The 225946-nt window shown below is 38.0% G+C and overlaps 8 protein-coding genes across 13 annotated transcripts; 6 read left to right on the top strand and 2 right to left on the bottom strand.

Annotated features, from left to right (window-relative positions):
- Nucleotides 1-6945: 6945 nt before the first annotated feature.
- LOC139949936 (uncharacterized) lies at nt 6946-28697 on the top strand. Of its 2 annotated transcripts, XR_011787597.1 has the most exons (3): nt 6946-7214; nt 22617-26836; nt 27181-28697. XR_011787597.1 is itself a non-coding variant. In XM_071948522.1 (2 exons), exon 2 carries the CDS (start codon nt 24062-24064, stop codon nt 25229-25231), a length of 1170 nt encoding a protein of 389 aa, XP_071804623.1. In that variant the 5' UTR covers nt 6946-7214; nt 22617-24061; the 3' UTR covers nt 25232-28697. The 2 variants fall into 2 exon arrangements, 1 of the variants encoding a protein (XP_071804623.1); XM_071948522.1 differs by having other exon boundaries at nt 22617-28697.
- Nucleotides 28698-32659: 3962 nt separating this feature from the next.
- On the top strand, nt 32660-39045 carry LOC139949729 (uncharacterized). 2 transcript variants are annotated; one of them, XM_071948236.1, is made up of 10 exons: nt 32660-32744; nt 33880-34086; nt 34267-34354; nt 34813-34870; nt 35377-36220; nt 36382-36450; nt 36754-36807; nt 37176-37314; nt 37770-37915; nt 38352-39045. In XM_071948236.1, the coding sequence occupies exons 2-10, from the start codon at nt 33895-33897 to the stop codon at nt 38514-38516; spliced, it is 1755 nt and encodes a 584-aa protein (XP_071804337.1). In that variant the 5' UTR covers nt 32660-32744; nt 33880-33894; the 3' UTR covers nt 38517-39045. The 2 variants fall into 2 exon arrangements, with proteins under 2 accessions (XP_071804337.1, XP_071804336.1); XM_071948235.1 differs by having other exon boundaries at nt 32666-32799.
- A 7077-nt stretch (nt 39046-46122) lies between these two features.
- Nucleotides 46123-100221, bottom strand: LOC139949457 (oxysterol-binding protein-related protein 1-like). Of its 3 annotated transcripts, none has more exons than XM_071947800.1 (23): nt 100104-100221; nt 99133-99362; nt 98323-98483; nt 97343-97454; nt 96387-96472; nt 95123-95335; nt 94548-94580; nt 93756-93832; nt 93147-93210; nt 90965-91063; nt 89415-89546; nt 88444-88561; nt 87143-87249; nt 66755-66931; nt 64589-64815; nt 57189-57399; nt 55540-55637; nt 54584-54760; nt 53733-53930; nt 52914-53055; nt 50817-50912; nt 50016-50139; nt 46123-49402 (listed from the first exon to the last, which is right to left on the bottom strand). In XM_071947800.1, exons 2-23 carry the CDS (start codon nt 99299-99301, stop codon nt 49206-49208), a joined length of 3018 nt encoding a protein of 1005 aa, XP_071803901.1. In that variant the 5' UTR covers nt 99302-99362; nt 100104-100221; the 3' UTR covers nt 46123-49205. The 3 variants fall into 3 exon arrangements, with proteins under 3 accessions (XP_071803901.1, XP_071803903.1, XP_071803904.1); XM_071947802.1 differs by having other exon boundaries at nt 50817-50909; XM_071947803.1 differs by lacking the exons at nt 87143-87249; nt 88444-88561.
- An 8054-nt stretch (nt 100222-108275) lies between these two features.
- Nucleotides 108276-137762, top strand: LOC139949772 (WD repeat-containing protein 48-like). Its single transcript, XM_071948307.1, has 18 exons — nt 108276-108337; nt 109069-109209; nt 110236-110311; nt 110975-111057; nt 112049-112178; nt 113211-113299; nt 114495-114596; nt 114972-115144; nt 115493-115610; nt 116147-116237; nt 117256-117353; nt 118858-118965; nt 128700-128796; nt 129774-129860; nt 131854-132092; nt 132766-132842; nt 133684-133858; nt 134589-137762. Exons 1-18 carry the CDS (start codon nt 108290-108292, stop codon nt 134682-134684), a joined length of 2028 nt encoding a protein of 675 aa, XP_071804408.1. The 5' UTR covers nt 108276-108289; the 3' UTR covers nt 134685-137762.
- A 733-nt stretch (nt 137763-138495) lies between these two features.
- LOC139949987 (protein smoothened-like) lies at nt 138496-149858 on the top strand. The gene is made up of 12 exons (XM_071948600.1): nt 138496-138880; nt 139701-140445; nt 141432-141641; nt 142390-142562; nt 143493-143712; nt 144547-144670; nt 145173-145265; nt 145777-145885; nt 146492-146680; nt 147208-147359; nt 148030-148188; nt 148598-149858. The coding sequence occupies exons 2-12, from the start codon at nt 140002-140004 to the stop codon at nt 149005-149007; spliced, it is 2283 nt and encodes a 760-aa protein (XP_071804701.1). The 5' UTR covers nt 138496-138880; nt 139701-140001; the 3' UTR covers nt 149008-149858.
- Nucleotides 149859-153792: 3934 nt separating this feature from the next.
- LOC139949783 (gamma-aminobutyric acid type B receptor subunit 1-like) lies at nt 153793-200769 on the top strand. 2 transcript variants are annotated; one of them, XM_071948324.1, is made up of 18 exons: nt 153793-153899; nt 181995-182135; nt 183276-183443; nt 187005-187106; nt 189030-189144; nt 190284-190432; nt 191006-191159; nt 191647-191741; nt 192418-192481; nt 193081-193173; nt 193611-193761; nt 194150-194282; nt 195109-195216; nt 195640-195762; nt 196340-196523; nt 196811-196959; nt 197651-197821; nt 199226-200769. In XM_071948324.1, the coding sequence occupies exons 2-18, from the start codon at nt 182022-182024 to the stop codon at nt 199235-199237; spliced, it is 2085 nt and encodes a 694-aa protein (XP_071804425.1). In that variant the 5' UTR covers nt 153793-153899; nt 181995-182021; the 3' UTR covers nt 199238-200769. The 2 variants fall into 2 exon arrangements, with proteins under 2 accessions (XP_071804425.1, XP_071804424.1); XM_071948323.1 differs by lacking the exon at nt 153793-153899 and adding an exon at nt 173463-173681.
- LOC139949947 (uncharacterized) lies at nt 154774-163574 on the top strand. Its single transcript, XM_071948534.1, has 6 exons — nt 154774-154904; nt 155698-155878; nt 156288-156478; nt 157258-157314; nt 158128-158268; nt 158718-163574. Exons 2-6 carry the CDS (start codon nt 155815-155817, stop codon nt 158868-158870), a joined length of 606 nt encoding a protein of 201 aa, XP_071804635.1. The 5' UTR covers nt 154774-154904; nt 155698-155814; the 3' UTR covers nt 158871-163574.
- A 129-nt stretch (nt 200770-200898) lies between the features above and the next one.
- On the bottom strand, nt 200899-219096 carry LOC139950092 (gamma-aminobutyric acid type B receptor subunit 1-like). Its single transcript, XM_071948722.1, has 18 exons — nt 218869-219096; nt 216246-216386; nt 215645-215812; nt 209627-209728; nt 209188-209302; nt 208788-208936; nt 208087-208240; nt 207733-207827; nt 207540-207603; nt 206805-206894; nt 206234-206384; nt 205814-205946; nt 205375-205482; nt 204308-204430; nt 203557-203740; nt 203187-203335; nt 202393-202533; nt 200899-201069 (listed from the first exon to the last, which is right to left on the bottom strand). The coding sequence occupies exons 1-18, from the start codon at nt 219094-219096 to the stop codon at nt 200899-200901; spliced, it is 2466 nt and encodes an 821-aa protein (XP_071804823.1).
- Between the last annotated feature and the right edge of the window lie 6850 nt (nt 219097-225946).

Raw genomic sequence — 225946 nt, 5'->3', positions numbered from 1 at the left:
TGGAAACCCACAGAAGACAGGAAAATTCTTTATTTTTGGTGTTCTCGCTGGTGGACCCCTATTGATTCAGGTATTACTACCACAGCTCACCAAATACCTTCTTTGTGTGAAACCCACATCAAAAAAAGGACAGGTAGAAATCTTTATTTGTGTGTTCTCCCTTGTGAGACCTACAAAACAAAACAACGCCCATCCACGACTGCTCCCGAGGATCAATGATGTTGTGGTGGCAGACTTTTAATCGCCTTGCAACTCTCCAAGGACTTGCCCGTCAAGGCAGTGATTGAAGGTGACTGACAAATATCTGGGATTAATCCTATACTTTTCAGTACGGAACTTACATAACTTCTCTCGTTGAATTTATCTTGTTTATCTTTCGGGCAAAGCAGGGTAGAAAACAAAACTTTGTGTTTTTTGTCCGTGTATTGTAGATTTGACACAACTCTCAATACGTCGTTGAAAAGTTTGTTTCCATCAACTCACAGATAGGCCTATATGTTTGTTTCTATATTAATCAAAGCCCCACCCAAAGTACAAACTGCATTACCAACAAAATTTAACCCCTGATGGTGACAAGGGGAGTTTTAATTCGAACTGATAACTGATAAAAGCAGTCCAAATCCTCAAAAGAACATTTCCATCTGAAAACTCACCACAGTATAAAGTTCATACTAACACCAATCCTCCAAAGAAAAATTACCATTTGAATTTACTGATTTCAAAGTAGGCCCACATCCTCCAAAAAAATACCAGTAGCTTCCATCAGACAAACTGGTAACGTCAGACAAAGGCACTTAACCCGCAAAAACACCGTTTCTTAAATTGATTGCCAAAATCAAAATAAATCACACAAACCGTTTTTTTGTTGGTTTCACTCAGATGTGACTGCTGAATTTGATATCAAACTTTACAGATTGGTTTAGACCTATATGGTGGATTTATTCAAGATGGAAAAAAGCTGGCCTATGGTAACTCTTCACACAAGTTTAATATTTTGTCCATTGAAAGACTTGAAACCGCGACAAATACTATTAATATCGATTATAGATCACCCTGCGAAAATAATTACATAGTGCCGCCGCATCATGTACGCAGTTGATCATTGTCGTGTACTTTTGCACTACGATAACTGCCAGAATACAAACGTGACTCCATTGTTATCGTGTACGTACACGGTAGTTATTATGTACGTACAGATTCGCTTTAGACTTGGCATGTACGTACACAAACTGTACACGATAATTGTGTTATGTATGAACAGCACACAATAACTCCATAATGTTTGTGCACGTACACAAATAACTCCAGACTTTTCGTGTACGTATATGATAGTTATCGTAGACATACATAACAGTATCCTGTACGGACATGCTAGGTATCCTGTACGCACCGATTATTATTGTCCCGAAGGTCTATAGTTACGCAGCGAGACAACTCTAAACCACATGAGTTTTGTGTACAAAAGTAAACTACTTGTTTTCGCTGCAAATAACAAAACAAGTGTTGTAACTTGAAAACTACTTGTTGTAATCCAACTGTTTGATTAGCTTATTGTGAGATTGTTTTGAAATGGCTCCACAATCTTCACAGTCTCTTACATTTGGTCAATTCCGCCCTTTTTGTTTAAAAGTTTACAAATTTACTTTAGAAGCCTCAATAATAGATCATCCAAAGTGAATTCCTCTTGAGCACGGATCTCAATGGATTAATTAAACAAACCGGAGACTGCATGTTGTGGCAGGAAGTATACACAGGTGTTGATACCCTGAAGGGAAAGCCAACACCAGAAATTCCAAAGTTGATCCTAGTTTTATCGATAAGCAAATACTAGACACCGAAACAACTACACAAATATCTGAGTATTTAAGATAAACAAAACCATTGTCGAGTTTCATCAATGAAAAACATGAGTTTGAGCCCAATTTCATAGAGATGTTGCTTACATAATGTTTTAGCTGAGCCCAAACAAATACGAAACCAGTCAGACATGGCTGATATTATCCCTTTAATTAGTGATAAGCACGATCGTTTTGTGCTTATATTAATTTGGACTACCCCCGCACACAGAACCCCAAACCCCGCCCCTTTGCACCCCCTCGATGAGATCGAAACATTTACCCCCATATCAAAATGTCTTGTCAGGCCCAAAGTATTTTGTCCAGGATTGTAGACCTAGAGTGGACAGTGACTTGGTTGTCTGTGGGCCTTGATTGTCAGGATAGACGTATCTGGTTCATACAAATAAGAAGATGTTTGGAAGTTGTATGGGATCTGCTGGGGTAAACAATCATACAGTTCTTCTAAAGAAATGTTGAGTCTAAACTCAACAGGTTTACACGAACTCTTCCTAGAACTTCATTCAAAGCATAGGCTTATCACATTGCTGTCCGACAAAGCTTTACTTCTTCGCTGTTATCTGCAAATTAGTTTCTTGTAACACACCGATATTCACAGGGTGCAAACAAACTTGTCTTGTGTCATTTTCATCACGGGTTTGAGAACTACTGAAACACGTTTTTCATGTTGGCTTATCACGTCACACAAACATCAGTGGAGATGTGTTTTTGTCATGGTGTGTTTGCCATTAGTGTGTCTTTTTGAACCGTTCCCGCCACAATTATCTTCTATCAAGAATAAGTGACAACGCCTTGTGCCTTTCCTTGGAAAAAGCCCCCTTCCAGTCCATTTTATGTTACAATATATGTGTAAAAATAAAAACGGTTTGGTGTTATCCTCGCTTTTACTTATGTAAAGATGTTCTATTTATAGCTCAACAATTTACACAATCGACAAAAATCACTAAAAATAAAGGTTAATCCAAGCAGACGGAAGAGCTTAAACTATTGTACGATTTGTAGTTGTAAAGTTTGTTTTACTCTCGATCAACCTTGTTTCTGGTTCTCCCACTCTCCCTCACAAAAAATGGACATCATCTGCCAAGGAATGTCAGTTTGCATTGTTGTATTTTACCCCGTGAACAAAGGGCAGATTTTCCGGTATTGACTCAATCCACCCCAAAGAGGTGGTGGTGTGTATGGAGTGTTCACCCGGTATAGGCCTCCAGACTCCTCTTACGGTGGCTTCAATTCAACGGGAAGCCCTGCAATAACCAGCGGGAAGGCCATCTGATCATCAGATAGCCACGGTCCGTTAAAACACCAGCATTTCTTGTCTTCTGTATACCCATGGGGATCCAACTTTTAAAACCTATAATTACACATCTAACCTAAGGATACCATTCCCAGTGGATCTTTCCAAGAAACTGGTGTGTAATGTGTATATGGGGAAGTTTCCGGTAACGCTGACGTCATCAACGCAGTGTCTTGCAACAAATATTTTCTTTTGCCCGAGGAATTCCTTCTTTCATATAAGACCTGACAACACATCTTCACTGACCACAAGAACTTCATTTAAAGAGCAAATATTATGTATAAAGCACCTTGCAAAAAACATGACGTAACTTTTAAACGTTTATTCTTTTTCATTAAGTTGTTTCAGCCATCCAACTGCCTGAAGGTGGTGTGAAGACAATGTTCCAATTTCCAGGCAAAATGTTTCCTTTTCAAATACCATTTCTAAAGACTAAAATGTCAATTTCCGAAGTTGTTATCTTTTTCAAAAAAAAAAACAAAAACGTAAAGAAAACAAAATTCCGATTATAACTTAGCAATCAAATGCCCTTCAAAAATGCGACTGGTGCAATTTGGCGCCATGCGTTTTTCTTCAGGGACCTCTTGAATGTACAAGAAACCTCTCACCATTTTGCCTCGATCTATTTACTCCCAACTTGAGTCAATTATGCATATTACGGTGTCCCGCTACCCGAATCTTCAATTGTCACCCTTTGTTTTCCCATCACCATGCGTGAATGTTTGAAGACCCTTATAGCTTATCTAAACAAATGCTTAGCGTAACCCTGAGAACCTGCATAATAGGGCTTCTTGGTAAGTGTGAACTTTTTGGCAGGTTGGAGGAGGCAGTTGCATTTAGGAGTGAGCAAATGAAGTGGATTGAAAAGTGGAGCGCGTAAATTTGACATGCAATTAACAGTGTTGTTTGAACATGGTATTACCGAGACGTTATAACAGTGTTGTTCAAACTGAATGCTTCACGTTCCAAACCGGCCCCTGGCAATAATATGACTTATGCAAACATTTTTGTTAAGTGTTTTTTCTTCTTTCATGATTTAGGTGCGTGATGGCCAGTGCGCGAGACAATACCATGGTAACACATATCAAGCGTGTATGACGTCACTTTGATGACAAAAGTGACCTTGCACTTAGTAACAGGGGCACTGTCTTGCAGGTACAATTATAATGAACTTCTTTTGTCTATTGTTGTTAATATTATTTATTAGTTTTTGCTAAACTTCTGTCGTCAGCCAACTTCACAATAACAGAGATACGGACAACAATATAGGTTTAGCCCTAAACATTTTGAAGAAAATGTAAATTATTGTGGTTTCCTTTCACATTGCATTACTGACAATATTGGTTTTATATGGTGGCTCAAAAGGATTTGCAAAGCATTTTTTCTTTCACGATTTGGACCAAAATTGCAAACACTTGCGGAAATATTTCCTCACTGATAGGGGACAAAACCGTAAATAGTACAGTGTACTATCTAATGGGCGTGGAAACATCACCTCGTCATTAAACTCATCTATAATGTGAAACTCTGATAAAACAAAGTTAATTTAGAGCAGGGCAGACAATCTGTTGTAAAAACAACCCTCACGTTAGCTAATGTTTTAATGTATAAAATATTACCCTTGAAACCTAAAGTAATGGAGATTTCGAAACTTGAGTAATTTTTCTGAACAGTGGACCTCATGCTTCAAGTTATAAAAGTCGAGTTTGAAGGCTTGGTCTTGTTTATCACATCCCCATCTTGTTTATGGAAATTTTAAAGACATTTTAAATGTTTAGTGTATAGGCCAATAAAAAGTAATGTATTAATCCACATTTAAAGTGGTTCTTATTGATCTTTGTTTGTGTTTTTACTGTTGTGTAAATCAGCTTTTGGCTGTGATGAATGACAATAGTCAACCATTACAAATATATGAACGGATGGATGGAATTGTGGATATTTTGCCAGTCATCTCTGTTTGAGTAAGACTTCTTTGGTAAACATGAACTGAAACCATGGCTGTTTGGACCATTATGCGTGAACCTCCATTGTGAGATTTAATTACCTCAGGCTGATGTAAGGCAACCATTTATTATGCACTAAATACAATATTTATTGTTACTGGTTCAAAACGATTCCTTGCTCTATGGTAAACCCAATATTCAATTCCGAAACTAATCTTCTTTTTCCGGTTTTGAGTCGCCTCTAAGTACGGCAGTGTGCCTTACAAATAGTGTTTCAACCCAAGTGTTTGGTTTCCAGAGCTCCATTTCTAAAAAATCTATTTTTGTCATCTGGTAACGAGAGATTGAAAGACAATGTTGACCCGGGCCAGAGTCTTTGTTTGTTGTTTAGACAAAAGAGCCAATGGAAGTAAATTCATTAGGGTTTGTTCGGGTCCAGCGACCACACCATGACCTCAAGTACAACTGGTGATCTCTATGGATGGAGTGGTATCTACCGTAGACGTGCAGTAAATGAACTGTCTGTTTACTATTATTTATTTCAGACCAACACAACAAATTATTAAAACTAATTGAATCTTGGGATATGAAACAGTGGTTATCTGTATTTTATTCGGACCAAGGCGGATCAAGGTTTTTCAAAAACAAACCTCTGGTCTGGGAAATATTATCTAGTTGAAAACTTAAAATGGGAACTTGAGGGAACACGTTGCCTCGGATTGGTCGAGTTGGTCGTTGAAAGCGTTCTGTGTAACCGTTTGTTGTAAAAGCATATTGGTAGAAAGATGTTGTAAAAGTAGAATACAATGATCTACACAAATATGCCTCGAAATTGCGTGGTTTTCTTTTTACCTCGTAAACTTATAACATGGTCGGCCATTTATGGGAGTCAAATTTTTGACTCCCATATGGCCGACCGTGTTAGTTCGCGACGTAAAAGGAAAATCATGCAATTTCGAGTGATACTTGTGTGGATACTTATATTCTACTCTTAAAACATCTTTCTAACCATATGCATTTCATAACAAACGGTTTCACACGCTTTTTATAGACCAACTCGTCCGATCCAAGGCAACGTGTTCCTTTAAGCAAATCCATGCTGTTGTCCTAAAATAAAATAAACAACACATCCTCCTCTTGTGCAATCTAGGACATTTAAAGAAGCGTTTTATTTTGTTATCCATTTTAAAATAAGGAACTGGTTTTCATTGTCGTATGTTCATTATTTTCCCGGTCAGCAGAAATGAGTGGGAGGGCCAGCCACGCCCACCCCATAATCCACCTTTAATTTGTAGATTTGAGAAATGTTAAAGAATATTTTCCTGCCATTTATAGCTCAATGGAACTGGAGCAAAATTATGCAAACATTTCTGCTTTACGGTTTAATAAAACAAAGGCCTAAATACATACGAACCAGGTTTTAATAAATCAACTTAAGTACTGCTCATGAAAAATGAAAACATAATCCTATACTGTCTTTTTTGAAAGTTTTCTTTATATTGCAGGTTCTGTGCACCCCTATTAGGATGGAAATCAATGGTTTACCTGTAAAGACACTAAAGCACGGACATTGATCATCAACAAAATCGTTATGAAAAAAAATGTAAAGGGTACTCCAAACCACACTCCTAATATAACAAGACTTTAGCGACGCCATGGCATCAATGGAACAGTGACACCACTGTTTACAGAACCCCCAAACCTTTGAACATACACACTTTAAATCGCTTGTTATACACAGGGGCATTTTATGTAGAGATTTCAAGTGTTGGAATGCACACTTGTTGGTTATCCCATGGATGGAGGGTTATCCTAGCAGTTCGAAAAGGTGGTTCCTACGACCTGCTAGCTTCCCTGGCAAGATTCAGTTTATATTTGACACCGTGATAGTATTAACTAAAACTTTTCATAAAGTGGAGCCTGGAGTTTCGAGGAACTGAGACGAAAAGCCACTTCATCTTTTAATGGAACCTCAGCCACTTCAAACGCCGCGTAATTGGTTTGATTGAAGATTCCATCACATTAATCAACAAGCTGGTTTTACTACTTGAAGACGTTACCGTACCACTTGAAGACGCAGTCAGGATTGTCGTAACAGATCGGACTCAGCAGGATTACAAAGTAAGTTAGGGTCTTCTGACTGCAGGTGGGTTAATACAAGCAGCAGAGTGATTTTCTAAGAACTCCGTTTTTCTTCAATTGGCTGGATAGCCTGTGGCATTCAGACTTAGCTTGTGTCCGTCTATCTGTGTTCAAATGGTGTCATAATATGCCTTATCCCCTAAGGGCTTTCTCAATACAAAGTGTGAACAAATCAAGACTTGAGACCATCTTCTGAGACAGACTAGCAAAGGTGTGTTTTTGTTTGTTTGGAGGACTGAGTTTTCACAATTCAAGGTTTATCTCAAAATCCTACTCATAAATTTCCGCCCCCATCAAATTTTGAAACCTAAGTTGTAACAAAAACTTTGTGATTTGAACCATGGACTTCCGGCTCCAGAAGCAAACAGTGTACCAAAGGACCAACTCGATCAGTTGAAAAATCCTACTGATAAAATTCCTTCGCCCATCAAATTTGTGTAAATCTTAGTCATAACAAAAGACTTGAAAAAAACCCAAGGGACCTCCGACTCAAATAGTTCTACCACTACACCAACTCGACCAGTTGAAAAACCTTGGGAAAATCCTATCTAATAAATTTCCGTCGCCCATTAGTTTTTCTAAACTTATCTAAGTTGTAACAACAAAAATGTAGACCTCACCTGGGATTTGAACCAGGGACCTGTGGGTCCATATACAAACGGTTTTACCACTAGACCAACTCGATCAGTTAAAATATCCTAAAAAATCCTACTAATGAATTTCCGTCCCCCAACAAATTTTGAAATCTAAGTTGAAACAACAAAATTGTAGACCTCACCTGGGATTTGAACCAAGGACCTACGACTCCGGAGGCAAACAGTTCTTCCACTAGACCAACACGGTCAGTTAAAACATCCTGGAAAAAATCCTACTAATAAATTTCCGTCCCCCAACAAATTTTGATATCTAAGTTGTAACCAAACAATTGTAGACCTCACCTGGGATTTGAACCAGGGACCTCCGACTCCGGAGGCAAACAGTTCTTCCACTAGACCAACTCGGTCAGTTAAAATATCCTGGAAAAATCCTACTAATAAATTTCCGTCCCCCAACAAATTTTGAAATCTAAGTTGTAACAACAAAATTGTAGACCTCACCTGGGATTTGAACCAGGGACCTCGGACTCCGGAGGCAAACAGTTCCACCACTAGACCAACTCGGTCAGTTAAAATATCCCGGAAAAATCCTACTAATAAATTTCCGTCCCCCAACAAATTTTGAAATCTAAGTTGTAACCAAACAATTGTAGACCTCACCTGGGATTTGAACCAGGGACCTCCGACTCCGGAGGCAAACAGTTCTTCCACTAGACCAACTCGGTCAGTTAAAACATCCTGGAAAAATCCTACTAATAAATTTTCGTCCCCCAACAAATTTTGAAATCTAAGTTGTAACAACAAAATTGTAGACCTCACCTGGGATTTGAACCAGGGACCTCCAACCCCGGAGGCAAACAGTTCTACCACTAGACCAACACGATCAGTTGAAATATCCTGGAAAAATCCTACTAATAAATTTCCGTCCCCCAACAAATTTTTAAATCTAAGTTTTGACAACAAAATTGTAGACCTCGCCTGGGATTTGAACCAGGGACCTACGACTCCGGAGGCAAACAGTTCTACCACTAGACCAACTCGGTCAGTTAAAATATCCTGGAAAAATCCTACTAATAAATTTCCGTCCCCCAACAATTTTGAAATCTAAGTTGTAACAACAAAATTGTAGACCTCACCTGGGATTTGAACCAGGGACCTCGGACTCCGGAGGCAAACAGTTCTTCCACTAGACCAACACGGTCAGTTAAAACATCCTGGAAAAATCCTACTAATAAATTTCCGTCCCCCAACAAATTTTGAAATCTAAGTTGTAACAACAAAATTGTAGACCTCACCTGGGATTTGAACCAAGGACCTCTGACTCCGGAGGCAAACAGGTCTACCTCTAGACCAACTCGGTCAGTTAAAATATCCTGGAAAAATAATACTAATAAATTTCCGTCCCCCAACAAATTTTGATATCTAAGTTGTAACAACAAAATTGTAGACTCACCTGGGATTTGAACCAGGGACCTCGGACTTCGGAGGCAAACAGTTCTTCCACTAGACCAACTCGGTCAGTTAAAATATCCTGGAAAAATCCTAATAATAAATTTCCGTCCCCCAACAATTTTGAAATCTAAGTTGTAACAACAAAATTGTAGACCTCACGTTGGATTTGAACCAGGGACCTCGGACTCCGGAGGCAAACAGTTCTTCCACTAGACCAACACGGTCAGTTAAAACATCCTGGAAAAAATCCTACTAATAAATTTCCGTCCCCCAACAAATTTTGATATCTAAGTTGTAACAACAAAATTGTAGACCTCACCTGGGATTTGAACCAGGGACCTCCGACTCCGGAGGCAAACAGTTCTTCCACTAGACCAACACGGTCAGTTAAAACATCCTGGAAAAATCCTACTAATAAATTTCCGTCCCCCAACAAATTTTGAAATCTAAGTTGTAACAACAAAATTGTAGACCTCACCTGGGATTTGAACCAGGGACCTCGGACTTCGGAGGCAAACAGTTCCACCACTAGACCAACTCGGTCAGTTAAAATATCCCGGGAAAAATCCTACTAATAAATTTCCGTCCCCCAGCAAATTTTGAAATCTAAGTTGTAACCAAACAATTGTAGACCTCACCTGGGATTTGAACCAGGGACCTCCGACTCCGGAGGCAAACAGTTCTTCCACTAGACCAACTCGGTCAGTTAAAATATCCTGGAAAAATCCTACTAATAAATTTTCGTCCCCCAACAAATTTTGAAATCTAAGTTGTAACAACAAAATTGTAGACCTCACGTTGGATTTGAACCAGGGACCTCCGACCCCGGAGGCAAACAGTTCTACCACTAGACCAACACGATCAGTTGAAATATCCTGGAAAAATCCTACTAATAAATTTCCGTCCCCCAACAAATTTTTAAATCTAAGTTGTGACAACAAAATTGTAGACCTCGCCTGGGATTTGAACCAGGGACCTACGACTCCGGAGGCAAACAGTTCTACCACTAGACCAACTCGGTCAGTTAAAATATCCTGGAAAAATCCTACTAATAAATTTCCGTCCCCCAACAATTTTGAAATCTAAGTTGTAACAACAAAATTGTAGACCTCACCTGGGATTTGAACCAGGGACCTCGGACTCCGGAGGCAAACAGTTCTTCCACTAGACCAACACGGTCAGTTAAAACATCCTGGAAAAATCCTACTAATAAATTTCCGTCCCCCAACAAATTTTGAAATCTAAGTTGTAACAACAAAATTGTAGACCTCACCTGGGATTTGAACCAGGGACCTCGGACTTCGGAGGCAAACAGTTCCACCACTAGACCAACTCGGTCAGTTAAAATATCCCGGAAAAATCCTACTAATAAATTTCCGTCCCCCAACAAATTTTGAAATCTAAGTTGTAACCAAACAATTGTAGACCTCACCTGGGATTTGTACCAGGGACCTCCGACTCCGGAGGCAAACAGTTCTTCCACTAGACCAACTCGGTCAGTTAAAATATCCTGGAAAAATCCTACTAATAAATTTCCGTCCCCCAACAAATTTTGAAATCTAAGTTGTAACAACAAAATTGTAAACCTCACCTGGGATTTGAACCAGGGACCTCGGACTCCGGAGGCAAACAGTTCCACCACTAGACCAACTCGGTCAGTTAAAATATCCCGGAAAAATCCTACTAATAAATTTCCGTCCCCCAACAAATTTTGAAATCTAAGTTGTAACCAAACAATTGTAGACCTCACCTGGGATTTGAACCAGGGACCTCCGACTCCGGAGGCAAACAGTTCTTCCACTAGACCAACTCGGTCAGTTAAAATATCCTGGAAAAATCCTACTAATAAATTTTCGTCCCCCAACAAATTTTGAAATCTAAGTTGTAACAACAAAATTGTAGACCTCACCTGGGATTTGAACCAGGGACCTCCAACCCCGGAGGCAAACAGTTCTACCACTAGACCAACACGATCAGTTGAAATATCCTGGAAAAATCCTACTAATAAATTTCCGTCCCCCAACAAATTTTTAAATCTAAGTTGTGACAACAAAATTGTAGACCTCGCCTGGGATTTGAACCAGGGACCTACGACTCCGGAGGCAAACAGTTCTACCACTAGACCAAATCGGTCAGTTAAAATATCCTGGAAAAATCCTACTAATAAATTTCCGTCCCCCAACAATTTTGAAATCTAAGTTGTAACAACAAAATTGTAGACCTCACCTGGGATTTGAACCAGGGACCTCGGACTCCGGAGGCAAACAGTTCTTCCACTAGACCAACACGGTCAGTTAAAACATCCTGGAAAAATCCTACTAATAAATTTCCGTCCCCCAACAAATTTTGAAATCTAAGTTGTAACAACAAAATTGTAGACCTCACCTGGGATTTGAACCAGGGACCTCCGACTCCGGAGGCAAACAGGTCTACCTCTAGACCAACTCGGTCAGTTAAAATATCCTGGAAAGATAATACTAATAAATTTCCGTCCCCCAACAAATTTTGATATCTAAGTTGTAACAACAAAATTCTAGACCTCACCTGGGATTTGAACCAGGGACCTCGGACTTCGGAGGCAAACAGTTCTTCCACTAGACCAACTCGGTCAGTTAAAATAACCCGGAAAAATCCTACTAATAAATTTCCGTCCCCCAACAATTTTGAAATCTAAGTTGTAACAACAAAATTGTAGACCTCACGTGGGATTTGAACCAGGGACCTCGGAGTCCGGAGGCAAACAGTTCTTCCACTAGACCAACACGGTCAGTTAAAACATCCTGGAAAAATCCTACTAATAAATTTCCGTCCCCCAACAATTTTGAAATCTAAGTTGTAACAACAAAATTGTAGACCTCACGTGGGATTTGAACCAGGGACCTCGGACTCCGGAGGCAAACAGTTCTTCCACTAGACCAACACGGTCAGTTAAAACATCCTGGAAAAAATCCTACTAATAAATTTCCGTCCCCCAACAAATTTTGATATCTAAGTTGTAACAACAAAATTGTAGACCTCACCTGGGATTTGAACCAGGGACCTCCGACTCCGGAGGCAAACAGTTCTTTCACTAGACCAACACGGTCAGTTAAAACATCCTGGAAAAATCCTACTAATAAATTTCCGTCCCCCAACAATTTTGAAATCTAAGTTGTAACAACAAAATTGTAGACCTCACCTGGGATTTAAACCAGGGACCTCCGACCCCGGAGGCAAACAGTTCCACCACTAGACCAACACGATCTGTTGAGATATCCTGGAAAATCCTCCTAATAAATTTCCGTCCCCCAACAAATTTTGAAATCTAAGTTGTAACAACAAAATTGTAGACCTCACCTGGGATTTGAACCAGGGACCTCGGACTCCGGAGGCAAACAGTTCCACCACTAGACCAACTCGGTCAGTTAAAATATCCCGGAAAAATCCTACTAATAAATTTCCGTCCCCCAACAAATTTTGAAATCTAAGTTGTAACCAAACAATTGTAGACCTCACCTGGGATTTGAACCAGGGACCTCCGACTCCGGAGGCAAACAGTTCTTCCACTAGACCAACTCGGTCAGTTAAAATATCCTGGAAAAATCCTACTAATAAATTTTCGTCCCCCAACAAATTTTGAAATCTAAGTTGTAACAACAAAATTGTAGACCTCACCTGGGATTTGAACCAGGGACCTCCAACCCCGGAGGCAAACAGTTCTACCACTAGACCAACACGATCAGTTGAAATATCCTGGAAAAATCCTACTAATAAATTTCCGTCCCCCAACAAATTTTTAAATCTAAGTTTTGACAACAAAATTGTAGACCTCGCCTGGGATTTGAACCAGGGACCTACGACTCCGGAGGCAAACAGTTCTACCACTAGACCAACTCGGTCAGTTAAAATATCCTGGAAAAATCCTACTAATAAATTTCCGTCCCCCAACAATTTTGAAATCTAAGTTGTAACAACAAAATTGTAGACCTCACCTGGGATTTGAACCAGGGACCTCGGACTCCGGAGGCAAACAGTTCTTCCACTAGACCAACACGGTCAGTTAAAACATCCTGGAAAAATCCTACTAATAAATTTCCTTCCCCCAACAAATTTTGAAATCTAAGTTGTAACAACAAAATTGTAGACCTCACCTGGGATTTGAACCAAGGACCTCCGACTCCGGAGGCAAACAGGTCTACCTCTAGACCAACTCGGTCAGTTAAAATATCCTGGAAAAATAATACTAATAAATTTCCGTCCCCCAACAAATTTTGATATCTAAGTTGTAACAACAAAATTGTAGACCTCACCTGGGATTTGAACCAGGGACCTCGGACTTCGGAGGCAAACAGTTCTTCCACTAGACCAACTCGGTCAGTTAAAATATCCCGGAAAAATCCTACTAATAAATTTCCGTCCCCCAACAATTTTGAAATCTAAGTTGTAACAACAAAATTGTAGACCTAACGTGGGATTTGAACCAGGGACCTCCGACTCCGGAGGCAAACAGTTCTTCCACTAGACCAACACGGTCAGTTAAAACATCCTGGAAAAAATCCTACTAATAAATTTCCGTCCCCCAACAAATTTTGATATCTAAGTTGTAACAACAAAATTGTAGACCTCACCTGGGATTTGAACCAGGGACCTCCGACTCCGGAGGCAAACAGTTCTTCCACTAGACCAACACGGTCAGTTAAAACATCCTGGAAAAATCCTACTAATAAATTTCCGTCCCCCAACAAATTTTAAAATCTAAGTTGTAACAACAAAATTGTAGACCTCACCTGGGATTTGAACCAGGGACCTCGGACTTCGGAGGCAAACAGTTCCACCACTAGACCAACTCGGTCAGTTAAAATATCCCGGGAAAAATCCTACTAATAAATTTCCGTCCCCCAGCAAATTTTGAAATCTAAGTTGTAACCAAACAATTGTAGACCTCACCTGGGATTTGAACCAGGGACCTCCAACTCCGGAGGCAAACAGTTCTTCCACTAGACCAACTCGGTCAGTTAAAATATCCTGGAAAAATCCTACTAATAAATTTTCGTCCCCCAACAAATTTTGAAATCTAAGTTGTAACAACAAAATTGTAGACCTCACCTGGGATTTGAACCAGGGACCTCCGACCCCGGAGGCAAACAGTTCTACCACTAGACCAACACGATCAGTTGAAATATCCTGGAAAAATCCTACTAATAAATTTCCGTCCCCCAACAAATTTTTAAATCTAAGTTGTGACAACAAAATTGTAGACCTCGCGTGGGATTTGAACCAGGGACCTACGACTCCGGAGGCAAACAGTTCTACCACTAGACCAACTCGGTCAGTTAAAATATCCTGGAAAAATCCTACTAATAAATTTCCGTCCCCCAACAATTTTGAAATCTAAGTTGTAACAACAAAATTGTAGACCTCACCTGGGATTTGAACCAGGGACCTCGGACTCCGGAGGCAAACAGTTCTTCCACTAGACCAACACGGTCAGTTAAAACATCCTGGAAAAATCCTACTAATAAATTTCCGTCCCCCAACAAATTTTGAAATCTAAGTTGTAACAACAAAATTGTAGACCTCACCTGGGATTTGAACCAGGGACCTCGGACTTCGGAGGCAAACAGTTCCACCACTAGACCAACTCGGTCAGTTAAAATATCCCGGAAAAATCCTACTAATAAATTTCCGTCCCCCAACAAATTTTGAAATCTAAGTTGTAACCAAACAATTGTAGACCTCACCTGGGATTTGTACCAGGGACCTCCGACTCCGGAGGCAAACAGTTCTTCCACTAGACCAACTCGGTCAGTTAAAATATCCTGGAAAAATCCTACTAATAAATTTCCGTCCCCCAACAAATTTTGAAATCTAAGTTGTAACAACAAAATTGTAGGCCTCACCTGGGATTTGAACCAGGGACCTCGGACTCCGGAGGCAAACAGTTCCACCACTAGACCAACTCGGTCAGTTAAAATATCCCGGAAAAATCCTAATAATAAATTTCCGTCCCCCAACAAATTTTGAAATCTAAGTTGTAACCAAACAATTGTAGACCTCACCTGGGATTTGAACCAGGGACCTCCGACTCCGGAGGCAAACAGTTCTTCCACTAGACCAACTCGGTCAGTTAAAATATCCTGGAAAAATCCTACTAATAAATTTTCGTCCCCCAACAAATTTTGAAATCTAAGTTGTAACAACAAAATTGTAGACCTCACCTGGGATTTGAACCAGGGACCTCCAACCCCGGAGGCAAACAGTTCTACCACTAGACCAACACGATCAGTTGAAATATCCTGGAAAAATCCTACTAATAAATTTCCGTCCCCCAACAAATTTTTAAATCTAAGTTGTGACAACAAAATTGTAGACCTCGCCTGGGATTTGAACCAGGGACCTACGACTCCGGAGGCAAACAGTTCTACCACTAGACCAAATCGGTCAGTTAAAATATCCTGGAAAAATCCTACTAATAAATTTCCGTCCCCCAACAATTTTGAAATCTAAGTTGTAACAACAAAATTGTAGACCTCACCTGGGATTTGAACCAGGGACCTCGGACTCCGGAGGCAAACAGTTCTTCCACTAGACCAACACGGTCAGTTAAAACATCCTGGAAAAATCCTACTAATAAATTTCCGTCCCCCAACAAATTTTGAAATCTAAGTTGTAACAACAAAATTGTAGACCTCACCTGGGATTTGAACCAGGGACCTCCGACTCCGGAGGCAAACAGGTCTACCTCTAGACCAACTCGGTCAGTTAAAATATCCTGGAAAGATAATACTAATAAATTTCCGTCCCCCAACAAATTTTGATATCTAAGTTGTAACAACAAAATTCTAGACCTCACCTGGGATTTGAACCAGGGACCTCGGACTTCGGAGGCAAACAGTTCTTCCACTAGACCAACTCGGTCAGTTAAAATAACCCGGAAAAATCCTACTAATAAATTTCCGTCCCCCAACAATTTTGAAATCTAAGTTGTAACAACAAAATTGTAGACCTCACGTGGGATTTGAACCAGGGACCTCGGAGTCCGGAGGCAAACAGTTCTTCCACTAGACCAACACGGTCAGTTAAAACATCCTGGAAAAATCCTACTAATAAATTTCCGTCCCCCAACAATTTTGAAATCTAAGTTGTAACAACAAAATTGTAGACCTCACCTGGGATTTAAACCAGGGACCTCCGACCCCGGAGGCAAACAGTTCCACCACTAGACCAACACGATCTGTTGAGATATCCTGGAAACTGCTCCTAATAAATTTCCGTCCCCCAACAAATTTTGAAATCTAAGTTGTAACAACAAAATTGTAGACCTCACCTGGGATTTGAACCAGGGACCTCGGACTCCGGAGGCAAACAGTTCTTCCACTAGACCAACTCGGTCAGTTAAAATATCCTGGAAAAATCCTACTAATAAATTTCCGTCCCCCAACAAATTTTGAAATCTAAGTTGTAAAAACAAAATTGTAGACCTCACCTGGGATTTGAACCAGGGACCTCCGACTCCGGAGGCAAACAGTTCTACCACTAGACCAACTCGGTCAGTTAAAATATCCCGGGAAAAATCCTACTAATAAATTTCCGTCCCCCAACAAATTTTGAAATCTAAGTTGTAACAACAAAATTGTAGACCTCACCTGGGATTTAAACCAGGGACCTCCGACCCCGGAGGCAAACAGTTCCACCACTAGACCAACACGATCTGTTGAGATATCCTGGAAAATGCTCCTAATAAATTTCCGTCCCCCAACAAATTTTGAAATCTAAGTTGTAACAACAAAATTGTAGACCTCACCTGGGATTTGAACCAGGGACCTCGGACTCCGGAGGCAAACAGTTCTTCCACTAGACCAACTCGGTCAGTTAAAATATCCTGGAAAAATCCTACTAATAAATTTCCGTCCCCCAACAAATTTTGAAATCTAAGTTGTAACAACAAAATTGTAGACCTCACCTGGGATTTGAACCAGGGACCTCCGACTCCGGAGGCAAACAGTTCTACCACTAGACCAACTCGGTCAGTTAAAATATCCCGGGAAAAATCCTACTAATAAATTTCTGTCCCCCAACAATTTTGAAATCTAAGTTGTAACAACAAAATTGTAGACCTCACCTGGGATTTGAACCAGGGACATCAGACCCCGGAGGCAAACAGTTCCACCACTAGACCAACACGATCAGTTGAGATATCCTGGAAAATCCTCCTAATAAAGTTCCGTCCCCCAACAAATGTTGAAATCTAAGTTGTAACAACAAAATTGTAGACCTCAACTGGGATTTGATCCAGGGACCTCGGACTCCGGAGGCAAACAGTTCCACCACTAGACCAACTCGGTCAGTTAAAACATCCTGGAAAAATCCTACTAATAAATTTCTGTCCCCCAACAAATTTTGAAATCTAAGTTGTAACAACAAAATTGTAAACGTCACCTGGGATTTGAACCAGAGATTTCCGACTCCGGAGGCAAACAGTTCTACCACTAGACCAACTCGGTCAGTTGAAATATCCTGGAAAAATCCAACTAATAAATTTCCGTAATTTTGATATCTAAGTTGTAACAACAAAATTGTAGACCTATCCTGGGGTTTGAACCAGGGACCTCCGACTCCGGAGGCAAACAGTTCTTCCACTAGACCAACTCGATCAGTTGAAATATCCTGGAAAAATCCTACTAATAAATTTCGGCAATTTTGATATCTAATTTGTAACAACAAAATTCTAGACCTAACCTGGGGTTTGAACCAGGGACCTCCGACTCCGGAGGCAAACAGTTCTACCACTAGACCAACTCGATCAGTTGAAATATCCCGGAAAAATCCTCCTAATAAATTTCGGTAATTTTGAAATCTAAGTTGTAACAACAAAATTGTAGACCTAACCTGGGGTTTGAACTAGGGACCTCCGACTCCGGAGGCAAACAGTTCTACCACTTAGACCAACTCGGTCAGTTGAAATATCCTGGAAAAATCCACCTAATAAATTTCGGTAATTTTGAAATCTAAGTTGTAACAACAAAATTGTAGACCTAACCTGGGGTTTGAACCAGGGACCTCCGACTCCGGAGGCAAACAGTTCCACCACTAGACCAACTCGATCAGTTAAAATATCCCGGGAAAAACCAACTAATAGATTTCCGTCCCCCAACAAATTTTTAAATCTAAGTTGTAACAACAAAATTGTAGACCTCACCTGGGATTTGAACCAGAGATTTCCGACTCCGGAGGCAAACAGTTCTACCACTAGACCAAGTCGATCAGTCGAAATATCCCGGAAAAATCCACCTAATAAATTTCGGTAATTTTTAAATCTAAGTTGTAACAACAAAATTGTAGACCTACCCTGGGGTTTGAACCAGGGACCTCCGACTCCGGAGGCAAACAGTTCTACCACTAAACCAACTCGGTCAGTTGAAATATCCTGGAAAAATCCAACTAATAAATTTCCGTAATTTTGATATCTAAGTTGTAACAACAAAATTGTAGACCTAACCTGGGGTTTGAACCAGGGACTTCCGACTCCGGAGGCAAACAGTTCTAACACTAGACCAACTCGATCAGTTAAAATATCCCGGGAAAAACCAACTAATAAATTTCCGTCCCCCAACAAATTTTTAAATCTAAGTTGTAACAACAAAATTGTAGACCTCACCTGGGATTTGAACCAGAGATTTCCGACTCCGGAGGCAAACAGTTCTACCACTAGACCAACTCGATCAGTTGAAATATCCTGGAAAAATCCAACTAATAAATTTCCGTAATTTTGATATCTAAGTTGTAACAACAAAATTGTAGACCTAACCTGGGGTTTGAACCAGGGACTTCCGACTCCGGAGGCAAACAGTTCTACCACTAGACCAACTCGATCAGTTGAAATATCCTGGAAAAATCCAACTAATAAATTTCCGTAATTTTGATATCTAAGTTGTAACAACAAAATTGTAGACCTAACCTGGGGTTTGAACCAGGGACTTCCGACTCCGGAGGCAAACAGTTCTAACACTAGACCAACTCGATCAGTTGAAATATCCCGGAAAAAATCCAACTAATAAATTTCCGTCCCCCAACAAATTTTGAAATATATAGTTGTAACAACAAAATTGTAGATCTCACCTGCGATTTGAACCAGGGACTTCCGACTCCGGAGGCAACAGTTCTACCATTAGACCAACTCGATTAGTTGAAATATCCTGGAAAATCCTACTAATAAATTTCCGTCCCCCAACAAATTTTGAAATCTAAGCTGTAACAACAAAATTGTAGACCTCACCTGGGATTTGAACCAGGGACCTCCGACTCCGGAGGCAAACAGTTCTACCACTTGACCAACTCGATCTGTTACATCCTGGAAAATCCTATTAATAAATTTTCGTCCCCAACAAATTTTGAAATCTTAGTTGTAACAACAAAATTGTAGACGTCACCTGGGATTTGAACCAGGGACCTCCGACTCCCGGAGGCAAACAGTTCTACCACTAGACCAACTAGATCAGTTGAAAATTTTGTTATATTATTAGGTTTCTTTGTCTTTTCTAAGTTCCGTATATTTTGTGAATGAAAGAAGTGTTTGTTTTGAAAAGTAACAAATAATTTAAAACAATCAGTCAATCAATCAGTCAATCAATCGATCAATGTTGTTTTTTTACCAACCAAATGATAATACATTTAATGTATTAACTTTTTCCAAATACAAAAAAACTAGCTTAAGATATCGACATTCCTGAAAGTGTCAGTATTAATCAGGTTGATTGACAACTTATATAATTATTTTAAAAAGTTGACATAGAATAAGTTGTCTATTTGTTTACTGGCTTGGTATCCGTAATGTTACGCCTTAATGCGTCAATAATATCATAAGCAGACTTGCCACTCTATTTATTTTGATATTATTAAACCGTTTAACTCAACTACTGAAATGTCTGTTACAGGTCGGTGGCTAGGATTAAAATTACATCCAAATTAGCACAAAGTCAAACAATAAACCACAAAGGGTTGCATTAGACCCTATTGGTAACATTTTCCAGTGAGTGGATCAACCTCTACCAAACCATTACACAACACGGATTGTGCCGGAACCACAGCACTCTAAAAACTCCCCGGTTACAGTGACCTGGTTCCGGGTCCTGTAGACAGGCCTGACCGTTTCCTGTGCCCAATTTCATAAAGCTGCTAAGCACAAAAGTTTGCTTAGCATGACATTTCTTCCTTGATAAAAACAGGATTACCAATCAAATTTCCATTCATTTCTAATGCTTGTTACTGGTATTTAGCTTTTGTTTGCTTATCCTGAAAATCACGTGTTTTTATCAAGGAAGAAATTTCATGCTAATCAAATTTTTGTGCTCAGCAGCTCTATGAAATTGGGCCCTGGCCAGTTTGACCCGGAGTATGAGTCACCGGGTCAGCATGACCAAGGAATGATTCAGGCTCCCCAACACCCGAAATCTGGTTTACTGACCTGGGAGTTTTTAAGAAGCACAACTACAATGTGCAAACGCAAAAGTTTTGTTTTGATATACCACAGCAATAGGCCCTATCTTAGACTTCAGACAATTTGAACATTCAACAAGTTGTCATGATAACTGAGTGCATTTCTGTACCCATTCGTACACAGCCCTGTGACATCTCTTACGCATCGGTACTATCTTTTGTTCATCAAAAAACGACTATTCATTTTTGGAGTGGTTAAATCTCTGACCTCTGATAAAAATTGTCAGACCAGAATAATACGCCTCACGACACCATGATAACAGCAATAGTGATATTGGTTCAATATTTACTGACATATTATCTGTCCCTAAAGTATTTCAAAACCATTATATAAATGTTTGATAATCTTTGTTCAGACAGACACAAAATTAAGGGATTATAATATAATCTTAAGCTTATTGGTATGAAGATTGTACTGGCGCCAGCAACTTTGCATATTTCCCCCTAAAAAATGATATCAAAACTTCAGCTATCTTTTAATTTGATCGTGTCATTTTCCAATCGGCACATAACACTTTGAAGAAAAATGTCGTCATTTGTTGTTTGTAAGATTCATTCTAACTATCAACTTAAAAATAAAAAATAAAATAAAAAAACGTCCATTCGTCAAACCAACCTGTGAAAAATTCATCAAATTCGGTAATCCAATTTGTGTTGTGTAAGGAATCAGAAAAGTTAATGTTTTGTCAGTGATTGGTTAATCGTTGCTGGATATCGAATGAGACAAAATAAACATCGATGGTGATTTGGCGATCTTCGACTTAGTATTTCAGATTGAAATGTTTCTCTGGAGAAAATTGGGTAAAATTGTCCCAAAACAACCGATAACTGCATGGAATCGGTAGACTTTTTATATTTTGCATTCCTTTAGAAAACACGGCAAATGTTTAGCAACACCCAACAAACAGTGTATGTTTTGATTTGCCAGATTTGTGCTGAGGAATATTTCTTAACATGAGAAATACATTACACGTCTTCCTCAAATTGACAAATTAATAGCTTGCCTTCCATTTTAAAAAGATAATTGCCGTTCTCAACTGAATATCACACACACACACACACACACACGTCCTTCTTATTGATTGGTGGATCACGCGTCATGTATTTGCTGTCTGACGCTGTTATAGTACTGAACAGGCCCAGCCAATATAACTAATTATTGGACGCTACACAGTGTCGTTCCAAAAGTACTCGCTCCCCACCAGTCGTTCACGTTGTTCCAAAATTAAACAATATCGTCGTGTGGGCGGACGATTTTCCATGGCTATTTCTGGTGCATTATGGAAACAATGCGCAATGACATGCGTACAACGCAAAATGCCTATTTCATTCGCATGATTGCTAGGTGATGAAGTATATGTATTGCTTTTCCTGAGTTCACTCGGTTTCACCTCCTAAAATTGACTAGTCCAGACAAACAAACAAACAAACAAACAAACAACAAAACAACAACAAACAACAAACATATTCCTCAACAAATACAAGCACAAACATAGTAATACACAAAAACACTATTTTCTGCAATATCCAATAATCAGTCAAATTATTACAAGTTGACCTGCCATTATCTAAACAATCTGATTTGCCGAGTCATCAATATCATAATTCTAACACTAATTGCGAGCAAGTGAAGTTTGTACCCCATCCATCACCAATGAACAGACATCCAGACGACATTATGGCAATGGATCTCATTCTAACAATCAATGTTATGCCATAACAGCACTAGCCACAGTAATAGCAAAACAACCTTCATTAAATCCAACAATACAACACGTAAACCCACTTCGTTATGTGACACACGTGCTATTAATTTCACAAATAATTTTGCCGATTCATTATACATATCCTTTTACAGATATGATGGAGGTTTGTCAAGCTGGATGCACGCAACATTTCCACTTGATGTAATTCAATATTTCATCAATTGTGCTATTTAAAAATAGCCACCGTCATCGTCGGCAAGCAGTGATGTATGACAAAAGGATATAAAGAGGTGAATAAGAGCGAACCCAATGCCTTGATGATTAGATGGTTTGGGATACCTTACACCGTCTTTAACTCGCTCCATTGATCTATCAAAACTCGAGAGCCGAAAGTGAAACCTTTCACAACAATAGAGCACCTGTGGGCTCTACTGTGGAGGAATCAAAGGAACCTGGAGTAAGATGCCATTAGTGTGTACCACCAGTCCAACCGAATCATGTACACATACAGCACACCTTTATGCAGGATTTAACACTGTATTGGAACTGATCACACTGACTTCTTCCAGATGGATTCAAGTTAAGATTTCTTTAACCTTCAAGATTCGACTTTTGCGAACTAGTGAGGAAGGCAAGGTCACCAGTTGCAGTGAGCAACCGACCAATTGGTCAATATAAGTGTATAAAACAATCGCTTATTACATTGAATTTATGTTCAACTCGTCTAAACTTGTGTAAGCTCTGTACCGGCTCCAACATTACAACTTGTCACTTGGAAGCTGTAAAACGCTTTACATCACAACGGGAGCGTAATGGGTTGTGCATTTTTGTTTTAAAGCATCATTTATTGGTGAAATGTTTGACTTGAAAATTGGATGCTCAGAATAACTGTCATCGCAAGCGCCATCGTGATTTTCATCAAACTTGATTGCATTGATTTGATCATGTCTCAACTTATAATTTTCAACTGGAGAATTGTTTGGAATTTCCACTGCAAATTGGTGTTGTAACGTCACAAAACGGAATAAATTCAACAGCAAGTTGTGTTATGGACATTTCCCACACAGTGAACTGTCGACCTGACATTAATTCGACAATTTACAGTTCCAGTTAACAAAATTTGCTGAACATTACTTTCCGGATGGGTTCGAGTTATCTGAATTTCAGAAAACTGTATCACCCCAAAATCTTATGAATGATGATTTGAATTGTCGTTACAGCTATCATGATGAGACAAAAAAAGACAACCTCAAAATTTCAATAGAATTACCCTTTTGAAATGGATTGTTTAAGTGTATGGAATTACAAATAATCTGGTGATGCCAAGATCAATTCTGTGTCCGGATATGATTACATGACATTAAAGTGAAAGTCAATGCAGTATTCAGTGATCATGTCTCAGTGATGATATGCTGAAGTAAATTGCCAAGGAAACAAAAAGCCTACTCAATAATCCACAGGAATTTAAATGATTTATGTTAACTCTACCAGGAATTACAAACAACTGGTGTGGTCGCTTCACTAAGTGTGCCCAGAGAACAGTAGGTGAACAGTGCAGTGAAACTTAATATTCGGTATTCAGTGATCTGATTCAGTGATGACGTCAGGATTACACAGCCAATTAGATTCGTCGGAATCTCATGGTAATCGTGTCAACAATAACAACATTGTCAACACTTTTATGTGCACAACAAGGACAGGGGTGACCGGTATTGAGTTGATTGTGTCTATAGACGGGGAGCCGGCAGACGAGACGGAGTTATCACCGGTGTCGTCCCGCAGCAGTGACCGTAGCCCTTGCATCGAGCAGACCGACCAGAGGCGCGGAAGCCTACCCGACGGTATGCGGTTGTTGCCGCCGATAAAAGACCACGATTTTGAAACCTCTTACCACCACGGAAAGAAGTCGGCTGGTGGGAGTATAAGTTTACGGTCGAGTCGATCCAACAGCCCGATGCTGCTTGATCGTGGAGAAACTGGATTTCACTTGGAAGCCCCGGAGTCTGAAAAAATGCTACCAGCGCTGTATGACGGTGGGATGGCTACCCAGCGGACTCAGACCTTGCTAAGTCACAGTAGTCACAGTGGATCATCATCATTGATGGGGAGGTCGCTATCACCGCGTCCACCCTCCCCATCCTTCCCGTACCACACTTCAAGAGACCGACACATGAAACCAAGCGACATTCGCATTCTACAAAGGAGGTACAGTGAGGAAAAACAAGCAACTTCATTAGACTCTAAAATCTTAGGGCGGACACTCAAACCGGATAGTCCCTTGAGTGACATTACAGACAGTCATCCTATCTTGCAACGGAGACGTTCTTGCCAGCCAACTAAACGCATCCCACTCCCGAGGAGAGCCAGTGAGGGTGTCCTCCCATTGCCACCATCTCACCTTGGCAATTACCCCTACACGAAGAGCAAACTGGAGCAAATGAGCCAACCTGGTAGGTCATTAAGCAGTGGGAAAGAAGTTGGGGAGTTGATAACTCCAGGGGGAAAGAACTACCATGGAAAGAAACAATCCGGTAGTCTTGGCTTCTCAAGGATGTCAAAGTTGAACAGCGCTTCGTTAGAAGCGATTCACAAACATGAAGATGTGGACAGGGATAGTGAACATGAAAAGCAAAGGATTCTTAATTGGTTGGAAGGAGTAACAAAAGGCTCGCTGGATGACAGAGAAGGGGATTTAAGAAACAGTGAGATAATCCCTCTGAAGGGAGGCGGTTCAGAGACCGCAATCCGGATCATTCATAATGACTAACAACACCTTGTGGATTAGTTACGGATCATGCTGTCTCAGTGATCGACTTATTTGGTACGGATTAACAATGTTATAAGAAAGTCAACAGTCAAACGATATAAATGGATTTGAAGAATCCGATTTGTTATTCACTATGGGCTGTTTGCAAAAACAACTTTACTTTCAAAATGTAAATTTAAAGTTGTTACGCTTGTACTAACTAGTTGTTACTTTCTAAATAACCTGCAACCGATTTCACAAAACGCTAAGATTAATCCTATCTCGAGTTAGGACGAGTAACCCGTCCCAACCTAGGATGGGTTCAATTCGTCCAAACTGAACTCGTCCTAAGTCCTAAGATTAATCCCAAGTTAGGAAGAAAATCGACGGCTGGCTTGATCAGTGTGGTTATTGGTTCAAAGGCCTTGTTTTATGATCTTCCATTCAAGCATCCGTTTGTTCATACTTAGCTGGAATGGAACTTGGAAGGTAAACTTCGTAAAATGAGATTCAAGTTTATCATTTTCAGGGGGTTCTGAATTTAAAATGCATATTCTGATTTATAATTTGTTTTTGCTTTTACATGACTGTGTGTTTTATGCACTGTTCCTTTCCGAGCTGAAGAGCAGGGCCCAATTTCATAGAGCTGCTAAGCACAACAATTTTTCTTAGTATGGAATTTCTTCCCTGAAAAAAAAAAAACCGATTACCAACCAAATTTCCACGTGATTTTCAGGATAAGCAAACAACAGCTGAATATCAGTAACAAGCAAAATGCAACAAATGGAAATTTGGTTGGTAATCGTGTTTTTTATTACGGAAGAAATTTCATGCTTAGCAAATGTGTGTGCTTAGCAGCTCTATGAAATTGAGCCCAGAACAGTTTACTTTCCTGAGTCTTGTGGGGAAAAAATCCACTCGCCCATTGCTCGGGTTGAACCCATGGCATAAGCTTTGCCATTCATAGAGCGGGTGATTTATTTTCACTATAGTAGACTTCTGAGCTTGTCCGAGATAGCTATAGACCTTTATCATGGTGCGGCCATCTTGACTTTCTCCCATTCAAATCAATGTAAACCAAACCGAGGCTCGAAGGAGAAATAGTCTGGTTCCTTTTCTGTATAATGAATGGTAAAGCATTCGTTATTGTTTTGCATACAAGGGCCATTACCAATAGTGGCAGCATGATCAATGTCTATATAGAGGCAGTTATGTAAAATTTAATCTCGTAACATAAAGGGGTATATATCTCCCTTCTTGGCCCAGTTTTTGATATGTATGTAACAGATGGGGTGGGGTTAACTTATCATGAAGACTGTACCAATAACATTTTGAGCTAACGAGTGCAATGAATAATCTTGTTTAAAAAGTAATTCTTTTTTGTTTAGGAAGTATTATTCTTATTTTTAAAACTTTGGGACTGAGGCCCAAAACAATTCCAAACATTTAATGCTTAGTTACCATAAGTGGGGGAAAGTGGATGATTTAGAAGGGTCTAGGATACAAGGGAGAAATTGTACAAGAAACAATCATGTACTCGTGAACCAAAAGTGTCTACAATTTCATGGCGAGATGTCCGTATATTAAATTCATTTTATCACGCAAACAAATCAATGTTTGGTTCAGGTAAACATTATGAACGTGTGTTCTGATCTGACGATCGTATCTCGACTAGCATTATTATCCGCAGATGCAAATTAAAATTCAGTTTTATCATTAAATGTGTTTACATGTGACGGAATCGGATGAACTACCCGATGATAGTGACTTAAACAAACACGAAAGGTTGTTGGTATCAGTATACAAACAGCTAATTTGAAAATAAAAGCTAACGTGTTAAATCTATGCTACCGATGAAACGCCAGAAGCGCGTTGGGTCAATATTAGCTGTCTGGAAAAACCAAGGACAGGGAACCTACGAAATTGGAACTGAAGATTATAGAGCTGTTAACATTGTTAACACCTTCTAGAAATCTTCGTTCTAATAAAAACAAGTTGTTTGTTATTCCACCAGTGATGACCAAGTCGTATGGTGAACGCAGCTTTGCTCACACTGCCTCAACTTTATGGAACAATCTCCCAGAACAACTAAAAAACATTGACTCCATTGTTAAGTTTAAGATTGCTTTAAAGACGCACTTATTTAACATTTAATTCATCCATTTCATTTGTTACCCAGTACATTGTGTTTGTAATTCTGTTGTGTTTTTCTAAAGAGCGCTTAGGGACATGTTTTATTACTTTTATGTTATGCGCAATATAAGAATGGTTAATCATTATTATTATTATTAAAGAGTCATGGATTCCTCCATGAATAAATTTATTCCTCCATGGTAGAGTCTATGGTCAGAAGAAGGAAGATAAGGAGAGACTCTAGGTTGCAACATTACGTAAATCGGATATCTTTACAGGTAAAACACACAGGACTTTTGTGCGTTCACTGCAAAAACTGCGGTGTTTAAATTGGGTGCTTTCACAAAAAGATACCGAACAGAGAATCAAATATTACACAGGATGTTAACATAACACCAATGTCCCTTGTTGCCGAAATTTGTGTTGTTTCAACACCCTAATGATGTTAAAAATGTTGATTTGTTTGAGTATGGTTACTATATCGATGAAACAACATCCATGGTTTCAATTTACCATCCCAGTTTTTTGCAGCTTGGAATGGTGTCATGCACGCGCACATTTCACAACTCAATTTCATGAAGCCTTTAAGCGCACAAATTTGCTTAGCATGAAATTTCTTCCATAGTAAAAAATAGGGTTACCAACCAAATTTCCATGTGATTTTCAGGATAAGCAAACAACGCTGAATGCCAGTAACAAGCAAAAATATGCAACACATTAAAATTTGGTTGGTAATCTTGTTTTTATCAAGGAAGAAATTTTATGCTAAGCAAATGTGTGTGCTTAGGCCTACAGGCTTTATGAAATTGGGTCTTGGTTAGTGACAAGGCGGTTGCTAATAATTTATGCGCTTGATGCGTGACGGGCCTGCAAGCCTATTTGCCAATTAGCTCATAAAGATGGCGTCTATTAGGAACTATCGAATCCTAAGACTCGGGAAAGTACTGAGTATACAGTGCTAACACACATCGGTGTATGGGTTAAAAACCAAAATTTATATTCTTTATCCCGATGCAAATTTAACATCTATTATACATTCATAAGACATTAGTTTGCCTCCGAATCATAAAATTACAAAGGAAAAAAGCTTAAGACTTTTACCCAAAGTGTAGTTGATTCCAGTTTGTTGTTTATCAAGTATAATGTCTAATACACCTTGTTGTAATTTTCACATAACTGTTTGATTTTTAAAGAGAGACAGTCCTTCTTCCTCCATAAAATATTTGCCGTGATGTGTTATACTTTATACTTTTATTAACAATACATTGTTGTTTGAATAATAGTAAGATGGACACAACAATATGGCGATTGTTCTTGTTTGTGTCAATAAATAAAACTACACTTTGTGAAATGATGACTGTTTTCAATGTTGTATTTGTTTGCAAAACTTTCTTTGGAACCCTGTGTGGCCATCTCAATTTTACTCCAATCAAACTCCTTGTAACCAAACTGAGGCTGGACGGATCAATAATCTGGTGCCATGTCTGCACAATAAATGTTGGCATTCATTACTGTTATTGGAAACAGGGAACATGACCAATATGGTGACAGCGTGATAAAGGTCTATACAGTTTAGGCTAGCTAAAAATAGTTTGGAGCGCTGGGGGAGATAGGTCCTATGGTTTTTATTAACAATTCCAACGAAGCGAAATCAAGTTGTTTTTTATCCTGTGCACGATACTATATTGTCCAGTGATGACAATTTCAGTCCCATGTGTTTTTGTATAGCTCGGTCAAGGATAAGAGATTACTTGTAAACAGTAATTGAAAATAAAATATAGGTCAATGAGCTAAGGTCATGAAGCAAAAATCAGACAAAAACCTGAACTTGGTCGTAAGTGTTTTTATTATCGTTTATTATTTCACGTCACGATTGTCACAATCTTGTGTGCGGGGGTGTTGGTGACTATTATGATCGAAAGAATCGAAAGTTTATCAAAAGAATTCAGGTCATAATATCGCTCAGGTGGACCATTGGGTATGGTCAAGGCTAGAACTGCAAACCCATTAGAGCCACTCAATGCTAACATGTTGCAAGCACACAATCTAAAACTATTCCCTGAATTGCAGAGCATCATGCAGAATTACAGAGCAAAAGCCTGACTCATCATCAATCACTTAAAAAAAACATGCACAATTCCATAGGTCATTGCTCAGGGATTGGATCATGGGGGAACAAAAGACTGTATGGTCAAGGCTAGAATCGCAAATTGATTAGAGCCACTCAACGCTAATAGATGCAAGCACACAATCACAAACAATTGAGGAGCATCATGAAGAAAAAAAACAGCAAAACCCTGAATTATCATCAATCATTACAAAAACATGAACACAGTTAAGAACCATGACGTATCTGCGAAATATCTGTCTTTACTGACTCTCTATGTACATTGAACCCGATCCAATTCCAACTGGTCAGGACTATTGGAAATACCGGTCAAAACAAGGTTGATATGTTGGTCAAGTCAAATCTACATCAACATGTATATGATGTGTCCTTAATACAATTAAAACAACAATATTATTGTACATACATCATGGAAGTAAACAAACTTTTTAACGCGACTTCATATTTGAGAGGGAGAACATAAGTGTTTTAAAACAATACGTGCAACTATGTTTAAATCGATCGCAATACAAAAGAAACAGCAGGCGCTATGTGATGAGAAACTTCAACAACTTTTGAATGGGTGTTTGAAATAGAAATTCTGCAAAATTAAAAAACATGTTCTGACCATGTTTTTAAAATTTTTGTTTAGTTGCAGAATTTTTGGTAAAGAAGTGACAAACATTTTCCATGATAATGATTAAATTTCAAATGATTCAACATAACAGGGCTGTATGCTTCGTTTTTGAAAGGGCAAGGGCACCGAGGCATTTTCTCTTTGGCAAAGGGCACCCTATGAGGAAATTGTAAATTTCTACTTTAACATTTCAAGGGCACCAAGGCAATGACAAGGGGCAACGGAGGCAATCGCCTCCGTTGCCTCCGTGAAGTATCAGGCCTGACATAATCCCTCCTGCTCAAACGACTATTTAAACGCATGAATAAAAGAACCCATCCCTCCCCCATTCAATTCACATGTGGAAGTTTCACCAACAGAGGGCGTGTAGTCACACAGACAGTCACCGGTTACTCGATTTGCTTCAATCTTAGCTAAAATCAATGACCAAGTACATGTTACACAGTTTCTTATACCTGCCACTTTCGTTGAGAACTCGACCGAATGCGGTTTGATTAAATCCCATACGAAAAAAATAATTAAAAAAATATATATATCTATATATATTTTTTGGGGGCGGGGTGGGGTCAGGGACCGTTTTCATTAATTTTTTATCATAAACAAGTGGGTATTTTTTTAAGTGCTATAATTTTGTATCCATTTTTTTAAATAATTATAAAGAATAGGCCTACCTACATTAGGCATCAGTAGAATGTAAAAGTTGAAACGATTACTTGTTGCGGATCGGCCGGTGGTTTCGGATGGGGGCTTATGTTTTTTTTAATGAATTATCCACAATCAAAACGATGGCATTTTCTCATATTATTCCAATAAAATTAGAGCTAATTCACGTATCGTTTCACTCATTAGCTTTACGTTAGTTGGCGGATTGACCTGACCCTAAACAAGTTAATTGAAATTCAGGTTTGATATTTTTCTATTTTTTGTAAAGTGTACCAGGAAGCATGACATGAACCATTTTACATTTTAAGAAACACAATTCATCCCAAACACAACTCAAATGTAGAATATTATTTTTGTCATAAATGATTAATTTGGTTATTGCTAACTCTATCTGGTGCACCGCCCATAAAATAACCCCATCGTTCGACCGAACCACTTTGCTGCAGTGACCCTACTCTGTTTTGTATGAGCACTGGCAGCTTCTTGTCTGGTTGTTTAAAATGGAGTTAAAATGCATACAATGTGGGACTCGAGTAAATGCTTACATTTTTTTAATTGACAACCATTCAAAATATTTGCGCCTTTGTCCAGCTTGAGAGCAACAGGTGGGTGCAATTGAATTGTTTCACTTTTTTGTTTAAGCTTATTGTTGAACATGCTGGGTGCATGGAGGTAGCAATGTGAGCCAATTTTAGTGTTACATCATGGAGGTAGCTAGGCCTACTTGTATGGGGAAGAAATGATACAATTATGGACCCATATATTATGTAATGGAACACCATTCACGTAGCTTAATTATTTCACAAGAACACACATTGTGTTGCATAATCGCAACTTAAAGCATGACAGGGGAAACTTGCCCCCTACAACAGATAATTGTTAGACCATGGAGGAAAGGAAGTTCTTCCTCCATGGTTAGACCATTAATAGCTAGCTTGCAGTGGTCATACAAAACGGTCTAGATAATGATCGAGTCGGCCATCACTCACTTTTTGACCCCACAGAAACAAAGAATTGCACTGACCAGCTCGACTCATGAACTCAGTAATAAAACACTCCGAGAATTATAGTATTTCCAAAGCAGAGGACTCACTTTTACAGATGAAAAACCTCTATATTCATGACATTTTTAAAAGGAAACTAATACAATAATCATCAGCAACGAAATACATTCTATTTTACAAAACATGTTTCCATTAATGTTGTATCATAAACTCACCCCGTATGCCTAATGTCAAGGTCTGAACATTGATGATGAACTCCTCCCCGGCCAAGTAAACCATACTAGGCAACAACCAGCACTTGAAGCATCCACTTGACCGGAATTTAAGGCACCAAAGATGTGACTTTCTCCTCAAGAATTTCGAGGGTGTACATAGTCCTCCTCCATCAGCAAACAAGTTCTCCTTGATCTATAGCAGTCATAGTTTCCTTTTGTGTCCATAATTTGTCTGAATTCGGTGAAATGGGCGTAAACAGACGAGATTTCAAAACCCCAAGACAGGTGAAAATGGCCTGTGTTTCGTCAGTCCCGTGTGCAGACTACAACAACGTTATGGTCAATGTTATTCAAAAACCGCACTTTTCGCACTTAGGCCTAATTGCGGCTTTAACTCCTGCTAAAATTCCTCCGCGTAATATTTAAGACCTTAAAAATCTCTTCAAATGTCACATTAAAGAAAATATAAAAAACAAATTCTTCAAAAGAATTACCTAGAGAGATTATTTTGTCACCGATTTTTCCTTTGCTCACACTTTTAATCAGAATGGTGGATTATTTTCCGAAAATGAGCGGAGGGATTTTGCATGTTGTACGGCTTTTGGAATGTTGTCCGTGAAAACTGGGATTTTATGCGGGGGTGGGGGGGGGGGGGGGGGTGTGGCGTGCCGGGGTCGACGTGCACAAAAGTAAAAATGCTGGTGAAGATTGCAGGGCGCCCCCAAGCTCCGACCTGAGCAAAGGCTAGCTACGTGCGGGTCAGAGTTCACGCATGGTAATGTTGTGTTTATCTCGTTTACGATGTCATGTCGCATGTTGTGATAGTGGTGGTAAGTTAAAATTTCCTTTTTTTTGGGGGGGGGGGGGGGGGGGGGGTGGGGGGTGGGGGGAGGGGGTGGGGGGGGGGGTTAGGGTAAGCATTTATGTGTACTGACTGTTGTAAGATATCAGAGAGCATTGACAATCAATAGGCCTTGACAATATGACATCTGACATGGCATTTCCTGATCTTCGCAAAATACGGACTAAAATATAATTTTCTACCAAAATTCATCCACCCATATGATCGGTTTTCAATTTCAGAAATTCAGATCATCTCGTATAAATAAAATAATTCAATTATTAATTGCATTGGTGCTCGATCGATTCTCCTAAAGAAAGCTACTGGTACTGCTTAGATTTGTGCAAGATCTTGATGTCACGATTAAAAATCAAATCGTAAACTAACTATTGTGATAATGTGAGGTATTGTGTTTACTCTACTAGTAGTAGTAGTACTAGTACTACTAGTACTAGTTCAAAGTTGTAGTTTGAAAAGTTTCTGTATCACTCAGGAGGTGTATCACGCAACCACGTTTTCATTCGATATGAAACAAATTTTCATCAACAATGAGATATCTCTTTTTGTGAGTGAAAAAGTGGTGGCGTGATACAGAATGTTATCTGATAGTTTTGTTACCTTCTAGCAGAAGTACGAGGTTCGTTCCGCTATTGTTTCCACAAAATTTGTTCAGGGACGATAGCAGAACAAACCTTAGCCCAGCTAGGGCTAAACGAACCTTGTTTTTAGTTCTAGGAGTTTGTAACATGATGATGTGTACTGCCTGTGCTGTGTTTAGTTTTAGCTAGTTGCGATATTGTAAACCTCCTCCTGACGCTGTCAGGAGGAGGGTTACTAAGTTTAAGCTTTGTTACTAAAATACTAGTACTACTTACTGTCTGAAGTTACTAGGGCAACTAAGTTTAAGCTTTGTTACTAAAATACTAGTACTACTTACTGTCTGGGAAGGGAAATCAACTGTTTGCACACATTGATTTCTTTCCACATAAAAGTTGCTGTTGATGATTGAAAACTTCCCTCAGATGTTAGGTAGCAAACTAACTGTCTTGACTGTCATCTCACTCCATAGATTCCATAAAGCATTATGTCTGGACTGAAATTGCCGAGGCGTAAACGTCGCGTCTACCAAAAGGTTGATTCACCGTTCCCTATTCCCATTGAATCAATCACCAACAAGCCAGCTTCAAATCAACGATGGTTCTATTACACTGGAGTCCTGAAGGAGAACTGTGTTCTTGTACAACAACAAGGAGATGCTATATTCCTGTATAAGATGGTTAGTATGAAAACTGAGTCTTATTTAAATTTAAGTGTTATGTCAAGAACAAGGATTCCTTCATTCCGTATCATACAAGAGAGGATATTTTGCACATCCCACCCTGTACATGTAAAGTTAGAACAAACTGCTTTTTAGACCTGATTTAACCCTCCCAAAATTTGATATTATTTATTGCAGGGATTCTTTGGGAAAGGAATCTTATCGAAGAGTAAACCCGAACATGAAATCTTCCTCAATTCGTACCAAGGACTCAGAAAGAAAAACTGTAAGTCACTCAGACAGTATCCATATTCCATATGCATGAAGGATTTGAAACTATGTGTAATTCTGAGTAGTGTTGGTCTAAGGAGAACAAGTGTTGGACAACTCAACTTTTCGATCAGTATGCTCTGATCGTCATCAGGAGAAAGGACCCAGAACTTGAGATTGATATCTGAAAAGAGCATCTCAATTGACAGCCACTGCCAGAAACACCAGGACAAACCCCCCTCTCTTTAGCGATTTTGTGTGCATTACACAACACACAAGTGTGAAGACTGGAACTCAAACCCAAACTCTGCTGATCATAAACACCAGAGCGTCTTGTCAACTGGCTTTTTTTTTCTTTTTTTCCGCAACACGCTTGGTTGGGGGGAGGGGAGGGGGTTTATTGTCATAATAAGCAGTCCATAAATTGGGTGATCATAAAAGCCTCGTTATGGAAGAACATTTTTTCTTTTTCAGTGCCCCCAAAGGAGCGCAGATTCCAGCAGCAGCGTTTTCAACAAGTTCGGAAACAGAGGTATGTGCTAAGTATAATACAGAGGCAGGTCTCTAAAATTACTCTGCACCACACGTCAATTATTTAAGAGCTGGGCAGTAAACTTATGACCAAACAAGTCCGGTTCTTGTGTGTTTTTCAGTAATAAAAAAATCGCGAAGGGATGTATCTTGCAACTTGTAATTAGTTTAACTTGATGTTAATGCAGTTAAATGCATGTATTATTTACCCATAATTATGACAAGTAAAATAGATCTTCTTTAGTGTTTATTAAAATTCAAACAGTTTTTATGTTAAAATGTGCAACAAGTTTGGATTTTGGTGTCGTAAAAAAAACCTTGTTGTCCAGTGACACATTTCGAGCTACAAGACCCGAGGTCTTATTGCTGTCCCCCCAAAACCAAAGCCCTGAACAGTGTACTTTAATTGTGGACTCCATGCTTGCTTAAAATGTCTTCTTCACAAGTGTTAACTTTTGAATTGTCATATTGTAGAATAACTAATTCCTCATCCTCTTTCCACAAAAGGTATGAACGTCATTTAAGTTGGCAAAAGCAACTTATTCTTCAGGCTCAGGAAAGAGCTCAGATCAACCGTACAGATCCTTTCACCTCTGACAAAGAGGACCTGACACAAAGACAAGAAACTCATCAAGGAATGGAATGTACAGATCGTGTAGGGACGGTCCATAGCGATGAGGAAGTTTGCAAAGTAGATGACACTGAAGGACAGACCATGGCAGCTAATGATGTAGAGATTGACTTCAACCAACAAAATGATGGCCGTACTACTGATGTTGATGATGCTGTAACTATAGCAACTGATGCTAACCAAGTTGTTGGTGTTGATAGAGTACCAATAATGACTGAATTGCTGCCAATGAATCTAGTTGCTTGTAATGATCAAGTTGAAGCTAGTGTAACACCTCAGACTGAAAGAACTGATGATGTCCGTGGAACCTCTGATGATGTCATTGGAATAGCTGATGATGTCATTGGAACCTCTGATGATGTCATTGGAATAGCTGATGATGTCATTGGAATAGCTGATGATTTCATTGGAATAGCTGATGATGTCATTGGAACAGGTGATGTCATTGGAACAGCTGATGATGTCATTGGAACAGGTGATGATGTCATTGGAACAGCTGATGATGCCATAGATCAACAAACAGCAGACACTGTAACACCTCAAAATGCAAATGCCAGAACTGATGTCATTGGAAAATCTGATGATGTCATGGACAAAATGGACTCTGAGAGAAAAGACTGTGCCTTAGTTACCATGAAAACTGTTGAATCTGGTTGGGAAGAAGGTCTGCCTTGTACTTCGGCCGACAACAATGAAACGGGATCAACGATGGATGCTGAAGTAATTATACTAATTTAATACAATAAATTTTAGTTGAATTAATTTTGTTAGAATGCCTGGTTAGTCTACTGCCCCAAGCATCACAAAATATTCTGCTTACTATTGATGTCATGTCACCCGCTACTAATGGTAATAGCTGATTATCCTTGCTTTTTTTTCAGGACCAGGGATTTATCAGAAAGGACGACCCTTACAAGATTCATGAACATTTGCAGCTCAAACTGGAAGAGGTACGTTTATAAGCAGCTGCTGTAATTTTTATATATAACTCTATGCTGTGCGTTATGCAGTGAAGTGCGCATTTTAGGCGACGCAGCATTAATACACTTAAACCTAACTGCCCACCAACATGGTGAACGTGGCATCAGTCGTCGCGTACAAGGGGTCAATAGCGCCAATAATACTTCTTGGTTATTATAAAAGGTACATATGAGTAACTAGATTAAGAAGCTTTGCAACATTCTTATCTTAATAGATTTCGCACTGGTCGATGTGTGTTATTTATTTTAATGCAATATTTTTTTTTTATGCAGGCTTTCTTCTTGTCTTATGGTTTGGGTTGTCTGTCGGTATTGGATGACAACAAGGTAAGCTGTTTCCTTGATGATGATACTGCAGTAATAATACAAGACTTATGTTTCTGTTTAGAATTTATAAGCAAGTGTTACATCTACCATTCAAAACCATTGGTTAGACAATAGAAGGAATGACTGTGCACTGTGTAGTTGCATTCACCACATGATATCATAATTGCAGGCTGGCATAGTCAAAACATTCAAAACCAAAGTATAACCGATACACTGTGTATATACAATCACCCTAGTTTCTCTATCATTCAAAACTGCAGTGGATGATGTGGAATTGACAGGCAGTTGGAGGGTTTTAAAGATAGGTATAATGACCGTCAAAGGGATACCTAATTTGATAGTGTTCTTTTACTCTCTATTTATTACAGAAAGCTCTTGATCTGACTGAGATGTGGCAGGCATTCTGCTCACGGCAGGAGAACTTTGTGGCTAACTACATCGCCTACCATTACTATCGTAGCAAGGGATGGGTCCCTCGTGATGGGGTCAAATATGGGGCTCATTTTGGTGAGTTGGCAAACCCCTTCTCAGTGCACTGGGTTCTTTTATGTGCGTTACACAACATACATTGTATATGACCAATGTCTTTACTTCCCATCTGAAGGACACAGCAATAATGGACAATTGTCTTGCCTAAAGACACAAATGTCATGACCGGGACTCGAACCCACACTCTGCTGATAAGGAACACCAGAGCTCGAGACGGCACTCTTAACTGCTCGGCATAGACACTCCACTGGGAAGGAATTTAGAAATGTGTACACATGAATTCATTGATATGTGAATGTCTGTAGCCACCTGGAGTTTCAAAGTCTGTCATTGCTTTGCATCTTCAAAATAACACTGCTACTCTATCTTTATAATAGCTATTATTAATAATGATACAAAGTTATTGTATTTGCACTCATGGGCATCTCAAAGCGCTGATTACTTTGTCATACTGTACTTTTATTTCCATGCAGTGTTGTACAAGCATGGACCGCCATTCTATCATGGCAGCTATTCTATAATTGTCAAGATGGTGACTGAAGGATCATGGGATACCTCTGACCCTTTGACCTGGCCGGCTCTATCTGGTATGGATAGAATTACCGAGACGGTTGCCAAGGTCAGTATGCATTCTTTATTTTTCTTTTGTTTATCACACACTAACAGTGTTCAGAGTTGACTTGTTGCTTGCTTATCACAAGAAAGCTCCATTGAAGTATTTGTGAATTGAGCCACCAAATACAGTTTTCAGTGAGTGAGTGCGCCTACATTGTAATTACTAGAGTCATTAAACTTAATGGATGAGCAAATCATCAGCCATGGGTAGTCAGCAGTGTATCTGGCTTGTTCATGATTAAATTGAAAAAAAGTCTATTGTTTGGAAACAGAATTGAACTCATCTTAAGTCCTAAGATTAATTCCAAGTAAGAAATCGACAGATGGAATGCATAATGGTACATGTACGCCGCCACTCCCCTCGGCCTCTCCCTTTTCCTGGCAAACAACTCTCTCAATCAACCCCCGACATTGACTTCTTTCATTTTCTGCCACATCAGGAAGTTATGTTCTGCTACGTCTTGAGGCCTGCCAATCTAAGCGACGATGAGATGACATCTCCAAGATGCATCCCACGCTTCAGAGTCCAAGAGATCTTGATGAGACGCTGGGTTTCATCACGAGAAAGAGATCTTAAAGATCAGTTACCACCTCTTATATCATGAAGAGTTGACGTTAAAGCCACCATTCCGGTCATGTTCCCTGTATGGGTGTGTTCAATAGCAGTCATGGATACGCATTATGAAATAGGGGCCAGGCTTTCTTCCTACCAGCCTCAGTGTGGCAGATGTAATAATATGAGGTGCACACAACTCAAGACATGAAGTTCAATCTTATCGCATTGTACCAATTAGGGCTCAATTTCGTAAAGCTATGAGCAGAAACATGTGCTCAGCTAATTTGTCCGTTAAGCAAAAGTTAGCAGAGAACCAATCACAAAAAACGTACAGTGGTATTTTCAATTATCTTATTTTGGTTGGTAGCAAGATTTTTCTTTGCTGAACATATTTTTGTGCTTAACAGCTTTTGTTTCAGTGTGTGAGAATGCGAGATAACAAACTTTCAGACAAGAAATCCGATTTTTATACAATGATGAGAAAAATCTGACCTTCAGAAAACATACCCGTCTGTTATTATGCTGCCCCCATTGTTGTCTTGTGCCCTGTATGTAATAATAAAAAGCCATCAGTGAATCACATCAATCAAAGCGGTGCCTGACTGTTTTTCCTTTGAGTCTCATTGTGATTAAATTAACTTAGGGAGTACGAAGGGCCCAATTTCAAGGTTCTTCTTACCGCCAAGTTCTGCGCTAACGATCACCATTCTCCGCTTGCAGAGCAAGCACTGAATTGCTCTGCTAGCTGTGTAAGCAAAGATTGCCTAGTAACGTAGATTATGCACATGCACAAGCCAAAATTCCCTGTGAAATGCGCTTGACCATAAGCGCAGAATTCCTTCCTGCTTCTGCAAGCGCCAAATCTTTGCTTTCGGTAAGCAGAGCCATGAAATTGTGCCCAGCTATGATTTTTGGCTCTTGGGGAAAAAGCTGGATAATTTGATTCAGTACAAGGGCTGACCTACACATGTACATACATTGTTTATACAAATGGTGCATGGGCTTTAAAGACACTGGACACTATTGGTAATTGTCAAAGACCAGTCTTCTCACTTGGTGTATCTCAACATCATGCATAAAATAAGAAACATGTGAAAATTTGAGCTCAATTGGTCGTCGAAGTTGCGAGATAATGAAAGAAAAATCACCCATGTCACACGAAGTTGTGTGCTTTCAAAAGCTTGATTTCGAGGTCTAATTCAAAATCTAATTCTGAGGTCTCAAAATCAAGTTTGTGTAAAATAACTTTTTTTTCTCGAAAACTACATTACTTTAGAGGGAACCATTTCTCACAATGTTTTATACTATCAACAGCTCCCCATTACTCGCTACCAAGGGTAAGGGTTTATGCTAATAATTATTTTGATTAATCACTAATAGTGTCCACTGCCTTTAATATTTCAGGCTAAATCACAATTATTTTGACAAGGCAAATACAAAATTGAAAATCAGACTCGAGTAGGAAGAATATCATGGTCTAAAGATACCATACCATAAATAAAGAACAACAGAATCTATGTACTGATGTCATGTGTGGCTACTCTGTGTGTGGCTATGTCCATGGTGTGTCAGTTTGGGAGTCAAATTGCAGTGTATTGACATTTAACGAGCAGATGCAATTTTTTACCATCATTGTTTCACCACGTACATGTAAACTATATTAGCATCAAAACAACAAATTCATAAACATACTTTATCATTTATAAACTTGTTTATTCAAGTACTTAAAAATGAACCCATTTCATAATAATTAAATGTCTTAAGTCACAAATCAGGTTCCATGACAAAAAAAATCATGCCAGAATATTTGGTTAAATAATACCCTGCTTTTTATCATTTTTTTTTACATAATGCAGAAATTCAAAACATAATATTTTACTGTTATGCAATTCATTAAACTACACGGGTAAAATAAAATAACTAAATTTGAAAGTTAATGTCTTTCTGCTAAGAAAATATGGAGGGAACTAGTTAGTCAGTAACAGCTGTGCAATGGAAAACTACAAAAAGGTTGATGCATGTCCTAATACACATTACATTGTACAGTACGAGGCAAAGGATGGAGTCAAAGCAACACCATCAACCACCATGATGCTCTGATTTTGAAGCATTGCATTACACAACTATGTGAGTCAAAGAGAAGATGTCAAAGACACTGAGCTAGAGAGTGGCTAGGGAAGGGTGTGGTAGAGTGATATTGGGGAGAGGTTCCTCTCCCTTGAGGGGGAGGCCCACATACCAATCCCATAGAGGGAGGGGCGACTAAGAGTGATTCAAAGAGATGTTCAAGCATTGAGGTAGAGAGAGGATAGGGAAGGGTGTGGTAGAGTGATATTGGGGAGAGGTTCCTCTCCGTTGAGGGGGAGGCCCACAGACCGATCCCATAGAGGGAGGGGGGACTCAAGGCCCGGTCACACAGGCCCCGGTAACGAGAACGAAAACGATAACAATAAAAATGCACGCCCTTGATTGGTTGAATGAGCGTGGGCGTATTCTGCGTGGAGCAATTCAACCAATCGCGAGCGTACATTTTTATCGTTATCGTTTTCATTCTCGTTATCAGGGCCTGTGTGACCGGGCCTTAAGAGTGATTCAAAGAGATGTTCAAGACGCTGAGCTAGAGAGAGGATAGGGAATGGAGTGGTAGAGTGATATTAAAGAGAGGGAGAAGGGATCAACAGCCTGTCAAGAAAATATACAAGTGATAGGTTCATAGTAATCATATTTCAAAATTTCCAATTGGGATGAAAACAGGTTATCATTTTGTCAGACAAAAAACATCTTCAATTTTCTAAATGAGCACAAGCTGCTTGTGTTTTAGGACAGAGAGAGAACTTCCCGCAACATTCATAAAGGAATTGAAGCCCTTGCTTACAAGCAACAGGGCCTAATTTCAAAGCGCTGCTTAACGGTAAGCAAATTTTCACGCTTACTGTAGCAGAAACATTTGTTAAGGTGCAAGCATATTTCACAGGTTATGGGCGTCCATATTGCGCGTTTTCCATGGATTTACATTGTGACGTCATATATTTTTGTGCGGTAAACATGCCTCGCATAGTAAGCACAAAATCACCCGCTAAGCAGCACTATGAAATTGGGCCCAGGTTACCAACAAACCCAAAACTGCCATGCATCATATTATCAATCTGACTGGTTCAATATAAATTTTAGCCTTGTTGATAACACTTTGTGAGATGAAATAAATAAACAAATAAAAGTAAGCGAAGTCCTTAACATATAATATTAACATATAATATAAGCTGAGGCCATGAGCAAAATTTTCAGAAATGGAAATCAAGTTTCAGAAATCTGGATGCAGTTTTTTTAACCCTGTTAATGATGCTATGTCAGATTTTTGGCCGATTTGACCCCAAAATTTGATTTAAAATTCAATAGGTATTTTGATGGGGGTCGAGAAAGTTACAAGCTTTCATTTGAGCCATAGCTTGAAAAAGTCCGCCAATTATTAGTAGCAGTGAAATAAAGCGCCCGACAATATATCACGTGACCAATTCTTATGTGTTTTATAAGAAATGTTTTAAATTTTTGTCATGGTTCTTGACCATTAAAAGTAAAAGTTTTTTTTTTTTTTTTTTTTTAGAGCGGGTGATACTCTTTGAAATACCATTTGCTAAAAATAATCTATTTTTTAATGTTTGGGACCAAAAATCTGACAAAGCAAACTTAAATAAATAATTCTAAATAAAAAAGTGTATCTGATTGACTAAGTGTACATTTGGTTGTTACCATGGCTTTTGTCATCCAATATACATGTAGATCGTAGTGACTGGTACCCTGTACTGGTAGTGGCTAAATATTCATGGAGCTGCTTTAGCACAAAGTGGCTAATCACAACAAAAATATGCTGACCAGAAGGTGGTAACCAGCCAAAATACAATGTCACCATCTGAGACTGGTATACTGCTCATGTTTGCCGAAGAAAAAATTGCTAAGCAAAATTGTCTGCTTATAAAAAACTGCTCCAATGAAATTGGACAGCCCTAAATTAAGATAAGAAAATTGCATATAAAGAATGGAAATACCATTAACATCATAATCAAACTTGCATAAAAAATACCAACACTTTGATGTGTCACACAGAACAAAAAATACCAAATAAGGAACCAAAGATCTGAGAACCATGGCAATGTCTTCAACGACATTTAAAGTCTCAAAACCTCTGATTTCTTAGAGCTTTTACTTAAAGGCATGGACACATTTGGTCATTGTCAAAGACCATTATTCTCACTTGGTGTATCCCAACATATGAATACAATAACAAACCAGAGAAAATTTGGACTTAATTGGTCATTGAAGTTGCAAGAGAATAATGAAAGAAAAACCCTTGTTGCACACATTTGTGTGCTTTTAGATGCCTAAAAAAGCTTCAGGCCTCATGTATTTGAGTGAAAAATTACTTCTTCCTCAAAATCTACGTTACTTCAGAGGGATCTGTAATCACAATGTTTCATACTATCAACAGCTCTACATTGCTTGTAACCAAGTAAAGTTGTTATACTAAAACTATTTTTTAGTCATGACCAATAGTGTCCAGTGCCTTCAAGCAAGTTTTGGTGCTTAAGTTTTTGCGCAGAAATTTACAGATCTGTGCAGCTAATAAAAAAAGGGCCTAATTTTTTTTGGTATCCTTGCTTGACATATACTCACCTCCACCCCTTTTAACATTACACATTTTTTCCACATGATGTCAACGTATTTATATTACATACAAACATTTACTGGCACACTCAGTTTTAAAACATTACCTACGTGTTGTTTTCATTCTCCAAAAATGATCTAAATATATTCGACATATTTACATACTCAAAATTATGTGTTGTCAAATGGAAGCATTGAGCATAAATACTGAAGACAAACATCTTAATTAAATTGGATGTACATTTTGTGAAATAAAAAATCCCACAGGGCAAGACAAAAAGACTTCTCTGATGAAAAACACTTCCATCAAATTAAACAGTTAACTCTATGACTATAAATCCATCATATTTCAACAACCAATTTTGTTGTAATTTTTACATGTTTGTCTGGTATGACGGAGAGGTTGAGAGATTTAACGGTATTCTTGGTTTTATCATCAATGTGTGTGCCCCCCCTCAGTCACACAGAAAAGGGGAAATAATTGAAGGCACACTACTCAGATGGGATTTAAACCAACAACACCAACATTCTAGAGCAGATCTGATACCATAACCACATGCCATGCAAGCCCAGTGGCGAGAGGCAAGTTTGAATCATGAAAATAGTACAAGCTTTGACAGAACCCTTTCTCAGAGGCCTACGAACATTTATTTTTGCTAGCATCCCTTCTCAGTGGGGTTTGAACCCACAACCTCGGTATTCCATAGCAGGTATCTCAACCACAGACCACCGAACATGCCCAGTGGCGAGAGGCCAGTTTGAATCATGAAAATAGTACAAGCTTTGACAGAACCCTTTCTCAGAGGCCTACAAACATTTCTTTTTGCTAGCATCACTACTCAGTAGGGGTTTGAACCCACAACCCCGCATCGCAGATATCTCAACCACACACCACCGAATAAGCCCAGTGGCGAGAGGCCAGTTTCAATCATGAAAATAGTACAAGCTTTACAAAATTCTCAGAGTCTTACAGGTTCTTTTTTGCAAGCATACTACTCAGGTGGGATTCAAACCCACAACCCAAGCATTCCATAGCAGGTATCTCAACCACAGACCACCGAACATGCCCAGTGGCGAGAGGCCAGTTTGAATCCATAGCAGTGATCTAAAAATTAGTCTGTGTACAAGCCACTTAAAGTTGTGTGATTCAAAGTTGCGTGAAGATAATGAATCTCCTGAAAGAGGACAAAACCCTGTGCATTTCATAAAACAATTCATTGACTTTACTTTGTTACACAAGTCATGGTTTCATTGTGACTAAGATAATTTCAAAATCAAATTAATCCAAATGTTAGTTTTGAAGTTAATCTTTCTTTAATACTGACATGAAATGAGTCCTTTGTCTATATCCTTTTTTATTTATCAATTTCATAAAAGGAATCATTAAAATAATTCTTAAAAGTATAATCTCTCTCAATAATAAAATTGTTACGTACAAGTATTTTGAGTGACATATCTTTGGATACAAGTTATCATTTAAAATAAAGTAAATTTAACCCTGTCATAAAATCTTGCCAGATCCAGTGTTAGGCATAGCTTAACTATGCCATAAAATCTTGCCAGATCCAGTGTTAGGCATAGCTTAACTATGCCATAAAATCTTGCCAGATCCAGTGTTAGGCATAGATTAACTATGCCATAAAATCTTGCCAGATCCAGTGTTAGGCATAGCTTAACTATGCCATAAAATCTTGCCAGATCCAGTGTTAGGCATAGCTTAACTATGCCATAAAATGTTGCCAGATCCAGTGTTAGGCATAGCTTAACTATGCCATAAAATCTTGCCAGATCCAATCCAACAAAATGTAAATCTGCCAAATGCAATCAAGTCTTACATGGCAGTCATAATCAATATAAATACCGTTCATGGTAACCCAATATTACATATTATCTCACCAATAGTATTTATATTTGGCAATCATCTTTATTAAAGCCATTACACACTTTCGGTACTGAAAAAAAAGAAAAAAGTTCACAGATTTACAAATAATTTACAGGGTTTACAGAAGGTAACGGTGCAAGACTTCTCTTAAAACATTATTCCATGAAATGCTTTACTTTTTGAGAAAACATTAAAACAACATCAATTCTCAATAGCTAGAATTACAAATTTATTTCAAACACATGTCATGACACGGCGAAATGTGCAGAAACAAGGGTGGGTTTTCCTGTTATTTTCTCCCGACTCCGATGACCAATTGAGCCTAAATTTTCACAGGTTTGTTCTTTTATAAGTTGTGATACACAAAGTGTGGGCCTTGGACAATACTGTTTACCGAAAGTGTCCAATGGATTTAAGGTCCTCCTATACATCTCCCTTTCATTAATGCTGAAGTTCATAAAAAAATTAAAAATTACTTACATGTACACAATTATACACATACTTTTTCACTAAGTACATGTACCTCATTTCTCTCCAGAGTATCGCCTTTTTTCATCTTTTTTTATCGTCTAGAAGATTTCAATAGATAATGAACTCGAGTTAAAATAGAGTTGTTTATTAAAAACTATTCTTACAGATCTACTGGGGGTTGTTTTCCAACTGTTGTTCAGGAACATGGTTTGGATGGCAACTTTTGAGATTAAGACAAACTCAGAGGGTTGAGTGAAAAAGCGTCCACAACTATAGAGCCTTTTCAAACTATCTAGCTCCGATCATTGCCAAAAGGCACCACAAGTCTTAGCCAAGTTTACTTTAAAAAAAACTTGGTTCAAACCCTGCCCTATGTGAAACAAGGTATTTTTGACAGTGTGAAATCAGCATTGTTTTTTTTGACAGCTTTTGACAGGTTTGTTATTTTATGCATATTTTGAGATACACCAAGTGAGAAGACTGGTTTTTGACAATATCAATAGTGCCCAGTGTCTTTAACTGATGACAGATCTCCAAACACGTTTCTGAATCAGGTCTGGAAAAACAAGCCCCAGGTTACCAAGGAGACGACTGTCAACTACATGACACATTTCAAGACCTGGGGTAAAAATGTTATTTTGTAAAAAGGGTTGGTTTAAAAATGAGTACACTTGTTTGCAGCCATCATGTAATACAGTATACAATGAGAATTCAAAAGGTTTGTACATGAGGTCTAAGATGAGTCTTGCTTAAAATTCAGATTATCTATAAATCGTAGAATTTGTTGTTCCACTATTCCTCTAGTAGCTAGAGGCACTCTGCGTATTATAGTCTAGCAGCAGGTACCACAATGATTTTAATAAATGCTGAATTTGGCTGCAATTTCATGTTTGAAGGAAAATAAAAAAAGGCCGTTTAAATTTTTCAATCTGAAAAGTCTATGGGAACACTTTCACAGGGATTAAGGCCAACAGAGGCCATGGCTCCAGCAGCCTACAATAGACCCTTCCCATGAAATATTTGTAAATTGCACGTAGCGCGTGCGCACTAACGTTTTGGTTGGCAAAATGAGGGAACATCGCGCTGTTTTGTACACGGCTAATGGGTGCATGACGCAGACGGGACAGCGCGTCTGCTTAGTGCACAACTCTATGGCGTTTGCCAACCAACAGGGTCCGCACGCATGCGTGAATGTAACTAGCATATTTCATGGGAAGGGTCCATTAACCCAGGTTTTTGGCTACTTCAGCCTACAATTTACTACAGGGCCCAATTTCATAAGGTCTGTAAGCACTAAAACTTGCCAAGTACAGAAAAATTATGCTCAACAGAACCGGGTTACCAGCCAAAATTACATTAGTGTAGGTTCACATTTTTGTAACTTGTGTCCCACTCAAATTATGCTAAGTGAAGAAATAACAGCTTTTTTGAAATTGGGCTATCCCATGAATATTCATATAAAGAGTTTAACATCTACAGTGCTACATTAACAGTCCCATTTATGAGATTCCGTTTGGGCCTTTTCACACGAGGCAACCTTTACAGACAACTTGGAGGCAACCAACTACAGTGCATGCTTAAAAATCATTTACGATCCATAAAAAAAAGTATGTGAACAATCAAATATGAATGCCTTTATTTCATGGAGATTACCTGAAGCTGGTTGCCTGTAAATTGCCTCATGTGACCGGGCCCAAATACTCGTTCATTGAACCAGGGATGAGAGTCATTACTAAAAAAGTCTGAAACTTGGATACAAATTCAAAGGTATGTTTAAATGATGCCATTTCTATTGTTTGGTAACCCCTGGGGTTAATAGATCCCAAGGAGCTTTTGGAAACAGTATTCAAAGCACTAGAGAAGTAGACCAATGAGCAGGATTTCTTTACTTGTGGAAAAAATATTTAGTCTGATTTTCTTCACCAGGCCGGCATAAAAAGTCTGAATTCAGCCAAAAGTCTGAACAATCTCATCCCTGTTGAACACATTGCACTTATCACATAGACATGTATCACAGTACGGCCATCTTGTTTTCTAACCGGTCAAATTAATGTACACAAGCTGAGGCTGTGTTTAAATGACTGGGTTCTGATCAGACCAAAGGCTTTTCTCAAACCTTGGCTTAGAGTCAGGCACCAGGCTCTGTTTAATGGTCGAAAATCGAAACACAATGTATAAATGTACGTGTACATCTACATGTAAATGAATTTTATGACTTCACATGTTAGAATTTGTTCTAATCAATCACAAATTTAAAAACCATCATGCAAGAAATATCAGACCGATTTCTGCAATATATCCAAATAAAATGAGTCACTGTAGCATAAGCCAATTGCAAGTTAGATTTGAATATTGCCTGGTACAATGTTGTGCTTGATCACAAGTTATCACATGAATTTGAATTCTTAAGATTATAGGAAGTAATAATAATTTGGGGGGCTAATCATCCTTACTCGCAGCTAAGAGCTGAATTGCGAAGGACACGGCTACAACGTGTTCGAGAAGCAGGCATGCAAGGGCGCATTCAGCTGCCAGCCACATCAACCCATTATGACCACGGAGCACAGCCAAGATCGAAAGTGTTTGATTTTTTTTCCTGAGGGAGGAAAACCGGATAGTCTGGAAAACCCTCGTGGCACAGCAGAGAACCAACGCACAACTCAACTCACATATGGCCCCGACCGGGAATCGAACCGGGGTCACCTTGGTGAGAGGTGAGCGCTTTACGCACAAGCCAACCGTGCCACCCAAGTAATTGCTATGTCACATGAATCGGGGCAAGTTTTTATATAGTTACGTAAGAGACAATTCTGAATGAATGTGTATGGCAAAATGGCACCAGGGTTTGCTCATCTAGAGGTTGCTACAGTACATATATGTAAAGGCTTGCCTCTAACCAATCAGCAATTGTCTCTATACTCTGAGAAATTTCTATGTAAGCGGTAACTCGTTAGTAAGAAAGTCATTGTACAAGACTTGGTTCCAATCTAACTCGCAAATGGCTTATTACCTAGTATGAATGCGGGACGGGGTTAAATTACACATCGCTAAAGTTAGCTTGGGTAAACTTTTATCATGTACAGGTTAAAATCCCCTTATCCAACTTTAGATCATTACTTTAGCACACTTAAAACTTATGGCTCGGTAGCGGCAGCTAAGACAACTTAAAAATAAACTTTACTACATTCGCTTAACTCACTCAGTCCTGCACGGTAACTCCAGTCACTCAAGTTCCACAGACCTCATTTAAAATGCAACAATCTTTAACCACTGAAGCATTTTATTGTATTTGGCAGGGTTAGTTTTAAACCAACTGCATAAAAGAAGTAGTTTGACTAACAATTTGCACAATAATTAGGCATAATTTTGTGTCACACAGTGATTTAACAGGAGTTTCGCTTTTTACAAACTTTTACTACCTGTATTGTAGACTTGTCATTATCGTCCAAAATTGTAAACCATTCTCAACTATAATTTTCCATGAATTTTTCTTTCCTTCTACAAAATGGAAAATAGGATCAATGTCCCACTGGTTCTTTTTGTACACCCCTGCTATTTACAATGGACTGTCCCTTTCGTTTGTCCACTGCCATTGTCCATGAGAACTCCTCGGCTGGAATTGCCATTCCTAACCCTGACTCTCACTCAGTCCTCACGACATCTTGAAACTGTCCAAGCCGCCTTCCGCAAGACTAAAAATTTAAAAACCCTAATTTCCTGGTGTTGTTAGAAAATATCAGGGCTATTTGAATAGTTGCGATCCCAGTATTTAGAAGTGAAGATCCAGTCTTGTTCACCGGTGTTTGGGTTCACATCCAGTTTGAACCACATCGGATTCCAGGATGATTCCTTTGACTTACCGCGGTGCTTTCTACTCATTCGTTGTTTTTCTTCTAAGCGATGCTTCTCATCCGAAGCGCAATCTGCAATCAATAAAACACCCAATTCTTATTTGTTTTCCTTAAATGTATCAACCTATCCATCAGAATTTAAAGGGAATGTGTACGTTTGGTAATCACTTTCAAAATAAATGCCAATAAAAACCTACTTGGATAAAAATACAGCAGTTTTCAATAGTGAAAAGCATTTTGAGAAACATCTCACTTTGAAGTAATGTGGTTATAAAAACATATCAGGTTTTTATCCCCCCAAAATTGGAATTTGAAAAGTGTTTAACGTCTCCAAGAATGTGTTTTCAAATTATTTTAAATTATTTTAAAACTATTCTTCCTGCATGGACATAATCGCTCCATATTTTCGGCGGTATGTATAATAAAACTTCCTTTTGAATTAAAATTTTCAACGGCGACATGTATAATAAAACATTTCCCTTTCAAACAAATTTTTTGAAGGTTAGTTTTAATGCATTTTTTATCTATATTTATATAAGATTTAAAAAAGGAACAATTCCAAAGAAACAGTTCCGTTAAGGGATCAGTAAAAGCAATTTAGTTTTTTACATTAGCTCTCTGTTGCAGCTTTACTGAGAAACAGAAAAAAATAACGCTTCTGAAACTGAAGCCGTACATGACATACCAATGTCCCCATTCTCCATGCAGCGTATATCAGGTCTGTATCTAGCGTCCGTTGGTGGTAGATACGACTTCATATGCTCTGTCATCTCATTTAATCTTATTGCAAACGATGTGAAGTTATAATACTGCAACAAAATAACAATCAGTGATTACAAATCATAAGCCATACAAATCCAGAAGAGAAAACTCTATAAATAAGTTATAAAACACAATTTGAAGCTTATAAAGCTGGTAAGAATTCAGGCACAGAACCCAATTTCATAGAGCCGCTTCAGCAGAAAATACTGCTTAACAATTTCCTGCCTAGCAGAAATGAGCAGAGAATACTGGTCACAAGTGGTGCATGTCACATGGTGTTTTGGCTGGTATCCCAATTCTGGCCAGGACAATTTTGCTGTGCTTAGCATTTTTTTGTGGTGCTTATAAACAGCTCTGTGAGATTGGGCCCTTGTACTTGGTGCAAAGTTTCAAATCCTACTCATTGAAGATATTTCGATGTTGTTAACCATAAACCCTTTCCGGCATGCACAGTTTTCAACTCCAAACCAAACGGGGCCCAATTTCATGGAGCTGCTAAGCACAAAATTTGCTTAGCATGAAGTTCTTCCTTGATAAAAACAGGATTACCAACCAAATTTCCATTTGTTGCATATTGCTTGTTACTGGTGCTCGGCTGTTGTTTGCTTATCCTGAAAATCACGTGGAAATTTGGTTGGTAATCCTGTTTTTATCAAGGAAGAAATTGAATGCTAAGCAAATTTGTATGCTAAGCAGCTCTATGAAATTGGGCCCTGATAGTTACCTGAGATGAGTTTTCTGGCCTTTTTGTGTTGCGCCAAAGAAGCTGAGCATTGTTGAATTCTTCCCCTTCAGGATTTGTTGACTCTGATGGACTCTGCTGATCAAGTCAAGATTATAAGAAATCATCAGATATGAAATCATTGTTTCTTATAAATGAGTTTGATCAATGAGATAAATTAAATTTGTCTTTAATACAATTATAGAGTACATGTAGGACTGAAATATTACACAATCACTAAAATATGACAAAATAGGTTTAAACAACAACTCCGCCCCTACTAAGACACTTTTGCTTTATTGTGCAAAGAAAATTTAACTGTTTAAAGAGTCAAAATATTTGAACCTGCGCAAGACTTTCACAGCTAAACTCTGAAAAAACAATATTATCATTCTGATTTATTTGACATCATTACAAGTAAATGTTAAAAAATACAAGAGATTCAAAGAACTGTAAAAATGACCCAGAAAGAACGAAACAAAAAACAAAACATGTAGGCCTAGCCCAAGAAACATACAGAATAGCAAAGTACAAATAAGATGACGACAGGAGAGCACCTAGATGAGTGTGGAGAACAATGTAATTATAAAACAATATAACAATATAATCTGTTGGTATGACACTGCTCTAGAATTGCAAAGGTCTTGGGTTCCAATCCAACCAGAGTAACATGCCAGTGAATTTTTTTCACAGGACTAGGGAAAGTACTGGGTATACAGTGCTAACACACATTGATGTAAGGGTAAAAACAAATTAATATAATTATTATCGTAGAGAAAATGAGATACATGTATGAAGAGAGTATGCAAGTACATGTACGGGAAGTCAATCTTGGGAAGGACACAAGAAAAAGGGCCTGACAAAATAAGTAGAATTGGTGGGTGGGTGGAGCGCATAATAATAATAACAACAATGTGATTACAGGATTTGAGGCATTGCATGGTGAGGTATCAATGTATATTTGGTTTGCGGTTGTGTATCTACTTGCCAGGTAGAGTTTGTTCTTAGAGAACTGTCTTGCTTTATTCTACTGCCGCGGAGTAGATAATCGGAGGTTCGGGAAACTTCTCAGTTCTGAAAAGAACTGTCCTGCTTTTTAACTATTACCAGGGCAGATGGTATAGAAAATAGACTCCGACTACTACTTTAGCTTATAGGATCGTAATTAACTGTACTGCCGCGGAGTCAGTTCTGAATTGGTCTCAACGTTTCGACTAGCTTGCTCTAGTCATCGTCAGTCATGTGATTGGAACATTTTACTATAACAAGGTTAAAAAGTACATTGAACACAATCCAAATATACAATCCTAAAAATTAATCTCACAAAAAGTTACATAATAACTTTACAATCAAAGTTGAAACAAACACAACAGGTTAGAACAGTAAACCGCAACCAACATAGAGGGAAGTGAAGATAACAGTTTGGTTGATTGTTGATTTACTCCCTAGGTTTTATGTACCAAGCAGTATGTTAATCAAAATAGGCGGAGCTTAAAATGCCCCTTTATTATTACATTGAAACCGTGCAGTCCTTTAGGGAAGTTGTTTAATTGCAGATAATTGAGGACTGAAGGTCCCCTAAACAATTGCTTATCACTTAGTCCCAACATTTAACTGGATGTGTCTAGCCACTGACACTTATAAGTAATGCTTTTTAGCATTATGGCATCACCTCTAGAATACTCATGAAACTATTCTAAATAACATCTTTAATAATCTGCTTCACTATCGAGAGCAGAGCTCAAATTTGAAAGAAAATCCACAGGGCTTGTAGCTAAAAAAAAATTAATTGAACCAGAAATTTTGTACAAGACAAGAAAAATAAAAAACAAAATTCCCAAGTCCTGGCACAGTCTGAACTCGGATAGAAGTCTGACATTTCCCATCCCTGGCTTGTGGAGGAAAGATTAATCAGGCCTGATACTTCACAGAGGCAGTGGAGGCAATTGCCTCCATGCACCTTGGTCATTGCCTTGGTGCCCTTGAAATGCTGTAGTAGAAATTTACAATTTTCTCATAGGGTGCCCTTTACCAAGGAGAAAATGCCTTGGTGCCCTTGCCCTTTCAAAAACGAAGCATACAGGCCTGGTTAATACGTACATGTTCTGAAGGACTTCCAGGGCTGTGATTGTGAGAATGTCTGTGTTTCTTTTCCTCCTTCTTGGCTCCATCATATCCATCGGGGCTCATGGCGTAGAGGTACTCCGTCCATTTCCCAAATAACATCACAATCTTCTTGTCCCTGTAAGGATTAACCAGTAAAAATAAATCAGACTAATATTGTCTAAGTCTAAATACTTGGTGTAACGAGGAGGAATGGTCTAGTTCAAAGGACCTGAGCTCTGGCGTTGTCAGCAGCAGAGTGTGGGTTCGAATCCTAGTCCTGACACATTACACGTTACCTTAATTTTCTTTTGTCAAAAGTTTGGAAGGTAATGCATTCTGCTCTACCAGCCACGCTCCTAGTGGATTGTATCCATGCCTACATCCTTAGCCAGGGCAGCCAGGGCAGCCAGGGGATCGCTTCAAGGTAATGCAAATTTTTATTTCAGATATAAAATATCAAGTTTCCCTTGTGGTTTATTATTTGATGTTACAATATCAAAACACCACTCAACGCTAACATTTGCACAACAGAGCTTAATCTTAGGGAATCTCAAGTGTTATTTTAATGACAGGTATTTGGAGTTCAGTTTTAACTATGAGACTGTAACAAATGTTAATTTATGGGCGTGACACGCGACCTTTTTACCGGTCATAAACAAAGGTTTAACACACCCATGTGACGCGCTCTCCACCGATAGGAATAGCGAAACTGTCAGAGGTATTTATGAATAATGATTTTGGGTTGAACAAAGTTACTAGAGTGGGATTTGAATCAACAACATCAGTTTATAACCAATCCGTTTATTGACTTACTTTGGGTCAGTGATGTATCCCTCTACCTTGTGTAAATCCCTGCCGAACCAGCCGGCTGGTTTGAACTGTAGGAAGCATTTGTGACCTGTCTTGTGATTGGTTAACTCCAGTAGACCATACATCTCAATCCACAGCTTACCAACGATGAGGTTGTGAAGACAGCTGCTTGGATTGTGCCATGTGTACGTTTCATTGTATCTTGAAATATAGACAAATATGGCAAATTAACAACTTTTAAAGCCTTTGAGAAAAACTCCAAGTGTCAGGCCTTTAACTGTTTAATTTTTGTGAAAATTAAAACTAAAAAGACATTTCATCAACATTAACGGGTAATAAAAAGATATTTTGAGGTGAACAAAACAAATAATTGACTAGGGCGGGATTTGAAAAGGGTTTACAGAGTAGTGCTTTAACAACTAAGATATCTAGCCCTTATCTTGGTGGTCTCCCTATTTTGTCAATATCTTTGTTTCCCATACAGTCTCCGTGTGGTTTTATTTATGGAAATAAAACAGTGGTGGGCATTCCCAACTTTGGGGTAGCTCCTTCAACTAGCCGGTTCTTCAATTATTAAGTACCCTAAGGGCCATGTCACACAAGGCAATGATGTACAGCAACCATTTCTAGTTCTCGAAGAAGGGAATCCATTCACATTAGAATATTTACATACTATTCTTGGGGATCATAGGACATTGTCAGAAATATTACCAATGTGCAGAACAAGTTGTCCTGTAGGATTTACTGCAGTTGGTTATGATTGCCTCTAAGTAGCCTCGTGTAACAAGGCCCTAAGAAATAACCAAACCGATGTTTTAATATTTAAAACCGCTATGCATAAGTTTGAAACTTACTTTGGTATTGAGATTGTAACAACTCCCTTTGGGATCACTTCTAAGCTTTTCCCCCAGAACTTGAGTTTAGGGTAGATAGAGCCATGGAATTCAAAATATGGCGAAGTACAATGGAAGGCGCTGACTGGAGGATGGTGGCTAACTTGCTCCAATACTATCTTAATATCTAAGTCTTCCCTGTAATTGGAAACAAATTAATATCATGTTACTTATATCAGGCATGATATTTGGTCCTTGGAAAAAGGTTGAGACAAATTTATTGAATACAAGGGCTGACCATGTTGCATGGTGTAGGCTCTAATGGACTTTTCAGGCTTTTTAAAAACAATTTGTTCAGATTTTTCAAGGAGAACAACATCGGAAATCATAAATCAAGTAGGACGAGTATCATGACTGTTGCTGGCAGATAAACTCTGGTTACAAATAGTTATTTTGTGGAGTGTCGATGGTAACATCAATGGTGTCTAAAGCTTTACATAGTGTGGAGAATAAGATTAACTATAAACATAATAATGAATAGCAAACTTGCGGGTACAACAATGAGTAACATCTCTCCTGACGATGAGCAGGTTCGAAACGTCGAGACCAAACCGACTCTTTTCTGAGCCACCACTCCTTCAAAAGAGATTTTACTCATGGTTGTACCCGCAAGTTTACTATTCATATTTATATTTATAGTTACTCATACATACATGTACATGCAGGTGTTTCATAGCTGCCAACCTTTGCATCTTGTAACTAGGGAGGTTTTGCCATTAGTAATGTACATGAAATCAACGATGTGTCTCTTTGTGAAACCTAAAGAGTGAAGATGTGTGGCTCATCGTGAACAACAAAACAAGTATCAGACCCATCCAGTATTATTAATAAATGATAATTTGCAATTTAACTAATGGCTCCATGTTAAAGTAATCCGTAAATATAAATAAATGCAAAAGAAGGAAATAAATGAATACCTGATGAGTTCGTAGGTCTCTCCAAGTAACGGATTGAATGGTTTACTAAGCCTGTCTAGATTGGAAGCACCGGCTGCCATTACAAAAGCTGCAACATACTGCAAAGATAAAAACAAACACAAGGTAACAATGTCATACATGTACCTTCTCATTTTTGTATGGGAAATTATAAAAGGCAACAAGGCAATGCCCAGAGGATGTATGGGAGCAATTGGGGACATGGAGGCACTTTCGGGGAGGGGGGGGGGATTGAGGCAAGTGGGGGCAATAAGGAGGCAATTGGGGACATGGAGGCAATTTGGGGGGGGGGGGATTGAGCCAAGTGGGGGCAATAAGGAGGCAATTGGGGACATGGAGGCAATTTTTTGGGGGGGGGATTGAGGCAGTGGGGGCAATAAGGAGGCAATTGGGGACATGGAAGCAATTTCGGGGGGATTGAGGCAAGTGAGGGCAATAAGGAGGCAATTGGGGACATGGAAGCAATTGGGAGGGATTGAGGCAGTTGGGGTATGCTCCATTAAATGTATACGGCCGGTCCATACCCCACGCCATTGCCTTGGTTCCCCCTTGAAATGACTCAGTAGAAATATTGATGTCTCTCATAGGACTGCTCTTTAACAAAGGAAATCTACCTTGCCCTAACAAGTAAAAGTTTTCAACATTGTAGTAGTCAATCAAGTAAACCCTTAACAAACACAAAACCCATTGCCTCCGCTGCCATAGTCTTCACCTTCGTGCCTCATAAACTTTAAGATTTTACAATGTACATCTACCATTGTCTACCTTTAGCGAAAATGAAAATGGTCCTGCTCTACTCGAAAGTAAAATTCCAGGTCTGCTTTTGTAGTTGTTCATAAGCAACTCATCATCCTGTTCAAATGAAAAGTTAGTTCTGACTGAAGGAAATCCTACTGAACTGTTACCTTAGAGCTCAGTTTTCGTACTGCAGCAAAACTGTTGACTTTATATCAAATATATCATCGGGTAAAAACAAAGGAAGACCTTTGTGTTGGCTTTCCGTCTTACCTGTAAATCTAACTGATTGTGGGGCATTGTCAACAGCTGTAGTGCTTCTTACCAAGTGAATTTTTATGGTCAATAATTTTGAGAGTACAGTAATTATAAAAGGTATACCCTCCTCTATAAGTGCAAGATTTGTTGTGTAAGTAGGCAATAAGTGTTGTGCAAGTGGACTTGCGTATTTGCATAAAGTTTTTGATAAAGTTTTGTTAAATCAGTGATCGGGAGTTAGTGACGGCAGAGATTGATACGGTGTGCTGCCAATGATGGTATCGAGGCCGCTGTACTCAAACATGCACGCTTTCAAGAAGGACAAATTTTTTTTGGGATGATCTTCCCATCAAGGTACATTGTAACTCAGCAAACTCTCACAAGGAGATATACACCAAGCTGGCAACAGCCAATCTCTCTCATATCATACAAACATCAGTTAAACGTCTACATGTATGACTATAAGTTGCACAATTCAATAAATTGTGACTCATAAACCAAGACGAAAATACTGATTCTAGTAAATGAGAAATCAGCAGTTAGCTTGGCAGGATTCGAACCCACAACCTTGTGACTGTACGTCCTTCAGTCTAACTGAACCAAGGTGGCCTTTCGGTTGTACTTGTTTATGGTCTCACCTTTATTCTCTCCACTGGGTCTTCATTCATAGCTGCTTTGTATAGTAACTGGCAATGTTCTGTGTATTCACAAAACCTTTGTAAGAAGCTAAGCGGTTCATTGAAGACAACTGGCATAGTGATTTTGGAGAGTTCTTTCCCGATGCACTGTTTGAGGACTGTCCATAGACTAAACTGATCCCTCCGTATCATAACAGCTGGAAGTTGAGTCCTGCAGGAAAAAATATTTAACAACATTGTTAAAGAGGAAGGGAAATGCAAATTTAACATGGACTCATTTTTCAATAGAAACAGGCCTCATGTGAGTGGTGATCAAATGAAAAGTTTCGAACCTCACGTCATGATATAAATTGCCACATCCAGTGCAAAATTTGTCTACATGTACATCCACAACATTTGATCACATCATTTTGAGAAAAATAGGTTTGTACATTCTTGTTCAGGGATGTTTTGGAGTTAAAAACTAATGGGTCTTTACATTCCAAGGAGGAATATTTTGTCAGAGAAAATTTCAAGTTCAAGGCCATTTTGATTGAATATCATTGACATTTAAACAAGCAAGTTGCCCAACCGTTTGAAACCAATCAACTGTAAGGGCTGTGTAGGGTTGCGTGACTATGCACAGAAATAACAGTATGCATCTGTACATGTCCCACATCACAGCAGGCTGGAATAGTTTGTCATGTTATGAAAACCTCAGATGATGTTAAATGGTCAGACAGTAGGAGGGTTGACTGTGTACTTTGTAGTGCATTCACTACTGAGTATCATGTTACAGGCTGTCACAGCACATGCACGGCTACAAAATACCAGCAAAATCATGATACGGATTGACATGTATAATATTGTACTTTACATGTAGGAATGGGCAGGTTTGGCAACTTGAAAGTGGAGCTTGAAAGTAAGCTAACAAATAGTAATATCTTTACATATTTGATATTGTTGAGTAAAAATATGGGGGGGGGGGGTAAATTTTCACTTCCAGATCACGTGATGCACTTAAGGTTAAATCCAAGGCCAAAGAAGGGGGGTCAAAAAGTTATTGAACCTAAACATGTGACTACAAAAAAAGCAGATTTGGAAGGCTTAAATGCAATTTCCTTTCCAAAGACACCAATTTCAACGAAGTTTACCCAATGGTTACCAATATATGGTAGTATAAATATCGATAGTCAGGCACTTTTTGACAAAAATCAACAAGAAAGAGCATGCCGTATTTGAAACGGAATGACCCGAAAGGAACTATGCACCAGGCAAGGAGTTCCACCCTAATAAGAGATGCAGTACATCTTGGCAAAGTAAGGGTGTATGTGTGAGAATAATCAGAAAGCCTGGTTTCATGCTCAAACACCCTCCCCTAATAGAAGGAACAAAGTCTGACAGAGTGATGGAACACTTAATGTGTCATGGAAATATCTGTGGAGGAGACAGAGGCTGGCTTCAGACCTATGGTGAGATATAGAGGCAAGACCATCACCATGACACTTCGGCACTAGATAAAGATAAATGACAGGTAGAAGCTTCGCTCAAAATGAACAACAACACTCCATTAGGGGATACATGTCTTTAAAGCCTTAGGACACTTTCTGTAAACAGTATTGTCCAAAGGCCCACACTTCGTGTATCACAACTTATATATAAAATAACAAACCTGTTAAAATTTAGGCTCAATCGGTCATCGGAGTCGGGAGAAAATAACGGAAAAACCCACCCTTGTTTCCGCACGTATTGCCGTGTCATGACATGTGTTTAAAATTAATCCGTAATTCCCGCTATCGAGAATTTATAATTGTTTTATAACGTTTTCTCAAAAAGTAAAGCATTTCATGGAATAATATTTCAAGAGAAGTCTTTCACCATTACCTTCTGTAAACCCTGTAAATTATTTGTAAATCTGTGAACCTTTATTTTTGTTTCTGTTCCGAAAGTGTCCAACTGCTTTAAAGGGAGGGTACAATGTATAGTACATATACCTTTGGTAATTACTCCAAGAAGTAATGACCATAAAAATTTACTAGAGGTTTATGTAGGTAATATATAAGAAGCATTGCAGCCGTTGACACTGTTTAACATTTTGAGATTTTGTTTAACTCCCTTAAACAGGTTAAAAGGAATGGGATTTTAGAAAGAGGGATTCAAAAACTTCAATCTGAGAACTATTTCAGCATGCAATAATTCATGTAATGCTCGTGTTCAAATTATGCACTCTCTCAAAGCATGTTTTAAAACATACTAAAACAATTATTGTTCACATTTGAAAAAGAAGAATTTATGACCAACACAAAACAAAGTCAGAATTTTGTTTAGCCCTCAGGACAAGTTCAGAAGTATGTTTCTTAGCATAACGCCAATCGCTTTAATTCTAGACAATGTACGCACATCATGCCAGGCTTTATCATGGGCTATAGTAAGATGGAAATGAACTACTAAGTAGAATTGATTAACCGTAGATCCAGTAACATTACAAGTAAACATTTGCTTTTTTATCTTAAGTGCACTATGATTGTTTATCTTGTTCAAACATTGGTGGTTTACCCAAAACAAAATCATGATTTTAAGTACCAAGATTACAACTGGTGGTTTTTTATGGTTACATCAGAGCTGCTAGACGAAATGGTTTAGATAATGGAACGCTACAGATGTACAGTACCTGTTGTTTTAAAAAGGGGTAATTCTCATCAACAAATTTGAATCTGAGACGGGCTTAAAAGGCATTTCTTTGCTGAGCAAAAATTGAGTGGCGGCACCAGTCACGACAATGCTGAAACTTAATGCATTTTTTGGCCGGTAACCCATTTCTATTACACGATGCTTTTCTTAACAAGTTTTTCCGATTACAGGTTTTTTGAAATTGGGCCCAGATGGCGTCACATTTAAAAACTTTGATCTGTGCAATTCCAGGATGTACACTGAAGTAAGCATGACAATGCTCACAACTTCCTTTCAAAGCAATAAAGACCTATTTTCGTTATCAACAAACAACCACTAAGCTTGACCTTTGCCCTTCCTTTCCCTGGATGATTCTATGATCACGCTTCATATGGTCAACAAATTGAAAGTGACAAGACATTATAACATAGAGGAACCTAGGTTAGAAAAATTAAAATTAAAGAGAATTGTATGGGATTGAAACTTTAAGGAAAACAACCCAAAGGAATTATTTTAAAACTCTAGGAAAACAACTTTTCATTCTGAATTACTGACAGGTTTGAGCATTAGCATTTAAAGAACCCCCAAATCACTTTGCTTATTTTTATTGCCACAAGTGAAATACATGTTAGTGTATGTAGTATGAACTGCAAAGGATAATATAGTTGCCAAAAACATGAACCCTTATAATTCATGTAGCACTTTGTGGCATGCTGTCACCAGGCGGTCAAGAGCGTTGCACTCGAGCTCCTGTGACTCTGATCAGTGGGTCTTGGCACGTGTCCTTGTAAGCTGTCATTAAAGCATGACACTTAACAATTATTGATTCGTCCTTCCGAAGAAAGACGTAGGTCCGGTGTTTTTGTTTGTTGTAATGTAAGTAAAATAAACCAATAAATCTCGCTAACATGTACACAATGTATCTTTTAAGAGAAGGGGTTTTATGTCACAGTATTTCTTGCAGATTGCTTTTACACATTCTACATGGTTAAACCTAGTACACTGTATGACTCCTTGTTTTTGCCTTTGAAAAATAGATCACTACAATAGGGTCTACCTCTAGAGTAGTACAGTAGTAAAAGCACTCAAAAACTGTTGTTGTGTTTAATTATTAATTCTTTATAAATTGGTTTTCTTTCATTGTGGAACTTCCTTTGAATTTCAAATGAGTGCATTTTCTTCTGCTTTTGGCTACACTACATTGTAAATTTCTTGGTTCAAAACAAATGCTCACATAAATACAAGCATAAAAAACAATTAGAAGTAGATGGTACCAGCATATTGGGTCCATGACAATGCGTCACTACCACCTGAAATTGTCACGAGTTTGAAGTTTTTTAGGGCCAGGGAATGATGATCAAAAGGATTCTTGTTTTTAATAATAATAATAATATGGATTTATAATGCGCACTTTTCCAGAAAACCAATCAAGGCGCCCACACAAAATGAAAACATTATACGATAGAAAATGAAGAATAAACAAAACATAATGAAACCCAATGACAGTACAGTACATAGTATGTAGATTCTAAAAGACCATGGCCAGAAACGGCTTGTAACTAAAATGCCCATAGCGGCCAATCGGCTGCAAGATATAACCTTCTTTCACTAAAAAAAAGAGATCAGAAAAGTAAAGGTCATGTCCTGAAATGACATATTTCCAATATTTTCCATATTAACATGTCATATTTCGTTCAAAAACACAACTGAATTTTTGTTTCAGATAATTTGTTCAGACAATTTCGCTTGAAAAACAATTGTATGATAAACTCTTTCTAGGGTTAATCATAAACCAGTAAAATAATGATTGACAAGAAAAAGTGCATTGTAAAGGGTACCACTTTTCTGCCGGCATGATATCAGCTTATTGCAATGGTTGCAACTTCTTTTAAAGGCAGTGGACACTATTGGTAATTGTCAAAGACTAGCCTTCACAGTTGGTGTATCTCAACATATGCATAAAATAACAAACCTGTGAAAATTTGAGCTCAATCGGTCATCGAACTTGCGAGATAATAATGAAAGAAAAAAACACCCTTGTCACATGAAGTTGTGTGCATTTAGATGGTTGATTTCGAGACCTCAAGTTCTAAATACGAGGTCTCGAAATCAAATTCGTGGAAAGTTACTTCTTTCTCAAAAACAATGGCACTTCAGAGGGAGCCGTTTCTCACAATGTTTTATATCATCAACCTCTCCCCATTACTCGTCACCAAGAAAGGTTTTATGCCAATATTTATTTTGAGTAATTACCAATAGTGTCCACTGCCTTTAATCATAAACCGGTAAAATAATGATTGACAAGAAAAAAGTGCATTGTGAAGGGTACCACTTTTCTGCCGGCATGATATCAGCTTATTCCAATGGTTGCAACTTCTTTTAAGTATGACCTGGAACCACCCCTATATCAAAGGTCTCTCCAACATTCAGTATTTTGATGGGATTTCCTGGCTTAAAGGATTCAGGTACTTTTTCAAAATGTCTACAGATTTACATTAAACTTACAGGGTTTGAAGATAATGATGATAGAAAGCTTCTCATAAAATATTACTTGCTGAAGTCGTGGTTTTTGGAAATTTAGTAAAACAAGTCACAAAATAATTTTTGTGTCAGTGAGACGAAAATTATTTTAGCATGTAAAAACCCATTAACCAGTTATGATATTATACCATAAACATAGCATAACTGGTTAATAAGATTTTACATAAACTGATATGAAAATTATTTGTTTTTCTCATTTCTCAAAAACTACAGCACCTCAGTAAGTAAAATTTCCAGGGAAGCTTTCTACTATCATTATCTTTAAACTGTGTAAGTTTAGTTTAAATCTGTGGACATTGTGTTTTGTGTTAGGAAAAAGTACATAGACCCCTTAAACAAACAACTTTTACTTTGGATTAACATTGACGATCTTGACCAGCTAGTTTGTCTTCTTCTTTTTCATTTGTAACATGTATAATAAATTGTATTAAATTTCTACTTTATAATGAACAAATATAAATTAATTGAATTTTGACCATCAGTTATTGACCTACGTACATGTAGCACCAACCCACAACTTTGAAAAACATTGAGAATCTGAACGGGCCTCACTGTGGGATTCTCTGCTTTCAACGCGCGCAAAGCACAACACTTTAACACGGGCTGAACATGCAGAATTCTAGCAGTCATGATACTTGACCCAGAACTCTAGTTTCTTTCACCTTTAACATTTTCAGTTACATGTCTGCTGGACTAGTAAGCCTGATGGTGTTTTAGTAACCACAAATAATTTGTCCTGGTGTTCCTGATGGTATAGTAGATAATGACTTCCTGTCTAAACTGAATTTAATGCGATTTTAAAGCACCACTGATGATTTATAGCGCCTGTGATTTACTTGTTATATTTCTGAAACATTAAATTTAATAAGTTAATAAATACACTTGGACCCAATATTTTTTGCTGGTATATATGTATATTTGGCATTTTTAAGGGTATTTTGTTTTTCAAGGCAATGAACACTATTGGTAATTACTCAAATAGTTGTAGCTATTTATGCGCCCTTTGACTGTGCCAGCAATATTTTTTTTCCAGGTTTTTTTTGTTTTCCCACAACTTTCAGAACAATTTATTTTATACATTGTAAATATTTGTCTCTCCTTAATCAATTATTTCTTAAATAATGTAAAATAGTGTAATTTTTTTCTTATTTTTTAATCTCTGTATATTTTCCTGTAATTCGACCTCTGGTCGCCATAGGAATTTGTTTTTAAAATAATGAACCAATTATGAAATGAAATGAAATGAACACGTACTTGGTAAAAAGCAATGGAGAGCCAGTGATATTATAAAACATTGTGAGAAACAGCTCCCTCTTAAGTAGCGCAGAAAGAAGTAATACTTTCCACTGAAATATTTGAATTTGATTTTGAGACATCAGAATTAGATGCTAACTTACAAAATTATAATTTTTGGTACACTTAGTTATACATTTTGTTTAAAATTTTGCTATCATGGGCAGCGCGCCATATCGATGCAGCACGCCATATTGATACAACTCGTCAGTAACCCCTGGTAGGGCTACACTGAAAACAAAAACACAGATTGGCACCCAAGTTTGCGTGCAAGCGTGATTAAAACTTTCAGGACGCGTATGTCAAAACGCAAGTAACTAATGCAATTCTTTACATGGTCATCCTCAACTGCATACAGTTAGATAAAAACAAGATGTAAGAAGAATGAGAGGGGACCAGTTGCTCTATGAGTTAATGCCTCTTTTGCGGGCTATCATACTTGTACATGATCGGCAACAATAGCTCCACAGCACCTTGTAAAATATTACATCTTGCAGGAAATACTGTATGTTACAGCGCCAGGAGCGTCACTGAGTGACTGACATGTGCGCTATATAAGAAGCCACAATTATCATTATTATTACTTGAACGGTGGATCTGCCCAATGTGGTTTACTTGGTGTTGTAACAGCAGTAGTACATAGCTTTTAAATCTGGCGCATTCTAAATGGTTTCTTTATGATTTTTTTGTGAGTTTGAACTGAAGTCCCCCTCCCCTAAACAACCAGGTCAGGAATTTCATCATTCAGAGTGCAAGGCCATTTTCATTTTGCAAAGGGCACTTCCATTGGAAAATCTTGAAGTCTATGGAAACTTTTGAAGGGGCAAACTTATGAAGGGGCACCAAGGCCAAGACGAGGGCATCAGAGGCTATATGACCTCCCTGAAATTCCAGGCCAGAACAATAACCCTGCTTACCTTGCACAGCCTGGTATTACTATATCTGTCTTTCCATTCGCAATCGTCTTGGACTCCTCGGACATCTTTTCTTCTTTACTCTTCTTATCTGACCTTTGACTTTCAGGGGTCGGGTCAGAGACCTGTAACCTCTCTAGGGAACTCTGCATCCCGTCCGTCATACTGTGAAAACTGTCCGTGTCACTCAGGGCGTCGGCAAAATCAAGAGATGCCCTTTCACTCAGATCCTGGGATGGTGAAAAGCACAAAAATAATGATAAAAAACGATATACATTGTAGGGCTTACAAATGTTGCTCCCGTTTCTCGTGTTCAAATGGTCAAGCGCTCTGATGAGCAGAGTGCGAGTTCCAGTCCTGCCGTCGATTTCACCAAACTTTTTCTAACTTAGGATTAATCTTAGGACTAATGGGACGGGTCCCAGCATTGAACTATAACAGCATTGAACTATAACATGAAAGTCTTAAGATTAATCCTAAGTTAGGACTAGTTGCTCGTCCTAACTCAAGATAGGATTAATCCTGGTCTTTCGTGTGAGGCTGCAGGTCTTGATGCTTGTGTAAGACACTTAACCATTATTTGTTTGATTGCACCTCACAATTTATAAGCTCCAACAATAGGATGAGAATAACGGCGATTGAAAGCAAACAGGGCCCAATTTCATAAAGCTGTTTAGCAGAAAATTCTGTTTAAAAAATTTCTTTGTAACGCCAGAAATGACCGGGGAAATGACCAGTCGCATCTGCACAGTATTCTAGCTGGTAACCTATTTTTGTTAAGTAAACTTTTGTTGTGCTAAGCAAATTTACCCCTATTATATTCTGAGGACAAGGCAGCCATGGACTCAAGTATATGCCGAATGATGAGACATAAACAGGCATGAGAATGGGTGATGATAAAAACACAGGAAAAAAATTCAGTTGATTTGAAATGTCAGTATTCCATCACTTTGTGTGCAAAGCACACATCACGAGCGCGCAGCGCGAAGTCCCTTACGCCTGGGGTCCAGGGCCCGGTTAAGGGCCCTGGGAATTTTAGAAGCTCTGTGGTGGTCTCTGATGCATTTCTGACACCTATTTTTCCAGGTAGAAGTGAGCTACTTTTGATGATTTTTCCTTTCTTTTAACAAAAATAATAGGTTTAAGGGAAAATAAGGAATGTAAAGCTCAAACAATTCGAAACAATTTTGGCTTCGCTTGCGATTTTGTTACAATTCCAGAAAAAAATGGAAAACAAAAATAATAATAATATTTTTATTTTTATTTCTGCCCTTGGAAATGCTTTTTTTCTCACCAACAACCATTTTTATAGGTTCTTGATTTGAAATTCGGTTGTGTAAAAGAAATTCTTTTGCAATTAAATGTTTGTGGTTTTATTTACTGATCCGTCGGCGACGCACATTAAAAAATATATATATATTTGGCGAGAGCGATGTGTTTTTGAGAAAGAGGTTGTTTTTCAGCATCTATATATAGGGTATAACTGGAACGAGTGTTCGATGGTTCCCAATATATCTTTCGCTGGTTGTGAGGCAATAACAGGTACCAGTTTTCCATGGCCTGCCGGCGATCTCAGGTTCGTGCAGCGCCGCTCATTGGTTCGTGTACAAACCTGCACGTACACAGTACATATGGTGCAAAACACGTGCATTGTTTTTTCAGTAGACTTGTCTCCACACGTGTTATCTTTGCTGCAGCAGCAAGCGCATTACACGCAAACATTATCGAACCGTACCACTATAAACGAAGCGAGGAATGAGGCAAGTTTATACATCTGTCGCTGCTGCTGCATGCATGCGCGATGCCAGGAAGACCACAAGCCGTAAACTGGGCCAGCTGCTGGACGGCAATTTATTGTTTTAGGTGCCGTTTTTTCATGAACGCCGTGTGGATCCGCGATAATAACAATTACAAAGGTTAACTTACATTTTCTGACTAGAGAAGAGGGATTAGAGAAATCCAAATGTATACCCTCAAAAACCTACCCCCCGAATTTTATAGCAAATTCACATCGAACTCGGAGACCACAATTTGAAAGGAAAAAAAAAACGGAATTCCGGTTTAAACCGGAAGATTCTCGTGAAAAGTGTGAAGACCGTTTCAAGGCAAACATGTACATAAATTTGTATACATCTTGAATTAAATCCTGAACATTCATTTCTAATTTACCTCAGCACAAGGGTTTTCTGCGTTGCTGGCCTCCGTCTTGGCATCATATAAACTCCCACTGTGAGAAGAAAACTTGGACAGTTGCTCCAAGTTGTGATGTTCCTGTGCTAAGGCCTGCAGGCCATCCTGGAGGATACGTGACTTCTCTAAGGCTTGGGAGAGCTCGAGTTTACGCAGCTGGAAAATAAACATCCAAAACAAATGGATTTAGAATCACTATTCAAACATGTAGGGGCCTACATGTTTTTGTACCCATACTATAGATAATGATCAGTGAGGGTATCGGTTTTTTATGTACCAGAGCTGCAAACCTTGCATCTCTCAGCCACAGAGATTTTGTGCAACAATCAGGGCGATATTTCAAATTTACTTTAAAAATACTTTGATTATATATTTGTTATAATACAAAAACATACAATTCTTAAATTACCAGTTACATTTCCTGCTAGGACCATCTCTGGAATTAGGTCTCTCTTTTTATAATTTATGGGAACAATGATGTAAATGATGTAAGGTGACAGTTGGTCAACATGTTCCTGGCATCACATGGAAAGTACAAATCGTCACCTCAGGTCTACATTGTACATGCTCATAATAGTCAAAAGGTCACTAAATGAAAAACTTGTATTAATTTGAAAGATAATCAAAATCAACACATAAATGATTAACTAAGAAAAAGAATCTCTTTTTGCTATAGCAATTACTTGGAAGATCACTCTTGATCAAATTGCACTAAATGACCTTAGCCTCATTTAGGCAATGATGCACCAAATTAACGTCGGCAGTAAATCTCCCTTTCTGGTAGATTGTTCAGGCACCAGTGTTACACCATTTAACATATCACTTAAATGACTTCAATGTTTGTGTAGTCCTACACTCTGAATCAATGGTAAAACTGATGAGTGTGTACAGAGCTACCGGCAAATGTGAGAAATGAATTGTGAATTACAATGTATTAAATGGTCAATCAGAAGAGGGTTTAATAGTCGGCAGATCTTGCCTGACTCAATTTACTGAATGGAGACAGAAAGAGATGTTACTGGTACACATTAATAGTACATAAATCTATTTCAAACCAGTACAAGAGAAATCTGTCATCTAAAGTATAGTCAAAGTCAATAAAATAGCTTTTGAAGCTCCTAAATGTTAAATGGCCAAAAATGGTTAGTTACATTTACAACACCCGAGGACAGGTCACACAGTCATCTCCAAAGACGTTTAACTGGCTTTCTCGGTGTTAATACAAATCAAATGAAATATTTTTTTATGAACTATGGACTAGTGGAATTACTAGTTAACTAAATAACTCCAAATGTTGGCACAGGAAATAACAAAATAATTCATTCTACAAAAGGAGCTCCACAAAAATGAACCATGATTTAAAAACTCTAGGCAACATGCAAAATGAAGTATGACCTTTCCCGAACAATCATCCATACCCAATCAAGACAATGGCTGACCATACCACCATGACCACTTGAAACAAACTCAGGTCTTTCATCCAAAAGATACTCAAACTGGAATAATGGATAATGTGTCCTTGGATAATATCATTAGCACATGTTACACATGATGTCAAAATAATAAATAACATAAATCATTCTTTGCTAGACCAGACTTGGGTAATCACTTTCAATTAAGATACTTATTCATGCAGCAATGGACATTAAAGGCAGTGGACACTATTGGTAATTGTCAAAACAATTATTAGCATAAAACCTTACTTGGTAATGAGTAAAGGAGAGCTGTTGCTAGTATAAAACATTGTGAGAAACGGCTCCCTCTGAAGTAACGTAGTTAACGAGAAAGAAGTAATTATCCACGAATTAGATTTCGAGACTTCAGATTTAGAATTTGAGGTCTCGAAATCAAGCATCTGAACGCACACGACTTTGTGTAACCAGGGTGTTTTTTGATCATTATTATCTTGCAACTTCAACGACCAATTGAGCTCAAATTTTCACAGGTTTGTTGTTTTATGCGTATGATGAGATCCACCAAGTGAGAAGACTGGTCTTTGACAATTACCAATAGTGTCCAGTGTCTTTAAAGGTGACTCTACCCAGAAAGGTTAAAGACTACAGACTGCACTGTTCTACACAGTATGTTCCAATATTTTGTTCTCTGGCAAAAATATGCATTTAATCAGTCAGTCTTCCCCTGACTGACGAACTGAGTGAGGTGGTAAAAATCAGGATTGATGGTTGAAGCCAAATTTATGCAGCACTCAAACGAATGTGCGTTATCACCAAGAGTTATTGAATGTAAAGATCAAGAAAAAGCTAACAAATGATCAACAAATAAAATGTTTAACTAAGAAAAGTTCTCTTTTGGCTATAGCAAATACATAGAAGACCACTCATTGATCAAATTGCACTAAATGACCTTAGTATCATGCAGGCAAATATGCTTCAAATTAACATCAGTGGTAAAAATCTCCCTTTCTGGTAGATTGTTCAGGCACCAGTGTTACACCATTTAACATATCACTTTAAATGACTTCAATGTTTGTGTAGTCCTACACTCTGAATCAATGGTAAAACTGATGAGTGTGTACCGAGCTACCGGCAAATGTGAGAAATGAATTGTGAATTACAATGTATTTAAAAATGGTCAATCAGAAGAGGGTTTAATAGTCGGGAGATCTTGCTGAACTCTATTTACTGAATGGAGATAGAAAGAGATGTTACTGGTACACATTTGTACATCAAACCAGTACAGGAGGAATCTGTCGATCTAATAATTAAAAGCATATTTGGTTTGCGGTAACACCATGTGTGTATCTACTTGCCAGGTAGAGTTGTTCTTAGGGAACTGTCTTGCTTTATTCTACTGCCGTGGAGTAGATAATCGGAGGTTCGGGAGACTTCTCAGTTCTGAAAAGAACTGTCCTGCTTTTTAACTATTACCAGGGCGGATGGTATAGAAATTAGACTGGACTACTACTTTAGCTTATAGGATCGTAATTAACTGTACTGCCGCGGAGTCAGTTCTGAAATTGGTCTCAACGTTTCGACTAGCTTGCTCTAGTCATCGTCAGTCTCCTGACCATTCGCCCTGGTAATAGTTAAAAAGCAGGACAGTTCTTTTCAGAACTGAGAAGTCTCCCGAACCTCCGATTATCTACTCCACGGCAGTAGAATAAAGCAAGACAGTTCCCTAAGAACAACTCTACCTGGCAAGTAGATACACACATGGTGCTACCGCAAACCAAATATACATTGATACCTCACCATGCAACGCCTCAAATCCTATTAATTAAAGTAAATAATTATCATTATTTTAATCAGGATTTCCTTACATAGGCAGTGAGCTAAACTGTATTTAAAGGCACTGGACACTATTGCTAATAATACATGTACTCAAAATAATTATTAGCATAAAACCTTACTTGGTAACGAGCAATGGAGAGCTGTTGATAGTATTTCACTTTGTGAGAAACAGCCCCCTCTGAAGTAAAGTTTAAAAAGGAAGTAGGCCTAATTCTTCACTAGAAGGCAACAGACAGAGCTCTGTAGTATCCAACAGATGTTAAGACTTTTCTTCTTGTAAAGAAGTACCCCTAACTAAGAAGAGAATTCCTGAGTTTCCAAGAACACAACAATGAAGACACAATAGCAGAGGGAGGGGTGCACCATACCATGAGTATCCACCCCCTCCCCAAACACACTAATTTACTCTTAAACCGAATTAAACCCCCACCCCCTATGAAATCTTCTTTAAAAGAACTTCTGACTCGGGAATTCTCTGAGATTCTGAATCCGAGCACACAATGAATACACAATAGGGAAAGGTATTCCATGCCCCTATCCAGCACCAAACACAACTGCCTCCATACTGGGTGGGGCACAAAATCATACTCTAGGTAAGATTTCAAGTTTTAAACAAACATCAATACAGACGAACAAAACCAAAAGGTATCAAGATTAACATAGTAATCAACGGTTGTACTTGAGCCCCTTTCACATGAGCGCTGCAAACGAGGGTCCCTGGTTAAGGGCGCCAGCCGTCTGTCACCTTTACCGCGTGCGATTTTTTAGCGAGCATTCACACGAAACGCACACACACATGTAAACATACGTCCCTCGTTTGGGTAGGCCTACTGCATGGACAAAAGTCTACAAGCAAGAGGTTTGAGTTAAAACAAAAACCTTACAGTTAAAAGGAATAAAATACATCAATTTCATTGAAATCAATTTTATTTTAAATCACATAAAATGTAGAATATTTTAAATACATTTGCGATAACGTAACTCTCATCCCGGCGGCCAGCCGGAAGGGGGTTACGTTTTCAAAGCTAAAAAAAGAAAAACACAAAATTCCACGATTCAAATAGATTTTTGGACATTAAAAGCGCTACATTGTTGAATGAAAATGTTTTTTAGATATGGAATTATTGATGAGACATAACAAATGGTGAATTAAAACATCGAAAAGCTTTGCCAAATGACGTAGCTTCCGATTGAACGATGTTTTTGCTTCAAGGTTTGGGCTGGTTTAGCATCCGGCCACAAAACCCACCAGCCAAATGGATCGTAGTCCAGCGTTGAGCAGATATACATATGTACATGTATGTACATGTACATGTATATGCATGCTATAGTTCGCCCATTTCTTCCTCCATAGTTCTTCACGTGTCAACGCAGCGGTCCCTCGTTACGATCGCAGGCATTCGGTTCAGACGATGGCTCCCCATGATTATAACATCGATGCGATTTTTAAGAGGAGGTCTCGATCTGTGTTATGAACAACACGGGACCCAAGTAATTTCGTAACATACATAGCATTCACACGACGTGGATTTGCGATTTCATAACATCGATGTTATGAAATCGCATGGGACCCTCGTTTGCAGAGCTCGTGTGAATGGGCCTTTTGTCAGGAAGCTGAAGTATTTTAATGATAACACCCGGATTCTTAATCTATTTTAAAGTACTATTTTATCCTTGTTGACTTTTTGTGCAATCACTTGGTTTAATTCACTTTCAGTTTTTAATAGGCAAAAACTAGTTCGCATTACCAAACAAGCCAGTAGGATTATTGGTTCAGATAATGACGGTCTTCAGGAATTAGTTAAGAATAGACTTATGAGTAAGTTCCACTGTGTTTTGTCTGACAACACACATCCCCTTTACCCACTGATTGTTCACAACAAATCTAGTGTAGGATCTGTCAACTAAGCCTTTAAGACTAACAGGTTCAAGAACTCATTTTTACCTATTGCTATCCATAATTTTAACTGTGATTTTATTAGATAACTGTAATGCATCCAGCCCTATGTACTGCCTTAATTGTTTATTATTGTTTTATTTGATTTTCTGGCATCTCCTGTGCAATTTGGCCTCTTTTAATTTGGGGAGGGGGTCCACTACCCAATCATGCTTTAGCGTTTGACTGTTTGTTTGTTTGTTTGTTTGTTTGTTTGTTTGTTTGTTTGTTTGTTTATATAAACTTTAATGATTTTTACTTACATTAAGGTTATTGTTTTATGTTGTATTGTGGTAATTCTTGTGGCAATTTTACATTTTAATATTTTATATGTTGCTGTACAATAGGATTGTAAATTTCATGTATTTTTATATACTTGACGAATAAGCCATTCAATTCAATTCAATTCAATTCAATAGTAAAAACCAAAGTTATGTGCTTAAGTGTACACATTTAACAAATTGGCTTTTCCATTGCTGATATTATTATAACAATAAATAATAATAATAATAATAAAACACATGTGTCAAATCCATTAAGAATGTTCCCAGACGCTTAAAACTATCACTAAACCACAAAATTATGGTAATTATCTTGCAATTTATACAAGAAAATGACATAATGCAGTCAATATAACATAAAACTGTTTATAATAATACACATAAATGCAGAAATGCAATGACATGAGTCGTTGAATGCAGACAGAAATAGGGTCAATTGACAGCTTTAGCAGAGGCTTAACCCAGATTTTTGAAAAGCCGCAGTGTTGTGTCTGCTGTCAACAGAAATGGTAGTAGCTGAAATCACGTGGTGCGGATTCAGTCTACTGTATACATTACTTTCAGTTTTAATCCAATAACATTAAAAATATGTAGGCCTGCATTTTTATTTCTTCAAAAGGATTAATGCCTGCCAACCCAAAGTACATTAAAGGAACACGTTGCCTTGGATCGGTCGAGTTGGTCTTTGAAAATCGTTCTGTAACCGTTTGTTGTAAAATGTATATGGTTAGAAAGATATTGTAAAAGTAGAATACAATGATCTACATAAATATGCCTCGAAACTGCGTGGTTTTCTTTTTACTCTATCGACTAACATGGTCGGCCATTTATGGGAGTCAAAATTTTGACTCCCATAAATGGCCGACCGTGATAGTTCGCGACGTAAAAGGAAAACCGTGCAATTTCGAGTGATACTTGTGTGGATCATTATATTCTACTTTTAAAACATCTTTCTAACCATATGCATTTCATAACAAACGGTTTTAAACGCTTTTAATAGACCAACTCGTCCGATCCAAGGCAACGTGTTCCTTTACTAACAAAATTAAAAATGAGTCCTTTATCACACCCGAAGGGTGTACTGTACCGACTCAATATTTTTTTCTCGCAAGGTACATTGTATGCAGAGCTTTGTTTTTGAAATAAGACCTATATTCCTCATATTTATAAATACATAGTACCCTGAAATGGTTTCCTATCATGCCTATTCTGAAAGTAAAGCATTTTGGCCCCCAAAGTCAAAGTTACTTGTTCTGAAATAGCATTTGAAGGCCCCCAAATCACAGATTCTCAGAAAATAGCACCCCCAAATCACAGTTACACATACATTTGTACTAAAATATGATTACCACAGCAGAAACAAGCCCAAAATAAATTCATTGAGAACAAACTCTGCCAAAATACTGTTACTGCTTTTGATAAAACATGATCCAATGGTGACATTTTTACTAGTTGACTGGAAATAAGCCCATGAGCGTGCACAAAATCACTAACAAAACAGGATCTACCCATTGTTGTTTTATAACTGAACTTAAAACATGACATGGAAATATTTGCTGCAACTTTCAAAGGCTGGTCGCATGGTGTGTTTATTGGATTGGGCGAGAACGAATCTACTCTACCAACAAAAACACAGGGTTTGCCCTACAGTTTAGTAACGGACCAGTAGGACTAGTTACCTTACTAGTAATTTCATTTAGTCTGTCAGCATTTACACTTGGCCTTCAAGAAAGACTCTGCTGGGGTGGAAATGCTTGGCCATCAACGTTTTTAAATTTAAAACCATAGGTCCAGGCGGTTGCAAGTTGGTTGCAACAGCTAATTCTATTTTCAGCTGATTACATGCACTTGTCCAAGTTTCATGCAAATAGGGATTCATGAGTCAATACTAAACTAGCCATACTGGACTACATGAAGTGAACTTTGACTGGTTCTTGTGAGTTTAAACTGGCAATTGACCAGCAAACAACTGCTAATTAAGGGAGATACGCATGTACATGTACCTTTCCTTTTTCAATTTCTTTTCTGGGGTCTTTACCAATGTAAATGCCCCTTCATGTACATTTATAAACTTGGGTTTGATAACACAAATCCCTTCTTACTGTGAATGAATGTGCATGTCATAATAAGTTTCAGCTTCATCAGTCAAGGTTTTGAGAACAAAAGTGAAAATCACAGAGCAATTTTTTCAGAATTGCGTAAATACGATAGTACATGCTGAAATAATTTGTGTCTCCTGAGACAATTTCGTATTCGCGACATTGTTTTACTCATCTCACAAAAACTACATCACCTCAGCAAGTAATATTTTAAGAGAAACTTTCTTCCATTGTTATCTTCAAACCGTGTAAGTTTAATGGTTTAATGTAAATCTGTGTACAATCTGTTATGTGTCCTACATTACATGCATTAAGTACAAAAACCCTACTCACTCAATTATTAACATGGATGATTACAACTACCAGGATGGTCACTGTAAAATGCAAATGCATCCATTGTTTATTCAAAGGGAAACATGTGGGAGTTCAAGTACATGCTACTCTACACCCACTTGTGTATAGTGTAACAGATGTTAGTCAAATAATGCTGTATTTATGAATCCACCAGGTACATGTACAGTCATTTATGCCTTACATAATTAACTCAACTGCAGCATTCTAACCATACAAGTATTTTTTGTCACTAACTTGGGGGGTCAGACAATGAAAGGTCAACAAACTTTCATTGAATACCACACACTGAACTGGGGAAAGTGTGAGTGAACTGTAGTTATTCATGTAGTTTATATTGTAAACAAATTATACAACAGGGGATAATGCGGAACTGCTCTTTGTTATCCTGTGAACAGATTCATCCACTGTGGAAAGGCCATTGACCATGTTGACATTTCAATTGAAAAGAAAACTGTCTACAGCATCAAACAGTACATCAATCATTAATGTCAGATACCAACAGTTATATAGTGCATTGGTATAATTGGTACTGACAGGCAATTAAATGTCAATGCTAAAAGCTGTTCATACAATTGCTACAAATTGTCCCTTGTTTCCTTCTGAATTAAATACTGTTGTCATGTGAAATGAAGTTGTCTCGAAATACTCATGACTCTTGTCTTGTGTTGACTTTCAATTACCAAACTGGCCCCAATCTTGCATTATGACAATAGAAAAGGCTGTAGCTGCAGTACACTGTACACTGGTTGGCACAGAACAGCACTTGGTAATGCCTGACCAGTATGGGAAAAAATGAAAACCCTCCCAGCGCTCAATTTATGAGCACAATCCTGAATACATGATTTACATGTGTTGCAAAACTATTCTTTTTAATTCACTTCTTACTCCAGCTATAACAGTTAAACATGCATCTTACCAGTCTCAACCCAATCATGCAACACATACCATACAAATTCAACTGACTGCATTAAAGGCAGTGGACACTATTGGTAATTACTCAAAATAATTATCATCATAAAACCTTTCTTGATTACGAGTAACGGGAAGAGGTTGATAGTATAAAACATTGTGAGAAACAGCTACCCCCGAAGTGACGTAGTTTTCGAGAAAGAAGTAATTTTCCACAAATTTGATTTCAAGACCTCAAGTTTAGAATTTGAGGTCTCGAAATCAAGCATCAGAAAGCACACAGCTTCTTGTGACAAGGGTGTTTTTTTCTTTCATTAGTATCTCGCAACTTCAACGACCGATTGAGCTCAAATTTTCACAGGTTTGTTATTTTATGCATATGTTGAGATACACCAACTGTGAAGACTAGTCTTTAACAATTACCAATAGTGTCCACTGGCTTTAAGGCCGATTTATAGTCGGTTGCGCGACGGATATCTTGACGCACGATAATAAAAAAGACACAGTTTTTAGTGACTATTAATTATGTCGCACGTAAAAATTTCCATCGAGCGACCGACTATGAACCAGTCTTAACATGTAACCAGTCGATGCAGTGAACATGTACAAATGACTTATAAAACCCAAACACCACAGATCAGAAATCTAAGATTTTTTGTATAAACGCATTTATCATGAATACGACTTCCATATTTTTTTAGCAGACTTTAAATCTTGCCACCATCTTAGAAGTAAACCATGATTAAACAATGGCAATGCAAAGCTTCACCAGACAGACACATTAAGGGACAAAGAGCGACACCCATTTGACCTACAGGAGAGCGCCCTGCATTTGAGTGCCACCAGTTTCATCATATCACACAATGATACTATAGCACAGTTTAAACCCAGACATGACTGCAATTACTGTGTAGCTGTATCGCCCCATCAGAACTCAAGGTCATGGCACAACCTACTTCTACACATGACTGCACAATTTACGGATGTTCCTACACGACTGCAAAATGATTGTCAAAACACACCCTTTGAATACTAGCAGAATTTCTTGGAGATATTGGTGTTTAAAACCATGGCATCAGGACCCATGTACTTTACAACTTAATCAGAAAATGCCCAGCCTGAGGTTTTTCGAAAGTCACCAAACAAAATGTATCTCTTTTGATTTGTGTTGGCTACGGAGACCTTGCCCTTTCACCAATGAAGCAGCAGACCTGCAAAAACATGCAATGGCATCCCTTCAATTCATTATGTATTTTACATGCGTCACATATTTGTACAGATTACTGTTAGTTTCAATACTGAATTTCCATAATATCCAATCAAAAACAGCCTTGAATTTTACCTTTTGACTGATGAAAAAATAATCCTTGGAACGACAGAACAATTTGCTATTGACATTCATTGACGTCATGTTTCAAATTCCGCTCTGAAAATTTGCGTTATAAAAAACACAAAAAGGGCATTTTAAAACATTTTAACGCGAGGCTTTATATACATGTAGCATGGTTAGAGACCTGTAGTCTTCTTTCAACTCTCATAAGGACTGCATCTGTGGAAACGAGTCCTCATAAAATTGAATTTGACCTTGGCGCACCTCTTGACATGTGATCCATCATTTTCAATTTTTCCACCTGCGGGCCTACTGTGAAGCACCGAGCATACAGCTAGTATGCATTTATAAGAACCTACAATATCGAGTTTTGTCAACACCCTTCAGTGTCAAGTATTTGTCTACAATGATTAAGGTGCTACTTGAATGTGATCAATCTTTACTTATTTGCTTTGCTTACCGCAAACCAGGCCTGGAATGGACCCTTCCCATGAAATATGCTAATTACATTCACGCATGCGTACAGACCCTGTTGGTTGGCAAACGCCATAGAGTTGTGCACAAAGCAGACGCGCAATCACGCCTGCATCACGCAGCCATTACCTGTGTACAGAACAGCGCGATGTTCCCTCATTTTGCCAACCAAAACGTTAGAGTGCACGCGCTATGTGCAATTTACATAACTCATGGGAAGGGTCTATTACATGTACATGGGGTCAAAGAGGCCAAGCCCTCTGGTTACTACACCTCTTTCAAAAGTTCTTCATAGACTTTAGTGCAAAATTACTTTGATCACGCTTCAGCCATTCGATTTTTCAGCCATTAAAATGTATACATGTAACCAAACCATGACTGGAAGGGGGAAATATTCTGGTTCCATTTTGTACTACAAAGATTAGCATCTGTCACGGTAGTTGGATACAGGGGACATGACCAAGATGGTGGTAGCATGATACAGGTCAATGACACCCCCAGACAAACTCCTAAGAGTCCAATACAGTTGTTGAAATAAACACTAACCCAAATCAGAAGTTCTGCTTAATTTGTTCAATTCTATTGAGGACAGCACTAGTATGAAATGTCACTTTTTAACTGGAACAAAATCATGTAATTCAAGCACATCTAGTACCTCAGAGGATCCATGAACGTACTGGGTTGCATGTGGATTGTTATTTTTGATACATGATCACAGCAAATAAAACACTGTTATCACTAGCTCATTTTCTGCTATGATTTGTTTCCATGACAGTTTTATAGTTCGCTTTGAAGTTTGATTAATATTGTTATCTCATCATACAAAAAATAATCAGTTTATGGAACAGCTTGATATAATAATAGGGACTCAAGGTTTGAATAAAAGGGAATCGTTGAGAAAACTTGGCCTGATACTTCATTGGTTTGCCTCCATGCTCATTGCCCCCTGGCAATTGACTTGGTGCCCTTGAAATGCTCTAATTAGTAGAAATTCAAATTTCCTTATAGGGTGCCCTTAAAGAAAAAATTCCTTAGTGCCCTTGCCCTTTCAAAAACGAATCATACAGGCCTGGAAAATCTTGTATCTAGATTTGCATTATTTATAATGTTCCAAACAGCAACATTTATTGTGTGCTTTTTGCTTGATTAATTATTGTTTACATTATTATTTTGATTGGTTCGTTGCTTTTCGTTTAACTTTTGCTGTGCTTGTTGATGTACTTGTATTTGTTGAGGTCAAATAAATAATAATAATAATAATAATTTTGAGAGGTGTTGAGGCAATGTGCCCCTTTAAGTTTCCCAATTATAAACCTCTTAAAAACATCAGCAAGATGTGAAAAGGAAATGAGATTATTTCGGTTTTAGACCTCAATCTAGTGCCAGAGATTTTTTTGGAATTCCAATATCGGTATAAAACAAGATAGCAATCTGAATACAAAAAACCTAATTCCTAAAGGCCCATTCACACGAGCGCTGCAAACGAGGGTCCCGTGCGATTTCATAACATCGATGTTATGAAATCGCAAATCCACGTCGTGTGAATGCTATGTATGTTACGAAATTACCTGGGTCCCGTGTTGTTCATAACACAGATCGAGACCTCCTCCAAAAAATCGCATCGATGTTATAATCACGGGGAGCCATCGTCTGAACCGAATGCCTGCGATCGTAACGAGGGACCGCTGCGTTGACACGTGTAGAACTATGGAGGAAGAAATGGGTGAACTATAGCATGCATTTACATGTACATGTACATACACGTGATGTATATCTGCTCAACGCTGGACAACGATCGTTTGGCTGGTAGGTTTTGTGGCCGGATGCTAGACCAGTCCAAACCTTGAAGCAAAAACATCGTTCAATCGGGAGCAGAATACGTCTTTTGGCAAAGCTTTTCGATGTTTTAATGCACCATTTGTTATGTCTCATCAATAATTCCATATTTACAAAACATTTTCATTCAACAATGTAGCGTTTTTAACGTCAAAAACTCTATTTGAATCGTGGAATTTTGTGTTTTTCTTCGACTCGAACATGACTCGACGTCGCTGGATCGCTGCATTTCAAGACAAGCTCAAACCTTGAAGCAAAAACATCATTCATTCGGAAGCAGAATACGTCATTTGGTTAAGCTTTTCGATGTTTTAATTCATTATTTGGTATGTGTTATCAATAACTTCATATCTATAAAGCATTTCCATTCAACAATGTAGCATTTTTAACGTCCCAAAAGCTATTTGAATCGTGTTTTTCCTTTTTTAGCTTCGAAAACGTAACCCCCTTCCCGCCGGCCGCCGGGATGAGAGTTACGTTATCGCAAATGTTTGTAAAATATTCTACATTTAATGTGACTTAAAATGAAATTGATTTCAATGAAATTGATTTATTTTATTCCTTTTAACTGTAAGGTTTTTGTTTTAACTCAAACCTCTTGCTTGTAGACTTTAGTCCATGCAGTCAAGCCTACCCAAACGAGGGACGTATGTTTACATGTGTGTGTGTGTGTGTGTCGTGTGAATGCTCGCTAAAAAATCGCACGCGGTAAAGGTGACAGACGGCTGGCGCCCTTAACCAGGGACCCTCGTTTGCAGCGCTCGTGTGAATGGGCCTTTAATCTCTATCTAACCACTATGTAAGCCCTCCAGTGTACAATCCGGGAGGGAGAATATGGTACAATGTACATTGCACATTGACATAAAGGCTAATAAGAACTGCTAGTCTTAATGCCTATTAATGTAAATCATGGTATGTTATGTAATCAAGCAAACATAGATCTGTGTCATCTGAAAGCGGGTGCACAACATTGGTAAGATTGAATAAAACATATTCACATATTTAACTTATAACACTTTGGGGATTGAATGGTCATAACTGTACACATGTAGCAGGCCTGTTTCTATAAATGAATCTGAACTCTAACCAAGTTACTGAATACGCGCGCTGCGCAGCCACAGGGCTAGAAATTAACACTGGACTGCAGGCCCAAGGCTAGAAATGTTAGTGTCGGGCTGGTAAAATCAAGACCAAACAAGCCTGGCGTTCTTGTGTTTGTTAAAGGAGCACGTTGCCTTGGATCGTACGAGTTGGTCTAGAAAAAGCACTTGAAACCGTTTGTTATGAAATGCTATGGTTAGAAAGATGTTTTAAAAGTAGAATAATAATGATCCACACAAGTATCACTCAAAATTGCACGGTTTTCCTTTAGCGTCGCGAGCTAACACGGTCGGCCATTTATGCGAGCCAAAAATTTGACTGCCATAAATGGCTGACCGTGTTAGTCGACGAGGTAAAAAGAAAACCACACAATTTCGAGGCATTTAAAAACCAGTTTGAGGTGGTTTTTAGGGGGCTTGCAACTTTCTTGAGACTAAAATGACAGATGTGTACATGTACATATACATAGCTTCTATCTAAGACGAGGTAAAAAGTAAACCACACAATTTCGAGGCATTTAAAAACCAGTTTGAGGTGGTTTTTAGGGGGCTTGCAACTTTCTTGAGACTAAAATGACAGATGTGTACATGTACATATACATAGCTTCTATCTAAGACTTTATGGTTTTGTTATTTCATATAATTTGTTGCGTGATACAAACTGTACTGGTGTTTGCCAATTACCAATGTTGAGTGTTATTCATTCACGATTCAAGCTCTAAAACAAGGCTACTATATAAATCTTAAGTCAACACAGAGAAGAGATACTGGACAAATGCCTGTTCAGGGATTATTCAGGGGTTATTCAGAGGGATTAAATTTTATCAATCCAACCACGATGTGATAATGAATCAGTCAGCTATTTCTTAATGCTTAAACTAATTGCATTACATGTACAAATCAAGCTGGGCTTACATCAGCTTGCGAGCTTGAGTGGTTATGCAAGTAATTATTGTGATACAGTCTGCTTGTTTATGTGGCAGGTCGAGGCTGAGCGGTTGAGAACACGGGACTCAAAGCTTTTGTATATTTTTTCTGTCTGATCAGCAGATGGGGGTATGAGTCCCAGTAGGTCAGAGCACTGTATCCTTGAGCAAAATGCTAATAGATACTAAAATAAGTGTTTATTAGTCTTGTGAATTAATGATTGGTAGTACACACACTAGAACCCAGACAGAACTTATCATAGAAGTGCAAGTAGCATGGGTTATCCCTGGTTTTTCTGTTTCAGATACGTGTGTAGCAAGCACTCTTGCTTACAGGTTTCCTCAGGCTTGCAAGCTACATTGATTAAGTTCACTACTAATATGAGGCATCATTGGTTTCATTACCAGAAATATAATTGTAATAATCATTTTAATTTATACAATTTACATTGGGAGGTGAACTTATTGATTTATGGTTTACTGCTAAAGGTCTGAAACTCTTAATTTTACTGAATGCAAAAACGACAACAGAAAAATATTATAGTGTGAAAATTTTCATCGTTTTTGTTTTTTGTAAAAATAAATTGCAAATTCTGAATGCTTTTAAAAAGCAGATACATTTTGGGTCTATGTACACAGTATGTATTCAGTGGAAAAATAATTTTTGGGGGACATTTTATGGCCTTGTTTTCATTTCGTAAAATAAATTATTTTAATGAGAGTTTGAGACGTCACGTTTTTAAAAATTAATTTTTCTGGTGTTTTCCAAAAGGGTCGTAAAATTTAGCGTCAAGGTAATTGAAAATTCCACACTATTTCAGAAAGGAAGGTCGTATGATCATAATTTTTATTTTATTTAAATTGTTAAGATTTGCTTGTTGGGATTATGATGAACTCAAAAATGAAATTTACTTGATATTCCTCATCTTGATAAAGCGGGTCACAAATAAGAAAGCCAAAACCACAATTTTTTTTCTTGAGGTGTACTTTATTAATAATAAAGGTATGTTTTTGTAACCAGAATAGCGTATTTTCCTGGGAGGACACAATTTGAAGCCATCAAATCATGTATTCATTGCAACCTGATTTATTTATTATATAGCAAATACAGAAACTATATTCATCTACATCTATCAAGCCTACATGCTTACCGAGCTACTAAGCCCAGCTTATCAACCTGCTCATGATCCCTCCTTTGGGCACCATTGAGCCAAGCCCAACTACCAATCTCCACAGCAGTACTTACGTACTTGAGCAGCATCCAAAAACAGAGTCAAGAATCCTTCTGAAGACGATCAGAGCAAACTGATCAAAATGTTGAGTTGTCGACCACAACAAAAGAGATTTACACGTAAACATGCATAAAAACCTCACCTGACAGAAAATTTTAGATTTTTTTACTAGACTAGGTACTCAAAGGCAGCTGCCCCACCTGCCCTGGTCATTGCCTTTTTGCCCCTTCAAATGTTCCAGTAGAAATTTCCTCATACATAAAATGCCCTTTTCCAGGTAAAAATAACTTGATGCCCTTGCCCTTCCCAAACTGAAGCATTAAGCAAGAAGTTTACTGATTGGTAAAAACATGAACAAGTTTTTATCTGAGTGAAGGCACAATTATTATCACAATCTTTCTGCTGTTAGTAGAAAAGGTCAAAAAACAGTCAGGACTAGTACAATAGTAGGCCTTACTTAGACGCAGCTAGTATGCATCATATCAGGCTCAGTTCTATCGGGCAATCCAACAGTGGTTGGAGAAAACTGTTTAGCTATGTTAACATTTCGCAAATTTGTTGTACAGTTGTACAGAAAAATGTTAATTTTATTCAAAAGATCATCACTTCCTGATGCGGAGGATAAAAAAGCGGGGGAGTCCAGCATATTGGGACAATTCAGTGGCTATGCTAATAGTACCAAGTGTTACTGAAATCTACGCTGTGTTATGTTTTGTCATCAACCCTTCTTCTGGACAGTAGTAACACTAATGCGAGTTCACGGCACAATAAGTGTCGTGTAATTTCACAAGAACAATTTGACCTACATAAACTAAAAGAAAGATAAAGTGGCAGCTGAATACAAATAACAGCCGTTGTCTCGAATTAATTGCAATAACAGTCCAGCAACTGTAAGGATGTCAATGACAATAGATCAAAGAGGCGAGACCTGACTAGACAGAAAACATATAAGCCCCATCAGGAAGTCGGTCAGGACACCTGACAAACTAGAAGTGAAATAATCAACATCCAACTAACTGAAGAAACAGAGAACTGTCTAGCTTTGAAAACACCGGGACCGGGAAGCTAAAAATTGCCTAGATGTATGTATGACGTACAAAAATACAATGTACATGTACAACTTCAATTGTCGACAACAATGTAGCCCCTATATCTAATGCGATAATGTAACCCTCCATTGCAACTACCCCTATCCCGTCTATATCATGCCTAGGCCTACTTCTAGAAACTATGGCTCACAGGGGAGCCTTTTATAGTTTCTAGAGTAGAAGGAGCACAGGCCTACTCATTGACCTCCGACATAGGCTACCCAAAATATAAAACAGGCAGGAAGAATTCTAATTAGCACTCTCATGCTCAAAAAGAAGTTTTAAAAAGGCATATTCCATGAGTATGTACTTAGTACTAGTAGTGAGTAGTCATGTAGTGTGGTCTACTTCAATTCATGAGACAAAATACAAAACAAAAACTTGACTGGAGACCTGAAAATACTTTTTTTTAAACTCATTATGCCTACTTACAAGTTCTACAGTTTACTAGCAGAGCAATGGTTAGAGATTCAAAGTAGAAAAGCTCATTCCTTTATTTACACCGTCAACCCTGGGCTTTTAGGACAGGAGAATATGATCTGATCTACACACACCTGACTGTACTGACTGTATCATCTGATCTTTTCATGAGTTTGATGAGCTTTGTTGAGAAAAAGAAAGGAAAAGCGAGCTTTTGGTTTGCCATCTAACTCCAATGTCGTTCTGTCAGTTTACATTTTCAAAGTAACAGAAATTAAATCAAGCGCAAACAAAATGTCAAGAAGAAACATGAAGTTCAAGATGAACATTGCATAAGATAAAAACTCAGCCCACAGAATCGTTAGATTATGGTTTGGTTCTGCTGTCGTTCATGGAGCGAGAGCGAAGAGTATGGCCGAAAAACAGCTGACGAATTCGACGTGACATCCCACCGTCCATGTCCCCCACATCCGCCGATCGCCCGGAAAAAAAAGTTATTAAAAAAGGAACACATTCATGACATATAAGTGTTTCCACTCCGTACATACCTCAAGACTTGGTACAATTCCAGCAAGAAAATATTCCCAACACAACAGCAAATAGAAATTTTAGAAAACTATTGAAAAATGTGGCTTATGTGACAAATTATAAAGATAATTCCTCCGTCCAGACTCATCCACGTAAATTGTCATTCATTCATTCACAGCAGGCCGGCTAGGCAGAAGTCATACAATCTTGACACCCTAGCTTACTAAACATTTAGCACTAAGCTATAGAGGGCGCTATTACACTTTAATGGTAAAACAAAAATGAATTATTTAAAATACCGTCAGCAACAATTTGTGGTTCCAACAAATTCTAAATAATTGATTAGATAATTTCCACATCGCACAAAACAAATCAGGAACATTTCAAACGACATCATGACGTTTTTTCTACCTTTTTCATCAATTATTGACGATAATTCAAACTGTAAACCAAGCGATACAAACAGAATTTGTTCTTCTATTGACACAACGTGCTTGATTTTATCACCAAAATAAACTGCGCCAATAAAGTATCTAAACACTTACAAATAGTCAGATTTATCGGAACCTGAATTAGTATGCCAAAGAATAATTATTCATTTCTATTCACCGTTAATTTCTGCACATTTTGACACATCTTGTGTTGCGCTACGATGTTGTTTGGTGGATTTATGGACACTTGAGTGGCTTAAGGTCGAATTTCAAAAGTTGCAAAAGCCCCTATTCACCCCAATTCCAGAAGGGAACTCACACAAGCATCACACACAGACAAAATCAAGACAAAAGACACAAACTCGTTTCGTTTACTTGACCAGGAAGTTTATGGCCGTATCTTTAACTCTAAAACTGCTGATATCCTGTCCTCAATACTTGGTGTGTCCTCCATCACTGTTAACGGCAAGGAGTCGTCTTCTCATACTCCAAACGAGACATCTGATCTGTCCCTGGTCAATCCCCTGCCATTTCCTGATCAGGGTGCGTCGCAATCCCTCGAGAGTGGTGTCAGGCTTGATGGACTTGTTCACTTTCTTCTGCTGCAGAAGTCACACTCGGGCGGCCACTCATTGGCAGGTTGTCCACATTTCCCTGAGCTTGGTAGCCATTCCACCATTTTACTGACCGTCGCTGGTGACGTTCCAACTTGATGAGCTGCAGCTCGAATCGACATACCGGCTTCTATCAAACCAACGATCCGTCCTCTTTCCTGTTTGGTCAGTTGAGCCATCTTTCCTGTTATCTTGAAACACCTTTCCCTGTCTTACCATAATCAGGGATTCTGGCTCTTAACCCATTTTGTTGTATGCCTCCCATCTTTGACCCCTTTGCTTGGTTACTGACAATTATTGCTGATGTTCATTGCAACCGATTTATCCAAAACGCGACAAACAAATCATTTATAAAAGGCGGGCAAAAGAAACGCTGATCTTACTCGTCACAATACAACGATTTAGCTCGAATAGGGGCTTTTGCAACTTTTGAAATTCGACCTTAAGCCACTCAAGTGCCCATAAATCCACCAAACAACATCGTAGCGCAACATAAGATGTGTCAAAATGTGCAGAAATTAACGGTGAATAGAAATGAATAATTATTTTTTGGCATACTATTTCAGGTTCCGATATATCTGACCATTTGTAAGTGTTTAGATACTTTATTGGCGCAGTTTATAAATAACAAATGATAATTGATTTAAGAGAAATGAGGTGCATCGTTAACAATAAATAACGCAATAAAAAACAGGCCTTTCATGGTTGAAAAAATGTTTTTAACAGCTGAAAAAAATAATTAGAATACAGGAAAATGCTGATAGTCATACCTTTTTTAATGGAAAATAAAGCAAAATACAAATCTATTAACCATACCATCAAGTTCAATAAAACTTTCTTATTTTCTATTGCAGTTGTTGCACAAAATTGGCACAAGAGGGTGAAAAAAAGGTATACTTGAGAGTTGATTAAAAGATTTGGTTGAACTTAGACAGGACTTTGAGGAGATCACTAGTGAACAATACATCTTGCTGCAATATGCATAAAGTTGACCTCTAACCTTTCAAATGTAGCAACATAGTTCCTGGGTGCTAGCTGAAAACAGTGACTAACTGTTTCAATACAGCATTTAATTATCCAGAAATGGATGTGGTCTCTGAGCTCATTATGTATTCATAGCAGCGACGGTCATGAATACGTAACAAATGAAAGGAACTGCGCGGACTGGTCTACAATCTTGTGGACGTTGTTCATTATAACCTATGGAAGTACAACCCTTTACATACTCTTATCTCTTTTTTCCCGGTGAATGCAGCCCATGGGGATCGCCCCACGGTTAGCCCATGCATAACAGACTGCCAGCCTAGGTCCCTAGTATTACAGGGTTCTGACACCACCTTTCAAGAATACCCCAAGGGTTTACAGCTCATAACCCCTACTCCACAGCAGGGGTGGCTATTCCCCGAGGATGCCCATTTCCTGCGGGGCAGACTGAGGGAAGACCGGGGGTGAAGCGCTCATAAGGTGAAAAAGCCGGCTATTAATAGAGTATATGGTAAGGGGAATAGAGTAGTGTGAAAAGGGCTTTTAAGACATACTGTATTGAAATACATCCTACCTCATCTTGTTGTTTCATAGCTGCAAGGCACTGTGATAGAGAAACACACACTGTCTTAGACGTGTCTGCTAGTGTAACTAGCTGGGACTTGGCTTCGGACAAACATTCTACACACAGACAAAGACAATAAAACATTACAAACAAACTCTTGGTTTAGAAAACAGAAACACAAGACAAACCTGACAAGTAGACAGTGGCATAACCATGGGATGGGGGTGTTGGGGGGGGGGGGGGGGGGGTAGTTTAGGGGAGCCAGAAACAACAAGGGTTATGCATTATGGCTTCTTTTAAATGCACAGCCAATCTTTGTACACCAATAGCTTATTGTCCCAAACGACATGAAGCAAATTTTATTTATGTAATTTATTTGGATTACACATCCAACAGCCAAACATGGAATGAGAAAAAATCAAATGGTGCTCATTTGGATTTGAACCCAAGACCCCCCCGACACTCCGGGCAAAATGCTCTACCAACTTAGCTATGAGGCACTGCCGTATACACCTTCTAATAGCGCCAATAAAAGGATGAATAGGAAACGAGAAGAAACGTTTAGTTTCAGATCTTGGAGGAAAACCCCAATGGGGGGAACCCATGCAATCAGGTATGGACTGAAAACCCAATCCACATGCAAGGCTCTGGTCTGAGGTGAGATTCCAACTGGGGTCAACAGAGGCGAAAACCAGGGAAAAGAAACCACTGAGGCAACCTGATTCCAACTATATAATAATAATAATTTGGGGGGCTAATCATCCTTACTCGCAGCTAAGAGCTGAATTGCGAAGGACGCGGCTACGTGTTCAAGAAGCAGGCATGCAAGGGCGCCTTTGGCTGCCAGCCACATCAACCCATTATGACAACGAAGCACAGCCAAGATCGAAAGTGTTTGATTTTCTCCGAGGGAGGAAAACCGGATGTTCTGGAAAACCCTCGTGGCACAGCAGAGAACTATGGTACTGTATCATGCCAAGGACCGTCAACCGTGTCAAGACCAGGCGTCAAACCTACACTATGTTACTCAACCACCAGAACCTCAGTTTTAATACACTAGACAGTTCTCAGCCATGACACCCCCACAAAAATCCAGCTGTTTTCCTGCAGCCGATTTCACGAAATGCTAGGATTAATCCTAACCCGAGTTAGGACAAGTAACTTGTCCAAACTTAGGATGGGTTCAATGCGTCCTACATTTGATACGGAACTGAACCCGTCCCAAGTCCTATAAAGTTAGGAAGAGTTAGCTGAAATAGACAGCTGGACTTTGGTAAATTTGGTTCTTGGGCCGAAAAGTTCAAACTCACCAATATAAGTAACGAGTGATGCAACATCTTTGGTAGCTCCTTTCTTCAGACACATCTCAACAAACGTCACAAAACCCTCAACAGTTTGCTCCAATACGCGCTGTTTGGTCTGAGCTTTCTGTTTGGTTTAAAATATTCACAAGTTCAAATAATATTTCTATAGTATGGAAGATTTAACACACTGATTAAAGGTACAAGTTAAAAGTATAAGTGATTATGTTCATAGGTGCAGCTAGGCGCATCCAGACCATTCAACAACATAGTCTGAACATCCAAGAAGGAAATAGCTAAAAACTTGTTGTGTCTGTGCTTTTTTCACAAAAATCCTTCTTTTATTCTCTCTTACAAATTTTTGCATTTTCTCTCTTTTGATTTTGTTTCGTGTGTTCCAACATATTGTGGTTAAACCAGCCCCTTCCCCCTACCTCCTCCCCCCCACCCCCCACTATTCTCCTTCTTCAATATTCATCCCAGGTTGCTCCTTCCACTGCTCTCTGCCTCTCTCTCTCTTTTCATTTCTTTCCACTTAACTTGTTACACCAGTATTATTCATCATGTACATTGTCTTAACACTAATAAAATAACCCAGTGCACTTATCGAAAAGAGAAGGGGTTCGCCCTGGTGTTCCTGGCTGTGGCTGCTGTATGCGACGTTACACCTTGTAAACCTATATAAGGTGTTACATAATTGGGTCTCAGAATTCATCTTGGCAATTACCTGTCTTTCTGAAAGTTTGTATTTGCTCAGCGCCTTGAGTACCTTGTTTGGTAGATACGTGCCCTATATAAGACTCCGATATTATTGATATTATTATAATTAGTCTTTGAGAAAAAATTTATAGGGTCGAAACATCAACCATTAACTATGTTTTGCATTACCATAGGACCTTTTGGTTGGTAGCAGTTTGCAGCTAAATCTATTTTCTCAGATTAGTACCTCTATTACAGGTTTTTATGATTATGATTTTTACCTTTAGTGAATCTGCAAGCGTGCCTAGAGACATGAAGTCATCAGAGACATCATCGTATTCATCATCGACGTATGTAGTTGTTGTGTAGTATTCACTGTAGGCTCTGTGACCTTGTAGCGCAGTTATCCACCCCTGAGGATTGTACATTATCAAAATGGCTTTCAGGTAACATTGATTTAAAACAAAATGATTGTTTTTGGATAAGTATTGTTTGAAGCTTTGCATGGTGTGGAGAAATAAGAAGAAACTATAAATAATTATGAACACACCTCTTGCTTTTTCTGTATTCGGGTTGGCTGAAACACGGTCACATGGGATGAACTAATATAGGCTAGTGCTCGCGCGGCGTGTTTTGCAGGAATAGTACCAGAGCGGGCACTAGTCTTTGCAAATAGTGCCCGCGGTAACAGCGCCCTCTCTTGACTTGAACCGTGAACAAACTACAAAATTCCTTTTTCTGTTCTTATTTGACATTTTAAGACTGGCTGTGTTATACAACACATATTGACTGTCATAATTCGGTAACTATGTGCGTCTATTCCCCCTCGAGCCTGTGAGTGACCAGAAGAGGGGCCTATTTCCCTCAGCCTTCGGCCTCAGGAAATAGGTCGCTCTTCTGGTCACTCAAAGTCCCTCGTGGGAATAGACGTATACTAGTTACCTCGTTGCCAGTCAATATGTGTATAATAGCAAACTTTCGGGTACAACATAGAGCTATATAAAAGAACATAATTATTATACAGCTCTATGGGATACAACCATGTTTTTGGATGTTGGAAAATTCAGCACTGGAAGGTATAATAAAATATAATGGTATTTTACACCATTTTAACGCGAGGTTAAAGACTTGAACAAATCTTTAAGACTTTGGAAAGAAGAAAATTTGTGGCGTGTCGTGGCCAAGCAGTCTAGTATACAAGACCCAAGCTCTTGTGTTGTCTGCAGCAAAGTGTAGGTTTCAATCCTGCAAGGCACCTAACCATAATTGCTTCATAAAAAGATAGGTAGGTCTTGGTACATTCTGTTCTACCAGCCAGGCTCCTAGTGGATGATACCAATGCCTACATCACTACGGATTGTAAAGAGAAGGGGTTTGCCCTGGTGTTCCTGGCTGTGGCTGCTGTATGCGCCGTAGCACCTTGTAAACCCTTATAAGGTGCTAAATAATTGGGTCTCAAAATTCATCACTGCAATTACCTATCTTTCTGAAAGTTTGTATATACTCAGCGCCTTGAGTACCTTGTTTGGTAGATACGTGCGCTATATAAGACTTCGATATTATAATATTATTTACCATGTTATAGCCTCAGGAGTAGCTGGCAATGTGCCCCTGGTTGCACCAGTTGATTGGGTCGATAGCCAAAATCAGTTAAGTGTAGCCCTCACCTTAAAGTGGCCGCCCGGCCTTGTGATGTAAAGATTTTTCTCATTAAACAAAAATAAAAAAAATTATAAATTAAAAATAAAATTCAAAGAAAACTCACCTGCCTGGTCATTAAACAAAAATTAAAAAAATTATAAATTAAAAATAAAATTCAAAGAAAACTCACCTGCCTGGTCAAATTGGAGCCTTCGTTTATGGTAAGCCAGGTATGTACAGTATTGCTGGAATACTGGATAGTAAATGTACAAGGGTCCACTGCACTGGCCTGTATCAATTCAATTAAACATATTATTAAAAGAAGTTGCTGAGATTAATGTTAAAGCGGTTACTCATAAACTCTTAAGTGTCCTGTATGAAATATGTGTAATGCTACGTAATTTTAAGGCAGAGTTTTAGATGGGTAACAAATTTATGACCCGTATAAAAACCTGTAAGCACAAAAAGTTGCTTAGAATGAAATTTATTCCTTGATAAAAACAGGCATTACCAACCAAATTTCCATTTGTTGCATATAGCTTGATGTTGGTATTCAGCTGTTGTTTGCTAAATCCAGAAAATCACATGGAATTGGGCCTTGGTGAGAAGCGCTGCAGCTGTAACCTTCGAAGTAACATATGGTTTGAGTAATTGAAAAAAAAATCTGTAAATTATACAGGTTTTATTTAAGTTGCAAACAAAAATTCGGGAAGGATACACTGGGGCCAAGGCATACAGCACAACATTAACTAACATTTATCTGTTTGGCTTCTGACTCACTGTCAACCCGAACAAATATATTGAAAAAATAGGGAGACCACCAACATATAGGGCTAGAGCTCAGTTGGAAGAGCGCCAGCACATCAAACCTGAGGTCACTGGTTCAAATCCCGCACTAGTCAGTTTTCTATGTTCAACCCCAAATTATTTTACAAATTTGTTTGGTCACAGCATGAGCTTTCACAAAATTCGTGTTAAAGGGTGCTTGTTATAGGGCCTGCATGCCAATTATTTATGATTATTATTATTATTTAACACAGTCCAAAACTTGACCCAATTAGTTGGCAGGAGCTAGGGTTAGAAATGTAATACCACCCCTCACTTTTTGTTGTAACTGTGTACGTTTAAAGATGATCAGTTTATTTTATTCCATACATTTTAATTATTTATTGAACAAAGGCAACTTAAAATTGTGTGCAGTATGTAGACAACTTCACCTTTGGACTAGTGATAAGGTTGAAACATGCTGCCCCAGTGCTGTGGTTTTTAGATTTGCAACGCTAAATCAGGAGTCATAATATGAAATATTATTTCTCTGTGTGTCTCTGTGCAGTGCATGTAAGCTAAGCTTGTGCAGTATTAGATGCGCACCAGTGCTTAATTTCAAACAGTTTTTCTGCTAAGCATAAAATAAGTTGGGCACCAGTAAAATACAAAGTGTTCACTTCGATGAATTTTGTTTCCAATACCTGCTAAGCAAGATTTTTCTTTGGCTATAAAGTTTTTGTGCTTACAGGGTTTGAATTTAGGCCTATAACATGCATTTTGACTCCCCAAAATGACAGACCCGATTGGCAAACCATCCAGTAGCTGATTGTGAAATCAGTAAATTTTCAAAATTACCTCATTCCCATAACCCCCACCCCCCAAAACAGGGTGTAGTCTGGGGCCAATTTCATAGCGCTGTTTACAGTCAGGAATTTATGTGCTCACTTTAGCAGAAAAAAAGGCGTAACATCTTTAAGCAAATTTCATAGATTATCAAAGAAAATTAGGCGGCAAGTTTGCGCGTTGAACATGGATTTGCATCTACGTCTGTTTAGTACTGTACAAACGCCTGGTGTGGTTATATATCCTGTTTGCATTAATTTTTTCGTCAATCATTTTCATACAGTCATGTTAGCATGCCTTTTCAGGGTAGCAGCACTGTGAAATGGAAATCGCACAGTAAGCACAAAATCATCCTTTAAAGACACTGGACACTATTGGTAATTGTCAAAGACAAGACTTCCCACTTGGTGTATCTCAACGTATGCATAAAATAACAAAGCTCTGAAAATTTGAGCTTGATTGGTCATCGGAGTTGAGAGATAACTACATGTATGAAAAAAAAAACACCCTTGTCACACGAAGTTGTGTGCTTTCAGATGCTTGATTTCAAGACCTCAATTTCTAAATCTGAGGTCTTTCTCAAAAACTACGTTTCTTCAGAGGGAGCCGTTTCTCAGCATGTTTTATACTATAAACCTCTCCCCAATACTCGTAACCAAGTAAGGTTTTATGCTAATAATTATTTTGAGTAATTACCAATAGTGTCCACTGCCTTTAAGCAGATCTATGATATTGGACCCAAGACTATTGTGTTCCTTCACCTCAAACTCAGCGTGATCCAGATATTTGAAGCCTACGCGTTTAACACCCGCCACCGCATCAGCCCTGCCATGTCAAAATAAACAATCCACTGTCAAATCAAAATTTTCAAGAAGTGCTTCAAGTAAAACAACGCAAACAAACTAAACTAAAAACAAACTAAATAAAACCATGCACTAAAACAGCAAAGCAATACAATGAGTGATAATCAAAACACAGAACAACTTCAAGCAATGACTTGAACGAGCCATTTCGGAGTTAGACTGGTAACAGAGGCAGTCTTATGATCATTATTTTTTGTTTCAAAGATTTTAAGTGTGCTTTATAAACTTGTCTTGATACAAAGAGCTACTCCAGAAGCTTCTTCCCTCGTACTGCATCTCTTTGGAACTGATCCTTGCCTGGTGCACGTTTCCCTTCATCCTATGATCTGCACTCTTTTAAGAGGAATATAAATTCCTACCTTCAGATCCACTGAGTTTCTGCATTTCTATGTTTTTTTCCTTGTAGCCCATTACCTAGAGTGGCTTTAAGCCTTGTTTTGGGCGAACTTGCATGAAAAAAAGAAAATAAGTGTTCCAAGGAAGAATAGCCGTTGAAGTCACACCTACCTTTTACTGTAGTAAGTCAGCACGCCTCTGTCAAGCACAACCCAGTATTCTTTCAAAATACCAGTGAATTTGGAGGACTAAAAAGAAAACCACACCATGAAAATCTTGATTGGTCAATGAGTCAAAATATCAAATATAAATTATACAAACAAAGTCAGACTATTGCACAGGCTTGGCTCTTCACAGAGGCATTATAAGCAATTGTGCCCCTTGTTGGCTGAAGCACGTTTGGTGTTCATAGCCACAAGCGTGTTGGCACGTAAGTGTTTGCAGGGGAAAACATCAAGCAACACGAAACGTTACGTTTGCATACGCACAACCATTAAACACAGTGTGCAAATTGATAAATAATAATAATAATAATAAACAACGCTTATAAAGCGCCTTACATCCATGACTGGACCCCAAGGCGCTGTACACATTAAAAATAGCTGCAAACAAGAGCAAAAAACCCACGAGCATAAAATATTTCTAAAAATATAAACCATAAAATGGACCAGCCAATAGTTAAAACCACAAAACGCGAAATTAAAAAAGTTATGGAAAAGCACTACTATAAAAAGATTAGTTAAACTTACAATACTTTAAAAAGTACTTTAAACTGCTGAGGGACAGAAATTTAAAAACTTTACAAAAAGACAAGTTCAGGGGTTGTGGTTGTGCGCTAAATGAACTCGCCTTTTGTTCGGTCTTTTTAAACACTACCACGGCTATGTCAGTTTTGAAAGACTCTTTAAGACCTCGTCGCCACTCTTTTATAACCTCACAAATTCTCAATTTAAATTGACTTACCTTTAATAATGGACCTTCCAATTTTGTGACAAACTGCTTAAACAAAACAGAGAGAAGTTTTGGTTTGATTGAAAATACATCTGCACTGAGTGTAACTATTTCAATATTTCATAAAATAACATCACAGGCGCCTGTTATTGTTTTTTTTTTCAAGGAACTCTGGAAAGTACCGAGTTTATAGTGCTAACACACATCAGTGTTTTGGGGTAAAACCAAAATGAATATTCTATCCCTTATGCAAATGTATCATCTATTACATTTAAATACTAACAGGTTAGTTCATAAAATATGATGATGGTGCACCAATGGTGCACCATCCCTTTATGTTTTGTTACTTGACAGCTAGGTTGGCAAGAATGTACCCTTCCAAAAAACAAAGAGTTTATAATAGGTTTCTGAAAAATGAAACAATTAAAATGAATGTGCTAACCAATGATGCATCATCCCTTTATGATAGAGGTCTTGAAAACGTTAAAGGATTGGATTTAATTGTTGTTCTTCCGAAAAAAAGATGGTGAGAAATTGCAAAAGTAGCAAAAAGAAGTTGACAAAAATTCCCTAACTAAATTCCTTACCTTGACTGATTTAACATGAAGAAGTTGTTTCATCTGTTGAGACTGTGCAAGGTCAAGTGCCGTATGACCTTTCTTATTAGGAATGGCGGAGTTAGCGCCATGTTGGATTAAAAGTTTAGCAACTTCTCTCTGGTCTCGGTAGCTTGCTGAGTGAAGCGCTGTGTTGCCGACCATGTCTATACTGTTGATGTTAGGTGGGCGAGGACCAACTAACTGTAAGGATGTAAATTAACCTTAAAGGAACACGTTGCCTTGGATCGGTCGAGTTGGTCTTTGAAAAGCGTTTGTAACCGTTTTTAAAAAATGCATATGGGTAGAAAGATGTTGTAAAAGTAGAATACAATGATCCACACAAACATGCCTCGAAATTGTGTGGTTTTCCTTTTACCTTGTCGACTAACACGTCGGCCATTTATGGGGGTCAAAATTTTGACTCCCATAAATGGCCGACCATGTTAGTTCGCACAGTAGAAGGAAAACCACGCAATTTTGAGGCAAACTTGTGTGGATCATTGTATTCTACTTTTAAAACATCTTTCCAACCATATGCATTTTATAAAATACGGTTACAAACGCTTTTGTTTTGACCAACTCGTCCGATCCAAGGCAACGTGTTCCTTTAATGTAAACATGACTAGTCAAGGATTTGGTTTCATTTCATTTCAAGGACTCTTAGAAAAGCAAACTAAATCACTGTACTAGCCAAGGACCCAATGTAGAGAAGACAAGGAAGGAAGTTTCAGTTTAAGATGTGGTAGAAAAACCCACACAGTCAGGTAGGGACTAAAAACCCAATCCACAGAGTGCACCCAGCATGATTCAAACGGAGGTCTTAGAGATGGAAGCTGATGAAAGATACCACTACGAGGTATCTACTAGCCCTAGGTTGCAGTCTCCATGTTTTGTAATTATTATGTTGGTTGATGGTGACATAGTCATACGAAACCGTTCAACCTGTACTAGCGTGTAGCCAGATATCACACCCAAGTTTACCCCAGGGGGGTCCATACTCGACAAGCTTTGCTTTTTATGGGCCCCCTCCAACTCCATCACCTTGTGCTCTGTAAGTTTTTTTGCTTGTTGTCCGTAATTTATATTTTGCCTTTGCTTGTAAATGTAGTATTATAGTATTACTTCATGTATTATCATTATTCCATTTGCTTGTAAAACATAGTTCTTTATTCACTGCTAATTGTTTTGTTTATTTGTTTGGATTTTGAAATAAAGTGAATTGAAAAAGATGCAGTGCGTGTATGTCACTTACCAATCTTTCTACATCTTCTAAGATCCCCTCCGATGCTGCTCTCAATAACTGCTGCTCTAACCTCAGCTTCTGAGCTTGTTCAATAGCTGTTTACAGAAACACAATTTCTTTCATAGTTAGAATTGTGTGGTGTGTTGTGGTCGAGCGGATAAGAACACCGGACTTGTGCTCTGGCGTTTCTTATCGGTAGAGTGTGGGTTTGAGTCTCGTTTGTGACACTTGTGTCTGTAAGCAAGACACTTAACCATTATTGCTGCATCCTTCTGTATTTTTAAAGTTTTGTTTTCAAAACCTAGTATCTTTGTTTTTACAATCAAGTTTTGAAAAGGTATTCAAGTTTGATTGCAAGGTATTTTATAAAATAAAAGTTTTGACCAACACATCATAAATGTTGTCTTTAGTTTGTATCATTCATCTTCTTTGGCAGCCTTCAGAAAAGCTCTCAAAATCTATTTATATGACTCATAATCTTGTTGTATGTTGCATGTTTATCCTTTTTTGCTATTTTTATTTAGTGATACATTTTTTGAAAGAGCACTTTATAAATGCCTTTGTTGTATAGTATAGTATGAATCATTTATCGTCATGTTGAATAGATCAAACAGCTGGTTGGGATGGTCTAATGCAACAAAACCAGAAACCAAAGATTATAGAGCGCTGCAAGGCGCAAGATGCGGAACTGAAGCTTTATCTATTGTTGGAACGTGAAATACACATGGGCGCCATTTCAGCAAGTGAATGTTTTGTTTCCCATTGATAGGAATGGTCATTGTCTGCACTGATCTACTGTTGTATCAAAAGAGTTACTTGCCGAAATGGCGTCCAGTGGGATTTCACATTTTAGCCCGAGTTCGACATCTTGCGCCTTGCAGCGCTCTATAATCTTTGCCAGAAACTGAACAGGCCAAATGTTAGAAGGTGCACAACAATAACACAGGATATCCAAGACAACTCACCAATTAGCATCTTGATGATATCTTCACCATAAGCAATATCCCTTGCCATATGACCTTCTCCATTAACGATAGTCACATCGGATCCATACTTGAGGAGCAAAGCCACTAACTCCTGAAATACAAAAAAATTACAGGGTTTGTAACTTTGTTGAAGTACATTCATTCCAATCCTCTAGTTTTCAAGGAACCTGTCATAAAGGAATGGTACATACATTCAATCTAATCCTCTCATTCAAGCGAGGTCTGTGATAGCACCATGTCTGCGATATGCACTATACTCTTTTGAGTAATGTTGGTTCTGAGAAGAACCGGTGGTATGGTTGAAGAACCGGTGGTATGGTTGAAAACTCAACGTTTCAATCACTAGTGTAAAACGGTTCTGAGAAGAACTGGTGGTTGAGACAACTCAACGTTTCAATCGAAGGTTGAGCTGTCAACTACCAAATCTTTTCAGAACAAGATAGACACGGTGCTACTGCAAACCTCACCTGGTTCTACCCCAGCCATGAAGAGTTTCAAATTCCTCTTCCTCTCATTCTCAAGAAAGTTTCAACTCATTGGTTTTTTGGAAGGGTACAATATCACACGGTTAAAGGCAGTGGACACTATTGGTAATTACTCAAAATAATTATTGGCATAAAACCTCACTTGGTAACGAGTAATGGGGAGAGAATGATAATATAAAGCATTGTGAGAAACGGCTCCCTCTAAAGTGATGTAGTTTTTGAGAAAGAAGTAATTTTCCAAGAATTTGATTTTGAGACCTCAGAATTAGAATTTGAGTGTGACAAGGGTGTTTTTTCTTTCATAGTTATCCCGTAACTTCGACGACCAATTGAGCTCAAATTTTCACAGGTTAGTTACTTTATTCATATGTTGATGTACACCAAGCGAGAAGACTGGTCTTTGATAATTACCAATAGTTTCCGGTGTCTTAAAGTGGTAATTTTAAGCCCTACAAAGAACTAATTTCCATGTACCGTTCTTCCAGTGAAGGCTGCCCGGTGTAAAGGTGTATCTCCATTCTGGTTGACTATATTAACATCCGCCTCGTGAAGGAGCAAGATGGTAGCAACCTCAATGTGCCCAAAATAGGAAGCAAGATGTAATGGACTCCAACCTAAGTTAGCTTTGCTTGTACCTTTAAGATAATTAGTAGAAAATGATGATAAAAATATGATTATATACATGTACGTCAATGTCCTTAATTCCAGATGTATTTCTTTAAGGGTTACGATAATGGGTTAGAGTGTATGGGTTAGTAAGTAGTTAGGGTTAGAGCTAGGGTCAGGGCCAGGGGTTGAATGTTAGCAGTTGGGGTCAGGGTTGGTCGTTGTAGGGGTTAGAGTTATGGTGCAAATGGTTCTAACCATCCAAGGTCAAATTTCGTGATCCACTGATTCCCAACAAATAATAATAGTAATAATAATAGTGGCTTCTTATATTGCGCGCATCCGTCACTCAGTGATGCTCAAGGCGCTTTAACATACAGTCTTTACTTCCTACCATCCATCTGAATGAGTGTGTTTTCTCGAAGAACCACCTTAGTAAAAAAAAATTGAATATTTTAAGACCTGGAGTTATAGTTTTGGGTTATGGTAAGTGTTAGTTGGGGTCAAGCTTAGAGTTAGGAGTAAGGGATATGGACAGGATAGAGTTAGGTTTGGAGTAAGGTTAGGGTAGGGGTGAGAGTCACAGGGATAGGATTAGGCTGCAGGGAACATTAGGGTTTGGTAAGGGTTAGGGTAATTAAATTAAGGGTTAGGGGCAGGATTAAGTTATATGCTTACCTTTGCAGTTAACATTCAATTGAAGAGCGCCCAAACTGTGCTGATCAAGTAGGTGTTTCACCGAGTCGGTGTCTCCATTCCTCGCTGCGTAAAGAAGTTTGTCCTCATGGGTCAAGAACACTAGTGGATGATCATTTGAACCAGACGACCCTTTTTCACTCGACGCCATTTCATGATTTTCAAATAGATTAAATTGATGTTGAGCTGATTAGCATGTTAGCAGACTACCTCTGGTAGAAAGACAAAATAAATACAAAATTTAGACCTTCGTATATTTCATTGTTTATTATTATTATTTGTCATTTTCCCCGCCAGTTCTATGATTGGACTGTTGTTGTTTTTCAAGTGCAGGTTGAAACACTTAAAAGTAAGACAATTGCCCCAACTCTGATGCAGAATAATAACACATCACCAAGATTGTTAAAACTTACACACAAATGCCCCCAACAAAACAATAAGAAAAACAAAACCAAACAAGATTTGATAAAACATTTTAAATAATTAACAAACAACTTCAAAAAAACCTACCTATTGAGTATTATAAAACAATACAACATTCAATTTTCAATATTTCAATAACAAAGCATCTCTGTCTGAAACTGTCCGTTGAGACTGTACTACAGTCTGTAGTGTACTGTAAGTGTAGTTCAGTACGGATATTTTTCCGCACGTCGCCACCAATTTATCCGCCCTTAATTAACTGACTACTAATTCTATAGCCTATACAATAATAAGTGTAGGCCTACCAATAACTTTATTATAAATAGTACTATTAGTATTACTCTGATATTACTAGTTTGTTTACATCAGTCTGTCGAGCTAGTACTGGGTTGTGTATGTACACTGTATCACTGGTATCACACAACATTAACAATCACCAACCCATTATTGCCGTACCGTACACATGGTCTCGCTCGTAAATACGGTGGTTTCTAATTTAGTTTTTTCATGGAAATCCAAATGAAACTTACCATTCACTACTCTCCAGACAGTGGAAGCGTTTTAGTTGAATATGCATCTTCTTTTACTTCGATCAGGGGTCCACTTTAAACGCAAAGCAAGTAGTAAACACAGTGCACTCAAGTATGGTGTACACAGCCGCCCTCCTTGCTCGATAGACTGGTCCCCTTGTACCAATGGTTTCATTTGACAGACTTGTGGCTTCCATAATCTGTCTTATGATTGGTCCGGAGAGTGATGAGCTGCGCCCATAGAGCTATGACTGCGCCATCGCAGGGTGTGGGGTTGCCCCATCGCCCGCAGGCTTGATTGGATTTTAAGCAACTTGTCGATTTTTTTTTTGCGGACTTGGCAATTATTTTATTTGGTTGTATGTAGACGTATTATAAAATACTAGACACACGGGTACATCATGTCCATACCAACTTATTAGGACGTGAGGTCAATGGGCATTTTGTCAGGATACTGCCGGGCGAGCAAGGCCGGTATCTGGAGTGTCTATGGGAGTGACGACTCACGCGTGGTTACTGCAGAGAGGGCGCTATATACATTAAGTGGTGGAGAAGTTGCAGGCTCGAAGAAATAATGATTAAAACCACTTTCTGGGTTTAGCCCCTGCTAACATGGAGGTCTTCCACGGCCTGGCCGACATAAAAACGGGTCAGACGGCTTGCGACCCGGAATCCGCGTCAATTCAGGAGCTTTTAGAGTGCATGCAGAAAGAAACAATCTGTCTTTAAAGGTGTGTGGGGGGGGGGGGGGGGGGGACATCGTTAGTTAAAGATCTACGGGGAAATTTTGAGGCCGTAGCTCTGGTGAGGAAGTCTGAGGGGTGACGTCCCCCCTTCCCCTGGACTTGTTTTTGCTATAGGTTTATTGTATCCAAAATTCAGTTATGGCTTCGTATCCATACTATTTCTGCATATTTAATGCACAGACGGCATTTATAATCCCGATTATCATCAGCATCGTCAAGGGTAAATCCAAACAATAAACATTTTTTAGGGGGGGGGGGCAAAAAAAGTTGGGAACGCGAAGCCTTTTTGGCGTTGGGTCCGGGCCCGCTTAAGGGGCCCGGGAAAATTTTGCATGTGCAATCTTAGGCCAATAAGAAGGTATAATGAATGAAACATAAAATGAAGCCTTGTTTTTAATCAAAAACATGTGGGACATTTGATATTGTGTCCCCCACCCTTTAAAAGTTTTTTTTTTTTTTTTTTTTTTTTTTTGGGGGGGGGGGGGGCTTTTCTCCTTGCCCCTTCCATGATTGACGCACATATGCTGTGTGTAATTTTCACCGATTAGCCTGGAAAATCCTGGAAAATCCAAAGACTTAAATTAGGCATAAACTAACTTTAACATACGTAATGTTTTATTTCCTTGAATTCGATGAAGTACACCGTTCCTTTACCATAATGATGTTTTTTCTAACCAAGTTCCTCGCTGTAATTCCGGTAGAGTAATGTACGCCGTGCGCCGCGTGAGTAGCCTCACATTCTCCAGAGGCAGATTATTTTATTTGCTCGAAATTTACCAACTTTCAGTAGGCACTGCGTCTTCTTGAATACCATGAATTAAAGACAACTTTTTCCTGAAATTAAACCTGCTTTATACTTGACTTTCAAAATCATGACACGCACAATACTTAATGTGAACCCCTGTATTATACCATAAGTTGTAAAACACGATTTACTAACATAACACAAAATAGCACAATTTGGCCGCACAGAGCCTCCATTACAAGCTATATTATCGTCGGAAGAAAATATTTTGTTAGTGACTTCTTCCATGGTTGACGTTTGGTGAACACATGTTACGTATTAAAATAAGCTTCTACAAATAAAATAGAAATTACTTTATTTATGACTTTCACACTTATGAAACTCAAAATAAATACATGGTGAAGCTCTCTTATACAATTGTCACAAACAACATAATAAAACAAAAACAAAAATAGCACAATACTGGCTGCAAGAGCCTTCCAATAACAAGCTATCTATCTTTGGAAGAAAAATGTTGTGTCAGTGACTTCTTCCAATGTTGACTTTTTGCTAAACTCACATTACAATATATAAATAAAACAGCTCTCAGAAGCTTCCATCATTTACTCGATGATATTTTTTTTTAACTTCGTGCACGATGTCAACAGCTTTCTCGCTTATTGACGATCTTTGTTCTTGCATATAATGATTACTAATAACTTTCCAATTAATTAAGCGTTATTGCATTATAGGGCAATAAATGTTTTAAACCTCTACACAAAGTTCGTTATTTCAATCATATAACATCCAAAGTTATCGAAGCACAGTTTCGTTGCAGTTCTAAGATTGACGCGGACTCCTCTCAATCGCGATCTTGATTGGTCCATCCATTGAAGCACACGCGATGACGTAATGTTTTTAATTCCAGTTTGCAGTGCACAAACGCTTATGTGAATGTGATGTCACGTGTTGACGTAAGACGTTGTTGTCTGTTTACCTGAAATGAGCAATGTTTGATGTTTGTAATTGTTGCGTCAGTTTAATTGTTTAGGTTTAGTTTAACTAATGCAGCAAGTACCTTTTCAATGTGTTAGTTGACTATTTCGACCACATTTTTAAAATTCATTCAATTACTTGATTCAGGCATTTCAGCTTCATCAATCACTCAGTACTCGTGTCATATCAAGTTGTTACTCACAGATTTGTTACGTTTAAACTGTTTAATTAGGCCTATTGTACAAATAAAAATAATAAAAAAATACTGTGGTATTCTCAGATGGTGAGATCGATACTATCTCCGGACCGCCATTATAGACGTGTCAATAATGTACCCTGTCTATACGGTATATTCGTGCATTGATCTTTGTCTGGACTCTGTGCCTATCCAGGATGATATTTTCCCTTAGCCAATCGGTTCCTTTTTGTTACAGAGTCCTGTCTTGTCAGCCAACATTTTTCCAAGCATAGACAAAAAAAAATTTCCTTAGCCAATCGGTTCATTTTTGATACAGAGTCCTGTCTTGTCAGCCAACATTTGTCTAAGCTAGACAAAAATGTGCAACGAGACGAGTTTCCCTGTGATATGCAAGTAAAAGTTATTCAATATGTACTCATGCATGTACAAAAACTTACCTTAATTTTGTTATCCATGATAAGAAAAATATCATGGGATGGGAACTGCATCTTTAAAAAAAAATCCAAAGTCCATATTTTTCTTATCTAATAATGTCACTTCTCTATCTATAGATATCTATCTATAGATAGAGAGACATTTGTGAGATAAGAAAAATGAGATAAGAAGAAACTGTCTCTTAACTATCGCACATCGATAAGCTAATGACAAGAGGCATGGGATGAGAAAGGGAAATTGTCCGGAGAGGGGAGAAAAGAAAAAAATAATAAATCCATACAAAATATAATATTTATACAATAATTTGTATGGCATAGACCACACTTACCCATCATGCCAATACTGCTACACTTGTACCTTATTAACTACTTACAACACATATTAACCACTAAAATAATACTGTTTACAGTCCGAGCATACCTAAGATATTATCATAGACATAACAAGTTGTAAATATTTCTGACACTGGTAAAATTGGTTATCCCTGACAAAAGCAAATAGTCACCGGGAGTGCATCTTAGACAAAGAGAGCCAGAGTCCATAGTTTGAGAAGAGACATTTTTTATAAGATAAGACAAAAGAAAGGAAAAGAGACTATTTGTTCAGATGTTAACTTCCCTTAGGAAAATTTATTTAATATTTAAAGTCTAGTGTACATAATTTATTGTTCGTTTAGTAGATTGTTTGGGTCAGTAATGTTGGTGTTGAGTTTTGCCCTGCATCGCATTGCGTATAATAAACAAATGAAATGTTCAAAAGTCAGCTTTCTCCCCGCAGTCATTTAAAGTTATGCAATTCATAGACCCTATAATCCTGTTAGGTGAATTGAAGATCAATGTAGTTTTCCTCTTTTTCTCGTCTCCATTGAAAATTGTATTACTATTTCTTTTGTTGGTGCAATGAATGACATCATATCCGAGAGAAGTGTTGGTGCTGGAAGCTAAATTGGCATACAACAGTTCACGACCTTTCCGCATCATTGTTCAGTTCATGAATGAACAGGTGTGTGCACTGCGAGTTCAGCAATAGCTGAGTAGGGCTACCACATTTCAATTCAGGCTATAATTATGGCTACAACTTTTGTTTGAATTAAGTACAATGATAATGTATTTTTTAAGTTTTAACATGACCAAATTTATTCTTTTAAGAGCATGTGCGTACACACATTTTATGCAAAAAACACAGCATATATTGTGGTACTACTAGTATCAAAAGTTCAGAAAAATTTCCACAACACATTTTTTAATGAGGTTTAGAATAATATTCCCTTTTAAAACATATTATCGTTTATTAATTGTCTGTTAATTTTTGTTAAACCTGTCTCATTGCATTATGTATTGCTTTCAAATTTGACCCAAGGTAGATTTAAGTTGGTATTTCATGCAGTGACTCATCTGTGAAACCTTGCAAATGAGTACCAGTCATCGTCACTAAGAATTGTTGATCGGTGTTTTTATTTTTGAGAAACAATTATTTTTGTTAAGCAAGTATTGTTTTTGCACGAGCAGATTTTTGAGCATGAACACAATAACTACAGTTTATGAGGAGTTTGGTTGTGAATCTGTGTTCATATATCATGCATAAAAATACAACATTTAAAAAAATGTTCCACGTTTTTCGGAAAAAAACTAGGGTAATCAACACTGAGCTAAACATTGTTTGTCGCTTAAAGATTTGCAGTAAACATGGAAACAATATCTCTCTATATTCATGAGAATTTTCTGCCTTACTGAGTATTGGTGTTTTGTTTTTGTGTTGACTCATTGACTCACCCCCTCCTGGTCTGGCTTGAACTCGACACAAGAACTCAACAAGGACGACAATATTCCTCATTCTGCTTGGAGAAAAAAACTGTCTCTCTTGATGAACAAAATTTGAGTGCAAGTTTCAGTACAACATTCGCCGTCAAGCAACAGTCACAGACTTTGCTCGCAATAGTACGGACCGTCTCAAACGTCGTGCTCTTGCAGCACGGCCCCTGCGATTGGCGGACGGCACAGGGGCGAACTGGTGAGATCATGGTGAGATGGTGCAACATTTTCAGTTCCAGAATTCAGCATTTTTACTCGTCCAGTTCCAGCTATAGACAGTATCTATTTGGTCTATATAATTTAAGGCGTCAACTTCAGTCCATGGCGTGACAAAATTTGGCAAAATTGTGAAAAATTCCCGTAAATTAAGACAGCGGAATACGAAGGAAGTCGCAGGGTAGTTACATCCGTTCTAACGTGTGCTAATTACACCAAATAAAAAAAAAAACAATTTGCCTTGTTGGACCGTTTACTCATGATTATATTTCTACGAGTGGCGTTTACTTGTTGAAAAATGTAAACAAAAAGTACATTTTAACAAATAAGAATACCTTTTTCTATAAAATAAAATAACTTGGTAAAACTTCATTGTGTTTGTCTTTCGTTTTCCAGTGTTTACACAGCAAAGCGCACTACTTTCACAGGTGCGCGGAATGAGTTTAGTGTTCTACGGTCGCAGAAATGTTGTCCGTGAAACTTTTAGCATGAGAAGCATATATCTTTTTATTGATGATTGGGGGGGGGGGGGGGGGTGTCTGGGCATCAGGGTGCACGGACTAGTGACGAAGGGGTGGGGGGGGGTAGGAGGGGTGGTAAAACAACGCGAATGTGCAACCGAATAGAGGGCGATTCGGGCGGTGCTAGGCGGGCCTGCCTAGGACAATTTTTGCTCAGCAATAACTTATGTCTTATTATAATGTAAAACATAAATGGTTATCAGTAAGCACATAATTAACAACGATATTAATAATCATTATTGATTAAACAACCATTATTCAAATTATTTACTTAAGCATTATTTTTTAAATAATCATAGTTTATAATTATAATAACCATTATTTATTAAATATCCTTTCTTGCATTTTTAATGGCAAAATTTGAAAAAAAAGTAAGGCTTAGCTCATGTAACCTTTTGTTCGACTCCTCCCCGGTGCCCGGACTTCCGACCCTTCTGCTCCAGCCAGTCCGTCGTGAACAGAGCTCTGCTGGGCCCCACGAGGGTTTCTTGCGGAAGTATTGAATCGTAAAGAATGCAATCATAACAAACTTACATGTTTTCATAAGCTTGTTGATACAGATTTCATTTATTTGTTTCCATTGACCTAGCGACCCGGCCTGCACACTGCTGGGCCGGCCTTCGTCGATACAAACCAAGAGTCTTTAGCGGGTTTTAAATTTGGGTGTTGAAGTTATGGTGCGCAAGTAATTTGCAAAAATCGGGCGGGAAGTAAACGTTTATGAATAGTTATTCGCTTTTTGCAAATGAAGTGACGTTTCACTAAAGATCTGCATAGGATGAACAACTATTTTAAAACGTTTGTTTCACGTCCGTCCAATGTTCTATACGTGCACACCATGATTTCAACGACGTACCCTAAATACCCTGTTGCCCCAATATCTGAAAATTGATGCATCTATTCCCGGGTGCCCTAGGCCTCAGGCACGGTCGGACCCATGGGCACGGCTGGGCCGCGCCCCTGGGCACGGTTAAGCCTCTGGTCACGACTGGTTGTGGGCCCAAGCCTGGCCAGATGGCATGGCTAGGGCACGGCTCGGCCGAGACCCTCTGGGCACGGCTAGGCTCGAGGGCATTGGTAGGCCCCCTTGGCCGGCTCCTGGGTACGGTTGGACCCCTGTAACGGTTGGACCCTGTCACGGTTGAACCCCTGGGTATGGCTCAAACCCCTGGCACGGATGGACCCCTTGACAGGACCCCTGGGCACGGCTGAACCCCTGGCATGGCTGGACCCCTGTCACGGCTGGACCTCTGTCACGGCTGGACCCTGGGCATGGCTGGACCCGGATCCCGTGTCACGGCTGGACCTGGACCCCATAGCTTGCTCGTCGATGGTAAGGCTATATTTGGGTGTTTGAAGTCATGGTGCGCAAGTAGTTTGCAAAGATCGGCGTGGAGTACACGTTAATGAATAGTAATTTGCTTTTTTCACTAAAGATCTGCATAAGATGAATCATTAATTCAAAACGTTTATTCCACGTCCGGTGTTCTATATGTGCACACCATAATTTCAACGACGTACCCTAAATATAGGCCCTTGCCCATAATCTGTAAACTTGTGCATCCATTCCCGGGTACTGTCTCGGGCCTCAGGCACGGCTCCGGGCACGGCTGGGCCGACTAGAGACGGCCATGCCAGCCTCGAAGGCATTGCTAGGACCCCTTGGCCGGCCCCTGGGCACGGCTGGGCCCCTGGGCACGGCTGGGCCCCTGGGCACGGCTGGGCCCCTGGGCACGGCTGGGCCCCTGGGCACGGCTGGGCCCCTGGGCACGGCTGGGCCCCTGGGCACGGCTGGGCCCCTGTAACGGTTGAACCCCTAGGTATGGTGGGACCCCTGGGTATGGCTGGCCCCTAGCATGGCTGGACCCCTGGGCTCGACTGGACTCCTGGGCATGGCTGGGCCGTGCTCCTCCGGGCATGGGTAGCCTCTGGGCATGACTTGACACCTGGGCACGGCCGGCCAGGCCCGAGGGCATTGCTAGCCCCCCCCCCCCCCTTGGCACGGCTGGACCCTTGGCCGGGCCACGGGGGGGGGGGGGGGCTGGGTCACGTGTCCCCCATCCCCCATTTTAAATCTGGACTTTTGGGATTAGTCAATAACTTTTTTGTTTATACGCTTTATACAAAAATAATGTGATAATAATTTTGATGTTTTACAACTTTTTAAATTTGTCATTTCCGCGGGCAGGCCTTCTTGTTTTAACACTGACGCTGGGGGTCCATCCTCCATAAAAATGCAAACGGAAGTGCCCTCAAGACAAAAGTTTTCCACCTTTTTATCTCTTGAGTATTGTACCCCCTAGTAAAATTGTACCCACTGGCGTTCGCCTCTTGAAGTGTCCACTTGTTGACCTCGTGCTTCCGTTTTGTTTGTAAACAAGCAACATGTGATACAGCAATGGGATACGTCCAGGTACCGTACACATTGAAATGGCAAACTGTACACAGCTACTCCAAAAGTCCACGCCTTTGCGTGTATAAACATAATGCGCCAGACCTTTTTAGCCTTCCGATATGACGTCACTCAATAACATCATCATGGCGGTTCACCATCGGCAACAGAGCAGTGCTCGGAGAAAAGTTCAGGTTTGTTGTTGATAAATCAGTGGCACAATACTGAAATTCACTTGGGATATTCTATGAGCTATGAGAAACTAAATTGTCAATAGCCCAGAGCTCGATCTTGAAGCTGGCAGGCTGATCAGTAAAGATTAAAAGTCGTTGATTAGCGTTCAACGTTCTGTTAAATTTACCGTTGATCCTTAACACTAACCCGTGTATTTCCGACAGTCAAGCTTAAGTAGGAAAACAGAAGAGTTGGACTCACTAAGTTAATAGTATGGGATGGGTAGACGAGACATGTCAGCTTCGCTTACCCAATACGCAGCAGGGATAACTTTCCGTATGGCGCCACCACTTTTTCACTCATTTTCACACACAAAAATATCTCATCGAGGTAAATTAGAATTAGGCTAGATACTATTTATTTCATATCGATGACCTCAATCGGTCTTCGAGTTTGCGAGATAATGATGAAAGAAAAAAACACCCTCGTCACACAATGTTGTGTGAGTTTAGATGTTTGATTACGAGACCTCAAGTTCTAAATCTGAGGTCTCAAAATCATATTCGTGAAAAATTACTTCTTTCTTGAAAACTATGGCACTTCAGAGGGAGACGTTTCTCACAATGTTTTATACCATCAACCTCTCCCCATTACTCTCCTCACCAAGAAAGGTTTAATGCTAATAATTATTTTGAGTAGTTACAAGTAGTGTCCACTGCCTTTAATGAAACATCTTACTTAACTTTTACAGGTGTCCTTTGTGATTCGGGATGAGGTTGAAAGACAGCACAGGTCAGGGGTCAATGCCCTGCAGTTTGACCACGCAAACAACAAGCTTTACTCTGCTGGTCGAGATTCCATCATCAGAATATGGAATCTCAACAACCCAAAGGTAAAGATATATTGTAAATCATGGATGAGCTTTGTGCTTAGCAATTCTTTTTCTGAATATCATGAAAGAAGTTCATCAGGCTGGTAAAATATCAACTTATTAAATGTATTTTCTAAGAAACACAGCCAAACCACCATCAAGTGGCCGAAGCAGGCAACAGCGCCACCAACCGACTGGTGGTGCCTCGTTCTGAGGATGACTAGTGATACTAGTCGAAACGTAAACAAAATTAAGTGAGTATTTGGCTGTGTTTCTTAGAAAATACATTTAATGAAAAAAATTCTGATAGAATGATGAACAGGAAACATGTCACAAAAAAGTATTATACTAAGTGGTTGGTGGTAACATGTTTCTGCTAAATTTTTATTATTATTCTGCTAAGCAATCATTTGAAATGATTTGTACCATATCCCGTGCCTATCAGTAATTCTTTATTCAAACCCAGTGTGGCAACCATGTCCAATGCTCACCTGCTCTTTATACCCTTTCAACATTTATTTGGAATTGAAAAATAGACCCTCATTATCCATTATGAAATATGTTTGTTTTCTCCACTTTATTTCTTTGTTGTATCAGGATCCATCCATTGTTAAAGGCAGTGGACACTATTGGTAATTACTCAAAATAATTATCATCATAAAACCTTTCTTGATTACGAGTAATGGAGAGAGGTTGATAGTATAAAACATTGTGAGAAACAGCTCCCTCTGAAGTGACGTAGTTTTCGAGAAAGAAGTAATTTTCCACGAATTTGATTTCAACCTCAAGTTTAGAACTTGAGGTCTCGAAATCAAGCATCAGAAACACTAACCTTCGTGTGACAAGGGTGTTTTTTTCTTTCATTATTATCTCGCAACTTCTGCGACCGATTGAGCTCAAATTTTCACATTTTTTTTTTTTTTTATGCACATGTTGTGCTACACCAAGTGAGAAGACTGGTCTTTGACATTTACCAATAGTGTCCACTGCCTTTAAAAAAAAGTATTTTTGTTTTTTCCCACTTTATTTCTTTCTTCTTTGTACCAGGATCCCTACCAACAGTCTATGGAGCATCATACTGACTGGGTGAATGATGCAGTGCTTTGTTGTGACGGGAAAACATGTAAGTCAATTCCGGTTCATGGCTGAGTGGTTCAGTGCATTGCATTAAAGGCAGTGGACACTATTGGTAATTACTCAAAATAATTATTAGCATAAAACCTTTCTCGGTGACGAGTAATAGGGAGAGGTTGATGGTATATAACATTGTGAGAAACGGCACCCTCTAAAGAGCCATGGTTCCCAGAAAGAAGTAATTTTCCGCGAATTTGATTTCGAGACCTCAGATTTAGAACTTGAGGTCTCAAAATCAACCATCTAAACCCACACAACTTCGTGTGACAAGGGTGTTTTATTCTTTCATTATTATCTCGCAAGCTTGATGACCAATTGAGCTCAAATTTTCACAGGTTTGTTATTTTATGCATATGTTGAGATACACCAACTGTTAAGGCTAGTCTTTGCCAATTACCAAAAGTGTCCACTGCCTTTAAGGAATATATGGACTATTTGCCAAGGAATAATTTTCCAGGGTCTTCTTCCCACATCTAAAACTGAAACGTCCTTCCTTGTCTTCTCTTGATTGGGTTATTGGCTAATACACTGATTGAGTTCACTTTTCTGAGAGTCATTGGCTTCACAACCAAAATGAATAAATAAACAATTACTCCAATATGTGGATGATGGAGAACATTCGTAAATGTTTATATTTTACTTTTGTTTACAGTAATATCTGCCTCATCAGACACAACGGTCAAAGTTTGGAACGCACACAAAGGTTTTTGTATGTCAACACTAAGAACGCACAAGGTGAGTTTGTTTGTTGTTTGTTTGAATGATCTTCCCATCAAGAGAACGCGGCAAACTCTCACAAAGGGATATAAACACCAAGCTGGCATCAGCAAATCTCTCTCATACAAACATTTGTAACGTCTATGATTATGAATTCACAAATCAAGAAGTTAGCAGTCCCTACCTGATTGCATGGGCTTTCCTCCCCCTTCTAAAGCTATTGACCCCTTGCACGCGCGTCACACGTGGCGGCTGATGCCACGCTCACCATGTTGGTGGTCAATAGGCTTATGTGTAAGCGCCGCGTCACCTAAAAATGCGCACTTCACTGAATAACACACTTTGACATTGACCAACCAAAATGGCGCATCCAAGATTATTCTGATGATGACGTCAGGTGAAATGGGTCAATACATTATACAATTGTTGCACGCTGTGACGGGGTCAATGGTGTTTTGTACACCCGAGGGGGAAAATGGAACCCGAGGCGAAGCCGAGGATGCCATTTCCCCTCGAGGGTGTACAAAACCCATGGACCCCGTCACAGCGTGCAACAATTGTTATACATTTGTATAATTGTTATTCCAGTTCTCAAAGTTCTGTATATTGTTATTCCTCTTCTCGAAGTTCTGTTGTCATCTTCAAACATTATTACGAAGGACTATTCATTGTTTAATAAGCAGACGAACAAGAAACAATTCCCTCGAAACCGCGGTTGTTTCGTACACAGCGTTGGACATCGACCATTGCTGGGAACGATCAAGGTGATGTTCACAGGTGTACATCACTTTTCATGTTACCCGGCCCGTTGAGCCATGTAACATGCGTTTTTGTTGTGCGTCACATGATTGGTTCTTGACGAATCAAACGTCACAGTTTGTCACCGAGGTATAACAATAAAACATGAACACTGCGACTATTTTGTCCGCTTCACAACTCAGGTGGTACATTTAAATGGAGTGATTTATAGTGACATAAATGTTAATATTTCTGCTTGCATTGCTTACAGGATTATGTGAAAGCATTAGCGTATGCCAAAGACCGTGAGCATGTAGCATCTGCTGGTTTAGACAAACAGATATTCCTATGGGACGTGAGGACATTGACAGCATTAACAGCAACTAACAACACTGTCACAAGTAAGTAATTAGTGTTTCATTTGTGAAATGATTTCTGACTCATTTAGCCAGCTACGGGGACAGTGTTTTTACCAGTACAGCTCCTGAAAACCTCAGGGAAATACACAACATCTCCATTTTTCAGCAGCAACTGAAGACACGCCTGTTCAAATTTTGCTTTCCCTTCCACTTGAGAATTCCCTCTTTTCCATCTTAACCGGCGCCTTTGAATGGTTTAACATCAGATTCATTGTGCCTTTATAAATGCTGGGTAATTATTATAATTATTATTATTATGCCGTGCTCGATGTGGTCTAAGGAAGTTTAGAGAATGTGGGTTCGTTTTTTTTCCTTGAGCAAGGTTCTTTATTATAATTACTGACCTCCACCCTGGAGTTAGTTCATTCCGATTAGTCAAGACAGGATCAGTGGCCTTAGGCAATTTGACCCTTCAGGTAATTGAGCCCGAGGATGTGACAGGAATTTACAAAGAAGTCTTACAGTTTTTCCAACATTATTATGATGTTTAATAAAAAGAGCATTTGTGAATGTGAATAAAAGAGAATTGAAGAAAGAGTCTTTTTTAAAAACCTTGCAGGGTCGTTACCATGTGACGGCGAGGTCCTGGTTTTAAAGGACCGTTTCTGACCTTCTCTTTTATCAACTATTTCTCTTGAATAATCAAAAGTAATAATTTTCTTAAAACCTCACCAATCTTTGTATATTGAGATGTAGAGAATCCTATAGACCCTTCCCATGAAATATGCTAATTACATTCACGCATGCGTACAGACCCTGTTGGTTGGCAAACGCCATAGAGTTTTGCACTAAGCAGACGCGCAATTGCGTCTGCGTCGCGCACCCATTACCAGTGTGCAAAACAGCGTGATGTTCTCTCATTTTGCCAACCAAAACGTTAGTGCGCACGCGCTATGTGCAATTTAGATATTTCATGGGAAGGGTCTATTGTGGTTTGACTTATGTCTAAAGCCCTTTTATACTTGTATGAGTGAGTAGTGCACAAACATTCACAAATGTATCCATTGTTTACAGCCTCTTCACTAAATGGTCAGAAGGATTCTATTTATAGTCTTGCCATGAACCAATCAGGGTCAGTCGTTATCTCTGGATCCACAGAAAAGGTAAGTTTTGGGAATTTAAAGGCAGGGTACTTTTCAAAGACCTGCATCTTCACTTGGTATATCCCGACATATGCATTGGATAAAAACCTGTGAAAAAGTGGGCCTAATTGGTCTTCAAATTTGAAAACAAGAAAACAATTAAAGCCATTATACACTTTCGGTACTGAAAAGACGAAAAAAAGTTCACAGACTTACAAATAACTTACAGGGTTTACAGAAGGTAATGGTGAAAGACTTCTCTTGAAATATTATTCCATGAAATGCTTTACTTTTTGAGAAAACAATAAAACAATATCTCGATAGCGAGAATTACTGATTTATTTTAAACACATGTCATGACACGACGAAACGTGCAGAAACAAGAGTGGGTTTTCCCGTTATTTTCTCCCAACTCCGATGACCGACTGAGCCTAAATTTTCACAGGTTTGTTATTTTATATATAAGTTGTGATACACGAAGTGTGGGACTTACACAATACTGTTTACCGAAAGTGTAAAATGGCTTTTAAGGGAAAAAAAAAAACACTCTTGTAGCATAGAATTGGTATGGTGGCTTTTGGAAGTTCATGTCATGGCATGTTTAGGTGGAGGGGTTAAGAACACTGTACTGAAACTTGTCTTAGAATGGTTTTGTCTGCTCAAGCACATTGAGTACCTTATTGGTAGATACATGCGTTATATAAGATTATTATTATTATTATTTTGTCAAGGTTAAAGAAATAATATACTTGTGTTCAGTGCTGTAAACAGTAAGCTTGGGCGATATCACGATATTGTCGAATATCGCGATACTAATTTGGAATCGATTTCGATATCGGATCGATTTGGTTTTAATCGAAATATCGATATATCGCGATTTTGTATATTTCGATTAAATATCGCAATATCGGGATGTATTTCCTAGCTGAGACACCTTGCACCCCATAGGTTTAGAGTAAAACCAGAAGAATAGGTCACTAGAACACCTCTCTTATGCTGTGACTGTCTCTTCTACAACTTTCACTGGAAGTTTGAAGACTGATGATGTCAAATTTAATAAGTCGCGATTATATCAAATATCGCGATATATTGTTGGCGATATATTGTGAATAAAATAAACCGATATCGCCCAAGCTTAGTAAACAGTGTTATTATCTAAAGACTTTTTAATTCCTTTTTAATCATCTCATATATTTCTTTCCCCAACTGCGTATAGGTCCTGCGAGTTTGGGATCCAAGAACATGTGCCAAAGTGATGAAATTGAAGGGCCACACAGACAACGTCAAATCCCTGCTAGTTAACAAAGACGCGACCCAGGTATGTAGCATCACTTCTTCAGATTTAGAACTCGGCCCTGAGATTTGTCCAGATTTCTCATAGTTTCAGAACGATGAGACGCATTCTACTGGTGATTTTTTACAGAACCAGATTTTGTTGTGCGAGTGCAAAACATAAATGTATCTTGCACAGAAATGCTCTGTTTAAAGCACACCTTTACATGCATACTTAATTTGTGTATATGCAAGCTCTTTTAAGCGCGAGACAAGATTATGACAATATTTCAAACACGCCTGTAACAAGAGTGCTATTTTAGGAGTATCAACAGTTTGGGCACTGACACAACAATTTCTTCCAAGAAGAGACTTTATAAAAAAAATTGTAAAAATATTTTGTTTTTATGTAATTTCAAAGTGTCTGTCTGGTAGTTCCGATGGGACGATACGGCTGTGGTCGCTTGGCCAACAGCGTTGTACTGCGACATTTAGAATGCACGAAGATGGGGTCTGGGCACTACGAGCAAATGCATCGTTTACGCACTTCTACTCTGGAGGAAGAGATTGCAGGCTTTTTGAAACTGATTTAAGGTCAGTAATGGTACAGAATTTGTGTTTAATAGATATTTAATTTGCATCAAGATTATTTGATGTCATCAATACACCGATGTGGTAGCACAGTTTACTCGGTACTTTCCAGAGTCCTGTGAAAACAAATCATATGGATGTTACTTCTGAAGGATTCAAACCCACGATCATTGCCATTCTAGAGTGCGATGTTTTACCACCATGTGCTAACACTCATCGGTGTATGGGTAAAAACCAAAATTAATAACAACAATCTTGATGTACCTGATGAAGCAGTCAATGGAAAGACAACATACAATATCTTCCATGTATTCATTTTGACAAGGGCGTGCCATTTCTTTGTTTTTGTAGGTATCCAGAAGGCAGTGTACTCATCTGTGAGGAACATGCCCCTATTCTGAGAATAGAAATCACACCAGATCAGAAATCTCTCTGGGTAGCAACGACACGCTCAGACATCAACAAATGGGTAAATTCCACCATTAATGTTTATGCCTGCCCTTGTCCAATACTCAGTAAAAAAGTTGTGTTGTATCCAATTATTGCATTCATACACATTGAAGAGAATTCATTCACATTTGAATGCTTGCATATTAATCTTGGGGATCGTAAGACATTGTTTGGAAAATGACCCATGTGCTAACTGGGCCCAATTTTATGGCTCTGCTTACTTTAGCACAGAATCGGCGTTTGCGGAAGCGTATTTGACGGGTTAGCGGCGAATTTTGGCTTCTGCGCGTGCGTACTACACGTTACTAGGCATTCTACGCTTACAAGGCTAGCGCAGAAATTTGGCACTTGCACGTAAGCGGGGAATCGCGATCATAAGCGCAGAATTCGGCGGTAAGCAGAGCTATATGAAATTGGGCCCTGGTCCCTTAGCATGCACTGTAGTTAGTTGGCCTCCACTCTGCCTGTAAAAGTTACCTCGTGTGACAATTTCCTTTCGTTTACAAAATCCAATCTATGACCCTACCTTTAATTATTTGCTTATTTTACAATCAGTCATTAACAGGTGGGAATCACAGGAACTCAGGGGAATACGATAACGCACCATGTGAACCATTCATCAAAACACCAGAATACACAGTCAAAGGTAAGAATGGGACTTGGTCATCAATACCTAGAGAATCTATCTTGATTCTGGAATCAATGACCCAGAACTGGGTTCTTTAACTTGCATCGCAAAAATTACGGTACCAACAACTTTACAGAATACAAAACAACTTTGGTCAACTGTCTTTCTTAAAGGCAGTGGACACTATTGGTAATTACTCAAAATAATTATTGGCATTAAACCTTACTTGGTGACAAGTAATGGGGAGAGGTTGATGGTATAAAACATTGTGAGAAGCGGCTCCCTCTGAAGTGCCATAGTTTTAGAGAAAGACGTAATATTCCACGAATTTGATTTTGAGACCTCAGATTTAGAACTTGAGGTCTCGAAATCAACCATCTAAACGCACACAACTTCGTGTGACAAGGGTGTTTTTTCCTTTCATTATTATCTCGCAACTTCGACAACCGATTGAGCTCAATCTTTCACAGGTTTGTTATTTTGTGCATATGTTGAGACACACCAACTGTGAAGGCTAGTCTTTGACAATTCCCAATAGTGTCCACTGCCTTTAATAACACTAGCATCAACACCAGGACTCAAACACACACTCTGCTAATCAGATCATCAGAACTGCAGTCCAGTATGCAGGCATTTGAAATGTATGTGTTACTGCTGATTTCCAAGGTTTTTATTTCCTGTTCTGCATTACTTTTTATTTCTACGCTTTTTTCACGCTGTGTTGTGACTCAGCTTTTTATTTCCGAACATAAACACAGAGATACAAAACAGGCATCAGGCTTCACATTATTAAGATCGCACTAAACAGTGGAAAGCCAGGGGTCGATTTCACAAAGAGATAGGACTAGTCCTAACTTAGGACTAGTCTTGTCCTTACTCCAGATAAGACTAGTCTAACTAGTCATAACTCTTTGTGAAATCTACCCTGGGCATGTTCGAACATGTGGCCATAAACTAGTCCGTAAAAGTGGCTGTGACTTATAATCAAGTTGATTGAGAAGAGATAATATTATTTTCTTATTTGTATTTGCTGTAGGTGGACCAAGTGTAGTCCAATATCACATCTTGAATGACAAGCGACACATCATAACTAAAGATACAGAGAGTAATGTGGCCCTATATGATGTACTCACAGTAAGTATTTCTTACAAACAACATCATTTAAATATGTTATAGTTTAAAGCCATTGTACACTTTCGGAACAGAAAAAAAAATAACTTACAGGGTTTACAGAAGGTAATGGTGAAAGACTTCTCTTGAAATATTATTCCATGAATTGCTTTACTTTTTGAGAAAACATAAAAACAATATCAGTTCTCGATATCGAGAATTACAGATTTATTTTAAACACATGTCATGACACGGCGAAACGTGCAGAAACAAGGGTGGGTTTTCCTGTTATTTTCTCCCGACTCCGATGACCAAATGAACCTAAATTTTCACAGGTTTGTTATTTTATATTTAAGTTCTGATACACGAAGTGTGACCCTTGGACAATACTGTTTACCGAAAGTGTCCAATGGCTTTAATAACAATAATAATATTGTTACAAGGATTTATATAGCGCTCTTACTAACCGGAGAAAGTCACACAGCGCTTACACAAATTAAAAAACAAGCAAAGGATTATACATAATATATATGTGCCCTGGGATCTCAATTTTGTTTAACCCTTTCCCTGCCAAGAACAACAAAATGTGCCAAATGGCGAAAGTTGTTGGATTTTGTTGCATTTACCAGTCAACTCAAAATCGTTAAATCACACCCTCTGTTGCACTGTGCTGCATTAAGCAGGGCTTTTACATAGCCTTGATATGTCAGCGTGAAATTGGTGTTCCCAGTAGGGTTGATACCCAGTACCAATGCTGGCGTACACCAGTTCAATTCTTTGCAGCATTTAGCAGCATTAAACATGTACATGGCAATGTTCGATCCCAGTCCCCACTGGTCCCCAGCAAACTTCAAATACTGCTTACAAAACTGTTGTAAACCAGTTCACATTGCAACAGAATCATCCATTGCATTCAGCAGGGTTTTCATTTCAACTGTGTTGTATTTTGATGCATGGCAGCGTGGCTAGACAACACTTGACACTATAGTGGTACTAAAGGATTAATAGAGAGGTTTCGCAGAGTCGTGGAGACAAATATGCATACAGATATCGGACTGTACGTGTTCGCGTCAAGTGAGCTGTGTAGTTTTGTTTCGCAAAATTCTAACGAACACCCTCAACTTGAGGCTCGAGAGGGCGCTATTAACCAAATGTACAGTACATAAAAACTCCACAGGCTAAACTAACATCCGTCCCCTAACTTTTTAGTCCATTTCTCTTTTTCTGAAGCATGGTGGTTAACAAATGTCCAACTACATCCATGTATGATACCTCTAATAGACATGGTGAAAACCTGGTGCATTAAAAATGACAATCCGCTACAAAAACATGAACAAAATATACTCGTTGTTTACTTACTTGTATGGCGACAGATTCCCGTTTTGAGCAACTATTCTAACTTGTGTACAACGATTATACGTCACATGGACCTCAAAAAGTGATGGCGTACTATGACGTATCCGTTCACTTAAGAGTATCGGTGACTCTGCAAAACCTCTCTAATGAGTAATTTGACTTTCTCATTCAGGCAAAGAAAGTGGAAGATTTGGGACCTGTTGACATGGAGGTCGTTATTAAGAACAAACACCAGATGGTTCACGTCCCTCACTGGTTCTCAGTTGACCTTAAAATAGGAGTAAGTATGAGAAGGGTAGATGTTAGTTTCCAAACGCCAGGAGTCGATCGTTACACGTGAAAAGGATCCGAAATAACCACACTGTTAAGAACGCTTTTAGACTTGACCAAGTCCGTGCAGCATTTCTCGTGTTGCGAGTGGATGGGACCCACTGCAGGGGTACATACGTATCACTCTCCACGTTGCAAAACTTCTCAACACAAACGTACGTTATCAATTATGTTAAGGCCAATCAAAGACTGGTCCATTCCCTTTCAGTACACAAGAGATTCATCTAGTTCTGCTGATTTTAATAATTAAGACCGAGAGTCCCCCTAAATTGCTTCATATACTGTGGCAAGTCACTTTGCCGTGCGTACAGTTTAAGAATTCATTTTATCATAGTTTGATAAAGCTCCATTGTATTTATTTGAGATTTTTAAAAATTAAAGACCACGCGAGTCCCTTTGCAGCATAGGCTACTGTGCGTGTGTAAACAACGTTCACCGCTGTGCGCACAGTTTAAGATTTCATCAACGCCACGGGTCGATTTGTAATACGGTTTATCAATACGTTATCATTCAAATTAGACCAATCAAAGACTGTCATTACCTAAACAAAGCATTCATGTAGCCTTACTGATTTTATTATTATTTTATAAAGCTCCGTTATATTTATTTCAGATTTCTGAAAATTACACACCACGAGTCCCTTTGCAGCATACTGTGCGCGTGTATTACACTGCTGTGCGTACAGTTTAAGATTTCATCAACGCCACGGGTCGATTTGTAAAACAGTTTATCAACACGTTATTCAAACGAAGCCAGTCCAAGACTATCACTACCTAAACAAAGCATTCATGTAGCATTACTGATTTTGTCATAGTTTTATAAAGCTCCATTATATTTGTTTCAGGTTTTTGAAAATTACACACCACGAGTCCCTTTGCAGCATACTGTGCGCGTGTACTGCACTGCTGTGCGCACAGTTTAAGATGTCATCAACGCCACGGGTCGATATGTAAATCGGTTTATCAATACGTTATCATTCAAATTAGACCAATCAAAGACTGTCATTACCTAAACAAAGCATTCATGTAGCCTTACTGATTTTATTATTATTTTATAAAGCTCCGTTATATTTATTTCAGATTTCTGAAAATTACACACCACGAGTCCCTTTGCAGCATACTGTGCGCGTGTATTACACTGCTGTGCGCACAGTTTAAGATGTCATCAACGCCACGGGTCGATATGTAAATCGGTTTATCAATACGTTATCATTCAAATTAGACCAATCAAAGACTGTCATTACCTAAACAAAGCATTCATGTAGCATTACTGATTTTATCATAATTTTAAAATTCTCCATTATATTTGTTTCAGATTTATGAAAATTACATTCCACGAGTCCATTTGCAGCATACTGTGCGTGTGTACTACACTGCTGTGCGTACAGTTTACAATTTCATCAACGCCACGGGTCGATTTGTAAAACGGTTTATCTATATGGTATCATTCAAATTAAACCAATCAAAGACTGTCATTCCCTAAACAAAGGATTTATGTAGCATTACTGATTTTATCATAATTTTATAAAGCTCCGTTATATTTATTTCAGATTTTTGAAAATTACACACCACGAGTCCCTTTGCAGCATACTTTGTATGTGTACTACACTGCTGTGCGCACAGTTTAAGATTTCATCAACGCCACGGGTCGATTTGTAAAACAGTTTATCAACACGTTATCATTCAAACGAAGCCAATCAAAGACAGTCAGTACCTAAACAAATCATTCATGTAGCACTGCTGATTTTATCACAATTTAATAAAGCTCCATTATATTTATTTCAGATTTTTAAAAATTAAAGACCACGCGAGTCCCTTTGCAGCCTAGTTTATCTGTGTACATCGCTGCTGTGCGTACAGTTTACAATTTCATCAACGCCACGGGTCGATTTGTAAAACAGTTTATCAATACGTTATCATTCAAATTAGACCAATCAAAGACTGTCATTACCTAAACAAAGCATTCATGTAGCCTTACTGATTTTATTATTATTTTATAAAGCTCCGTTATATTTATTTCAGATTTCTGAAAATTACACACCACGAGTCCCTTTGCAGCATACTGTGCGCGTGTATTACACCGCTGTGCGTACAGTTTAAGATTTCATCAACGCCACGGGTCGATATGTAAATCGGTTTATCAATACGGTATAATTCAAATTAGACCAATCAAAGACTGTCATTACCTAAACAAAGCATTCATGTAGCATTACTGATTTTATCATAATTTTAAAATTTTCCATTATATTTGTTTCAGATTTATGAAAATTACATTCCACGAGTCCATTTGCAGCATACTGTGCGTGTGTACTACACTGCTGTGCGTACAGTTTACAATTTCATCAACGCCACGGGTCGATTTGTAAAACTGTGTATCTATATGGTATCATTCAAATTAAACCAATCAAAGACTGCCATTCCCTAAACAAAGGATTCATGTAGCATTCCTGATTTTATCATATTTTTATTAAGTTCCATTATATTTATTTAAGATTTTTGAAAATTACACACCACGCGTCCCTTTGCAACATACTTTATGGTGTACATCACTGCTGTGCGTACAATCAACGATTTCATCAGCGCCACGGGTCGATTTGTAAAACGGTTTATCAATACGTTATCATTCAAATTAGACCAATCAAAGACTGCCAGTACCTAAACAAAGCATTCATGTAGCATTACTGATTTTATCATAATTTTATAAAGTTCCGTTCTATTTATTTCAGATTTTTGAAAAGTACACACCATGAGTCCCTTTGCAGCATACTTTATGGTGTACATCACTGCTGTGTGTACAGTCAACGATTTCATCAACGCCACGGGTCGATTTGTAAAACGGTTTATCAACACGTTATAATTCAAATTAGACCATTCATAGACTGTCATTACCTAAACAAAGCATTCATGTAGCATTACTGATTTTATCATAATTTAATAAAGTTCCGTTCTGTTTATTTCAGATTTTTGAAAAGTACACACCACGAGTCCCTTTACAGCCTAGTTTGCCTGTTTACACCGCTGCTGTGCGCACAGTTAACAATTTCATCAACGCCACGGGTCGATTTGTAAAACGGTTTATCAATACGTTATCGATCAAACGAAGCCAATCCAAGACTGTCATTACCTAAACAAAGCATTCATGTAGCATTACTGATTTTATCATAATTTTATAAAGATCCATTATATTTATTTCAGATTTTTTAAAATTACAGACCACGAGTCCCTTTGCAGCATACTGTGCGTGTGTACAACACTGCTGTGTGTACAGTTTACAGTTTACGACGCCACGGGTCGATTTGTAAAACTTTTTATCAAAAGGACCCGCCCTTTGATGGTCCTTCGATTATGTCGTCCTACAACTTACACGAATGCAGAAAAAGATTGCTGGTGATGGACCGGGAGCAATGGTTTTCATGTATTCAATTTCAAGTAATGAAACAAACAACTTCACTTATATCTAAACTGAAGACACGCTTGGTTTAAAAGTTGTTTCCTTTATAATGTAAAGGCAAACTCTCTTCACACCTTAGCAGTTGAACATCTGCCAAGATTTCTGTCACACAATACAAAATCAGGTCTTGGTCAGTTTCCAATACATGCCCCCCCCCCCCCATGAATAAATATGGGTTTTCTCGGTCAAATTTGGCAAATGAGCAGTGGAATTAACTTTCATGCGCTGGAATTAAAGCTGTTTTGCCTCTCCAGTTGTGACTGCGTTTCAAATTTAGAATTCGGCCCTTCAATTTCGTATTGAGTCGAGTTATTAAAATTCCTTTAGCACATCAATTTAGCGTATAGTCATTCTTTTTCGAGACACACAAGCTTGAAGAGGCGTCTGCGAATTTCAATGCTGCTTTGTTGAATTGTTAAATTGAATGACGCTGTCCCCGCAGCATTACAGTTTTTGACTAATCATAAAAACGAAATTACCCTTTTCAGTAGCTTTCGATTTCGCGCGAATTAGAACAGGTTGTTGATGGTTAAATTGGCTGCAAATTTGCCGAAATTGACCAAGAAAATCTATAAATAAATAAATAAATGAATAAATAAATAAAATAAACAAATAAAATATATAATGAGTAAGGTATAAATGACCTTAGCTTTCGATCCAAACAGGACCTTCTTCGGAGGCATAAAGTACAAAAATAATTAATAAATAAATTTAAAATAGAAAAAAAGAGAAAAAAAAATTAACACCGTTTGGGCAGGGGTGTGATAGGTTGTTGACATCGAAAAATAAACTATGGGCAAAGCGTGAAGCTTGCGAGCGCGGAAGCATCCGAATGTGAGGCATTCTTACATTCATTTTCTTTGGTTTTGAAAGCCCACAATCTGGGGTGTTTCATGTGGTTTTTATCTAAGTTAATTTTCTCATGAATTTTATCTTAGTTATAAAATCTATTAACTGGAATAAAAGAGAAAAAAGAGGATTAATCACACCCTGGTAATGGAAATATAATAAAGACAATCAGATTTAAAAGAAAGTACGGAACAGTTGCCTACAATTTTTTTCAGTCAATTTTAGGCCAAAAATAAATCGTCTGCTTATTTGACAAAATTGAGTGTCTTCACTAGTGACACTCATACTATCGCTCTAGATATATTATTTTTTACAGAGAAATCAGCAACTACCTGATTTTTTCCCCACATGTACTTATGGTAGTCCCGAATAACATGTGAAAGTCGTCAATGGTAACACTTGCAAAGTACGAGTTGTTTTAATTATAGAAAATAATTATTGAAAAATAGCGCCCTCTATTGGTCGAAACTGGAGAACTGTGCACAAACTGTACAAATGGAACAAATCACCATGCACAAAAGAATTGGGAAATTATTTAACTGTTTCGTCCAATTGAGTGCCTTGCAGTCCTTGATAGCCGGTCTGTGCTGGCTTACTCACTTATATCATAGATGAAGGACAGCCTTCCTCTATGCTTTATCAAACCAAAGTGTTTCTGTGTCGTATGTGAAAACATTACTTCATTCCCCCCTTAATTTTAATTCAATTGTTTTAATACTATCACCAACAAAACTTTCTGAACCTAATTTTGGTCATTTACTAAGTTTACGGAGCTAAGACAGGCCATTTAAATTTTAACTAAATGAAGAACTTGATACAAAAAGAGGATATTGTATGGAAAAGCCCCACATTTTTATTTCTCACCGATTTTTGTTTGTTCCTTCCTTCTCTAGATGCCACTTTCTTATGATACAATATTCAAAAATCAGAAATAAACAGAATGGAGCATTATACAAATGGGATAAAATCAGTAATGCTACATAAATCCTTTGTTATCGTATTGATAAACCGTTTTACAAATCGACCCGTGGCGTTGATGAAATCTTAAACTGTGCGATAGCGGTGTTGTACACACGCACAGTGTGCTGCAAAGGGACTCGTGGTCTTTAATTTAAAAAAGAACTGAAATAAATATAATGGAGCTTTATAAAATTATGATAAAATCAGTAATGCTACATGAATGCTTTGTTTAGGTAATGACCGTCTTTGATTGGTCTAATTTGAATGATAACGTGTTGATAAATTGTTTTACAAATCGACCCGTGGCGTTGATGAAATTGTAAAATGTACGCACAGCAGTGCAGTACACACGCAAAGTATGCTGCAAATGAACTCGTGGTGTGTAATTTTCAAAAATCTAAAATAAATAGAACGGAACTTAATAAAAATATGATAAAATCAGTAATGCTACATGAATGCTTTGTTAAGGTAATTACAGTCTTTGATTGGACTAGTTTGAATGATAACGTGTTGATAAACTGTTTTACAAATCGACCCGTGGCGTTGATGATATCTTAAACTGTACGCACAGCAGTGTTGTACACACGCACAGTATGCTGCAAAGGGACTCGTGGTGTGTAATTTTCAAAAATCTGAAATAAATATAACGGAGCTTTAAAAATTTATGATAAAATCAGTAATGCTACATGAATGCTTATTATAGGGAATGACAGTCTTTGATTGGCTTCATTTGAATGATACCGCATTGATAAACTGTTTTACAAATCGACCCGTGGCGTTGATGAAATCTTAAACTGTGCGCACAGCAGTGTAGTACACATACAAAGTATGCTGCAAAGGGACTCGTGGTGTGTAATTTTCAAAAATCTGAAATAAATATAACGGAGCTTTAAAAATTTATGATAAAATCAGTAATGCTACATGAATGCTTATTATAGGGAATGACAGTCTTTGATTGGCTTCATTTGAATGATACCGCATTGATAAACTGTTTTACAAATCGACCCGTGGCGTTGATGAAATCTTAAACTGTGCGCACAGCAGTGTAGTACACATACAAAGTATGCTGCAAAGGGACTCGTGGTGTGTAATTTTCAAAAATCTGAAACAAATATAATGGAGCTTTAAAAAATTATGATAAAATCAGTAATGCTACATGAATGCTTTGTTTAGGTAATGACAGTCTTTGATTGGTCTAATTTGAATGATAACGTATTGATAAACCGATTTACATATCGACCCGTGGCGTTGATGACATCTTAAACTGTGCGCACAGCAGTGCAGTACACACGCAAAGTATGCTGCAAATGAACTCGTGGTGTGTAATTTTCAAAACTCTAAAATAATAGAACGGAACTTAATAAAAATTTATGATAAAATCAGTAATGCTACATGAATGCTTTGTTTAGGTAATGACAGTCTTTGATTGGTCTAATTTGAATGATACCGTATTGATAAACCGTTTTACAAATCGACCCGTGGCGTTGATGAAATCTTAAACTGTACGCACAGCAGTGTTGTACACACGCACAGTATGCTGCAAAGGGACTCATGGTGTGTAATTTTCAAAAATCTGAAATAAATATAATGGAGCATTATAAAAATATGATAAAATCAGGAATGCTACATGAGTGCTTTGTATAGGAAATGGCAGTCTTTGATTGGCTCCGTTTGAATGATAACGTGTTGATAAACTGTTTTACAAATCGACCCGTGGCGTTGATGAAATTGTAAACTGTACGCACAGCAGTGTTGTACACACGCACAGTATACTGCAAAGGGACTCGTGGTGTGTAATTTTCAAAAATCTGAAATAAATATAACGGAGCATTATAAAAATATGATAAAATCAGTAATGCTACATGAATGTTTTGTTTAGGTAATGACAGTCTTTGATTGGTCTAATTTGAATGATGCCGTATTGATAAACCGTTTTACAAATCGACCCGTGGCGTTGATGAAATCTTAAACTGTGCGCACAGCGGTGTTGAATACACACGCAAAGTAGCCTAAGCTGCAAAGGGACTCGCGTGGTCTTTAATTTTCAAAAATCTGAAATAAATATAATGGAGCTTTATTAAATTGTGATAAAATCAGCAGTGCTACATGAATGCTTTGTTTAGGTACTGACTGTCTTTGATTGGCTTCGTTTGAATGATAACGTGTTGATAAACTGTTTTACAAATCGACCCGTGGCGTTGATGATATCTTAAACTGTACACACAGCAGTGTTGTACACACGCACAGTATGCTGCAAAGAGACTCGTGGTGTGTAATTTTCAAAAATCTGAAATAAATATAACGGAGCTTTATAAATTTATGATAAAATCAGTAATGCTACATAAATGCTTTTTATAGGGAATGACAGTCTTTGATTGGCTTCATTTGAATGATACCGCATTGATAAACCGTATCGACCCGTGGCGTTGATGAAATCTTAAACTGTGCGCACAGCAGTGTAGTACACATACAAAGTATGCTGCAAAGGGACTCGTGGTGTGTAATTTTCAAAAATCTGAAACAAATATATTGGAGCTTTATAAATTTATGATAAAATCAGTAATGCTACATGAATGCTTTGTATAGGTAATGGCAGTCTTGGATTGACTTCGTTTAAATGATAACATGTTGATAAACCGTTTTACAAATCGACCCGTGGCGTTGATGAAATCTTAAACTGTGCGCACAGCGGTGTTGAATACACACGAACAGTAGCCTATGCTGCGACAGGACTCGCGTGGTCTTTAATTTTCAAAAATCTGAAATAAATATAATGGAGCTTCATAAAATTATGATAAAATCAGTAATGCTACATGAATGCTTTGTTAAGGTAGTGACAGTCTTGGACTGGCTTCGTTTGAATGATAACGTGTTGATAAACTGTTTTACAAATCGACCCGTGGCGTTGATGAAATCTTAAACTGTGCGCACAGCAGTGTAGTACACATACAAAGTATGCTGCAAAGGGACTCGTGGTGTGTAATTTTCAAAAATCTGAAATAAATATAACGGAGCTTCATAAAATTATGATAAAATCAGTAATGCTACATGAATGCTTTGTTTAGGTACTGGCAGTCTTTGATTGGTTTCGTTTGAACAATAACGTGTTGATAAACTGTTTTTACAAATCGACCCGTGGCGTTGATGAAATCGTAAACTGTTCGTATAGCAGACTCGTGGTCTTAAATTTTTTTCAAATCTGAAATAAATGTAATGGAGTTTTATAAAAATACGATAAAATCAGTAATGCTACAGGAATCCTTTGTATAGGGAATGGCAGTCTTTGATTGGCTTAATCTGAAAGATACCGTATTGATAAACAGTTTTAAACAAATCATCTTTTAGTTGATGAAGAGTTTGTATTCTGTGGCTACACATTGCTTTGTTGTTTATTTAAAAAATCTGGAAATATACTTTAAAAATCAGCAATACATGACCCCTTTGTATGTTAATGGTTGTGAATAAAAATAAATAAAACAAATGTCTCAACTTAAGAGCGAAACTCCAAAACATCGGTGTAGCTACCATACAAAAATACACAAACAAATCTTAGGGAGAAAAAGCTCAAGGAATGGTAGCGAGTCTATGTATTGCTGCCCCGTTTGACGACTACCGATTACATCGGATCCTTTCGAGTAGCGATCGACTTCTAGCGTTTGGAAACTAACATCTACCTATGAGAAGAGAAGCGTTTATTTATCTATTATTTCTGGTTGTGAAGCCAAGGACTCCCAGAAAAAGCAACATAATGAGTGTGGGGAGAATCCCGGTCATGACACTTGTGTCCTTGAGCAAGATGCTTTACTATAACCTGCGAGGGTAGAGGTTGATATTGTGAATGAAAAAGTCTTTGAGTGATATAAACTGTTGCCCAGGTTGTATACTCCCCAGGGAGCTGAGAAACATTAAAATGGATGTTATTGGCCCAATGACCAGGGCACTAATGTAAAGCGCATTGATACTGTTATTGTGAAATGCGCTACATTAGAATTGTTATTATTATTTATTATAATCACCATTCTTGCCAAGAACCCTGGTGGAAAGAAGGCAAGGAATGAAGTTACAGTTTTTTAGATGTGGGAGGAATAGCCCAGAATTTTTTTTTCAGGAAAGCCTTTTAACTATCACTTTAAGGGGCTGTTAATTTTAAACAACAAGTGATAAACCAAAACTGACTGGTAATAGACCTTAATCATGCTGCCTCCATCTTGGTGATGTTCCTTGTATCGAATAACATTAACAATTGCCAATAATCATTAAGCAAATAGGAACCAGACTATTTTGTACTTCGGTTTGGTTACATTGTCATCAATGTGGGAAAATGAAGATGGCTGCGCCATGATAAAGTTCTATAGTCAACATAGGGCTAGACAGCTTGGTTGAAACCTCAGGCCATTAACTCTTTTTAAATTTTTTATTGAACAGATGTTGTGTATACATGTTGATGAGAGTGACTGCTTTGCTGCATGGGTGTCTTCTAAAGATGTCGGATTGGGACCAGTGGATGGACCAGAAACAAAAGGTAATTTCTTTCCACTTGACTGCTTTTATTACACCAGTATACTATAATAATTATAATTTGTTGAATTTATTATTGCGCTCTCTCCAGGACCAGCCTGTTTGAGAGCGCATAACAATTTAACACAATTCCTGTAAAAAAAAAAAAGAATTATGAAAATTAATCCATACGAAAACAATCAAATGTGTAATTAATCCAAAATCCATAAATAAGTTACAGCAAATAACAAAAATCCATTAAAAAGTTACAGCAAATAACAAATATACTAGCCCTATATATGACTCTTTCCTTTGAGAGTTCTAGATATTAGGAATATATGACGTCCGAAACCTGCCGCAATTGTATGCTGCCATAGAATGTGAATCTATTGAAATTAGAGGCTTCGTGCAGGAAAAATTTGAATTATGAAGCTTTTAAAATTGTTCACCCCAGAAATGAACTTTCATGTCCATGACGTCACTGTAGTGTAATGCAAGAGTTAGGGGAAGGTACACATTTGGGAGTTGCTCAAAACAAATATAAGCTTAAAAACTTACTTGGTTACGAACATTGCAGAGCTGTTGATAATATAAAACATTGTAAGAAACGGCTCCCTCTGAAGTAGCATAGATTTTGAAATGGAGGTAATTTCTCACTAAAATAATAAAAGACTTCTAGCTAGAAGTCTTTTATTCCTATCTGAAAGCACACAAATTCGTCCAACAAGGGTGTTTTTCTTTCATATTATTCTTCCCAACTCCGATGACCAGTTTAGCTCAAATTATCAAAGGTTTGTTATTTTATGCATATGTTGAGATACACCAAGTGAGAAGACTGGTCTTTGACAGTTACCAATAGCGTACCTTCCCTTTAAAGCCCACCAGGGCTATTCAGTATACCTTTTTATGTGTTGTTTTGTAATTTTAGTCTTTGAGAATGACTCTGCTAGGGTCGGAACATCAGCCCATTAACCTTTCCCTTTTTTTCCCTCTTTTTTTTAGTGAACTTTGGTGGGTTATTGCTTCAAGCTCTATTGGAACATTGGCCTCGCACTCACAGCCTGGAGCCAGAAGAAATCAATGGACATGGTAACAGGGGTTGCCCTTAACTTTTTTTTCAACTGGCCAGCAGGACCAGTTGGCTTGATTTTTCACTGGTCCGCCAGGTTTTTGACTGGTCCGTCAATTTTTTATGCTATTTTTTTTTTAAACTAATAGTATTCTGTTGTATACCAACTGCTCGATTTTCGATCGTCGCTATTTCACTATTTCAAAATTCAACATGATTTGCAACGTCAACTTAACTGCACTGGAAGCCATACTTTATTTATGTGTACCAAGTTATTGTGTTCGTAAAGGATAATTAATTTGAGAGTATTTTTTCTTTAAAAATGTAATAACAATAGCGTTATTAAAGTTAATTTAAAAACAGGTCAAATTATTTGTCAGAGCAAAATGGTCTTTATTTAGGTAGTTTTTTTTAGTCCACGGTTTATTGTAAGCACTCATCATAGAAGTATTCCTAAGTAAGAAGAACTTTTTTATGAAGAAAAAAAAAATAGTGTTTTTACTATAAAAACACCCCAAAAAACACTTTAAAACCGACTGTTAAAATATCATTAACTTTTTATGTACTGCCTTCAAATCTACTGTGGGGGAGGGTTACGTGCGATCGCTCAAGTTATTTTATCATGTATAAACATTGCCTATTATTGTAGTTTTAATAAGTATTCATAAACATAATACATCGTACCGAAGTTCCCAAAATCTTCCCACTTTCGTCCAGAAAAACCCCCAACAAAAAGTAGACATCAAAAAAGTCCATGAAGAAGCATACGAGTTTGACGGTATTTTTTTCAATTATGTGTATGGAATGGTCGGTGCCGGCGTCTGTTTTGTGAACAAAATTTTCATTTAAAAAACGTTTTTAAAAGCAGCAAAAACAACTGCGCCTTTGTTTAACACATGATTGCATTCTAAAACCCAAGTCTTTCTTGAAATCAACCCGCAAAAAACCCCAAACAACCGCGCATTATATGTGACCAATAAAACCATAGATAAACTAGATCGCCCACCAATCGCCCGCAAAAAAAAACAAGCCCCAAATAACAACAAAATTACCCAAAATCAGGACGGAAGAACTTTACTAAACACAATTAAATACTCCTTTTTGCTCATCCAGAGTATCCTAGCTTGGTAATTTTTGTTGAATGAAGCCTCACCGTCTCGCTCGTTTTTCGTAAACACGCTAGACTCTTATTCCCACACGGAAATTTGCTCCGTTGACCGACCATGCTGCTGACAGAATGTGTTTTGCTTTGTGGTCTTCTGTCAAGGCGATTGAAGCTAGTTTTGTAAGCTATTGCGTACTTTCACCAATAGAGGGCGTCTATTCCCACGCTATCGAATATTCTGAAACGCCCTCTAGCGTTCAGTATTTCTTACACTTTCTGCCACACGTGAACTTATACAAAGACTATAAGCCTTTGCGTTACATGATGGGATTTTGCGCTGTGTACGCGTGATCGTCGGAAGTTTGCCAGCGTTCAGCGGCACTTCGAGTGATTTTTATTACGTTTTATCCAAACCTTGAGTGAATGTTTTTACATTTTGTTCGAGCCTGAAAATAGTTTAAAATTTTCATAGTTCTGTAGTACCGCTGCCGATATTTTTGACTGGTCAGCCGGACCAGTTGGCAAGGTGTTTCAGCTGGTCCGCCGCGATTTCTACTGGCATTTGGCCAACGGACCTGCGTTAAGGTCGAACCCTGTGGTAAGGGTTGAGAAGCTCAAGAAATTAAACTGTCATACCTCAAGGCAGGGGTGTAATTTCTCAGTTTCTAACCGTAACTTTTACCCCCCCCCCCCTTCCCCTTGACGACAACGCCTTAACAATGCCCGGAACAAGAAACGTCTTGCACCAACCGGTCACAACCGGTTATAAACACTCGTCATTATCAAAGGTTTAAACACTGTCTTAAGTGTTTATGAATGTACCTTTCTTGATAGTTTTGCCTATAAATTAGCATTACGTTAACATAAACCAAACAATCACCCTTTACTTGATGATATTTTTTTTGCAGTCAATGGTCATAATACAAGTTCAGACGATGTAAATCTATCAATGGATCCTGTACACCAAGGGACTATCCTGAGGAAAGGAAACAGTTATTTCAGTGTACCTCCCCACACACCGGTCATATTCAGCGAGGTCGGAGGTCGTACACTATTCAGATTTTTGTGTCGAGACGCAGGTGGTGATTCTGAGAGATCATTATTGAGTGAGACAGTGCCACAGTGGGTTGTGGACATCACGGTAGAGGTATGTTGAAGTTTCAGACTCTAATCTGACTACAGACTTTTCAACTCAGTTCAATTCAATTCAATTCAATTCTGACTTTTCAATTCAATTCAATTCAATTCAATTCAATTCTGAGTTCTGACTTTTAATTCAATTCAATTCAATTCAAGTCTTTATTCATCATGCCCAGCATGAAAATTACTTTCACGATTTGCACATTTAAATACATTTATCAAAAATAGCAGAAAAACATACATGAACCGTAGAAATTAAAACAGCAACAATATCAACAACAATATCAACAATATCATAAAAATATCACGTGGCACAAATGTGTCATGATGTATGTTTGGCCAAGTAAGCTTGATGTATTTTTGGCCAAGTTATTCCCGGTGTTAAAAATTATTTGCGGTAAGGGTTCATGTCACACGAGGCAAGTTACAGGCAACCAGTACCAGGAATTGAATCCATTTACATTTGGATGTCCATATATTATTCTTGTTGATCCCAAGACATTGTTTGAAAAATTACTCATTTACTACCGAAGTGGTCCTATAGCATGCAATGCAGTTGGTTGCTTCCAAGTTGCCTGCAAAAGTTGCCTCATGTAACAAGGCCCTAAGTCTGTTCAAAAACATTTTGCATAAACAGACGTCATCTGATTACTAATTATTTATTCCATTTCTCGCAACAGAAAAATCAGCCAAAGTTCAACAAGATTTCCTTCTTCTTGCAACCACACTCCAGCTCAGGTGCAAAAACTCTCAAGAAGTAAGTTTTAAAAAACTGTAAGATTGTAATGAAAGGTTTTCATTGCTGAAAGTTGCAGTTAATAAAACAAACAAAAATTTGTTTTGCACTGCGTCTATACAGCCCAACCAAAAACTAAACAAATTGTTGTTTGTATTCTGACCTTCAACCCCCTCTATGCAGCAAACCATTGGTTATGCGGGTGGTTCAAGTTATGTATAACATTGGATAATTTAATTTTCACATGTATATTATTACTGGGCCTGTAGTCATGGCATGTCATGGCCGACCTGAAGGTTTAGATAAAATAGCTACACTTCTATCATTGATGTCATTTGGGTTGTTCCTTTGTTATATCACCATGTTGCATCAAAGCGGCTATACAACAAAAAAACTCCCAAAATGAATTAATATGGATGATGATGTATTCAACATGTCCTTTTGTGAATCATACTGAACTTCCTTATTAATTGAAAACATATAAAATGAATTCAGAAAACAACACTTGTTGTCGTTTCATCAAGCTGGTCTTAAAACTTCATATTATCAGGGATGGAAAATGTCAGACTTTTTTCCTGAATTCAGACTTTTTGGTAAACCAAATTAGTATTTTTGTTCAGATTAAATATGTCGTGCTCTTTGATCTACTTCTTTAGCTAGGGGGATACTGTTCCCTATAAACTCCAAAAGATCTCGGCAATCTATAACTCCAGGGGGGTACAACTGCTGGAAATGCCATCCTTGCAACATACCTCCTAAGATCTGGATCCCAGTTTCAAACTTTGTTGTCAACAATGACTCTCAACCATGATTTATCTCAATTGACACTCAGTCTTATTATAAAATATTTTATCTATTACAGAGACAGACTATCTGCCAGTGACATGTTACAGGTGCGTAAAGTCTTAGAGCATGTTTATGAGAAAGTGATGGGTTCTGATGGAGGATCAACGATGAATGGAAAGGGACCCTACGAAGGAGACGAGGAGTTGTCAAGTATCTCAGAGGATAAGGTGGAATTACTGTGCCAGGATCAGGTAAGCCCTTTTTACACTACTCTATTCCCCGGGGTGGCCCCTGGGTAACAGCGGCCGGCCTTTTCACACTGTGACTGCTTTATCTCTGATCTGTCCCCAATCTGCCCCAGCAAATGGGCAGACCCCTGGGAATAGCAGCAGGGGAGAAAGCGGTCAAACCCTGGGCTACAATCCCGGCCAAAATGCTTGGGCCACCAATTCCTAACGTTATACAAAACCATTCCCTGGTCCACTTCCCATTGACAATAAACCATTTCTCCCCCGCCCCCAGTCCCCCCGCTCAATATTGCAAACTGGAACCAACATTGAAGGGGGGTAGGGGGGCCAACGAGATATGGCTGGGACTGTTGTCTTGAATCGTGCAACAAGAACCCTGTGGAATAGGGGCACATATTTGCTTAGCATGAAATTTCTTCCGCGATAAAAACAGGACTACCAACCAAATTCATTTGTTGCATATTGCTTGTCACTGGTACTCATGTTTGCTTATCCTGAAAATCACGTGGAAATTTGGGTGGTAGTCCTGTCCCACACCCTGCTGATCAAACACCAGAGCTTGAATCCGGTGCTCTTAACCGCTCGGCCATGACACGCCACCATTGGTACAATGAGCCGTTGGAGCAATGAGCTGTTGTGTGTCTTGCTCGTATCCAATATTACCAACTTGCGCAGTCTGATGATAAAGGAAGGTGTATTTAATAGTTCCAATTAATATTTCTCTTTTTCCCAGGTTCTAGATGCCAACATGGACCTGAGAACTGTCAAGCACTTCATCTGGAAGAGTGGAGGCGATCTAACGTTACACTTTCGCAACAAGCAGCACTGACCAACAACTCCGCTGCACCTGCCAATTGTAACATTTCTGTCGTATATTTTGATAAAGAAACTTATGTATAATATTTAGATGAAATCACTTATATTTATCTGTACTGCAAGATTGGTAAGAATAAGAAAGAAGGATCAAAATAGGATTATTAGATTAAATTTTCTTTATCCACTGACATGAAATTTCAAAAGTTAATGCCAGAAATTAAGTAAATTGTCAAAATTTGTATTTTTTTTTTATTGTTACATATTACTGTTATAAATTGATTAAGAGGGAAATTCTCTTTTTGGAGATCATTTTGTATACTAAAGTGATAGATACCTTGTAGATTACGACACATGCTCAAACAGCGCCCCCAATAAGGTAAAAGGAAAACCTAGCGTAGTCCGTATCGAGTATGACCTTACCATTCAAATACCTGCCCACAACATGGCGTCCGTGTGCGTGTGCGTGTCTTTGTGCATGCATGTGCCATAGAAATCAACCAGGAATGCTGCGAGCCGAGAGCTTCAATGATGCACGCTTTTAGACGGGCATATGGTCTGTCCCACAATATGGCTACTTTCATAGCAGCAAAGGGGTTATTCAATACGGTCAATTGGCTGAGAGTTGTGCATGATGCATACGTGCTGAACTTTTTCATTGTTCGACCTCAGCTATGGCAGCCTATGCAAGGGGTCTGTTTGTGCTATCCCGTTTGTACTGCAGAGCTCGATTTGGGCTATTAGAGCATTTGCTAAGAAATTAATTGAAATTGATTTGGTTTTAAAAAGATGTTTTAACAGTAGAACGTAATGAATCAACACAAATATGCCGCCAAATTTGTGGGTTTTCCTTTCACTTTGTGAACTAACACAGTGTGCCATTTTATGAAGTAAGAAAGGTGTAGTTCTACAATATGGTAGACCGTGTTGGTTCACGAAGTAAAAGGACAACCACACAATTCCGGCATGTTTGTGTTGATCATTCTACTATGAACTTCTTCTTGATTTGGAATCAAGTTGTGTGACATGCTCGTTTCTCGGTGAGGAAATGTTGGTTGCAGACTTCAGAATCTTTTGACACCGCCCTCTCATTATTTTTTTAGTTCTGCTCTTTGATTTTTTATGTAAATATGTTATGTTTGGAAGCCGTTTGAAAATATTTAAAGAAATGAAATTGTTATTATATAAAGCTTTGCTAATGACGTCACAATCATGGCATCTATCTGTATACAACAATTTAAGCAGTTTGTCAGAAATTTAACTCTTTGGTGCACATGTAACTCACAGCAAACAATTCAAATTAATTTGTTTATAATACATCACAATTTATGCAAGTAATGTGTAAAATCACAACAAATAAGTAAAACACTGGAAAACATTACAAACCAAAATACTACATTTATTGAAACTACTAAAAAATTCCAATTTTAAACAGGAATTGTGCAATTGTTGCTTTGTACTTGGTGGTAAAGTTGTTGCTTTTATCAAATATTCACAACAAATTTTGATGAAATTTTTGGCGAAGTTTTGGCAAACCTGTCTGTTCTTATTTGGGTTAAAGGTAAAAGACCCCAAAATGTAACTTTAAAATTCAATCACTTTTTCCAATGAACTTTTTACACACAAACCATATTCTGTATTGACGTTACAAGCCACTTATAAACACACTTATAAATATAATTACTGTTATTTATCAATGTGTCATAAGATTTGTATTTTCGATGCTTTCTCAAATCCTGAGGGGAAAACTACTAAATTTATACTACCCTACCCCTGGTGGGTGTTAAACCAATGCCCCTACCTTTCTAGAGTGGGGCCCAAATTCATAGCTCTGCTTAACGTTGAATTTCTGCGCTTGCAATCACCATCCAAATTTATGCGCTAGCTGTGTAAGCGAAGAATGCTAATGCACTACGCACTGGCACAAGCAGAAATTCCCTGCTAACCCTTGAAATACGCTTGAGCGGAATTCCTTGCTTCCATTAGCGCCGAGTCTTTGCTTGAGGTATGAAGAGCCGTGCAGACTCGTTTCTCAGATTAAAATGGTTTTGAATTTCCATCTCTAAAACCACATTCCTTAAAAAGGGAATCGTTTCTGCACTGCTTCTTATACAAGAAAGTTGTCATGGTCATAAACTTTTGGAGTAACAACCAAAGGTGCACCTCCCATTTGAACTGAGAGTACCCAGGAAAAAATTCCCATTGAGTCCCATTGATATTTTGAATGGGATTCAATGGGATCCCATTGTTTCAATGGGATTCAATGGGATCCCCTGTGGATCCCATTAGATCCGGTTGAATATGTCCCAAATTCCACCCCAATCCCATTGTATCCCATTAATCCCATTCAAATTTTCAATGGGATCCGATTAAATCCCATTGATTTTTTTCAATGGGAATTTTTTCCTGGGTAAATACAAATAGTGTGCAAAACATTTATTTCCTTTGGTGTTTAGTTTAAAGCCATTATACACTTTCGGTAAACAGTATCGTCCAAGTCACACACTTCGTGTATCACAACTTATATATAAAATAACAATCCTGTGGAATTTAGGCTCAATCGGACATCGGAGTCGGGAGAAAATAACGGGAAAACCCACTCCTGTTTTCGTGCGTTTCGCCGTGTCATGACATGTGTTTATAACAAATCCGTAATTCTCGTTAACGAGAATTTATATTGTTTTACCGTTTTCTCAAAAAGTAAAGCATTTCATGGACTAATATTTCAAGAGAAGTCTTTCACCATTACCTTCTGTAAACCCTGTAAATTATTTGTAAATCTGTGAACTTTTTTTTTTCTGTACCGAAAGGGTCCAATGGCTTTAAGACAATGCACAAATAAAGTGTTTATAGTCTGCAAAATACCTTGATATGATCTTTACGTTTTCTGTTTTTAAAACAATGTTTGCTAAAATGTTTTCTTTATATTGTAAGAGCTTTCCTTTTCCTGTAGGTAAAACAAGGGTAAAAATTAAGTGTACATTTTCTATCTTTACTTTTTAAGTATTTTGTCTCTTTGTATACCTATTTTGCATCAATCTTCTTATTTTTAAGATTTAGTATGGGAACTTAATAAATTGTTAGTCAACCTGGAGTTTCAGTTAAAGTGTGTCATCTTTATTGACCTTTGCCTTAGACAGGAATTAACATCTTGTAGGCACACTTCTGGTCCAATTCTTCTATTTGTATAAACATAAGTAAAGATCCTCTGAATTACTGCAAAAGTAAACAGAAAAAGCTATTCCAGATACAAATTGCTGTTGCCTATAATTCCTAATTTTTAAAAACTTTTATAATAGTTTGTTTTTCATTGTTTTCAATCGAACTCGTTGACAAAAGTTTATTTAACTTAATGGCGGATTTACTAATTGGAACTTGGGAGTGTTTATCAATCATTCCAAAAGTAAATATAGTATTTTAAATTTATACTTGATATAAAATAAAAGATCAAACAAAAGGTTGCCATGGTAACAGCAGAGCCCGATATTAATGTTCATCTTCCTAAATAAATTCTGGGAAAAGTCAGAAAATTCGTGGTGTGATCGGAAGTGATAAATAGTTGTGGGCAATTTAAAATAACTGCCCCCCCCCTCCCCCCTCCGTCCCCCCCCCCACATGTTGGAGATGACATGAATGATATTGAAATAAAAAGTCACAAACTTCAGTGTACAAAAAGTACTCTATGTTAGGAGTCAACAACCCCAGGGCAAATATGATATCAGACTATTTTTTACTAATACAATGCTAACAAAACATCTACCTCCCCTGTCCCCGCCCCCTTATTGCTTCTTGAAGAAGCAGTGTGTATTTGCATAGGAATGCTTACGTGTCACGTGATCCGCTGCCTATATACTTTGCACTGGTGTTGTTTGCGAACTTCTTGTGGACGAAAATAATCTCCTTCTTTGCGAAGCAATTCTCTGATTAAACAGATCTAGAGTGGCAATACAAAGCAAATGAATGTTTGATAGATTGGATACAGCGTTGCTTTATTGACTGAGAGTAAACAACTGGACTTTGAAGGTGGTGAGGGGAAGTTTAGGGGAAGATTTATAAGACGTTAGACGTCTTCTGGAACTGAACTTATTCTCTTTGTAACGTAGAAAGTTATGTGTGGGCTTTCTACGTGCAGTTTCCAACATGAAACGACTGTAATACCGACACCTTTACTGGCTGCAGCTACGTCCGTCAAAAAAGAGCTGGAAATGCTAGGTAACGTACCGTTTTCTCTGACTTGTATTTGCATTGGGAACTTGAAAAAACGATCCTGAAGTATTTCAATACCCAGGTATCCATACAAATTGACAAACACTTAAATTGTTAATATTTTTATAATATTCGAGTATTGCTTTTGCCTTTGGTTTTTGTTGGTTTTATTTTGTTTACTTGTAACTTACTTGACCAGTCCTTCTTGGTCTTGAATGTTTGGTTTGTAAACAAATCTTTAGTAATTCAAACTATAGCATATAGATATGAGATAGAATTAGATACTTTATTGTTCCTCTCCAACACTTATTTTATGGTTTGAATGATATTTGTAGAAAGGGAATGTCGGGGAATATTTGTGCCAAAATTGTTTTTCCTACATGAATGATTGATGAGACTCAGACTCAGACTCAGAGAGACAGAGAGGCAATATTCTGACTTGTGTAAATCTCATTGCCATGCTATTTTTTATTGGTCACTTTCTGTCAAAATTTAAATCTGAGTTTATTTGCTCAGATTACAGTCAGATTATGAGAATTTATTATAAGCTTTCTTTTGGCATCTTATAATAATTAATAATAACGTGGAAATCACATCACACTTTTGTTGCTATGATCGTAACCCTCCTTTCAGATGGTTACGAACATCGCAACAATTTTGATCAAGGTATGCATTCAGTTGTCTCATGATTGTTGATACTTGTTTAATGCCTTTTAATTGTTTTTAAGTACTGTTGAGTGTGACATCAAGGTTCTCTGACTGCAGATTTCTAATCTTGTAATAAAGAGAAAACCTTTTCATTTGTTTTCATTATTTTTTTCATCAGGATGTCCTCCGTTGATCTACATGTAATCTACACAACTTCTGCAATGCTAACATCTATCTCACCACACATCGTCCAAGAAATAAATTCATAATGTTAAAAAGAAAGTACTTGTCATCTCAGAAAAATATGGTTTATACAACTCAGATAAAAAGCTTACTTACGGGTGCAAAAAGCTGTTTGAAGCAAGAAACTTTATTTATGGGAGGGAAATAAATTCATTTTAGATGTGTTGGAAAAGTTCTTAATTGTCCCGCCCAAGTTCTAGAAGTGTTCTGAGTTAATAAAAACTGAACGTTGAATAATGGCTGGATTGTTATGCACTCTTTCTGTGCTGTGTTTGATGGTAACACAAACAGCAGCCGTCAACTTGACTATCTTTGACTCAGTCGTGCCACAATGCAAAAAAGCATCCACCTGCGTTCCAGTTATTAACAGTACTTGTCTGGGCTCAGCTATCGATCATTCATTTACTTCATTGGACCTGGCCAATGATTCCGTAACGCAGGATGATATTCTAGCCAATCTACGCATGTGGGAAGGTCTGCAACTCGTACCGAAGTGTTGGGAGGTGATCCAGCCGCTGATCTGCGCTATCTACTTGCCCAAGTGCGAGAATGGACTGGTGGAGTTACCTAGTTATGATATGTGCTCTGTGACAAGGGGACCGTGCAGGATTGTGGATATAGAACACGGGTGGCCAGACTTTGTTACTTGTGAGGAAAGCCGTTTCCCAGCAGACTGTGATGTAAGTTTTACCCAGGAATGAGAAATTCCAGACTTTTATGTGCAAAATGTTTGCAGCTCTGTATTTATTTGTTTACAATTTATTTTATTTTTTTCAGATTAATTTGATGTCATGTTCTCTGATGAACTTTTCTAGTGCTAATGATACTGCAGCCGATTTCACAAAACTCTAGGATTAATCCTAACTCGAGTTAGGACGAATAACCTGTCCTACCTTAGGATGGGTTCGATGCTTCCTTTGTATTTTGATACGGAACTGAACTCATCCTAAGTCCAAAAATTAATCCTAAGTTAGGAAGAGTTTGGTGAAATCGACGGCTGTTCCCAAAAGCATCTTAGATTAGAAAATATTTGTAAATCCTAACTACATGCACATACATGGGTTACCAAGATATGGGTTGGTTACTATTATTTGGCGAAGATTTTACTAGCAAAAATTCAAGAGAGCAATATTTGTTGCTGTTCAGTACTTATGTATAATGAATCAAACAGTAACAAAAGGCAAGACAATTACTTTTGGAGTCAGATGACAAAACAAACTCATTCTAAAAGAAGGATTTAAAATTAAGGATTTGTAATTACTCAAATTAATCATTAGCATAAAACCTTACTTGGTAACGAGTAGTGGGGAGCTGTTGATAGTATAAAACACTGTGAGAAACGGCTCCCTCTGAAGGAACGTAGTTTTCGAGAAAGAAGTTATTTTCCGATTTCGCGACCTAAGATTTAAAATTTGAGTGCATTAAAATCAAGCATCTGAAAGCACACAACTTCGTGTGACAAGGGTGTTTTTTTCTTTCATTATTATCTCGTAACTTCGACGAACAATTGAGCTCAAATTTTCACAGGTTTGTTATTTTATGCATATGTTGAGATACACCAAGTGAAAAGACTGGTCTTTGACAGTTACCAAGTGTCCAGTGTCTTTAAGGATGTGTGACTAGTCATAGCAGCTGAATTTGATAATGTTTTTCGATTCTTTGACAGAATGTGTATAAGACGATCACATTCAATACTACTGGTGAATGTGAACCACCGCTAGTTGTGACTGACAATGAGAAGAGCTGGTATGAGAATGTAGAAGGCTGCGGGATCCAGTGTCGCAATCCACTCTATACAGACGAGGAACATGCCCAAGTTCACACCTTCATCGCTATCTTTGCAAGCATCTGCGTTATCTGCACATTCTTTACACTGGTGAGTTTGCAAAAAACAAATAGGAGATCTAGGGGCCTATACAACTTTGTTTCAATCAGAAATAATTTTGGGTTGAAAATAGAAATATTACTAGAGTGGGAATTGAACCAACAACCTCCGAAATTGACTTGCATTGATGTCCGGTTTAACGAGCCGGGGCATTTAATTTGAGAGTGTTGGTTCAAATACCGCTCTACTCAATTTTTCTTTGTTCATTCCCAAATTATTTACCGCGCCAGTTTCCCTTGTGGTTTATTACTTGATATTCAATCAGAAACCTAACTTTCATTTTGTTACTTGCTCAAAATTCAACCCCCAAAAATGTGATTGTTTTTTACCTGATTAAATGTGCCCTAAAATATGTGTTTAAATCTGGCGTATTACGAAAATGCCCTCTTCTGAAAACAAAAGATTTATTCTGTGTGTTTTCAAGCAGAATTCAAACCTCCTTCCAGTTGTCAGTGTGCATTTTTCTTGAGTGAAAGTACATTTTCCTGCTAGGGTTATTTGTGTATATTTACAAACAAACAAGTAGGCTACAACATCAGCAATGTGAACACACTAGAATAAATAGGTTTTGAGATTGTGCTTGAAAGCATGAACTGTTGGTAAGGATCTTATGGTCTGTGGTAACTGGTTTCAGAGAGTAAGCCCGAACACCACAAACGATCCATCGCCTATTCTCTTTCTAAATTGTTTAAAAAAAATTGTTCAAGTTATAAAATTAACTTTTTATTTCCAATCTCAGGTTACATTCTGTGCGGATTGGAAGAACTCCAGTAAATACCCAGCTCGTATTCTGTTTTACATGAATGGATGTTTTTTCGCGGGGGCCGTTGGTTTCTTGGCCCAGTTTCCGAGTGGAGCCAGAGAGGACATCATATGCAGGAAAGATGGGACCATGCGTCTCGCTGAACCCAGGTATGTTCCCCCTTTATCTCTTTCTCTAGTCAACTGAGGTCGGAGTCATGTGGGTGGCATGGTTGGCTTGTACGTAAAGCACTCGCCTCTCACCAAGGTGACCCTTGGTTCGATACCCGGCCAGGGCCATATATGAGTTGAGTTGCCCCTTGCATCCCTGCTTGTCCAACACATTGTAGCCGCGTCCTTCGCAATTCAGCTCTTAGCTGCGAGTAAGGATGATTAGCCTCCCAAATTATTTAATCATGTTAAACATCGGGATGCTTTTCAACACTAATAGACTAACACAAAAGTCAAAAGAAAACCTAAGTTTTGAAATGTATCGCTTATCCCAATTAAATTGCCTCACTATAATTTTCTCTATTTCCTTAGTGTCAAACCTCTCCCATACAGTCAAAATCAACTAGTCTTAATACTTGCCAAATCCTGCCTTTCATCTGATAAACATCGCCACTTCCACCAACTAGGCAAACAGTATCAGGTCATAACCTCAGAAATTCTCAGGGACTGATGAGTGCATATTCCCAAAACCTTAACCTTTGAAATTCTCAGGGACTCAGTGCATATTCAAAAAACCAGAACCTCCAAATAGGAACAGTCATCCATTTCTTGTAAAACTAGCCTTTTAAATACAGCCTCACTAATTCTGTGTACGCTCAACCCCTTGTAATTCTTGTCTCTTTACCACTTTTTCTTGAATTTTTACTTGTATGTGCCGAATGTTTTATCTCTAGTTTATTATAATTTAAATGTTAATTTTGATGTAACTCTTTGTAAACTGAATGTTTTTAGTACATGAATGAATGAATGAATGACCCAAAAGCAAAACACTCTTACCACCTTCAATTGGCCCCCTCGGTGATAGTGCTAGGGTAAGTCTGTTTTCAGTTCTCTTCTATCATTTTTTGTTGATGTATTCTCCTGTTACAGTGAAGGAGAGAATCTATCCTGCACCATCATCTTCATCTTAGTCTACTACTTCATCATGGCTGGTGTCATCTGGTTCGTCTGCTTATCATACTCCTGGCATCTCTCGTTCCGTTGTCTTGGAACGCCTCGCCAAGCCCTCATCGGCAAGACCAGCTTCTTTCATCTCTTAGCTTGGAGTCTGCCGTTTGCTCTTGTCGTTATTATTCTGGCTTTGAATCAGGTAAGTTTTCTTCTCGCTTTTTTTTTGGGTGACTTATAATAATAAATAATAATACACAGCATTTAATCAGCATAAACCTTACTTGGTAACAAGTAACGGGGAGAGGTTGATAGTATAAAACATTGTGAGAAACGGCTCCCTCTGAAGTGACTTGGTTTTCGAGAAAGAAGTAATTTTCCACGAATTTGATTTCAAGACTCAATCATCTAAACGCACACAACTTAGTGTGACAAGGATGTTTTTTCTATCATTATTATCTTGCAACTTCGATGAGCAATTGAGCTCAAATTTTCACAGGTTTGTTATTTCATGCATTTGTTGAGATACACAAAGTGAAAAGACTGGTCTTTGACAATTACCAATAGTGTCCAGTGTCTTAAATATGTTTGTTTTGAAGCGCACACTCAGTATTTTCTTGCAAGGTATGTGGGACTATGTTTCAATTATGAGACCTACTCCTTTTACATACCACCATGTAATGGTTTACAAGGTGCTGTGACACTATATGCTGCCAAATAGAAACAATACACATATAGCTACTTGTAAGTAACAGAAAAAGAAAGCAATCTGGCGATAGAAATAAAAGTGGTCAAGATAATAAAAAATAATAAAAAATTTGAAGCACGCACACACAGAACTAAGAACAAGTAAATTGCAGAGCACAAGAGAGATTTCTTTTTTTTTAATGCTCTGAAAAAGACGAAAAACCATCTCAAAACCAAATGTACTCATTATAAGTATCCATAACAATATTTGTATAATATTTGTCACATTAACACATAATAAATTGTTCTAACTACAAATACTATACTTTATATTTGACACTGTCTACAGGTTGATGGTGATTCAGTCTCGGGTATTTGCTTTGTGGGTTATCAGAACCATTATTACCGAGCAGGGTTCGTCTTGATTCCCATTGGTATTATGCTGACTGTCGCTGGCTTCTTCCTCATGAGTGGTGAGTATACAGTCAAGTTAAGGGTTGTGGGTTCTAAGCTAACCGCTGTTTTCACAATGACTAGATGGTCATTTAGTTACTGATTCACAATTTCTTGACTTGTGCAATAGACCAATCCATTAGGCTCCGCCCATGGCGCACGTGTGAGCAAGAACACGTGAGCCTCTCCAGTGCCACTCTGCACAACTCTGTCGCGCAAAGCATATGCGCACGCATGTCGGACCTTATTTTGTGGGACTTTTTGTTGCGCAATGGGTTGTGATTGGTCAATTAGCAATGGGGCAGAGCTTAATGGATCGGTCTATTCGTAATCATATACGTTAAACCAATGTTTGTATGAGAGAGATTGGCTGTTGCCAGCTTGGTGTTTACACACTTTCCCCTTGTGTGAGATAGCCGAGCTCCCTTGACTGGAAGATCATCCACCCCCAAAAAACATAGAAGTTTATTACAAGCTTATATAATCACAATGGTTAATATGATAATTTTTATTTCTGTGCAGGTCTTAAAACATTGTGTACAATTGACAGAGACAACCCAGGGTTGCTAAGTGACAAGGCTGCTCATCGAATCAAAGGAACAATCATTCGAATTGGTGAGGTTAAATAAAAAATTACAAATTTCTCTTGTCAGTGATTGGGGAATTATTTACCCTTTTACTCTGCCAGGATTTCATTGCAAAGAATATTTTAAATTCCAAATACATGTGGGAAGTTCCTTTCTTTTACCATTGCTGGAATATTCCTTTGAGTTGTTTACATTGAGCTGAATATGATTATTATTGGTTTATTAAAAAACATTGAAACATCGCAGCCAAAGGCTGAATTGAGTTTAAAATACAGAGATTTATAAAAAATGTTAAGAAATACAGAAAAACCGTTCAGAAATACAATTTGTTTTTATACATACAAAAAGTAAACTGGCTTGTGCCAGGTGACTTGAATACAATGAATAATAATGCACTGCAAGGCACATAGAAAGGAATAGCGCTTACTGTAATAACATTCTTTACCCCTGATGCAAATTTAATATTTATATTGACCATAATTGCTTCTCATTACACTAGGGTAAAGTTTGATTAAACTCTTTCCGTTGTTTGATTTCAGGTGTTTTTGCTAGTCTGGCATTCCTGTTTGTCTTCATCACATTTGCCTGTCATCTTTATGACTTTACAAACCAAGAATCATGGAGAAAAGGCTTCCAGGACTATCTTGTGTAAGAATCTCGTCTCTTTGACATAACTTGGGCATTACACAAACACATGGCTTTTAGGTCAATTCAGTGATGCACTTATTTTCTAACAGATAGAATTCTTGTTCTAAATTTCCTGTTTTAAAGTTGTCAAATGCCACAGTATTTGGTTTTTTAAGTGCATTTTTTTGTCAAAATCCAAATGTTTTCGATGGCGTCTTATTTCAAATAATTTTATGCTCCTGCTGTCCTGGTATCATCGTATACTTTGATGTGATCCCCAATGGCTGCTACATGTATAGGTTGTATTGCTTCTGACTGGCACGCCTGAACAAAGATATTGACAAACAAGGGAGACTGCCAGCATCATGGCTATATAGCTCAGTTGGTAGCAGGATTGGAGGTTGCAGGTTCAAGTCCCATTCTTGTCAATTTGTCTTTGTTTATCCCAAAATCAATTGACATCATTCTGCGCCTTGAACACCCAGCGAGGTGGATACGTGCGCATTACAAGTCTTATTATTATTATTATTATTATTTGCTCAGTCAGTTGCCCTTGTGGTTTACTACTTAATACACTTGTTATATTGCTTTCTTTATTTAATTTAAAAATTTTTTTTTTTAAATTAGATGTGAAGCCAACGTGACGTTTCTGAGTGGTCTATCCAAGAAACCTATCGAGTCATGTTCACTCAACTCTCGTCCTCATATCAGTGTGATTATGGTACATCTGTTCTCTATGTTTGGGGCTGGGATAGCCATGAGTATGTGGGTATGGACGCCATCATCACTCGCCATCTGGAAACGGACATGGAGAAAGTGAGTTTCTACTAATGGAATTGTGATTGATAAACATTGATATTTTTTTAAAGGGAAGGTATACATTTTGTAATTACACTTAACATTAATTGCAATACAATTTTGGGGGTTTATAAGCCTACAGCAGCTTTGATGGTATAAAGCATTTTGAGAAATATTTCACTTTGGAGTAATGTGGTTATTGTAAAAAGATATCGGTATTTATGCCCCAAAATTTGAATCTGAGACAGGGATTCCTTTTCCTGCGTGAACATATTAATTTGTGTTTGAAAAAGCCTTTGGCGCCACTGCAGCCCAGTGCTGTGTACCCCCAGGGAGCTGAGAAAGTTTTCAGGAATGTTACTGACCTATGACCAGGGCACTATTTAAAGTGCATTGATACTTTAAAATGCACTTTATAAGAACTAATTATTATCTGCATCCTTCACAATTTAGCTTCTCAGCTGCAAGTAAGGATGATCAGCCTCTGAGATACAACCAATTTGCTAACCATGGACTTTCCTTTCTAACTATTTTCTTTGATTCAGAATCACACGCCAAGCCATCAATGAGCCTCAGAAATTGAAGAAGAGTCGAATGATTGCTAAGGCCTTCGCTAAGAAGCTGGAGAATAAGATGGGTGATAACGATGATGCGTTATCAGTCAGCTTTGAGTCTGCATCTCATGATGATGCCATCGGTAAGAACCAAACAGTGTCTTAATTTTGTTGTTGTGTTATTGCGAGAGACGATTCCATGCAAAAGACGTATCTTGGAGCAGTTCTCACCTGGGATAGTCTAAAGCCAGGTCCAGATTCGCAGCTACAGCTACTGCTACAACCAGAATTTATGTAATCATGCATTGAGCGACGTTAGTAGTCTTAGCCATAGCCATAGCTGCCAATTTGGAAACGGCCTGATAGTAAGTCGTCCGAATAAAGAGTACTTGTTTTCTTTCGGTCATACCCTTACACCGATATGTAATCAGCATTATATATTCAGGATGTCTAAGCAGGCATACTACTCGAGTGGGATTTGAACCCACAACCCCTGCCATTCTAGAGCTTGGGCTTTTTATAGTGCTGCTTATGGCTAATAATTAACTTACCACCACTTTGACGGCCCATAGAAAAAAACATGCTTCACAGAGTGCCTAATGCTGTGGCAATTCTGTGGTAATGAAATTTGGCCCAGATGTCTTGAAAGGGCTGTGTTGTCTTGATCAAAGCAGGCCTGTGGCTGTACATGTATTTTTGAACTCTCAAATGTCCCTCATCAAATCGTATTTCTATTGATTGAATGATTGATTGATTGATTTATTTGAGAAGACTTGTATAAAAACTCTAAGTCATTATTTGTGATTGAAACAGGTATGAAGTTGGATTTACCCAAGTCCAGTGCAACAGAAGATTCTTCCTCTGTGTGGGGAGGGAATAACGTCCCAGCCAGGATGTTGATGAGACGAGGGGGCGGAGCTTTACCCCTCCCAGTCTTTGCAACCAATTCAAGCTCCCCAAGACAAACACCAGGTAAGAAGAAGACATTATCCTTTCACAATCCTTTTCTTGGTATTGCATGATTTTGAATGATGTGGTCTTGTTTCTATAAACAAGTCACTCTTAGGTAGATGAGGTCGATGTACCGATCTGGTCAGAGGCAAAACGTTTGTGTGCTGAGTGACCATAGAGTGGAGTATTTTGATGGATTTGGTACAGTACCACCAAACAACCCTTTCTTGAGTTTTCAGTCCCTACCTGACTGCTTGTGTTTTCCCTTGAACAAATCTCTAGGGTTTTTCTCTCACATCTTGAACTGAAACTTCCTTCCTTGTCTACTCTCATTTGAGTTTTTGAGAGTCGTTGGCTTACTCACAACCAGAGTAAACAAATTAAAATGAAATTAAATTAATAAATGTGAACAAACACTTTCATTTATCAGATTCTGAACTTGGGAGTAGACCACCCACTGCTGCTAACCGTAACCTCGTAAAAGCAGATGTTGTCATCGAACCTCCACCACCTAACATGCGTAAAGCACGGCGCAAACGAAAAGACCGCGCTCACAAAACTAATCTCAACCTTCGCCGTCCCAGCGGACTTGAAACACCAATGGATGATAATTTTCTGGATGACGACGAAAATTATACAGATGCCTTGAATTATTATCAACGGAAAGATAGGAATTCAATTCCGGGAGAGATTTGCAATTTCGGAGAAGTGCCGCCTCTGAAATCCAGCGTCCCGAAGCTCCCAGCCATTAAAAGGAAAAAACAGGTGACTATTATGGCTCGTCCCGTGGAGTACGACCTCCCAGGACCAAGTACAATCTCTCTAGATTCTGTCGTATGATTACCAGAATAAATGTCGGACCAAGTGCATTGAAAGTCACATTCTTTCAGTCTGTTCATTAGGTTTGATTGGTAGATGTTCATAAAGGGAATTCATTAGAAAGTAATTTTCTCTTAACCCTTTAGAAACCATAGCGGCCACAAGTGGCTTGTACCAAAATTCTTGATTCAACTTAACCGGAATGTCTCCTAATTGTGAATCAGTAACTAAATGGGAATACCTGTATTAAGAAAAAAGCAGCTCGAAGTCTCCCAATTGGGGCTCAGTGACTAAATAGGAATATTACTCGGGTGCCAAAACATAGGATTCGAACTGCCTCTAGCTACCGGGCAACCTCGGTAGTCTAGTTGGTAAGACACTGCTCTAGAATTGCAAGGGTCGTGGGTTCGAATCCCACCCGAGTAACATGCCTGTGATATTTTTTCACAGGACTCGGGAAAGTACTGAGTATACAGTGCTAACACACATCGGTGTATGGGTAAAAACCAAAATTAATATTCTTTATCCCCGATGCAAATTTAACATCTATTAAATAGGAATACATACTCCAGTATTAAGAAAAGGCAGCTCAAAGTATCCCAAATGGGATCATCAATTAGATAGAAATACCTATGCCCAAGTGTTAAGGAAAAGGCATCTATAAGTATCCCAAAATGTGGATCAGTAACTAGATGGGAATACCTACCCAAGTGTGAAGGGAAAGGCATCTATAAGTATCCCAAATGTGGATCAGTAACTAGATGGGAATACCTACCCAAGTGTGAAGGGAAATGCATCTATAAGTATCCCAAATGTGGATCAGTAACTAGATGGGAATACCTACCCAAGTGTTAAGGAAAAGGCATCTCAAAGTATCCCAAATAAGGATCAGTAACTAGATGGGAATACGTACCCAAGTGTGAAGGGAAAGGCATCTATAAGTATCCCAAATGTGGATCAGTAACTAGATGGGAATACCTACCCAAGTGTGAAGGGAAATGCATCTATAAGTATCCCAAATGTGGATCAGTAACTAGATGGGAATACCTACCCAAGTGTGAAGGGAAAGGCATCTATAAGTATCCGAAAATGTGGATCAGTAACTAGATGGGAATACCTACCCAAGTGTGAAGGGAAAGGCATCTATAAGTATCCCAAAATGTGGATCAGTAACTAGATGGGAATACCTACCCAAGTGTGAAGGGAAATGCATCTATACGTATCCCAAATGTGGATCAGTAACTAGATGGGAATACCTACCCAAGTGTTAAGGAAAAGGCATCTCAAAAGGAAAGGACATCTCAAAAAATCCAATTTGTGGATCAGTTACTAGATAAGAATACATACTTCAGCATTTTAATTTTGCAAAGGGCATTTCAATTGGAAACATTTTAAAGTCAATGGGAACCTTTTGAAGGGCTACCAAGGCCACCACCAGGGGCAACAGGGACCATGGCCTATGTGTCTGTTGTGTCATTTCTCAGCCGTGAAATAAACAGGAAACCAATTGCAAACATAAGCAGAAAATTCTGCTTTGCAAATTTCTTGGTCAAGCAAGAAATGATCCGTCTATAAGTCCAGCATTGGTAACTGTATAGTGTTCTGGCTGGTAACAGACTTTTGCCTAGCAAAGGTTTTAAATTATTTATGGCAGTTGTTTATTCTAATTCTAAGATGCATCATTCATTGTTTGTATCTTCGAACTCAGTGTGCTCACATGTTTTTTTTTTCTATTTAAAGTATATTGACTTTAAAACATAGTGTCTTCCAAAAGATGAGTTTGTGACTTCAAATTCAAGTCTAAATACAATGTAGGCTGCATTTTTATAAAGTTGTTAGTTTTTTTATTCACTAAAGGTTTCATTGAACAAATGAATTGTGCTAGTACTTAGAATTTTAATATAAGACTTTGAGAAAAGTTGTTTTATTGCATTATTTAGATGTAATGTTTTTTAAAGAAACAAAACATTTCAAAAGCCTTTCCATATTCCATTTCTTTAGATAATGATATTTATTTTTTATGCGGTTTAGTTTTCTACTTACAAAATTATGGTAGGTTTTATGACAGAAACTCAAAGAGTACTACAGTACTTATTTTGAATCCATATTCTGATTTTTGCTCCCAAACAATATTTTATATTTTTAAGTCTAAATGGAATTTAGGGTCAGTGGTGTGTCTAGACATTTTCATTTTGGGTGAGGGGGTTGGTGGGGGGGGGGGGGTGGCGTTCAAGCAGTGGCATAGGCATAATAATGTACTATTGTTTTCAAGAAAACACAATAACAAATATTGTTTGTTTATGGGATGTTCAGAAGTAATTCAGATATAGTATTCCTCTACACAACTGGTACTTAGTATTAGATTTTACATAATTAATTTTCCCATAAAAAAAGTGCTTAATCTATAATTTATTAAATTAATAAAGTTTTTCCTTCTCCCGTAAATTTGTGTTTGTTCACACCCAACCGTACTTAGTTGATCAGTGCCAATCATGATTCTTCTTTTTACACTAAATAAAATGATTTAATTGTATCAAGAACAAAAACACTTCCAAATTGTGTTGCCAAAAAGAAGTTTGTCTTGAGAGACGGAATAATCCTCAAAGGCTGCCAAAAGTACCTCGTATTCCTTTTGTATATAAATTTTCACTTATAGTTATTTGTATCTCTAATAATTTGTTTATAGACCAACTATGCAAGTTGCATTCATTGAAATGCTGAGTGCTAATTTTTTTACGTGCTCAAAAAATTAATCCCACCTTTTTGTAAAATGTTAAACAACTCCACTGCATGCTGATGTTTGTGCAAAGATAATAGAGTGCAGGAGCAGCATAATGGGGGTACAAATGTGATATGTGCACTGGACGCCATTACAGCAACCAATTATTTTGATGCAACATTCATGACATTAGATCAGTGCAGACAACAACCATCGGGTGCGTTCATTTAGCTTCCCTGGGTCGACCCTGCTGCGTTCGAATAGCTTTGACGTCATTCCAGGGGCTCACCAGGGTCAGCCCCCAGTGCCTGCTTGTGGAGTGGGTCACTTGGGGGCTGGCCCCAGGTACTTGCGTCACTACGAGAGCGGTGAGTGATCGTTCGTTTAACTCTTGTCAGGGGCTCACCCGAGTTAACATCGCGGGGTAGACCCAGGGAAGCTAATCGAACGCACACTCTGCTATCAATGATATAACAAAACATTTGCTTGCTGAAATGGTGCCCATGCAAACCTCACATTGAGCACCTTCAGCCCTCTATGATCTTTGGTGTGATGCAATTAACATGAATAACTCAATCCAGTCTGTTGTAAATACAGGTAGCTATTTTGTACAAAATACAGTATTAATTTTTTCTTTTTTACAAGTAAGTACATTTGTAACTCATGCTTTAAAACAAGTACTCAACATTATTGTTTTTGATATAATGTTCTAAAAAATAATTTATTTGTATTGAGCCTCTTTGTATTCTGCAAGTACAATTCTTATGAAGAACTCAAATTCGTGGTTCTGCTTACCTTGAAATTGTGTGCTTCTGTACCAGAAATAAGCAGGATATTAGTTACAAATTGTGCATGTGACATGGTAGTTTGGCTGGTAACCTTAGTCTGGTAAGCATAATTTTGTTGTGCTTAGCTAAATTGGGCTCAGGATGCAGTATTGGAGGTCTTGGTCTCAGTTGTATTGTAATTTGTATATAAATGTATATATACCATGTAGAAACCATTGTAACATTTTTAGTCTACAGGTGCTGCCTTGTCGCACTTTCTCTAAACAGTTCAGTTCATCTTGGGCCAGTTTCATTAAGCTGCTTCACTGCCTGGTCAAATTTAATGTTAGAACTAAATGTACAAAATAATGGTTCAGTAAACTTTAGTATAATGTTCAAGTACATTTAACTTCTATTAGTCAGTTTACAAGAAATGAGTTATATTTACATTGACTAGATAAAAGTTAGCATTAAATTTTACAAACAAATTATTTTAATTGATATGTGCTATTTCAACCAGTATTGAGCAGTCTTTAATCTATGCAAAATATATTGCATTCTTTGCAAAGTATCTTATAAGTAAAAACAAAAATCACAAATTTGTTTTTTATTTTGATAGATTTTATTCATGCTTCACATTTTAAAGATGTCACCAAAAAGGTTGTATTCATCAAACACCGTCCATGATATTTTTTATACCAAAAACATACTGTTTAGACCTCTTGTGCACCAACTTGCTAAACACAATTACAAAGTCAGTTAAAAATGTTTTTAACAGAACTATTATAATTAGTTTTTTCTACTTTTACAAAGACCTTTAAGTATAGTATTAAAATTATGACCCATATAACTTGAAGTGTTGTATGTTTATTCCTTTCCCTTGTCATTGTGTACATCATTCATGTACTATACTTTTGTGTGTAGCTAGCGCCCACTGAACTCAACACCTCCGAGCAGAAGTCACCGACAAACTTGGTTGAGCCCACTTTCTTTTAGGGGAGTTTTTCCTAGAAACAATTCCGTTAAGAACACCAACGCCTGAGAGTTTCGTTAATATAATGTCACAGAAAGGATTATTGGGTTTTGCACGAGATTCAAAGACATCGTGCACCATAATTATTTTTATATAAACAAAATCAAACCAAAGTGGTAGTGTGGAATTTTAAGTGGCAACCCCCACGGGTACAATGGCTCTTCCCAGAAGATTTGGGCGACCTATGTGTACGTATGCATAAAACTTTGGGCTTTGTTATGCAAATTAGACCGGAGTTATGTGTGTGGTGGTATGTTGTGCTTTATATAGTGCATTACATTAATTACTTGTGTGCGTTACATTCTGGAGAACAAGATGGCTTCGCGTTGTATTCTCGCCAAAACTTCCAGTATTCACAACAATTCCGGGGGAAAATCACCTCGAAGTGTCCACGGTAAGTCAAAGATATTCTTTTATAATTATCTCTAAAAGTAGTTGTACTTAACTAATGTGCAAGGCGCGGAGTTTCTACGTTTAAATTTATAGGTTTATTTTGCGCAGACGACATTCAATTACTATTTGGCGCGCGAGTTTTGTTACAATTGGCGTGATTCAAATAATATTTGAAGAGGTGAATACTTCTTATTTGTTGCCTAAACACTATTAAAAATGTCCCTTAGAATTAAAGAGTTTGATGAGTTGCATGACGGGGGTGGGGGAGTATGTATTGGCTTCGCAAATTATTTGTTTTTATACTTTTCAAATGTGATGATAATGTGCCCCAGTGTTGTTGGCATGGGCCTATTTCTGCTTTATACCAAAAGCAGGTTAATTACCAAAGATTGTAAAATAACAAATGTGCGAAATTGTAGTTCCCCTGGTAACTCCTTAAAAGTCACTTCCTGTAAAGTTTTAAGTAGGAAGAAACCATACAAAATAATAGTACACTTGTGGGTAGGTACAACCATCGGAAAATCTCGTTTTTGTGAGTTTGGTTCTAAAAAGAGCCGCCGGTCGAGTTTCGAACTGAGTAGTGCGCTTTCCCGTCTGCTCGTCTTCAGGAGAACCGTTTTGCCTCTGTCGGACGTGCGTTTGGATTTCGTCAGCCAAGCTTTTATGTTCACCCCCGTTTCTGCCCTATAGGTGAGTTTAATTTTACTTAAAATATGTCTCTTGTAATCCTAGGCTTAATATTAAATTATATTATCTTTAAGTTTCTCACGAACTCACAAAATCTGTTTGATTGTCGATTGAGTAAAGTAAAGTGCGCCCTCAACATTTTGTAAATCATAAAAATGACTGGTTTCCATCTGCATGGCATTAATTGTCTAAAGAGGAGGAAAGCACCAGACTACACTTGTCAAAATGCATTAAATAACCAGAGTTGGCAAACATTTTTAAGATTTACTTGTTATTTTTGTCAGTTTGCGCTCTTTTCTTAAGCGTAAACTCTTTTACGGTGAGTAAACATTAAGCTTTGTAAGTTTAGTGGTAGGTTAGTGAAAATATTGGTACGCTAAACTGAGGATAGCGTTATTTTAAAGACTTGTTGATAAGTAAGATATTTTAAAATTTTTATTGACGAAGAACAATTGTTTAATATTTATGTTTATAAAAATATATTAATAATAACAAAAATACGAAGCAATAATAATATTATTTGAAATAACATGTATATACTATAGCCTAAGCCTATTTTATTTAATTTAACACTCGGTCCAGTTTGAGGTAAATTGGAATTTTGAACTGTTCATTAATTTGTCTAATGTCAAAAACAAAAAGCTGCAACACCAACAGTACAGTACAGCGCCCCAGTTCAGTTCGGTTGGGTTTCATTCATTTTATGTCCAAATCAAAATACTCACTCAGTCATCATGTCACATTTGTGTTGGCTATTTTGCAGGGCTTGGGCATGTTGGGAGGACAGGGGGCGTTACCATTTACATTACGGGCATCTCCATAATTTTTGTTTTCTGTGATTTGTTCTTTTTTTCTGAAAAACCTGGATTATGAAAAACTTAATAAATGACATGTTCAAATGAAGCTAAAAACTCTACACTACAGGTAAATTATATTATATGGAATCCATACAACTTCATTAACTGTGTGCTGTGCACACGTCTTTAAAATGGGCAAAACAATTGATCTACTATCTACTACACTACTAGAACTACACAAAAGGTATCAAAGTTTTTCAAACCCATTTTATTTAACAGATTTATTTATTATGCAACAAACTTGAATATTTTCAGAAAACCCACTCCTCTCATCACACATCACCACCGAGTCTTTGACATCCTCCTTGCAATCGACATTTGGAATGTAGAACGTGTTTATTCTTGGTACTTGCAAAAGAACTGCCACAAATCATGCCAGTTGTAGAATTTCAACGCTTGCCACCAGAGAGTGATGATGGGGAGCCAAGTGGCCAAGGTATAGTATGTTTATTGACTGCTTCGAGTGCTATGGTTTAAACTATGATGCCAGAGGTGATCCCCAGTGCTTTCATTTTCCCTTTAAATGACAGCATTATGATTTAGCCTTCGAGAAAAACCGAAGTGTCAGGCAATTCACTATTTTTTTACAGTATAAAGAAAGGTTTGCGGTAACACCATGTAATGATAATCTCTAAATGAGTTGGGGTGGTTCTGAAAAGAACCATTGGTTTCAACTCAATGTTTTGATCAGTATGCTCTGATCGTTTTCTGGAGAAAGCTGGACTCTGATGCTGCATGGTGCTTTAAAGTACCGCAAAACCTTTCCATATCAGATTTCCACTTTGCAAAATTTCAAACCTTACTTATTTTTTACAGATTAGATTCTTGTTGTCTTTATTGCTCAGGTGATTTCTTCACCGTGGCCGTGAGCACCGCCATGACAGAGAACCCAAACTACAGTGCAAGAACAGCCAAGTGGCTTGGTATACTGCAGCTAATCATAGCCTTCTGTTGTGTGATTGATGGAATAGTGACCGAGTCATTGGGCTACTGTAGCATCTCATCATGGGCCACACCTATCTGGAGTGGCTTCCCGGTAAGATTCAGATACTTCCAGTCAGAGCTGTGTTTGGGAAGAGTTGCAATATACGACGTGTATGTTGAGGGAGCTGTTTTCTTCGGATGCCATTTTTGATCCAAATGCAGCACAACCCAATGTGCATTCTGGTCTGGCACCCTATGTGTGCACTGTGCGCATATCATAGAAGCATATATAAGAACTAGTTGGCGCACTGGCCTAATATGTGGCAAAATGGCACGCATGTCTCCTTGCAGTCCCGTCGCGTTTGTGCTTGCAGCATCACCAGTACGCCCTCTAGTTCTTGTGCGCTTTTTGGGGTGAGCAAAAATGGCTTTTAATCACAAGTTGTTGCAGAGCTGTCAATACACAGCTCTGCTTTCAGTGCTATTGTTGGGAGCTTTGGGAGGGCTTGAACTACTCATTATTTTGATCCACTTGACATTTTAGAATTGGAGCAGTAACCTCAAAGTTACCCTCCCTCCCCCCAGAGACCAATGTAACCTCTGTAAACAATATTTCTGAGCTTTACTGGCAGGCAAGACACTGCACTGGCCATATGAGAACATTTTGTGTCGTAATTTCGATATAGTTTGAAGAGTTGCACAAACTAACAGCTGCACTAGCTTTAAGATGTGCCCCTTACTGAAATTTTTGAAAATAATATAATTCTACAGTAGGTCTAGTAAACTAAGAATGTGTTTTGGACTGATGAAAGTGTTTCGATGACCTACAAAACTTGTGAACAAAAGTAGAAGTTTTGTTCAAATTGTTCTCTTTAAATTATCTCCATATAGTGTTTCTTCTTCGCTGGTCTTCTTGCACTGTTATCAAGAAACAAGAAAACAAGCACGGTGAGTTTGCACACAACATTGAGATTGTGTTCTGCTGATTGCTAAAATGTTCATTTTGTACTAGAAACCTTGACTCCTGCTAGAAATCAGTGAAGTCCTGATTTCTTGTTCATTTGATCATTTGTTTTCTAGGTTGTTTTTTTCACCGTTTTAAATGTTTAGCTTAATGTGTATGCTACACAGGATTTGTAAAATTGTATAAGTTTCTACAAGCATTTAATACTGTACCAGAGCAAAGACGTTCCATCCACTTCCTTACATGTGCACACATTTTTATTGTATAAAAATTTTGTTTTTTTGTGGCCTTGAGCTATAAAAGTGTTTTAAAGGAAGAATGATTGACGTACAAATCTCTTGGAGTTTTTTTTTTTTTTTTAATGTCATGACAGTGCACAGTCAGCTATTTTCAAGAACCAAATTTCTTAGCTCAACAAATGGCGGACACTGGTTGTATTTCCAAATGAATGTTTTTTGAATGAATTCTCACTAATTACAAAACACTGTGGGTGTTTTAGTGCATCCATGAACAACAGTTAAAACAGGATAATGGAGTTTTCTTCCAAACAGCAAAATTTTGAGAGACATGAAGGCAATGTGTTCCTTTAGCTCCCTCATAATGTGAAGGTAGTTATGTCAACAAGTTAGATTTTAAACTATGAAAAATCTTACAATATCTCGTATTGGAACTTTTAAGTTTCGATAAAAAATACTGTATGCCGAAAATATAACTTGTTTTGTACTTTGCTTTCGAAAGTGTATATCCCCTACTAAAATATTTTCTTAAAACAATTTTTTAATTCTTCTTGTCTTTAGATTATTGTGTTCATGGTGTGTTCTACTATCGCCATGCTTGCTGCAGTAACCATGGTTGGCTTCATGCTGGTTAGTGGTGTTACAGATTACCACCAAGGGTACCCCTTCAGTTATGTCCGCTATAACGTTGCAGCAAAACTGGTAAGTCTTACCCTAAGTGTGTCATTCAAATCATCAGCTATGAATTTGGCCTGGTATTCCGCCACTGTCCTACATCCCAACTCCGTGCTATTTGCCAGGTTGACTTGTTTCCTGTGGTGCTCTAATAGTTGCATACCATCAATAATTTTCTCCTTGCTCAAGCCTTAAATGTTAAACTTAAACAATGCACCAATGGATTAGTGGAACCTTCTGCTGGCCCCGAGGTTGATTTCACAAAGATCGTCTAGCTTAGGACAAGTCCTAGGACAGTTTAAGAGTTATTAAAAACTTTGAAGTTAGTTAAAAAGATAGTCCTAAGTTAGGATGAGTGAGATAAGACTGAGATAAGATAGTCCTAACTGTTTGTGAAATCCACCCCTGGACCCTTAGTCAATTTGGTCATGAATTTATAGCATCATTGGCATTAACTTTGTTATTTTCAACCCCAGGGTGTCTGTTTTGGCTTTGACATATTCGGCATCATTCTGGGTTTCATAGAAGTGTTTGCTGCCCTCACTGGCATCATGATCGGCAGTGACAGGAATCGTCAGCCAACATCAGCCCACAGTATGGGCTGTCGTGTCATGGGTGACATCCTGTGAATGGAGAGACAGAAGCTGTATCTGCAGATTGTAATACGAAGGACCAAGTTCAACGAACTCCCCCCAAATGCATGTATACATTCTATTTTCAATCGTGGGAGGGTTGGTTTTGGGGGTGGGACTGGGTTTTGGAAGTGGGAATTGACTTAGTTTATGGGTCTCTCTTACATACAATATCATACATCTATTGCTCTTAATAATGTCAGTGTTGAAATGTACAGATGATGGTAATTTCATGGGAAGTTTTACATTTCTCTGTGTGGTACATGTAAAGTGTACATGTACTGGTTAATGGTACTTTACTGAGCATGTACAGGTTACCATCATGGTAAACTGTAGGCACATACTGAGTAGTACATGTACATGTATCACGGTAAATTGTACAAGTACTGAGTATGTACATTTAGCATGGTAAACTGTACATGTACTTGGTAGTATCATGGTAAACTGTACATGTACATGTACTAAGCAGAACATGTACTTGTATCATGGTAAACTGTACATGTACTAAGCAGTACATCGCAGTGTATCGTGGTAAACTGTACATGTTCATGTACATGTACTTGGTAGTACAATGTATCATGGTAAACTGTACATGTACTAAGCAGTACATGTACTTGTATCATGGTAAACTGTACATGTACATGTACATGTACTTGGTAGTATCATGGTAAACTGTACATGTACTAAGCAGTACATGTACTTGTATCATGGTAAACTGTACATGTACATGTACATGTACATGTACTTGGTAGTATCATGGTAAACTGTACATGTACTAAGCAGTACATGTACTTGTATCATGGTAAACTGTACATGTACATGTACATGTACTTGGTAGTATCATGGTAAACTGTACATGTACTAAGCAGTACATGTACTTGTATCATGGTAAACTGTACATGTACATGTACATGTACTTGGTAGTATCATGGTAAACTGTACATGTACTAAGCAGTACATGTACTTGTATCATGGTAAACTGTGTACATGTACTTGGTAGTATTGTGGTAAACTGTACATGAGTAGTACATGTATCATGGTAAACTACTTGTACTGGGTACTTTTATTTTTACCATGTTTAACTCTACATTTAATGGATAATATGGTACATGTAAGATCTACATGTACTGGGTAACATACATGTAGTGGCAAGGTGTACCTACATGTACTGGGTAAGATGATAGTAGACTTTACACAAAATGGGTAATATTGTATTAGATATTACATGTAAAGATAATAGTTTATTTTCCAGTAAGTTGAAAATATACTGGTTAAATATGATGATTCACACATGGTGTGTTGGGAGATGTCACACACAATAGTGCCCGTTTGTTTTTGGCAACAGCTCCCATTAGTTTTGTACACATGCTCCACTTGGGACCTTCAACCAACCTGTTCCTCTTTGTTTATTATAGCTAGGTCCCTTGTTTGAATATAGTGTGTAGGTATGTGCACAACTGCATAAGTGTTAAGGTGTGCCTGTATGTTGCCAATTATTAGCTTGCCAGTTAAGTGCCGGGTTAAGAATAGAATTGCTTACCAATGGGCACAGCTCCTTGTGTGGCTATGGACGGCACTTGTCAGAGCTGAGGGGAAAGAACATCCATAAGGTCATAAGTTCTGCCTATTCATCAAGTGGTTTACAAGTTCTGAAATAACATTTAAAGAATCATTTATTGGTCACAATTCTACTGAAAACAAATGATGCCATTTTGTTCTTATTCTATTTTTAAAATCTTTTCTTTATTCCTTTCTTTATTTTGATATTTCATTTTGATATTTCCGTTTCATATCATCACAGTTTGGGGAAAGATCATTGAGAAAGTTTGTCACAAAACAGAGGGGAAAAATATCAAAATAAATTGCTGATTGTCAAAACATGTTTACTTTTACCAATAAAAAAAACAATCAACACATTATTATGTGTTGATTCATCTTTGTTTCTGTTTAAAACTTTTTGGGACACTAATCAATTCATTTGGATAAATTTGTAAACCAAGTATTTTGATTTATGCATGTAATTATTTATTTATTTATGTTGAGTTAAATGCAATGCACCATACTCGTTTGTGATACAATTTGAATGAGCTTTAAAACATTTGGTTATTTTCTCGTGAAATATTCTTTTTAAATTTCTTCATTTTTTTGTTTCATTAATTCAATCCTTTATTCATTTGATTGAATATCATTTGTCTTAAAACTTTAAACAATGCACCACAAATTATGTATAAAAGTTACAGCAAAGTTACATCAGTACTGTTATTTTGTATTGACTTGCATTTGGAGTTTTATAAGTTTTTTTCACCGTTCATTAAGATTTGAGGCGCTGAGGACATGGTGAATAATTGTCACAGTTCTTCGTTTTAATTAATTTAACCTTACTTTTCCCAAATAGTATTATATTCTCACTAGATTAAATTAATCATTAATTTAAGCAATGCACCAACAAGTTTTGATACAAGTAACAGCTTGCTTGTTCCAGTTATAACTGGAATAATTGCTACATTTTGACATGAATTTTTGTACATCATTTATTTTGCCAACCAATCATCAAGATTGTGTCATCATCAATTTTGTTTGTTCATGTGATTAATAATGTGCTTATTTATATGTTTTCCTGGTTTTACTTATTTATTGATATTTATTCGTTTCTTTCATTATTTTTTATTAATTTCATGCATTAATTTTGTCTTCTTCATATTTTCATGTAATATACAACAGAAGCAGAGTATTTTTCCCCAAACTGGCCACTAAATTTGATCGACAGTTGGAGATATTTTGTGCAATATTTGATGAAATACTTTGTGCTGACCCAAACCAAAGTTTCTATTTATAGTTGTATTTTAGCAAAAATATTTATCATTTGTTTAAACCAAGTAGTCACAACGCCTTTTTTTGTTGTTGATATTTTTAATTATTTTATGTAATATTCTTCTTCTAAACGACCAAACCCCCACAGGTTTAGTACCCACATGTATTTGTTATCATATAGCTTATACATAACAAGTAACACAATGCCATTGGTGTTGCCTATATGACAATATGACATCACCCTTGCTTTAGTAATACCTGTTTTATAGATGTTATAAATTTGTGGCAATCTGCTTTTCGCTGTCTTTTAACTCCCAGAGTGAGGGCGTTTCAGTCACCAATGTAAGCGATGGGTTTATTTAATTCATTTACACTTTGAGCGCGGCTTCAAATTTTAACATAGCATGTGATATTATATAGAATTAAGGATTGTGTTTTGATATGTGGTTTACATTATGAACACTATTTCACTCGTTGAAGTGGGTAGTCCAGTTCCTTTTCACTTTTAAAAAGTCAATGCACATTTCCCAACTTATATTTTTAAATTGTCATAATATTATAGACAAGTCTTTCTAGATGTGTGTTCGTTTTGAGTCTACAAGTGTAATATTTATGTGCAATATTGTATCTAAGTAATTAGAAAAGAGGAGGAATTTTTAAAAACTTTATTTAAATGTCATACTGTACATTTTGCATTCAGTACCAACGTTTGTATTTCTTAGATAGACATGATAAGAGTCAGTTGTGCTTTGATTAGAAAAGGTACAATGCTCTCGAAAGTACTAGGCTTGTGTTTACTTGATTTCTCCCGATTGAAGTACTGAGATGTATTTCTGTTTAAATCAGCCTGATCCTCTAAGTTTTTTTGGAAAGAAATGAAGAAGTCACAGGAGAGGGAAAGAAATAGTCCACACTAAATAAATAATAATTAACCATTCTTATATTGCGCATAACACATAGTAATAAAACATGTCCCTAAGCGCTCCTGAGAAAAACACAACAGAATACAAAGACAAAATGTACTGGGTAACAAACAAAATGGAATAATTAAATGTTAAATAAGTGCGTCTTTAAAGCAATCTTAAACTTAACAATGGAGTCAATGTTTTTTATGTGTTCCGGGAGATTGTTCCATAAGGTTGAGGCAGTGTGAACGAAGCTGCGTTCACCATATGATTTGGTCATCACTGGTGAAATAACAAACAACTTTTTCTTATTAGCACGAAGATTTCTAGAAGGTGTGTACAATGTTAATAGCTCTGTCAAATAAGGAGGCGCAAAATCATAAAAACATTCATATGCTAACAATATTTTGAATGAAATGCGAGAGTGAATAGGTGCCACTGTGTCATTACTACCCTCATGTTATATTTCTGGTCTTGTACAGAGTCTGTAAACCTCCCAAATGTTCACTCCGGGTCTAGAATAAAAGGAACCCATTTAATTACACCATTCTCAAAACTTGAAATGTCTTTAGGTTGTGTTCTGTGCTGCGGAATGATCATAGCGCCCACGAAAAAAAGACAGTTCTAGAAAGAACAATAAATCGTATCTCGTTTAATCAGTACTGTACAAGTATTTATTTCAGCAGTGTAAACTTAAACAGCCAGTGTAGTTGACATACTTTCTTAGCCAATATGTTGACCAATTGAAATAATCAGCCAATAAAACAGAACTATGGTTTAACACAATTATCGGTACTTATACAATATTGGATGTGTTTTACTGGCCAATGTTTATGAGAAAAGTAATTAATTATATCTGTAAAATTTAATTGTACTGTATTAAATTAATAACGTTATTTACTGTTTTTTTTATATATTTTTATTAGAGTGGATGGTTATCGCTTAAAAATAATTATATATGTTATTTATTAAGAATTCTATTGCTGCAGTGTCATTGGTGTGCTATTTTACCATTTGCTTGAAATAAAATATAAAAAAATCATTTTTTTTTACCCGATTACACATTGTTTCATTTATGCACAATTGATGTCTTCTGAACATTGAACAACAATGCAAAGCGCATTGAAACGATTATTGTGAAACACTCTATCAGAACCATTCTCTTTATTTTGCATTCCTGCAGAAATATCTGTTGTTCTCTCCTTTGTCCCTAGTTGAGAACATCATATTAAAGACTTTGTACAAAATACACAAATTACTTGTGGAGCATCCCATTGTTAAGACTATGGTCTTTGTGTTAAGACATTGTTTGTCTCCTTTTCTGTTTTGCTCTTCATACCTAAGGTGTAGGAAATCATTAATTGAAGACTTACCAAAGCCGTGTGAATGACTGTGGTGTAGCGCCACCAAGCGTTAAGAATCAGAACAAAATAATGTTTATAAGCGTTCCCTTTTTATTTTGTTACCCATAGGCCATCTCGGGAGGCTTACTTTTTTCTATTTTTTTTAACAATGAATTGTTTCTTCTTTTGGTAACATATAACTGGATAAAGTGTCCAAATCAAAGTCTCAACTATCCACATAGTTCTAAACTGTGTGACTACTTTAAAAAAAAAAAAAAAAAAAATTAATAAAAAAATAAATCGTTTGATTTCGGCAATCGTATTTCACTTTAACAAAAACTCGCTCAATTCGCTGCATACGATTTCTCCTGAAGACGAGCAGAGCATACTGTTTGAAACGTCGATACCAAACCGGCTCCTCTTAGAGCCAACACCCACACAAAACAGATTTACACATGGTTGCACCCGCAAGTTTACTATTTGTTTATACAAAATTTCCTGTTCGATTTATTGTTGGTACCCATTGAATGAAAAAGTTACATTTTTGCCATTTTGACCTAAGGGACCTTTTGTTTATAACGAACGATACAAAAGTGCAAAATTAGTAGACGTTTTAGACTTGTGGACAAGTCGTTAAATCGGCCCCACGCGCTGAGATAGTGCTCTCGCGAGATCACTGCTCTCGCGCGAACTGATAGCTCCCCGATCTCGTCGTGCTTCTCGTATTCACATTGATTGCCCCATTACAAGCTTGTAAAATTCTGTTGGAGGGCATGCGTGTATAACCCACGTATATACAGTCACTTTGATTTTGAGAGTCTTAAACAATTGCAATATAAGACTCATTGTTGTTCTTTAGTATATATGACTCGTCAATACGACTATAAAATCATTTACTTTCTTTACATCAAAGATTTTGAAACATGTAAAAAAGAAAAGAAATAAGCCAGATAAGGCCTAAGGGGTGAAGGCACATTATTGGTCGTATTGAAAATTGATTGGCAGCATATTGCGCCACAGCATATTGTAAACCATAACATTGTACTGTATTATGATTAGGTCTCATAATTCTAAAGTAGTCCCTCATACTACCTTTATGCTCATACCTTGCGGGAAAATACTGTATGTTAAAGCGCTTCGAGTTTCACTGAGTGACGGATATGGGCATTATATTAGAAACCACTAACTATTATTTAAAAACTTCACTGCGTTATTAGGCCTATTTCTGGGTATTATTGTTACGTTATTTAAAGCATTTCTATATATATATATATATATATTTTTTTTTTGGGGGGGGGGGTGAGCGTGAATTGAAATCATTCACCGAGTATGACCAAAGACTGTTCCACTTTTGTCTTCTATAATGATTTTTTTCGCAATACATATAATTGTTAGCATGAACACTAACTTGGTAACGGGCAAAGGAGAGCTGTTGATAGTAAAAACATTGCGAGAAGCGATTTCCGGAAGTAACATAGTTTTTGAGGCAGAGGTAATTTTTTACTCGAGTATTAAACGACTTCATGCTTGAGCCAAAATGTTCCCAGATTTGCTATTTCATGCATATGCTGGGATACACTATAGTGATAAGACTAATCTTAACTTTTCTTGTGTGAAATCTACCCTGTGCCTTTAATTGCATTAAAAAATGAAGATATTACGTGATCGGATGTGTAGGCCTAATAAGAATTATTTATATCCGTGATGGTTAAAATTTACAAATTTGATTGGGTCCTTGGTGAACAAAGCTGAATTCTAGCGTTAGGACGCGAACATGATATGTTTTATCTCGATGAGATTAATGCATATCTGTTAACGAAAAAAAGGTATTGTATAACCAAAAAAAAACAAAAAAAAAAACGTGAAGACAAAAAATTTAAAAATAAAAAGCACAAACAAAAAACGGAAACGCGTGATAGCATTTATTCGCTACTAACAAAGCAATGAAATGTTGGAGTTTTTTTAATTAACGGATATTGAACTTCAAGTAGTGCAGATAATTGTCTTCTGAAAAATAAAATCTCAAAATCATGTTTTTTTTATTTTTCATCTAAAAGGTTTACACAAAAAAGCCATTAATAACAGCTAGCAAGGGAAAACGCGGGTAATTAATAAGTGACCATGGGAAATATGTAAAGATCCATTTGATTGTCTTTTATTGCATACACATGAATTCACTGCTTATTGTTTAACATACAATACACCATTCGTAAGTTTGCAATCGTGTCGTGTCTTGGCCGAGCGGTTACGTTCACTTGACCCAAGCTCTTGAGAGATTGGGTTCGAGGGCCGATTCCACAAAGCATCTTCTTAAATACACTGATGGACACTATTTGGTAGTTGTCAAAGACTATAGTGTTCACAGTTGGTGTGTCTCAACATATGCATAAAAAACAAACCTGTGAAAATTTGTGCTCAATCGGTCGTCACCCTCAATCGGTCGTCACCCATGGTCACACGAAGTTGTGTGCTTTCAGATGCTTGATTTTGAGACCTCAAATTCTAAATCTGAGGTCTCGAAATCAATTAATTGGTGGAAAATTACTTCTTTTTCGAAAGCTACACGTCACTTCAGAGAGAGAGCTGTTTCTCACAATGTTTTATACTATCAACCTCTCCCCATCACTCGTAATCAAGAAAGGTTTTGTGCGAATAAATATTTTGAGTAATTACCAATAGTGTCCAGTGTATTTAAGATGTCCTGTCAGGCAGATTGCCATTGTGATCTGAATTGTGACATCACAGTATTATTAGCAATTAAGAGTGATTCCAAATTAAAATCAATCTTACTTCTTTGTGAAACCGAGCCCTGTTCATGACACTAGACCATTTTCATAAAAAGTTAGGGAGGTAGAAGTGCATTCTGCTTTTCCCGCCATGCTCCTAGTGGATGATACCAATGCTTCATACTTGGGGACTATGAAGAGGGTAAAGGCCCGGTCACACAGGCCCCAATAACGAGAACGAAAACGAGAACGATAAAAATGTACGCTCGCGATTGGTTGAATTGCTCCACGCAGAATACGCCCACGCTCATTCAACCAATCGAGGGCGTGCATTTTTATCGTTCTCGTTTTCGTTCTCGTTATCGGGGCATGTGTGACCGGGCCTTAACCCTGTTTCAGCCACATGAGAGGTAAACAGTACTCCTATGGTGAACGTTGGTTTGGGTCGACAGCCCACATCTGTTAAATGTAGCCCACCGACCCTACAAACAAAATGTAAAGTGTTTTCTAAACAAATAAAAATAAACCACAAAACCCAACAAGTGAAATGAGGTATTTCACAGAAGGCATATAGAAGAGCTGAACAAAAGTTTTTGTGCCTGTCGTAGTAAACAGCCATCTACCGATTGCGCTTTAGTTTAATTTTAAAAAGAGCATGAGAGTGGTTTTTATTCAAAGCAGATTGTTTTCAAGAAAGATTCAATTTTTTTTTTGAATCTGTGATAAAAATGATTACTTCTACGAGAAGTTGTGACCGACCAAAAAGTAAATAACTATAGGCCTGGGCCTATATATCATGATTATAATAATAATACAATAATATGTGTAATGAATAGTTCTATATCGAATTAGCTGTTGGAAACTGCTTTACCAACCAAAATGACCTATGGTAGAAAGACAACCAAATAGTTAATGGCCTGACGTTTCAAACTTATCTTTCTCGAAGCAGCACTATAGAGCTTCAGTCTGTTGTTCTGATCCCCTCGGCAACGCCTCGCTTGCATGTTTTCTAGAAGAACAATTGGACGTTCAATTGCTCTTCTAGAAAACATACAAGCAATTAGGCGTTGCCGTTGGGATCTGTGACTCGGACAAACAGATTTTTGATTAACTTTTCGCTTAATGATGTTCTTGTTCATTAAAATAATAGGCCACGTACATGAACACCTATCGTGTAACTTTACGCACTGATTGAAGTAGACTGTGGATAGACCCTGTCTGCCATCTTTGACGATGAAATGTGTACGCGTGAAAGGCTATCATTGTGCACTTTTCCATTGTTTGTCATCAAAGATGGCGGTCATTGACGTCATATGCAATCAATTCATTACGGTTCACTTCACGCTGGACACTCGGAATTAAAGTAAAACCGATAGATTTAACACATTTTATGAAATCAAGAGTCAATTTAAAGCAACCACCTTGTAAAAGATTTTACATAGACCTAGGGAAATTTTAGTAGTTCTTAAAGGCACTGGACACTTTTTGTAAATTACTCAAAATAATTGTTAGCATGAAAACTGACTTTTTAGCGAGCTGTTGGTATAAAACATTGTGATAAACGACTCCCTCTGAAGTAACGTAGTTTTTAAGAAAGAGGTAATTTCTCACTCAAATAATAAAAGGCTTCATAGCTTTAACCTATAATTTTACATCTGAAAGCACACAGAGTTGTGAACACGAATGTTTTTTCTTCTTTCATTATTGTCTTGCAACTTCGATGACCTTTATTGGGCAAACATTTTCACAGGTTCGTTATTTTATGCATTTGTTGGAATACACGAAGTGATAAACGTGTCCAACAGTGCCTTTAACCCAGCCGTTATACGACGCTAACAGTTAATTTGTTTTGACTGGCTGGCCCTACCTTAACAAAGCTCACCGCAACTGCACAAATCAACCGTTCATTTGATTTAAAAGCACGTGCTTTTGAATCGAACACAAATGAAAGATTGTACCGGAATTGGGAAGGTCGTTCTTTGCCAATCAGAACAGCATTATTTGCAGGTCTAGTTTAAAAGTTACTGGATAATTACAAAAAAAAAAAACTCATCACCGCTCTTTCTGGATGTTTGAAAAAGATGATTTAAAGAAACCCCAACCGCATTATTGGGTTAGTATTCGGTTTAAATAACAACTGGCATAATTTCGAGTATTCGCTTACGCAGATGAATTACATCAACTGATTTAGTTATCAATTAAGTTCATTTAGAAAATGGCATGAACTTTCAAAAAGTGTATTTTTTTTTCTCGCTCTAATGTCTATCCTTTTGGTATTTATTATTTCGTTCCGTCGATACTATTAATGTCAGCGTTCCACAGGGGTACCCGCGAAAAATAGTTCGATTGCTTAGCATAATTGTTTATTTTGTCCTCAAAATATTGTGTCCTTCTCCCCTGTAAAAAATGATTAGTTCCCTTGATTTTTGTTATATATTTTTTTTATTCCCAGAATTTCTATACTATTTCGAGGGCAACCTTATAAGTTTTGAAGTAATGAAACAATTGAATCGGAAAAAGGAAGCACACTGTCCTTGTTTTTACGTCCCATTAGGGGAATCTTGGTGGATTCATTTAAAAATATAATATTTTGAGGAAACGAAGCCTTAATTTTTGAAGTAATGCAATAACTGCATCGGGTACATATTCACATCGTCCTTGTTTTTACGTCCCATTAGGGGATCTTTTAGTATAAATTTTAATTAAAATAGTCTTTCTCTTCGTCAAACATAGGCTCTTAAGTATGCAATTTGAGAAGATATTAAAGATTAGTTTTGTCAACGCAATGCATTTTACAGATACATATTTTTTACAGATACAGTAAAAGTCACATGACAAGTTTCAGCTGAGTAAAGTCTCTAAGGATGCGTTCGTTTAGCTTCCCTGGGTCGACCCCCGGTGTGTGTGTTTTTTTTTCACAGGACGAACGTGTGCGGATAATTACCCACGTTCTTCCTGAAAAAAATAAACGCCACACGCCGGGTTCGACCCAGGGAAGCTAAACGAACGCACCCATTATTGCTGAGAAAATGTCAATACTTTCACTGGACGTCGAATTATATACAGGGGGTGATAAAGGACGTACCAACTGCATCTCTGGTCGCAACATTCCCTAGCAGACATCAACGCTCCGAAAAAAGAATGAACCATGCATTAATCTTTATTTTTAGATTCAATTTGTGTGTGAAATATTACAAAAACTTAATTACTTCAAAGCAGGTGTCCCAGGGAACTAGTACACTTGAGACTCTGTCACCCTCGTGGAAAACTAACGTGGAGGGTTTCTTAAAGGGCGCCATGAGAAGAAGTTTGTACACACTTTCCCATAATGGATGACCGAATCTCCGGGGACAGAATCTCATGCCACACAGGCCTGCATCAAAGGGAAACCTTTTTCAATGTGTATTAACTTTGGTTTTTCCCCTTACACCGATGTGTGTTAGCACTGTATACTCAGTACTTTCCCGAGTTCTGTGAACAAATATCACAGGCATGTTACTCGGGTGGGATTCGAACCCACGACCCTTGCAATTCTAGAGCAGTGTCTTACCAACTAGACTACCGAGGTTGCCCGGCAGCTAGAGGCAGTTCGAATCCTATGTTTTGGCAGCGGGTACCGCAACGATATAATAGATGACTGGGGTTTAAACAATTGTCAATGTAGTTAATCAAAAGATAATGTAGAGCTTCTTGCCAATCATATGTATTGTTTTCATTAATGTTTTAAGAGTAGGGACCATACTTACACGTCTATGATCCTTTAGCCTTTATAAGCGCAGCCATATTCAATAATTAAGTCAATCAATTATAATTATGGCAATTTCTTTCTACGCTAGTAGCAAATTTTAGAAGCCAGTAAGAAATGTGTAAGCTCGGAGATTTCGATCATTGTGAGACTTCATGAACGGTTTAGTTGTTTCAAATATTGAGGTATTAACGCCGCTGGTCTTTTTGCGAAGTATTTGTTAAATTTTGTAACAAAAGAATTTCCGCTAATATAAATTTGATCAATACAGCGAACAGTGGTAATCGATTTTAAAAAGATCTGTATAGTGAGTTACAAAAAAGGTTCATACATTAGCTGTGGTTTAAACAATTCACAAGTTTTAATTATTTTCGCAAATCTTTGATTTTATTTTCCATTTTTGAAACCTTAAAAAAAAAGGCACTATGGATACCTTTGGTAGTTGTCAAAGACCAGTCTTCTCACTTGGTGAAGGCCTATCCAAACATATGCATAAATGAACAAACCTGTGAAAATTTGAACTCAATTGGTCATCGAAGTTGCGTGACAATACAAGAAGACCCTTGTCGCACTATATTTTAGTGAGAAACTACTTTCTATCTCAAACTACGTTACTTCAGAGGGAGCCGTTTCTCACAATGTTTTATACTATCAACAGCTCTCCATTGCTCGTAATACCAAGTAAGTTTTTATGCTATAAATTATTTTTTAGTAATTACCAATAGCACCTTTAAAGCCCTTTCAATAAAATGTAATCGTGATTCTTGATGCGCATTTAATTTCATTCAAGCTGCTGCAAGGTGCCCAAACGCACGAAATTAAGACATCCTTGTCCCTTCATCGTCTCCATTATGCAACGTCACAACAAATCCAATCATGAGAAACGAGGTCTGTTTTCGTCGTGTTAACGAAGCGCTGCACCTCGATTTAAATGATCTCGGTTCGTTAGTGCAGTCAAACATGGTTTAATCAGCATCAACATACAACAAATCGCCAACTTGATGAAACCATACCAGACAAGAGGGAAGGATACCTTGTAGCATGGAAACATTATTACCATTTATCCTTCCAGATGAAGGAAATCACTGAAGGAAAAATTAGAATTAAAGAAAAAAAAAAAACGAAAACCCCTGGCTGGCAAGGATAGCTCATTACAGGCACTGGACATGCATATTCTCACTTTGTGTAGCCCAACATATTGCATAAAATAAACCATTGACAACCCGGACCCAATTAGTCATCGATCTTTTAAAAAAAACCATGAAGGTCCCCCCCCCCCCATCCCCATGTTGCACACCTGTGCTTTTAGATGCATATAGTATAATAAGGCTTCAGTTTAAGTTTTTTTATATGAGAAATTACGTCTTTCTAAAAAAGTATGTTACTTCAGGAGCCGTTTCTCATAATGTTTTCTACTACCAACAGTTCTCAATTGTTCTATACCAAGTAATTTTTATGCAAACAATTAGTTTGAGTAATTATCACAAGTGGCTTTAATTGGAAACATTATAATTATGTCTTATCCTTCCATAAAATCGATCAACCTCTTTACATCAAGTGAAGGGTATAATAGCACTGAAAAAACAAAAGTTTGATGAAACCGTGGCTAGTAAATAGGTCTCGGAACCACTCATGACTCACGCCATAAAACTCTTGAGTAGTTTCAATGAGCTCAATATTTATTTCACATTCCAAGTAAAGCAGATAATATTAGAAGATCTACCAGAAAATATGTTGACAAGACAAACATGGTTTGACTAACTCTTGATTGCCTGGATTGGCGTGAGTCCACGGGGTCGTCTCCATCGCAACCGAGGTCAATTAGAAGTAAACATTACTGGTTATACAGTAAGGTCAAATAGTTGAGAATCCTCATCAACTGCCATACCTGAAATGATAGGCCTAAGCGCATTTTGTGGGGTTTTGGTTTGGTGTTTCGGCCGTCGTATCAACTTTTTTATAAATAATATATTGTGGCCAAGTTTATTTTGTGCACAGCTAGACATAACCCCATTGTTTTACCCTTTCTTCCGGTTCAAACTGGAAGTGTTATGAAAAAAATACTATGTTTGCGGTGTGGGTAAACCAGGTTTGAAATTGGACCAGGTGTATGGAATCACTATAGTTATAGGTGTACTCTTTCAGAATGTTGTTTAATGATGTCATCATAAGTAAGAGCGCCCCCCAGTGAAGCTTTAAAAAGTTGTTTGGGGTATTTTAAGCATTGTTAAACTCGTTGGATTTACTGTAGGCCTACGTCACATTTTAAGTTGACAACTAAACTTAACTACAACGGATACATGTATTTTTGTTGCCCCCGTTCTCCCCTGAGAAGGTAAAGCGCATTGAGCGCCATAAAATAAGGAGATAAAACCTGAATCCATTATTGTGAATTCCGTGTACCGTTATAATGATTCATAAACTGCAAACATTCGAAGCAGATTACATGATACATGATTGCGAATCCGTAAGAATGGACTGTGTATGTGTATAACGGATTGCGAATCCGTAATGTTGGCGGTTACTCTGTATTTATGGACTATGGATCCGTAATATTGGACTGTGAATCCGTAATTAGGGATCGTGAATCCGTTATAGAAGCTGGGTAACAAAAACAAAAACGTAATAACGGATTCGATTTAAAAAATAAAACTGTTTTTTTTTCACACCGTTATTGATGAAATCGGTTTTTTTACCGTTCTAAGTCAGCTCATGAGTGTCTCAATGTCTGAGGAAAGTAATGGCAAATTGCATGCAGCAGTCGTTTCAAAATTAATCGGCTCAATAAAAAGTACCCGCCCACTTCTACAATATAACCAATAACAAAAGCCTTCCGAGCGTTCCTGTGTGTGACCATTTTATTTTCAGCACCATTTTATTACACAACGGCTAATTGAGGCAAGCTAATCCTACCGTGACAGGCCTCCTATATGTAACATCCAGAAACGCCACACTGGAATTTGCCAAATGACGCGTAAACTCTGAGCTTCACTCACAAACTACTCAGACACACTTGCGAGAGGTTCTTCGGTCCTTACGATTGAGGGATGAGGTTTCACGATTGGGTGCTATGCGTGGTGTGTTTAACCATCACAGCTATCTTGTGTGATGGTCAAAACACCACCAAGTTGTACCTTCTTGGGTTGTTCCCGATGACTGGGTCGTGGCCAGGGGGACTTGCCATGTCCCTAGCCACCCAGCTTGCCGTACAAGATATCAATGACAACCCAGAGATCTTACCTGGCTACGAGATCGTCTTGATCCCACAGGATACGGCGGTAAGGAATTCCTATATTTTTGTTCTCTCCCCTTTTGAAAAATGGTGGACTCTATGGTATTGCACTATTTAGTTTGGGTGGACATGTCCAAAGTATTATGTCCACTATACCTCAAAATGGCTTCGTTAGATTCAATGGATTATATTGAATTGTGAGTTGCACACCTATTCTCTTGGTGAAAATGAGGCTTGTGAAATTAATATTTCACACATAAAAACCTCAAGCCTCATTTCGGTTGAAACCATAAAATACTTATCGTCATAGATTTTACGTAGCTGTGATTAATTTTAAAACTGCTTGACAAATGTAAAATAAATTCAGCTTACCAAATTAAAATAATAATGACTGCATCAAGTAGATGTAATATTGACATTGTCTTTATTTGTGTTACTCAACACTGATGCATGCTATGACCAATTTATTGCAAGCTATTGTTTCAAACATTGTTGTGTGCTTGCATTTATCTGTATACCGTCCAACATGACGTGAACATGATTACCTTTTTCTTGAGTGTGGTGTCTTTCCATACTATTCCATATACATTTTATTAAAACGGGATTTGTTTGCGTTTGAGTGACGTAAAAATTTATGTAAAAAAGGCACAGTTTTGAGCGAGAAAGGATATTTTAAACATACTGCTCGGTTCTCATCGAACTTATAAAGACAGGAAGAAAATGTGAAACAACCGCATTTATGGACAACTTCACAGACGATCTGCATATCAATGTGCTTGATTTTTCCATGTGTCTCTTTGATATGTCTTTAGCAAGCACTACCCATATCCCATCATGTTGTTCCACAGGAAGCATTTATAGCTTTCTCGAAGCTCCGTTAAACATTAGTTTTGATTAAATTAACCCGACGGAAGCGTGCACGATCGCAGTAAAGATTAGTAAAATCTGTTGTTTATAATTCAAAAGATTCTCTTTTTGGTCGGTCTGCGATGTTTTCAAATTGAACTATAAACGGTAATACATTTAAAAAAATTACAATACACAGAAGACATTCAGTATTCAGCACTAGGTTAAATTGAATTTGCGAAAATTGAAGCAACGCACGGGACGAAGGAAATACAAACTTAAAGAAACATCACATAATTTGTAAGACAACAAATCGTGAAGATCACAGATTTACATAAAACTTACACGGTCTAATAATGATGATAGTAGAATACATCCCTTGAAATATTTATGCCAAAAATGTCATGTTTGATGAGAAATAAAACAAACTAGCGTTTTTCGCTCAGTGAGCGTTTTATTCATGCTGTGTGTATAATCGGTTGTCCACTATTTTCTCGTGACCCAGATGGCCGATCGATTTCAAACTTCTATACGGGTTTTTCAGTTTATGTATATATGGGTGATTACATAAAGTGCTACAGCCAGAAACTGTTTTATTAGCAAAAACCAATTATGCAATGCTCCTTTAAGTTGTTTATACACGACCACGTAAAATCGAGCCAAAGTTCATCTAGAATGAATATTGATCGACACGCCAATGCTTGGGTTTATGGCAGAATAACATTGGAGAAATCAGATGTGACTTTCATTTGGAATACCTCGTGTACTGTGTACCCCCACCTCCCCTGTCAGCTCAGTATCCCCTGCAACTCGTACCGAGGAATGCACAGATACACGGATTACCCACATTATAGTTGCACAAAGGAGCACATGAGTAAATGGATACAACCGGGTACAGATGAGTCCTAATTTTTCTTTTTATGTTTATTGTTTTCTCGTTAATTCGAGAGAAAAAAATATTTTTTGGGACATCCTGAAATTGTAATGGCTTCCTTAGCCCGCACTGATTGTCAATTTGTATAGTGGTTTGTGACTTTAAGTGATGGAAACTCAGTTAAATCCAGTTAGTTTTAAGACCGGAAATCAATATTGATTTGAGTTTTTAACGGCACAAATGACTTCGAAATCCATAAATTTTAATGAGAATAATTTGTTCACCTTATTCTGTGCTCTGTATAGAAGGACCAGTCTGTTTGAGGGCGCATGATAGTAAAAGTGGCATAAGAAAATTACATAAAAAACTAAGTTAAACTAGTTTTGTTTACAATTGCTCAATAATTGCTTCATGATTTGCCTGATTAGATAATGCTTACTAGTTGTAGCAGAGAACATGGGTGGATGTCACAAGGAGAAATGATAGACCGTAGTCTAATCTCGAGTTAGGACGAGTAATGTCCTTACTTAGAACTAGCCTTAGGTTTTTTTTTTTTTTTTTTTTTTGGGGGGGGGGGGGGGGACATATCCTGAAATTGCAATGGGTTCCTTAGCCCGCACTGATTGTCAATTATACTGGTTTGTGACTTAGTGACGGAAATCAATATTGAATTGAGTTTTTATCGGCACAAATGACTTCGAAATCCATCAATTTTAATGAGAAATGTTAGACCGTAGTCTAATTTCGAGTTAGGTTTTTAATATCTCATTAGGACAAAATAAGTGTTTATATGACTAGTTCAATGCTCATTGTGAAATTGACCAAGAGTATGCAAGTCATGAGCGTTCGAGAGTACACTTTTCAACTAGAGGAATATAATTTGAAAGTCTCGTGAGTGGTGGCGATGTACTTTTTAAAATTTCGTGCGTAAAAAGAAAACAACTTGTGCAAGTCTCGTGCGTTGACATGATGTACTTTTCAAGTCTCGTGCGAAGAGATAATAATAACGTGTAACTGTCGTGCTTTGATAGGATGTGCCTTTCAAGTCTCGTGCGTATCCTCTCTACGCACGAGTCTTACAAAATCTTCTCTCTATAGAGAGAAGATTTTGTAACACTCGTGCGTAGAGAGGATGTACTTTTTAAGGCATGAGCGCAGAGAAGACAAAGTAGAAAGTCAAAAAACAAAAAAATCGATTTCGAAAGATCACCGATTCAGTCAGTCAATAATAAGTCAATAGAATCACATGTAAACTTTTTAGTTAAAAAAAAGATGGGTTCATGACGAATGACACGACAAACCCGACTTGAATAATTAACCATGGGGTAACACAACACTCATCGACAAGCACTGTCATTAACCATTCCATTAAATGCCACTTCGCTCTCAGTTTAAGATTAAAACAGCCACTGAGACTAAGAGGTGTTAATTAAAGGAACACGTTGCCTTGGATCGGACGAGTTGGTCAAAACAAAAGCCATGTAACCGTTTTTTATATAATGCATATGGTTGGAAAGATGTTTTAAAAGTAGCATACAATGATCCACATAAGTTTGCCTCGAAATTGCGTGGTTTTCCTTCTACTGTGCGAACTATCACCGTCGGCCATTTATGGGAGTCAAAATTTTGACCCCCATAAATGGCCGACGTGTTAGTCGACGAGGTAAAAGGAAAACCACGCAATTTCGAGGCATGTTTGTGTGGATCATTGTATTCTACTTTTACAACATCTTTCTACCCATATGCATTTTATAAAAAACGGTTACAAACGTTTTTCAAAGACCAACTCGACCGATCCAAGGCAACGTGTTCCTTTAAATGCAATTACTGGATCTTAAGTGGCACAACATAGGCCTACGTTTAATTTCTCCCTACACGGTAATAATACTTGCTTAAATTTGTATACTCCTTTCCTTACACGCAACATGGAGGTAGAAATGTTAATGTCAAGCTATTACATACACATAGCGGCTGCTGGTGCAACATGTTGATTTACTGAATATGGTACAATAGAGGATAGATTGATCCAAAGACGCTGTGCTTCTGGTGTTTAAATAAACGGTTAAATTGGTCATTAGAAGGGAGCAGTTGGACTGCTCATTAATTTAACTACCAGAACCAATTAATAAGAGAACAATGACCTATGATACAATTATTGTCGAAATCAATATTTTACGAAGACCACCCGTATCTCACTCGTTTAATCACAATCTTATCTAAGTCTTATAAAACACATGCCAACAAGGTACTCAAGGCGCTTTTAGTATATACATTTTTTCAGAAATAGGTTATTGAAGTGATGAATTCTGAGACCTATAAAGGGTTTTAATAGGTGCTATAGGGCTCATTCAGCAGGCACTGCATGCCAGGAACACCGGGCGAACCCCTTCTCTTAGCGATGTGTTACTGTGATATTTTACGTGCATTACACAACCCACGGGACCAACGGCTTTACGTCCCATCCGAAGGACGAATCAATAATGGTTAAGTGTTTTGCTTAAGGACTAAAGTTTTGCGATTCTCGAACCCACACTCAGCTGATCAGAAACACAAGAGCTTGAGTCCGGTGATCTTAACCTCTCGGCCACAACGCGCCATTTGTCATCACTATCATTATCAGGCTGTATGTTATATTATGAAGTCCTTCTCCAATGTCCATTCTCTTTTAGTCTCACTTGTCATTCTATACTCCACGTCGCTATGGTCTTAACGGCAATGGACTCCTTTGGTATTATCAAAGAACAGTATCCTCACTTGGTGTATCCCAACACAATGCAAAAATAACATCTATGAAACTTTATTTGGTCATATCAACGTTGCAAGATATTAATGAAATAAAAAACACCCTTTTTGCACATAATACATTTTACGCTCTTGCATATGCACAACAGAAGGCTTACTAGGCCTGTCTCTTAATATTTGGGTGAGAAGTTACCTCTTCATAAAAAACTACGTTACTTCAGAGGGAGTCGTTTCTCACAATGTTTTACACTTTCAGCTCGCCATTGCTCGTCACCAAGAACTTTTATTAAGCTATTACCAACAGTGTCCAGTGATAACTTTGTGAGCAAGCAGTCAAATGAAACGTTTACATGTGACTTTTTAATGTATCAGACAAATCCATGACTCTATATATACCTTTAATGATATTTGAAAAACACATAATTGGGCACTAAGGGACCAATGGCCAGCGTATAATGGAAAACCAGTCTGCATAATGAAAGTGTTGACATAATGATAAAGTTTGCATGTTTGCTGTCTGTACTGTAATAATGTGTTTGTCGATCATTCTTATAATAATTAAAACAATTATTGCAAAAACAGTTGGTAATGCAAAAACTGTGCTCGTAGAGCAACATCGAGTTTTGGATTGATAAAAAATAATCATTAAAACACTTCTACAAGGTGTAAAATTTGTCTGTGAAAATGTTTAAAATGAATGATTTTGGTGACAAAAGAGTAAATTGTTCGTACAAAATACAAACAACAGTTACTGCAAATCCAATAAAGACAAGATGTTTCCTGTTGTGTTTATTATATTAAAACTACGGCATGGCCCCAGTTCTTTCCTTCGTCTTTTTGTGCCTCAGTTAATATACAACGGTATAGTGTAATTGCTCAAACTGTTGTTTGGATTGTTTTATGATCTCTTTGAATAAGTATAATGCGCAACGAGACGATTATGTTTTTCTGTCTGAGATGGATTACCCTCCGGAACTGTTTGCAAAATTTGCACAATATTAAAGTACACCTGCATGCTTACTTCATCTTTGTTCTGAAAAAAGAAGATAATAATCAAATTAATAAATGTAAAAACTAAACAAACTCAATACAATTTCAGAAGTCCCACTCTACACTGGATGGTCAATGACTAGTTCAATTTTACGTTAGTTTACAAACAAAAAATTAATGTGCTTTGTCCGAACCATGAACAATGTCATAGGCCTCCTATACATTAATTTTCTTCTTTATTTTGTCTTGTTGATACTTTCCAGAGTAACGGCCAAACAAAATTAATCAACCCAATCTAACTTAGAATCCCCACAAAATAATGATACTCAACGATTATATAAATATTAGGATTACATGAACAAAAAGTTGTGCAGGTACATTGATGCCAACCACTTGGTGTGAGACTAATACACTCAACGAAATTAATTTGAAATACTTTAGAATGCGCACCTGCTCAACTTATTTTTTTCCCTGAAAGTTTGAGTAAAATTAATCAAACACAATGCAATTTTAGGAGTTCTCCACAACTTAGGATGTTGGAGCCAATGGAGTCAGCATGGAGTGAGGAACTCATTTCTTTATGGTATAAATAAAAATTGCATTAAACAATTATTTAAAATACCATTGAAAATAACAATAAGCAGGGATGCCGACCTTTTTTCTTTCTTCTCTAAAATGGCCTTTACACACTCGGCTAATTGGCAACCACATCTGCTCAGATCACCGTTGTCATAATTATCAAAATTAAATAAAAAAAAATCAAAATTCAATTTCAAGAGTCGGCCCTCTACACATGCCATTCATTTATTAATTCAATATTACTTAACAAAAATCCTAACAATTTTAATTGAACAATGACGCCTGTTTTCATCGGAATAATTGGCCGTTCTTGAAGATAAGCACACCTGCCCAATTAATCTCCGGATTGAGTGCATGTACATTCCTCTTACAATCCAATTTCAGGAGGCCCTTTCATACAGATATCCAAGGATATAGTATAATGAATACCCTGCCGAAGTCCTTATATTGGCCAATATGACACTGACCATTGTCGGTGAAATCGCATTCAAAAGCGTATAGGTCTTCCATATTCTTGGTCAGTTTGCACTAAATTGTGCTGCTGTAGCCTTCATTATAGCGCTCCAACCAACTCTGCTACTTTGCTGGCGTCTCTACTAATCTGGTCCACCGCTGTATGTCATCTGTCCATCTCATTACTCGTCTGCCCCCTGCTTCTCTTCCCTCCATTCTTCCCTGTACTATCATCTTCTCCAAACCATCACTTCTCAAAGAATCTCATCTTCCTCAATGCAATTCCCTTTCTGACTTTCATCTCTTAATACACATATTTTGCAAAACCCTTACGTCACATAATAAATAAAAATAAAAATCTTAATAATAAACACCAACTTTGGTAGAAAATGGTTTTTTTTTGCTGTAACGGGGGCTATCGCTTGTTATTCAAGCACGGTCGTATTCGAGTTCAAGAAAGTGCCGATTATGAAATAACAGCATGGATTTTGTCTGAACACGCACGCCGCTTGTTTGCATTTTGTTGATTCATTTTCTGTACAAAATCAATTTTAAAGACTAGAACGTGACTGTTGTTTCCGCTTTCCGCCAACTCGACTAATACACTCGTATAATGTGCAAGTCACGATGCCTTCAATGTCACAACGTTTTACGACATATACGTAACGTGCTCTGTAAAACTGTGTTTAGAATTTAAACATGTTGTACTCACTTGTTAAACATGTTTAATTGGTTAACATGATTTGCATGTTGACACCTGCCCACTATAGGTTGCAGCATTCAAACACACACAAGAAGCTAAACATGTTTTAGGTTTTTAGTGAAAAAGTGGCTACAAAACTTGTGCATGCTTTGCGTACGCGCCCAGGGCCGGCTTCGGACGAGAGGACGGAGCCCGAAGCTGAATCCAAAGCCGATGCCGCTGTTTCGAAAAGGGCCTAATTATTTTCATCATGCCAAGTTTCAATTTGTACCCAAGCAATGGTCTGGTTCTTCTTACGGTTCTTTATTTGTTTTTCATGGTATCTCGGCATGTATAGATCAGGTCCCAATATCAAAGAGCTGCTTAGCACAAAAATGGCTTTGCATGAAATTTCTCCCTTGATAAAAACAGGATTGCCAACCAAATTTCCACGTGATTTTCAGGATAAGGTGATACCAGTATAAACAAGCATTAGGCCTATATGCAACAATTTGAAATTCGGTTGGCAATCCTGTTTTTATCTTTAAGGCAGAAATTTCAAGCAAATGCTTGCGGCTTATCAGCTCTGAAATTGGGCTCAGATAAAGTTCAAGCTATTGACAACCTGAATGATATTTTGCGCCATACTGTTATTTCCTTTGGTGATCATTAAAAGTAGTTGTTTGCAAAATTAGCTATTAATATCAGTGGTTGGCACGCAACGTGCAAGAAAAACAAAGCAATGAGCTATTTTGAGGCTTGGTGGACATAACACTATATTAGGTTTGGGTAAAAATGGTCTGTTTATTACTAAAACCAAACAACTCGTTGTGTCATGTCCTATGTTCGTCTGTCATTTAGTCTGCATGTCTGTTTGTTTGATGCAAGCTTCTGCTTACCAAAACGGCCCAACTACATTTATGTTTACCGATATTTTTACATAATACATGAACACGTAGGCCTATATACATGTAATTGTGTATATTATTTTATGGAGGTATGGAAATAAAAATATGTGTATTTTAATTGAACTGAACAGTCCACCATATCTAAAAAGGCTAATATAGGCCGTTGTCGATTGTTCCATTGTAATGCCACATTATTCAGCTTCGTGCTGCCACTTGGTTTTTTAATAAAAATGAATGAATGGATACCTTATTCATATCATTCGTGTCTTTAATCTGTTCCTGCAGTGCGACGGTGGCAAAGCAACGGATTCAATGTACAGAGAGTTATTCAACAGGACAACCACTAAGATGATGATCGTAGGGGGCGGATGTTCCATCTCCACGGAACCAACTGCGCAGGCGTCGCACCATTGGAATCTTATACAGGTATATACCTTTCTATTGCATCGTCAGACTTTTTGACAACCGAGGTTGGTAAACTATGGAAAGTCATGCCAATCAGAAAAAGATAGCCATAGTTTGTAGAATTGATACACAAATATTTAAAAGTATGTTGAAGTTGTTGACAACAAATCAACAACATAATCATCTTTATTATAGAAAACGTTGAATTTTGTCACAGTTTGTTTTAACACTATACAATTGTTGCACGCTGTGACGGGGTCCATGGCACTCGAGAGGGAAAATGGCACCCGAGGCGAAACCGAGGGTGCCATTTTCCCTCGAGGATGTACAAAACCCATGGACCCCAGTCACAGCGTGCAACAATTGTTTTGTTATACTTTTGTTTAATTGTTATTCTTCTTCTCGAGATTCTGTTGTCATCTTCAAACATTATTACGACGGACTATTCATTGTTGAGCAGACGAACAAGAAACAATTCCCTCGAACCCGCGAATATTTCGTGCAGAGCGCTGGAAATCGGCAAGTCGAGCCATGTAACATGCGTTTTTTGTTGCGCGTCACGTGATTGGTTCTCGACCAATCAAACTTCACAGTTTGTTACCGAGGTATAACAAGATTGATTAGTGCTAACAATCAGCCGCCCATGCCAACCGGTGCTCTTTGTTTATGCATGCTGAGATGTCAATATGATGGGATTTTCACTAGCAAACAGCAAAACACCCCAAAGAATGTTTCAATTAAAATCAGAATAATGAATATTGGTCCCATGTCTTCATCTAATACGGAATGCGTCAATGCGACATTGCGAGCTAACAAAAGGAATGTAATCACCATGACTTCTATTTCAGCTATGCCAAAATACAAGTCATAGTTAGCTATGACCTAAACGAGACATTCTCATAATTCTAGTTTGTATTAAGCCCGGTTCGCAAAAGCGAATTTAATTTTGGTAATGCAATAATCATTATGCGCGCAGTTTTTCCCAATGTGAGACTTTGGAACGCTAGGTGGCAGCACACTTGCCAAGTTAAATTTCCATTGTTTACATTGTTAATGTTAAGAGCACGTGCACAAAACCAACAACAATTGATTTATCTGATAAGTCTGCTGCCACCTAGCGTCCCAAAAGTCCCTCATTGATTCAATTCTTATCTTGACTAGATTTCAATAGCGGCCTCACCACTGCTCTCAAACCGGGACCTGTTTCCCCGGACGTTTCGGCTGTTACCCCCAGAGTCTTCGTTCAACGTCGCCAAGCTCGCTATGTTCCAGGAGTTTGACTGGACCAAAGTGGCCACTCTGCATCAGTCAGTGCCGTTGTTTTCCCTGGTAAGTATTGATGGATTGCACATGATTTTATGACCGCCATCTTTGATGTGAAACAATGGAAAAGTGCACTCGTGTTCGCGCTGAGCAGCCTCTCATCAGCCAATAATAGCCTTTCATGCGTGCATGCATAAAAGATGGCATCAAATGCAAGCGGTTTATCAAACAATGTTCAATAATAATATAGCACGGGGTCGACTCAATTATTGAGTCTTGGACACAAGGTTCTGCTTATCGGCTGAAACTAGTCAGGTTACCTTCCGACACATAGAAAAATGCAGGAGAAACGCCACTACGAAATAGTTGACTTCTGGTTACCAGCCGCTGTACAATATTTGTAGCAAAGATCGATCTTCAGGCTCATGAGGGGCCTAGCTACAATCCCGGCAAAAATGTTCGGGCCACTTATGCCAAACGTTACATAAAACCATTCCATGTCCACGTCCCTCTGGCAAGAAACGTTACTAACAATACCCCCCCCCCCCCGTTCAATGTTGACTGGAAAGCAGAAGGCCGTGTGATCAGAACAAACAAACAAACCAACAATGAAATGGGGCAGGGGGCCGGGGCCAACGAGAAATGGCCGGGATTGTAGCCTGAGCCGAATCTGAAGCCATTGCCGTTGAATCGAAAAGGGTCATAGACTCTGAGCCCGCAGTCACATTCGCAAAAGGTAAAGGAACTGATGATGAATGATTTGTTGCGGGGTTGAATGTCTTCGCAGTTAAAGTCAGTTGAATTCCCAACTGGCTGTTCCAGAGACACGCAACATAATGTTTAGCCATATGATTCATAACGGCATGGTGCAGTCCAATCTGAAATCACTGGGCGTAAAGTCAATTTAGTTTTGTGATACATTCAATTTCCAATTATAGATACAGTGAATGAAAAGGGAGGAAAAGTTACAGGGTTTAGGTACTTTTTGTAACTTAATACACGGTGTATTAAATTACAAAAGTACCTATAAACCCTTTTACTTTTCCTCCCTTTTCACTGTATCTATAATTGGAAATTGAGTGTCCACAATTTGACATTTTGTCACAGTTTGAAGATAATGAAAGAAGAAAGCTTCCCTTAAAATTATACTTGCTGAGGTGCTGTACTTTTAAAGTAATGAGTAAAGAAATGTCACGAAAATAATTTTGTGTCGTAAAAAAAAGGGGAAAAAACTTTAAGAGTGTCTTACCTATCGCTAAAATAGTGCAACATGTCAGTGTTCGATACCCTTCAAGTGCTATACTTGTCAAAACCTAAAAACATTCAATGACGTCACGTTGATGTATAGACTGTACATTTTGTGCACAGAATGTTCAGTTAGGCCGTGTCCGAAACGGCGACTTCGGCTACAGCTACGGCTAGGGCGCGCGCGTCTGCCTATTCTTCAACACTGGTAGACGCGCTGATCTATAGACGTAGCTGTAGCCGAAGTCGTCGTTTCGGACACGGCCTTAATTCCTGAATTTTGACGACGAGTGCATCACATAACTCAATTTGACATTGGAAATCCTCTTTGAGATTATGCACTTAAAAGTAGCTCGTACGTTTTTCCCTTTTGTTTAAATGGTAACATGAAGCTGTTGCCGTCAAAACGCTACTGACAAATATTGCCACTTAAATCTGAATGGCTGTCATCTTTTAGTGAAGTTTGTTCGAGTCTGTCATTAATTTGATGAAAGGTTCCGCGAGCAATGTAATGGTGTAATAAGTTGAAAAGATGATGGGTTCAAATAATTGTCTGGAGCATTTTAAACAATTAAAATTAAAAGTGCAATACATAGCATTAGACAAAACCGGAGGCATTATGTGAACAATTTGAAAACAAATTAGAGGAGTTGATGAGTGCTTTTAAGTGCAGAAGCGAGTTCCAATTAATGCGTGGTCTGCGCCAATTATTCAAAATCGTAACCGTAAAATGAAAGTTTATTCATTTCATAGACTGGTACCCTGTCTTTATCCGCGAGGATAAGGACAGGTATTGGTATATACAGAACCAGCGATATCATTGGATAAAACGCCTTGTATTACAGTAGACTAACATCCATATAATATTGATGTTTTGTGAACGTGTAGGCCTATGTTGAATTTGATTGCGAAATGGATGCAAGATCAATGGTCTGTATTACATTTTTGATTAGAATTTCACTCCAATCGATCGTAACTAATCGTAATCACATCTGCACGTGATTTTGTCCTTATTTCAATCGATGATAGTAAATTTCAGTCTAAAACTCTAAGAGAGATATCAACGTACCTCGTGATCGTCAATGTATTGACTGTGGCTGAAGGCCAATCTCTGGCGTTAATCAAGAGCCTCGAAGTGTGACGTCAAATCTTCAAGCTACCATTTTCATTACCCTTACCACGAAAATTATTTGTTTAATTGTTACTTCATCATTTCGAAACTACACTTACAAGTGGATGCAACCTTTGTTATTTAATACGGCTGACGTTTAGTTGAACCTTCTAAAGGCACTGGACACTACTGGTAAATACTCAAAACAATAGCATCAAATCTTTCTTGAACGAGCAATGGAGAGCAGTTGATAGTATAAACCCCTGTGAGGTAATTATCTGTTTCAACAGTAAATAGCCAGATGCTGAGGATCTTTGCTTGAGTATTGTAACAACAAGGATCACATATGTTTTTTCTTTTACCATTCTCTTGCAATTTCAAAGACCAATTGAGTCCAAATTTTCACAGATTAGTTCATTTATGCGTATGTTAGAATACTGGTCTTTGACAATAACCGAACGTGTCCAGTGCCTTTAAAATGTTTCAACTCTTTGCTTTTACGCAGTTAATCATGCATATTACACACGCGTGCCACACGAACACTTCTTAATGGCTGATTGCCTAAAATCCAATATTGATTGGAACACACTTTAAATCAGGGAGCTGATTGGATCTAATTTGGCGGATTGCAATTATTTCGCATGTAACTTTTTGTAAACCTGTTTGTATAATCAGCGTGAACACGAGTTCCTTTCGTGGTTATTCAACTCTGATTTATGTTATTGTATCACTTAGGTCTGGAATTTAATCCGACAGATTCGATTTCCGAATATTGTTGACAGAGAAGGGCCAAATTTGATTCGTTGTTTTGTGTATAGTTTTGCGGTTTACCCGTTTTTTCTTGTTCCGTTGTGTGCTTCCTTTTAAAAAACCTTTTCTTTTAATAACATAATATATACATGTGGACTGTCAATGAAGTCACAAGTGGAAGTCTGTCCCCCAAGGGACTCTCAGTGATCAAAAAAATGGATCTATTTCCCGTGGGCGAAGGCTGAGTAAAATATATACCTCTTTTGGTCACTCACAGGCCCGAGGGGGAGGGGGGGGGGGTGATAGACGGGCACTACAGTGACTGATTTATGCCAGTCCATGTGTTTTTCGAAACACCATGGTCCGAAAGTACTGCGTGAACGGATTTCTTTGATAAGCAAATTGGATGGGGCACCAGGCAAAACAATGTAAACTTTAAAAAGAATGTACACAACATTTTGTTTGGTAAGCAGTTTGCAACAGCTAATTCTGTTTTCTCCTTTCTTCATCTTGTACTACAGTCAATGGCTGACTTTCATCGGGATGCGAAGGACATTGGAATCGAAATAATAACCGCAGAGACATTCGTCAATAATCCGAAGGTACCGTTGGAACATATAAAGGTAACAAGTTAAAGGAACACGTTGCCTTGGATCGGACGAGTTGGTCTATAAAAAGCGTTTGTAACCGTTTGTTATAAAATGCATATTTTACTTTTAAGTTATCTTTCTAACCATAATGCATTTTGTAACAAACGGTTTCAAGCACTTTTCAAAGACCAACTCGACCAATCCAAGGCAACGTGTTCCTTTAAAGGGAACATATACCTTTTTTTTTTAACCGTTTGATTGTTTTCTCCTTTAACGAAGATGCGACAATAGCAAAAAAATAACATGTGAACATTTTATTTAACAAGGTGGTTATACGTTTTTGAAACATCGCCGAAAATCACGTGCGTGTCAAACGCAGGAATAGTAATAATAATAAACAACGCTTATAAAGCGCCTTACATCCATGACTGGACCCCAAGGCGCTGTACACATTAAAATAGCTCCAAACAAGGAAGAATATTTCCTAATACGAATTCTCAGATTCAAATTTTAGCGCATACAAAAATTGTATATTGTTTGCATAACCACATTTTTATTCCAAGTGAAATGTTTCTCAAGATGCTTCATATTATCGAAGGCTGATGTATCGGCCTTTAATCCACAATTCGTATTCCTTTACTTTTAAGAATGATTAACCAAGCGTATACCTTCCCAATTGAGGTAATCTATTCATGAATAGGTCTGCCGAATGGCAGTTTATTTACAGATCACCAAGGGAATCAAAGACACACAAAACGCAGGAGTTTTGGTCAGAAGTAGTTATCCTTGCCATATATACTCGTAACCATACGTTGTCAAGATGGTTTTAAAATACACAATAGAAAACCTTGAATGAGCACTCAATTAGTATTTTAAATGATACTCGTGAGACCATCTGTTTCATCACAAAGTCCTCAGTATTATAATTTTTATCACAAACCACTCCCGACAACATTTTTATACATTTGATATTTGTTTGTAGTTTATACCCTTACACCATAATATGTTTATGAACACACAAATCAAGTTCTTGATTCCCAATGCAACAATAACATTTGCTACACCAAAACCTTATATAAATTGTATTTTTAAGGTATTAAACAGGATTGGTTGAGCTGACGAAATAGTTGCAAACCGTGTTCGTGTTTTGTTTGTCAACCATACTAAATAAATGATCAAGCCTGTGAGTGTGTGCCTTAAAGGCAGTGTACACTATTGGTAATTACTCAACATAATTATCATCATAAAACCTTTCTTGATTACCAGTAATGGGGAGAGGTTGATAGTATAAAACATTGTGAGAAACAGCTCCCTCTGAAGTGACGTAGTTTTCGAGAAATCAATAATTTCCCACGAATTTGGTTTCGAGACCTCAAGTTTAGAACTTGACGTCTCGAAATCAAGCATCAGAAAACACACAAATGCGTGTGACGGAGGGTGTTTTTTCTTTCATTATTATCTCGCAACTTCGGCGACCGATTGACCTCAAATTTTCACAGGTTTGTTGTTTTATGCATATGTTGAGATACACCAACTGTGAAGACTAGTCTTTGACAATAACCAATAGTGTCCACTGTATTTAACCGTTGTGTGAGTCAGGGAAAAATTATGAGAAAACAAACATTGTTGAGCCTATAACAACCGAAATCAGCCGTTGCATTTTGGTTTTCAGATACAGTTGACTCGAATATATGACTTCATTCATTTTAGAGAGGCATGTACAGAAAAACTTGCTCTATTAGAAACTTCATAGTCAATCAATTTTCAAACACAACTTCAGCAAAAATGTCCCCCCCCCTAGCAATCATGTATAATATCTCTAATCATAAATAACATTTTCACCGAACCATTGATGGTTGTTATAGTGACCAGGGGTAACAATGTGAAGCGCTTTGGGACGTCCTCCTGGTGTGAAAAGCGCTATATAAAAACGGGTGATTATTATTATTATTACAGAACTTGGGAGCCCGGATAATAGTAGCAGGTCTTTACGGCAACATGGCGAGGAAGGTGTTCTGCGAAGCCTACCACCAGAACTTGTATGGAGCCAAGTATGTATGGATCATTACAGGTACATAGTTATGTCTTGGACTCCTTGCATTGGAAGCCATTGCTGGGGAAAAGCATTTATTATTCAGAATGTACACAATAAAAATATACAATGAACACAATTGATACGTTATTTGTTGAGGTTCGGCGAGGGAGAATAGCCCTACCTCACATGCTAAAAAAAAAAAGCATATCAAATCTCGAAAACATCTCAAATTTGCAACTGACCATCGATAACACGATTAGAGTTATGAAGATGTCACATAATGCATTAATTTGTTTTTTGTATAAAAAAAGGAGCACTTTTTTGGTCATTTAAGTATCTTTCTTAAGGTCTGACCACTCTAAATTTAATTCTGAACCAACGTTTTTCTTACTAAGCTTTTCAGCCTATTTCATTACACATGCAAGAGCCCAAGGGCCAATAACAGGGTGGTGAGCAGGAAACAAGATCAATTCTCAGTTTTTAAATGCATATGCAATCCAAAAATGGGGGAAAATCCATACAATCAGGGCTCAATTTCACGGCTCTGCATACCGTAAGCAAGAATAAGTGTTTACGGAAGCAGGGGAATCTGCGCTTTTAAATCAAGCGTATTTTAAAGATTAGCAGGGAATTATTTTGCTTCTACGCGTGCGTACTTTACGTGAAGAGGCGTTTGTTATAAAATGCATATATATGAGTAAGAAAGATGTTTATTAAAAGTAGAATACAATGATCCACACAACTTTGCCTCGAAGTTGCGTGGTTTTCGCAAAGTAAAAGGACAACCACGCAATTTCGAGGCAAACTTGTGTGGATCATTGTATTCTACTTTTAAACATCTTTCTAACCATATACATTTTATAACAAACGGTTACAAACGCTTTTTATGGACCAACTCGTCCGATCCAAGGCAACGTGTCCCTTTAAGATCAATCTTAGCTGTTTGTGAAATCGGTATAATTAAACAGCTAGCACATAAATTGTTTGCTCCGCAAGCGAAGAGGACACCAAACATTCTGCGATAAACAGAGCCATGAAACTGGAAAGGAACTGAAAACTCAATCCACACTTAATGCTCCATTAAGACTAGTCTGGGACCAAATTTTACCCATGCCTTGTAAGCCTACAAAATTGAATTTTTGTTATCAAACTCTATTCTATTTTCCCAATACTAGGTTGGTTGGAATCAAACTGGTGGCAGGTACCAGACGATTCAATTGATTGCACACTGGAGCAGATGAACGAAGTAACAGCCAATCAGTTCGCTGTATACATCAATAATCTCCCGCCAGACGAAACCAGGACACCATCCATATCTGGGCTGGTAAGAAACCTGGGGCTGCTTTCACGAAACGCTAGCAGCAGACTTGCCAGGTGAATTGTCATTGATTACGTAGTTCTGAGCATGCGCGCTTTACCGAGAACAATGGATTTTACCTGGTAAGTCTGCTGCCACCAAGCGTCCCGAAAGTCCCCCATTCTTCCTAAACTTAGGATGGGTTCAATCCGTCATAACATGTTAGGAATAGTTTGGTGAAATCGACGCCTGGTGGGACTGATTCCGCAGCTAGCATAGGTTGATCTTTTAACTGTGTATCGATCTTAATTGCTAAGCGAAGAGTGATGTCACTCAAATCACCATGGTAGTACTGACAGCACTTTAGGATTTATTTTTAGTGCTTTGGGAAATGGAGCAGATTTGATCGTGAATGTCAAGGCTTTTCATGTAAAACCTCCTTCTTGCCATCTTTTGTTTGAATGTTCACTTCTTACTTTCGATTGCTGTGTAATGTATCTAGTATATGAATGTTTACGAGCAAGATCTGGAAGGGCACATCTTTTTTTATATGACAGTTTTTGACTGAAAAACAACAACATTTCTGTTTATTCTGTGCAGACAACCGGCGAGTTCCTGAGGAGATTTCAAGTGATTTCAGGCTTGGACAATCCTGAGAGTATGGCGGGTTATCTAGACATTAGCCTGGTGTATGACACCGTGTGGACGGAGGCACTCGCCATGCATGAAGCAGAGGCTATGCTAATGGAACTTGGTAAATATTCTTGCCACTATAGTTCTGTGCAGTAAGGGTTGGAAGGAAGTTTTTTCTGGCTGACAGAACCCCCCCCTTCAGCAACACACACACAAAAAACACCCAAACAAACAAACAAACAAACAAACAAACCAACCAACAACCAAACCAACAAACAAACAACCACTCGAAAACAATACAAGAAAAAAAGCTAACTTCACATAACAAAACACCCCTAACATACAAGCAAACAACTCCCAAGCAACACAAAAACAAGACAATAAACAGAAAACAGCCACGATCAGCATAACATACGCGTGTCCGACTTTCGACATGATTAACGTGAAATTCAATTTTCCTTTTCAAAGTCCGTTTTATTCGCACGGGAATTAAAAGCAATCTATATCACATTGTAGCTATTTGAGATAAAAATATGGTTCTTCAGATGGATTTTCCGACCGATCCCATAAGTAAAGTCACAAAATTCTAAATAATCTGACTATTTCAGATCCTCCCAGGACCCTGGCTGAGTTTGACTACGATGACGTCACTGTGCAGATTCTATTTGACATTATCAGCAATATGACATTCGAAGGAGTATCAGTGAGTACTCTATGTTATAGTTCTTTATTTTAACTTCAAACTTTTTAATTCAACATTATGTTAAATTTGCATCTGGACTGTCTTTTGGAAAATTTTCTTCCATGCAAATTATCATTATTATTAAACTAAATGGGATTTTAGCCCATGAGGTGCAATTTTCTGTTTTTTAATTCTGTTTCTTCTTCTTTAGTGTGTAACCAGGCTTTCTGATTCTTCTCCGATTATTTACTCTGTTTTCGGGGTGGAGGCCTAACATGTTGAACAAAGAACATTTGTTTTCATCAGCACATTTTGTCCATCCGAACTGTATCTCTTTGGAACTCCTTGCCTGCGTGCAAGTTACCCTCCCTCCTGCAATCTATCTAGACTGTTTTAAGAGGAATATCATTTCAAATCCACAGTTTCCTTGACTTATTGTGGTGTCTTTCTGTAACCCCACCAAACCAAAAGTGGCCTTGTTTGGTGGCACTATTGTTATTCTCTTTCACTAGTTTCATATTGTGACTCACACAATGTTTACAGGTTTATTATTCCATGTAAAGTTGATCCTTGATCACACAGAACATGAACACTCTCTGCGACTATTTTTTTAGCTTTTACCAATCCTGTATAATACCTTAATTGTTTTTAATATTATTATTTTAAAAGTTGCTCTCTTTTCATTGAATAACTTCAGGGACCGGTGAAGTTCAACTACTTTGGCGACAGACTCGGAGTGCTTGATATTCTACAGTTACAAGGTTAATCTAAAAAACATATATTTATTAATAAACGATTTGTTTCTTTCTTTAAATCACTGATAACTTAGACTTAATTGGCGACGATCAGTTGAATTTGGTCAATAGACCAAAATGAAAGGCACTGGACACGTTTGGTAATTGCCAAAGACCATGATTTTCCCTTGGTGTAAGCCAACATTATGCCAACATAACAAACCTGTGAAAATTTGGGGCTCCAGTTGTCAGCAAAATATGTGCAAGAGAATCAAGAAAGAAAAACCCTTGTTGCATTACCTTGTGTGCTTTCAGATGCGTAATAAAAGGCTTCAGCTGAAGTATTTTATTATTTAAATTAGAATTTACCTTTTTCTCAAAAACTATGTTATTTATTCAGAGGGAGCTGTTTCTCACAGTGTTGTATACTGCTCGTTACCAAGTATAGTTTAAATGCCATCAATTATTTTGGTTTATTACTTATAGTGTCCAGTGCCTTTAAATGTAACCCTCGCCTTGAAGTGGGCGTCCGCCCATGTGGTGTTCGGCGATTTCTCATGAAAAAAAAACTTTTAGAGAAATTTTCGCTTCATTATATTGATATTATTGTGATTTGTTTGATTTAGACGGCATTTCTGTATCCGTGGGAGTTTTGGAAGCAACTGAAGACACTGTAGAGGGTATTATTTGGGATAAGAATCGGCCAATCTTCTGGGAGGGTGAGTGGGTGCATTATAATGTTATGAACTTGCTCTGACTGTCTGTAAATGTATTAATCATTATTCTCAATTTTCATTTATTTATTCACCAAATATTTCTTTTTCATATTACGCCAAACCTTCAAATTTCATTTCATTTCGGTTTTAATCACCAAAAATAGGAGCAAGGATTAAAAACAACTTTAATTTCACATGATTACATTATTTTAGCCTCAAATGTTAATGTTCACTTAATGATTCTCATTGAACAAAAAGTTGTATACTACAGGGAGGCTATGTTCCATTTAAGTTTTATCCATAAAATCACGGCAAACCTACGACTTTACTTTACCCAGTAAGTATTATGATTAATTACCCTGTGTAATTACTATAGACAAAATCATCAAATTTGGGTCTCTTCCGAAATCAACAATTTGCTTTTACATTAAATGTGTTAGGTGGGGCGCCACCTATTGACTTTATTATTGAGCGAGAAGATCGACAGACGATTCACCTGCCAGTGTTCATCACGGGCGTCATCTTCGCCCTGTTGGGAATAGCACTTGCCTGCTGTTTCCTCTCATTCAACATTTACTTCCGGAAACTGCGGTAAATACAGTTTTTTTATGATTGTTTTTGGTTCTATTCCCAAAATGACCATTTTTGTATTTGAGAAGTTCCAAGGTCGATTAAGTTTAGTGATTAAACCATTTGGAAGAAAACTAAATCTAAGCAATCGGATTATGTGCAAGACTGATTTGTCCGCAAATAGTCTTTATATTCCATCCACTTTGAGGCTATCTGAGCAACAGTAGATGATAGTTGACTTTACAAATCCATGAAGCAATAAAGTGTCATGTCCAGAGAAGGCTAGTTTATGTGAAAATAATGTGGAAATAATGTGAAAATAATATGGCAAGAGTCAACTGGCAAAATAGTTTATGTGTATCTGGCGAATTGTGTTCTAGTAATACTTAAATCGTCTCTCAAATTACAGTGTGATCAAGATGTCGAGCCCGAACATTAATAACTTGATGCTGATTGGTGGGATACTCGCCTACGTGTCGATCATCTTTCTCGGTGTCGACACTAACGTCACTTCCCAGGATACGTTTATCTGGATGTGCAAGGTGACCAGCGTTAAATTTGATAAAACAATAAGGTTTAACACTAAATCATGGCACATTAATTAAGTGTTATGCCTTTGGTCAAAGCCCTTGGACTGGACCATTTCACCATTTAAGAGGGGAGGTCCCAGAGTTGTGAATTTGTGTTTACTTCGTGCAAAACATTGTACAGACATACAGACCAATACCAGTTATAACCCGCTGATAAAATTGAGCCATCTGTTCCTTATTATTTTGTAGCAGGTTAACCTTAATGCCTTTATACACTGTAAAAACTGCGATTAAAATGTACTCAAATTTGTGTCATAGATACAAAAAAGACAGTCAAAATAAACTCATGAAGTTAAAGTTACACAAGTGTATATTATTTTGTTGGCAGAAATTAGTGTTATTTTAACACCCTTCGAAGTAAATTTTGATTACTGATTGGTATATATAACGTAACAGCATCCAAGTTGTCTTCAAACACCCGAGTTTTTACAGTTTATGGACTCCCAACCCCCCTCCACACTGCCGTTCAAACTTGTCGCCTTAATTAATTGGTATAGCCAGTATTACTGGCAACACTGGCCCAGTAACTATTCGAACCATTTGGGTGAAGTTGTGTAATAATTGGGGTATTTCAATCAGAACTTGGTTTTGAGATGATTTGTCAATAATATAGCCAAAGTGATTTGTAAATGACGTCACACTTTGATTAGTAAGATGTGCACTGGTAACATCAATCTTAGTTTGTACAACCGCGATAGTTCCTAATCAGCGCTAAAGTTCAAACATTTTCAATTTATATTTTCACTTATGAAATTAACCTTTATATATTATGTTGCAGGCTAAGACTTGGTGCCTGTCTGTTGGTTTCTCTTTAGCCTTCGGTTCAATGTTCAGCAAGACGTGGCGTGTACATAAAATATTCACCAACAAAACAGCGAAGAGAATGGTAAGCTTTAACATCTTTTCAGTGAAAATTAACCGATTCTTGTTCTAAATTTTTCAGGTTTTAGTTTTTTGAAACCAAATGGCAGTCAAAATATTCTCAAAAACATTCTAACTTATTAAACACATGTTTGTTGGCGTATGTGAGAAAGTCACTTTTTGCAGCCATTGGGATTGGAAAATTACATTTGGAGATTTTGTCCCTTCGAGTGTTGTGTCCCTAATAGTTTTGACTGGTTGTAGCTTTAGGTTCGCTGTTCTGAGAGTTCTTGGCTTCACAGCCGGAATAAATGAAATGAAATGAAACACATTCTAAAGTTTCATGATGAGGTTCTTGAAAAATTGCGAGAAACCAATAAGTGTAACACCATTAAACATTGCCAGATGTTACATTAACTTAAAGCAATATATGTCACTTCTCATTAAGGTTGTTAAAGATTCCAGGTTGTTCAGCTGCGTGGCCTTCCTGGTTCTTTTCGATGGTATCATTTTGATATTGTGGGAAGTGTTTGACCCTCTCGAGGTCATAGAGAACGTTGGAGCTAAAGTGGTAAGAGTCTACTAAAGTTGCACAATACATGTAGGCTATAATATATCACTTCGTAAGCACAGCTTTCTACTTTTGTTTTCATTTTTTTCATGGCGTAACTCCATCTGCAGTGGCACTATTCTTCCTGTTTATATGTTTATGTGGGTTCCCTTACAATATTTTAATTATATTGTTCGTTAGATTTCCGAAACATGGACCCTGTGGTAAAACTTGAATCGTACAATTAATTAATTCAAACCCGTGGGCTTAATGAAACGTGTGCAATCCTGCATGTCTATGTGACAGAAATGTTAACATTTGTTAAAATTACTTTGTACACCCATAACACTTCCGAGTCAGATTTGACTCAAATCCGGGTCCCCGTAGAGGGCCTGATGACCATTTGTGTGTATATAAACCTTTTCGCAAATACTGGGGCGCGCGCGTAAAGCTTGGAATTAGATGCATTGTGGTCTAGCTGATAGCAAAATTTGATTCATATATATCCCACAATGCACCTCATTCAACAGTCTGCGCTTGCGCATTGGTATTTGCGATAAGGTCTATGACAGAATGTCTTGATTTGTGGGTTATTTAGACCGACAGCTACAATGATGATATTGTATATACACCAATACGTATGATGTGCCAGTCAGCCAATCAGATCTACTGGATTGGGGCCTTCTACATCATCAACGGTCTACTTCTAGTATTCGGAGCGTTCTTAGCCTGGGAGACCAGAAAAGTATCCATCCCGGCACTCAATGACTCTAAATATATAGGTAAGATGTAGTTAATTAAGCTTACATTTTTCGTAAAACAAATTATGTGATATTTGTGTGAAAATATAGTGTCAGTTTATGCTGTTTTCTCAGAAAGTTTGAACTGCATTCCAGCTGAATGTTTCGGATGAGACCTCTTTTGCATCTTGTGTATAAATTTGCCCCTTAACCACTGAACCAGCATTACTTTGACAAAAAAAACAGTCTATCCTCTTTTTCAATAGAGAAATAACCATACACACATACTAAAGAATAACTAACTTTTTAGTTTCAAATTGTTTTTCCAGGTATCTGCCTTTATAACATCATGATTCTATCTTTCCTTGGAGCACCTGTGTCCTTCGTCTTAGAAGAGAGAAATTCTCACTACATTCTGGTCTCGGCAGTTATCTGGATGGCAACCACACTTACACTTTGTGTACTGTTCGTTCCTAAGGTATGCAGGTTTTGTCCAAGTTCTGCTTATTAGGTTCCTTTTGAGTCCATGGAAACTCTAAAGGCTGGGATGATCCAAAAGGAAATTGTGTACACAATCTATGGCAAACTCTTTAGGAAAAAACAAAAGAATGCTCCACAAGTGTGGACTTTTAAGAATGTGTATGTCGGGTGTATATGTGAAGTTTTTTTAAATTGAATTATATGGAATGAAGGGTATAAAAAGGACACGGTAAAAACAATTATTCCGTTCGCAGTTATAAATTATCTATGAAAAAAAGTAGTGGAAAAAATAAAAAATATGATATCAACGGAATATCAAAGAAACTGTTCTTGATTCGTTGTTAAAAAGGGACATCGTACACTCTGGAAACTTGTGGATCAAATTTGGCTCGGATTCGGGGTCCCATGAGACTTTACCTTTTTCCGGATCAGACTGATCCTTTTCTGGGTCAGACTGACCCAGAAAGTCATTAAAAAGGAGAATTTGTCCTCAGAATCTGGGTATTTTATACATTAACTCTCCGTCTCTTTGACACAGATTCTCGGTCACTTTGACGCCAATATGCTTCATGTCTTACGGGACCCAGATCCGGCTCAACTCTGACCCGGACTAATTTAAAGTGTAAGCATAAAGAGGGATCCATCATTTCTCTTGAGTATTGACACGATCAATTATTAACACATTACAGATAAAAACTCGGAACGATGTCCAGCCAGCTCAGAACACCAATGTAACTGCAGTCACAGCTCAAAACCTTCCTAGCGGAAGTACTACCTCCGAATCTAAAACTGAGCTTGTGCGCCTGCGTAAGGAAGTTGGTATGTTGCGAAAGAGAGTTAAGGAATGCAAGTGCTCTTCGGTAAGTTAACATGACTCTCATCAAGGATTTCTTTTAAATGGGGGAGGGGCGGGGGCACACTGTTTAAAACTGTTTATGATGACAATTTTTAAAATAATTATTCTTTGCCGAGACCTAGACGTTCTACATTGGTTTGTGCATACGTAGGCCTATGCGTAGGCCAATATTAAAGAACTGAACTGAACTATGTGGCCAAGTTTGGGTGCATTTTAAATGTTGGTTGTACAGAATTAGACACTGCTTTTTACAACTGGAGAGGGTGATGGCCACACCTTACAGTGTGTGTAGAAAGAAGCTCTCAAGATGAAATTAACGCGTGGATACGAAGCGAACCTTTTATGGTACGAACCGATGAGCGAAGTGCAAAGCCTTTGGTTTGTTAAATTTAGGACACATCAGAAAATTTGTTTGCTGACTATTTAGCTACCAAGTTCAAAATTTGTTCGACAAGTACTTTTCTTTTAAAGATTCTTTAAAATCCGATACTTCTACCAGGGCCACGTGTCCACAGTCCCCCCTGGATTCGCGCGCGAAAAGTGAAATTGACTATTATGCCTTTATTGATACTTGTTTTTAGTGAAGACTTCTCTATAAACTTGTGGGTCGTTACCTAAAAACACCGTGGTATTGGACTTGCCTCGTTGTTTAATGTCAAAAGTATTTTCGATTTGACGTTCTCAGCATTGGTCCGGGCCTAGTGGCAATGAATATTCATTATAAAATATTCATCGAGAATAAGTACATTTCATTGGTTCATTTTTTGCAATATTGATAAACTACAATACAGAAAAAGTAGAACCGCGTCCGGGTCATACTTGAGTGCAGCGTCAGGCCACAATAAGGTGTTGGCCAGATTTAGGTTTTGGCCACATTTAGGCCAAAGGTTCGTAATACATGCAGGCTTTTAAGGACTTCACGGGCACAAATTAATAGATGACAAAACTCGTTCACTGTGGTTTCAACTCGTACCTTTCTGTGATTTATTACTATTAAGTCTTTATTATTAAGTCGCTCACTTCTTGAGGAAATAATGTTGACAAGTTCACATAAACTCACGGTGATAACACAACATACAAAAATCGTGAATGGCTAATTAGTAACAAGCCACATTCTGCTTTACAAAACGACGTGTTCAAATGTTAATGATGAAACGTCCCTTTTTTTAAAAACAAAACAACGAACAAGAAAAACAAGGTGCTTTATGAACAAAATTTTAAAAATAAGAACATGAAATTGGTACGGTTAATTAAAATATTTTTTTTTAAAATTCAACTTTTGATAGTAAACTTTAAATTCCGGCATCAAACGAGTATCCCTGTCTCTGAAAAAGTTACAGGTATCTTTGTTTTTGATTGGTTGGTCGAATGATTGATTGACTGGAATTAAATGTGCTTTTGTTCACAGGAGGCTACATAAAGGGAAAGTTCGAACGATGATTGGTCAGGACTGCAACAGTCCGAAACGGCTTGCGTTCAAATTTCATCGATTCAAAGTATAATTCGTTAAAACAAATATCCCTCCAATTTGTGTGGTTTTACTTCTGTACCTTGTGAAATAACACGGTCTCAAAGTTTAATGAGTCAACGATTTTGTTCTACTATGGCGTTGAAGCAGACAAACGCAAAAGGAATGTTCGACAAAACAATGAGTTAAAAGACGAAGCGTCACCAGAATTGACTGTCAAAAAGGAAACTCACAAAAATGCATTCGTTTGGTTTGGTGTGACCTAATAAAACTCAGAATTTTCAAAGAGTATGATGTGATTTACTGTACAGAAGCAAAATGATCAGGTAATGAGATATATAATTAAAATATAAGAAATAAAATTAAAATTATATTTGTTTAATGTTTCAATAAAAGTGTTTAAAAGTGTTGTAAACCTGTATTTTCAAATCCAACGCATGTTTGGGATGTGTTCCTATAGGGAAAAGTATGCAGACGTTATAGTGAGCAAACTGCCTTGATTACAGTATATATTATTTTGTTGACGAACAACAATCGCATTGGAGATCAGTAAAGTATTTCTGTTAAGCAGTCGTTTCGGAAATCGTTTTTATTATTTAAGAAGACAAATTTTAAACAAAAAAAAGTTTAAAGTAGGAAAGAAAAACATTAAAATTACAAATAGGGATGGCTTCATGACTAAATTTGTACGTTTGGACCGCACCAAACAAGCCATTTTGATTCACTGTAAAATACGTTTCTGGTCTATGTGGTATTATTCGAACAGTTTTGTATTACTTTGTGATTTTTTGACCAAAGTGTTAAGTTTGACATTATCCGTCCGCTACTATTTTTCGAAACCTATTAAGAGGTTGTGTTTGATTATGTATAACAGTGCCCCCGTAGCGAACAGACTGATGGGGTTTTCTTGTTTAAATAACACTTAAATTTACTTATATAATAAATACCACATAGAATTCTTAATTTGTATGTGAACTAAAGGAGAAAGTACCTTCCTCCTTGGTTACAGGTAACTATGCCGTACTCTAAAAACTCCCCGGTCAAAAAAGGCGACTTTCTGTGACGATAGGTGGCAGCAGACTTACCGGGTAAATATATTGTACTCAGAATTATGAGCATGCTCAGAACTACGATAACAATAGAAATTAACTACCCGGTAAGTCTGCTGCCCCCTGGCATTGGAAAGTCTCCAATTGACCCGGAATCCGGTTTTCTGTGAGGTCTGACCAACCTCTGGGTCAGTATGACCCTGAATCTGTTGTCAAAAAGACCCATAAATCGGTCAAACTGACACAATCCGAGGCAAAACAAAATGTTTTATTACGAGTCAGCCTGACACAGTTGAGGTCAGACCCATTGGAACCTAACTTTTTGTCAAGGCATTCTTATGGCTTGGACAGCTTCAGCTTCGTAGAGCCAGAATAGGGGTCAATTCTGACCCGGGAAGTTTGAGAGTGCAGTAGGAGTCACTCGTGCATACAAGGTACATAAACAGTGATTGTATATTAATAAACTGGAATTTTGAACCTACATTTGTGTTGAGTGCCTTGATTTGTAAGAGTTTGCAGGTTTTATTAGTTGGTGCACTATACTAAAATTTCCATACACTGTGTTCAATAATCTTTTCTATTTCCAGCCTTAGTGGTGTTCCCTAGACGGAGCGTGCATCGTGGTTGTGGATTGTACCATCGGAGTTTGAGTTGTCCATCAGAGTTCAGTTGACAGTCAAAGATGTGAGGAGGTCCGTCGGAATTGAAGATTGTGTAGTCGGTTTTGTGAGTTTGCTGTCGGAGTTGCAAGAAAGAAAGGTGAGTCCAAGTTTTAAGGTATCCGTCGGCGAAGTGGTGTGTTGCAGCCGTTGGAGTAGACCGGTCCCCTATCTTTATCCGCAAGGATAAAGACAGGTACTGGATTTATGTGTATACACATGTACGTCCGATTTGACTGCGAATTTACAGGTCAATGAAGGTTATGTGAATGATTGCGAGGTCAAAGGTGTATGGACGTAAAGGCTCAAGGTAGATACCGCGCGTAATATACGAGCATTGATGTGTTGTGCCAGATGTTCATGTTACCATTGGAGTTAGTCAGCAATTCGTATTTCTCAAAACTCCAACAGGACAATCCACCGACCACGGAGGCTCTCCTCTATGGAAGTGATACTATAGACCTTTCTGTTACAACGGAACACCGAATTTTTCGACATCAACAAATTATTCTCAAAAGTTACGCAAATCAAATCAACAAAAATGGATTAAAGAAAACAGTGAATTAAATTATCGACAGGCCTTTCTTATAACCCCCCCCCCCCCCACATAATTAAATAGGAGCTGAAACCCACCACCGGGTCCACAGAAGTAAAGGTCGGGTCATGTTGCCTTTAAGGCATTCATTTAAACAAAACTGTTCTTATACAAGTTGCTTTTGTGTTGCATTTGTCTGACGGGCTGTGTTTTTAGCATTCTTTAGAGAAACATCCATTAAAGTGAAGGCGGTGCTTTGATCTTGTCTGCATCGGTCGTGTCTCCATTTGCCTATTCGAAAAGAAAGAAGTTAAAGTATAAATTTAAATGGTTTTATACACGAGACTCGTTACTGCACCTTTTGAAGTGTTTTATGGATTATGTTACTGACGAAATTTGTCTACCTGATAGAGAATACTTGTTGTTCATCCCAAAATAGTAAATGTTTCTTTGTGCATTTCAAAATTTAACACAAAATGCACACAGCCTGTTTCACATGGGCTTAAAGAAGTTGAACCAAAAGAGGGTGCTAGCCAACTCACCCTCATTTAAAACATTCTGCTTCAGCCTACGTTAATTTCCCATTTATGAGACAGATCTCCGGCGGGCAGATTTCCCTTGGACACTAGACTTGATTCAAGTCCCGTTATCGTGCGAGAGGTCTATAAGCAGTCAATATACTAGCTATATTAGTGGTTCTGAGAAACAAGTTTGGGAATGCAGAGCAGTTTTCTAGCGATGGCACTGGATTGGGACTTGAGTCAAGTCTACTGGGACACCGGCACGGTAATTGCGGAAATCGCTTATTGAAAACATAAACATAGTGAAATGATATAAAAATGATGAGTATCCAAATGCATTTACCTGACATTTGCATGAATTCTTCAACTTGAATATTTCTCTCCGGAGGACTTGGTTTTCTCTCTGCATATCCATTGAATTACTAATACCCTGTTGGGTCATGGTTGTGTTCTTAGCTGGGGCCACATCATTCCTTGTCTTTATCTATAGAAGAGAGTAACAGCCTATCATAAAACAAACATTGCATCTTGTGTTTATTTGACAAGGATGTAAACAACAACTTACAATGCTTTACAATAGTTTAAAACAATTTTGAAAGAAGAAAATTAAACCGACCATGTTAAAACTACTTGTCACCGTCCCACAGTCTTCCAAGTGAACTAGAGAATGTATTTCACCATTCCAGGAGGAGACTCATAACAATACACGAGTGGGGGACAAGTGTGTCCAACAATGACGTTGCCACGACAGACTTACAGGTTCGTTTAGTGTATGTTTAATGGGAGTTCCCTCAGACAGCGGACCAATCTATGTTGCGAAATATCCAGCGGGTAAACGACCTTTCCCTGTCCACTCAAACTTATGTTTCTAATGCGTTTTCTCTTATAATTCATGTAAAATGGAACTTCTACTTGGCCAATAATATGCAGAGTAGTTAAAGACATGCAGTTGCTAGCCAATGGTAGTGTAACACACTGAAATGGTTTGAATTTGGAAAACAAAGGGTGGTTTCGGCTCAAGGTCGAATCCCCACCCCGACGGTTCAGGAATAAATAATCATCTCAAGCATCACCAAGTTTCAAGGGAAAAAAAAACAAGGAAATAAAAGCAACTAAAACAATAGTTAAAACCTATACCTTTGGAACAAATACAATACATAGTGTAATTGTAGTTGATAGCCAAATCAGTGCACATAGCAAGGCGTAGTATGTATTCCTATTTTCGACCACAAAAGACACCATAGCTCCCACGAAGGACAATATTAACACGTTGTAGATACACACACCTGCAGAAATAAACAACCAAAACATTCGGGTTAAAAAAAAGAGATTTGATAAAGGGTTAAGTTGAAGAAAATAACAAAATTTTAAACGTTCAAGGTTGGTATCGCGCGTTTTTCGCGAGCATGTAGTGTGACGTTAGATGCTCAAGTTAATATACCTCTTACACATAAAGGAGAAGGATTCGAGAACAAAATTTTACCCCAAGATTATAGTAATACCTTACCAATATATTTAGAGTCATTGAGTGCTGGGATGGTAACCTTGCGGGTCTCCCAGGCTAAGAAAGCCCCAAATATCAACAGCAAGCCGTTAATGATGTAGAAGGCACCGATAAAGTAGATCTGATGAACTGATTCACACATCATGCGGATTGGTATGTGAATTATGTCATCATTTTCCTCGTCAATCTACAGGTTAAAACAGAGGAGAAGAACAGTAGGTTAAACTTATAAAAATATTAACAAATAAAATCCTTTATACTAGGCGATGTACAAATATTTCAATGAGCGATTTTAATGAATACAAAGGATTGATTTAGCTGTACAAAATGGTGTTCATTTTTGTGTGATCACACTTGTACATAATTAAACCTTTGAACATTTTGGTTTAATCCACTTTAATATTTGAAGAAAAAAGTGAAAAACAGTCGAACAAATTCAGCCTGCAAACACATCGTCTTGTTCTAGCATTTTGTTGCCTTTGTTGTAAGGCTTCAGATACAGTTTTTCTTGACTTCATTTCATTCAGAAGGAAATACTAAACATTATTTTTTTATCAGTAGGCCTACCATTTCTGTATATCAACTTCAACTTTTCTTGGTAAAATTTGGACTGCTCCATTTCACTCGGCTTCGGTGGACAGTCCAAATTTTACCTTGCGATATTATTCCTCCCATTCCAACCTGAGCCACTCAATATTTGTATACTATCATTTTAATTGTGAGTTTAATTCAAATAAACGAAACTGTTTCTTACCACTGCGGTTCCACGTTGTCTGTTTGCGGACACTGGATCAACAATTTCCCATAAAGTCAATATAACTGTGTCGATTGCAACCAGTGTTATAACCATACCAATCAGCCAGGAGTCCTTCACAACCTGCAAAAAATATATGCCATTGAAATGAACATGAACATAAAAATGAACGTCCGTGCCCTCAGGTGTTTCAATTTGAAGTCCGTTTTAATTAAAAAATTGCCAGATTAAAACTAGTGTTGTATACAGATCAGGTTAAAATGTGACAAATCCAAAGTTTTTAAAACTGTTTGCCAATTGACGTTGTGTTCGATTTGACACTCATTCCAGATTGTGTTATAAAAAGTAGTACTAGTGGAAGGAAAGATCACTTATAGTGCTGGTTTAGGAAACAAATTGTGATTCCTGAAATGTTACCAGCCATTTTGAGGACCACTTGACAAAGTAAAATAAAACCCACACCATTTAAAGGGTTAGATGTGTGATTCACCATCCTTCCAACCAATAACGGTCTAGCCTCAAGCGGAAAGCGCCAAATCCGAAAGCCTTTTGCTCCATTAGCTTCTATAATGTTGTTCAGTAATGTATACTACGGTGCAGTTCTTACATTGAATCACCGATTGGTTATACATGACATTAAAAGGCAGTGGACACTCCTCGTAATTATCAAAGCCTTCATAAATACTAGGTGCGTCTCATCATATGCAAAAAATTAACAAACCTGTAAAAATTTCATCTCAATTGGTCGTCGAAGTTGCGAGATAATGAAAGAAAAAACAGCCTTGTCACACGAAGTTGTGTGCTTTCTGATGCTTTATTTCGAGACCTCAAATTCTAAACTTGAGGTCTCGAAATTAAATTCGTGGAAAATTACTTCTTTCTCGAAAACTACGTCACTTCAAAGAGGAAGCGGTTTCTCACAATGTTTTTTATTATCAACCTCTCCCCATTACTTGTAATTAAGAACGGTTTTATGATATAATTATTTTGAGTAATTATTACCAATAGTGTCCTCTGCCTTTAAGGGAAAATAGCATTATGTGCTGTCAATATAAGAATAAACATACCAATTTCATTGCAGTCTTGTTTGTGAAGATTTTGTGTACCCGCCACGTCTTACTGAACAAGGAACCAAAGGCAACAGAGAACCCAAATGAAAGACACCAAGTCTTAGCCTGTATGGTTCAAATAAAAATCGGCATTATTAGGTTACCATAAAAAAGGGAAATTCTCTTAATACACTCTACAAACTTTAGGGTCAGAATAGAAAAAACTATTCTTGGTCAGCATGACCCATTTCTGGGACAATATGACCCATATCAATCTTCGTCAAAACTGCACCCAATATTGGCCAAAGTGACACATAATCCAAGCTAAAATCCCAATCGTAAGCCAGTTTCCTGGAACCCAGAACCCGGAAACCGGAACCATGCAGGGTCAGTTCTGACCGGGGAGTCGTTAAAAGTGAAACATACATCATTTTGAAGAAGCACTATAAGATTTTACCTTGCACATCCAAACGAAACTTTCCGTAGAGGCGATACTTGTGTCGACGCCGAGAAAGATGATCGACACGTAGGCGAGCAATCCACCAATCAGCATCAAGTTGTTGATTTTCGGGCTCGACATTTTGATCACGCTGTTTTTAAAAATAAATCGTTATATAATTAATTTACTGAGCTCTGAAAGTGCCAACCGAAATCTTTGGACCAGGATTAATTCAGGAACAAGACCTTCATGTCATGCTGCGACTTCACCAAACTCTTTCTAACTGAGACTTAGGACTTAAGGCGATGGGTGGTAATGGTTTTAGGGCCGTGACAACCATGAAGGTGTGTTGTGTTTACTCAAACTATGTAAAAGACAGCGAGAACGCTGCAGAGAATGGGGGTAATTCTAACAAAAATGTAAATGACTAGCACCCACCGTAACTTCCTGAAATGAATGTTGAAAGCTAAAAAGGAAGACGCAAGAACAGTCCCGACTAGAGAAAGAGCGACACCAGCGATGAAAACTGGAATATGTATCGTCTGGTTGTCCTCCCGATATATCATAAAATCAATAGGTGGCGCTCCATCTGTGAAATAACTTAAAATTGTCAGTTCAGTTATCAACCTTACATATCACATTCTTTAACTCATGTGTGTAGTTAAGACGATAAAAAGGTTGGCATTTCATTGTTTTGGGGGCAGGAAAACATCGTCTAACTCCGGTGTTTGTGGTGTGGTATTTGCACTATTAAATTTGTATTCAACAGCCCGCACACCGTTAAAAGGTGCAAACTACAAGTAAAATGGGTCTTACAATTATAGCTCTGTTTATGTAAGAGAATAATGTGTACCTTTAACTCACGCATTCTAAGTCATAGTTAATATTTAGCTGTGGTTTAATTTTACTTGAAAGGCAAATTGTTTCTTGGCATAAGCGAAATGGATTGAGCATATTCAATCAGTTGTTGAAAACAATATTTATAAAAGGTGAAACAATCTTTTCTCACCTGGCCAAAATATAGCTTGGTATCCATCAATGATAAGATCTTTTGTCTCTGAAGTTGGATCAATCATTCCTATTGGAACTAACGTACCATCTGTTCGAAAAAGGAAAGCTAGGCGGTTGGTCAAAATCAACACAGTCGTTGCATAGCGAATACAACCACTTGACTCAAGCGTTGAAACTAGGCTTACATTTTAGTGAGGCACATCTGACCAATTAAAACTGTAGTTTCCTGAACAGAATTTTTTTGTCATGGCAGGTACAAGCTGTTAAATAACTGACGTGCGTGTGAAAACAAATACAATGACTACGGGATAGAAAATAGTTGAAAACTAGTGAGGGTCTAGTCTTGGCCCAAGACGATGGTGCTTGATTCTGAATAGTGTACTACGCGCGGTTGAATCGCCAAAGCGCGCCCGCAGTACCGTGGCGGGCGCGCTTGGGCGATTCAACCGCGCGTAGTACACTATCCAGAATCAAGCACCATCGTCTTGGGCCAAGACTAGTGAGGGTCTGACAGATTTGGGAATCATAAACTAAAGTAATTATTTGAAAAGTATCCAGTCAATAGCCTCTTACGCTCAGTCTCTTTACGAAAATAAGCATGGTCAGATGAATTCAGATTATTTCTTTTGTTCACAATTATTTTGATATATACTTTGCATGGATAGTTATAGCTTTGTACTTGTAAAAGGTTTGCCTGTTAAAAAGACGGACTTGTTTGATAAAAGCATTTCACCTTGAAGCTGAAGGGCTTCCACCAGTCCAAGCCTGTCACCATTGCGGTCTACTCTCACAGGGCCCTGAAATAAAGACACCATTACAGTAAGTCAAATGGAATTTCACACTTAAAGAATTATGTATTATTGTTGTTTCACGATGCTGAAACGTGATAAACATTACTCTTATTACTTTAACAAAAAAAAACTTACCGATATTCCTTCGAACGTCAAATTGCTGATAATGTCATAAAAAATCTGAGCAGTTTGTTCGTCGTAGCTAAAATCTTCCAATTTTTTCGGAGGATCTGAAACTATAATAAAATAATGGTATGAGCAACTCAAACCCTCTAATCGATTCTTTTACATATTTGCCCAGCACTGTTATTATGTCAACGATCGCACCGCCATTACAAAAGCGATCTTCATACGTCAACTGTAGTACGTCGAAAAGTAAAATTTTTGTATCGGAAGATTTTCAAGCAAAACTGTAAATAAAGACAGAGGGCAAAGCATTTAACATTTAATGGTTATCTTATTTTGAAGCATATACGACAAAGCCTTTACCTAATGCCTCGAGAGTAGTCTGTGCTTGATGAAGTGCTAAAGCAGCTGTCCACACTGTATCGTATATTATAGTGGTTTCCATGTATCCTACCATAGATTCCGGAGACTCGGTGTCAGCAATAACATTAAACCTCTCCAAGAAACCACTTGTTGTCTGAAAGGTAAACCCATTTGAAAACGATAAGACATTTTAAAAAGTGTTTTTCATCCAATTTAAACGAGCAAACATGTGAACGTCAAAAAATTATGTTGTTTCTACTGTTGGTGACGTCACCACTTAAATGGCTTATTTCATGCTCACGTATGACGTCTTTAAGTGCGTACCTGACGTGAAAAATTGTATCTTCACGTATGCTACAAACAACACAATCGTCTGACGTTCACGTTCACGTTCACGTATTTGCTCGCTTTACGTGCACGTGTATCAAAGATGGCGGCCAACCAAAATGACGAACACGCTTTCATTTAAAACATAAACATGCACTGTGAAAGTACATGTACGTTTACCAGTGATATCGCTGGTTCTGTACAACCAATACCTGCCCCCATCCAAAGGATGAGGACAGGGGATCAGTGTATCGCCCAATGATCTGCCTCACGTTGCCTTAATAAGGGCGATGTTTGAGAGTTTGGCGTCATATGCAATCGGTCGTTTTAAGCAGCTACAGAAAAACTAATTCAGAAATGTGATAATTTCTTACGAGCCCGGATACTGAAGGTTTCCTATTCTGATCGGACGGGAAGTTGTCTATGTACATCCCGAACTGATTGGCCGTTGCTTTGTCCATCTGGTCTGGTGTACAGTCAATAGATTCGCTTGGTTCCCGCCACCAATTAAACTCAAGCCAACCTTATTATATTAAAGATAGTGATAATACAGCATTAAAACAGCACACACAGTATTATTACATTTCAAAATTATGTAAATTCCGAAATCTATTCAGCGGTAGTAGAATATAAAAAAACAAGGCCTACAACTATAACACAATCAAAATCCCCTCAGCAAAGTAGATATACATGATTGTGTTTCCGCAAACTCAACAACTATTCATAGTATTATTTTACGAGTAATACAGTTTTCCATCGGGAGCAAACACCTACCTGTTACAATCCACACATACTTGGTGCTGTACATCTTCTGTCGATACACTTCGCAGAAAACCTTCCTTGCCATTTCGCTATAAACACCAACGACAATAATTCGGGCTCCTACATTCTAAAATAAAACAAACAAAGTTACAACAAAAACGGTAAATTTCCTCAAAGTACTTCTTCCGAGAGTCAACTAAATTTGCTTATATTTAGCGATATTTCTTATAATCTTTGCAAAACATGATCCAGGACGAGCCACTGACAATTTATTTCCAAATTTAAATTCATCGCTAAAAATTTACTTTGTGACGAAGCGTCCATTAATAATCCATAATTGGACGGGCGGATGTCCAATATTGCCGTTTGGAGCGTCATGGCAGCACATACATGTATTTGATCATAGCACAAAGGGTTTAATGTCACTGGAGCCTGTTGATGCCAACCCTACCTTGATATTCTCTATTGAGACTCCCGGGCTATCCACAAAGCTCTCTGCCGCAATAACTTCAATACCCAGCTCGGTAGCGTCTCTGTGTAAGTCTGCCATTGACTGCAACATTTAAAGGTATATAACAGAAAACAGAAAACAGTAGGAATAATACTGAATGACATTGAAATGCACTGGAAACTTTGGGTAATTGTCAAAGACCAGTATTGTTACTTGGTGTATCCATACGTGTGCATAAAATAGTAAATTTGTGCAATTAGGGCTCAATTTGTGATCGAAGTTGCGAGAATAATGAAAGAAAAAAGTATATATTTTGAGTGATTGGAAACACGAATCAAACGGCTAAAGCAGTCGTTAAGCGAAAAAGAAAGAGGAAGAAAGAAAACAAAAATCATGGTTTTATCCCAGGAGCACTTTGTCAGCAGAATCCACAATGTAAAACAATGAATAATAACAAGACGGCTACGTAATATAACTCGAGGTTCAACTTGATTCAAATAAGTGAGGATTTAAAGCTCTTAACACAACAAATGCGAGCATATTAAATGGTTTCATGAAGCGTTTTTACAATTATTTAGGTTTTTCCATTGTAGGCCCGAAGTACATGCCTTCATTTCACACGAAATATCCTTCTTTTTCACACGTTTATCTTTACTGCATGATTGACCTTATAGGGGACCTACAAAAACACGTTTTTAATTTCAATTGTCTAGGTTTAACCTCGCGCACTAGTCGGTGATGAAGTGAATGTGCGTCCATAATTGGGGGAAGCAAACACAACATCTTCCCTCGAAAGGCAATCTGGTATCCTTAGAGATCTCATTTACGAACTAAGACAACTGTCAATCATTAATACCCGTATTTCGCATTTCGTAAGTTTTCATTTACAAAATGTCCTCGGGTTTTTCTGAATTCTCAAGACATCTATTATTTTGTAATTAACATGGCACACTTTTGAAACATGGCGCACCTTCCGTGCCAAACCTTTGATGACCCCATACGTGTGACGTCACGAGCTGAAACACTGAGCTATGGTTTGTGGTTATTGTTTGACCTTAAGCTATGGTGCGTTTGACCTTATGGTGTGTTGGACCTTACCTATGGTGCGTTCACCTTAGCTATGGTGCGTTTGCCCTCAGCAGTGGTGCGTTTTCCCAAAAAACAATGTGTTTCTCAGCAAGACTCACAAAAGCACCAAAGTGCCCTCGCTTAGCTTCGGTGCGTTTGTCCTCGTCAATGGTGCGTTTGACCTCAGCTAGCAATGGTGCGTTTGGCCTAAGCAAATGCGTTTGAACTCAGCTACGGTGCGCGTTTCCTTAGCTACCGGGTATCTTTGGCCTCAGCTACGATGTATTTGACCTCTGTTATTTGCGTCTGGCCTTATCTATGGAGCGTTTTCGTTGTCGTGACCAATAACTGTGGATTAGCCATTAGTTAAAGGCATGGTTTATTTTTTGGTAATTGTCAAAGACCAGTTTTCTCACTATGCGTAAGCTAACAAACCTGTGAACAATTTTGCTCAATTATTAGTTATAAAAGTTGCTTTACTAGAAAGTTTTGACAGAAAAACGAACTTGGTGTACAGAATTGTGGGCTTCTAGTTGAAGTCTTTTTTAGACCCAATTTCTTTGAGGTAAAGTAGACTGTTCACGAAAAATACACTACTCTGTCCGATGTTTATAAAATCGAGTTAATTTTAAAGGTCATCAATTTGTTGAAGTACTAACCAAAGGTTATCTAACTTGTACCCTTCCTTTAATCACTGGCCAATGACCGAAACAGTTATTGGATATTGCCGCGTCAACGCATCCCACGGTGGTTTGTAAGAGCGGTCTCTTGTGCAGTGTACCATAATAACTCGAATTACAAGATTCATCTTTGAAATGTTTATACAATTCATCTTCGAGTATCAAACAATGCATCAGTCAGTCTCTGTTAACTAATCCATTATTCAGATGTTTGTATAGCTCAGAATTTGAGTTAGAAAAATCACAGCTTGTACTTTGGGGAATTTTGACAGTGAATAAAATGGCTGTAGGGGTAAGCCTATCATGTCGTTAAATCAAAGCAAAATGTCAAGTTTTACAACGATTACAGATATACAAGTTTATAAAGATTTGCAATTGTAAATAAATGTCACATTTCACGTATTTTGACAAAATAAAACCGTCAAAACCTATCCCCCAGGTGTTGTCATGGCACTTTACTTGTGAGGTGGTCAACATTCCCGTCGTACCGTCTCAAATTCCCGCAAGATAAAACTGTGCGGAGCTGCAATCAATAAAGAACATTGCAGGAACAACAAGTTTATTAAGTTCGCATTTTTATTTTACAGGGTAGCAATCAATGTACTATAGCGTACGGGAAATTCCAATATCCAATGTCGATGTACAATGTAGACATTCCACTGTACAAGCTTATACGGGAATGTGCAAATGGCGCTCGCCAATATCGATGTATAAGGTAGACATTCACTGTACAAACGTACGGGAATGTCCAATATCTAATATCGATGTACATGGTAGACATTCCACTGTACAAGCCTACGGGAATGTCCAATATCCAATATCGATGTACAAGGTAGACATCCACTGTACAAACCTACGGGAATGTCCAATATCCAATATCGATGTACAAGGTAGACATCCACTGTAAAAACCTACGGGAATGTCCAATATCCAATATCGATGTACAAGGTATACATTCACTGTAAAAACCTACGGGAATGTCCAATATCCAATATCGATGTACAAGGTATACATTCACCGTAAAAACCTACGGGAATGTCCAATATCCAATATCGATGTACAAGGTAGACATTCACTGTACAAACCTACGGGAATGTTCAATACCCAATATCGATGTACAAGATAGACATTCACTGTACAAACCTACGGGAATGTTCAATATCCAATATCGATGTACAAGGTATACATTCACTGTACAAACCTACGGGAATGTCCAATATCCAATATCGATGTACAAGGTATACATTCACTGTACCTATGGGAATGTCCAACATCCAATATCGATGTACAAGGTATACATTCACTGTACAAACCTAAGGGAATGTCCAATATCCAATATCGATGTACAAGGTAGAAATTCACTGTACAAACCTATGGGAATGTTCAATATCCAATATCGATGTACAAGGTAGATATTCACTGTACAAACCTACGGGAATGTCCAATATCCAATATCGATGTACAAGGTGGACATTCACTGTACAAACCCCATGGGAATGTCCAATATCCAATATCGATGTACAGTACAAGGTATACATTCACTGTACAAACCTACGGGAATGTCCAATATATAATATCGATATACAGGGTATAATATCACTGTACAAACCCAAGTTGCTGAAGCGCAATATGCAGCCAAATAAACCAGGATAATCGGGGCGAGCCCAATCTCTTTTCGATTAGTGCACTGGGTTATTTTTACGTGCGTTACACAACGCACGGGACCAAATGCTTTACGTTCCATCCGAAGGACGAAGTTATGGTTAAGTGTCTTGCTGAAGGACACAAGTGTCATGAGTGGGACTCGAACCAACACTGTGCTGATCAGAAAGATCAGAAATGTTGTTCGGTGCTCTTAACTGCTAGGCCACGACACTTCCCCGTCACTTTAACGACACTTCACGTATATCAGTCCGCTGTCCAACCTCAAGATAGCGCAAGTAAATATTCAAATATTTTTATGGATTTGTAACCTCTCAAAAACGAGGAGATAATTTAGGGACGCACGTTTGGGTATTGACTATTGATAGAACAAACCCACAGGCAAAAGCACAAATCGATTTCTTGGAACAAGCGAAAGGACACTGAATCCGGAATTTAAACCTTTAGTGTTTTCGAATCGTTACAGGAAAGTGCGTCTAACCTGATTTAGTGAGCTTTGTTTCTTAGGCAGTTTTGTTTCTATGTCCGTCCATAGTTTGTGTACAAAAGATTGTATTTATGTAATTAGGGTTACTGAATAGAGGCGGTTGCGCTGGTGCAATAATAAAAGTACCGAAAAGAAGAACAAAATTGAGTGGGAAAAATCAAGGCTTTGCTTTCATTGTTCGTAGAGTTTTTCTATATTTATTAATTAAATCAGATAATTATCCGTTTCTTGTAATTAGAGCTTCTGAAACGCGGGCGTTGATGAAATAATACAAGTGTGGACAAGACAAAAGGCCAATATAAAATTAGCTTAACGAAATCATCGAAGTGAAATCATTTGGCAATTTAAACCTTCCCCTTCGCCAACTCCAGCGAATGCTTGATCAAATAAAGCTTACATAGATATCAAGCAATTTTGCACGGTGTGATTAATTTATCAATAGGAAGTCGGTAATTTTTTGCAGCGATTGAACTCCTCAATCACACAAAGTCCCCGACAAACGCGTTTTGAAAAGGCTAGGTTCGAGCGGTGTTTGTCGTGAAATCTTCATCCGATCGAGGCATTTTCGACCGGTGCCTCCTTTTGAGTAGGGAACTAACAAGGACTTTTTTTTTTAGAAAAAAGTATTTTACATGGGGAAAGAAAGATTAAACACAAAAAGAGGTTTATGTAATTTCCTCAAAGGGAAATATATGTATATGGTTTCAATGAGGCACTTACTAACCGGTGTCTGCTCTAAATTTAAGGACTTTAAAAAGATATCAAACATGGGGAAATAAATAAAAAGTTATTTGTATAAATAAATAAATAATAACAATAAAGAGTGACTTCACTATCATTAGGCAGAGTGTACTTTTGGTTCTTCTATAAATATAGGGGCACACCAAGTGAGAATACGTATCCTGCCTTTAACTCTGCCCTGTCAGATTAAAACGGATGCCAAATAACTCAATTTGTAGGGATGATTATTTATTTTGTACAAAGCTAAAAACGTTACCAGATGTTGAAGAGACGGTTTAAAATGACAAAAAATAATAATAATAAATGAATAAAATCTGTTTTAACGTTAATTAAACAAACTTAGGAAATTTATAATGTTAACTAGTGTTGTGGTTAAACTGTAAACCCGTTAAAGGAACACGTTGCCTTGGATCGGACGAGTTGGTCAAAACAAAAGCGTTTGTAACCGTTTTTTATATAATGCATATGGTTGGGAAGATGTTTTAAAAGTAGAATACAATGATCCACACAAGTTTGCCTCGAAATTGCGTGGTTTTCCTTCTACTGTGCGAACTAACACGGTCGGCCATTTATGGGAGTCAAAATTTTGACCCCCATAAATGGCCGACGTGTTAGTCGACGAGGTAAAAGGAAAACCACGCAATTTCGAGGCATGTTTGTGTGGATCATTGTATTCTACTTTTGCAACATCTTCCTACCCATATGCATTTTATAAAAAACGGTTACAAACGCTTTTCAAAGACCAACTCGACCGATCCAAGGCAACGTGTTCCTTTAAGTATTTTTGTGCACAAGCCTTGTCGAAAGTATTCTAACTGTGAGTTTTCCGAGTCCATGAGTCACTGCACATACGCCTCTCTCTATGCATGAATTACATCACAATTCGAACCCAAAACGAGGCTATAGGCGCAGCCACTGCAAGTGGTGGCGGACGTGCGCCTACAGCCTCATTTTGGGTACAAATTATGACGTCTTGCATGAATATTAAGAGAGACGTATTATGGCATATAGGCCGTGTTGATCAGGGCCCAATTTCATAGAGGTGCTTAGCATGAAATTTCTTCCTTGATAAAAACAGGATTACCAACCCAGTTTCCATTTGTTACGTGTTGCTTGTTACTGGTAATCAGCTGTTGTTTGCTTATCCTGAAAATCACGTGGAAACTTGGTTGGTAATCCCGTTTTTATTAAGGCAAAACATTTCATGCTAAGCAAATGTTTGTGCTTAGCAGCGCTATGAAGTTGGGCCCTGGCCTGTCTGAGGATAAAACTTAAAGAGTTTCACTTGTGTTTGCTAAATATTGAACGAGTAATTAACTAAACTATATGTTTTCGGTCTACTAGATGCGGGCCGGTAGGGCATCGAAGGGTAATACTTACCAAAGAGAACAAAGGGACTGATTGACACAGTGTGGCCACCTTCTTCCAGCCATACTTCTTGAATAAGGCGAGCTTCCCAATGTTGAAGTTGGACTCAGGAGGCATCAGACGAAACGAGAGCGGGAACATGGCACGGTTGGATAGTAAAGGTGAGGACGAGATGGACATCTTTGGGTAAAAATTATAAAAATAATTTTTAATAAATAATAAGTTTATAACTTGTTTTCCTCACACTGTAGAGTCGTGGGGCTTTGGTAGACCTGCCGTTAAGACACTACATATGGGAACAACGTTTTACACAATCTCGAAAAGCAAAAAAACAACAACACACAAACACATCAATAATACATAAATAAAAAAAACTAGAAAACAAAACAAAAACGAAAAATTGCTGCCCCCATTCAAAGTTGATTAATTTTTAAATTTTGTTCATTCGTTGACGTTTTTGTACAACGCTTTGAGACCTTATAAAAATTGCTTTAAAGTTTTACTAAAACCCTTTTCGAAACCACGGCTTCGGATTTTGAAAATCGGCTTCAGACTCCGTCCTCTGAGCCGAATCTGGAACTGAAGCCGTGGTTTCGAAAAGGCTTATACATACCTGGATGAGGTTCCAGTGGTGTGACGCCTGCGCAGTAGGTTCCGTTGCGATTGAGCATCCAGCTCCAATAATCATCATTTTAGTGGTGGATTGGTTGTACAGCTCTTCGAATAGAGCATTCGTCGCAGTTCCTCCGTCACACTGTAACATTAATACGAAATACCAAATCAGAAATGTTTAACTCTAAAGTTTTCCTACGTAATATTATGTCTCCTGACGATGACTGAGCAAGCTAATCGAAACGTTGGGACCAATTAAGAACTCACTCCGCGGTAGCGAAGTTAATAACGAGAAGTCCCCTCGATCCAATTAAGCAAACGTAGTCCCGCCCGATTTCCTACCTTCCGCCCAAGTAGTAGTTAAAAGCAGGACTGTACAGTTCTTTTCAGAAGTGAGAAGTCTCCCGATTTCCGAAAAAAAACTACTCTAGTAGAATAAAAAGCAAGACAGTTCTCAAATGAACATAATCTACCTGGCAAGAACACACACATGGTGTTATTACCGAAAACCAAATAAATTGATACCCCCACCATGCAATGTTTCACATACCATACAATGTTATTGTCAAATCGCCTTTGAAAGTAGTTTGTTAAAGGAAGCCGACCATAAAGCTTACTCCATAGAAATGTCTTCCATTCGAAAAGATTGATAATGAAATCTGACATATTGTACAAGTTGAGAAAGTATATCTTCTCTGCTCTAAAAACTTTTTCTAAAAAATTTGACCCGGATTTTGGTACCAGGGAGCCAGACCCATTTCTGGGTCTGTTTGACCCGGAATCCGTGTGAATGTGACCCGGAATTCGTGTCATTGTGACCAGAAATTTGGTTAAAAGCGGGGAATTTGAGCATCAAATAAATATGCAATGCAGTTTGTTTTGATTGCCACGATAAAAGAGTGATAATACGAAAAACAACAAATTACAAATTGATGAGTTTGCAACAGAAAATCTGACAATAAAAAGTGTTTAGTTGTTTTAACGTGGAATGGTCATTATGCTTCACGTTTTTGGATATTGACAAAACTTGCACTCTTGAAGATTATCAAACAGTGGCATTTCTAGCATGAGATATAAAAGACATTTAATACTACCCTTCCAATTCTCACAAGGACTTTGTCTCGGCCTCATGGGAATGAGTTTATAAATATTGTTTCGTAGAGGGTCCCTGCAACATTGTCTACAGAGTACGGGAATTGCAATTATCTGATTCAACATCGATTGAATTCAAATATTTGATTATAGGGTGAAGACAATAATGAATTGGATCTCGATGCCTGTTCACAAATGAAAAATACAATAAGCAATCAACCAAAACGAGAAATGTGGAGAGGGGAGCCAATATAGACACACTAAGTTTAGTAATAAGCAACTTGAAACAAAAATTTTAGTTTGAATTTAAGTTGTTAAGAATGTTTGATTGACGAGAAATGTTGAGAGGGGGAGCCTAAATAGACACACTAAAGTCATAAGCAACTTGAAACAAAGATTTTAGTTTGAATTTTAGTTATTAAGAGAGTTTGATTGAGTTGATTTGATTCATCGAACCGTCTTGCTGTTAAGAATCAGTAATTTCTCAAAGGCGTTATACGATCGATAAAAAGCTAACAAGACAGTGTCCATGTTTTGTATGATCAACCATAGATGAAATACAAACCTATGAACATTTTGGCTGAATCCCTTTAGGAAGTAAGGAGAAAATACTAAAAACATGCATGCACAATTGTCAGCATGTGTACACAACTTTCTTAATTTTGCTTGTAACAGCAGGGTTTGTTAAGCGGTTTTTCTCATGTAGGGATGACCTTTATTCAAGACATTTTATACAATAATCCTACCGTATATCCTTACCCTACTTTCTTCATCTCTAACCTGCATACAATAAAATTGCCCTGGATGATAAAACAAACATAAATAAGGAAAACTTTCGTTCGCAGTATCCTTGGCTCTTACCTATACACCATAATTATAAAATCTTATCTGTGAGTAGTAAAAGGCTCCGAGAAGAGCAGGTTTGTATACGCTGAACGTTTCATCTGACCGTCTTTTGCAGAAAGAAAACAAGCATAAAACACTTACCCCATCTATACTTGGGTATTAAAGGCAGTGGACACTATTGGTAATTACTCAAAATAGTCTTTAGTGTAAAAACGTACTTGGTTACAAGGGGGATGGAGAGCTTTTGAGAGTATAAGACATTGTGAGAAACGGCTCCCTCTGAAGTAACGTAGTTTTTGAGAAAGAAGTAATTTTCCACGAATTTGATTTCGAGACCTCAAATTTTGAATTTGAGGTATCGAAATCAAGCATCTGAAAGCACACGACTTCGTGTAACTAGGGTGTTTTTACTTTCGTTATTATCTCGCAATTTCGACGACCAATTGAGCTCAAATTTTCGCAGGTTTACATATCTTTTATTTTATGCATATGTTGAGACCCACCAAGTGGGAAGACTGATCTTTGACAATATTACCATGAGTGTCCAGTGTCTTTAAAACAACTTTTTAAAATGTCTTTTGTGAGTATCGTTGGCTCTGAGAAGAGCCGGTTTGATACTGCTCGACGCTTCGGTCAGTGTGCCCTGACCGCCTACAGCGGAATAAAATCAAGCATAAAACACTTACCCCACTATCCTTGCGTATTAAAACCACCTCGTACCCAGAAAGTATATCAGCATTGTCGTTGATATCTCGTAAGGCCAACTCGGTTGCGATGGACATGGCCGTACCCCCGGCCCACACCCCCGTCATCGGAAACAAACCCAGTAAGTGAAGCTTGGTCAGGTTGCTAGCACCGCAGCATAAGCCGACACACCATAGCATACAAGATGCTGCTATCCACGTCTTTAGCATTGTGGTATCTCCGACTGCATCCACTCGAATGATCGCTTCGTTGAAGTTGTGTAGTATTTATATTTATCTGGAAACGCTTAGACTGTTTTATGCAAGGCGGTGTAGTAAAAGGTGATTACATCAGAGCGAAATCTGTAAACACAATGTCGCCTGACTAATAAAACAAAAAACAGGTCTGTACAATTCAAAATTTGTTTTCAGTCAAAAGGTCAATGCCTTTTTAACTATATATCTTCACAATTCAGAAGTTAATTAAAACTGCCCTATTCCGAAATGTATAAAGCATATATTAATTTGAAACGTGACTTAATCGAATTATTTTCCTGATTTTGACGATTTGCCTCAAGACACTGTGGCATGTCACACTTTTTAACCCGAAGTTAGAGACTTGTAATTTGTTTGTCTATTTTCATTAGGACTCTATGTAGTGGAAAATTACAAGCCTGAGTTTGACCTTGGGCCCCTCTGGCACAGCATATCTTTAGTTATTGGGATCGTTCAGTTGTTTTAATCCTATATTAACATGTAGTATGTACAATCCTGTGAAAATTTTCTAAGCGTAGTAGAAGATATCGCCGACGCAGGACTTCTTTCATTTTGAAAAAAATATATTTTTTTTGATCACATCAGGTAGTGATCCACAATTGAAATGGTACTCAATTATACATGTTTAACTTTTCACCAAGTGCGTTCCCCCTTTTCTCGACATCTTCTTTCCTGTATGTTCTAAGGTCCATTATATTTTTATGTGTGTATTATTACAATAATGTTCATATTAATTTTACATCACTTAACAAAAATTCTTTTCAATCTACTTCAACTCTGGGAGATTCTCAAAGGGCATTCACTTGTAGTTGAGGTATTATATCAATACAAAAGAAAAATCAACAGAAGTTGTTTTTCTTGATGGAATTTCTATCCGGGCCTGATGTTTATCATGATAAGGAAAGGTTTTAAAGGAACACTGCGCCTTGGATAGGTCGAGTTAGCCTTTGAAAAGCGTTTGTAACCGTTTTTAATAAAATGCATATGGGCAAAAAGACGTTGTAAAAGTAGAATACATTGGTCCACACAAACACGCCTCGAAATTGCACGTTTTTCTTTTTACCTCGTCAATTAACACGGTCGGCCATTTTGGTTGACTCCCATAAATGGCCGACCGTGTTATTAGTTCGCAAAGTAAAAAGAAAACCACGCCATTTCGAGACAAATTTGTGTGGATCATTGCATTCTAATTTTAAAACATGTTTCCAACCATATGCATTTATAACAAACAGTTATAAAGGCTTTTTATAGACCAACTCGTCCAATCCAAGGCAACGTGTTCCTTTAATAGTTCCACCCCAGGTCCCAAATCACCACATCCTCCATAGATGCATGACAACGCTGACAAAAGCACTTGGCTTTCTATCACTTCATTTCTGAAAAGAACTTCGATACCCTGAAGACACAAGCAAAATAGTCAGCACTCATCCGTTCCTCCGCCCCCTCAAGCTAGGCAAAACAATGTACTTTAAGCAGCCTTGACCAAAGCATTACGAGACAATTATGAATGTTGCGCATCCCGCAGGGAATGTACATAGAATAATGACTTCTGGTCTGCTATGACTGACATCAGTATGTACAGGGCAATATCTATATCTACAGAAGGGTGAGATGGGGGGGGGGGAGGACATGTAGGAGGGGGAGGGGTACAGATGGTGTAAGATTGGTGTGATGGGGTAAAGGGAAGAATGGGATCGGAGGGGTTTGGGAGAGGTATATAGGAATTTGAATGACGAAGTGGGGAGAGGTATACAAGGAGACATGGGATGCATACGAGGTATATAGATGTGGATTATGGGCGGGACATGAAATGGTAGGAGAGGGGGTAGATACGGGTAAGATGGAATGTGAGGGGCGAAATGAGACAGAATGGGATATGAGGATCAGAGAGGGGTATATTATAACCAGCCAGACTGTGCTGCTAAGCCTCTGTATATATTGTACATGTCATGTTCCTTCTCATTTTGTTGTATGCGATCTATGATGTAATGGGTGCGTTCGTTTAGCTTCCCTGGGTCGACCCCGGTGTGTGGAAGATTTTTTTCCAGGACGACCATGTGCAGATAATTTACCCACGTTTATCTTAGAAAAAAAATCGCCACACACCGGGGTCGACCAAGGGAAGCTAAACGAACGCACCCAATGTAAAAGCGAAGCTCGCGAAACAGCGCCGCCGTCGTTTGCACCAGCCAGCGCGTTGTTACTTATTGAATTTGCACAAAGCATAGACTTTCGCTGCATTCCTATCATTCCACGAAGTTTTAATTAAAGTAGGGCTGCAGACTATAGGAAACTCGTCCGCTGATAGCCAGTGATGCCACACCGTAAATTATGAGCTTGTACATTATTTTCTAGCTATAATATGCGGCCATGCGATAACCTTAGATCCCGGGCATAGCCTATTCCGCCAGTTTGAGGCAAAGATGGAGTGGCACACTATTTTGCTCGGTAAGTGACTTTGACTAGAGGTCCTTTCTCTATGCTTTAACTTTACCAAAAACGAATGAAATTAAATTTTACTTTATCACATTACTTTGGAGTGAAATGGTTCTCACAATGCTATATATAGTGTATCGAAAGCTAAGAGGGTTTCCAAATAAAATAAAAACGTTGCCTTGACTTTTAAAAGTGATGACGAAACGTTTAACTCAGCTAGGCATTGCATGGGAGAATCAATTAGTCGAACTTTGGCGTTGTTTGCACTTGGTGAAACCAACGAAGCATGTAATTGTTTTAGCCTATAGTTTCATATACTGGTAAGACTTGTGATAAAGGCTGCCATAGTAACCACACTGTTTCCCGCAAACTGTGCCCATTAAAAAACCAGGGCCTAATTTTGTTGAAAACTATTGCTCAACAGTTTTCTGCTTAACGTAAATGGAGCAGAATACCAATCACAAATTGTACTAATTGCGACATGGTAGTTTGGCTGGTAACCGTATTCTGGCGTAACTTTTCTGCTAATGCAGCTTTTAATGCAATTGGGCCCAGAACAAGGAACAACCACCAACTGAGCGTGTCTCTAGTTCGTAGTCAAGCTCTGCGGTCTTGGCGACTTCTAACCTAGCCTTGATCAAGGCGCTACAGCCAGCCGCGACCTGCAAAATCCCAGTCCCCATCACTGAATTCCGCCAGCGCACCCCCATATATAACAGTGCATATAATACGTGTACAGCGTATGTACACATACGTACTGTACGTGTACATGTACCATCTGTATATGGTACACTTACGGTACATGGGTACTTGAGCCACGTGTATGAGGTTGCAAAAACAAAGACACGACCGTTCTCACGACTACGCTATACTGTTCTCGCTGTGCAATGTATGGTAATGTACATTTGTGTATGCACTATGCGTGTGCCGCGAACCGGGCCGGGGAACAGTACGTCAACAGCCTTGATCAAGGCTACTTCTAACCGAACATGGATGATTTAGGACAAAAAGATTTGCGTAGTATTGTTTCCCTAGTTCAGGCCGGCACTAAGTTTAGCCGTTATTTTCTACGTCCTGCCCCTGGAGGGACAAAAACTGCACTAGACTCTGACACTAATCTTTAAAATCATCTCCAAGTTGTATGAAACCTAGTTTCATAAAATTATGGTTGATTTCTTGAGGCCGCATATCAGGTGTGGCGGTTTCAACTTTTCCGCTGTGTGCAGTTTTCCGAATGACCAAATACGGTAGCATTACGTCATGCGATGCCTGCGCACAGCAAGCGAAAGTAGTCCATTTTTAGTGCCGTATTGAGTTATCCGTTACCCTCCGGTAGCTGTCATGGCGGCGTCCACGTCCATCGCGGCATCGAGTGCAACTAGCGGCAAACGCGTGGCGTATGGGTTGTGTTTTATGCAAGCAGAGTGTGACCTGCCTGAAGTTGTTCCCGTGAATACATGTAAACATAGGACAAGAGATTATGTGACTACACATAAAAGAATCGTAATATAAACAATGTGGGGTCACTGCTGAGAGAACTACATTACTCGCCAAGGTCCTCGCGGCGGTATCTGAGAGGTCACCCGGAAAACTGAACACACCGGAAAGCTAAAACCGTTCGAACAACGTGCATATATGACCGACTACGTCACCCGGAAAATTGGACACGGCGGAAGACTGAAACCGCAACACCTGAACAACTGACCGTGTGTGTTGATGGATTGAAAATCAACAACTTAGGTGAATCAAGCGAGGCACAAAACGGGTCTTTGGTTGTTAGTTTTTCAGAACAGTAATATCCAGAAAGCAGATTTCTAACGTATCGATTGAGGAAACAAGAGTTGTGAAAAAGACGACGATGTTTCCTTGTCTTCGTGTACTAAAAAAAAAAACATTGCGCTCCCGTGACCCATGCAGTTTCTGTAGAAATAAAGACTGGCCTACACATGACGACTCAATTTTGTTTGTAAAGATTGCCTTATATTTGGGGGGGGGGGGGGGGGCAGGTCGCTTTCTTTATATTAAATTCAAGTTCAATTATAGCCTCAAGTAGAATGAGAAGTATAACCTCAATATATGAATAGTTAATATAGGCCCCTATACATTTTGACAGTAAAGCGATCTATAATCATTGTACTTGTCATCAGGCGTGTATGCCCCCTACTGCCCTAGTCTTTATTGAGATTAACTCTAAGACAAACTCTAAATTTCTAGTTTCTAATTCTGTATATTATTGTCTTAATATTCACTACCGATGCAGTATTTTTTTAAGGTAAATAAAGGAAATCTAATCATCTACGTGTTTTCTTTTGCATGATGTGAATACTTCTCTTAACCAGCAACGCCTCATAGCTTCAGATTCATCATGGGTCTCTTGAGCGGACCCTTTAAGCTAGACTTCGAAGTCAAGTCTAGGAATGGCCTTATGGTAGCTCTTGCCGAGAGAAGAGCAGATGATTCCGTCTTTGCTGAACTAAGTAAGTATTGTAACTCTAAACTCATTTTTCATTGTAATCCATCCTGTGGTTTTTATACCAGGTGATAAATACTCGTTCTCAAATATACATCAACTTTGTACATTATGCATCTTACAGTGGCGAAAGTGAAATAACTGGGTCACAGCACTAGCAAGATTTCGTGATTTGTCAATCTCAAGCAAGCCCACAATAAATCCAAACAAATTTCGATTAATTGGCTCTTAGCAAAAAAATTCATTTAAATTTAAAATAATGTTAGCATGGAAAATAATTCAGTCTTCTTCTTTTTGTGTTATCCCCCTCAATTAACGGCACCATACAGCGAGATTGGATAATGGTTTTGGCGTCATCAATATACAAAGCGCCCTCTTGTGATACTTCAAAAGTTATATTTGCACAAAACTTCGAAATTCACATCCACAAAAATGATATCCACAAAATTAATTTGAATGACCAAATACACCCGATGCATGGGTATTTAATACGAAGTATGTTTGTGAATAGAAGCAGATAAATCTCGTCGTATAAGGTGTAAGCTATGGAAGTGCAAGGTTCAGATGTCAATTAAGTTGACCAAAATTTCTCGGTAAACTCTAAAATAAAGATTCATTTTTCTCAAACCGTGAAGCCTTTTTTGCTTTACATTTCGGTATTTTCGTAAAGAAATATAAAACAAAAGCCATGAAGTGAAATGTCTTTACTGTTGAAATTCAGTTCTTGGAAATTGTAAACAAAGCGAGTCAGTTGATGTCATGCTTTGCAGTCATGTTGAACATTGTAATGGTAGCTACTACTCGTAGTTTGCTATTTCATGGTCAAATAACCTGCGCACCTTCTTTAATTAGCGAGTAGGACTACATAAGTTCAGTCACAGGTTTTGTTTCACATAAACTGATAGGACGACTTGATAGTAAAACATTTTTTTAGAATCTAAACAATTTTAAACTTCAACTTAAAACAAAACCCCACAATCTGCGCACCTGCTGTAATTAGTCAAGGGCATAGTTATTTGTTTACATGCCGTTCTTGGCTTTCGGAGTGGTTTAAAATTGAAGTAGTTTTATAGCGATTTTTTTATCATTGTTCACCTGGAAGGTTCGAGTGCGTTTGGTTTATTTCAATCATGATACTAGCTTTATCTAATTTGTTGTGGAGATGAGGACTTAATGGTGCATTGCAGGTTCTAAGACTGGTAACAAAAACAAATGACAAAGTATGGAAATAATTTAAACAGTTAAACAAGTGTTAAAAGTAAATTGTATTTTATTTCACATAAAGAAAAAAAATGTTTTTTTCTTTTACAGCATGCAAAACAAATATTGCACAATACTTCTAAAGCTTCACTTTGCATCTAATACATGAAAGGCGTCAGCCGTTTGTAAGCCGCTTCTCTCAAAAACAAAGAACAAAAATCCAATCGTTTTAGAAACTTTTGATAGAAAGAAATTTGCTCCGGGAATAACAAACACTTCACCCGAGTAATATGCCCGTTATTTTTGTCCACATAGATCGAGAATACCCAGTTGATACAGTGCTAAACACAAATCGGTATGTATGGGTTAAACCAAAAGTGTTATTGTTTAAGAAACTTGAACAATGCACAAAATAATAATGCGTACGAGTGTATGTATTTCACCCACAAATGGTCCCCTTTTTAGGAATGCAACCGATTCGACAGCTTTTGATTACACACTAAAAAATAATCTTGCATGATACATTCGCATTTTATGAACTTAAAACTATAAATCAAAGTACTGAAAATGCAATAATTATATTAGAGACAAAGTCCATCTAAAATTATGAATATGGGCACTATTTTGATTAGAAAGAGTGCAGCAGAGCAAGCTAAATTGTATGTTGCAAGTTTGTACGTACAGACAATTTTGAATGGT

This window comes from Asterias amurensis, chromosome 17 (assembly GCF_032118995.1).
Source record: "Asterias amurensis chromosome 17, ASM3211899v1".
Lineage (NCBI taxonomy): Eukaryota > Metazoa > Echinodermata > Asteroidea > Forcipulatida > Asteriidae > Asterias > Asterias amurensis.
This window is presented reverse-complemented; position numbering and strand designations above follow the sequence as displayed.

Coding starts and splice junctions, on each gene's coding strand:
- LOC139950092 (XM_071948722.1), bottom strand. CDS start 219,096: ATGCTAAAGACGTGGATAGCAGCATCTTGTATGCTATGGTGTGTCGGC. Junction 206,385..206,804: donor CCAAGCTATATTTTGGCCAG/GTGAGAAAAGAT, acceptor GTTATTTCACAG/ATGGAGCGCCACCTATTGAT. Junction 203,741..204,307: donor GACAACGTGGAACCGCAGTG/GTAAGAAACAGT, acceptor TTTAACCTGTAG/ATTGACGAGGAAAATGATGA.
- LOC139949936 (XM_071948522.1), top strand. CDS start 24,062: ATGACGTCAGGATTACACAGCCAATTAGATTCGTCGGAATCTCATGGT.
- LOC139949783 (XM_071948323.1), top strand. CDS start 173,556: ATGACTGGGTCGTGGCCAGGGGGACTTGCCATGTCCCTAGCCACCCAG. Junction 187,107..189,029: donor TACCGTTGGAACATATAAAG/GTAACAAGTTAA, acceptor TTATTATTACAG/AACTTGGGAGCCCGGATAAT. Junction 196,524..196,810: donor CAATGACTCTAAATATATAG/GTAAGATGTAGT, acceptor TTGTTTTTCCAG/GTATCTGCCTTTATAACATC.
- LOC139949772 (XM_071948307.1), top strand. CDS start 108,290: ATGGCGGTTCACCATCGGCAACAGAGCAGTGCTCGGAGAAAAGTTCAG. Junction 112,179..113,210: donor AACTAACAACACTGTCACAA/GTAAGTAATTAG, acceptor CATTGTTTACAG/CCTCTTCACTAAATGGTCAG. Junction 129,861..131,853: donor AGAAGAAATCAATGGACATG/GTAACAGGGGTT, acceptor TTTTTTTTGCAG/TCAATGGTCATAATACAAGT.
- LOC139949457 (XM_071947800.1), bottom strand. CDS start 99,301: ATGGCGTCGAGTGAAAAAGGGTCGTCTGGTTCAAATGATCATCCACTA. Junction 95,336..96,386: donor TAGAAGATGTAGAAAGATTG/GTAAGTGACATA, acceptor ACATCCTTACAG/TTAGTTGGTCCTCGCCCACC. Junction 53,056..53,732: donor GGATACATCACTGACCCAAA/GTAAGTCAATAA, acceptor TAATCCTTACAG/GGACAAGAAGATTGTGATGT.
- LOC139949729 (XM_071948236.1), top strand. CDS start 33,895: ATGTCTGGACTGAAATTGCCGAGGCGTAAACGTCGCGTCTACCAAAAG. Junction 36,451..36,753: donor TGCAGCTCAAACTGGAAGAG/GTACGTTTATAA, acceptor TTTTTTATGCAG/GCTTTCTTCTTGTCTTATGG. Junction 37,315..37,769: donor CAAATATGGGGCTCATTTTG/GTGAGTTGGCAA, acceptor ATTTCCATGCAG/TGTTGTACAAGCATGGACCG.
- LOC139949987 (XM_071948600.1), top strand. CDS start 140,002: ATGGCTGGATTGTTATGCACTCTTTCTGTGCTGTGTTTGATGGTAACA. Junction 141,642..142,389: donor TCTGCACATTCTTTACACTG/GTGAGTTTGCAA, acceptor TTCCAATCTCAG/GTTACATTCTGTGCGGATTG. Junction 145,886..146,491: donor GGCTTCCAGGACTATCTTGT/GTAAGAATCTCG, acceptor TTTTTAAATTAG/ATGTGAAGCCAACGTGACGT.
- LOC139949947 (XM_071948534.1), top strand. CDS start 155,815: ATGCCAGTTGTAGAATTTCAACGCTTGCCACCAGAGAGTGATGATGGG. Junction 155,879..156,287: donor TGGGGAGCCAAGTGGCCAAG/GTATAGTATGTT, acceptor TTTATTGCTCAG/GTGATTTCTTCACCGTGGCC. Junction 156,479..157,257: donor CTATCTGGAGTGGCTTCCCG/GTAAGATTCAGA, acceptor ATCTCCATATAG/TGTTTCTTCTTCGCTGGTCT.